The 246,237-nt window shown below is 45.6% G+C and overlaps 3 protein-coding genes and 2 long non-coding RNA genes across 5 annotated transcripts; 4 read left to right on the forward strand and 1 right to left on the reverse strand.

Moving 5' to 3' along the window:
• Nucleotides 1-50,592: 50,592 nt before the first annotated feature.
• On the forward strand, nt 50,593-54,048 carry LOC310661697. Its single transcript, XR_014504075.1, has 2 exons — nt 50,593-51,447; nt 53,851-54,048. It is a non-coding gene; the product is annotated as an uncharacterized lncRNA (long non-coding RNA).
• Nucleotides 54,049-58,904: 4,856 nt separating this feature from the next.
• Nucleotides 58,905-145,289, forward strand: PLCD3 (phospholipase C delta 3). The gene is made up of 16 exons (XM_083407646.1): nt 58,905-59,243; nt 92,076-92,237; nt 101,286-101,514; nt 103,520-103,649; nt 106,565-106,790; nt 113,726-113,927; nt 115,700-115,844; nt 119,198-119,350; nt 121,509-121,628; nt 124,429-124,464; nt 131,551-131,710; nt 133,903-134,019; nt 138,777-138,955; nt 140,701-140,836; nt 141,808-141,957; nt 142,724-145,289. Exons 1-16 carry the CDS (start codon nt 59,108-59,110, stop codon nt 142,810-142,812), a joined length of 2,370 nt encoding a protein of 789 aa, XP_083263772.1. The 5' UTR covers nt 58,905-59,107; the 3' UTR covers nt 142,813-145,289.
• NMT1 (N-myristoyltransferase 1) lies at nt 145,241-169,261 on the reverse strand. The gene is made up of 12 exons (XM_083407804.1): nt 169,103-169,261; nt 164,342-164,450; nt 163,830-163,971; nt 163,271-163,389; nt 161,770-161,861; nt 160,242-160,358; nt 159,430-159,600; nt 157,640-157,748; nt 153,628-153,798; nt 151,633-151,800; nt 151,215-151,352; nt 145,241-150,144 (listed from the first exon to the last, which is right to left on the reverse strand). The coding sequence occupies exons 1-12, from the start codon at nt 169,210-169,212 to the stop codon at nt 150,124-150,126; spliced, it is 1,467 nt and encodes a 488-aa protein (XP_083263930.1). The 5' UTR covers nt 169,213-169,261; the 3' UTR covers nt 145,241-150,123.
• On the forward strand, nt 157,914-164,722 carry LOC310661725. Its single transcript, XR_014504104.1, has 3 exons — nt 157,914-158,724; nt 159,607-160,493; nt 161,727-164,722. It is a non-coding gene; the product is annotated as an uncharacterized lncRNA (long non-coding RNA).
• Nucleotides 169,262-171,634: 2,373 nt separating the features above from the next.
• On the forward strand, nt 171,635-184,068 carry DCAKD (dephospho-CoA kinase domain containing). Its single transcript, XM_083408017.1, has 5 exons — nt 171,635-171,770; nt 174,260-174,377; nt 176,699-176,902; nt 179,197-179,284; nt 182,946-184,068. Exons 2-5 carry the CDS (start codon nt 174,266-174,268, stop codon nt 183,229-183,231), a joined length of 690 nt encoding a protein of 229 aa, XP_083264143.1. The 5' UTR covers nt 171,635-171,770; nt 174,260-174,265; the 3' UTR covers nt 183,232-184,068.
• Nucleotides 184,069-246,237: the final 62,169 nt, after the last annotated feature.

The following is a 246,237-nucleotide window of genomic DNA, read 5'->3' on the forward strand; positions in this document are numbered from 1 at the left end:
TGCCAAACGCTTGCAAAATGCTCCCCTGAAAAGATTGGAAGTCAAAACAGAAGACTTTTTATCACAGGACAAGAAATCAACCCTCGACAACTTAACTGGTGGAAAATATTTTTTTGAAAAAATCCCTAAGCCCCGGGGTCACAATTTCAACAAAAATCTGACTTTTGGCAATTCACTCAAAAATGGTGCCAAACGCTTGCAAATGCTCCCCTGAGAGGTTTGGCATTCGAAACAGAAGGCTTTTTATCACAGGACAAGAAATCAACCCTCGACAACGTAACCGGAGGAAAATATTTTTTTGAAAAAATCCCTAAGCCCCGGGGTCACAATTTCAGCAAAAATCTGACTTTTGGCAATTCACTCAAAAATGGTGCCGACGGGCTGCAAATGTTCCGCTGAAAGGTTTCGCAGTCGAAAAAGAAGGCTTTTTATCACAGGACAAGAAATCAACCCTCGACAACTTAACTGGCGGAAAATATTTTTTTGAAAAAATCCCTAAGCCCCGGGGTCACAATTTCAACAAAAATCTGACTTTTGGCAATTCACTCAAAAATGGTGCCAAACGCTTGCAAATGCTCCCCTGAGAGGTTTGGCAGTCGAAACAGAAGGCTTTTTATCACAGGACAAGAAATCAACCCTCGACAACGTAACCGGAGGAAAATATTTTTTTGAAAAAATCCCTAAGCCCCGGGGTCACAATTTCAGCAAAAATCTGACTTTTGGCAATTCACTCAAAAATGGTGTCGACGGGCTGCAAATGTTCCGCTGAAAGGTTTCGCAGTCGAAAAAGAAGGCTTTTTATCACAGGACAAGAAATCAACCCTCGACAACTTAACTGGCGGAAAATATTTTTTTGAAAAAATCCCTAAGCCCCGGGGTCACAATTTCAACAAAAATCTGACTTTTGGCAATTCACTCAAAAATGGTGCCAAACGCTTGGAAGTTCTCCCCTGAAAGGATTGGCAGTCAAAACAGAAGACTTTTTAGCACAGGACAAGAAATTAGCCCTCGACAACTTAAGCGTCGGAAAATACTTTTTTGAAAAAATCCCTAAGCCCCGGGGTCACAATTTCAGCAAAAATCTGACTTTTGGCAATTCACTCAAAAATGGTGCCAAACGCTTGCAAATGCTCCCCTGAATGGTTTGGCAGTCGAAACAGAAGGCTTTTTATCACAGGACAAGAAATCAACCCTCGCCAACTTAACCGGCGGAAAATCTTTTTTTGAAAAAATCCCTAAGCCCCGGGGTCACAATTTCAACAAAAATCTGACTTTTGGCAATTCACTCAAAAATGGTGCCAAACGCTTGCAAATGCTCCCCTGAAAATATTGGAAGTCAAAACAGAAGACTTTTTATCACAGGACAAGAAATCAACCCTCGACAACTTAACCGGAGGAAAATATTTTTTTGAAAAAATCCCTAAGCCCCGGGGTCACAATTTCAGCAAAAATCTGACTTTTGGCAATTCACTCAAAAATGGTGCCAAACTCTTGCAAATGTTCCGCTGAAAGGTTTGGCAGTCGAAACAGAAGGCTTTTTATCACAGGACAAGAAATTAACCCTTGACAACTTAACCAGCGGAAAATATTTTTTTGAAAAAATCCCTAAGCCCCGGGGTCACAATTTCAGCAAAAATCTGACTTTTCGCAATTCACTCAGAAATGGTGCCGATGGGTTGCAAATGCTCCCCTGAAAGGTTTGGCAGTCGAAACAGAAGGCTTTTTATCACAGGACAAGAAATCAACCCTCGACAACTTAACCGGCAGAAAATCTTTTTTTGAAAAAATCCCTAAGCCCCCGGGGTCACAATTTCAACAAAAATCTGACTTTTGGCAATTCACTCAAAAATGGTGCCAAACGCTTGCAAATGCTCCCCTGAAAAGATTGGAAGTCAAAACAGAAGACTTTTTATCACAGGACAAGAAATCAACCCTCGACAACTTAACTGGTGGAAAATATTTTTTTGAAAAAATCCCTAAGCCCCGGGGTCACAATTTCAACAAAAATCTGACTTTTGGCAATTCACTCAAAAATGGTGCCAAACGCTTGCAAATGCTCCCCTGAAAGGTTTGGCAGTCGAAACAGAAGGCTTTTTATCACAGGACAAGAAATCAGCCCTCGACAACTTAAGGGGCAGAAAATATTTTTTTGAAAAAATCCCTAAGCCCCGGGGTCACAATTTCAGCAAAAATCTGACTTTTGGCAATTCACTCAAAAATGGTGCCGACGGGCTGCAAATGTTCCGCTGAAAAGTTTCGCAGTCGAAAAAGAAGGCTTTTTATCACAGGACAAGAAATCAACCCTCGACAACTTAACTGGCGGAAAATATTTTTTTGAAAAAATCCCTAAGCCCCGGGGTCACAATTTCAACAAAAATCTGACTTTTGGCAATTCACTCAAAAATGGTGCCAAACGCTTGGAAATTCTCCCCTGAAAGGATTGGCAGTCAAAACTGAAGACTTTTTAGCACAGGACAAGAAATCAGCCCTCGACAACTTAAGGGGTGGAAAATATTTTTTTGAAAAAATCCCTAAGCCCCGGGGTCACAATTTCAGAAAAAATCTGACTTTTGGCAATTCACTCAAAAATGGTGCCAAACGCTTGCAAATGCTCCCCTGAGAGGTTTGGCAGTCGAAACAGAAGGCTTTTTATCACAGGACAAGAAATCAACCCTCGACAACTTAACCGGAGGAAAATATTTTTTTGAAAAAATCCCTAAGCCCCGGGGTCACAATTTCAGCAAAAATCTGACTTTTGGCAATTCACTCAAAAATGGTGCCGACGGGCTGCAAATGTTCCGCTGAAAGGTTTCGCAGTCGAAAAAGAAGGCTTTTTATCACAGGACAAGAAATCAACCCTCGACAACTTAACTGGCGGAAAATATTTTTTTGAAAAAATCCCTAAGCCCCGGGGTCACAATTTCAACAAAAATCTGACTTTTGGCAATTCACTCAAAAATGGTGCCAAACGCTTGGAAATTCTCCCCTGAAAGGATTGGCAGTCAAAACAGAAGACTTTTTAGCACAGGACAAGAAATCAGCCCTCGACAACTTAAGGGGTGGAAAATATTTTTTTGAAAAAATCCCTAAGCCCCGGGGTCACAATTTCAGCAAAAATCTGACTTTTGGCAATTCACTCAAAAATGGTGCCAAACGCTTGCAAATGCTCCCCTGAATGGTTTGGCAGTCGAAACAGAAGGCTTTTTATCACAGGACAAGAAATCAACCCTCGCCAACTTAACCGGCGGAAAATCTTTTTTTGAAAAAATCCCTAAGCCCCGGGGTCACAATTTCAACAAAAATCTGACTTTTGGCAATTCACTCAAAAATGGTGCCAAACGCTTGCAAATGCTCCCCTGAAAAGATTGGAAGTCAAAACAGAAGACTTTTTATCACAGGACAAGAAATCAACCCTCGACAACTTAACCGGAGGAAAATATTTTTTTGAAAAAATCCCTAAGCCCCGGGGTCACAATTTCAGCAAAAATCTGACTTTTGGCAATTCACTCAAAAATGGTGCCAAACTCTTGCAAATGTTCCGCTGCAAGGTTTGGCAGTCGAAACAGAAGGCTTTTTATCACAGGACAAGAAATCAACCCTTGACAACTTAACCAGCGGAAAATATTTTTTTGAAAAAATCCCTAAGCCCCGGGGTCACAATTTCAGCAAAAATCTGACTTTTGGCAATTCACTCAAAAATGGTGCCAAACGCTTGCAAATGCTCCCCTGAGAGGTTTGGCAGTCGAAACAGAAGGCTTTTTATCACAGGACAAGAAATCAACCCTCGACAACTTAACCGGAGGAAAATATTTTTTTGAAAAAATCCCTAAGCCCCGGGGTCACAATTTCAGCAAAAATCTGACTTTTGGCAATTCACTCAAAAATGGTGCCAAACTCTTGCAAATGTTCCGCTGAAAGGTTTGGCAGTCGAAACAGAAGGCTTTTTATCACAGGACAAGAAATCAACCCTTGACAACTTAACCAGCAGAAAATATTTTTTTGAAAAAATCCCTAAGCCCCGGGGTCACAATTTCAGCAAAAATCTGACTTTTCGCAATTCACTCAGAAATGGTGCCGATGGGTTGCAAATGCTCCCCTGAAAGGTTTGGCAGTCGAAACAGAAGGCTTTTTATCACAGGACAAGAAATCAACCCTCGACAACTTAACTGGCGGAAAATATTTTTTTGAAAAAATCCCTAAGCCCCGGGGTCACAATTTCAGCAAAAATCTGACTTTTGGCAATTCACTCAAAAATGGTGCCAAACTCTTGCAAATGTTCCGCTGCAAGGTTTGGCAGTCGAAACAGAAGGCTTTTTATCACAGGACAAGAAATCAACCCTTGACAACTTAACCAGCGGAAAATATTTTTTTGAAAAAATCCCTAAGCCCCGGGGTCACAATTTCAGCAAAAATCTGACTTTTGGCAATTCACTCAAAAATGGTGCCAAACGCTTGCAAATGCTCCCCTGAGAGGTTTGGCAGTCGAAACAGAAGGCTTTTTATCACAGGACAAGAAATCAACCCTCGACAACTTAACCGGAGGAAAATATTTTTTTGAAAAAATCCCTAAGCCCCGGGGTCACAATTTCAGCAAAAATCTGACTTTTGGCAATTCACTCAAAAATGGTGCCAAACTCTTGCAAATGTTCCGCTGAAAGGTTTGGCAGTCGAAACAGAAGGCTTTTTATCACAGGACAAGAAATCAACCCTTGACAACTTAACCAGCAGAAAATATTTTTTTGAAAAAATCCCTAAGCCCCGGGGTCACAATTTCAGCAAAAATCTGACTTTTCGCAATTCACTCAGAAATGGTGCCGATGGGTTGCAAATGCTCCCCTGAAAGGTTTGGCAGTCGAAACAGAAGGCTTTTTATCACAGGACAAGAAATCAACCCTCGACAACTTAAGGGGCAGATTTTTTTTTTTTGAAAAAATCCCTAAGCCCCGGGGTCACAATTTCAGCAAAAATCTGACTTTTGGCAATTCACTCAAAAATGGTGCCAAACGCTTGCAAATGCTCCCCTGAAAAGATTGGAAGTCAAAACAGAAGGCTTTTTATCACAGGACAAGAAATCAACCCTCGACAACTTAACCGGAGGAAAATATTTTTTTGAAAAAATCCCTAAGCCCCGGGGTCACAATTTCAGCAAAAATCTGACTTTTGGCAATTCACTCAAAAATGGTGCCAAACTCTTGCAAATGTTCCGCTGAAAGGTTTGGCAGTCGAAACAGAAGGCTTTTTATCACAGGACAAGAAATCAACCCTTGACAACTTAACCAGCAGAAAATATTTTTTTGAAAAAATCCCTAAGCCCCGGGGTCACAATTTCAGCAAAAATCTGACTTTTCGCAATTCACTCAGAAATGGTGCCGATGGGTTGCAAATGCTCCCCTGAAAGGTTTGGCAGTCGAAACAGAAGGCTTTTTATCACAGGACAAGAAATCAGCCCTCGACAACTTAACGGGCGGAAAATATTTTTTTGAAAAAATCCCTAAGCCCCGGGGTCACAATTTCAGCAAAAATCTGACTTTTGGCAATTCACTCAAAAATGGTGCCAAACGCTTGCAAATGCTCCCCTGAGAGGTTTGGCAGTCGAAACAGAAGGCTTTTTATCACAGGACAAGAAATCAACCCTCGACAACTTAAGGGGCAGAAAATATTTTTTTGAAAAAATCCCTAAGCCCCGGGGTCACAATTTCAGCAAAAATCTGACTTTTGGCAATTCACTCAAAAATGGTGCCAAACGCTTGCAAATGTTCCGCTGAATGGTTTGGCAGTCGAAACAGAAGGCTTTTTATCACAGGACAAGAAATCAACCCTCGACAACTTAACTGGCGGAAAATATTTTTTTGGAAAAATCCCTAACCCCGGGGTCACAATTTCAGCAAAAATCTGACTTTTGGCAATTCACTCAAAAATGGTGCCAAATGCTCCCCTGAATGGTTTGGCAGTCGAAACAGAAGGCTTCTTATCACAGGACAAGAAATTAACCCTCGACAACGTAACCGGCGGAAAATCTTTTTTTGAAAAAATCCCTAACCCCGGGGTCACAATTTCAACAAAAATCTGACTTTTGGCAATTCACTCAAAAATGGTGCCAAACGCTTGCAAATGTTCCGCTGAAAGGTTTGGCAGTCGAAACAGAAGGCTTTTTATCACAGGACAAGAAATCAACCCTCGACAACTTAAGGGGCAGAATTTTTTTTTTTGAAAAAATCACTAAGCCCCGGGGTCACAATTTCAGCAAAAATCTGACTTTTGGCAATTCACTCAAAAATGGTGCCAAACGCTTGCAAATGTTCCGCTGAAAGGTTTGGCAGTCGAAACAGAAGGCTTTTTATCACAGGACAAGAAATCAACCCTCGACAACTTAACTGGCGGAAAATATTTTTTTGGAAAAATCCCTAAGCCCCGGGGTCACAATTTCAGCAAAAATCTGACTTTTGGCAATTCACTCAAAAATGGTGCCGACGGGCTGCAAATGTTCCGCTGAAAGGTTTCGCAGACGAAAAAGAAGGCTTTTTATCACAGGAGAAGAAATCAACCCTCGACAACTTAACTGGCGGAAAATATTTTTTTGAAAAAATCCCTAAGCCCCAGGGTCACAATTTCAACAAAAATCTGACTTTTGGCAATTCACTCAAAAATGGTGCCAAACGCTTGGAAATTCTCCCCTGAAAGGATTGGCAGTCAAAACAGAAGACTTTTTATCACAGGACAAGAAATCAGCCCTCGACAACTTAAGGGGCAGAAAATATTTTTTTGAAAAAATCCCTAAGCCTCGGGGTCACAATTTCAGCAAAAATCTGACTTTTGGCAATTCACTCAAAAATGGTGCCAAACGCTTGCAAATGCTCCCCTGAGAGGTTTGGCAGTCGAAACAGAAGGCTTTTTATCACAGGACAAGAAATCAACCCTCGACAACTTAACCGGAGGAAAATATTTTTTTGAAAAAATCCCTAAACCCCGAGGTCACAATTTCAGCATAAATCTGACTTTTGGCAATTCACTCAGAAATGGTGCCGAAAAGTTGCAAGTGCTCCCCTGAAAGGTTTGGCAGTCGAAACAGAAGGCTTTTTATCATAGGACAAGAAATCAGCCCTCGACAACTTAAGGTGCAGAAAATATTTTTTTGAAAAAATCCGTAAGCCCCGGGGTCACAATTTCAGCAAAAATCTGACTTTTGGCAATTCACTCAAAAATGGTGCCGAAAAGTTGCAAATGCTCCCCTGAAAGGTTTGGCAGTCGAAACAGAAGGCTTTTTATCACAGGACAAGAAATCAGCCCTCGACAACTTAAGGGGAAGAGAATATTTTTTTGAAAAAATCCCTAAGCCCCGGGGTCACAATTTCAGCAAAAATCTGACTTTTGGCAATTCACTCAAAAATGGTGCCAAACGCTTCCAAATGTTCCGCTGAAAGGTTTGGCAGTCGAAACAGAAGGCTTTTTATCACAGGAGAAGAAATCAACCCTCGACAACTTAAGGGGCAGAAAATTTTATTTTGAAAAAATCACTAAGCCCCGGGGTCACAATTTCAGCAAAAATCTGACTTTTGGCAATTCACTCAAAAATGGTGCCAAACGCTTGCAAATGTTCCGCTGAAAGGTTTGGCAGTCGAAACAGAAGGCTTTTTATCACAGGACAAGAAATCAACCCTCGACAACTTAAGCGGCGGAAAATATTTTTTTGAAAAAATCCCTAAGCCCCGGGGTCACAATTTCAGCAAAAATCTGACTTTTGGCAATTCACTCAAAAATGGTGCCAAACGCTTGCAAATGTTCCACTGAAAGGTTTGGCAGTCGAAACAGAAGGCTTTTTATCACAGGACAAGAAATCAACCCTCGACAACTTAACTGGCGGTAAATATTTTTTTGAAAAAATCCCTAAGCCCCGGGGTCACAATTTCAACAAAAATCTGACTTTTGGCAATTCACTCAAAAATGGTGCCAAACGCTTGGAAATTCTCCCCTGAAAGGATTGGCAGTCAAAACAGAAGACTTTTTATCACAGGACAAGAAATCAGCCCTCGACAACTTAACCGGAGGAAAATATTTTTTTGAAAAAATCCCTAAGCCCCGGGGTCACAATTTCAGCAAAAATCTGACTTTTGGCAATTCACTCAAAAATGGTGCCAAACGCTTGAAATTCTCCCCTGAATGGTTTGGCAGTCGAAACAGAAGGCTTTTTATCACAGGACAAGAAATCAACCCTCGACAGCTTAACCGGCGGAAAATCTTTTTTTGAAAAAATCCCTAAGCCCCGGGGTCACAATTTCAACAAAAATCTGACTTTTGGCAAATCACTCAAAAATGGTGCCAAACGCTTGCAAATGCTCCCCTGAGAGGTTTGGCAGTCGAAACAGAAGGCTTTTTATCACAGGACAAGAAATCAACCCTCGACAACTTAACCGGAGGAAAATATTTTTTTGAAAAAATCCCTAAGCCCCGGGGTCACAATTTCAGCAAAAATCTGACTTTTGGCAATTCACTCAAAAATGGTGCCGACGGGCTGCAAATGTTCCGCTGAAAGGTTTCGCAGTCGAAAAAGAAGGCTTTTTATCACAGGACAAGAAATCAACCCTCGACAACTTAACTGGCGGAAAATATTTTTTTGAAAAAATCCCTAAGCCCCGGGGTCACAATTTCAACAAAAATCTGACTTTTGGCAATTCACTCAAAAATGGTGCCAAACGCTTGGAAATTCTCCCCTGAAAGGATTGGCAGTCAAAACAGAAGACTTTTTATCACAGGACAAGAAATCAGCCCTCGACAACTTAAGGGGTGGAAAATATTTTTTTGAAAAAATCCCTAAGCCCCGGGGTCACAATTTCAGCAAAAATCTGACTTTTGGCAATTCACTCAAAAATGGTGCCAAACGCTTGCAAATGCTCCCCTGAATGGATTGGCAGTCAAAACAGAAGACTTTTTATCACAGGACAAGAAATCAGCCCTCGACAACTTAACCGGAGGAAAATATTTTTTTGAAAAAATCCCTAAGCCCCGGGGTCACAATTTCAGCAAAAATCTGACTTTTGGCAATTCACTCAAAAATGGTGCCAAACGCTTGCAAATGCTCCCCTGAAAAGATTGGAAGTCAAAACAGAAGGCTTTTTATCACAGGACAAGAAATCAACCCTCGCCAACTTAACCGGCGGAAAATCTTTTTTTGAAAAAATCCCTAAGCCCCGGGGTCACAATTTCAACAAAAATCTGACTTTTGGCAATTCACTCAAAAATGGTGCCAAACGCTTGCAAATGCTCCCCTGAAAAGATTGGAAGTCAAAACAGAAGACTTTTTATCACAGGGCAAGAAATCAGCCCTCGACAACTTAAGCGGCGGAAAATATTTTTTTGAAAAAATCCCTAAACCCCGGGGTCACAATTTCAGCAAAAATCTGACTTTTGGCAATTCACTCAAAAATGGTGCCAAACGCTTGCAAATGCTCCCCTGAATGGTTTGGCAGTCGAAACAGAAGGCTTTTTATCACAGGACAAGAAATCAACCCTCGACAACTTAACCGGCAGAAAATCTTTTTTTGAAAAAATCCCTAAGCCCCGGGGTCACAATTTCAACAAAAATCTGACTTTTGGCAATTCACTCAAAAATGGTGCCAAACGCTTGCAAATGCTCCCCTGAAAAGATTGGAAGTCAAAACAGAAGACTTTTTATCACAGGACAAGAAATCAACCCTCGACAACTTAACTGGTGGAAAATATTTTTTTGAAAAAATCCCTAAGCCCCGGGGTCACAATTTCAACAAAAATCTGACTTTTGGCAATTCACTCAAAAATGGTGCCAAACGCTTGCAAATGCTCCCCTGAGAGGTTTGGCATTCGAAACAGAAGGCTTTTTATCACAGGACAAGAAATCAACCCTCGACAACGTAACCGGAGGAAAATATTTTTTTGAAAAAATCCCTAAGCCCCGGGGTCACAATTTCAGCAAAAATCTGACTTTTGGCAATTCACTCAAAAATGGTGCCGACGGGCTGCAAATGTTCCGCTGAAAGGTTTCGCAGTCGAAAAAGAAGGCTTTTTATCACAGGACAAGAAATCAACCCTCGACAACTTAACTGGCGGAAAATATTTTTTTGAAAAAATCCCTAAGCCCCGGGGTCACAATTTCAACAAAAATCTGACTTTTGGCAATTCACTCAAAAATGGTGCCAAACGCTTGCAAATGCTCCCCTGAGAGGTTTGGCAGTCGAAACAGAAGGCTTTTTATCACAGGACAAGAAATCAACCCTCGACAACGTAACCGGAGGAAAATATTTTTTTGAAAAAATCCCTAAGCCCCGGGGTCACAATTTCAGCAAAAATCTGACTTTTGGCAATTCACTCAAAAATGGTGTCGACGGGCTGCAAATGTTCCGCTGAAAGGTTTCGCAGTCGAAAAAGAAGGCTTTTTATCACAGGACAAGAAATCAACCCTCGACAACTTAACTGGCGGAAAATATTTTTTTGAAAAAATCCCTAAGCCCCGGGGTCACAATTTCAACAAAAATCTGACTTTTGGCAATTCACTCAAAAATGGTGCCAAACGCTTGGAAGTTCTCCCCTGAAAGGATTGGCAGTCAAAACAGAAGACTTTTTAGCACAGGACAAGAAATTAGCCCTCGACAACTTAAGCGTCGGAAAATACTTTTTTGAAAAAATCCCTAAGCCCCGGGGTCACAATTTCAGCAAAAATCTGACTTTTGGCAATTCACTCAAAAATGGTGCCAAACGCTTGCAAATGCTCCCCTGAATGGTTTGGCAGTCGAAACAGAAGGCTTTTTATCACAGGACAAGAAATCAACCCTCGCCAACTTAACCGGCGGAAAATCTTTTTTTGAAAAAATCCCTAAGCCCCGGGGTCACAATTTCAACAAAAATCTGACTTTTGGCAATTCACTCAAAAATGGTGCCAAACGCTTGCAAATGCTCCCCTGAAAATATTGGAAGTCAAAACAGAAGACTTTTTATCACAGGACAAGAAATCAACCCTCGACAACTTAACCGGAGGAAAATATTTTTTTGAAAAAATCCCTAAGCCCCGGGGTCACAATTTCAGCAAAAATCTGACTTTTGGCAATTCACTCAAAAATGGTGCCAAACTCTTGCAAATGTTCCGCTGAAAGGTTTGGCAGTCGAAACAGAAGGCTTTTTATCACAGGACAAGAAATTAACCCTTGACAACTTAACCAGCGGAAAATATTTTTTTGAAAAAATCCCTAAGCCCCGGGGTCACAATTTCAGCAAAAATCTGACTTTTCGCAATTCACTCAGAAATGGTGCCGATGGGTTGCAAATGCTCCCCTGAAAGGTTTGGCAGTCGAAACAGAAGGCTTTTTATCACAGGACAAGAAATCAACCCTCGACAACTTAACCGGCAGAAAATCTTTTTTTGAAAAAATCCCTAAGCCCCCGGGGTCACAATTTCAACAAAAATCTGACTTTTGGCAATTCACTCAAAAATGGTGCCAAACGCTTGCAAATGCTCCCCTGAAAAGATTGGAAGTCAAAACAGAAGACTTTTTATCACAGGACAAGAAATCAACCCTCGACAACTTAACTGGTGGAAAATATTTTTTTGAAAAAATCCCTAAGCCCCGGGGTCACAATTTCAACAAAAATCTGACTTTTGGCAATTCACTCAAAAATGGTGCCAAACGCTTGCAAATGCTCCCCTGAAAGGTTTGGCAGTCGAAACAGAAGGCTTTTTATCACAGGACAAGAAATCAGCCCTCGACAACTTAAGGGGCAGAAAATATTTTTTTGAAAAAATCCCTAAGCCCCGGGGTCACAATTTCAGCAAAAATCTGACTTTTGGCAATTCACTCAAAAATGGTGCCGACGGGCTGCAAATGTTCCGCTGAAAAGTTTCGCAGTCGAAAAAGAAGGCTTTTTATCACAGGACAAGAAATCAACCCTCGACAACTTAACTGGCGGAAAATATTTTTTTGAAAAAATCCCTAAGCCCCGGGGTCACAATTTCAACAAAAATCTGACTTTTGGCAATTCACTCAAAAATGGTGCCAAACGCTTGGAAATTCTCCCCTGAAAGGATTGGCAGTCAAAACTGAAGACTTTTTAGCACAGGACAAGAAATCAGCCCTCGACAACTTAACCGGCGGAAAATCTTTTTTTGAAAAAATCCCTAAGCCCCGGGGTCACAATTTCAACAAAAATCTGACTTTTGGCAATTCACTCAAAAATGGTGCCAAACGCTTGCAAATGCTCCCCTGAGAGGTTTGGCAGTCGAAACAGAAGGCTTTTTATCACAGGACAAGAAATCAACCCTCGACAACTTAACCGGAGGAAAATATTTTTTTGAAAAAATCCCTAAGCCCCGGGGTCACAATTTCAGCAAAAATCTGACTTTTGGCAATTCACTCAAAAATGGTGCCGACGGGCTGCAAATGTTCCGCTGAAAGGTTTCGCAGTCGAAAAAGAAGGCTTTTTATCACAGGACAAGAAATCAACCCTCGACAACTTAACTGGCGGTAAATATTTTTTTGAAAAAATCCCTAAGCCCCGGGGTCACAATTTCAACAAAAATCTGACTTTTGGCAATTCACTCAAAAATGGTGCCAAACGCTTGGAAATTCTCCCCTGAAAGGATTGGCAGTCAAAACAGAAGACTTTTTATCACAGGACAAGAAATCAGCCCTCGACAACTTAACCGGAGGAAAATATTTTTTTGAAAAAATCCCTAAGCCCCGGGGTCACAATTTCAGCAAAAATCTGACTTTTGGCAATTCACTCAAAAATGGTGCCAAACGCTTGAAATTCTCCCCTGAATGGTTTGGCAGTCGAAACAGAAGGCTTTTTATCACAGGACAAGAAATCAACCCTCGACAGCTTAACCGGCGGAAAATCTTTTTTTGAAAAAATCCCTAAGCCCCGGGGTCACAATTTCAACAAAAATCTGACTTTTGGCAAATCACTCAAAAATGGTGCCAAACGCTTGCAAATGCTCCCCTGAGAGGTTTGGCAGTCGAAACAGAAGGCTTTTTATCACAGGACAAGAAATCAACCCTCGACAACTTAACCGGAGGAAAATATTTTTTTGAAAAAATCCCTAAGCCCCGGGGTCACAATTTCAGCAAAAATCTGACTTTTGGCAATTCACTCAAAAATGGTGCCGACGGGCTGCAAATGTTCCGCTGAAAGGTTTCGCAGTCGAAAAAGAAGGCTTTTTATCACAGGACAAGAAATCAACCCTCGACAACTTAACTGGCGGAAAATATTTTTTTGAAAAAATCCCTAAGCCCCGGGGTCACAATTTCAACAAAAATCTGACTTTTGGCAATTCACTCAAAAATGGTGCCAAACGCTTGGAAATTCTCCCCTGAAAGGATTGGCAGTCAAAACAGAAGACTTTTTATCACAGGACAAGAAATCAGCCCTCGACAACTTAAGGGGTGGAAAATATTTTTTTGAAAAAATCCCTAAGCCCCGGGGTCACAATTTCAGCAAAAATCTGACTTTTGGCAATTCACTCAAAAATGGTGCCAAACGCTTGCAAATGCTCCCCTGAATGGATTGGCAGTCAAAACAGAAGACTTTTTATCACAGGACAAGAAATCAGCCCTCGACAACTTAACCGGAGGAAAATATTTTTTTGAAAAAATCCCTAAGCCCCGGGGTCACAATTTCAGCAAAAATCTGACTTTTGGCAATTCACTCAAAAATGGTGCCAAACGCTTGCAAATGCTCCCCTGAAAAGATTGGAAGTCAAAACAGAAGACTTTTTATCACAGGACAAGAAATCAGCCCTCGACAACTTAACGGGCGGAAAATATTTTTTTGAAAAAATCCCTAAGCCCCGGGGTCACAATTTCAGCAAAAATCTGACTTTTGGCAATTCACTCAAAAATGGTGCCAAACGCTTGCAAATGCTCCCCTGAATGGTTTGGCAGTCGAAACAGAAGGCTTTTTATCACAGGACAAGAAATCAACCCTCGCCAACTTAAGCGGCGGAAAATCTTTTTTTGAAAAAATCCCTAAGCCCCGGGTCACAATTTCAACAAAAATCTGACTTTTGGCAATTCACTCAAAAATGGTGCCAAACGCTTGCAAATTCTCCCCTGAAAGGTTTGGCAGTCCAAACAGAAGGCTTTTTATCACAGGACAAGAAATCAACCCTCGACAACTTAACTTGCGGAAAATATTTTTTTGAAAAAATCCCTAAGCCCCGGGGTCACAATTTCAGCAAAAATCTGACTTTTGGCAATTCACTCAAAAATACTGCCAACGGGTTGCAAATGTTCCGCTGAAAGTTTTGGCTGTCGAAACAGAAGGCTTTTTATCACAGGACAAGAAATCAACCTTCGATAAATTAACCGGCGGTAATTTTTTTTTTGAAAAATTCTGACTTTTGGCAATTCACTCAAAAATGGTGCCAAACGCTTGCAAATGTTCCGCTGAAAGGTTTGGCAGTCGAAACAGAAGGCTTTTTATCACAGGACAAGAAATCAACCCTTGACAACTTAACCAGCGGAAAATATTTTTTTGAAAAATTCCCTAAGCCCCGGGGTCACAATTTCAGCAAAAATCTGACTTTTGGCAATTCAATCAGAAATGGTGCCGATGGGTTGCAAATGTTCCGCTTAAAGGTTTGGCAGTCGAAACAGAAGGCTTTTAATCACAGGAGAAGAAATCAACCCTCGACAACTTAAGCGGCGGAAAATATTTTTTTGAAAAAATCCCTAAGCCCCGGGGTCACAATTTCAGCAAAAATCTGACTTTTGGCAATTCACTCAAAAATGGTGCCAAACGCTTGCAAATGTTCCCCTGAAAGGTTTGGCAGTCGAAACAGAAGGCTTTTTATCACAGGACAAGAAATCAACCCTCGACAACTTAACTGGCGGTAAATATTTTTTTGAAAAAATCCCTAAGCCCCGGGGTCACAATTTCAGCAAAAATCTGACTTTTGGCAATTCACTCAGAAATGGTGCCGATGGGTTGCAAATGCTCCCCTGAAAGGTTTGGCAGTTGAAACAGAAGGCTTTTTATCACAGGACAAGAAATCAGCCCTCGACAACTTAAGGGGCAGAAAATATTTTTTTGAAAAAATCGCTAATCCCCGGGGTCACAATTTCAGCAAAAATCTGACTTTTGGCAATTCACTCAAAAATGGTGCCGACGAGCTGCAAATGTTCCGCTGAAAGGTTTCGCAGTCGAAAAAGAAGGCTTTTTATCACAGGACAAGAAATCAACCCTCGACAACTTAACTGGCGGAAAATATTTTTTTGAAAAAATCCCTAAGCCCCGGGGTCACAATTTCAACAAAAATCTGACTTTTGGCAATTCACTCAAAAATGGTGCCAAACGCTTGGAAATTCTCCCCTGAAAGGATTGGCAGTCAAAACAGAAGACTTTTTATCACAGGACAAGAAATCAGCCCTCGACAACTTAAGGGGTGGAAAATATTTTTTTGAAAAAATCCCTAAGCCCCGGGGTCACAATTTCAGCAAAAATCTGACTTATGGCAATTCACTCAAAAATGGTGCCAAACGCTTGCAAATGCTCCCCTGAATGGTTTGGCAGTCGAAACAGAAGGCTTTTTATCACAGGACAAGAAATCAACCCTCGCCAACTTGAGCGGCGGAAAATCTTTTTTTGAAAAAATCCCTAAAAATTTTTTTGGCAGTCCAAACAGAAGGCTTTTTATCACAGGACAAGAAATCAACCCTCGACAACTTAACTTGCGGAAAATATTTTTTTGAAAAAATCCCTAAGCCCCGGGGTCACAATTTCAGCAAAAATCTGACTTTTGGCAATTCACTCAAAAATTCTGCCAACGGGTTGCAAATGTTCCGCTGAAAGTTTTGGCTGTCGAAACAGAAGGCTTTTTATCACAGGACAAGAAATCAACCTTCGATAAATTAACCGGCGGTAATTTTTTTTTTGAAAAAATCTGACTTTTGGCAATTCACTCAAAAATGGTGCCAAACGCTTGCAAATGCTCCCCTGAATGGTTTGGCAGTCGAAACAGAAGGCTTTTTATCACAGGACAAGAAATCAACCCTCGCCAACTTAAGCGGCGGAAAATCTTTTTTTGAAAAAATCCCTAAGCCCCGGGTCACAATTTCAACAAAAATCTGACTTTTGGCAATTCACTCAAAAATGGTGCCAAACGCTTGCAAATGCTCCCCTGAAAAGATTGGAAGTCAAAACAGAAGACTTTTTATCACAGGACAAGAAATCAGCCCTCGACAACTTAACGGGCAGAAAATATTTTTTTGAAAAAATCCCTAAGCCCCGGGGTCACAATTTCAGCAAAAATCTGACTTTTGGCAATTCACTCAAAAATGGTGCCAAACGCTTGCAAATTCTCCCCTGAAAGGTTTGGCAGTCCAAACAGAAGGCTTTTTATCACAGGACAAGAAATCAACCCTCGACAACTTAACTTGCGGAAAATATTTTTTTGAAAAAATCCCTAAGCCCCGGGGTCACAATTTCAGCAAAAATCTGACTTTTGGCAATTCACTCAAAAATACTGCCAACGGGTTGCAAATGTTCCGCTGAAAGTTTTGGCTGTCGAAACAGAAGGCTTTTTATCACAGGACAAGAAATCAACCTTCGATAAATTAACCGGCGGTAATTTTTTTTTTGAAAAAATCTGACTTTTGGCAATTCACTCAAAAATGGAGCCAAACGCTTGCAAATGTTCCGCTGAAAGGTTTGGCAGTCGAAACAGAAGGCTTTTTATCACAGGACAAGAAATCAACCCTTGACAACTTAACCAGCGGAAAATATTTTTTTGAAAAATTCCCTAAGCCCCGGGGTCACAATTTCAGCAAAAATCTGACTTTTGGCAATTCACTCAAAAATGGTGCCAAACGCTTGCAAATGTTCCGCTGAAAGGTTTGGCAGTCGAAACAGAAGGCTTTTAATCACAGGAGAAGAAATCAACCCTCGACAACTTAAGCGGCGGAAAATATTTTTTTGAAAAAATCCCTAAGCCCCGGGGTCACAATTTCAGCAAAAATCTGACTTTTGGCAATTCACTCAAAAATGGTGCCAAACGCTTGCAAATGTTCCCCTGAAAGGTTTGGCAGTCGAAACAGAAGGCTTTTTATCACAGGACAAGAAATCAACCCTTGACAACTTAACTGGCGGTAAATATTTTTTTGAAAAAATCCCTAAGCCCCGGGGTCACAATTTCAGCAAAAATCTGACTTTTGGCAATTCACTCAGAAATGGTGCCGATGGGTTGCAAATGCTCCCCTGAAAGGTTTGGCAGTTGAAACAGAAGGCTTTTTATCACAGGACAAGAAATCAGCCCTCGACAACTTAAGGGGCAGAAAATATTTTTTTGAAAAAATCGCTAATCCCCGGGGTCACAATTTCAGCAAAAATCTGACTTTTGGCAATTCACTCAAAAATGGTGCCGACGAGCTGCAAATGTTCCGCTGAAAGGTTTCGCAGTCGAAAAAGAAGGCTTTTTATCACAGGACAAGAAATCAACCCTCGACAACTTAACTGGCGGAAAATATTTTTTTGAAAAAATCCCTAAGCCCCGGGGTCACAATTTCAACAAAAATCTGACTTTTGGCAATTCACTCAAAAATGGTGCCAAACGCTTGGAAATTCTCCCCTGAAAGGATTGGCAGTCAAAACAGAAGACTTTTTATCACAGGACAAGAAATCAGCCCTCGACAACTTAAGGGGTGGAAAATATTTTTTTGAAAAAATCCCTAAGCCCCGGGGTCACAATTTCAGCAAAAATCTGACTTATGGCAATTCACTCAAAAATGGTGCCAAACGCTTGCAAATGCTCCCCTGAATGGTTTGGCAGTCGAAACAGAAGGCTTTTTATCACAGGACAAGAAATCAACCCTCGCCAACTTGAGCGGCGGAAAATCTTTTTTTGAAAAAATCCCTAAAAATTTTTTTGGCAGTCCAAACAGAAGGCTTTTTATCACAGGACAAGAAATCAACCCTCGACAACTTAACTTGCGGAAAATATTTTTTTGAAAAAATCCCTAAGCCCCGGGGTCACAATTTCAGCAAAAATCTGACTTTTGGCAATTCACTCAAAAATTCTGCCAACGGGTTGCAAATGTTCCGCTGAAAGTTTTGGCTGTCGAAACAGAAGGCTTTTTATCACAGGACAAGAAATCAACCTTCGATAAATTAACCGGCGGTAATTTTTTTTTTGAAAAAATCTGACTTTTGGCAATTCACTCAAAAATGGTGCCAAACGCTTGCAAATGCTCCCCTGAATGGTTTGGCAGTCGAAACAGAAGGCTTTTTATCACAGGACAAGAAATCAACCCTCGCCAACTTAAGCGGCGGAAAATCTTTTTTTGAAAAAATCCCTAAGCCCCGGGTCACAATTTCAACAAAAATCTGACTTTTGGCAATTCACTCAAAAATGGTGCCAAACGCTTGCAAATGCTCCCCTGAAAAGATTGGAAGTCAAAACAGAAGACTTTTTATCACAGGACAAGAAATCAGCCCTCGACAACTTAACGGGCAGAAAATATTTTTTTGAAAAAATCCCTAAGCCCCGGGGTCACAATTTCAGCAAAAATCTGACTTTTGGCAATTCACTCAAAAATGGTGCCAAACGCTTGCAAATTCTCCCCTGAAAGGTTTGGCAGTCCAAACAGAAGGCTTTTTATCACAGGACAAGAAATCAACCCTCGACAACTTAACTTGCGGAAAATATTTTTTTGAAAAAATCCCTAAGCCCCGGGGTCACAATTTCAGCAAAAATCTGCCTTTTGGCAATTCACTCAAAAATACTGCCAACGGGTTGCAAATGTTCCGCTGAAAGTTTTGGCTGTCGAAACAGAAGGCTTTTTATCACAGGACAAGAAATCAACCTTCGATAAATTAACCGGCGGTAATTTTTTTTTTGAAAAAATCTGACTTTTGGCAATTCACTCAAAAATGGAGCTAAACGCTTGCAAATGTTCCGCTGAAAGGTTTGGCAGTCGAAACAGAAGGCTTTTTATCACAGGACAAGAAATCAACCCTTGACAACTTAACCAGCGGAAAATATTTTTTTGAAAAATTCCCTAAGCCCCGGGGTCACAATTTCAGCAAAAATCTGACTTTTGGCAATTCACTCAAAAATGGTGCCAAACGCTTGCAAATGTTCCGCTGAAAGGTTTGGCAGTCGAAACAGAAGGCTTTTTATCACAGGAGAAGAAATCAACCCTCGACAACTTAAGCGGCGGAAAATATTTTTTTGAAAAAATCCCTAAGCCCCGGGGTCACAATTTCAGCAAAAATCTGACTTTTGGCAATTCACTCAAAAATGGTGCCAAACGCTTGCAAATATTCCACTGAAAGGTTTGGCAGTCGAAACAGAAGGCTTTTTATCACAGGACAAGAAATCAACCCTCGACAACTTAACTGGCGGTAAATATTTTTTTGAAAAAATCCCTAAGCCCCGGGGTCACAATTTCAACAAAATCTGACTTTTGGCAATTCACTCAAAAATGGTGCCAAACGCTTGGAAATTCTCCCCTGAAAGGATTGGCAGTCAAAACAGAAGACTTTTTATCACAGGACAAGAAATCAGCCCTCGACAACTTAACCGGAGGAAAATATTTTTTTGAAAAAATCCCTAAGCCCCGGGGTCACAATTTCAGCAAAAATCTGACTTTTGGCAGTTCACTCAAAAATGGTGCCAAACGCTTGCAAATGCTCCCCTGAAAAGATTGGAAGTCAAAACAGAAGACTTTTTATCACAGGACAAGAAATCAACCCTCGACAACTTAACTGGCGGAAAATATTTTTTTGAAAAAAATCCCTAAGCCCCGGGGTCACAATTTCAACAAAAATCTGACTTTTGGCAAATCACTCAAAAATGGTGCCAAACGCTTGCAAATGCTCCCCTGAGAGGTTTGGCAGTCGAAACAGAAGGCTTTTTATCACAGGACAAGAAATCAACCCTCGACAACTTAACCGGAGGAAAATATTTTTTTGAAAAAATCCCTAAGCCCCGAGGTCACAATTTCAGCAAAAATCTGACTTTTGGCAATTCACTCAGAAATGGTGCCGATGGGTTGCAAATGCTCCCCTGAAAGTTTTGGCAGTCGAAACAGAAGGCTTTTTATCACAGGACAAGAAATCAGCCCTCGACAACTTAAGGGGCAGAAAATATTTTTTTGAAAAAATCCCTAAGCCCCGGGGTCACAATTTCAGCAAAAATCTGACTTTTGGCAATTCACTCAAAAATGGTGCCGACGGGCTGCAAATGTTCCGCTGAAAGGTTTCGCAGTCGAAAAAGAAGGCTTTTTATCACAGGACAAGAAATCAACCCTCGACAACTTAACTGGCGGAAAATATTTTTTTGAAAAAATCCCTAAGCCCCGGGGTCACAATTTCAACAAAAATCTGACTTTTGGCAATTCACTCAAAAATGGTGCCAAACGCTTGGAAATTCTCCCCTGAAAGGATTGGCAGTCAAAACAGAAGACTTTTTATCACAGGACAAGAAATCAGCCCTCGACAACTTAAGGGGTGGAAAATATTTTTTTGAAAAAATCCCTAAGCCCCGGGGTCACAATTTCAGCAAAAATCTGACTTTTGGCAATTCACTCAAAAATGGTGCCAAACGCTTGCAAATGCTCCCCTGAATGGATTGGCAGTCAAAACAGAAGACTTTTTATCACAGGACAAGAAATCAGCCCTCGACAACTTAACCGGAGGAAAATATTTTTTTGAAAAAATCCCTAAGCCCCGGGGTCACAATTTCAGCAAAAATCTGACTTTTGGCAATTCACTCAAAAATGGTGCCAAACGCTTGCAAATGCTCCCCTGAAAGGTTTGGCAGTCCAAACAGAAGGCTTTTTATCACAGGACAAGAAATCAACCCTCGACAACTTAACTTGCGGAAAATATTTTTTTGAAAAAATCCCTAAGCCCCGGGATCACAATTTCAGCAAAAATCTGACTTTTGGCAATTCACTCAAAAATACTGCCAACGGGTTGCAAATGTTCCGCTGAAAGTTTTGGCTGTCGAAACAGAAGGCTTTTTATCACAGGACAAGAAATCAACCTTCGATAAATTAACCGGCGGTAATTTTTTTTTAAAAAAAATCTGACTTTTGGCAATTCACTCAAAAATGGTGCCAAACGCTTGCAAATGCTCCCCTGAATGGTTTGGCAGTCGAAACAGAAGGCTTTTTATCACAGGACAAGAAATCAACCCTCGCCAACTTAAGCGGCGGAAAATATTTTTTTGAAAAAATCCCTAAGCCCCGGGGTCACAATTTCAGCAAAAATCTGACTTTTGGCAATTCACTCAAAAATGGTGCCGACGGGCTGCAAATGTTCCGCTGAAAGGTTTCGCAGTCGAAAAAGAAGGCTTTTTATCACAGGACAAGAAATCAACCCTCGACAACTTAACTGGCGGAAAATATTTTTTTGAAAAAATCCCTAAGCCCCGGGGTCACAATTTCAACAAAAATCTGACTTTTGGCAATTCACTCAAAAATGGTGCCAAACGCTTGGAAATTCTCCCCTGAAAGGATTGGCAGTCAAAACAGAAGACTTTTTATCACAGGACAAGAAATCAGCCCTCGACAACTTAAGGGGTGGAAAATATTTTTTTGAAAAAATCCCTAAGCCCCGGGGTCACAATTTCAGCAAAAATCTGACTTTTGGCAATTCACTCAAAAATGGTGCCAAACGCTTGCAAATGCTCCCCTGAATGGTTTGGCAGTCGAAACAGAAGGCTTTTTATCACAGGACAAGAAATCAACCCTCGCCAACTTAAGCGGCGGAAAATCTTTTTTTGAAAAAATCCCTAAGCCCCGGGTCACAATTTCAACAAAAATCTGACTTTTGGCAATTCACTCAAAAATGGTGCCAAACGCTTGCAAATGCTCCCCTGAAAAGATTGGAAGTCAAAACAGAAGACTTTTTATCACAGGACAAGAAATCAGCCCTCGACAACTTAACGGGCAGAAAATATTTTTTTGAAAAAATCCCTAAGCCCCGGGGTCACAATTTCAGCAAAAATCTGACTTTTGGCAATTCACTCAAAAATGGTGCCAAACGCTTGCAAATGCTCCCCTGAGAGGTTTGGCAGTCGAAACAGAAGGCTTTTTATCACAGGACAAGAAATCAACCCTCGACAACTTAACCGGAGGAAAATATTTTTTTGAAAAAATCCCTAAGCCCCGGGGTCACAATTTCAGCAAAAATCTGACCTTTGGCAATTCACTCAAAAATGGTGCCAAACGCTTGCAAATGCTCCCCGGAACGGATTGGCAGTCAAAACAGAAGACTTTTTATCACAGGACAAGAAATAAGCCCTCGACAACTTAAGGGGCAGAAAATATTTTTTTGAAAAAATCCCTAAGCCCCGGGGTCACAATTTCAGCAAAAATCTGACTTTTGGCAATTCACTCAAAAATGGTGCCAAACGCTTGCAAATGTTCCGCTGAAAGGTTTGGCAGTCGAAACAGAAGGCTTTTTATCACAGGACAAGAAATCAACCCTTGACAACTTAACCAGCGGAAAATATTTTTTTGAAAAAATCCCTAAGCCCCGGGGTCACAATTTCAGCAAAAATCTGACTTTTCGCAATTCACTCAGAAATGGTGCCGATGGGTTGCAAATGCTCCCCTGAAAGGTTTGGCAGTCGAAACAGAAGGCTTTTTATCACAGGACAAGAAATCAACCCTCGACAACTTAACCGGAGGAAAATATTTTTTTGAAAAAATCCCTAAGCCCCGGGGTCACAATTTCAGCAAAAATCTGACTTTTGGCAATTCACTCAAAAATGGTGCCGACGGGCTGCAAATGTTCCGCTGAAAGGTTTCGCAGTCGAAAAAGAAGGCTTTTTATCACAGGACAAGAAATCAACCCTCGACAACTTAACTGGCGGAAAATATTTTTTTGAAAAAATCCCTAAGCCCCGGGGTCACAATTTCAACAAAAATCTGACTTTTGGCAATTCACTCAAAAATGGTGCCAAACGCTTGGAAATTCTCCCCTGAAAGGATTGGCAGTCAAAACAGAAGACTTTTTATCACAGGACAAGAAATCAGCCCTCGACAACTTAAGGGGTGGAAAATATTTTTTTGAAAAAATCCCTAAGCCCCGGGGTCACAATTTCAGCAAAAATCTGACTTTTGGCAATTCACTCAAAAATGGTGCCAAACGCTTGCAAATGCTCCCCTGAATGGATTGGCAGTCAAAACAGAAGACTTTTTATCACAGGACAAGAAATCAGCCCTCGACAACTTAACCGGAGGAAAATATTTTTTTGAAAAAATCCCTAAGCCCCGGGGTCACAATTTCAACAAAAATCTGACTTTTGGCAATTCACTCAAAAATGGTGCCAAACGCTTGGAAATTCTCCCCTGAAAGGATTGGCAGTCAAAACAGAAGACTTTTTATCACAGGACAAGAAATCAGCCCTCGACAACTTAAGGGGTGGAAAATATTTTTTTGAAAAAATCCCTAAGCCCCGGGGTCACAATTTCAGCAAAAATCTGACTTTTGGCAATTCACTCAAAAATGGTGCCAAACGCTTGCAAATGCTCCCCTGAATGGTTTGGCAGTCGAAACAGAAGGCTTTTTATCACAGGACAAGAAATCAACCCTTGACAACTTAACCAGCGGAAAATATTTTTTTGAAAAAATCCCTAAGCCCCGGGGTCACAATTTCAGCAAAAATCTGACTTTTCGCAATTCACTCAGAAATGGTGCCGATGGGTTGCAAATGCTCCCCTGAGAGGTTTGGCAGTCGAAACAGAAGGCTTTTTATCACAGGACAAGAAATCAACCCTCGACAACTTAACCGGCGGAAAATCTTTTTTTGAAAAAATCCCTAAGCCCCGGGGTCACAATTTCAGCAAAAATCTGACTTTTGGCAATTCACTCAAAAATGGTGCCAAACGCTTGAAATTCTCCCCTAAATGGTTTGGCAGTCGAAACAGAAGGCTTTTTATCACAGGACAAGAAATCAACCCTCGACAGCTTAACCGGCGGAAAATCTTTTTTTGAAAAAATCCCTAAGCCCCGGGGTCACAATTTCAACAAAAATCTGACTTTTGGCAAATCACTCAAAAATGGTGCCAAACGCTTGCAAATGCTCCCCTGAGAGGTTTGGCAGTCGAAACAGAAGGCTTTTTATCACAGGACAAGAAATCAACCCTCGACAACTTAACCGGAGGAAAATATTTTTTTGAAAAAATCCCTAAGCCCCGGGGTCACAATTTCAGCAAAAATCTGACTTTTGGCAATTCACTCAGAAATGGTGCCGATGGGTTGCAAATGCTCCCCTGAAAGGTTTGGCAGTCGAAACAGAAGGCTTTTTATCACAGGACAAGAAATCAGCCCTCGACAACTTAAGGGGCAGAAAATATTTTTTTGAAAAAATCCCTAAGCCCCGGGGTCACAATTTCAGCAAAAATCTGACTTTTCGCAATTCACTCAGAAATGGTGCCGATGGGTTGCAAATGCTCCCCTGAAAGGTTTGGCAGTCGAAACAGAAGGCTTTTTATCACAGGACAAGAAATCAACCCTCGACAACTTAACCGGAGGAAAATATTTTTTTGAAAAAATCCCTAAGCCCCGGGGTCACAATTTCAGCAAAAATCTGACTTTTGGCAATTCACTCAAAAATGGTGCCGACGGGCTGCAAATGTTCCGCTGAAAGGTTTCGCAGTCGAAAAAGAAGGCTTTTTATCACAGGACAAGAAATCAACCCTCGACAACTTAACTGGCGGAAAATATTTTTTTGAAAAAATCCCTAAGCCCCGGGGTCACAATTTCAACAAAAATCTGACTTTTGGCAATTCACTCAAAAATGGTGCCAAACGCTTGGAAATTCTCCCCTGAAAGGATTGGCAGTCAAAACAGAAGACTTTTTATCACAGGACAAGAAATCAGCCCTCGACAACTTAAGGGGTGGAAAATATTTTTTTGAAAAAATCCCTAAGCCCCGGGGTCACAATTTCAGCAAAAATCTGACTTTTGGCAATTCACTCAAAAATGGTGCCAAACGCTTGCAAATGCTCCCCTGAATGGATTGGCAGTCAAAACAGAAGACTTTTTATCACAGGACAAGAAATCAGCCCTCGACAACTTAACCGGAGGAAAATATTTTTTTGAAAAAATCCCTAAGCCCCGGGGTCACAATTTCAACAAAAATCTGACTTTTGGCAATTCACTCAAAAATGGTGCCAAACGCTTGGAAATTCTCCCCTGAAAGGATTGGCAGTCAAAACAGAAGACTTTTTATCACAGGACAAGAAATCAGCCCTCGACAACTTAAGGGGTGGAAAATATTTTTTTGAAAAAATCCCTAAGCCCCGGGGTCACAATTTCAGCAAAAATCTGACTTTTGGCAATTCACTCAAAAATGGTGCCAAACGCTTGCAAATGCTCCCCTGAATGGTTTGGCAGTCGAAACAGAAGGCTTTTTATCACAGGACAAGAAATCAACCCTTGACAACTTAACCAGCGGAAAATATTTTTTTGAAAAAATCCCTAAGCCCCGGGGTCACAATTTCAGCAAAAATCTGACTTTTCGCAATTCACTCAGAAATGGTGCCGATGGGTTGCAAATGCTCCCCTGAGAGGTTTGGCAGTCGAAACAGAAGGCTTTTTATCACAGGACAAGAAATCAACCCTCGACAACTTAACCGGCGGAAAATCTTTTTTTGAAAAAATCCCTAAGCCCCGGGGTCACAATTTCAGCAAAAATCTGACTTTTGGCAATTCACTCAAAAATGGTGCCAAACGCTTGAAATTCTCCCCTAAATGGTTTGGCAGTCGAAACAGAAGGCTTTTTATCACAGGACAAGAAATCAACCCTCGACAGCTTAACCGGCGGAAAATCTTTTTTTGAAAAAATCCCTAAGCCCCGGGGTCACAATTTCAACAAAAATCTGACTTTTGGCAAATCACTCAAAAATGGTGCCAAACGCTTGCAAATGCTCCCCTGAGAGGTTTGGCAGTCGAAACAGAAGGCTTTTTATCACAGGACAAGAAATCAACCCTCGACAACTTAACCGGAGGAAAATATTTTTTTGAAAAAATCCCTAAGCCCCGGGGTCACAATTTCAGCAAAAATCTGACTTTTGGCAATTCACTCAGAAATGGTGCCGATGGGTTGCAAATGCTCCCCTGAAAGGTTTGGCAGTCGAAACAGAAGGCTTTTTATCACAGGACAAGAAATCAGCCCTCGACAACTTAAGGGGCAGAAAATATTTTTTTGAAAAAATCCCTAAGCCCCGGGGTCACAATTTCAGCAAAAATCTGACTTTTGGCAATTCACTCAAAAATGGTGCCGACGGGCTGCAAATGTTCCGCTGAAAGGTTTCGCAGTCGAAAAAGAAGGCTTTTTATCACAGGACAAGAAATCAACCCTCGACAACTTAACTGGCGGAAAATATTTTTTTGAAAAAATCCCTAAGCCCCGGGGTCACAATTTCAACAAAAATCTGACTTTTGGCAATTCACTCAAAAATGGTGCCGACGGGCTGCAAATGTTCCGCTGAAAGGTTTCGCAGTCGAAAAAGAAGGCTTTTTATCACAGGACAAGAAATCAACCCTCGACAACTTAACTGGCGGAAAATATTTTTTTGAAAAAATCCCTAAGCCCCGGGGTCACAATTTCAACAAAAATCTGACTTTTGGCAATTCACTCAAAAATGGTGCCAAACGCTTGGAAATTCTCCCCTGAAAGGATTGGCAGTCAAAACAGAAGACTTTTTATCACAGGACAAGAAATCAGCCCTCGACAACTTAAGGGGTGGAAAATATTTTTTTGAAAAAATCCCTAAGCCCCGGGGTCACAATTTCAGCAAAAATCTGACTTTTGGCAATTCACTCAAAAATGGTGCCAAACGCTTGCAAATGCTCCCCTGAATGGATTGGCAGTCAAAACAGAAGACTTTTTATCACAGGACAAGAAATCAGCCCTCGACAACTTAACCGGAGGAAAATATTTTTTTGAAAAAATCCCTAAGCCCCGGGGTCACAATTTCAACAAAAATCTGACTTTTGGCAATTCACTCAAAAATGGTGCCAAACGCTTGGAAATTCTCCCCTGAAAGGATTGGCAGTCAAAACAGAAGACTTTTTATCACAGGACAAGAAATCAGCCCTCGACAACTTAAGGGGTGGAAAATATTTTTTTGAAAAAATCCCTAAGCCCCGGGGTCACAATTTCAGCAAAAATCTGACTTTTGGCAATTCACTCAAAAATGGTGCCAAACGCTTGCAAATGCTCCCCTGAATGGTTTGGCAGTCGAAACAGAAGGCTTTTTATCACAGGACAAGAAATCAACCCTTGACAACTTAACCAGCGGAAAATATTTTTTTGAAAAAATCCCTAAGCCCCGGGGTCACAATTTCAGCAAAAATCTGACTTTTCGCAATTCACTCAGAAATGGTGCCGATGGGTTGCAAATGCTCCCCTGAAAGGTTTGGCAGTCGAAACAGAAGGCTTTTTATCACAGGACAAGAAATCAACCCTCGACAACTTAACCGGCGGAAAATCTTTTTTTGAAAAAATCCCTAAGCCCCGGGGTCACAATTTCAGCAAAAATCTGACTTTTGGCAAATCACTCAAAAATGGTGCCAAACGCTTGCAAATGCTCCCCTGAGAGGTTTGGCAGTCGAAACAGAAGGCTTTTTATCACAGGACAAGAAATCAACCCTCGACAACTTAACCGGAGGAAAATATTTTTTTGAAAAAATCCCTAAGCCCCGGGGTCACAATTTCAGCAAAAATCTGACTTTTGGCAATTCACTCAGAAATGGTGCCAAACGCTTGCAAATTCTCCCCTGAAAGGTTTGGCAGTCCAAACAGAAGGCTTTTTATCACAGGACAAGAAATCAACCCTCGACAACTTAACTTGCGGAAAATATTTTTTTGAAAAAATCCCTAAGCCCCGGGGTCACAATTTCAGCAAAAATCTGACTTTTGGCAATTCACTCAAAAATGGTGCCAAACGCTTGCAAATTCTCCCCTGAAAGGTTTGGCAGTCCAAACAGAAGGCTTTTTATCACAGGACAAGAAATCAAACCTCGACAACTTAACTTGCGGAAAATATTTTTTTGAAAAAATACCTAAGCCCCGGGGTCACAATTTCAGCAAAAATCTGACTTTTGGCAATTCACTCAAAAATACTGCCAACGGGTTGCAAATGTTCCGCTGAACGTTTTGGCTGTCGAAACAGAAGGCTTTTTATCACAGGACAAGAAATCAACCTTCGATAAATTAACCGGCGGTAATTTTTTTTTTGAAAAAATCTGACTTTTGGCAATTCACTCAAAAATGGTGCCAAACGCTTGCAAATGTTCCGCTGAAAGGTTTGGCAGTCGAAACAGAAGGCTTTTTATCACAGGACAAGAAATCAACCCTTGACAACTTCACCAGCGGAAAATATTTTTTTGAAAAAATCCCTAAGCCCCGGGGTCACAATTTCAGCAAAAATCTGACTTTTGGCAATTCACTCAAAAATGGTGCCGACGGGCTGCAAATGTTCCGCTGAAAGGTTTCGCAGTCGAAAAAGAAGGCTTTTTATCACAGGACAAGAAATCAACCCTCGACAACTTAACTGGCGGAAAATATTTTTTTGAAAAAATCCCTAAGCCCCGGGGTCACAATTTCAACAAAAATCTGACTTTTGGCAATTCACTCAAAAATGGTGCCAAACGCTTGGAAATTCTCCCCTGAAAGGATTGGCAGTCAAAACAGAAGACTTTTTATCACAGGACAAGAAATCAGCCCTCGACAACTTAAGGGGTGGAAAATATTTTTTTGAAAATATCCCTAAGCCCCGGGGTCACAATTTAAGCAAAAATCTGACTTTTGGCAATTCACTCAAAAATGGTGCCAAACGCTTGCAAATGCTCCCCTGAATGGTTTGGCAGTCGAAACAGAAGGCTTTTTATCACAGGACAAGAAATCAACCCTCGCCAACTTAAGCGGCGGAAAATCTTTTTTTGAAAAAATCCCTAAGCCCCGGGTCAGAATTTCAACAAAAATCTGACTTTTGGCAATTCACTCAAAAATGGTGCCAAACGCTTGCAAATGCTCCCCTGAAAAGATTGGAAGTCAAAACAGAAGACTTTTTATCACAGGACAAGAAATCAGCCCTCGACAACTTAACGGGTAGAAAATATTTTTTTGAAAAAATCCCTAAGCCCCGGGGTCACAATTTCAGCAAAAATCTGACTTTTGGCAATTCACTCAGAAATGGTGCCGAAAAGTTGCAAATGCTCCCCTGAAAGGTTTGGCAGTCGAAACAGAAGGCTTTTTATCACAGGACAAGAAATCAGCCCTCGACAACTTAAGGGGCAGAAAATATTTTTTTGAAAAAATCCCTAAGCCCCGGGGTCACAATTTCAGCAAAAATCTGACTTTTGGCAATTCACTCAAAAATGGTGCCAAACGCTTGGAAATTTTCACCTGAAAGGTTTGGCAGTCCAAACAGAAGGCTTTTTATCACAGGACAAGAAATCAACCCTCGACAACTTAACTTGCGGAAAATATTTTTTTGAAAAAATCCCTAAGCCCCGGGGTCACAATTTCAGCAAAAATCTGACTTTTGGCAATTCACTCAAAAATGGTGCCAAACGCTTGCAAATTCTCCCCTGAAAGGTTTGGCAGTCCAAACAGAAGGCTTTTTATCACAGGACAAGAAATCAACCCTCGACAACATAACTTGCGGAAAATATTTTTTTGAAAAAATCCCTAAGCCCCGGGGTCACAATTTCAGCAAAAATCTGACTTTTGGCAATTCACTCAAAAATACTGCCAACGGGTTGCAAATGTTCCGCTGAAAGTTTTGGCTGTCGAAACAGAAGGCTTTTTATCACAGGACAAGAAATCAACCTTCGATAAATTAACCGGCGGTAATTTTTTTTTTGAAAAAATCTGACTTTTGGCAATTCACTCAAAAATGGTGCCAAACGCTTGCAAATGTTCCGCTGAAAGGTTTGGCAGTCGAAACAGAAGGCTTTTTATCACAGGACAAGAAATCAACCCTTGACAACTTAACCAGCGGAAAATATTTTTTTGAAAAAATCCCTAAGCCCCGGGGTCACAATTTCAGCAAAAATCTGACTTTTGGCAATTCACTCAAAAATGGTGCCGACGGGCTGCAAATGTTCCGCTGAAAGGTTTCGCAGTCGAAAAAGAAGGCTTTTTATCACAGGACAAGAAATCAACCCTCGACAACTTAACTGGCGGAAAATATTTTTTTGAAAAAATCCCTAAGCCCCGGGGTCACAATTTCAACAAAAATCTGACTTTTGGCAATTCACTCAAAAATGGTGCCAAACGCTTGGAAATTCTCCCCTGAAAGGATTGGCAGTCAAAACAGAAGACTTTTTATCACAGGACAAGAAATCAGCCCTCGACAACTTAAGGGGTGGAAAGTATTTTTTTGAAAAAATCCCTAAGCCCCGGGGTCACAATTTCAGCAAAAATCTGACTTTTGGCAATTCACTCAAAAATGGTGCCAAACGCTTGCAAATGCTCCCCTGAATGGTTTGGCAGTCGAAACAGAAGGCTTTTTATCACAGGACAAGAAATCAACCCTTGACAACTTAACCAGCGGAAAATATTTTTTTGAAAAATTCCCTAAGCCCCGGGGTCACAAGTTCAGCAAAAATCTGACTTTTGGCAATTCAATCAGAAATGGTGCCGATGGGTTGCAAATGCTCCCCTGAAAGGTTTGGCAGTCGAAACAGAAGGCTTTTTATCACAGGACAAGAAATCAACCCTCGACAACTTAAGGGGCAGAAATTTTTTTTTTGAAAAAATCACTAAGCCCCGGGGTCACAATTTCAGCAAAAATCTGACTTTTGGCAATTCACTCAAAAATGGTGCCAAACGCTTGCAAATGTTCCACTGAAAGGTTTGGCAGTCGAAACAGAAGGCTTTTTATCACAGGACAAGAAATCAACCCTTGACAACTTAACTGGCGGAAAATATTTTTTTGAAAAAATCCCTAAGCCCCGGGGTCACAATTTCAACAAAAATCTGACTTTTGGCAATTCACTCAAAAATGGTGCCAAACGCTTGGAAATTCTCCCCTGAAAGGATTGGCAGTCAAAACAGAAGACTTTTTATCACAGGACAAGAAATCAGCCCTCGACAACTTAACCGGAGGAAAATATTTTTTTGAAAAAATCCCTAAGCCCCGGGGTCACAATTTCAGCAAAAATCTGACTTTTGGCAATTCACTCAAAAATGGTGCCGAACGCTTGAAATTCTCCCCTGCATGGTTTGGCAGTCGAAACAGAAGGCTTTTTATCACAGGACAAGAAATCAACCCTCGACAGCTTAACCGGCGGAAAACCTTTTTTTGAAAAAATCCCTAAGCCCCGGGGTCACAATTTCAACAAAAATCTGACTTTTGGCAAATCACTCAAAAATGGTGCCAAACGCTTGCAAATGCTCCCCTGAGAGGTTTCGCAGTCGAAACAGAAGGCTTTTTATCACAGGACAAGAAATCAACCCTTGACAACTTAACTGGCGGAAAATATTTTTTTGAAAAAATCCCTAAGCCCCGGGGTCACAATTTCAACAAAAATCTGACTTTTGGCAATTCACTCAAAAATGGTGCCAAACGCTTGGAAATTCTCCCCTGAAAGGATTGGCAGTCAAAACAGAAGACTTTTTATCACAGGACAAGAAATCAGCCCTCGACAACTTAACCGGAGGAAAATATTTTTTTGAAAAAATCCCTAAGCCCCGGGGTCACAATTTCAGCAAAAATCTGACTTTTGGCAATTCACTCAAAAATGGTGCCAAACGCTTGAAATTCTCCCCTGCATGGTTTGGCAGTCGAAACAGAAGGCTTTTTATCACAGGACAAGAAATCAACCCTCGACAGCTTAACCGGCGGAAAACCTTTTTTTGAAAAAATCCCTAAGCCCCGGGGTCACAATTTCAACAAAAATCTGACTTTTGGCAAATGACTCAAAAATGGTGCCAAACGCTTGCAAATGCTCCCCTGAGAGGTTTCGCAGTCGAAACAGAAGGCTTTTTATCACAGGACAAGAAATCAACCCTCGACAACTTAACCGGAGGAAAATATTTTTTTGAAAAAATCCGTAAGCCCCGGGTCACAATTTCAACAAAAATCTGACTTTTGGCAATTCACTCAAAAATGGTGCCAAACGCTTGCAAATGCTCCCCTGAAAAGATTGGAAGTCAAAACAGAAGACTTTTTATCACAGGACAAGAAATCAGCCCTCGACAACTTAACTGGCGGAAAATATTTTTTTGAAAAAATCCCTAAGCCCCGGGGTCACAATTTCAACAAAAATCTGACTTTTGGCAATTCACTCAAAAATGGTGCCAAACGCTTGGAAATTCTCCCCTGAAAGGATTGGCAGTCAAAACAGAAGACTTTTTATCACAGGACAAGAAATCAGCCCTCGACAACTTAAGGGGTGGAAAGTATTTTTTTGAAAAAATCCCTAAGCCCCGGGGTCACAATTTCAGCAAAAATCTGACTTTTGGCAATTCACTCAAAAATGGTGCCAAACGCTTGCAAATGCTCCCCTGAATGGTTTGGCAGTCGAAACAGAAGGCTTTTTATCACAGGACAAGAAATCAACCCTTGACAACTTAACCAGCGGAAAATATTTTTTTGAAAAATTCCCTAAGCCCCGGGGTCACAAGTTCAGCAAAAATCTGACTTTTGGCAATTCAATCAGAAATGGTGCCGATGGGTTGCAAATGCTCCCCTGAAAGGTTTGGCAGTCGAAACAGAAGGCTTTTTATCACAGGACAAGAAATCAACCCTCGACAACTTAAGGGGCAGAAATTTTTTTTTTGAAAAAATCACTAAGCCCCGGGGTCACAATTTCAGCAAAAATCTGACTTTTGGCAATTCACTCAAAAATGGTGCCAAACGCTTGCAAATGTTCCACTGAAAGGTTTGGCAGTCGAAACAGAAGGCTTTTTATCACAGGACAAGAAATCAACCCTTGACAACTTAACTGGCGGAAAATATTTTTTTGAAAAAATCCCTAAGCCCCGGGGTCACAATTTCAACAAAAATCTGACTTTTGGCAATTCACTCAAAAATGGTGCCAAACGCTTGGAAATTCTCCCCTGAAAGGATTGGCAGTCAAAACAGAAGACTTTTTATCACAGGACAAGAAATCAGCCCTCGACAACTTAACCGGAGGAAAATATTTTTTTGAAAAAATCCCTAAGCCCCGGGGTCACAATTTCAGCAAAAATCTGACTTTTGGCAATTCACTCAAAAATGGTGCCGAACGCTTGAAATTCTCCCCTGCATGGTTTGGCAGTCGAAACAGAAGGCTTTTTATCACAGGACAAGAAATCAACCCTCGACAGCTTAACCGGCGGAAAACCTTTTTTTGAAAAAATCCCTAAGCCCCGGGGTCACAATTTCAACAAAAATCTGACTTTTGGCAAATCACTCAAAAATGGTGCCAAACGCTTGCAAATGCTCCCCTGAGAGGTTTCGCAGTCGAAACAGAAGGCTTTTTATCACAGGACAAGAAATCAACCCTTGACAACTTAACTGGCGGAAAATATTTTTTTGAAAAAATCCCTAAGCCCCGGGGTCACAATTTCAACAAAAATCTGACTTTTGGCAATTCACTCAAAAATGGTGCCAAACGCTTGGAAATTCTCCCCTGAAAGGATTGGCAGTCAAAACAGAAGACTTTTTATCACAGGACAAGAAATCAGCCCTCGACAACTTAACCGGAGGAAAATATTTTTTTGAAAAAATCCCTAAGCCCCGGGGTCACAATTTCAGCAAAAATCTGACTTTTGGCAATTCACTCAAAAATGGTGCCAAACGCTTGAAATTCTCCCCTGCATGGTTTGGCAGTCGAAACAGAAGGCTTTTTATCACAGGACAAGAAATCAACCCTCGACAGCTTAACCGGCGGAAAACCTTTTTTTGAAAAAATCCCTAAGCCCCGGGGTCACAATTTCAACAAAAATCTGACTTTTGGCAAATGACTCAAAAATGGTGCCAAACGCTTGCAAATGCTCCCCTGAGAGGTTTCGCAGTCGAAACAGAAGGCTTTTTATCACAGGACAAGAAATCAACCCTCGACAACTTAACCGGAGGAAAATATTTTTTTGAAAAAATCCGTAAGCCCCGGGTCACAATTTCAACAAAAATCTGACTTTTGGCAATTCACTCAAAAATGGTGCCAAACGCTTGCAAATGCTCCCCTGAAAAGATTGGAAGTCAAAACAGAAGACTTTTTATCACAGGACAAGAAATCAGCCCTCGACAACTTAACGGGCAGAAAATATTTTTTTGAAAAAATCCCTAAGCCCCGGGGTCACAATTTCAGCAAAAATCTGACTTTTGGCAATTCACTCAAAAATGGTGCCAAACGCTTGCAAATTCTCCTCTGAAAGGTTTGGCAGTCCAAACAGAAGGCTTTTTATCACAGGACAAGAAATCAACCCTCGACAACTTAACTTGCGGAAAATATTTTTTTGAAAAAATCCCTAAGCCCCGGGGTCACAATTTCAGCAAAAATCTGACTTTTGGCAATTCACTCAAAAATACTGCCAACGGGTTGCAAATGTTCCGCTGAAAGTTTTGGCTGTCGAAACAGAAGGCTTTTTATCACAGGACAAGAAATCAACCTTCGATAAACTAACCGGCGGTAATTTTTTATTTGAAAAAATCTGACTTTTGGCAATTCACTCAAAAATGGTGCCAAACGCTTGCAAATGTTCCGCTGAAAGGTTTGGCAGTCGAAACAGAAGGCTTTTTATCACAGGACAAGAAATCAACCCTTGACAACTTAACCAGCGGAAAATATTTTTTTAAAAAAATTCCCTAAGCCCCGGGGTCACAATTTCAGCAAAAATCTGACTTTTGGCAATTCAATCAGAAATGGTGCCAAACGCTTGCAAATGCTCCCCTGAAAAGATTGGAAGTCGAAACAGAAGGCTTTTTATCACAGGACAAGAAATCAACCCTCGACAACTTAACCGGCGGAAAATCTTTTTTTGAAAAAATCCCTAAGCCCCGGGGTCACAATTTCAACAAAAATCTGACTTTTGGCAATTCACTCAAAAATGGTGCCAAACGCTTACAAATGCTCCCCTGAAAAGATTGGAAGTCAAAACAGAAGACTTTTTATCACAGGACAAGAAATCAGCCCTCGACAACTTAACGGGCAGAAAATATTTTTTTGAAAAAATCTCGAAGCCCCGGGGTCACAATTTCAGCAAAAATCTGACTTTTGGCAATTCACTCAAAAATGGTGCCAAACGCTTGCAAATGCTCCCCTGAAAGGTTTGGCAGTCCAAACAGAAGGCTTTTCATCACAGGACAAGAAATCAACCCTCGACAACTTAACTGGCGGAAAATATTTTTTTGAAAAAATCCCGAAGCCCCGGGGTCACAATTTCAGCAAAAATCTGACTTTTCGCAATTCCCTCAGAAATGGTGCCGATGGGTTGGCAATGCTCCCCTGAAAGGTTTGGCAGTCGAAACAGAAGGCTTTTTATCACAGGACAAGAAATCAACCCTCGACAACTTAACCGGCGGAAAATATTTTTTTGAAAAAATCCCTAAGCCCCGGGGTCACAATTTCAGCAAAAATCTGACTTTTGGCAATTCACTCAAAAATGGTGCCGACGGGCTGCAAATGTTCCGCTGAAAGGTTTCGCAGTCGAAACAGAAGGCTTTTTATCACAGGACAAGAAATCAACCCTCGACAACTTAACTGGCGGAAAATATTTTTTTGAAAAAATCCCTAAGCCCCGGGGTCACAATTTCAACAAAAATCTGACTTTTGGCAATTCACTCAAAAATGGTGCCAAAGGCTTGGAAATTCTCCCCTGAAAGGATTGGCAGTCAAAACAGAAGACTTTTTATCACAGGACAAGAAATCAGCCCTCGACAACTTAACGGGCAGAAAATATTTTTTTGAAAAAATCCCTAAGCCCCGGGGTCACAATTTCAGCAAAAATCTGACTTTTGGCAATTCACTCAAAAATGGTGCCAAACGCTTGCAAATGCTCCCCTGAAAGGTTTGGCAGTCCAAACAGAAGGCTTTTCATCACAGGACAAGAAATCAACCCTCGACAACTTAACTGGCGGAAAATATTTTTTTGAAAAAATCCCGAAGCCCCGGGGTCACAATTTCAGCAAAAATCTGACTTTTGGCAATTCACTCAAAAATAGTGCCGACGGGTTGCAAATGTTCCGCTGAAAGGTTTGGCTGTCGAAACAGAAGGCTTTTTATCACAGGACAAGAAATCAACCTTCGATAAATTAACCGGCGGTAATTTTTTTTTTGAAAAAATCTGACTATTGGCAATTCACTCAAAAATGGTTCCGACGGGTTGCAGATGTTCCGCTGAAAGGTTTGGCAGTCGAAACAGAAGGCTTTTTATCACAGGACAAGAAATCAACCCTCGACAACTTAACTGGCGGAAAAGATTTTTTTGAAAAAATCCCTAAGCCCCGGGGTCACAATTTCAGCAAAAATCTGACTTTTCGCAATTCACTCAGAAATGGTGCCAAACGCTTGCAAATGTTCCGCTGAAAGGTTTGGCAGTCGAAACAGAAGGCTTTTTATCACAGGACAAGAAATCAACCCTCGACAACTTAACTGGCGGAAAAGATTTTTTTGAAAAAATCCCTAAGCCCCGGGGTCACTATTTCAGTAAAAATCTGACTTTAGGCAATTCACTCAAAAATGGTGCCAAACGCTTGCAAATGTTCCGCTGAAAGGTTTGGCAGTCGAAACAGAAGGCTTTTTATCACCGGACAAGAAATCAGCCCTCGACAACTTAACGGGCGGAAGAGATTTTTTTGAAAAAATTCCCTAAGCCCCGGGGTCACAATTACAGCGAAAATCTGACTTTTAGCAATTCACTCAAAAATGGTTCCGAACGGTTGCAGATGTTCCGCTGAAAGGTTTCGCAGTCGAAACAGAAGGCTTTTTATCACAGGACAAGAAATCAACCCTCGACAACTTAACTGGCGGAAAAGATTTTTTTTGAAAAAATCCCTAAGCCCCGGGGTCACAATTTCAGCAAAAATCTGACTTTTGGCAATTCACTCAAAAATGGTGCCGAAATGTTGCTAATGTTTCCTTGAAAGATTTGGCAAGCGAAACAGAAGGCTTTTTATCACAGGACAAGAAATCAAACCTCGAGAACTTAAGGGGCGGAAAATATTTATTTGAAAAAATCCCTAAGCCCCGGGGTCACAATTTCAGCAAAAATATGACTTTTGGCAATTCACTCAAAAATGGTGCCGAAAAGTTGCAAATGCTCCCCTGATAGGTTTGGCATTCGAAACAGAAGGCTCTTTATCACAGGACAAGAAATCAAACCTCAAGAACTTAACGGGCGGAAGAGATTTTTTTGAAAAAAATCCCTAAGCCCCGGGGTCACAATTTCAGCAAAAATCTGACTTTTGGCAATTCACTCAAAAATGGTGCCAAACGCTTGCAAATGTTCCGCTGAAAGGTTTGGCTGTCGAAACAGAAGGCTTTTGATCACAGGACAAGAAATCAACCTTCGATAAATTAACCGGCGGAAATTTTTTTTTTGAAAAAATCTGACTTTTGGCAATTCACTCAAAAATGGTGCCGACGGGTTGTAAATGCTCCCCTGAAAGGTTTGGCAGTCGAAACAGAAGGCTTTTTATCACAGGACAAGAAATCAACCCTCGACAACTTAACCGGCGGAAAATATTTTTTTGAAAAAATCCCTAAGCCCCGGGGTCACAATTTCAACAAAAATCTGACTTTTGGCAATTCACTCAAAAATGGTGCCAAACGCTTGCAAATGCTCCCCTGAAAGGATTGGCAGTCAAAACAGAAGACTTTTTATCACAGGACAAGAAATCAGCCCTCGACAACTTAACGGGCAGAAAATATTTTTTTGAAAAAATCCCTAAGCCCCGGGGTCACAATTTCAGCAACAATCTGACTTTTGGCAATTCACTCAAAAATGGTGCCAAACGCTTGCAAATGCTCACCTGAAAGTTTTGGCAGTTGAAACAGAAGGCTTTTTATCACAGGACAAGAAATCAACCCTCGACAACTTAACTGGCGGAAAATATTTTTTTGAAAAAATCCCTAAGCCCCGGGGTCACAATTTCAGCAAAAATCTGACTTTTGGCAATTCACTCAAAAATAGTGCCGAAGGGTTGCAAATGTTCCGCTGAAAGGTTTCGCAGTCGAAACAGAAGGCTTTTTATCACAGGACAAGAAATCAACCTTCGATAAATTAACCGGCGGAATTTTTTTTTTTTGAAAAAATCTGACTTTTGGCAATTCACTCAAAAATGGTGCTGACGGGTTGCAGATGTTCCGCTAAAAGGTTTCGCAGTCGAAACAGAAGGCTTTTTATGAGAGGACAAGAAATCAACCCTCGACAACTTAACGGGCGGAAAAGATTTTTTTGAAAAAATCCCTAAGCCCCGGGGTCACAATTTCAACAAAAATCTGACTTTTCGCAATTCACTCAGAAATGGTGCCAAACGCTTGCAAATGTTCCGCTGAAAGGTTTGGCAGTCGAAACAGAAGGCTTTTTATCACCGGACAAGAAATCAGCCCTCGACAACTTAACGGATGGAAAAAGTTTTTTTTGAAAAAATCCCTAAGCCCCGTGGTCACAATTTCAGCAAAAATCTGACTTTTGGCAATTCACTCAAAAATGGTGCCAAACGCATGCAAAATCTCCCCTGAAAGGCTTGGCAGTCGAAAAAGAAGGCTTTTTATCACAGGACAAGAAATCAACCTTCGATAAATTAACCGGCGGTAATTTTTTTTTTGAAAAAATCTGACTTTTGGCAATTCACTCAAAAATGGTTCCGACGGGTTGCAGATGTTCCGCTGAAAGGTTTGGCAGTCGAAACAGAGGGCTTTTTATCACAGGACAAGAAATCAACCCTCGACAACTTAACTGGCGGAAAAGATTTTTTTGAAAAAATCCCTAAGCCCCGGGGTCACAATTTCAGCAAAAATCTGACTTTTCGCAATTCACTCAGAAATGGTGCCAAACGCTTGCAAATGTTCCGCTGAAAGGTTTGGCAGTCGAAACAGAAGGCTTTTTATCACAGGACAAGAAATCAACCCTCGACAACTTAACTGGCGGAAAAGATTTTTTTGAAAAAATCCCTAAGCCCCGGGGTCACTATTTCAGTAAAAATCTGACTTTAGGCAATTCACTCAAAAATGGTGCCAAACGCTTGCAAATGTTCCGCTGAAAGGTTTGGCAGTCGAAACAGAAGGCTTTTTATCACCGGACAAGAAATCAGCCCTCGACAACTTAACGGATGGAAAAAGTTTTTTTTGAAAAAATCCCTAAGCCCCGGGGTCACAATTTCAGCAAAAATCTGACTTTTGGCAATTTACTCAAAAATGGTGCAAAACGCATGCAAAATCTCCCCTGAAAGGCTTGGCAGTCGAAAAAGAACGCTTTTTATCACAGGACAAGATATAAGTCCTCGACAACTTAACGGGCGGAAGAGATTTTTTTGAAAAAAATCCCTAAGCCCCGGGGTCACAATTTCAGCAAAAATCTGACTTTTAGCAATTCACTCAAAAATGGTTCCGAACGGTTGCAGATGTTCCGCTGAAAGGTTTCGCAGTCGAAACAGAAGGCTTTTTATCACAGGACAAGAAATCAACCCTCGACAACTTAACTGGCGGAAAATATTTTTTTGAAAAAATCCCTAAGCCCCGGGGTCACAATTTCAGCAAAAATCTGACTTTTGGCAATTCACTCAAAAATGGTGCCGAAATGTTGCAAATGTTCCGCTGAAAGGTTTGGCAGTCGAAACAGAAGGCTTTTTATCACAGGACAAGAAATCAAACCTCGAGAACTAAATGGGCGGAAAATATTTTTTTGAAAAAATCCCTAAGCCCCGGGGTCACAATTTCAGCAAAAATCTGACTTTTGGCAATTCACTCAAAAATGGTGCCGAAAAGTTGCAAATGCTCCCCTGAAAGGTTTGGCAGTCGAAACAGAAGGCTTTTTATCACAGGACAAGAAATCAAACCTCGAGAACTTAAGGGGCGGAAAATATTTTTATGAAAATATCCCTAAGCCCCGGGGTCACAATTTCAGCAAAAATCTGACTTTTGGCAATTCACTCAGAAATGGTGCCAAACGCATGCAAAATCTCCCCTGAAAGGCTTGGCAGTCGAAAAAGAAGGCTTTTTATCACAGGACATGATATAAGTCCTCGACAACTTAACGGGCGGAAGAGATTTTTTTGAAAAAAATCCCTAAGCCCCGGGGTCACAATTTCAGCAAAAATCTGACTTTTATCAATTCACTCAAAAATGGTTCCGAACGGTTGCAAATGTTCCGCTGAAAAGTTTGGCAGTCGAAACAGAAGGCTTTTTATCACAGGACAAGAAATCAACCCTCGACAACTTAACGGGCGGAAAAGATTTTTTTGAAAAAATCCCTAAGCCCCGGGGTCACAGTTTCAGCAAAAATCTGACTTTTGGCAATTCACTCAAAAATGGTGCCGAACGGTTGCAAATGCTCCCCTGAAAGGTTTGGCAGTCGAAACAGAAGGCTTTTTATCACAGGACAAGAAATCAGTCCTCAACAACTTAACGGGCGGAAAAATATTTTTTTTAAAAAAAATCTGTTCTCATCCTGAGGTAAAGTTTTTTTTAAAAAAAATAAATATTTTATTAGGTTTTACATAAGGGATAAAGCAACAGAAAATAAGCAACAACACAAAAAGAGATAAAAAATACAATAAAACACAAACACAAAACAGTGAAAAATATCAAAAAAAGAAAAACAAAAAATAAAAACAATTTTATCCTCATTATATTCCTTGCATTAACTTATTTCTCCGACCTCCCCAGAACTCCCTTCTCTGTATTCCAAATCGTAAATTCAGTCAGCAATTTCCTTCCCTCTGTCTTAATTAGTTTTGTCTTGATTTTAGTTTCTTAATATAACTTAATTTTCTTATATCTTAAAATATTGGGTCTTTTTTAATTTTTAAACTTTTTACTAATAACCTTTTACATTCAATCAGATGTTATCAAGCATTCATTATCTTATAGTGTTTCTGTAGGTAATCTTTAAACTTCCTCCAATCTTCTTTCACTGTCTCTTCTCCCTGGTCTCTGATTCTGCCGGTCATTTCAGCCAATTCCATATAGTCCATTACTTTCATCTGCCATTCTTCCAGGGTGGGTAGTTCCTGTGTCTTCCAATACTGTTCGATGAGTATTCTTGCTGCTGTTGTAGCATACATAAAAAATGTCCTGTCCTTCTTTTGCACCTGTTGGCCAACCATGCCCAGGAGAAAGGCCTCTGGTTTCTTCGGGAAGGTGTATTTAAACACTTTTTTCATTTCATTATAGATCATCTCCCAGAAGGTCTTAATCCTTGGGCACGTCCACCAAAGGTGAAAGAATGTACCTTCAGTTTCTTTACATTTCCAACATTTATTATCGGGCAAGTGATAAATTTTTGCTAACTTGACTGGTGTCATGTACCATCTGTATATCATTTTCATAATATTCTCTCTTTTCTAAGGGCCAAGCCCCTTCAATGTGTGCTTGTGAAATGAAAACATCTGAATCTCTTCATCATGTTATGTTTATCTGCCCTTTGTACAGTTCAGTCCGTGCTAGTATACTGAACTCCATAATCCAGCCTATGGCTGACAAACCAGTGGACCTACAACTTGCCTGGGCTCTTCAAGATGTGGATCCTTATATTACCTTACAGGTTGCTAAATTCCTAACAGCCGTCCTCTCGTATAAGAGACGGAATGGAATGTTAGCTGATTATTGATAGCTATAAGAATTTTCTATAATTACATCAGATATTGATTTCAGTGTAGTGCCTAAAATTTTTAATCTTAATCTTAAATTTTCCTATGAATGGCTAATATCTGTCCTTGTGAGCTGTGAACTGTGTTACACTACTTGTGATTTATACGGGCCCACTGTTTTATTTGATTTGTTTTGCTTTGTTGTGTTGTGTTCCATTATGGGCGTAAAGCCGAATAAACATTTTGATTTGAATATTCTCTCTTAAGGCATTACATGCCGTGAATTTCATACCAGTGGTCCATAACCATTCCCAGTCAGCTAGCATTATATTGTGACCAACATCTTGTGCCCACTTAATCATTACCGATTTCACTTCCTCATCCTGTGTATTCCATTTCAACAGCAAGTTATACATTCTTGACAAAATCTTAGTTTTGGGTTCTAGCAGTTCTGTTTCTAATTTTGATTTTTCCACCTGGAAGCCAATTTTCCTATCCAGTTTGTAAGCCTCCATTATCTGATGGTAATGCAACCAATCGCGGACTTTACTTTTTAATTTTTCAAAACTCTGCAGTTTTAATTTATCTCCCTCCTGCTCCAAAATCTCCCAATATTTTGGCCAGTTGGCCTCCATATTGACATCCTGAGGTAAAGTTTTTAACCCAAGGTACTATTTCTGGGTTAGCGGAGTCTGTTACCTGAAGCGTCTGTAACCTGAATCGTTTGTAACCTGAGGTACCACTGTATTTCGATTTCATCCAGAATGTTTAGGATATATATCTATATATCTATAGATATATCTATATCTATCGATGATATAGATATAGATATAGATATAGATACACACACACACACACACACACACACACACACACACGATTACAAAGCTGGAAGCTCCAGCTAAAATCAGGCTCTTGTCATAGCACCGCAGCCAAAAAAAGTTGCTGTGTGCCAGCCTGTCTTTACTTGGTTGCAAGTGGCGGATTGCCAGGTGCCAACCTGGCGAATTTCAAATGCTGGTTTCATCACTCTTGCGCTGTCCCTCTGAGAAGCTGCCGCAAACGAATCTCTTTACCTTTCTCCCTCCAGAGCCCTCGGTTTTCCTCAGCACCTCTGCTTTTCTTCCAAGATTGGCGGTGGTGGCGGCAATGGGGATGAAGGAAGAAGAACCCGATTACCAAAAGCAGTTTGACGCTGCTGTCCGGGTCATTCAAGGCTTGCCCAAAAATGGTGAGAGCCCATTTGGAGATGCTCTACTTCTGCTTCATTGACTATGCAAAAGCCTTTGACTGTGTCGACCACAGCAAACTATGGCAAGTTCTTAAAGAAATGGGAGTGCCTGATCACCTCATCTGTCTCCTGAGAAATCTCTATGTGGGACAAGAAGCTACAGTTAGAACTGGATATGGAACAACTGATTGGTTCAAAATTGGGAAAGGAGTACGGCAAGGCTATATATTGTCCCCCTGCTTATTTAACTTATATGCAGAATTCATCATGCGAAAGGCTGGGCTGGAAGAAATATCAACAACCTCAGATATGCAGATGACACAACCTTGATGGCAGAAAGTGAGGAGGAATTAAAGAACCTTTTATTGAGGGTGAAAGAGGAGAGCGCAAAATATGGTCTGAAGCTCAACATCAAAAAAACGAAGATCATGGCCTCTGGGCCCATCACCTCCTGGCAAATAGAAGGGGAAGGAATGGAGGCAGTGAGAGATTTTACTTTCTTGGGCTCCATGATCACTGCAGATGGTGACAGCAGCCACAAAATTAAGAGACGCCTGCTTCTTGGGAGGAAAGCAATGACAAACCTAGACAGCATTTTAAAAAGTAGAGACATCACCTTGCCAACAAAGGTCCGTATAGTAAAAGCTATGGTTTTCCCAGTAGTGATGTATGGAAGTGAGAGCTGGGCCATAAAGAAGGCTGATCGCCGAAGAATTGACGCTTTTGAATTATGGTGCTGGAGGAGACTCTTGAGAGTCCCATGGACTTTAAGAAGATCAAATGCATCCATTCTTAAGGAAATCAGCCCTGAGTGCTCACTGGAAGGACAGATCCTGAAGCTGAGGCTCCAAGACTTTGGCCACCTCATGAGAAGAGAAGACTCCCTGGAAAAGACCCTGATGCTGGGAAAGATGGAGGGCACAAGGAGAAGGGGACGACAGAGGACAAGATGGTTGGACAGTGTTCTCGAAGCTACAAACATGAGTCTGACCAAACTGCGCGAGGCAGTGGAAGACAGGAGTGCCTGGCGTGCTCTGGTCCATGGGGTCACGAAGAGTCGGACACGACTGAACGACTAAACAACAACAACCTGCTGCCGCCGCACCACCGGAGCATGATTTCTGTTCTCATCCTGAAGCAAAGTTCTTAACCCGAGGTACTATTTCTGGGTTAGCAGAGTCTGTAACCTGAAGCATCTATAACTTGAAGCATCTGTAACCCAAGGTACCACTGTATTCTCTTTACTCTAAGGCTGCATAGGTCCTTGTGAAATACATTTGGGGAGTTGTAGGAACACTCTCCCCTCCTGTGGCTTCCAGCAAGCGCTTTTCAGAAGCATTGCTCCCTCCAACTGTGGAGGCTGAGCATAGCCATGAAGGCTACTTGCATTGGATAGACCATGCAATTGTCTCACCCTCTTTGAAAGCCACTTCACCCAAGATGCTCTTGTGGGGCATCTGATTCTCCTTGGCTTCCTTATTCCCGCAAGGTGGCGGCTCTTGTGAAATCGGCAGTGTGATCTTGTTCTCTCACCTTACGAAGTTCCACCTGGTTCGCAGTTGCATGTTTCCATCATTCCTTGACGATTACAGGAGGCCTGCAACTTTGGCGCATCTAACATGCGTGCATTTGACTTTATGTTCTTGGCCAAAACTTCAAAAGAATCAAAAGGGGGGGTTTGGTGTGCCTGAGACAGCTGAATGTGTGTCTGAGTTGATGTTCTGTCCATAGTTTTGGTCAGTCACAGCCCATTCCCATTTGATAATAATAATAATAATAATAATAATAATAATAATAATAATAATAATTTAGTATTTATACCCCGCTCATCTGGCTGGGTTTCCCCAGCCACTCTGGGCAGCTTCTAACAGAACACTAAAATACAATAACCTATTCAACATTAAAAGCTTCCCTAAACAGGCCTGCCTTCAGATGTCTTCTAAAAGTCTGGTAGTTGTTTTTCTCTTTGACATCTGATGGGAGGGCGTTCCACAGGGCGGGAGCCACTACCAAGAAGGCCCTCTGCCTGATTTCCCTGTAACTTGGCTTCTCACAGTGAGGGAAACGCCAGAAGGCCCTCGGCACTGGTCCTCAGTGTCCGGGCTGAACGATGGGGGTGGAGACGCTCCTTCAGGTCTAGTGGCTGTTTAGGGCTTTAAAGGTGAGCACCAACACTTTGAATTGTGTTCAGAAACGTCCTGGGAGCCAGTGTAGGTCTTTCAAGACCAGTGTTATATGGTCTCAGCGGCCACTCCCAGTCACCAGTGTAGCTGCCGCATTCTGGATTGGTTGTAGTTTCCGGGTCACCTTCACAGGTAGCCCCACATAGAGCGCATTGCAGTAGTCCAAGCGGGAGATAACTAGAGCATGCACCACTCTGGTGAGACAGTCTGCGGGCAGGTAGGGTCTTAGCCTGCGTACCAGATGAAGCTGATAAACAGCTCCCCAGGACACAAAATATGATGTCCTTTTTTCTCCACAGGGCCACTGCCTACAGGGATGAGGCTCCAGCTCCAGCTCCTGGGATGAAGGACCAGAGGACATCCCTGGGGGTCCTAGTTGCCATCCCTTGCCCCTCTTCCCCACTGCCCCTTCTCCATGTTGGCATGGCTCCTTCCCGGCCATCTTTGGCACAAAAGAGGCAGTCAAAGTTTCCTCTCATTAAGACAGCATCTCAGCTTATTTCAGAGAGAGGAGAAATTGGCTGTTGCTTCTGAGCTAGGCCGGCCGGGACTTTTATGTACTGAAGTTCTCACCCTGGGCCAGTAGGGGGATACTGTAGATAGTTTTCACTCAGGTCCACATATTCAAATAAGGAATTGAAAGTGACATTCAGTGATTGGATAGTTACAGAAAGATTGTTACTGTTGCCTTGTAGTGGAGCTCTATATAAGCAGGTTGGCTGAACCCTTCAGTTCTGTTCTGTTCTGTGAATAAACAAGAGCTGTTTAAAGAATCGCTGTGTCATCTGATATGTTCACCCACAACTTAAGAGGGACGGAGCCAAGACGCCTGTATGGAGGCCAAGTGGGGAAAGGTTCTCAGGTAGGAGGAAATGCTAGCAGCCTTTGACTGGACTCTCTTCTGTTAAGTCGCCTCACCCTCTTTTAAAGCCATGCAGTCAGAGATGCTCTTCTGCTGCATCTCATGGTCATCTGATTGTTCCTGAAAAAAGACAGTTCTTGTGAGCTCAGAAGTCCACTCACCTTTTCCCAGTGGGTGGCATTGCAGCTGGGCAGCTGGGTCTCAACCATATGCCATCTTAGGGGGCGGAGGGTTGCTGCCTCCTCCCTGCATCATGCCAGCTGCATTGTTGTTGCTGGGGTTCTACCCTTAGTAATTATTATTATTATTATTAATTAGAAAGGGGTTAGGTTTACTGCATGTACTGTGTTAAAATAAAACATTATGAAAATGATGTCTAGATGGTACTTAGCCCTGTTAAAATTAGCAAAAATTTATCACACGAATGATAATTTATGTTGGAAATGAAAAGAAAAAGAAGGCACCTTTTATCCTATGTGGTGGATGTGTCCCAAGGTGAAAGACTTCTGGGGAAAGATTTATAATGAGTTGGAAAAAATGTTGAAAAATACATTTGTTAAGAAACCAGAAGCCTTTTTACTTGGAATAATAGGATTGGAATTGCCCCAAAAAGATGCTAGATTATTTTTGTATGCCACTACAGAGGCAAGACTGCTATTAGCTAAAAAGTGGAAATTGCAAGAAATACTAACTGTAGAAGAATGGCAGATGAAGATGTTGGACTTTTTGGAGTTGGCCGACCTGACTGGAAGAATCCACGATCAGAAAGAAGAGGAATACCAAGAAGACTGGAAGAAATTTAAAGATTATCTAGCTAAATATTGTAATATAAGATAATTAGACGTGGGTGGCGCTGTGGGTAAAACCTCAGCGCCTAGGACTTGCCGATCATATGGTTAGTGGTTCGAATCCCCGCGGCGGGGTGAGCTCCCATCGTTCGGTCCCAGCTCCTGCCCACCTAGCAGTTCGAAAGCACTCTTAAGTGCAAATAGATAAATAGGTACCGCTTTATAGCGGGAAGGTAAACGGCGTTTCCGTGTGCTGCGCTGGTGCTGGCTCGCCAGAGCAGCTTCATCACACTGGCTACGTGACCCAGAAGCTGTACGCTGCCCCCGGCCTCTTGAGATGGGCGCACAATCCTAGAGTCGGACACGACTGGCCTGTACGGGCAGGGGTACCTTTACCTTTTAGATAATTAGAAGTCACTTGAAAGTACCAAATAGGCTTAGAATTAGAATAAGAATGAGTTGTAAAGCATTATGGACATAGACTATTAATAAAAGAGAAGATGATAGTGAATTGAAGGAGTTAATTTTATTAGAAAGATGATTTTGGAAAACTGTTACAAGGTGATACAATGAAATTCAGTTGGGGGGATTTGAGGAAGTCAGATAACAATGAAAGCTAGATTGGGTTTTAGAAGTAATAAGAGTTTATATTTTTGTCTTTTTTCAGTATTGTTGTGTTTTCTTTTGTGTGTTTTATTTGTTATAAAAGTGGGGGAAGCTGCCCTTGTAAAAAGAACAGGAAAGAGGAAGGATAGATTTGCATGGGGCGGGAGAACACTCTACAAGCTGAGCATAAACAGAGAATAGGAGAAGAACCTTTTGCCATGAGAGCAGAAGGGAGATGCTCTTGTCTTGAAGTGGGTGGGCCAAGCTTTCTTTGGGAGTAATGTCAGGGCAGGGGCACTGGGCATCCATTCCCCATGTCTTCCAGGAGAATACTAAGTCCTCCTTCCTTCACAGGGCCACATTCAAGAGAATGGTCTTCATCGCCAGTTCCCAAGCTGATGAACAAGAGCCCAACTCTGTCATCTGTGGCGTTCCAGTCCGGCCTTTCTGGATTGTAAAGTCCTTCCCCGTTGCTGAAGGAATCCATTCTACTCAGTGCCCTGCATGTCATCTGGGATGTTCCGCTTGCTGTCTGAATGTGCCAGTCGCTGACAAGAGGAGAATGGCGTCACTGGCACAGTAAGTGATTGTGGAGGCCAATTCAGGATCCACACTTTCCACAGTGAGGACATAGGTTTCTGGGCAGGAGTTGATCATGGTGTGGATTTGCCAAATGTGCCTTCCTCTTAGTACGTTTCTCCCTTTTGTCCTGAGTTTGAGCATCTTCAAAGCCCATGACACCTTTGGTAAAGGCTGATCTCCAATTGGAGCTCTCGCAAGCCAGTGCTTCCCAGTTGTCAGTGTTTATACTACATTTTTTAAACATTTGCCTTGAGAGAGTCTTTAAACCTCTTTTGTTGACCACCAGCATTACTCTTTCCATTTTTAAGTTCGGAATAGAGTAGTTCCTTTGGAAGACGATCATCAGGCATCCGAACTACATGACCAGTCCAACGAAGTTGATGTTGAAGAATCATTGCTTTGACACTGCTGATCTTTGCTTTTCCAGCAACTCTGGCATTCGTTCACCTGTCTTCCCAAGTGATGTGTAAAATTTTTCAGAGACACTGCTGAAGGAATCTTTCGAGGAGTTAGAGATGGCGTTATAAGTGGTCCATGCTTCACAAGCATACAGTAAGTAAGGTTGGTAGTACAATAGCTTTGTAAACAAGCATTTTGGTTTCCCTGCGAATGTCCTGATCCTCAAACACTCTGCACTTCAATCAAGAGAAAGCTGTACTTGCAGAGCTCAGTTGATGCAATTCTGGGCTGCATCAATAGGAGTATAGCATCTAGATCAAGGGAAGTAATAGTGCCACTGTATTCTGCTCTGGTCAGACCTCACCTGGAGTACTGTGTCCAGTTCTGGGCACCACAGTTCAAGAAGGACACTGAGAAACTGGAACGTGTCCAGAGGAGGGCAACCAAAATGGTCAAAGGCCTGGAAACGATGCCTTATGAGGAACGGCTAAGGGAGCTGGGCATGTTTAGCCTGGAGAAGAGGAGGTTAAGGGGTGATATGATAGCCATGTTCAAATATATAAAAGGATGTCACATAGAGGAGGGAGAAAGGTTGTTTTCTGCTGCTCCAGAGAAGTGGACACGGAGCAATGGATCCAAACTACAAGAAAGAAGATTCCACCTAAACATTAGGAAGAACTTCCTGACAGTAAGAGCTGTTCGACAGTGGAATTTGCTGCCAAGGAGTGTGGTGGAGTCTCCTTCTTTGGAGGTCTTTAAGCAGAGGCTTGACAACCATATGTCAGGAGTGCTCTGATGGTGTTTCCTGCTTGGCAGGGGGTTGGACTCGATGGCCCTTGTGGTCTCTTCCAACTCTATGATTCTATGATGGATTTCGGCATCAATGTCGGCCCTTGTGGAATGATAACTGCCCAGGTAGGAAAAGTGATAGACATTTTCAAACATTACACCATTGAGTTGGATAAAATATTGAATTAAATATTGGGGGTAGCAGGCAGTCCCCGCCCCAACAAATTGATCACGAGACGTGGTGCATGCACACAGTCTGAATGGCAATGCCTGTCAACTTTGAGGGCCCCAGCCCCCTTAAATATTTGGGGGGGGGCAACCAACTCTCTTTAAAAAACAGCCACCACCTCCCCTGCCAGCAATACTTATAAATGATGCAGAGCAAATTCCCTAATGCTGCCAAAACAATAAGAGCCCTTCAGAATTTCAAGGCATCCTTCTGCTTATTTAAGTCCACATTGCTCCCTTAAATCTACGCTGTTGACATTCTTTTTAAATAGCCAACCGACCAACTCTTTCTAACAGAGGTTTCATTATCTTCCTTATATGATATACGATACCTTTATTGTCATTGTCCCATACAGAACAATGAAACTGAAAAACTACATAAAACATTCAAAACCCCCTAGAAACTCTGAAACCCCATTTTAAAATATACTATACTATACTATACTATACTATACTATACTATACTATACTATACTATAAAATACACTATACTACAGAGACCCCTTATGCTACGTTTAGAACCAGAATTGCATTAGCGTAGAAACTGTTTCTCAGGCGGCTAGTCCTGGCCTTTATAACCCTGTACCTTCTTCCAGAAGGCAGAAGCTGAAAGAGATCATTTCCGGGGTGCGTACTATCCTGCGCTATCTCTGCCGCTTTCTTTTGGTACCTGGCAGCATAGATTTGATCCAAGGTGGGAAGAGTGCACCCAATTATTCTCTCTGCAGTCTTTACAACCCTGGATAGCATTGTTTTTTCCCTGGCCGTGCAGCTCCCAAACCACACACAGAGACCATAAGTTAATACGCTCTCCACAGTGCAATGGTAAAATGCCATCAACAGGTCCTTTGAGAGATTGTTTTTCTGGAGGATTCTCAGAAAGTATAACATCTGCTGTGCTCTCTTCATCAGGTCTTTGCTGTTTTCTCCCCAGGTTAGGTCGTCTCTCAACTCCACTCCCTTGTACCCCAGCACTAAATTATCTCTCCCTGGTTTTGGGAAAGAGCAGCACATCTGATGTCAGGGGGATGCTCGTAGAAAAATATGTGTTTGTTTCAGCACAGAGGGACTTCTGGCACAATTCACCAGTGTTTGCTCTCACCCATGTCAGGCACGGAGACATTTAAATATGATGAAGATGATGATTGATCCACTGCCATCAATGCACATGCTGCTGAAAATAAAATAAAAAGTAAAGAAAATAAAAGTCCTTTCAGTCTAAATTTGGACAGGGTGGGTGGGTGAGGCAACAGAAAGGGAGAAACTAGGTAAAGAGCGGATGTGGGGGAAATCCACTTAGATGCACATTCATACTCCATAGAAGTGATTACATTAAATTGCAGTTTAATCTGAGATTAAAACCACAGACTTTTTTTCATGACTGATGGACTTCCATATTATAAAGGAATAATTCCCTTAAAACGAAAGACGAGATAACCCATAGTGTAGAGAGAAATAGTCAGATCAGGATATTGGGTCAAGGATTTATTTTGAACGGATGCATATTAACACTGATTCTCTTTATAAAAACGGACTCACACATGAACCTCTATACACAGAAGTAAGTTTACACATTGGTTGGGCAGTGTTCTCGAAGCTACCAGCATCAGTTTGACCAAACTGCGGGAGGCAGTGGAAGACAGGAGTGCCTGGCATGCTCTGGTCCATGGGGTCACGAAGAGTCGGACACAACTAAACGACAAAACAACAACAACAAGTTTACACATATAATTAGATTGACTGGAACTTGGGGTTCGCTTAACACCGGAGGCAGGCTTTCAGGTTATACTAAAACTCTTCCTCAAGATTAGGTTATTAGACCTGACGTCAAAGTTGCTGGAGAATCTGGCTGATGTTTTCCTAGTTGCCAAGGTTTATGGGACAACCACTTTGGTCGGCATGGCGACAGCCTTGGTTGAATGCAAGCACTTCATTCTGATGTCAAGTATGATGTCACAATCAGGATAAACTCCAAGTCTTGGCTAAAGGAGAGACAAGTTAATAATCAGATCAAGGCTGGTTGAGACGGATCTTTATGCCAAGTGATGAAAAGGTTTGTTTGGGGACTATCTGGTGTTTGAGATGACACTTCCACCATCAGTTTTGCAGTAAGGTAAAGGGACCCCTTACCGTTAGGTCCAGTTGCGGACGACTCTAGGGTTGCAGCGCTCATCTCGCTTTACTGGCCGAGGGAGCCGGCGTACAGCTTCCGGGTCATGTGGCCAGCATGACTAAGCCGCTTCTGGCGAACCAGAGCAGCGCACAGAAACGCCATTTACCTTCCCGCCTATTTATCTACTTGCACTTTGACATGCTTTCGAACTGCTAGGTTGGCAGGAGCAGGGGCCGAGCAACGGGAGCTCACCCCGTACATACTACTACTACTACTAATATTTCTGACCGGGCACTGTTTCCGACTGCAGTATTCTGGCTATGTCTGGATGCATGGAACCTCTACCATAGCCACAGCCTTTAATTCAATTTTAAAAATAAGCATCTCTCCTCCCAGGCTTCCGCCTGCAGCCTGCTTCTGTCTCAGCTCTCATCACATAGACCTTAACTTTTGTCTTTCTAACTACCACCCAGTTCAAGGATGGAGGCCAACTTATTTGTCCTCTGGCACAAAACCACTTCATTTGTTACCCTAATGACCCGTACTTAGGGGCCCTTGAATTGAATCCTCCATTAGATTTTAACCCTTGCTGGATCCAGGAATTAGAAGAGATTCAGGCATACAGGTGACCCTCCCCACAACTCACAATATTATTATGGCACAGCCATAAGGATTTTATGAAATACAGATTAAATGATTATCAGGTTTTGGCCTCAAGATGGCGTTGCTGCCTTGTACATACTGGAGTAATAATTATTAATACTGGATTAATAAAACACATCTACTAAAGGTGGTGTGTGTGTGTGTGTGTGTGTGTGTGTGTGTAAATCCAAATGTATGGCAAGACATGTCGGAGGTGTAGATTCTGGTGAATTTCCTTTGCAAAACAAGCTCAACAACTTTTGTGTCCAGATTTTCACTTTTTGAAGTATGGCATGATATAACTCACAAAACTGATGGTGCACGGACACTATAAAAACTGGTGAGATTACCTTTTGATTGTGTCTCTAGATCTGTATATGCTCTATACTTTTGTAATCTAGAGTCTAGTTCTTGAAATAATTTGGCTTGTAGGGGTCAACTGAAGAGATTCATGATCTCACTAGATGCTGCTCACATATGTTGAATCTTTATCTAACCTCTTAGAGCACCATGATTTAGAAGAAGAATTTGTAGAAATCGCATATATTATCACCTGTGTGTACCTCATGCTTCCATTTCTAAGGGGCAAGACTACATATTGCTATTATTGAGAATCCTTTTGTTTTACCCCACACTTTCCCTGTCCGTAATCCTAAACCCAGTACCCCTTCCAGTTATGACTCTTGAGACAATTTCACTGACTTTTTATTTATAACCTATGCCTACTCTAAGACATCATGATTCTGATGGTACCACGTAAGATATAACTGACCTGCCTATTATATTGGCCAGAGTGGGATGTGTTCATAGAAAAGAAAACACACAATGCTCGCGAACCTGCAGAAGGTCAATTAATTTCAAATTTTATTTGTCGCTTAGAAAAAGAAGAGCAATCATTGATTAGCACTGGGAACCACCTGTCTGCAAGTACCGTATTTTTCGCTCTATAAGATGCACGAGACCATAAGACGCACCTAGTTTTTGGAGGAGGAAAACAAGAAAAAAAATATTCTGAATCTCAGAAGCCAGAACAACAAGAGGGATTGCTGCGCAGCGAAAGCAGCAATCCCTCTTGCTGTTCTGGCTTCTGGGATAGCTGCGCAGCCTGCATACACTCCATAAGACGCACACACATTTCCCCTTACTTTTTAGGAGGGAAAAAGTGAGTCTTATAGAGCAAAAAATACAGTAGCTACTGACAAAGATGTTGTCAGGTGGAATAGCACTGGAAATATATCTAAGCTTTTAGCAAGCATCTGTATATGTGGCTGTAGAACTAAATATACAAAATATACATTTGCAATATACATATACAAATATACTAAATATACTAAATAAACAAGATGTCACAAAGCTAAGGTATTTGACACAGAACAACAGTGCAGGGAGTTGTTAGAGAGCTGTAGCTGGTAGCAAAGTGACCATTTCCTTGAGCATCGTACAAAGAACTTGAACAGCTGACAACGCAAACACAGGAGAGTCTAACCACAGACCCAGTTATGCTATTATATAGTACTTTTTGTGTCTACTTAGCAGTTTGTATATTGGACTATGTGCCCTACATTTACAGCTTGGACAGGAAAAAGGGAATCTGATTTATTTTTAGAAATCCCAACAAATGCTTTCTTCCTTTTTTCATTCATCAGAGTTAACCTGCATCTCTCTCTCTCTCTCTCTCTCTCTCTCTCTCTCTCTCTCCAGTATTCAACAATCAAGAACACACATTCTTGCAGTGTAATAATAACATTGTAAGATCAGTGAACGGCTTGCTAGCACAGGTGAAAAGTATTTAAACAGCCAATTGCTGATTAATTTAATGATTTAATCTAGCCTTCCTTCTCTTGATGTGTGGGTTCATACTTTCTTATCTTCAGATTAAGAAATAAACTTGTATGCCGTGTGGAAGACTTGAGCATCATTGAGTTCCTCCACAGAACCTCTTCAGTACCAGATTTCACACACACACACACACACACACACCAAATAAAATAAGTGGGGGAATTTGGCAAAAATAAAAATGGGGTTGTGTGAATTATCGTTAAAACTTGTAACCAAAACCAAATTAGGCTTTTGCAAATACTGCAATTAAAGCAGTAAAGGAAATACGGAAAATATAGGTGCTTATTTGCTAATATTAGAAGACAGAGGAGGTGTGCTTGGTTTTAAAGAGAAATAATATAAATAGTGAGCAAAACAGAAACAAGTTGGACTGGAGGAAGAGAAATTAATTATCCAAAGATATAGACCCTATAGAATAAAGGACAGAAAGGGGTGCATGGTTTCTGTGTTGCAATGGCCCATCCGCACTGTACATTTAAAGCAGTATTCCCAATGAATTCTGGGAGTTGTAGTCCCCCCCCCATTCATCCCCCCAATGAATTCTGGGAGTTGTAGTTTGTTAAAGGCACTGGCGAAAAGTTGTTAGGAGAGCTCCCTCACAGAACTACAATTACCAGAATGGTTTAGCAATTCCTCTTTTGATGGAACTCAGAGAACTGTAGCTTTGTGCGGAGAATATGACTCTCCAAACAAACTACAGTTCCCAAGATTCATGGGGGGGAGCTATGATTGTTTCTGACGGTATGATACGATACTGCTTTAAATGTATAGCACAGATGGCCTGTTAACCAATTAACCAACGCATAGCCAAACAAATCAACCCACTTGAAGGATTACTGTTAATCTCTTTTCCTTAGGGTGTCCCTATTTTCAATGGAGAAATGTTGGGGGGTATGGAGTTCTCCGACTCCAGAGCCGTCTGAAGGCAATCCTGTACAGTGAAGGTTTTTTAAAAAAACGTCTAGTGTTTTATTATGTTATTATACATGTTGGATGCCGCCCAGAGTGGCTGAGGCAACCCAGTCAGTTGTGTGGGGTATAAAGAATAAAATTATCATTATGGAATGGGGCGTCCCTCTTTTCATCAGAGAAATGTTGGGCGGCATGCTTGGTATATTTCAAAAAGCAAAGGGTATGAAAAGCTCTGGATTGGGAGAAGGTAACGTGTGGGAACGCACTGAACTGATTTGGAGGAGAAGGGCAAGAAAAGCTTGCTATCCACATTACACAACAATCCAGAGGAGATCTGGACGTCTGGGTGACCTTGGGCCACAAGCCCATTCTCATCTACCCCATCAATGTTATTGTTCCTCCTAACTGTGAACTCAAGATGATGGGTGCACCTCAATTGCAGACAAAGGAGGGTACTGAGAAACATTACTATGCTTGGAGGAACTTGTGTTTTGTGTGTGTGTGTGTGTGTGTAATGCACTTGGAGGGAAGAGCTGGCTGGAACTCTAAACAGAAGCAGCAGAACGCACTGCAACATTTGGTTGCAGCTCCCATTTGTGACATACCACAGATGAAGTCCCTGCTTTGAAGCATTTACCATATAGAAATCCTCCTCCTCCTTTTGGGCTGACCAGTGTAAAAGCATGAGACAAAAGGAGCTGGAAGGAAAGAGGAAACTTTGCACAATCTGGAAGAGAGTGAAAGAAGGAAAGAGGGGTAAAGGAATTAAAGAAAACAAAAAACATGAGAATAGGTGGGGGGGGGGGAGAGGAGGAAAAGCCAAATCCAGAGGGAAAAGAGAGAGAGAAATTGGGCAGCCTGAGCGCAGGCCAATGTATGTGAGACGGGGGCAAAATGGCACATGTGGTTCTGTGTTAAGTACATGTAAATTACGTACCCTGGGGCAAAAACATGTCAGGAATGTTTGTAAAATTAAGAGAAAAATGTATCCTTCTGCGTGTAAACAATTATCAAGCAAACCTTTATCAGTGGACTCATAGTTCAGATGAGGGGTTTTCTGACCTCTCCTCCCAGACCCTCCAAGTTACCTTATTTTTCAGGGAACCGCCCCGGTTTCTGATTTGATCTGGAATGTCCCAATTTCCCTTAAAAAGGTAAAGGGACCCCTGATCGTTAGGTCCAGTCGCAGACGACACTGGGGTTGCGGCGCTCATCTTGCTTTATTGGCCGAGGGAGCCGACGTACAGCTTCCGGGTCATGTGGCCAGCATGACTAAGCCGCTTCTGGCGAACCAGAACAGCACACGGAAACGCCGTTTACCTTCCCGCTGGAGCGGTACCTATTTATCTACTTGCACTTTGACGTGCTTTCAAACTGCTAGGTTGGCAGGAGCTGGGACCGAGCAATGGAAGCTCACCCCGTTGCGGGGATTCGAACCACCGACCTTCTGATCGGCAAGCCCTAGGCTCTGTGATTTAACCCACAGCGCCACCCGCGTCCCTATTTTCCTCAGAGAAATGTCAGAGGGTATGGAGTTATGTTACCCCCCCCCCCAAGCCAAGGAGATAAGTAACCAGACAAGCTTTAGAAGGCATCTGAAGGCAGCCCTGCATAGGGAAGCTTTCTAATGTTTAATGTTTTCATATATTTTGGAAGCCTCCCAGAGTGTCTGGCACAATCCTGTCAGATGGGTGGGATATAAATAACACAATTATTATTATTATTATTAGTAGTAGTAGTAGTAGTATGGAACAGAATGCCCCTATTTTCATTGGAGAAATGTTGGACGGCATGTCCTCCTTACTGGGAGCCAACACAACAACTGGATGACAAAGTGAGGTCTCTTACTGCCCTAAAAGGGGACAGCCCACCCCCCTTGCACATCCTCAGGTGCACAACATATCCCAGACAGGACCTCCCATAGCTCTGTTGGTTAGAGCATGGTGCTGATAACGCCAAGGTTGCAAGTTTGATCCCTGTAAGGGACAGCTGCAGGGCTGAATTTAGGTTTGATGAGGCCCTAAGCTACTGAAGGTATGGGGCCTTTTATATGTCCAGCTGCCCTTTGTCTTCTTTTTTTTAATTGTAAAAATATTTTATTGTTTATTTAACATAATTGTTACAAAATATAAGCAAACTATTACAAATACATACATACATATTTCAAATAAGCACATATATATGAAAAAAGGAACAAAAGAGAAAAAAAGAAGGAAAAAAATAAAGAGAAAAAAAGAAGAAAAGTTGGAAGAATTTCATGTATATTTGTCAACAACAAATTGTCACTGTTTTTTGTGTTGAATATATTCTATATGATATTCATGGACCTAATAGCCATTTGCACATAACAAAATATGCATTTTATCAAAGTAATTGTTGAACTGAAATACAATTAAAAGGTAAAGGTACCCCTGCCCGTACGGGCCAGTCGTGTCCGACTGGGGTTGTGCGCCCATCTCACTTAAGAGGCCGGGGGCCAGCGCTGTCCGAAGACACTTCCGGGTCACGTGGCCAGCGTGACAAGCTGCATCTGGTGAGCCAGCACAGCACACGGAAACGCTGTTTACCTCCCTGCTAGTAAGTGGTCCCTATTTATCTACTTGTACCCGGGGGTGCTTTCGAACTGCTAGGTTGGCAGGCGCTGGTCCAAACGACGGGAGCGCACCCCGCCACGGGGATTCAAACCGCTGACCTGACGATCGGCAAGTCCTAGGTGCTGAGGTTTTACCCACAGCGCCACCCGCGTCCCAAGAAATACAATTAAGAAGAAGTATATTAATAGTGAAATACAATTAAGAAGTAAGGGATGCAGGTGGCGCTGTGGGTTAAACCACAGAGCCTAGGACTTGCTGATCAGAAGGTTGGCGGTTCGAATCCCCGTGACAGGGTGAGCTCCTGTTGCTCGGTCCCTGCTCCTGCCAACCTAGCAGTTCAAAAGCACGAAGTGCAAGTAGATAAATAGGTACCGCTCCGGCGGGAAGGTAAACGGTGTTTGTGTGCACTGCTCTGGTTTGCAAAAAGCGGCTTAGTCATGCTGGCCACATGACCCTGAAGCTGTACGCCAGCTCCCTTGGTCAGTAAAGCGAGATGAGCGCCGCAACCCCAGAGTTGTCCATGACTGGACCTAACGGTCAGGGGTCCCTTTACCTTTACAGTGGTACCTTGGTTTCCATACGCCTTGGTTTGCATACGTTTTGGATTACAAACACGTCAAACCCAGAAGTGTGTGTCCTGGTTTGCAACCTTTTTTTGGATTACAATCCCAGCAAAGGAAGAATGGATTTAAAAACTCATGGAGTATGCAGAAATGGCAAAACTTACTGGAAGAATGAGAAATCAAGATAACAAACTTTTTATAGAAGAATGGAAATGGTTTACTGAATATTTACAGATAAATTGTAAACAGATAAAAACATTGGCAGAATTATTGTAAGAGTATGTATTTAAACTAAATTAGCAAATTAAGTGAATTTGGATATGCAGAAGATATTAAAAATAAGTTTAAGGAACTGCAGAAAGAGGGGGAAGGAAGTCAAGTTCTGAAATGTTAAAATGATTGTAAAATTAGTGAAATGCAGTGCTTTTTTCTGGGGGGGCGCACCCCCCCCAAACATTTTGTGAATCTAAGTTTGGCCTCATTGAGGGGCAGTATTTCAATATGAGTGAGAAAATGAGAGTACCCCTAAACATTTTTTAAGGGGAAAAAAGCAGTGGTGAAATGTTTAAACCTGAAACGCAGAAATAAAATGAGAGCGCCAGAGACGGAGCAGATGGTTCATAAGCTCTTTAGAATGCGAGTGGGCATTATTCCACTGGAAAATGTTGACCAGGGCCAGTTCTGGGGTGACTTCTAATAGCTGTTTCGTTATTTCGAGGACACAGCCCTGGCGTGGGGCAAAGGGGACACGGATCCTCCTCGCGGCTCAGGCGGGGGAGCGCCAGAGACCGGATCCCTCCTTCCCACCGAGTGGAAGCGAGAGGGCGGAGCGCGTCGGCGTTGAAATGCGAGTCCCTCCAAGATCCGCCTCTACAATCTGCGCGCTGCGCCCCGGAGCCCCGGAGGAGGCGCCCAGGCGCGCGGAGAGGGCGGGCTGCTTGCGGGCTGCCTGCTCCGTCTCTGCCTCGGAGGGAAGGGGGGCAAAACGAAAACAAGCGGCCGAGAAGGGGCTCCGGGCCGAGACGAGATCGCGAAGTCTCTCTCCCGGCCATGATTTGCGGCAGGAAGAAAAAGGCGTGCAGAGAAAAGCAGCGCTGCTGCCCGCGCCAACAGCAGCAACAACTCTCCAGCCAGCCGTGCGCAATCGTGCCCAAACTCTCCGGGCACCGCGCCTTCAAAAAACTGGGTAAGTCAGAGAAGTGAAGTGCCCGGTGGGTATTAAGAAAAATAGGAGAGCTTCCCCGCTCCCGGCAAGTCTTTCCTAACTTTGCAGGTTCCTCCTGTCGGTTATTCTTTCCAAAACTCCTCCGCAATGTTTTTGTTGGACCTGATTAGCGCCCAGGGCGCAGCCCCCGCATATACATTAGCGCCAGGGCTCAGCCCCCGCATATGCATATATATGTGCGGGGGCTGAGCCCTGGCGCTAATTAGGTCCAGCAAAAACAGTGCGGAGAAGTTAAATGAGTCAATATATTTATTTAGCGCTGGAGTGAGGTGGCGTCATAGGAGACGAGAGGGCCCCTGAGCAGCTGCAGAGTGCATTTCTGTCACAGCTGAAATCGCTCCCGGTGCCCCAGCGGATAGGGGTGTAAATTGGGGGTGGGCTTCTCCAGCGGGCAAAGGAATGTGTTTCCAGACGAACATTTCTTTCTGTCTCGACATTAAACGCCGGCTGCTTTTAGCCTGGGTGTTGCCATAACTCTAGGAACGCAGGATTTAATTTGTCTCCTTGCACGGTGCGGGACCTATTTTCCATACCGTATCAGCCTTGAGGCATGTGACCTGATTAAAAAGAACAAAGTGCTTTTTTTTTTTTTTTTTACTAATCTGAATGTAATTTGTACTTCGACACAGATAATGTAATATTTGAATAATTGGTTCTTGAGTGATTCTGATTTGCCAGGTGCCTTAACCGCAAGTTGCCCTTTAGGCAGTAGGAAATTTTTTTGGGGGGGGGGAGTGAAGAATGTAAGATTTAAGCAAATGATTGTCAAAAGTTCCTTCGGTCAGCTGCTGGGTGGCTTAATGGAAAACCTGAGTTCTTGTACTAAACCGGATTTGAGCGAAGGGGATTTAATTGCTATCCTTTGCTTTATTTGTGTGGTTTTTTGGAATCGGAATCAAATGTTTACTTTTGTCCGGGTCAACAGTAGTCTGTGAGCTTAATTCAGGTTCTCCATGCTGTGTCTGTAAAAATACATTAAAAACCAAATGGCATCTAGCACAAGGCACAGGCAGAAGTCATATGTCAAGATCATCAGCAATTTTTAAGTGGTCATTGGGGAAAAGGCTGGGAGCCACAGAGGCAATACCAACCAGTGGGCAGCAGTAGGGTACTGTAGGCAGTGGGAAAAAGCAGTGTGTTTGTGGTCAGAAATGGCTTAGCAATGTCACTGGAATGAACCACTGCAATAAACCTTTAAAATTTCTCAGTGTTTACATTTAGATAACATTTTCTCTTGAGATTTGATCAGGGCACGGCACCATTTTCGTTCTAGGTGAAAGTTAAAAAGAAGAAGTAATTGCTTTACTTTTTGAGTCAAATTGAGCAGTTTCGTTAAAGAAGAGGCATGGCCAAAGCTGGGAGTGGTTGGTGCTAAAATTGGTTTTGGATGAAGCTACAAGACCAAGACTAAGGGACGCGGGTGGCGCTGTGGGTTAAACCACAGAGCCTAGGACTTGCCGATCAGAAGGTCAGCGGTTCGAATCCCCGCGACGGGGTGAGCTCCCATTGCTTGGTCCCTGCTCCTGCCAAGCTAGCAGTTCGAAAGCACGTCAAAGTGCAAGTAGATAAATAGGTACCGCTCCGGTGGGTACCTATGCGCTGCTCTGGTTCTGTGCGCTGCTCTGGTTTCTGTGCGCTGCTCTGGTTCGCCAGAAGCGGCTCAGTCATGCTGGCCACATGACCCGGAAGCTGCACGCCGGCTCCCTCGGCTAGTAAAGCGAGATGAGCTCTGCAACCCCAGAGCCATCCGGTCAGGGATCCCTTTACCTTTACAAGACCAAGACTAGTCTTACCTGCAAGAGACTTCTTTGTAATAAATTGCCACCATGGTACCAGAAGCCCTATGTGGAGTGGAGATTGATGGATGAAATAAACATATAGGAACTCATGCATTACCTCGTTGCTAGATTTGATTTCATCCTTCAGCCTTCTCATCTTACGTATACTCTGGCTTCACTAGGGAGTTTTGGCCTGATCCGAGGTGGGTTGCAACAGGAGCACTACCACCTTGCGAATACATGGTAAAAGTTTTAAAGATTGCATGTCTGGGTTAAAATTGGGTCATGGGCCAGAAAAATTTAAAGAGGACAGCCCTAGTGAATATATACACTTTTAAAATCACGAGTTGCAATAGACTAGGACTGTCTTTTAGTTGATTTCTCTAAGTTGAGGTAGTTTTTAACCAGCTATCTGATTACATCAAAAATCCTTTATTAAGTTCATAAATCTCTTCCCCACTTACAGGTGTTCTTTCTGTGAAAGCCTACTTCTGGTTTAATATCCAGAATTGATATTAGTCAATTAAATACGGATGTCCCTTGGAGGACATGGAAAGAAATAGGAGAAGAATTTAATATCCATGAGCTACCACTTAACAATAAAGGATTCTTTTCATTATTTCTTTTAAAAACCTCTGTTTCAATAGTACAAATGGATTTTTAAAATAAACTAGTGTGACCAGCAATGAGGACACTTCTTGTAGCACAGTCACTAAAGAGAACTGATTAGCTGGTCTTAAAGATTCACTTGCTTAGCTTTTCCATTTATTTACAATATGGAGATACTGACTTCCTTGCAGTTTTACAGTACGGCAAGCACTCTGGATGTTCAAAAGAACTGTATAAATACTGAGTGTTATTATTTCTAATCCCCTGCTTAAACATTTGCTCCTCTGATCAGCAGCTGGGAATTTGATTTTTCTGTCAATTAAAGATTGCATTCCTAACAGAAATGGATATAAGACACAGTAAATGAAAACAGCCACCTGGTTCTGCCTATTTCACACAGCTTAATTCTCTCCAGAAGTGAAAGGTCTGAATGTGGTTTTGTTAAACTCAGTGGAAGAAAGGTTCTGGGGAATATCCAGACAAAGTGAATTCCTTGAGTATGGAATGTCTCACAATAATTAAATTGGAGATTATTTGTATTTTAAAAAAATGATACTGCTTAACATAATAAAAAATATCTAAGCAGTTCTTACATATAAACTGTAAACATGCAATAGTAACATTCAATAACATTTCCTAAAAACTTTGTTGTTGTTTAGTCGTGTCTGACTCTTTGTGACCCCATGGACCAGAGCACACCAGGCACTCCTGTCTTCCACTGCCTCCCGCAGTTTGGTCAAACTCATGTTCGTAGCTTTGAGAACACTGTCCAACCATCTCGTCCTCCGTCGTCCCCTTCTGCTTGTGCCCTCCATCTTTCCCAACATCAGGGTCTTTTCCAGGGAGTCTTCTCTTCTCATGAGGTGGCCAAAGTATTGGAGCCTCAGCTTCAGGATCTGTCCTTCCAGTGAGCACTCAGGGCTGATTTCCTTCAGAATGGAGAGGTTTGATCTTCTTGCAGTCCATGGGACTCTCAAGAGTCTCCTCCAGCACCATAATTCAAATGCATCTATTCTTCGGCGATCAGCCTTCTTTATGGTCCAGCTCTCACTTCCATACATCACTACTGGGGAAACCATAACTATACGGGCCTTTGTCGGCAAGGTGATGTCTCTGCTTTTTAAGGTGCTGTCTAGGTTTGTCATTGCTTTTCTCCCAAGAAGCAGGCGTCTTCTGAGAAATCTCTATGTGGGACAAGAAACTACAGTTAGAACTGGATATGAAACAATGGTTTGGTTGGTTCAAAATTGGGAAAGGAGTATGACAAGGCTGTATATTGTCTCCCTGTTTATTTAACTTGTATGCAGAATTCCTTAAAACTAGCTACAAGTAAATGCCTATCACCTTGACCAGAAGCCAAATTCACTGTGAAGAAGCTGGGATTTAAAAAAAAATCTCCTTGTGCCTAAATGACTGTGTCTGCGCCACGCAGGTTTCCTTGTGGAGGGAGGTAAGGAACCACTTCTGAAAAGGCTCTTTTCCTGGTCGTTGCCTGCCACACCTTAAAAGGAGCCCTTTGGGGTGACAATCTGAATGAATGGATGGACTAGTTCTGAAGGGTAGAGAACACAGCAGTCATCATGCCCGCAGATTACAAAAAGCGTGAATTGTGTCCGCCAAGCCCAGAAAGTACACAAGAATCCAACACTGAACAGGAATAAATAGAGCAAATTGGGGGGTCTGCAAGGAATCTTGGGGTGGGGGCTAACCGTAGGGATTTTTTTCTTTGAGATGCAACAGCACTGAGGTTTTCATTGGGGGTGGAGCTATTAAAATGTTGAATGGTGCACACCCAATCAAAAAGCCCCGAACTCCAGTTTTCTCTTCCGCCAGGATCCGTTGAGGTTTTAGGGCATGGGTAGGTGGGTGGCGCTGTGGGTTAAACCACACAGGGCCTAGGACTTGCCGATCAGAAGGTTGGCGGTTTGAATCCCCGCGACGGGGTGAGCTCCCGTTGCTCGGTCCCTGCTCCTGCCAACCTAGCAGTTCGAAAGCACGTAGAGTGCAAGTAGATAAATAGGTACCACTCCAGCGGGAAGATAAACGGCGTTTCCGTGCGCTGCTGTGGGTTGCCAGAAGCGGCTTACTCATGCTGGCCACATGACCCGGAAGCTGTACGCCGGCTCCCTCGGCCAATAAAGCGAGATGAGCGCCGCAACCCCAGAGTCGGTCACGACTGGACCTAATGGTCAGGGGTCCCTTTACTCTTTAGGCAGACTAAGACCCGTGGGCCAGATCCGGCCCAATCGCCTTCTAAATCCGGCTCGTGGACGGCTCAGGAATCAGTGTGGTTTTACATGAGTAGAATGTGTCCTTTTATTTAAAATGCATCTCTGGGTTATTTGTGGGGCATAGGAATTCGTTCATTTTTTCTGTCTTCAAAATATAGTGCGGCCCTCCACAAGGTCTGAGGGACAGTGGGCCATCCCACTGCTGAAAAAGTTTGCTGACCCCTGTTCTAGGGGATCTGCCCCATTCGGAGCTTTAGCAGTCCTTTGCAAAGGTAGAAGGGAGTTGTGGATTGGAATCAAATGTGCTTTCTTCCTCCCTGTTCAGCAAACTGAGTCCCTGTGTGGAAGCCAGTCTAATGACAACCTGAGAACTTCTCCTGGAGCTCTGTTCTCAGGTTGCCAAATTTCCGTGGCCGTGTGAGGGTAACATGCTTATGCAGTGGTACCTTGGTTTAAGAACATCTTAGTTTATGAACAACTTGGATTAAGAACGCTGCAAACCCGGAAGGAGGTGTTTTGGTTTGTGAGCTTTGCCTCGGAAGCAGAACATGTTGAGTGTGTTCCATTTGTAAATTGAGCCCCCCGCTGCTATGGGAAAGCACGCCTTGGTTTCAGAACAGACTTCCGGAAAGGATTAAGTTTGTAAACCAAGGTACCACTGTACAGCCTTTGGCCTTTCCCATGGGGGGGGGGGGGGGCTTTCCTTTCAAAACAAGGAATCTTAAACCTTTTCAGACCCCAACCCAAAGATGCGTTTGACAGTTCATTTCTCAATCTTTCCCCACATATTTGCATCCTCCTCAAGAGGTCCGGAGGGTGGCAAAACGAGAACGGGGCCTTCTCTGCAGTGGTTCCCCATCTGTGCAATGCTCTCCCCAGGGAAGTTCGCCTGACGCCTTCATTATACACCTTTAAGCCTCCATGCAAAAATGTTCCTTTTTAACCAGGCCTTTGGTTGACCTGATTTACATCCTTTTAAAATGTGGAGGGTTTTTTGGCGGTGGAGCTATTGGGTTGTTGTTTTTATTTTTATTAGTTATTCTGTGGTTTTATATCTTGATTTTATTCTGTGAACTGCCCTAAGGAACCCCCCCCCCCCCCCGGGCATAGGGCAGTATATAAATTCAAATAATAATAATAATAATAATTGTGGTGGTTGTGCTCCTGTTGTGACCCACCTTGGATCAGACACTATCTGCTAGTGGATTTTCACCCCACCCCTTGAAGACCAGTGCTTTAAACTGCCCCCACAGTTCCCCCCCACACACACACATAGTCAGTGGTTCGAATCCCCGCGACGGGGTGAGCTTCTTTTGGGGAGACGGCAGTGGACCCTCACAAATCCACAACGATTTTGGATGTGCGTGTATTCTTAACTTGCCACTTTCATTGGACGGGGGCCGTAACATTTCACTCAAATTACGTGCAGATAAATAGCATGAACTCTAGTGTCAGCTGCTTCTGCTATATACATGTAAAATAAATTGTGAGCTGTGTTTTGATTCGTATTCTAATCTTGTTCATTGTTTAATCTAATTTGGGTTATGAAATCTAAACTGTGACTCACAATACTTTTGCTTGGAACTTTTCCAGCATGAAATCTTGCATAGTCTGATCTCTATTGCCGTGTCTGTTTCTGGTTCTCTTAGCTGGTGCTTGGATTTTATTTTATTTTTATCAAATTGATGCCAGTGTGATATTTTCCCAAGTAACTTTGCAAAGCATTTTTCTCCCCCTTTAGAATGTGACAGCGATTTCGCAATCCTTGCTGTGGTCGTTTGTCAGTAGGTTTTCGTTCTTTTCCCTGGAACAGGAGCTGATGTAGTTACAGTGGTGCCCCGCAAGACGAATGCCTCGCAAGACGGAAAACCCGCTAGACAAAAGGGTTTTCCGTTTTGGAGGTGCTTCGCAGGACGAATTTCTCTATGGGCTTGCTTCGCAAGACGAAAATGTCTTGCGATTCCTGGGGTTTTTTTTCACTCCCCACCCCCTTTTTCTAAGGCACTAAGCTGCTAATAGCCTTTTAGCAGCTAATCCGCTAATCCCTTAAGCCTTTAATAACTGCTAATAGCCGCTAAACCGCTAATAGCGCTAATCCGCTAATGGGCTTGCTTTGCAAGACAAAAAAAAACGCTAGACGAAGAGACTCACGAAACGGATTCTTTTCGTCTTGCGAGGCACCACTGTATTTGGCCAGCCTTCTGCTTGTAATCTCCTTTTCCGTATAGGCTTTTGGGAAGCTCACTGTGAAGGCCCCCCTCTTAATACTAGAGAAACAGTTCCAGAGCCTAGATTGCAAGATTTGGCTTTTCTGGACATTCCAGCGGAACAGGTATACACAAACTTGCAGCTCGGCAGGTCAAACACAAGAACCCCCTAGCTACACATACAGACCCTCCAAGTGTCCCTATTGTCCAGGGACACCCATAATTTAGGGAAGCCGTCCCAGTTTCTGATTTGATCCCAGAATGTCCCACTTTTCCTTAGGATGTCCCTATTTTCATTGGAGAAATGTTGGAGGGTATGAGTCATCCAACCCGCCCCCTCCCCCAAGCCGCCTGAAGGCAATCCTATATAGGGAAGTTTCTAAAAGGTTTAATGTTTTATTATGTTTTTATATATGTTGGAAGTAAGGGACACGGGTGGCGCTATGGGTAAAACCACAGAGCCTAGGACTTGCCGATCAGAAGGTCAGCGGTTCGAATCCCCGCCACGGGGTGAGCTCCCGTTGCTCGGTCCCTGCTCCTGCCAACCTAGCAGTTCGAAAGCACGTCAAAGTGCAAGTAGATAAATAGGTACCGCTCTGGCGGGAAGGTAAACGGCGTTTCCGTGCACTGCTCTGGTTCGCCAGAAGTGGCTTAGTCATGCCCGGAAGCTGTACGCAGGCCAATAAAGCGAGATGAGCACCGTAGCCCCAGAGTCGGTCACGGCTGGACCAGGGTCCCTTTACCTTTACCTTATATATGTTGGAAACTGCCCAGAGTGGCTGCAGCAATCTAGTATAATGTGTAGGGTGTAAATCAGAGGTCAGCAACGTGTGGCCCATGGGCCGGAAGCCCATTTAACCGGCCCACGAGCTGCCTCAGAACTGAGCCGCCCACTCTGTGAGTCCTGGCACGCTGTGCTAAACTGGTGCGGCACAGAGACTCTCTTCTGCGACTCCAGAAATCACTTCTGTGCGTGCGCAGACGACGGAAATCACGTCTGCGTGTGTCTGTGGCGCCAGAAATCACTTCTGCGCAGGTGCAATTTTTGGCGTCTGGGCATGCGCAGAAGCAATTTCTGGTGCCGCGGACATGCACAGACGCGATTTCTGGCATTGCGCTGTGCCGGCCCGGCCCACAGAGGATCTCCACGGGAGTGATCCGGCCCAGGCAAGGTAAACCTTGCCAACCCCCCGTATAAATAGTAAAATTGCCATTATGGAATGGGATGCCCCTGTTTTCATCAGAGAAATGTTGGAGGGTATTGCATGATGGTTGGCAGTACAGTGGTACCACAGGTTAAGAACTTAATTCGTTCTGGAGGTCTGTTCTTAACCTGAAACTGTTCTCAACCTGAGGTACCACTCTAACTAATGGGGCCTCCTGCTGCTGCCGCACAATTTCTGTTCTCATCCTGAGGTAAAGTTCTTAACCCGCGGTTCTATTTCTGGGTTATCAGAGTCTGTAACCGGAAGTGTATGTAACCTGAGGCACCACTGTAAAGAACATATACAAACTTGACTAGATAAGACCAAGGCTCGGTCTAGGGCAGCATCCTTTTTTCAATGGTGTCTACCGAAGAACGAGAAGAACCTACGGGTTTATTGGGAGGAGAGAGTAAAACAGGAGAGGGCATGGTGCATAAAGACAGAAGGAACAGCTCCCTTGTTTTTCAGCCTCAGGCAAGCTGCAAAAAGAGGTTTGCTAGTCCCTAGTGAGACCTGCACCTGGCTGGGCAGGCTTTGTTTGGTTTGATGGGTCACAAGTTTTGCTGGCCTAAAGTACAGAGTGATTCCAATAACCAAAAGCAGTGTGGAATTTGCATTCATTTTGAAATTTGGTGTTCTGAAAGAGCTGGCATGCTTACCTGAAGTTGATAGCTAGCAGATTCATTTCTCCAGGATGTGTCCTTGTGTTTTTTCCAGCGGTGGAACAATGAATATTCTGTATTCTTGCACTCGATTTCTTCTTACTTCGGCTGGGCCAAAGCGCCACTTGTAATCTCAGCGAATGATATGAAGAGGAATGTCTTTCTCTGCAGCATCTAACAGTGCAGTCCTGTTTGCTTAGAGAGGTTAGCGTGTGTGTATACGGTTGCAGACTGAGTTTATGGGGCAGAGTAAGCGTAAGCAAGACATACCTGCACAAAAACACCCAGGGCCTTTGTCTGAAACAGAGCAATGGATGATTTCAAGGGAATGGCAACACAGACAGAACCGAACGATCCGATTTGGCAAGCAGGTTTCCCACAGAAAGTTGCGACAAATTGGAAAAGTGATAAAGTCCCTTCTAGATCAGAGTGGATTCAAAAAAATGACTGAATACAGTGGTACCTCAGGTTACATACGCTTCAGGTTACATACACTTCAGGTTACAGACTCTGCTAACCCAGAAATAGTACTTCAGGCTAAGAACTTTGCTTCAGGATGAGAACAGAAATCATGCTCCGGCGGTGCGGTGGCAGCAGGAGGCCCCATTAGCTAAAGTGGTGCTTCAGGTTAAGAACAGTTTCAGGTTAAGAACCGACCTCTGGAACGAATTAAGTACTGAACCCGAGGTACCACTGTACTCAGAATTACACCAGTTATCAGAAAGAATAAAAAATAAACCAAAGGAAGTATTTACCACAAAATGGGAAGTCTTTAAAATTTATTTGAAAAATAACAATGACAGCTTGAAGTCTGTAGCAGCTTTTGAATAACTTCAGTCGGAGTTTTAAATCTGATGGAAAACCTAGGATAGAATAAATAACATTAAAGCCAAAATATGCTATAATATGGCACTGAATAACGGATGAGAAATAGAAGTAACGGGTAGACGGGAAGTCAGCTACATAGGAAAAAGTCATTTTTATGTTAAATGTATTGTGAGCCATATTCAATGTATTGGTGTTGTTGTTTTGTATTTTTCTTTTCTTCTTTCTTTCTTAGTTGTTAGGTGATGGATATCTGTGTATCTTCATATTTTCTTTTTATATGCGGTGTATTAAAATGAAATAAAAACAATTTAAAAATTAAATAGAGGGAAAAAAGATAGTTGCTGCGGAGAGCTTGGGAGACAGATTGGGGAATGCAATTCTGCCTCTAATTTTTGCACATCCCTCAATGTATTACCTGTTTTGATGGGGGGCAGCGGAATATCTTCCCCCCAAAGCAGGTGGCCTTTCCCTGATGGTGCCGGATCTGCAATGAATCACGGGCGCCGGTCTTTTTGGTGTGCAAAATCAGCACGGGTGTGGAATAGCGAAAGAGGTTGCCCAACTTGAATGGGAAAATCTAATTTAAGCTTGGCCATCAGGCTTGTTGGGGGGCTTTGGGTAAGTCACGTTGCCCCTGCTGTATCTATTCCACAGGCTTCATTGAGTGGGGGATAGGCTGTAGGCTTACCAATCTTACTTGTTAGTGGTGTCAAAATAGAGTGGTACCTTGGTTCTCAAACCCCTTTGTAACCCAAACAACGTGGAAGCCAAACACTGCAAACCTGGATGTAGGTGTTCCGGTTTGTGAACTTTTTTTCAGAGGCCAAATATGCTCCATTTTGAGTGTTACACTTCCGTTTTGAGTGCCACGCTTCCATTTTGCGTATTACACTGAGGTCTGCCTGTTTTTGTTATTTATTTTATGTTTTTGTTTTTGCGGCTCTTTTTGTTTTGTTTTGTGACTGTGTGGAACCCAGTACAGCTATTGATTGATTGATTGTGTGACTGCAGTACAGTGGTGCCTCGCAAGACGAAAAGAATCCGTTCCAGGAGTCTTTTCGTCTTGCGGTTTTTTCGTCTTGCGAAGCAAGCCCATTGACGGAGTAGCGCTATTAGCGCTATTGGCTAAAAAAGGGCTAAAAACGGCTTTTTTAGGGGGGGGATTAGCGGTTTTGCTGCTAAAATGCTTTTAGCAGCTTAGCGATTCAGAATAAGGGGTTTTGGAGCAAAAAAAAAAAAATCGATTTTTTTTCGTCATTTTTCGTCTTGCGAAGCAAGCCCATAGGGGAATTCGTCCTGCGAAGCGCCTCTGCAGACGGAAAACCCTTTTGTCTTGCGGGTTTTCCGTCTTGCGAGGCATTCGTCTTGCGGGGCACCACTGTACATTGTTTATTACTTTCATTTTATGGATCCATGGTCTCGTTGTTGCTGTTTAGTCGTTTAGTCGCGTCCAACTCTTCATGACCCCATGGACCAGAGCACGCCAGGCACTCCTGTCTTCCACTGCCTCCCGCAGTTTGGTCAAACTCATGCTGGTAGCTTTGAGAACACTATCCAACCATCTCGTCCTCTTTTGTCCCCTTCTCCTTGTGCCCTCCATCTTTCCCAACATCAGGGTCTTTTCCAGGGAGTCTTCTCTTCTCATGAGGTGGCCAAAGTATTGGAGCCTCAGCTTCACGATCTGTCCTTCCGGTGAGCACTCAGGGCTGATTTCCAAGAATGGATAAGAATGGACTCGTTAGATAGTAAAATTCATGTTAAATTGGTGTCTTAGGAGTTGATCATAAAAATCTGGAACGGATTAATCCATTTTGCATTACTTTCAATTGGAAAGAACACCTTGGTTTTCGAACGTACTTCCAGAATGGATTAAATTTGAGAACCAAGGTACCACTGTACACATGAGCACAGGATGAAAGAATTGGAATCTGAGTATGGGAGATATGAAGCCTCCCTCAGACTTTTCAATTCCTGTAAAAACTGTTGTCTGCCTCTAGCCCCAGTGGGGTCAAGGAAAGGGTTTCAAACAAGTGGACTATCAGTCCTGCCACAAGAGAGGCCCTCGGTGGTATGAATTGTACCTCAGTACGTTTTTGTTTGAGGAAATGCAACTAAAGTTTTTTACTGCTGCTTAAAGGTATGACTGCTCTCCCTATATTCCCCCACAACTTTGCCAGCTTAGATTGGCTAGCGGTGCTAATGCATCTTTCGATGAAGTGAGTGGACCTACAGTCATACCCTAGAAGCTGAACGCCTTGGCACTCAAACATTTTGGCTCCTGAACGCTGCAAACCTGAAAGTGAGTGTTCCGGTTTGCGAATGTTCTTTTGGAACCTGAACGTTTGGCGCGGCTTCCTGCGGCCAATCGAAAGCCACCCCTTGGTTTCCAAACTTTTTGGAATTTGAACGGACTTCCCAAACGGCTTTCGTTCGGCTTCCGAGGTACGACTGTATAGCTTTCAGGACCTCTTCTGCTGTGTGCCTGCTCTGTGCAGGCACACAGCAGAAGAGCTCTGGGGTTGTGTAGGTAAGATGTTTCAGGTGGAAATTAATGGCGTGGTCAGATTTGACCACCCAGCAGTTGCTCTGGGACCACACCTATGGTTGTCACTGAAAAATGTACATTTCACCTGTATTGCAAATAAAGCTAATGGTTCTTCCTTCACGAGGCACGAAAACGAGAACCGTTGGGAAAATGGTTGCTGCGTCCCTCGTCAAGTTATCTGTTCCTAAACACTTGGATGAGTGGGTTGTGGTAATAATTAGTATCCATATTACTATTTACGTTGCCAAGCACAATTCAAGGTGTTGGTGCTGAGCTTTAAAGCCCTAAATGGCCTCGGCCCAGTATACCTGAAGGAGTGTCTCCACCCCCATCGTTCAACCCAGACATTGAGGTCCAGCTCTGAGGGCCTTCTAGTGGTTCCCTCACTGCTAGAAGATTACATGGAACCAGGCTGAGGGCCTTCTCAGTGGTGGCACCTGCCCTGTGGAACGCCCTCCCGTCAAATGTCAAGGAGATAAACAACTATCTGACTTTTAAAAGACATCTGGAGGCAGCCCCGTTTAGGAAAGTTTTTAATGTTTGAAGTTTTATTCTGTTTTTGGTCCTCTGTTGGGAGCTGCCCAGAGTGGCTGGGGAAACCCAGCCAGATGGGCAGAGTATAAATAAAATAATAATAATAATAATAATAATAATAATAATAATAATAATAATAATAATAGATCAAATTTATATCCCACCCTTTCTCCCCAAGTTGCACGGGATGACAAACAGATAGCACAAATGGAAAGCAAAAACTAAGCAAGAACATTCTGAAGCAGTTAAAAACATTCTAAAAACAATTACAGTTAAAAGCATTCCAAGGTAATTACAAGGTATTATGTGTCTGCACATTTGCCTTCTGGTACCTAATCCATCTTGGGAGCCAGTGTTCCAACCCTGAGGCCATCCATACCTTAAACTGCCCATTTTTATGCCTTATCGAAAAGCTGCTTATAAATTGCAACTATGTGGATAAATAAATAAAAACTCAAGCAACTCTAGGTGAGCCGCCTCTCATATAGAGATCGGAATGTGCTGTATTAAGGTGCTTGGGTGAAATATATATAATCATCTATGAGATCATATCTGCTTGGACCGGCTTGACTCTATTTGTGAAGGGCCATCATGGCTGTGAATATCTGTTTTCAACTGGTGGGCTGAGACCTGCAAGCAGGTCACACATAAATGTTAAGAGTTAAGTTGTGTGAGTGGCGCTGCCACCAGTTTTTGATTAGGGTGTTTGTTTTTTGCTTTTCATGAGAGAGAGAGAGTAGAAAAAGAGAAACCAGAATAACCAAGATGCCTCCTCACAGGGCCGGCTCCGCTATTAGGCAAAGTTACTTCCCCTTACTTCTGGGTTTGCAGTGTACAGGAGTCAATTTGTTCGACAACTAAGCCGTTTGGGAACCAAGGGAGCAGCTGATTTTGAATGACACAAAAGGGCACCAAATCGTTAATTTAATTTAATACAGTGGTACCTTGGGTTATGAACTTAATTCGTTCCAAAGGTCCGTTCTTAACCCAAAACCGTTCTTAACCTGAGGCGCGCTTTTGCTAATGGGGCCTCCCGCTTCCGCCATGCCGCTGGCACGCAATTCCCGTTCTCATCCTGAGGTACTACTTATGGGTTAGCAGAATTTGTAACCCGAGGTACCACTGTATTGTATTTTTTTCTGCCTGTGCTGGTCTCTTGCAATATTCTTCCTCAGTTGCCAAACTAACTTGACCGGCCTCAAGTACCATGCACCTTGACCATTCGCTTTTCTGCTTCAGGCAGCAAAATGTCTTGGGCCGACCCTGCTCCTCCTGTACCTTGAACAGCTGGGAGGAAGACAGAATTTGATCAGGTGCAGCAGCCGATCTTACGGGGGTGGGGGGAAAGTGCCCCCGCCACAATTTTCTCTTCTATAGAAGAATTGTTACGGGTCTTGCCTTCCTTTGTACCCAGCGCAGAAAGAGAGGAGAAAGGCAATCAACTACGATTTAAAAAATAATGATGCCCTATGTTGCTGTTTGAGGTTCCAAGTGGGTTCCATGTCTAAAACAGGTTGAAGACTGATATATCGGAGAACATTTCCAGAGAAGACCAAAACAACCCCAGGTGTGCTCTTGGCACCTCCCTGCCCTGTGCACAGAAAGTATCTTGCACGCACAGACAAGCCTAAACTTGTCTGGTCTGTTGTTCTACCATCCAGGAGTACCCAGACCAGCTGATGGCAAAATCTTCTTGCAAACATACAGCCCTGTTTGTTAGGACCATGAGGCTTGAAACTTCCGTCTCCAGACACAGAGCATGCAAAATTCCATGCTCTAGCTCTCGCTTCCCATATTGGAAACTACAGTGGTACCTCGGGTTAAGAACCTAATTCGTTTTGGAGGTCCGTTCTTAACCTGAAACTGTTCTTAACCTGAGGTACCACTTTAGCTAATGGGGCCTCCCGCTGCCGCTGCACGATTTCTGTTCTCATCCTGAAGCAAAGTTCTTAACCCGAGGTAATATTTCTGGGTTAGCGGAGTCTGTAACCTGAAGCATATGTAACCTGAAGCATATGTAACCCGAGGTACCACTGTACTGCTTCTCCTGCAATGAATTAAAATAGTGCACCTAGGTAGTTAAGAGATTTGGAAGCTGGTAGAGTTGGATGCGGGTGGCGCTGTGGGTTAAACGACAGAGCCTAGGACTTGGCTATCAGAAGGTCGACGGTTTGAATCCCCGCGATGGGGTGAGCTCCCGTTGCTCAGTCCCTGCTCCTGCCAACCTAGCAGTTCAAAAGCACGTCAAAGTGCAAGTAGATAAATAGGTACCACTCTGGCGGGAAGGTAAACGGTGTTTCCGTGCGCTGCTGTGGTTCTCCAGAAGCGGCTTAGTCATGCTGGCCACATGACCCGGAAGCTGTACGCCGGCTCCCTCGGCCAATAAAGCGAGATGAGTGCCACAACCCCAGAGTCCGTCACGACTGGACCTAATGGTCAGGGGTCCCTTTATCCTTTAGAGTTGTAGCTTAATAACCCAGGCAGATCTCTTCCTGACAGCACGAGCTCCTGTTGTTTGCCATCAATGGTGGCGACCACTGACTGTTAGCGAAGTCTGTATTGGGGTATTTTCTAAACTGTTACCATTTTGTGGGAGTGTTTCGAGTGCATATCAGAACGTTAGGTTTGCACACTCAAAGTGGATTAACATGTGCCGTTGGCCTAGCGACAGCAAAGCCCCTTTTAAAAAAAGAATCTGGCATTTTGCAGTTTGGAAAGTGACAGGGAAAAGTATTGGAAAATTCCCACCGCAGATAGATACCTATTTATCTACTTGCACTGGTGTGCTTTCAAACTGCTAGGTTGGCAGGATCTGGGACCGAGCAACAGGAGCTCACCCGTCGCGGGGATTCGAACTGCCGACCTTCCGATTGGCAAGCCCGAGAGGCTCAGTGGTTTAGACCACAGCGCCAGCCTGCACCCCTGTGCTTGTATAACTGCCCCCTAAGCAAATTGGAAGGGATACTCAGCAAAACCTGGATGTAATCTAACCTCCACATAAGCTTTGTGCAATCAAATCAGGATGAATGTTCAGCAAATAGATTGTCCGGAGGAGCCTAGAGTTCCACCAGTCAAACTGGTGTAATTTCACCCACCCTCCTTCACACAATTTACTGACCCAATCCCTGGGGCACAGGTACGCAAGTGACAAATTCTGACTTGGTCCTGGAGATAATGCACCTCAAGGGCATCGATCCTTTGGATCGAGGAATTACTGAATAGCAGGATCCTGCCAGGGCTAGGCAAGCCCCAAAATAGTTATCCAGCCTTCATTGCTGATAGCACTCTGGAAGCTGATTGATTTTCAGCTGGAGCTAGCTTTTATCTACTGATGGAAGAGCTGTTCTGGTTCAAAATGCAACAACTGGAACTGTGCACCACCTTTTTCTGGCTCACACTTCCAGCGTTTTCTTGTCGCTGCCCTGTCTCTTTGGGAGCACATGTTGCTTCCAGACCTACTCATTAAAATTAATCTGTCTCCCGAGTTTCCTCCGCTCCTCTTTGTTTCCTCCTCCTTTCAGGTTGCCTAAAAATTATATTCTTGGCCTTTAAGGTAACCTTTGCAAGTTTGAAAGGAAAAAGCCTGCAGGCGATTTTTGCAATGGGTTGACCAACATACGAAGCGTCCAAGGATAGGCTAAAGGGGCTGTTAGATTGCTGGATGTGATCTGATGTTTTGGCCAGTTTCTGGTGGTTTCCAGGGGGAGGGGAAGTTATTGAACCGTCTACCTCCTTTCCCAGCATGCTGTCCCAATGTGAGTATCTACCTCATTCCGTGGTAGAGCACAACACAGAAATTGTTGTTGTTTAGTTGTTTAGTCGTGTCCGACTCTTCGTGACCCCATGGACCAGAGCACACCAGGCATTCCTGTCTTCCACTGCCTCCCGCAGTTTGGTCAAACTCATGCTGGTAGCTTCGAGAACATCGTCCAACCATCTCGTCCTCTGTCGTCCCCTTCTCCTTGTGCCCTCAATCTTTCCCAGCTTCAAGGTCTTTTCCAGGGAGTCTTCTCTTCTCCTGAGGTGGACAAAGTATTGGAGCCTCAGCTTCAGGATCTGTCCTTTCAGTGAGCACTCAGGGCTGGTTTCCTTAAGAATGGAGAGGTTTGATCTTCTTGCAGTCCATGGGACTCTCAAGAGTCTCCTCCAGCACCATAATTCAAAAGCATCAAATTTTCAGCGATCAGCCTTCTTTATGGTCCAGCTCTCACTTGCATACATCACTACTGGGAAAACCATAGCTTTCACTATATGGACCTTTGTCGGCGAGGTGATGTCTCTGCTTTTTAAGATGCTGTCTAGGTTTGTCATTGCTTTTCTCCCAAGAAGCAGGCGTCTTTTAATTTCATGACTGCTGTCACCATCTGCAGTGATCATGGAGCCCAAGAAAGTAAAATCTCTCACTGCCTCCATTTCTTCCCCTTCTATTTGCCAGGAGGTGATGGGACCAGTGGCCATGATCTTCGTTTTTTGATGTTGAGCTTCTGACCATATTTTGCACTTTCCTCTTTCACCCTCATTAAAAGGTTCTTTAATTCCTCCTCACTTAGACAGCAATAAAGGCATAATATATTCTGAAAACACTTTTAAGAAAAGGACAAGAATTCGGTACAGTGGTACTTTGGTTGTTGAACTGTATCTGTTCAACTCCCGAAACCGTTCGAAAACCAAAGCGCAGCTTCCTATTGGCTGTAGGAGCGTCCTGCAGCCAATCGGAAGCCGCGTCTGATGTTCAGCTTCCAAAAAACATTTGCAAACCGGAACACTTACTTCTAGGTTTGCGGCGTTCAGGAGCCGCTTTGTTCGACAACTAAGCCGTTGGGAACCAACATACCACAGTACAGGAGAACAGTTAGAAGAATGCACTTTTAAAAGAAAAAATGTAAAAGTTCTCCAAGACTTGGCTCTTGCATTGACAGGAACTGTTCCCTTGGGCTCCTCCATTTCCTGAGTGCCATGATCTGAGCCTTAGGATAATAAATAATCTTTAGAAATTTAAAATAATGGAGAAGAGGCTTCCAGTAACTCTGAGATTAGGATCTGTATGATAGATTTACAAGATAATTCCATATAAAATATTAGAGGTGGTGGATCTGTGTTTAGAAAACAGTTTTGTGAGTGCTTTTGTTTTGTTTTTCCCCCCTTTTCTGAGTTCTACCATACAGGCAGCAATAAAAAAGACCTAAGAGGCGAACAATGCTGGCCACGTGACCCGGAAGCTGTCTTCGGACAAGCGCCGGCTCCCGGCCTCTTGAGCGAGATGAGCGCGCAACCCCAGAGTCGGTCACGACTGGACCTGTTGGTCAGGGGTACCTTTACCTTTATGTTTAAGAGGCGAACAAATTCCAGGATCATTTTATATTCTCTATTAACACACTTTGGGTGGGTTGTTTTTGTCGCTGTTGTTGCTCGTTTGGCTTCTTGGCAATTCAATTATTTCTGTAATTTACCAAATTAATTTTATTTCACAGCATTTATATACCGCTTGATTGTAATAAAACCTCAGAGCATTTTGCAAAAAAAAAAAGGGGGGGGAGGTGGCTTTCTATAGCCATAATATTTCTGGAGTGGGTCACAAAGTCCTCCCCCCATCCGATTTTCATACACTGGTATTATGAACATTAAAAATCTATATGCTGCCGAATATGTTTTGGCTTTTTGTGTGTGTAGCTTTTGGATGTTTGTGTTCAGTTTGGTCAGATAAAGTGGTGGTGAAACAGCAACAAGACTAGGAAGGGGGCTTGGGAATCATGGATAAATGATGAGAGTTTTCAGTACTGGGGTAAATGAGGAAAAAGTAGGGCATGCATTTCTGAGCATGTACAGAGTGCATTTAAAGGTAAAGGGACCCCGACCATTAGGTCCAGTCGTGGCCGACTCTGGGGTTGCGGCGCTCATTTCGCTTTATTGGCAGAGGAAGGTCATGTGGCCAGCATGACAAAGCCGCATCTGGCGAACCAGAGCAGTGCACGGAAACATCGTTTACCTTCCCGCCAGAGTGGTACCTGTTTATCTACTTGCACTTTGACGTGCTTTTGAACTGCTAGGTTGGCAGGAGCAGGGACCGAGCAACGGGAGCTCACCCCGTCGCAGGGATTCGAACCGTCTACCTTCTGATCAGCAAGTCCTAGGCTCTGTGGTTTAACCCACAGCGCCACCCGCGTCCCAGACAGAATGCATTTACTTCACCGCAGAGTGACAATAATTGCCTCCATTTGTATCATGGAACATACACATACCTCAGAGACCTTTTTTCTTCCAACACATGATCTTCCATCTGTTTTTTTGGATCAGTTCTTACTCCAGGTGTTTTTGCAACTGCATGTGCTCTCTAAGACTCTGTCTCTGTCTCCCTTAGGAGGTCTGCAGCTGCTCTCCCCTTTGTACTTTTAACAGTGTGAAAACAGCATTTATTTTTTAAAGGCCTTAGCCTGCTGAGTGTTATGTGCTGACTTGCTATTTTCATAGCACTGGAGGGGGTTCATTGTCATGACCCTGAGATTAAGAGTCTCACCAGCTGAGCTATCCACAAATGTTTGGAATGAAGAAATAAAAGTATCCCAAATTTATTGACTTAACACTGATCGTCCATATCAATATGAGATTTGTTTTATTACACATTAGCCACCGCAACATATTTCATCGTATATCTACTTGTTCATACACTCAGTTTTTAAACTACATCATATCAGCCCAATTTCACTGTGCAAATTTTGTGTAAACATGGGTTTGGGAGGGGAGCCATACTGTTCCTGGGCAGTTCCCCCCGGGAGTATGGATGGTCCGTTCCCCCCCCCCCCCACTTCCCACCTAAAGGTGAATTGCCAAACCTGCAGTTTTTGAAACGCTATTGAACCTAAAGACAGCCATCCTTCAAAACCGGCACTTCTTCAAATTTTGCTCCACCCAAGTGATGTGTACAAAAAGGCGTATATACTATGATAAAGTGTGCACAAAAGTACATATATTCGTGCGAAAACAACATGCTGAAATGCAGTATATTAGAGAGAAAATGCTTGCAAAAATGTGCATACATTTGTCAAAACTGCATCCAAAAGTTTATTAAGAGAAATCTGCCCTCAAAAGCCAATGAAAAAACACATTCTGAAGTGGACCGCTGATCCCCTCCTGGTCATGATCCGCTCAGATCGCATCAGACGAGTGCGCTTTGGAATCCCAAGTAGGACAGATCCTTCTTCCGTTCCTGGGCCTACAGCCGCATCCTGGCCTAGGAACATCTTTAAAAGTTAATCACTCACCTGAGCATCACTTAATTATTGGACTTGATTGCTTTCTGTTTGTTGCTTAGATGCTTACCTGACAATCATAAGCCTTATTAGCTTTGGGATGCCTGGTCTAAAAGATGAAACGTCCGAGATTTAGAGCATGTTGCAAGGCGGTTTAATGACTTAACCATGTTGCCAGCTTGCTTGACTTGTTGAGCTGTGCCTTGCCTGCCACACCTTTTAGGCATTATCTTCCTAGAAAGATGAACATCTCCTGCTGGTCAAGTTCTGAGGCCTTTTTGAGGCTGTTACAAGGGGGAAAAATCTGCTCCTTTTCCCTTATGAGGTATCCAAGAGCCCGTACGGCAGTTCGAATCCCCGTGACGGGGTGAGCTCCCGTTGCTCGGTCCCTGCTCCTGCCAACCTAGCAGTTTGAAAGCACGTCAAAGTGCAAGTAGATAAATAGGTACCACTCTGGCGGGAAGGTAAACGGCATTTCTGTGTGCTGCTCTGGTTCGCCAGAAGCGGCTTAGTCATGCTGGCCACATGACCCGGAAGCTGTACGCCGGTAAACGGCATTTCTGTGTGCTGCTCTGGTTTGCCAGAAGCGGCTTAGTCATGCTGGCCACATGACCCGGAAGCTGTACGCCGGTAAACGGCGTTTCCGTGCACTGCTCTGGTTTGCCAGAAGCGGCTTAGTCATGCTGGCCACATGACCCGGAAGGTGTACGCCGGCTCCCTTGGCCAGTAAAGTGAGATGAGCGCAGCAACCCCAGAGTCGGTCACGACTGGACCTAATGGTCAGGGGTCCCTTTACCTTTACTTAACAATGACCTTTACCTGATTAAACATGCCACCGCTGTTTAGTGAAGCTTTGCGCATACGTCACAATTCTGTCGTTTCTTGAGGAATACCGCATTTTGATGCATTCCCTCCCCAAAACCAGCTTTGGTCCGATTTGAAAACGCCATCCGTATCATGACTGAGCCCCACAGGTTTTGTGTACACAGGCTTTTCGGACAGGTCTGAAGAGGACACAGAAGTGGCTTGCTCTTCCCACCTCCCAGCTTATTTGGGGGCATTGATTGACAGTGCTCTCACTGTGGCTTTTAAAAATCGGATTTTTTAAATTTAAATTGGATTTTCCTTTCGGATGAAAAATCTTTCTAAAGATAGTTTTCTATTTAAGGTGTGTTATAGTCCAAAGTCTATTCATCAGGAAATAAGGATTTGTTTTAAGTTTTTCATGTGTGCTAAAACTCAGTCTGAATTATGTTTTTTAATTGTTGAACCACATCAGTTAACAACCATGGATGCATATGCCAAAATGTTATTGTTTTAGTTAAATAAATTTTTTAGTTATTAAGGAAATGATTATTTTTCTCCTTCCAATAAAGTACAGCAGAGAAGTTGTCCAAGTATAAAGTTAACTTATTAAACCTCACAATAATTTCATAATCATCTATGTATTTCTAATAGTATAACCAAATCAGTAATTTTTTATATAACTGTAAAATCTACTCTGAAAATTTATTATTCCAAAAATGAAACCTTCATCTGGTTGTAAATATTAAGATTATACCAGTAAGAATGAGTCTTTCTATAAAAAAATGATTTAAATCTAGTCTTACTTGATCCAAATCCACTCTGCCGAGAAATAAATGAAGTGAGAAATAAATGAAGCCATTAAAGTCTCATATGAGCCTATAGTTAGCTACCCATAGGAAAATGGGCCTGTGTCTCCCAGGCACTCTGCACGAGCTCAGAAGCAGCCTTGTTTGTTTTTATATCATGTTTCTATCCTATGTTTAGCGCAGCACCCTTGGGTGTTACCTCATGACAGCCCTGTGTGATGAGGTGATGCTGGGAAAAACAGGTTTGCTCAAGACTATCCTGTGAGCTTCGCACTTGGAACGGAGATTTGAACCCAAATCTCTCTGGATTAGGTTCAGTACTCGTGTTCAAAACCCTAAAGTGGATTGTGCCTCATTTTGGGGCTAATTAAACAATCTGTGGCCTTTTAAATTGTGTGTGTGGAATGGGATTGTTTTGTTATGTGTTTGTGTACATGTGTTTTTATATCCTAAACCACCCTGCGATCCTTGGAAGAAGGGCAGTTTATGAATTTAATAAAGAAAATAAAGCAATAAATTCTGAGGTAGATGCCAGTAGCATTTTGCATTCTTTAAATAAAGTGAATGAGGAAAAGAGGGAGAGGAAGGAAAAAGAAAAGCAATGGCTGCAGATACAAAATATGTTTTAAACACACACTGCCCCAAAATAACTGGGAACTGTAGTTTGTTAAGGGTGCTGGGAATTGTAGCTTGGTGTGAGGGTAAACTACGTTTCCCATGATTCTTTCAGAGTGTGTATAGTGTAAATGTATAGTGTATAGTAAATGTACAGTGTATACACTATATGTAAATGTATAGTGTATACATTATACATTAAATGTATAGTGTATACACAGCCACCAAGTGGTGGTGAATGTGGAAGAGACAGAGCTACTGGTTAAGATTAAGGTGAATCCCTGGAAGACAACAAAAACGACAGGCAATTTAGCCATGGCTGGTGTCCTCCTTGCCCCCATACAAATTTTAATTCCTCACAGCAGCCGAGAAAAGCCACTTGGCATTTCATTCAGGGACGTTAAGGAGAAGCGGTCGGCAAGGCCTAAACAAAGCTGCAAGCCGCATCAATGAAGACCGGGCGAAATATGAGCGGAACGTCTTGCAGAACCTCTCGCCGCTTTGGAGCTGGAGGGCTTGAGGAGTTACGTAAGGACAGCGGGGTTAAATATAGACCACGGGGGAGTTTCTTATGCAACAGGCACTGGCAATTTCTATGACAGGTTTGTGAGCTGTGCAAAAGAAAAATAATGAACGGAGGTTCCTCTGAGTTCATTCATGCCCATCGGAGCCCATTTTTACTCCTGAAATTACTCAGAATTGTTGTGGCCTTGATGGACTTGCTTGGTTATGTTTCGTGGAGGCGCCGTCATTCGTGCCAAGCAGCAAGAAGTGGAAGGGTGGCAAAGCTCTTACACGCGGGGGCAGCTTGGTGCACAGGGGTCTATCAGTGGTTCTCAACCTGTGGGTCCCCAGATGTTGTTGGACTACAACTCCCATCATCCCTGAGCTCTGGTCTTGCTAGCTAGGAGTGATGGGAGTTGTAGTTCAACAACATCTGGGGACCCACGGGTTGAGAAAGGCTGGCTAGCTGGAGGTTTCTTGGTTTCTGGCAGGACTCCCATGTCTCTTAACACTGGCATGGGAGTTCTTCGACAAGGGCAGCAGCCCTGTGCCATTGACCCAACACTGCTACACGCCCATGAAACTTTCTGGTTGAATTTCTGCCTGTCACATGGTTGTAAAGGCCCAAGAGCCCTGTCAGGAGACGCTGAGGGCTGTCTGAATAATTTTGTTGTTGTCGTTTAGTCGTGTCCAACTCTTCGTGACCCCATGGACCAGAGCACGCCAGGCACTCCTGTCTTCCACTGCCTCCCGCAGTTTGGTCAAACTCATGCTGGTAGCTTTGAGAACACTGTCTGAATAATAATAATAATATTTATACCCTGCCATTCTGGGTGGCTCCCAACAGAACATTAAAAGCACAATAAAACATCAAACATTAAAAACTCCCCTAAACAGTCCATACTTTGCATGATTGTGTGTCCCAATTGTCATAATAATAATAATAATAATAATAATAATAATTTATTTATACCCCATCCATCTGGCTGGGTTTCCCCAGCCACTCATTAAAAGCACAATAAAACAGCAAACATTTAAAGCTTCCCTAAATAGGGCTGCCTTCAGATGTCTTCCAAAAGTCAGATAGTTGTTTATTTCCTGGACATCTGATGGGAGGGCATTCCACAAGGCGGGCGCCACTACCGAGAAGGCTCTGCCTGGTTTCCTGTAACCTTACTTATCGCTGCGAGGGAACCGCCAGAAGGCCCTCAGAGCTCGATTAAGCCATGGCCCGATATATACATTCATATCTAAAGGGAAAGGGATCTGATGCTGGAAACATTTTGGAAACACCTGTAGAAGTGATAAGTTGCTAACATGCCCATAATTTTTTATTCTAATTCTACTCTGGATGCTGTTTGGTAATACATGGCCACAGAGCAACTGAGTGAAGACACAGTACTAATTTGCGAACAATTGTAAGCTGATCTGTGCTTTTGTGCCTGTGAAAATGCGGCCAGACGCCAGCTCTGTACACAGCTTGTTGGATGTTGCAAGCAGCGGTCAGATTGCATTTCTTGCCTCCGCTCGGTTGCGCATCGACTGCAGACACCCAGATGGGACAAACCACACACCTGGTTGTGGGTCTGAATCAGTTCTTATTAGATGTGCGGTGTGGACGCTTGCAGACTTCACGAATCCAGATTTGGGACTGATAAACAGCCTTCCAATCTTTACGATCAGGAAGCTGGTTTGGATTTCAGGAAGGGGAAGGAGGACCAGGAATGTAAGGAAAAGATGCAACAAGATGTATCAAGACAGAATAGTGAAACAAGCATCATAAGTGATTATTCTGTTTTTCTTATGCCTTTCAGGCCCCTTGCTCTTTCAAAGAGGAAGGGTGCAAAATTTGGGAGAATTCCTTGAAGTGTAGGTGGGTTCCCACGAGGCAAGACACAGCGATAACAGCAAGAACCTTTATTGAACTACGTAACTGGGAAACTGGGGCAAAGCAATTGCTTATATACATTTCTGAAAGCCTGGGCCACTCCCACTCTCAACGTGATTGGCTGTCTAAACTTCCAAGCTGCGAATCATGACTTAAGAGTTCAAGGGCCAGTGGCGGAGGCCCAAATCCTGAAATGTTCTGTGACTGCACATCATGTATCAAATCCACAGCTGTCCACTTACAGATTTGAAAATAAGGGACTAGCAGCCCCAAAAAGAAGGGACCAGCAGCCTCCAAAATAAGGGATTTTCAGGGCACAGGTGTGTTCAGCTTCTGAGCCCCTCCGAGCGAAAGGCAGAAAGCCCAGCCAGCAGCCAAACGAAGCCTCAAGCGGTGGTTCCCACAGCGCAGCAACCCGACAAAGGGGATGCAGCAAGGAAAACCACTGTCACCTCTCCGCTGGGAAGCGCTGAGCAAAAGCGAGTCCCCAGGCAATGCGGCCGATTTGATCGGCACAAGGCATGCAAGCTCCACCCCCAGTCGTTCTTAGACTCCTTATTGGGTGAGCAACGCAGCCAAGCAACACAGTGGGAGCCTCCCTCCTCCCTGGCCGGCAGGGAGGGAGGGAGAGGAGCTGCTTCCTTTGGAACCCGGGAAATTTAAGGGACATCATCAATAAGGGACAGCAGCGGGACATGGCGCTGGGATAAGGGACTGTCCCGCAAAATAAGGGACGCTTGTCAACTATGATCGAATCAGAACACAGGAGCTCAGAATCCTTAGTCCAGGCTCAAGCTCGGGCAAACACAGACCACTGAATACATAACACTCATGGCTGTTCGATGGCAACCAAGTCTACTCTCCCTTCTGCTTCTCAGATCTTCTGTTGAGACTGGGGCGGTGGACACGATCCCAACTGCTCTGCATCCAATGCGCACACACAACACGCACCCCACTGCTTGGATAAGGATACATGACATTAGCCACAATCCATATCTATCCTGTAGTTTCTTTCCAGATACTTTGCTTTGATGCATTCTCCCCGTACCCCAAAATTACCTTGACTAAAAGAACGACTTTAGGCCATTAATGTGTATACAGCCTTGGGTCTTAGTTCTCACAGAGGTCTGAGCATAGCTGTCAACGTTTCCCTTTTTTTAAGGGAAATTCCCTTGTTCCGAATAGGATTCCTCGCAAGAAAAGGGAAAAGTTGACAGCTATGGGTCTGAGCAACACCAGACTGCAGATGGGATATCTCATGAGTAAGTGCTGCTTCACACAAGTGATTGCTCCTCCCTGTGATATAGAAAGCTAGATGTCTAGGAGAGTTCTAGCCCTGACATGCTAGTTTGATATGCAGTGGTACCTCGGGTTACATACGCTTCAGGTTACAGACTCCGCTAACCCAGAAATATTACCTCGGGTTAAGACCTTTGCTTCAGGATGAGAACAGAAATCCTGCTCCGGCGGTGAGGCGGCAGCGGGAGGCCCCATTAGCTAAAGTGGTGCTTCAGGTTAAGAACAGTTTCAGGTTAAGAACGGACCTCCAGAACGAATTAAGTACTTAACCCGAAGTAACACTGTGTTTTGTTTTTCATGGAGGGATGCAGGTGGCGCTGTGGGTTAAACCACTGAGCCTAGGGCTTGCCGATCAGAAGGTTGACGGTTCGAATCCCCGCGACGGGGTGAGCTCCCGTTGCTCGGTCCCTGCTCCTGCCAACCTAGCAGTTCGAAAGCACCTCAAAGTGCAAGTAGATAAATAGGTACTACTCTGGCGGGAAGGTAAACAGCGTTTCCGTACACTGCTCTGGTTCGCCAGAAGCGGCTTAGTCATGCTGGCCACATGACCCGGAAGCTGTCTGCGGGCAAACGCCGGCTCCCTCGGCCAATAAAGCGAGATGAGCACCGCAACCCCAGAGTCGGCCGCAACTGGACCTAATGGTCAGGGGTACCTTTACCTTTACTAGCCTCTGAAGTTTGTCCTATAATGACAAATGGGGACTTTTTATTTTATTTTTAAAAAGATAATTAGGTGATAAAATTTGCCAGCCGCCATGGTCGCAGCACTGATCCCCTCTGCTCACTGCCTTATTAAAAATCTCTTGTGCGCATTAGATGAATCATGTGCCTGTTTTCTTCTGTCAAACGCCGGAGGGGGCGAAGAGGTGTTTGGAAACATACGCCTGTGGCAGCACGAAACACTTCTGTTAAATCCACGACTGACCCTTTAGCTGCTCCTGCACATCCTCCCGACCTTTTAAAACCCAGCTGACTGTAAACAAAAATTCTCAGCGCACAGATGGCGAGATGGGAGGCAGGAAGGGGGGGGGGTGAGGAACGGAAAGAGGGAAAACGTAGAAAAAACGAACCGGGGTGAAGTCAGAACTATTGCAAACTTCTCTGGATGGTGAGTTCTGTGTCAAAGCCAGGCCAAATATTTTCCTTGAAACAATGGCGGTGATGCGGTTGTTTCTGGTTAAAATAACAGCTAAAATCCCTAGCCAGCAGTTAGAAGGGAAGAAAAAGCAAAAAAGAGAGGGGTATTGGCTCTTCTTCTGCAGAGCAGCTGGAAAAAACAACACAACTGATATCACCACGGGTGAGACTTGTCCGTGTTTATCATGCAGAAGGGGGGATGATGGCAACAAAACCGAGGGGCACGGGTTGATGGGAAACCTCCTTGCACAAACACCTCTCCCCATTCCTCTGTTTCCTCCCCATCACATTCCAGCACCCCATTGCCTTTCACGGCCTCTGGAAACATTCCACCCCTCCTGCCTTGCCCTGCCCTCTCTGCCTTGGCTTGCTTTTTTTATTTCCTAGGAACGTATAACAACAACTTCTGGGCACCAGAGGAGGCCTTTGCTAAGAGGCATTTCTCCCTTTTCTCTCTCCGCCACCCCCAAGTAGAAATGGCTTTGCCTCAAGTGCAGAAAACAATTTCATTTTCAAACCCTCCCTGGCTGACTCACCTCCCCTTCCTGGTACAGCTCCCAGCTGTACAAAAAGCCACACAAAGGGCTTGGTCTGCAGAGCTGAAGGAAAAAGTGAGCCACTTGGCCAGCTACTGTCTATTCTCTGGGGTGTTTTCCCACCACTCCCTCCCCTGGATTTATTCATTTATTTTTTTAAAGGGGTGTGGGAGAGAAATGGAGGTTTGGGGCAGGGTGGGAGACTTGCGGTCCTCCCAATGTTGTAGGGTTACAACGGCTTCGACTGGCCGGCTAAACCAGGTGAGGGTAGCCAATGGGTTTCAAACCCTCAGTGAATTAGGGCCCTCTCCTGCATGCAAAGATGGGATCCAGCAGACTGAGTAAAGGTAAAGGGACCCCTGATCATTAGGTCAAGTCGTGGCCGACTCTGGGGTTTCGGCGCTCATCTCGCTTTATTGGCCGAGGGAGCCGGCGTTTGTCTGCAGACAGCTTCCGGGTCATGTGGCCAACATGACTAAGCCGCTTCTAGCGAACCAGAGCAGCGCACGGAAACGCCGTTTACCTTCCCGCCGGAGCGGTACCTATTTATCTACTTGCACTTTGATGTGCTTTCGAACTGCTAGGTTGGCAGGAGCAGGGACCAAGCAACGGGAGCTCACCCCATCGCTGAGATTCAAACCGCCGACCTTCTGATCGGCAAGTCCTAGGCTCTGTGGTTTAACCCACAGCTCCACCTGCGTCCGAGACTACCTTACACTGTGTTTAAAACCAAAATCGCATTTGGATAGAAACTGTTTCTCAGGTGGCTAGTCCTAGTCTTTATAACCCTGTACTCTCTTCCAGAAGGCAGAAGCTGAAAGAGATCATTTCCGGGGTGCGCACTATCGTGCGCTATCTCTGCAGCTTTGTTATGGCACCTGGAAGCATAGATTTGATCCAAGGTGGGAAGAGTGCACCCAATTATTCTCTCTGCAGTCTTTACAACGCTGGACAACATTGTTTTTTCCCTGACCGTGCAGCTCCCAAACCTCACACTCAGACCATAAGTTATAATTTCTCTCCATAACCATCCCTGATTATTGGCCTCCCGACTAGGGCTGTTCGGTGACGAAGTCCAACAATATCTGGGGAGCTTCAGGACAATTTAGGGACTGTATTGTGAAATTTGGAGGGGTGTGAAAACTGGAGGATAACTCCGTTCCAGTCCACGCGATTGTTTTTGGGAAGCGTGAATCAGGTTGGTCCATTTAAAATGGCGGACCAAGGGAATTCCTTGAGCATCCCTAGTGGGAAGATCTGTGCGTGTATGTGAGTGTGATTGCTGCAGGTGCCGTCAATAGCTTCAGGGATTGCCCCCCTAGGAACCTAGTCTCTGGGGTTGCTGCTTTCCTGAAGAGCTGGAGGAAGAACGGGTAGGGAGGAAATGTTCCCTCTTTGGTACCTCTTGGCACTTCAGACGACCGTCTCCTGCAGGAACTACCGTATTTTTCGCTCCATAGGGCGCACCGGACCATAGAGCGCACCTACGTTTTTAGGGGGGGGGGGGATAAAGGAAAAAATCCCGCTCGCTGTCTTGGCTTCCTCTTTAGCCACATGCAACCTCTCCAGCCGGGAGAGGCTGCGCGCGGCTTTGGCAGAAGCCAAGACAGCGAGCGGGATCCATCCCGCTCGCTATCTTGGCTTCGTTTTTAGCTGTGGGGCTGGGGCAAGGGAAGCCCAATAGGTCCAGGAGCGGCGGCAAGGTTGCGCGCAGCCTTGTCGCTGCTCCTGGAGCTTGTGGGGCTGGGGGCACACTCCTAAGGCTTGCGGATAGCTGCCTGAAGCCTGGGGAGTGCAGCGGGAGTTGGTGCTGCGCTCCCCAGGCTGCAGGCTGCTATCCGCAAGCCTTCGGAGCGTGGCGGGAACTCCCGCTGGGCTCCGAAGGCTTGCAGATAGCTGCCTGAAGCCTGGAGAGGGAGAGGGGTCGGTGCGCACCGACCCCTCTCCCTCTCCAGGCTTCAGCAAAAGCAACGCAAAGCCTCTGGAGCGTGGAGGGCGCGCTCCCTCTGTGCTTCGGAGGCTTCCCGTTGCTATCGCTGAAGCCAAGGAGTCTGCATTTGCTCCATAGGACGCACACACATTTCCCCTTCATTTTTGGAGGGGGGAAAGTGCGTCCTATAGAGCGAAAAATACAGTAGCTCCTTGGGTTGAAAACCCCAGGGTGCTGTCGGAGTAGCCAGCATGTATCTTGCATCCTTTGGCCACGCTGAGCACACTGCCTTTTACACCCAGCACCTCAGGTTCCCTGCCCTGAACCCAATAAAGCTCCTTTTACTTCCACAGCCGCTCTTTCAATCTAAGCCACGTGGCATGATTTCTCCTGAAGAGCACCACATTCGATTCTCCTTTGGGACAGGCCGTGCGCTCGGGCACTCTTGGCACATGTGCAAGGACAGCCCTGAAAGGGAAAAAAAGGAGGATGGCTGGAGAGTAGCTGCTAGGGAGTTATATTCTGCTTCGGGTCTCCGTTGACCACCCAGGCTAGCAGTACATCTGAGCATCAGAGGTTTTTTTCTCCCACCTCCCCAAAGGAGGTCTGCAACGTTGCACAACACTGACACTTAATCGCCGTCCAGGAAATCAGGTTGCAGTCTGCTTCCAAAAAAGGCCGAAGCCATAGGGAGAAGCAGCAGGATAAATATAACCACGATTTCTGATGGAACATACACAACGTTGGAAGGGGTCGGTTCTGTCGGTGGAGGGAGGTTTTCCGCATCAGCATCAATGTGTACTAATAGCCAACTCCGTTTGAGTGACATTCCATATGTAGTCAAAACAGCACCGCCCACCCACAAGCAGCCAGGTTTTGTGGGGAGGGCACGGAGTATTTGCAGGTGTGAAGGAGCCCAAAGGTTTGCAGAAGTACAAAAATCTTTAGGGTTGAAGTAGGCAGCATTAGCAGGTGGTGCTGTGGGTTAAACCACAGAGCCTAGGACTTGCCGATCAGAAGGTTGGCAGTTTGAATCCCTGCGACGGGGTGAGCGCCCGTTGCTGGGTCCCTGCTCCTGCCAGCCTAGCAGTTCGAAAGCACGTTAAAGTGCAAGTAGATAAATAGGTACCGCTCCAGCGGGAAGGTAAACGGCATTTCCGTGCACCGCTCTGGTTATCCAGAAGTGGCTTAGTCATGCTGGCCACATGACCCAGAAGCTGTACGCTGGCTCCCTTGGCTAATAAAGCGAGATGAGCACTGCAACCCCAGAGTCAGTCACGACTGGACCTAATGGTCAGGGGTCCATTCCGCCTTGTTGTTGTTGTTGTTGTTTAGTCGTGTCCGACTCTTCGTGACCCCAGGGACCAGAGCACGCCAGGCACTCCTGTCTTCCACTGCCTCCCGCAGTTTGGTCAAACTCATGCTGGTAGCTTCGAGAACACTGTCCAACCATCTCGTCCTCTGTCGTCCCCTTCTCCTTGTGCCCTCCATCTTTCCCAACATCAGGGTCTTTTCCAGGGAGTCCTCTCTTCTCATGAGGTGGCCAAAGTATTGGAGTTTCAGCTTCAGGATCTGTCCTTCCAGTGAGCACTCAGGGCTGATTTCCTTCAGAATGGATAGGTTTGATCTTCTTGCAGTCCATGGGACTCTCAAGAGTCTCCTCCAGCACCATAATTCAAAAGCATCAATTCTTCGGCGATCAGCCTTCTTTATGGTCCAGCTCTCACTAGAACGTTGAAAATATGCCGGGAGTTAGTTGAGCTGGAGTCAGGAAGGGAAAAGGTGTCAACTTTGGAAGAAACATAAAACAAACCTTAGCACTGTTGCTCAGAGAGGGCGGCTAAGCCCAACAGCAAACAACAGCCATTGATGCGGTCTGTTAATCCCTGCCACCAAGGCTTAAGTGCTGAATGCAGTCCTCCTGGCTCCTCGCCCCTTTGTGGTTTTTGTAGCTCTGTAGCCAAGAGATCATTTGAGGATCTTACTCACTGTCTTCTGCTGCCCCTCCCAAACTATCTGTGCATATTTGCATTAGGGGGCCCCTCTGTAGTGTTCTAGCAGAAAGCACCGATGCTTTTTCCAGATTTCCTGCTTCTTCCTCCTCTTAAGATTCTTGGCTTCTCGTCTTTTTTCCCGCCCTGCCAGAAAAGTTTGCAACAAACCTCAGTAGGAAGAGCCAGCGGTGGAGAACCGAAAGAAAATAGCAGCAGGTTACAGACACTTCAGGTTACAGACTCTGCTAACCCAGAAATAGTACCTCGGGTTAAGAACTTTGCTTCAGGATGAGAACAGAAATCGTGCAGCAGTGGCACGGCAGCAGCAGGACGCCCTATTAGCTAAAGTGGTGCTTCAGGTTAAGAACAGTTTCAGGTTAAGAACGGACCTCCAGAACGGGGACGCAGGTGGTGCTGTGGGTTAAACCACAGAGCCTAGGACTTGCCGATCAGAAGGTCGGCGGTTCGAATCCCCACGATGGGGTGAGCTCCCGTTGCTCGGTCCCTGCTCCTGCCAACCTAGCAGTTTCAAAACACGTCAAAGTGCAAGTAGATAAATAGGTACCGCTCCGGCGGGAAGGTAAATGGTGTCTCCAGGCGCTGCTCTGGTTTGCCAGAAGCGGCTTAGTCATGCTGGCCACATGACCCGGAAGCTGTACGCCGGCTCCCTCGGCCAATAAAGCGAGATGAGCGCCGCAACCCCAGACTCGGCCACGGCTGGACCTAATGGTCGGGGGTCCCTTTACCTTTAAGGCAAAGAGTGGTGTCTTGTAATCTGGGCAGCCCAAGATTTCCATACACAATCTCCAGGCTTGCACCCCAGGGAGTTCACTTCAGTGTTGCCAATGCAGCAATTTGATTTCACCCTCAGAAGCGCACTCCATTGTTGCTTGAGGCAGCCGGATGCCAACAACAGAATCTGCTACTGTTCTACTGTAAACCATGTCATTTCCTCTGGCCTCGCAGGCCTGAAAGTGATTCAGAAGTTGTGAAAGTCTAGGCTTGATTATTGTGTACTAAGGACTAGGATTCCACACATTTCGTCACTGACTAGATTCGTGCTGTTTCCAAAGAGAATTTCGAAATTCTAATGGCTTTTCAAAATGCAGGCTATTTTTTTTCAAGCGTACAGTGGCAGGGTTGGGAGTTTGCAACACTTTTTATTTATTTTTAATCCTCTTAATCCAGAGAGTGATGGCTGCCTGAGGTTGAAAGGAAAAGGCGCTTTGCACGTGTTTAGAGGCACTCTTTTTCATGTGAACATTTTACATTATGTTTCAGGGGTAGCATTCAGAACAGAGTTCCAGGGCTGAATTCTGGCTCAGATCAAGCACTGGCGAATGGAAGTGTGTTCTTAAGATCGGAAATGTATGTTGGGTTCATCGTGGGTTTTATAGCTGCTCCCATTCCCTTTCTCTCTTCTCTGGGCAGGCCTGACAGACGATGAAGATATCAAGGTGATGCTGAAAGGGTCCCCCTTTTGGAAAGTCAAGGCCAAGCCGGCACAGAAGCAAAGAATATATCGGCTGCAGGAAGATGGAATGACCATCTGGTTTGAGACCCGTTTCAAGAAGGCTTACTCCAAACATGTCTGTAAGTATCTGTGTGTGTCTGTTTGTGTACGTACTCTTCAAATCCAGAGTAGCTGAGCAAATCCGGAATAATTTTAGGAGGTCTAGAAGTGGTAAGCCTTCTAGTTGAAATACTTAAAAATATTGCTGTTTTCTCAAGTACTTTGAACTCGGGACGCTTCCAGATTGTCCCTATTTTCAGGTGGGAACACGTGCCAGCAAATTCAGATTGAGAGGTCAACAAACAGATCAGACATTTTTGCAATAAGGAAACTGCTGGGAAAATGCAGTAGATAACTAATCTCCTTGCAAACAAAGCGTAATGAATATGCTCATTTAATAAGTCAACATTGTCTTATCTCCCTGCAAACAAATCAGGATGAATGCTCAATAAGCAGATCTTCAGCTCTCTTCCTTGTCTCAGGCAACCCAGGGGCGTTAAAAGCCAAAAAGTACAGAATCATAGTGAGGTTTGCGGTGAGGAGAGATGATTGTGACTCAGGAACCCTGGCAGGGGAGAGGACTACTGGGAGGAAATAATTGCATATGTTTATAGTTCCCAAAGACTTTTCTTCTGGTGCTTATTACAGATCAGGAAGCTTAAGGCATATTTATCTTCAGCTAACATTGTGGGGTTTCCTTCCCCTCTGAGATTGCCACCATTATGGAACTATCGTCTTCAAACTAGGGCCCAGTGCTTTTTCCTATTCCCATCCCCTCAATTAGTATATGTTTAAGATATATACTGTACATATTTTTTCTCAGTTTTTCAGAAGAGAGAGGCTGGAAACTGGTGTGCTGTTATATTGATATACAAAGGATATGTTGTGTGCATTGGTGGAAGCAGGCAGCTAAGTAACTGTGCTTTGCATTTTGCCAATTTCACTCGCGGACAGGGAGACTGAGTGGCACAGGCCCACAATGTCTGACCGGGTAGATTTTGACCTGTGTAACTTTAAACAGCTCAGGACCACAAAACCTCAAGGACCGCCTCTTTCCATATGAACCCACCTGGACCCTGAGATCATCTTCTGAGGCCCTTCCTCTCCACAAGAGGGTCGCAACACGAAAATGGGCCTTTTCGGTGGTGGCTCCCTATTTCTGGAATGCTCTCCCCAGGAAGGTTCGGCTGGTGCCTTCATTATACAGCTTTAAGCACTGGGCAAAAATATTCCTCATTCCTCCCCCCCCCCCTGCCTCCGATTGACACCCAATGCTCTTTTAAAATGTTTTGGGGGAAGTGGGGTATTATTGGGTTGTTCTTGATTTTTTTAATTACCAGTATATATTTTGTGATTTTATGTTGTGAATCGCCCTTAAACTTGCGGGTGTAGGGCGATATACTAATAATAATACAGCGGTACCTCGGGTTACAAACGCTTCGGGTTACAGACTCCAGTAGCCCGGAAGTAGTACCTCGGGTTAAGAACTTTACCTCAGGATGAGAACACAAATCGCGCTTTGGCGGCAGTGGGAGGCCGCATTAGCTAAAGTGCTACCAATGAATTAAGTTTGTAACCAGAGGTACCACTGTAATAATAATTAATGACAACAACAACAACCTGCTGCAACAACAACAATTTACTATTTACCGTATTTTTCGCCCTATAGGACGCACTTTTTCCCCTCCAAAAATGAAGGGGAAATCTGTGTGCGTCCTATGGGGCGAATACAGGCTTTCGCTGAAGCTTGGAGAGCAAGAGGGGTAGGTGCGCACCGACCCCTCTCGCTCTCCAGGCTTCAGGAAGCTGTCAGCAAGCCTGGGGAGCCCACAGGAGTTCCCGCAGGGCTCCCTAGGCTGCGGGTAACAGCCTGCCGCCCGGCGTGCGGGGCGCCCTGAAGCAGAGTGCGCCGGGCAGACATCCGCAGCGTGGGGAGCCCTGCGGGAGTTCTCGCAGGGTTCCCTAGTCTGCGGATAGCAGACATCGGCCAGCCCCACAAGCTCGGGGGCAGCGGGGAGGCGCAGCGCCGCCATCCCGCTGTTCCCGACCTGGTTTTGGGGGGGAAATAAAGGAAAAAATTTTTTGCTTTATTTCCCCCCAAAAAAACTAGGTGCGTCCTATGGGTTTCCCAAGCCACTCTGGGTGGCTCCCAACAGAATATTAATATTAATAACAATAACAATAAAAGTGATAAAACATTAAACATTAAAAACTTCCCTAAACAGGGCTGCCTTCAGATGTCATCTAAAAGTCAGATAGTTGTTTATTTCCTTGACGTCTAATGTCAAGCAAAAGCACAGTCTGTGTACAAATGCATACAACACGCAATGGAGAGGTCCATTTTCAGCACAAACGGATTATAACTTTCTTCCTTGAATCCGCCTTAGATTGGCAACTAAAAATTGGGACAGGGATGACTTAGGGGTGATGTCGTGTGTACAGCACATTGTCACACAGTGAGTACATGTCCTAAGGGTCCTGAAAGCCTGTCTTGCACTGCAGGAGATGGAAAAACTATGCATTCAGGTGTGGTTGCGACCATGTTTGAACAGCCACTGCTACGGGGCAACAGAGAAATCTGTATTTACAGTGCGTCAGGCCGGTGATCCATTAAGCTGAGTACACTTGACTAGTAACAGCTCTCCATGGTTTCGGAAAAGCAGACATTTCCAGTCCCACCCAGAGACGCCAGGGACAATAATGATTAAATTTATTGCCCACTCTTTCACCAGGTGGGTTATATCAATTTAAAATTCAGAGATAAGAACAATTTGCAGTCACAGGAATAAGGTGGGTCCCTAGCACACTGTAGAAATAAGGATGACAAGGAAGAGAATGGGGGTAAGTTTTAATTAATTCATTCTCTAAGGAAGTTATGAGGGATGCGGGTGGCGCTGTGGGTTAAACCACAGAGCCTAGGACTTGCCGATCAGAAGGTCGGCAGTTCGAATCCCTGCGACGGGGTGAGCTCCCGTTGCTCGGTCCCTGCTCCTGCCAACCTAGCAGTTCGAAAGCACGTCAAAGTGCAAGTAGATAAATAGGTACCGCTCCGGCGGGAAGGTAAACGGCGTTTCCGTGCGCTGCTCTGGTTCTCCAGAAACGGCTTAATCATGCTGGCCACATGACTCAGAAGCTGTATGCCGGCTCCCTCGGCCAATAAAGCAAGATGAGCGCCGCAACCCCAGAGTCGGCCACGACTGGACCTAATGGTCAGGGGTCCCTTTACCTTTACCTAAGGAAGTTATACCTATCCCCCCATTCAACGGTGTGGAAAGCAACAAGAATAGATGTCTGAAAGAAGAGAATTAATCAGTGGGTGTAAGAAACAAACAAACAAATCTATGGAAGTACGTAGAACGAGTGGCCAGCATTGTGTGCACATAGGTTGCAAGAAGGTGGAATAGTAACATAAAGAAAAAGTATTTTGAAAAACTTATGTGGACATGGCAAAGATGACAGCAAAGTCGAGTTCAAGGGATGAAATGGACCTGAAAGAATAAACTCCCTATTTGGGCATCTTGAAATATTGCACGTTAAATGGAATCATGGGCAGGATTAGGTTTTGAGCAACAGATGGACAACAAAATATACAGTGGTGCCTCAGGTTACATACGCTTCAGGTTACAGACTCTGCTAACCCAGAAAGTGCTTCAGGTTAAGAACTTTGCTTCAGGATGAGAACAGAAATTGTGCTGCAGTGGCGCGGCAGCAGCAAGAGGCCCCATTAGCTAAAGTGGTGCTTCAGGTTAAGAACAGTTTCAGGTTAAGAACGGACCTCCGGAATGAATTAAGTGCTTACCCCAAGGTACCACTGTAATAGCAATGGAAGAACTGTGGAATAGATAAAATTATAATGCAGCAAAGAAGAATGGGAATAACAACACCATGGAAGTCAACTTTTAAATTATGGATTAAATCTGATATTTGTTAAGAGAAATTGGAACTCAATAAAAATTCATTGGCCGGGGGCGGAGGGAGCAACAGGGTGGGTCCTGAAAACACACAGCACGAGGCGTGTTTTCAGCATTTGCTGAAGGCCTCATAGTGAAGGTGCCAGGTGTGAGGAGGGAATTCCACAATTTAGGGGCTGCCACAGAGACTGCCTTCTTATAGGTCACCACCCCACAACCTCGAAGGAAGTAGAACTACCAAGAGGGTCTTCTCTGCTGATCTGAACACCCAAGAAGGTCTATAGGGTGGCGCTGTGGTCTAGACCACTGAGCCTCTTGGGCTTGCCGTTCAGAAGGTTGGCGGTTCGAATCCCCGCAAAGGAGTGAGCTGCTGTTGCTCTGTCCCAGCTCCTGCCAACCTAGCAGTTCGAAAGCTCACCAGTGCAAGTAGATAAATAGATAGCAATGCGGCGGTAAACGGCGTTCCGTGCGCTTTGGCACTCCTCATGGTGTCCCGTTGTGCCAGAAGCGGTTTAGTCCTGCTGGCCACATGACCCGTAAAGCTGTCTATGGACAAACGCCGGCTCCCTCGGCCTGAAAGTGAGATGAGCGCCTCAACCCCATAGTCACCTTTGACTGGACTTAACCATCCAGGGGTCCTTAACCGTTACCTTTTATAGGGTTTCAACCTGGGACTCAAGGCAGATGCGCACAAGGCAGATGCTCTGTCGCTGATCTACAGCCCTGCTTTGATTCCCCTGTTATCGTTTCTCTGCAAGTGGGAACAGCTTGCTAGACTTTTTGTCTCGCCTGGGATTAAAACGATTAAAAACGAAATTGGCATCAGATCATCTTGTGCAAGCATTTTATGCTGTGCCCCTCTCTGCCTGTCCATCACCAGGGCTTCGGATTTCTGTTTAGTTTATAAGTCGGATATGAATCCTATATGGAACTCTGAAAGGATGGGGCTTGAGAGACGCAGCATTTTGTGCCACTTTTGCCAGAGATTAGTTATTGGCATCAGCGAAGGGGAGGTTGCAGAGGTTCAAAAGGTGAATTCCTTAAGCCGCGTGGTAGCATGCAGGCCGACAAGAACTAAATGCATGGAGGGCTGGTATTCCTTTTTTCCTCCTCAACTCCCAAATGGTTTTGTAATGTGCAACAACCATGGCCCTTACGTTCTGCCATAGGATGTGGGTTGTGATGTGGGTTTTAAAAATAAATAAATAAATGAATACAGTGGTACCTCAGGTTACATACGCTTCAGGTTACATACGCTTCAGGTTACAGACTCTGCTAACCCAGAAATAGTGCTTCAGGTTAAGAACTTCGCTTCAGGATGAGAACAGAAATAGTGCTCCGGCAGCGTGGCGGAAGCAGGAGGCCCCATTAGCTGAAGTGGTGCTTCAGGTTAAGAAGAGTTTCAGGTTAAGAATGGACCTCCGGATCGAATTAAGTACTTAACCTGAGGTACCACTGTAATTGGATTTTTTTTTTCTGGGAAGTTTAACTTAGATTGCATAGAGCAACGTGGCTGCACTGAGGGGAGCACACTACCTTGTGTCCGGGTGGAGCGAGGTGAAAACAAAACACAGGGAAATGTTCTGTTACTGGATGTCAGGGCGGGGAAGAGAGAGAGAGAAAGATAACAAGACTCAGAGAAAGAATGGAAGAGAATAACAGGAAACTGCACAATGTTTGCAACAGCTAAACAGCATTTTCAAAGAAAGGGTATCAGTTTCAGGGATGACATAGAGGCTGGTTATGTTCTATGCGCTGAACAAATAAGTATAGAAGGATCTGATGTTGGGAGAAGGGCCTGGTTGCTATACAGATAGCAGGTGCAAGAGTCCCAATCTGTGGCACAGTGGAGAGGAAAGGATCACAGCCACTCTCCCTTGCCGAGGTCCTGATCCGGAGCAAGCGCCCCATCCCACACAGCACCTGCCATTTACTTTTTCAGAGCCATTCGCCCGATTTCCTGTTTCACGGATGGCGTCTCTCGTTCGGTTCTCAGATTGCTGAGTGGTTTGAAATGCAACTGATGCAGGCACCTATTGGATAGTGCCGGTGACGTCACTGATGACAAGAGATGCAGTCCTGCTCCCACAAAATTGTACAGTGCTACCTCAGGTTAAGTACTTAATTTGTTCCGGAGGTCCGTTCTTAACCTGAAACTGTTCTTAACCTGAAGCACTACTTTAGCTAATGTGGCCTCCTGCTGCCGCCGCGCCGCTGCAGCACAATTTCTGTTCTCATCCTGAAGCAAAGTTCTTTACCTGAAGCACTATTTCTGGGTTAGCGGAGTCTGTAACCTGAAGCGTATGTAACCTGAGGTACCACTGTAATGGGTTTGGAGGGTCTTTTTGTTGCTAATTTTGAAAATGTACTTTAACGTCATTTTTGGCCCCGGAGCTGTGTTCACCCTTGGCCAACCCTCCAGGGCTGTGTGTGTGTGTGTCTGGAAAGAGCGGCATTAAAAATAACTGTGACCAAGCCCTAAGCTCAGCTTGAGTGACTGCATGGCAGAGGCAAAGTTTGAACCTAGTGCCTCGCCCAAAGCAGGAAATACTTGCTCCTTGAACCCGACTTCAACTTTCAGTTACTTACGGCTCATTAACACTTAAGTCAGGGTGTGGTGCAAGAGAAGGTGTGGGTTGGTTGGTTTTCCTTGGTTGTCCACCCCACACAACCCCCAGAGACAATAGAGTTAGGAACAGAATGGAATTTGAAAGCTTGTTTTGGGATGGGTTGGTGCAAGAAGAATTTGCGGACAAACGAGTACTGTAAAATGTCGTTTAGCAACTTGCTTTGAGGGTTTCCGTGTGTGATTTTGTAAGTGTGTGCAGGCACGTGCAATGAGAGCCCTCCCCACTCCTGCCGTGTCTCTCGGTTAGAGGGCAGAGGGAGGAGCGATATTGGTCCAGTAAAATAGCCTTTTTGCAAATTCGCTGCTTTTAAAATGAGGGAGATGTATCCCAGTACAGTGGTACCCCGCAAGACGAATGCCTCGCAAGACGGAAAACCCGCTAGACGAAAGGGTTTTCCGTTTTTCGATGCGCTTCGCAGGACGAATTTCCCTATTGTCTTGCGAGTCTTGAGATTTTTTTTCGCTCCCCACCCCCTTTTTCTAAGCCGCTAAACCGCTAATAGCCTTTTAGCAGCTAATCTGCTAATCCCTTAAGACTTTAATAGCCGCTAAACCGCTAATAGCGCTAATCCGCTAATAGGGTTGCTTCGCAAGATGAAAAAACCGCTAGACGAAGAGACTCGCAGAACGAATTAATTTCATCTTGCGAGGCACCACTGTATAGTCGTACCTTGGAAGTCGAACACCTTAGTTCCTGAACGTTTTGGCTCCTGAATGTTGCAAACCGGGGAGTGAGTGTTCCGGTTTGCGAACTATTTTCGGAAGCCGAACATCCAACGGGGCTTCTGATTGGCTGCGGCAGATTCCTGCAGCCAATCGGAAGCCATGCTTTGGTTTCCGAATGTTTTGGTAGCCGAACAGGCTTCCGGAACGGATTCTGTATGGGACATACATATGGGATCCCCGTATGGGACAGCTGCATATTCCTGCATTGAAGGGGGCTGGACTAGATGTCCTTTAGGGTCCTGTCAGGGAACTGCCATCAGAGCCAGAGGAGAGGGAGGGCTCCAGAGGGATTCCAGAGAGCGTCCCGGGAGGGAGAGAAGCAGCACATCTTCTGGGGAAGGAAATCAGCGTAGCACCAGTGGAGGAGGGGGGCAGATGGGGGAATTGGCGAGGTGGCTCAAAGACTCCTCGCCAGGGACCAGCCGGGAGAGCACGGGTCCTCCGATGCCCACACCCTCCCTGCGCAGAAGGCTTCCGTGCAGGGAGGGTAGGCGGAGACTAGGCGTCAAAGAACTTTTATGCTGGAAGAAGTTCAAGAAACGCCCACTGACGGATTCTGCCAGCGATTGAGACAGACACGGGCGAGTGGCTGTCCAGACAGAAAGGGTTCACTCAGGCAACCCACCCAGGTGTGGCGCCGATTTACGCACGAGCAACCCCTAGAACCATTACAGGTCCCTTCCAACACTACAATTCTGTGATCTATGAAAAGGCAATTTGGATTTTTTTAAAAAAAATTGTGGATTGCCAAGAGCATTAAAGAGCAGGTTTTAGGTTGGTTGAGTCCTAATAAAGCCCTGGGCCCTTTGGGTGAAGCATGGGTAATTAATAATCATAATATAATTCTGACTGAGAGTGTTTCAGACTACCTGTTTTATTGAGCATTTGCCTGAATTGTGTGCAAGGAGGCTAGATGATGTTGTGTCAAAGCAAGTGCTGTCCTGTACTGCATTTCCTTATTGCAAAAAGGCTAATCTTTTGAACAGGGTTAATTTGATTTAAATCAAATTGATTTAAATCACAATTTAAATCACTAGTTGGTAAGACTTGATTTTAATCTTAATATTTACAACCAGATGAAGGTTTCATTTTTGGAATAATAAATTTTCAGAGTAGTTTTTACAGTTACAGTATATCAGAAATTACTGATTTGGTTGTACTATTAGAAATACATAGACATAATTATGAAATTATTTTGAGGTTTAGTAAGTTAACTGTTTATACTTAGCTTTTCTGCTGTACTTTATTCGAAGGAGAAAAATAATCATTTCCTTAATAACTAAACAATTTATTTAACTAAAACAATAGCATTATAGCATATGTATCCATGTTTGTTAACTGAAGTGGTTAAACAATTAAAAAACAAAACTCAGACTTGAGTTTTGGCGAACATGAAAAACTTAAAACAAACCCTTATTTCCTGATTAAAAGCCTTTGGTCTACAATGTAACTTAAATAGAAAACTATATTTAGAAATATAGTTTCATCCGAAAGCATTTTGCTTTAAAAATGTAATTTAAATTTTAAAAATCCGATTTTGTTGATTTTTTTTTTAAAAAAAGACATTGATTTTTATCCACCCTGCTTTTGAAGAAGCAGGTTTCTTGCACAGTGCCTCCCAATCACCTCTAATTTGCCAGTATGCGATCAAATTCTGCCCCCAAACAGTGGCAATGTGGCCCTGAGCTGCAGCACTTTTTAAAGTGATGTTGCTAAGACTTGAGTTTGGAGATCGGAACTGGATTGTTAACTTTAAACCAACAGCCTTGCTTCGTGCACCAAAGTGATCAAGCCTGAAGCATGGGATCTTGTTCTGTCCCTGATTTCTGTACGCAGTCCTGCATCCCTGTCTTGTCTTCCAGTCTCCATCCTACACATCGAAAGCGTGCGAGAAGGTTATCAGTCGGAGGGGCTTCGAAAATTCGGCGGCTCTTTCCCTGAGCAGCAATGTTTCACCATTGTCTTCAGGGGCAAGAGGAAAAACCTGGACCTAGCTGCCCGGAGTGTGGATGATGCTCAGCGATGGGTGCGAGGGCTCACAAAACTGATGGCCAGAGGCGAAGCCATGAGCCAGCGAGAGAAGCTCGAACAATATCCTTTCTGTTCAAGCCGCTTGAGCGCAGCGATTGCGTCAGTCCTTAGGCGCCAGGAAACATAAATCAAATAACTTAAAGATTTGCTGCTGTTTCATTGACACCTTATTTTGGCCGCCTGAGGCGGTTGCCTCAGTCTGCCACAAAGAAGGGCCGGCCTGCAGCTTTTGGTACAGGAAAGAGCTTTAGCGACAAAGCCCAGACAACAAGGCTTTAAATGGTTTGTGGAACCGCATTTGGAGAAGGTTCCTAGAAGGTGAGATCAGAGCTTGTTTAAATCTGTGAGCTGGTAGTGTATTGGAGGTACAGTGGTACCTTGATTCTCGAACATACCGTATTTTTTGCTCCATAAGGCGCTCCGGACCATAGGGCGCACCTAGTTTTTAGGGGGGGAAATCAAGAAAAAAAATCTTACCCCCCCCCCCCCCGCCTTTAATTTTTGGAGGGGAAAAAGTGCATCCTATAGAGTGAAAAATACGGTAATCCGTTCCAGAAGACTTTTCAACGTTCAAAAACCGAGGCGCAAAGGGCTGGCTGCAAATGCATTTGCGAAAATCAAAAAACATGAAGCCGTTTGACTTCCAAGGTGCATTCGAAAACGGAAGCATTTACTTCCGGGTTTTTGGTGTTCGGGTTCCGACAACAGAGACGTTTGAGAACCGAGGTACCACTCTATACTAATGGAGAGAAATTCAGATCTCTCTCTCTGAACTTGAAATTCCACTACTTTTAACTTCCTTGGTAAAAATAAGAACATGAAAGTTTACAGTAGTTGTTTTCAGTTTTTTTGTCTGAGGAATCCCTGTCATACTTTGCGTTTGCCTGCAAAACCCTAATCCCCTTTCCTTGCTCCCCTCAAGCAAAGTTTTCAAAAATCCCCTTACTAAAGCCCCATTCAAGACGCCCTTCTTGTTGCACATTCATGATGATTTCTGCTCATGATGCTATTGGGGCAGTCACACACATCCCACTTTTGATACTGTTTGAGGCTGCACAGGTTCTGGGGCAGTCACACTGCTTCATTCCCAGTCGGTGAACATCCCGTAACTTACTGCTGAGGTCCCGTAACTGGTTTATTTTTGTCCCACTTTTTAGTTGCGCTTTAGCACTTCTGGACAGCAATCTTGTGGTAGCGTTAGGGAAGCATCACAGAGCGAACTAAAGCAGAATAAATCCACCCATTAATGCATTCTTATTGTGCCCAGGACATGTTTGCAGAATACAGCCACAATAAAACACCCGTCTGGGAGGGGCCCTAAATTTATTTAACCATTGCAAAATGCAAAGTTAAATTCCTACTTTAATTCTTAATTATAACTTGAATGAAATCATTGAAAGTGAAGTGCTTGATGTGGGAGGTTGTGAAATTTCATGGAACCCCTGTGAGATGCAAACAGAAGCCAAAACATTCATCATGGTTGGAAAACACTGACCAAGGTAGTAATTTTAGTATTTATCTCAAATCCAATTAGGTCCCTAAATGTATGTGCTAGGATATTGTTCTCTTTTACAAATGACCAGTAAAGTCGTACCTTGGATCTCGGAACACCTTGCAAGTCAAACGTTTTGGATCCCGAATGCCACAAACCCAGAACTGACTGTTCTGGTTTGTGAATGTTCTTTGGAACCCGAATGTCTGATCCGGCGTCCAATTGGCTGCAGGAAGTTCCTGCAGCCAATCAGAAGCTGTGCCTTGGTTTCCAAACGTTTTGGAAGTCGAACAGACTTCTGGAACGGATTCCGTTTGACTTCTGAGGTACCACTGGAGTTCTGAATACGAGTCTGGACATTCTAATCGAAGCATTTTCAAAACATTACCAAAGCTAATACCTCCTTGCAAGACCTTAGCTCCAGGAAATTTGTTTTTTGTCTAAGGCTGAAGGGTTCCCGATTCTGCAATAATTCCCCTCATAATAATTCTCCCTGGGTGTAGACGTGTTACCTTAGTTCCCGGGGATGGTGCCTCCGTTTTCCTTTTGTTCTTTCCTTACATCAGGTTCTACTTGGATCCATGACATCTTGCACCAGGCTGACAAGAACAAAGACAATAAGATGAGCTTCAAAGAAATCAAAAACATGCTGCGGATGATAAACATAGACATGAACGACATCTACGCCTACAGGCTCTTCAAGGTACTTCCTGTCCTTGTACGCTAGACGCCATCTTGCCTCCAACTTCAGAACCTCCTTGGCTCTAGCTGCACACTTCCTCGGTTAGACGAAGGGTGCTCTGTCTCTAAGGTAAAGAGACACAGGTGGCGCTGTGGTCTAAACCACTGAGCCTCTTGCGCTTGCTGATCGGAAGTTCGGCGGTTCGAATCCCCGCGACGGAGTGAGCTCCCGTTGCTCTGTCCCAGCTCCTGCCAACCTAGCAGTTTGAAAGCACACCAGTGCAAGTAGATAAATAGGTACCGCTCTGGTGGGAAGGTAACAGTGTTTCCATGCGCTCTGGTTTCCGTCACGGTGTCCCGTTGCACCAGAAGCGGTTTAGTCCTGCTGGCCACATAACCCGGAAAGCTGTCTGTGGACAAACGCCAGCTCCCTTGGCCTGAAAGCGAGATGAGCGCCGCAACCCCATAGTCGCCTTTGACTGGACTTAACCATCCAGTGGTCTTTTACCTTATTTTTTTTCTTTTTTTGCTCTGTCTCTCTTGCAAACACACTCTATGCTTTCCCATCTCCCCCGCTGCCAGTTTTGCCTTTATGAGATGTCAACACTTTTAGAATAATGGTAGATGAGAGCCCTGCAGCCAAATTTTTGGCTGATTCTTTCGGGCCAATATCTGAACTTCTGCCTTTCCTCCCGGAACAGTCTCTCGGGTTTCCTCTGGCCTTCTTTGCGACGAGGAAAATAATTTCTAGCTGCTGTGGAAAGGCAGGGGCGGCTTAGTCTGAGGAAGGACCACATTCCTCAGCGTGAGGCAGAAAGGACGAGGGAGAGACTTAAAAATTATTATACAGTGAAAGCAGGGGATTATCCAGATGAGAACATTGGCAGGATTGTTGTAATAACCTGCAGTTTTATAAGAGTATATATTTAAAGCAAATGAACAAATTTGGACACGCAGAAAATATTAAAAATCATTTTAAGGAACCGCAGAAAGAGGGGGGAGGGAAGTCGAATTTTGAAATGTTAAAATGATTGTAAAATTATTAAAATGTATAAAATTGAAAATGATAAATAAAATAATTGAAAAATAAAAGAGTAGAAGTTGGAAAGAAAGAAAGAGAGAGAAAGAAAGAAAGAAAGAAAGAAAGAAAGAAAGAAAGAAAGAAAACAAGCGAGCAGGGGAGATGGCAACTGCCACTTTGGGTTGAATTATCTGCTGTGTGAGTCTTGCCCTCATCCCTTCTCAGGCCGGCTTGCCAATCAGAAGGTCGGCGGTTCGAATCCCGTGACAGGATGAGCTCCCATTGCTCGGTCCCTGCTCCTGCCAACCTAGTAGTTCGAAAGCAGGTCAAAGTGCAAGTAGATAAATAGGTACCGCTCCAGCGGGAAGGTAAACAGCGTTTCCGTGCGCTGCTCTGGTTCGCCAGAAGATGCTTAGTCATGCTGGCCACATGACCCGGAAGCTGTACGCCGGCTCCCTCAGCCAGTAAAGCGAGATGAGCTCCGCAACCCCAGAGTTGTCCACGACTGGACCTAATGGTCAGGGGTCCCTTTACCTTTACCTTTACTTCTTCCCCAGGCTGTTTCTCTCTGCCAGCTGTCTCTTTCTGGGAGCAGAGTAGGCTCAACTAGTCAGAGCCAGAGGCACCAGAATAGACCCTGGTCCTCAACTTGGAGCCAGCCCTCAGCTGTTTCTGACCTGAAACTTAGCAAGTAGGGAGAGAGGCTCCCTGAGCCATGCAGCTCCCAAGCCTGGTCAGGTCTCGGGGGGCAGAAGCAGCATCTGGACTTGGGCCTGGAATCTACCTGGAAGACGGCATAGCTGCTTCCCTATTGGTTGCATGTGTTCCTACCGCCTCACTTTAGTTGGAAGCGGCATTCTGGTTGACGTTTGTCAACCAGGACAGTCCTGCACAGAACACACTGCAGCAGTCACTTATAGAGCTGTGATGGGCAAGGAGGATGTCAGATGCTCTCTGGCCTGCCTTATCTCACTTGCTGGGTTGTTAATCCAGGACTTCAGTACAACAGTCTGGTCTAAGCACCCTTGACGATGGTTTTGCAGCCTTATCTTCTCCCAGAGCCCTAGAGTGGGGGCTTCCTCTTCCCTCTGCATTTTTATAGTCCTTTCCCCCGTATTGTTGCCTATAATAATCTGGCTTCTGGTAACAGGCACCTTAACGCCGGATCCTAATGCCTGTTATACAGTCGTACCTTGGTTCTCAAACGAAATCCCTTCTGGAAGTCGGTTCCGAAAACGTTTGAAAAACAAGGTGTGGCTTCCGATTGGCTGCAGGAGCTTCCTGCACTCAACCGGAAGCTGTGTTGGACATTCGGCTTCCAAAAAACGTTAGCAAACTGGAACACTCACTTTTGGGTTTGTGGCATTTGGGCACCAAAACGTTTGAGAACTAAGGTGTTCAAAGACCAAGGTATGACTGTATTCCACCTCAGTACTTTTCATAGCTGTTCCTTTCAGTGCCTAGAAACACCAAAATAAATTACAGTGGTACCTCAGGTTACATACGCTTCAGGTTACATATGCTTCAGGTTACAGATTCTGCTAACCCAGAAATAGTACCTCAGGTTAAGAACTTTGCTTCAGGATGAGAACAGAAATCGTGCTCCGGCAGCGCTGCAGCAGTGGGTGGCCCCATTAGCTAAAGTGGTGCTTCAGGTTAAGAACAGATTCAGGTTAAGAGCAGACCTCCGGAACGAATTAAGTACTTAACCTGAGGTACCACTGTATGTACACTAAATCCAGATTCACACATTTTGTACTCTTTGCAGAATTTCCATTTATTTCTTCCACCCCTCCTTTAAAAAACAACAACAACAACACACAGCTCTGTCTCCATCCAAGCTTATCAGTTGCTATTTCCTCTCATCCATCTACCCCTGGCAATTTACTTAACTGCTCCTTCACTCCTTCATTTAGGAGTGTGACAGATCAAACAACGATCGCTTGGAGGAATATGAGATTGAGGAGTTCTGCACACGGCTGATGGCGCGTCCTGAGTTGGAGGAGATCTTTCGCCGTTACTCGGGCGAGGACCGCGTACTGTCGTCCGAGGAGCTGCAGGAATTTCTCCGCGACCAGGGCGAGGAAGCCAGCTTGCAGCGGGCTCATGAAATCATCCAGACTTTTGAGCTGAACGAGAAAGGTATGAACCCAATGCGCACACCTCAAGGTTATGGCGGAACACTTTCTAGCATGGTTATAATTGTCATGAATGCAGTGCCCTTGTTGTGTTGATGCATTGCAAGCACATCCAGGAAGAACATGCAGGTTAAGGAGCTGAAATCCAAAAAAATCTCTCTTGGGACTGATGTTTCACCTAAGAGAAGACTTTCATGGGTTGCATGAACATTGTTATTTTTGTGGAGAAATAAGAGCAATCTGGTTTTATCTCTGATTTTCTCTCCCCTGCCCCTCACCCTCCCATTCTCAGTCGCATTATGGTAAAGGAACCCCTGACCATTAGGTCCAGTCGTGACCAACTCTGGGGTTGCGGCGCTCAACTTGCTTTATTGGCCGAGGGAGCCGGCGTACAGCTTCCGGGTCATGTGGCCAGCATGACTAAGCCGCTTCTGGCGAACCAGAGCAGCACACGGAAACGCCGTTTACCTTCCCACCGGAACGGTACCTATTTATCTACTTGCACTTTGATGTGCTTTTGAACTACTAGGTTGGCAGGAGCAGGGACTGAGCAATGGGAGCTCACTCCATCACGGGGATTTGAACCACCAACCTTCTGATTCGCAAGCCCTAGGCTCTGTGGTTTAACCCACAGCGCCACCCGTGTCCCTTTCAGTCGCATTGCTTCTCTGCAAAAAACACAGCTCTTCCTCTCTACCCCCTTTGCAAAACCACACCCTAGGTCAGTGGTTTTCAAAGGGTGTGTCTCACCACACTGCTGTGGCAGGAGAGGATGGCAGGAGTGGGAAGATTCAAGGACAATCAAAGACACGTTTAAACATTTCAGTGTATACAACCAGGAACAATAGCCATGCCTCTTTTGAAGAGCATTGGCTATTCTTCTGCAGCTCTCCACGACAAGTTGTTGTGAACAGGGATTTTCAGCTCTGACAAATATGAAAGATCAGAAAAGGGGAAGGCTTCTTTGTGTCGATGAGGAGATGAGTTTGTTTGTCTCAAATTAGACCAGGGGTCAGGAAACTAAGGCCCAGGGGCCGGACCAGGCCCAAATGCCTTCAAGACTGTCCATGGATCAGTGTGGGGATTCTGTTTGTTTGGGCTGCGCCATTTCCCCCCCTCTCCCTCACACACACGGCGCCGGCGCCTCCTCCCTCCCTCCTCCTGGCTTCTCCCCACCCTGCCTAGAGGAGGAAGGGGGCTGGGCTGAGCTGGCTGAACGCCATTTTAAGCAGCCCCTCTCTGGAACCAGTCCTTTCGTGCCGCTCATCTTCCCTCCGCCGCTGCCCTGGTGCTCCTGTGGGCCAGAGAGTGGAGCAGACCAGCAGTGGTGGTAGTGGTGGTGGCGGCAGCCCCTGGGAAGGTAAGCGCAGTGGCTGGGGCTGGGAGGTGGGTTGGAGGACGACTTGCCCCCCTTGCCTCTTCTAGCTCCCCCCTCCCGGTGCTGGCTTTCTGGCCCGCCACAAGGTCTGAGGGACAGTGGACCGGCCCAAGGCTAAACTTATTTGCTGACCCCTGAATTAGACCTAATATAAATGAGATTTATATTACACCTCTCATTGAGTCTGTATGCATACATAAGGTACATATGTAAGAAGCTCATTTATGATTATATTTTGGTAATGATTCATGTTCTTATATAGCTGCCTTGTTTTATACTTTCCGGTAGTCCCATGATTACGTTATCAAGTGGTTGTGCTATAAATCAAGCACTGCAAGGAGTTGTTTCTTTTTGTTTTCCATTGTATTTCTTATCAGTGAGAAATTTGGTGTGGTGCAAGCAAATTCTTATTCTGAAAGTGTGGCCCAGAGAAAAAAGTTTGAGAAGCACTGCCCTAGGTCAGCTCTCACCTTGACTACTGCAGTCTTCTTCTTGTCTTCTGCTCTCAGTTTGCCTCTTTCACATCTGCCTAGCATTCTGCTGCTGCCATAATTATTCCCTTTCATTGTTTTGATCATGTGATGCCTCTCCTTAAATCCTGCCTCTGCCTTCTTGTCTGCTCCCAGATCCCGCACAAGCTTCTCACCTTCACCTTTAAAACCTCTGTGGTAGGGGTCAGCAGACTTTTTCAGCAGGGGGGCGGTCCACTGTCCCACAGACCTTGTGGGGGCTGGACTGTATTTTAGAAAAAAAATAATGAACGAATTCCTGTGCTCCACAAATAACCCAGAGATGCATTTTAAATAAAAGCACACATTCTACTCATGTAAAAACACCAGGCAGGCCCCACAAATAACCCAGAGATGCATTTTAAATAAAAAGACACATTCTACTCATGTAAAGAAGAAGAAGAAGAGGAAGAGTTTGGATTTGATATCCCGCCTTTCACTCCCCTTCAGGAGTCTCAAAGCGGCTAACATTCTCCTTTCCCTTCCTCCCCCACAACAAACACTCTGTGAGGTGAGTGGGGCTGAGAGACTTCAGAGAAGTGTGACTGGCCCAAGGTCACCCAGCAGCTGTGTGTGGAGGAGCAGAGACGCGGACCCAGTTCACCAGATTACGAGACTACCGCTCTTTACCACTACACCACACTGGCTCCAACACGCTGATTCCAGGACCGTCCGTGGGTTGGATTTAGATGGCGATTGGGCCGGATCCGGTTCCCGGGCCTTGGTTTGCCTACCCATGCTCTATGGCCTTGTCCTCTCCTTATTTCTCATTTCCCTACCTGGGGCCTTCGCTTCATAGAATTGTTGAGTTGGAAGGGACCCTGTGGGTCATCTAGTCCAACCCCTTGCAGCAGGAATCATTTTGCCCAATGTGGGGCTTGAACCCACGACCCCGAGATTAAGAGTCTCGTACTTAACAACTGAGCTATCCTAGCTTGTCCAGCTTCATCTCCTATAGCTGTCTCAAGGACTCCTGCTTCCTTAAACAATGGTAATCTTTCCTTGATCGGGAACGCGGGTGGCACTGTGGTCTGAACCACTGAACTTCTTGGGCTTGCCGATCAGAAGGTTGGCGGTTCGAATCCCCGTGACGGGGTGAGTCCCATTGCTTTGTCCCAGCTCCTGCCAACCTAGCAGTTCGAAAGCACACCAGTGCAAGTAGATAAATAGGTACTGTTTCGGCGGGAGGTAAACGGTGTTTCCATGCGCTCTGGTTTCCGTCATGGTGTCCTGTTGCTCCAGAAGCGGTTTAGTCATGGTGACCACATGACCCGGAAAGCTGTCTGTGGACAAATGCCGGCTCCCTCGGCCCGAAAGCGAGACGAGCGCCAGAACTCCATAGTCGCCTTTGACTGGACATAACCATCCAACCTTTTTTCTTTTACCTTTCCTTGATCACCCTTCTGCCAGGAACTGCCTCCCAGGACACCTCTGTGATATCGCCTCTCTTCTTTAAAATCCTCCTCAAAACCCACATTTTCCCTAAAGCCTTGGTTGGAGCTGGGAATGCCTAGTCCCGACTGTCTATTATAATGGTGTGTGTGTTTGTGTTTTTCCTCTGAGAGCCAGTGGGGTCCCTGGGAGACCAGGGTTCAAATCGCTGCTCAACCATGTGGTTTGCTGGGTGACCTTGGGCCACTCACAGACTCTCAGCCTAACCTACGGCACAGATTGGTTTTGGGGATTAAAAGAGTTGGGGAGAGACCCTTGTATGCCACCTTGAGCTCCTGGGGCGGGGGGAAATCTGGGATAGAAATGCAACGACTAAATAAATAAATACGACCAAGCCTAAGTACACGTAACTGTAATGATGGCACGTTCTCTCTCTGCTTCCGCCAGCTTTCATCTCTCCCCTGTTGCTATTTTCAGATTGCAAGCCCTTTCGGATAAGGAGTCTGTCACTCCTGTCCTTTGCAAAGCACCATGTCTAGATGGCATTATATAAATAATGACACCACACTGCCCCTGAGTCTTTGGAAAGCTATAATCTGCGTGCCGCCCCATAAAATTGAAGTCCACGGCTCAAAACTACACATTATGGAGAGTATACGTGCTGGTCATTGAAAGCAGCAGCCTCTCCTTTGTCCTCTCTTCCACACGCACACACACAAAAAAGACACAATTTCATCATGCTTTTTTAAAAAAACAAAACGACAACAACAAACACTTCATTGATTTTTCCATATTATAATTACAGCATAATACCTTGCAACGAAAACAGCCGGCACAGCAATAACATCAGTCGAAAGAAACATAACAAGGCAGAGGAATGTAAAGGAGAGGGAGGGACAGAAATTGTGATTATACATAACAGATCACGATGCTTTTGTTTCTCTGCTGTCCTTTCCCCCCACAAAAAACAGACTGCAAAGTCGAGTGGGGTGGTGGAAAAGAAAGTACAATAGCATCCCATGGTCTGTTTTGTTGCATTGCACATTGGTTTGTACAATCATTCTAGATTTGAACCATGGTTTGTATTATCATTCTAGACTTGAACCATGGTTTGTACGATCATTCTAAACTTGAACCATGGTTTGTATTATCATTCTAGACTTTGAACCATGGTTTGTATTATCATTCTAGACTTAAACCATGGTTTGTATGATCATTCTAGACTTGAACCATGGTTTGTACGATCATTCTAAACTTGAACCATGGTTTGTATTATCATTCTAGACTTTGAACCATGGTTTGTATGATAATAATAATATAATAATAAATTTTATTTATACCCCGCCCTCCCCAGCCAAAGCTGGGCTCAGGGCGGCTAACAACAATAAAAACAATCCAACATTCTAAAAACTTTTCACCATGATCATTCTAAACTTTTCACCATGATCATTCTAAACTTGAACCATGGTTTGTATTATCATTCTAGACTTGAACCATGGTTTGTACTATCATTCTAGACTTAAACCATGGTTTGTATTATCATTCTAGACTTTGAACCATGGTTTGTATTATCATTCTAGACTTTGAACCATGGTTTGTACTATCATTCTAGACTTAAACCATGGATTGTACAATCATTCTAGGTCACCAACCATTGTTTGTGAACCATAGTTTTCTTAAGCCAAGAACAAGTGGTGGGAATGAGTCCTCCACTCTTGCCTCTTCCTTTTTCTTGCCACCAGTTGCAGAGTGCGGCATACGATGCTGTGCTGCCCACCTGGCTGCAGGTGTCAAGGGCAGAAGAAACCCCGGGTTGGCAGCAGTGGCAAGCATCTATGCGCCCACGCTTGTGCCCACTGCTACTGGCAACCTGGTGCTTCCTGTGCCCTACCTAGTCCTGGCAAGCAGCAGGACGGCTGCAGCTGGGAGGGGTAGCGTAGGGGCAGCATCTAGCCTCATGCTCCACAACTGCCCGTTGCACATCAGCTTCCAGCATGGAGATCCCGACTGGTAAAAAGCCGGAGTTCCCTGCTGTGTCCAAACAGCAAACCTGGCTTGATGTCGATCAACTAGCCAGAAAAATAAACCAGAGCCCAACAGAGGGACGAACTGGGAAAATAAGCCAGAGACCAACAGAAAGCTAGCGTTTCCCGCTTTGCACATAGCAGGGGGCTCTGGACCAGTGCAAGTCAGGATTTTTGCTTGACACTCAACAACAGGAGGAGAGGAGAATCCCTGCTTTATAAAACAAGGAATCATATTGCAAACTTGGCCTTGTGGAAGAATGAGATGCGGGGAATCTGCTTTCGATAGCTGTTGCATGACCTCCGTATTGTGTATTTTTGGCCTACTTTTACAATGTTTGGAGGCACCATGTATGGGCAACCTTGTCCGGTAGATATTTGTAATTTCAAGGAGTTTCGTGATCTGAAATGGTCATGTTTTCCTGCCTCTGTTTACTTCCCCTCTCTGTCTCTTGTTCTGCTCTTGGATGGCTGAGAGCAGCCTTTAATGTATAATCTGGTGGAAGGAAGAAGTGATAATGCAGGGCACCTTCTGACCTTCTTTGATCTTAGACATTGTTTGGAGGAATGTGCAGTATTGGAAGAGGGGGCTAGCCAATTAATAATCTGCACTGGCTTGCCGGGCAAGGCACGTAGGCTAACAGGTCAGCTATCTATAAATCGGATGGTTTTGGGGCATAGTTCTGTGAAGCTCGTGCACAGACTATAGGCCGTGGGGCTGTGCCAACGAAGGCCGCCTGGGCATAACTGTCAACTTTTCCCCTTTCTTGCGAGGAATCCTATTCGGAAGAAGGAAATTTCCCTTAAAAAAGGGGAAACCTTGACAGCTATGCGCCTGGGGGATAGCCTCACCACTTCTTGAGGGCTTCCCAGTGGCAGAACGAAGCGTTTGCTTGGTAATGTATATAATACGATACGATACGATAATCTTTATTGTCATTGTCCCATACAGAAGAACAAAATTGAAAAATCTACGCAAGACATTCAAAAACCAACAAGCCCAGCTCTCCCAACCTGGTTAGCCCCCTAAAAACTCTGATACTCCATTTTTAAATACAATATACAGTGGTACCTCGGGTTAAGTACTTAATTCGTTCTGGAGGTCCGTACTTAACCTGAAACTGTTCTTAACCTGAAGCAGCACTTTAGCTAATGGGGCCTGCCGCTGCGCCGCCAGAGCACAATTTCTGTTCTCATCCTGAAGCAAAGTTCTTAACCTGAAGCACTATTTCTGGGATTAGCAGCGTCTGTAACCTGAAGCGTATGTAACCTGAAGCGTATGTAACCCGAGGTACCACTGTACTCCCATAGAGACTCCTTATACTGCGTTTAAAACCAAAATCACATTGGGGTAGAAACTGTTTCCCAGGTGGCTAGTCATAGTCTTTATAACCCTGTACTTTCTTCCAGAAGGCTGAATCTGAAAGAGATAATTTCCGGGGTGTGCACTAATGCTTGCTGTTTAGAATAAAACCTTTAATCTTCTCGCTTGTGTTCTGTCTTGCTTCTGAATCTCACTAACATGAACCACCTTGCATTTGGCAAGACGCGCCGTTCTTAGGAAACGAGTACGCTAAAATACGCCGGATGGGTAGAGTCTGAAACTCTCTCCGCTAACCACGTCTTTGTCCCACAGCCAGGCAGCACAATCTCATGATGATGGATGGCTTCATGATGTACCTGCTGTCCTCGGCCGGAGACATCCTCAACCAGGGCCACGCAAAGATATACCAGGACATGACGCAGCCCCTGTGCCATTACTTCATCTCTTCCTCCCATAACACCTACCTGACGCAGAACCAGATTGGAGGCGCCAGTAGCACGGAGGCCTACATCCGGTAAGCAGCTTTTGTGGCCGAAGCAACAGAACAGCTGTAGCCAGAGTGGGTCCCAGTAACTGCTTTCAGATGGCAAGGGGTGCTGGTATACGATACATACAATATCTTTATTGTCATTGTCCCATGCGGAACAATGAAATTGAAAAACTACATAAAACATTCAAAAACCCCTAAAAACTCTGAACCCCATTTTAAAATACACTATACTATAAAGACCCCTTATGCTGCGTTTAGAACCAGAATTGCATTTGCGTAGAAACTGTTTCTCAGGCGGCTAGTCCTGGCCTTTATAACCCTGTACCTTCTTCCAGAAGGCAGAAGCTGAAAGAGATCATTTCCGGGGTGCGTACTATCCTGCGCTATCTCTGCCGCTTTCTTACGGCACCTGGCAGCATACATTTGATCTAAGGTGGGAAGAGTGCACCCAATTATTCTCTCTGCAGTCTTTACAACCCTGGATAGCATTGTTTTTTCCCTGGCCGTACAGCTCCCAAACCACACACAGAGACCATAAGTTAATACGCTCCCCACAGTGCAATGGTAAAATGCCATCAACAGGTCCTTTGAGAGATTGTTTTTCCGGAGGATTCTCAGAAAATATAACCTAATAAAATATAACGGGGATAGGTAAAGGATTCCAGCAAATAATGGTGGGTGCATGGCCATTGGCTGCAACATTTTGGCCAGGGCATGCTGGGAGGCAGTGGGTGAGCTGGAGTGGAGAGAGGAATATGATTGGTTGGTTGGCGGGGCTGCTTTGAACAGGCCAGGAGAAAGGAGGCCACATGCCAAGGCAGGATTACTGAAGGACAACCTGGTACCTGGAGAGAGAACGATGCATTTACCTTTCCTTGGCTCAGGTGATTCCATTAATTATGTGGCCCATCATCCCCGAAGGAGCCCTGCGGAACAATGTGTGGGAAATTGAGCCGTCCCTTGGGTGGGAAGGCACAACCTGTTTACACCTTGAAGTTAGTGGAGCATACTGCGTAAAGTTTGTTCGAAGAGTGCTGGCTAGCACAACACTTGCCTGGCTCCCTATGAGGGGCTGGAGGACTTGAACTCAGCACTCAGGCAGCCAGGACCCGGGCAGCTGTACACCTTGCAGAACTGAGCAACGTCTTGTGCTAAATAGTAACACAGACTCTTCCTTTCTCTCCTTGCGCTTCCTGATGTGCGATTGCATCTCCTACCTGTAAAACAACAACAACAACAACAACAACAACAACAATAATAATAATAATTTATTATTATTTATACCCAGCCCATCTGGCTGAGTTTCCCCCGCCACTCTGGGCGACTCCCAATCAAGTGTTAAAAACAGTGCAGCATTAAATATTAAAAACTCCCTGAACAGGGCTGCCTTCAGATGTCTTTTCAAGATAGGATAGCTGCTTATTTCCTTCACATCTGAAGGGAGGGTGTTCCACAGGGTGGGCGTCACTACCGAGAAGGCCTTCTGCCTGGTTCCCTGTAACCTCACTTCTCGCAATGAGGGAACCGCCAGAAGGCCCTCAGAGATGGACCTCAGTGTCCGGGCTGAACGACCCTTTGGCCTATATTGGTCCACGGTCCATCTCTGAGGTTGGGCAAGGCGTCACAATCCTCCCTGCCTCTCTAAGACTGATCAAATCCTAGATGCTAATTGCATCTCATGCTTCACGTTCTTTCCTGCCCTGTGGATGACCTGTGCTCGCCTGACAGCTCCTTGACAGGCAGAGGGCTGAAATGCAGAGTCCATCATCACCTCACCCCATTTCTGTCTTCGGCAGGGCTTTGATGAAGGGGTGTCGCTGTGTGGAGCTTGACTGCTGGGAGGGCTCCAACGGGGAGCCCATCATCTACCACGGCCACACTCTGACCTCCAAGATCCTCTTCCGGGATGTGATTGAAAGCATCCGGGACCATGCATTCAAGGTAGACTAAACCACAGTTTTCAGAAATGCAGGTAGCAAGAAGATTGGTTGATTTCAGTTCTTAAGGCTCCTCGGAAGGGAGATGGAGCTGCATTTTATGTTCTGAGGCCCAAACATTTCTCTCAGAAGCTTTCTTCGCTGCCCAACCAGTTAGTCACTTAGCTGTATCATGATTCATGAGCAAATTTAATTGCTGGAAACGATTGTGCAAGCTTCCTTTTTCAAAGGCGGTGCATGCGAAGGTCGCAGCGGGTACAATTCTAGACAATTCCAAACGATGGTGTCTGGCTTGCATTTTTTTTAAAAAAGTTTTTCTACTCAAAGTAGTTAAGCCTTTTAAACACCCCCCCCCGTTGGATTAAGCATTAAAAAACAAACAAAAAACTGTTGCTTGTTTAGGTGGGGGTACCTTCTGTTGCATGTGTGCAAATATTGATAATGCAGAAGGCATTTTAATGCAACAATGGGGTCGCCAACAAGGCGCTGTTCAGATATGCTGTTAGATTGCAGCTCGCATCATCTCTCACCGTTGGCCATAACTGGCTAGGGCTGGTGGGGGTTGGGAGTCCCATTAACGTGCAGAAGGCGCCAGGTGACTACCTCTTATCTAGGCAGCGTGGCCTTCACCTTCACAATACATGAAACACAAAGACTGATTTTCTAACCTCATACATGAAACACAGGGACGCAGGTGGCGCTGTGGGTTAAACCACTGAGCCTAGAACTTGCCGATCAGAAGGTCGGCAGTTCGAATCCCTGCGACGGGGTGAGCTCCTGTTGCTCGGTCCCTGCTCCTGCCAACCTAGCAGTTCGAAAGCACATCAAAGTGCAAGTAGATAAATAGGTACCGCTCCAGCGGGAAGGTAAACGGCGTTTATGTGTGCTGCTCTGGTTCGCCAGAAGCGGCTTGGTCATGCTGGCCCCATGACCTGGAAGCTGTATGCCGGCTCCCTCGGCCAATAAAGCAAGATGAGCGCCGCAACCCCAGAGTCGGCCACGACTGGACCTAATGGTCAAGGGTCCCTTTACCTTACACGGAACACTGGTTTGCCTGTAATGCCAAGCCAAACCATGGTTTAGTGTGATTGAGCAAATGCATGGGCTCCTAGAGATAATAGCTCATATGGAATGGGAATGCGTTTATGGGTGTAATCAGGCTGAGGCTATCAAACACAATTTGTTGACCTGCCCTTTATATACAGTGCACAGAGAATTTTTTTTCATCGCCTTTTTTCCCATTGGTTCTCAGATCAATCCCCCCCCCCCCCCGCCAGGAAGTGATAATAGAACGCTAAGCTGCTAAATATCTACAAATTACAATTCTGGTAGACAAATTTGCTCTGGAAGCTAAGAAGCTTCGCTCCAGTTATGTGAATGCATTGTAACTTTAAATTTTTGTGCTGCAAATTTTAATGCTGTAGACGTGTGCAGACTTATGTTGTGCGATTTTAGAGGAATGCCTTGCTTTTTGCCCTCTGCTGTTCACTGTGAAGGCCTTTGGCTATATACAATAAATTGAATTGATTGATTGGAATGAAGATTGCCCCTGCTGGGCTTCTCATGTGGTCCTGTTGCACCTCCCAGCACTGACCCATCATTTGTTTTAGGATTACGCCCAAGCCCTGGCTTGTGGTTTGTCTCCCCCAACCAACCATGAACAGCAAAACTGAGAGCAAACCTTGGTTACATCTCGGAGTAATGGTAAACCAAACCATGGCTTAGCCCTGGGTATTATGGAGAAAGTAGAATTGGGAGAAGGATGTTGTAGCTGTGACCTTTGCTCTGGGAATACACCTATTTGCTTGTTTGCAATAAACCTTTAGTGTCATGTGCTGGGCTGATGTCGCAACTCACCTTATGCATGCCAACGTGTTATGAAAAGACTCTTTTCCATTATACAAAATGTTCTCCTGCTCCCTTAATAGTACATGAGGAAGACCAGATTAATGAAGGCTGATAGTTACTCCATGCTTTTGGAATCTGGGCCAAATACTACCTTGCTGGGTGGGGTTTTCTGAGGAACTGCTTTTGCAATCTTTAATTTGGCGAGAAAGAGACACGACAGGTTTGGGTTTGAGGCTGAAAACATGGCTAACAGGAACCTGGCTGGGAGAAGCCAGATATTTACGTAGATTCTCGGAGCGCCAAACGGATGTTGTTTTGGGAGTAGCCCTGCCAGCTGCATTCTTGCTTTCCATCCAATTCAGCATGACCCTGAACATCTGCCTCTGGAAGGTCCTGCTACTCCAGAAAAAGGTGTGAAGTAATATTGGCATCCTTTTGTGCTCTTCTCCCACTTATTGGTGGAGTTGCAAGAAACAGGAGAAGAACCCTTCCCTGTGCTGAAAGATGGCATTTGCAACTGATTGTGCCTATCTGTTTACAGGAACCAGAAAGCATGTTCACCATATCATAAAAAAAACCCCACCATCACATTTCTGTGAATTCTAAATTGGCACAAATGCTAGCCTGAATTCTGGTTGCTGGGGGATAATAGCCAGAGAGGGCTAATTGCCATTGTTTCCTGCTTGTGGCCTCTTCTTCTTCTTCTTCTTCTTCTTCTTCTTCTTCTTCTTCCTCTTCCTCTCCTCCTCCTCCTCTTATCATTTGTACCCTGCCCATCTGACTGGGTTACCCCAGCCACTCTGGGCAGCTTCCAACATATATAAAAACATAATACAGTCGTACCTTGGTTCTCAAACGCCTTGGTACTTGTACGTTTTGGCTCCTGAACACCAAAAACTTGGGCATGTTCCAGTTTTCGAACGTTTTTTGGAAGCTGAACATTCAGCGCGATTTCTGCGGCTTCTGATTGGCTGCAGGAGCTAGCTGCAGCCAATCAGAAGTCACGCCTTGGTTTTCGAATGGTTCTGGGAGTCGAATGGAATCCCGGAATGGATTAAGTTCGACAGCCAAGGTACCACTGTAAAACAATACATATTAAAAGTCTTCCTTATACAAGGCTGCCTTCAGATGTTTCCTAAAAGTTATATAGTTACTCATCTCCGTGACGTCTGATGGGAGGGCGTTCCACAGGGTGGGTGCCACTACTGAGAATTAAAGCTAACCGTCTAATGCAATTAGGAAAGCATAACACGAGTAGAAAGAAAAAAATTCATTCTAACCAGCGAATGATCAACACATGAAAAGCTAGGATGAAACAGTTCCTAAAATGTTTTGAGGTTGCAAATGTACACAAAATTTCATGCAAGCCAGAGTAAAATGCTTAGTGGTGTGTGTGTGTGTGTGTGTGTGTGTGTGTATTTAAAAAAGAAAAAAAAGTAATCATTTGAAGGGTTGGGGAAAGAATCTTGGAGGTGGCAGATGCCTTCTGACTCCATCTTGTCTCCTCAGCATTCTTCCTATCCTGTGATTCTCTCTCTGGAAAACCACTGTGGGCCGGAACAGCAGTCCAAGATGGCGCACCACATGAAGGCTATTTTAGGGAACATGCTTGTGACCCAACCACTGGATGGAGACACGCCCAAACAGCTCCCATCACCAGAGGTAACTCCATTTAGGGCAAGGGTGGGGAACCTTTGACCCTCCAGACTTGGTTGGACTGTGACTCCCATCAGCCTCGGCCATTTGGCTATGCTTGACTGGGGCTGGTGGCAGTTGTAGTTCCAAAACATCTGGATGGCCAAAAGTCCCTCCCTCCCGATTTAATTCTAGCGTCGTACTAGGTTATGTCCCTCATATCACCTGTGATACAGTCAGGCTGGGAATTTTGCTGAGGAGAAAACCAAAGTCAACGAGGAGGTTGACTTGACAAATAGATTATCTGTTCTAGCTTTAAGAAACTTTGCTTTCAACAACAACAAAAGCCAAGATGAATTTTGGTACCCAATGCCAGATGTTTGCACTTGTGCAGTACTGATATCCAAAAAGATTATGTGGAGGGAAATGGTAGCCTAATGGACTTTGGGTAATGTAGTAGCTGAGTTATTGCAAGATTTCCTTCGTCTAGCTTCCTTCTTAATCCTAGTGAGGTGATTACCGTATTTTTTGCTCTATAAGATGCACCAGACCATAAGACGCACCTAGTTTTTGGAGGAGGAAAATAAGGGGGGGGGGGAATATTCTGAATCCCAGAAGCCAGAACAGCAAGAGGGATCACTGCACAGCAAAAGCAGCGATCCCTCTTGCTGTTCTGGCTTCTGGGATAGCTGCGTAGCCTGCATTCACTCCATAAGACGCACACACATTTCCCCTTACTTTTTAGGAGAGAAAAAGTGAGTCTTATAGAGCAAAAAATACGGTAGTTCTTGTAAGGAATATAGGGTTTTAACACCTAACAGGTGTGAACAAGACACTTTATGGCCAGGACTATCGGACGTCCGATTCACATTTGCACCCCACAAAAATCTTCATTGAATTTTGCAGGAGGAAAGTGAGAATGCTGGCACTGTTGGGCTGGCGAGCCTTTTTGATTCAGATTGCATTTAAAGGCCAAGCTGCGTAGTTTGCGCTTTGCAAAACAGCACATGAATTGAAACACAGCCATCCTTCAAAATCTACAGTTCTTTAGACATCACCCCAGAATTGGCCCTACTAAACATCTTCCAAGACAACAATGCCCATTTACACCACAAAGACCTCATAACCCACCTACTTTCAGCAGCCAGAAACACCATAACCAGATACTGGAGAGACCTGTCAGGAGTAAGCATGGACCAATGGTACCAAATAGTATGGGAAACAGCCCTACTAGAAAAATTAACCAATAAACTGAAACTGAGACGGGGACAAACAGAAGAAGACGCCTTTACCCCGGTATGGCTCCCAACAAGACAATGACAAGAATCCACCAACAGCATACAAATCAATATGGCTAACCTGATCCAAAACACCCACCCACCCCACTCACAAACAAAGATCACCACAGCCAATCACAAACAAACAACCACACCCTAGGCCAACCCCAACCTCTCTCACCACCAAAGGAACACAAGTGAACAGCACAAGCAACGCTGACACCAAACCCTACATACATTAAGCATAATAGAAACATCGCCACCCGACCCCACCCCCACCCATCTTCCCTCCCTCCACCCCCCTTTTTTCTTTTCTTTTTTTTTTTCTTCTCCCCCTAATGTCTCAACAAATGAAATGGATTTGTAAAAATGTTACATGGAAAAAATATGAGGCATTAAACTTACTTCTGTAAAACAAGAAAATCTTTAATAAAAATTGAAAATTAAAAAACAAAAAAAATCTACAGTTCTTCAAATTCTGCAATAGTGCATTTTCCAGCCAAGTAAGGTGTACAAAAATGCATATAATGGAGCAAAGTGTGCATTAAAATGCATATAATGGAGGAAATTGCATACAAAAATTCATTATGTTAGGGGAAATGATTCTGAAAAAAATGTATGTATTAGGGAAAATTGAACACCAACTTGCTGAATACCAATAGGGGGAGACGCTCGTTGATGAATTTTCATTAGCATTGTTTTTTTAAACATATAAACGAATGTAGAGAACTAAATTTAAAAATGGAAAAATGAGAGAAACCCAAACCAAAAGATTCGCCCAATTCTGTCCGGGCCCTGGGCAAATTCTGGAGCCCTGACGCCTCCGCTAATTCGGTTATTACAATTTCACATGGAAGGTTTCGTTAGAGATTTAAGCTGTTTAAACTCCACTCCTTCAAACCCCACAGCAGTTAAAGTGGAAGATATTGGTGAAGGCAAAGAAGTTGCCAGAGGACAAGGGTGATCCCGAAAAAATGAGCTACATCACAAATCCTGAGGAAGAAATGCAGGAGGAAGAGGAAGATAAGGTGAGGACACAACAGAGATTAGACCCCTTCCCCTAAGAGAGAGAGAAATTACGTGGATAAGCTGTCTCATTAATAGCAAACTATTGGCTGAGTGCTGGCAGACATAGCCAAAGCTACTGAGAAGACAGATGGAGCAAGCTTGGGGGAGCCGTGAAAGTTTATACATGCTCAAAAAAGTGTTCAGGGGCAAACCTCCCTAAGCTGAATATACTAACTGACCATGAAATCTCAAGATGTGATGATGTCCACTAGCATCTTCTGGCTTTTATAGGGGATTAGATTTTAAAGAGGATTAGCGTCAGGGACACGGGTGGCGCTGTGGGTTAAACCACAGAGCCTAGGACTTGCCGATCAGAAGGTTGGCGGTTCGAATCCCCGTGTCGGGGTGAGCTCCCGTTGCTCAGTCCCTGCTCCTGCCAACCTAGCAGTTTGAAAGCACATCAAAGTGCAAGTAGATAAATAGGTACTGCCCCGGGGGGGAGGTAAATGGTGTTTCCATGCGCTGCTCTGGTTCGCCAGAAGCGGCTTAGTCCTGCTGGCCACATGACCCGGAAGCTATACGCCGGCTCCCTCAGCCAATAAAGCGAGATGAGCGCCGCAACCCCAGAGTCGGTCACGACTGGACCTAACAGTCAGGGGTCCCTTTACCTAGTGTCAGGGACCGTGCTGAGTAAGTAAGTAATTTTTTATTTATACCCCACCTTCCCCGGCCAAGACCGGGCTCAGGGTGGCTAACATCACATATCAAATACATTAAAACACAATCAAACAATTAATTAAAATACAGCTTAAAAATTAGAATCAGAATAAAATTAAATTATTGCCCACAAATCATTTAATTTAATCCCTACAACTATAGGGATTGGGGACCTCATGTATTCATCAAGGCCAGCTGTACATGTTGGTCCCACATAGCCGATATAAGGGCCAAAGAGGTAACTTACAGGGTCCCATAGAGTGGGGACAAACTGGGCCCGGACCAATGGCCAGGTGGAACAACTCCGTCTTGCAGGCCCTGTGGAAGGATGTCAAGTACCGCAGGGCCCTGGTCTTCTGCAACAGAGTGTTCCACCAGGCTGGGGCCAAAGCTGAAAAGGCCTTGGCCCTGGTTGAGGCCAGTTTAACCTCCTTGAGGCCCGGGACATCCAAGATATTATTTGTGGACCGTAAGGTCCTCCGCGGGGCATACCAGGAGAGGTGGTCCTCTAGGTATGAGGGTCCTAGGCCGCATAGGGCTTTAAAGGTTAAAACCAGTGCCTTAAACCTGACCCTGTACTCCACCGGGAGCCAGTGCAGCTGAGGAGGGCTGCACTCAGGAAGAATGGTGGGAGCCACCCCACAACCCGATCCTGACCCTGAATCTTCCCAGGAGCTGGAGGACAGCATAGATTTGGAACAGCGGTTTGCAGAGGGGCATAGTTCAGAAGGCAGAAGCTGGGAAATACTGGATGGGGAATAGCTAGGAGAAGAAACACTGGAAGAGAGAGAGCGTTAAGAGATTCATAGTCTCTGGACAGCATTCACACCCCTTCTCCAAAGTCACAGAGAGCTCAGAAAGTGTCAGAATAGAAAGTGCAGGGGGTACAAGCTCAGATCACAAGACGTAGGAGTGACGTAGATTAATAGGGACGGAGGGGCGAGTATCCCTTAATTGGGAGCACCGCCATTTCTAAGAGATGTGTTCTTTGTTCTTTCACTGTGATTATTAAAGATTCTAACTGGTAAGGCGTTCCTTTATCTTCTGCCACGGGGGGAGGAAACCAATTCCCCAAAGCCTGACAATTAGACAGGTTCACACAGGATAAATCTGTGAAAGGCCACCAGTAATGATCATGAATCACAGAACTGTTGAGTTGGAAGGGACCCCAAGGGTCATCTAGTCCAACCCCCTGCAATGCAGGAATGTCAGCGAAATCAGCCATGACGGATGGCCACCCGACCTATGCTTAAAAACATCCAGGGAAGGAGAGTCCATCACTTCCCAAAGGGGACCATTTCACTATCAAACAGCTCTTACTGTCAGAAAGTTCTTCCTGAAGTTTAGTCGGAATCTCATTTCTTGTCATTTGAAGCTATTGGTTCGGGTCCTAGCCTCCGGAACAGGAGAAAACAAGCTAGCTCCATGTGACAGCCCCTGAGATATTTGAGTATAGTTGTCATATCTCCCCTCTCAGTCTCCTCTTTTCCAGGCTAAACATACCCAGCTCCTTCGACCAATCTTCATAAGGTTTAATTTCCTGACCCATGATCATATGAGTCACCATTCTCTGCACACATGATGCTACATCTAGGATAAGAGACAGTTGGGAAACCAACTGTGGGAGAGGAATCTACCATATTTTTTGCTCTATAAGACTCACTTTTTCCCTCCTAAAAAGTAAGGGGAAATGTGTGTGCGTCTTAAGGAGCGAATGCAGGCTGCGCAGCTATCCCAGAAGCCAGAACAGCAAGAGGGGTTGCTGCTTTCACTGCGCAGCGATCCCTCTTGCTGTTCTAGCTTCTGTGATTCAGAATATTTTTTTCATGTTTTTCTCCTCCAAAAACTAGGTGCGTCTTGTGTTCTGGTGCGTCTTATAGAGCGAAAAATACGGTATTTATTGCCCTCAGGTCCTGCTGCTTGTGGGCTTCCCAGAGGCCCCTGATTGTCCACTGTGTGGGGAGAGATGCTAGACTAGAGGGACTTTTTAGTCTGACCCAGAATGGCCATTTGTTCTTAGATATGCCCCTTTGAAAATATCCATAGATGTATTTTGTTTCTCAAATGAGGTTCTCTCTCTTTCCTTTCCCCTTCCCCTTCTAGTCTACACATTCTCTTCAAGGGATTAAACCATTGCAGGTGAGTACATCTTGATTCCTGGAAAGGGCAGTCGCAGGGGATGTCGAGGCTAATGAGCGAAGTTGTATCTCATCCGCCCCCAGTCACGTAAAACCAAATTCGTCGTGGTTTCTCTTTGCCTGGATAGGTGGTTGGTAGATCTGCAACTTAATGGAGGGAAAGCTTTCCATCACTTCTATTTCCTATGCAAATATTCACTTATCTGACCACAAGGAATTCGTACCCAAACTTCACTATACACACTGCAGCTTCGGCGATTGGAACAGAGGGCATTTTTTACTTCATTGCTTTCCTTTTGCTGGTTGGCTGCAGCGGGGAGTGATTGGACAAACCAGAGAGCAATTTTTTCCGAAGTTTTCCTGTTTGGTATTTTTTTATTTTGGGGGGTCAAATTTAAGTGGTAGGGAATGCGGCAGCTAGACTGGTGACTGGGAGTGGCTGCCGAGACCATATAACACTGGTCCTGAAAGACCTATATTAAGCTTTAAAGCCCTAAATAGCCTCTGCCCAGTATACCTGAAGGAGTATCTTCACCCCCATCATTCTCCCCGGACACTGAAGTCCAGCTCTGAGGGCCTTCTGGCGGTTCCCTCACTGCGAGAAGTGAGGTTACAGGGAACCAGGCAGAGGGCCTTCTCGATAGTGGCACCTGCCCTGTAGAATGCCCTCCCACCAGATGTCAAGGAAATAAACAACTATCTGACTTTTAGAAGACATCTGAAGGCAGCCCTGTTTAGGGAAGTTTTAAATGTTTGGTGTTTTTAATATTCTGTTGGGAGTTCCCCAGGGTCGCTGGTGAAACCCAGCCAGTTGGGCAGGGCATTAATAATAATAATAATAATAATAATAATAAATTTACCCATAGTAATTGATAGAAATAGCCAATTCGTTTTGCGAATGCAAGCCTAATGGACGATTTCAAGGGAGCACATTGTGTTCAGCAAGCAGGACCTGCACGTACATGGGAAATATCCAAAAAGGAGGTGCAGATTTTGACGGGGCACATACCCCTGCCCCACACAAGCCAGGAAAGTGCAGGGAAATCCACTCCTTGCACAGGTGGTTGTTCAGTCACAGGGTCCCCCCCCCCCCCCCGTGAATGAAATTCTCTGTGATCCTCAGACCAGGGGAGTCTGAACCACTGTAACAGGACCTAGGATCCTTATTCTTCTGTGCCACTCATGGCAGCTGCCTGGAGAAAAAGGTTGCCAACCTGAGCCTGCAATCCCTCTCATAGAATAGAATCATAGAGTTGGAAGAGACCACAAGGGTCATCGAGTCCAACCCCCTGCCAAGCAGGAAACACCATCAGAGCACTCCTGACATATGGTTGTCAAGCCTCTGCTTAAAGACCTCCAAAGAAGGAGACTCCACCACACTCCTTGGCAGCAAATTCCACTGTCGGACAGCTCTTACTGTCAGGAAGTTCTTCCTAATGTTTAGGTGGAATCTTCTTTCTTGTAGTTTGTATCCATTGCTCCGTGTCCGCTTCTCTGGAGCAGCAGAAAACAACCTTTCGCCCTCCTCTATGTGACATCCTTTTATATATTTGAACATGGCTATCATATCACCCCTTAACCTCCTCTTCTCCAGGCTAAACATGCCCAGCTCCCTTAGCCGATCCTCATAAGGCATTGTTTCCAGGCCTTTGACCATTTTGGTTGCCCTCCTCTGTACACGTTCTAGTTTGTCAGTGTCCTTCTTGAACTGTGGTGCCCAGAACTGGACACAGTACTCCAGGTGAGGTCTGACCAGAGCAGAATACAGTGGCACTATAACTTCCCTTGATCTAGATGCTATACTCCTATTGATGCAGCCCAGAATTGCATTGGCTTTTTTAGCTGCCGCGTCACACTGTTGGCTCATGTTAAGTTTGTGGTCAACCAAGACTCCTAGATCCTTTTCACATGTACTGCTCTCAAGCCAGGTGGCACCCATCTTGTATTTGTGCCTCTCATTTTTTTTGCCCAAGTGCAATACTTTACATTTCTCCCTGTTAAAATTCATCTTGTTTGTTTTGGCCCAGTTCTCTAATCTGTCAAGGTCGTTTTGAAGTGTGATCCTGTCTTCTGGGGTGTTAGCCACCCCTCCCAGTTTGGTGTCATCTGCAAATTTGATCAGGATGCCCTTGAGTCCATCATCCAAGTCGTTGATAAAGATGTTGAATAAGACCGGGCCCAAGACAGAACCCTGTGGCACCCCACTAGTCACTCTTCTCCAGGATGAAGAGGAACCATTGATGAGCACCCTTTGGGTCCGGTCAGTCAGCCAGTTACAAATCCACTGAGTGGTAGCATAGTCAAGACCACATTTTACCAGCTTCTTTACAAGAATATCATGGGGCACCTTGTCAAATGCCTTGCTGAAATCAAGGTAGACTACATCCACTGCGTTCCCTTCATCTACCAGGCTTGTAATTCTGTCAAAAAATGAGATCAGGTTAGTCTGACATGACTTATTTTTCAGAAATCCATGCTGACTATTGGTGATCACAGCATTCCTTTCTAGGTGCTCACAGATTGTTTGCTTAATGATCTGCTCCAGAATCTTCCCTGGTATTGATGTTAGACTGACTGGGCGGTAATTATTTGGGTCCTCTCTTTTCCCCTTTTTGAAAATAGGGACAACATTTGCCCTCCTCCAGTCTGCAGGGACTTCGCCTGTTCTCCAGGAATTCTCAAAGATGACTGCCAGTGGTTCTGAGATCACATCTGCCAGTTCTTTTAATACTCTTGGATGCAGTTCATCTGGCCCTGGAGACTTGAATACATCTAAACTAGCCAAGTATTCTTGTACTATCTCCTTAGTTATTCTGGGCTGTGTTTCCTCTGCTGAATCATTTCCTCCAAATTCTTCAGGTCGGGCATTGTTTTCTTTATCGGAGAAGACTGAGGCAAAGAAGGCATTGAGGAGTTCAGCCCTTTCTGTGTCCCCTGTTTGCATTTCACCATCTTCTCCTCTGAGTGACCCCACTGTTTCTTTGTTCTTCCTTTTGCTACGAACATACCCATAGAAGCCTTTTTTGTTGCTTTTAACCTCTCTAGCAAGCCTGAGTTCATTCTGTGCTTTAGCTTTTCTGACTTTGTGTCTACACGTGCTGGCTATTTGTTTGAATTCCTCTTTGGTGGTTTCCCCCCTTTTCCATTTTTTGTACACATCCTTTTTTAATCTTAACTCAGTTAAAAGTTCTTTAGATAGCCACCCTGGCTTCTTTAGGCACCTTCCATGTTTCCGTCTCATTGGTATTGCCTGAAGTTGTGCTTTTACTATCTCCCTCTTAACAAACTCCCAGCCATCATGAACTCCCTTTCCTTTTAGTATTACTGTCCATGGGATCTCACCCAGCACTTCCCTAAGTTTTATGAAGTCGGCTTTCTTAAAGTCAAGAAATTGAGTCCTAGTATGCTTGGCTGCTCCTTTCCGTTGTATAGTAAACTTCAGAAGAGCATGATCACTTGCGCCTAATGATCCTTCCACTTCTACCCCATTAACCAGGTCATCGACATTGGTTAGGACCAGATCTAAAATGGCTGTTCCTCTTGTTGCTTCTCCCACTTTCTGGACAATGAAGTTGTCTGCAAGGCCAGTGAGGAATCTGTTTGACCTTATGCTCTTGGCTGAGTTTGACATCCAACAAATATCTGGGTAATTGAAGTCCCCCATTACTACTATCTCCCTTCCTTTTGCATGCTTGGCCATCTGTTCCAGGAAGGCATCATCTATGTCCTCCGTTTGGCTTGGGGATCTGTAGTAAACTCCCACAATGAGGTCACTATTATTCTTCTCTCCCTTAATTTTGACCCAAATGCTCTCACTTTGGCTTTGAGGTTCTAAATCTTGGATCTCTTCACAGGTATACACATCCCTGACATATAACGCCACTCCTCCTCCTTTCTTGTCTGGTCTGTTTCTCTGAAATAGATTGTATCCCTCCATTTTTACATTCCAATCGTGGGACTTATCCCACCAGGTTTCAGTGATGCCTATTATGTCATATTTAGTTTGCTGTACCAAGAGCTCAAGCTCATCTTGTTTATTTCCCATGCTTTGTGCATTAGTGTACAGACATTGAAGTCCATTAGTCATTCCCCCGTGTCTCTTATTTAAGAATTTTTTCCTCCCACCACTAGGTCTGCTTGCTGTTTGCTCCATTTGGTCTATGACATTTGGATGATCATCTTCATCAATTAATAGACTCCTACCTTCAGGAGCACTGTCTCCCTCCCCCACATTAGTCAGTTTAAAGCCCTCCTGATGAGGTTTCTTAGTTTTTTGGCAAAAACATTCCTCCCAACCGTTGTGAGGTGCAGCCCATCGCTTGCCAGAAGTCCATCCTCAAGAAACTGCAGTCCGTGATCTAAGAATCCAAACCGTTCCTGTTTACACCATTTGCGAAGCCAGCTGTTTACTTCCACTATTTTCCTCTCTCTCCCTGGGCCACGTCGTTCAACTGGGAGGACAGATGAGATGACGATTTGTGCATTTAATTGCTTCAATTTCCTGCCCAGAGCCTCGTAGTCTCTTTTGATCTTCTGGAGGCTATTGCTTGCAGTGTCATTGGTTCCCACATGAACCAAGAGGAAGGGGTATTTGTCAGTGGGTTTTATGATTCCTTGCAGTCGTTCAGTTACATCTTGGATCTTAGCCCCGGGGAGACAGCACACTTCCCGAGACATCTTGTCAGGCCCACAGATCACTCCTTCTGTTCCCCTCAGTAAGGAATCCCCTATCACCACTACACGCCTTCTCTTAGGTTTGGTCAGGGTTCTTCCGTGAGCGGTCCGTTCCAAGGTCGCCTGCACATTCCCTGAGGACTGACTTTGCTGCTCATCTTCATATACGTGATCGACTGTAATGAGGGAGAGATCCTCAAATGGAGTCTGCTCTTCGTCTTCCATGCTAGGGGAGAGGACCTCAAAGCGATTGTGTATTTCTAGACAATCAGAGCGAACCCTGGGCCTCCTACTTCTTTGAGTCACGTTTCTCCACATATCGGGCTCCTGTGTTGTTGAACTAGCCTCCTTCTCAGGGGAGTCCCCTGTCTCCTCCTTGGTGGAGACGGTGTGCTCTGTTGCTTCCAAGAAGAGCTCCAGCTCTCTAATTCTTTGGAGCGTAGCTACACGTTCCTCCAGTTGCTGGACTTTGTCTTTTAGGAGGGCAATCAACATGCAATTGCTGCACGTAAAGCTGCCTGCAACCTTTGGCAAGATGGCAAACATTGCGCAGGAACCACAGGCGACTGCAGCTGTTCCCTCCCCCTCCATCTTGAGAATGTGTCGTTGGGCTTGAGACTAGCTCCCCTAAATCTGAAAGATGGTTCAAACTCCCGCCACTGTAGACAGCCCAGTCTTCGAGATCAGAACAGCACATGATCCGCCAAGACCACAGCACATGGCTGCTGAGACCACATAACACCGGTCTTGAAAGACCTACACCGGTCTTGAAAGACCTACACTGGCTCCCAGTATGTTTCCGAGCACAATTCAGAGTGTTGGTGCTGACCTTGAAAGCCCTAAACGGCCTCGGCCCAGTATACCTGACGGAGTGTCTCCACCCCCATCGTTCTGCCCGGATGCTGAGGTCCAGCGCCGAGGGCCTTCTGGCGGTTCCCCTACTGCGAGAAGCCAAGTTACAGGGAACCAGGCAGAGGGCCTTCTCGGCAGTGGCGCCCGTCCTGTGGAACACCCTCCCATCAGATGTCAAAGCGATAAACAACTACCTGACATTCAGAAGACATCTTAAATTTTTAATGTGTGACATTTCAGTGTATTTTTGGTCTCTGTGGAAGCCACCCAGAGTGGCTGGGAAAACCCAGCCAGATGGGTGGGTTACAAATAATAAATTATGATGATGATGATGATGATGATGATGATGTTCCAGACCATCTTGAGCCTTGGAAGTTATCCATCCTTGGCCAGCTAGCAATGCAGCCTTTCCGAAAGCTAGTCCAAAAAAGCTATCTCACAAATATCTTTACTTGAAATCTCTCTCTCTTCTTTGTGCCCAGATACATGCATCATTCATTTGTGGCAGGGCTGAAAATAAGGAATCAGCTGGCTTCCAGTTTACAAAGGCCTTCCTGCCCGATTGCCAGGAAGCTATTCTTAGTCTCGATATAGCGGGGGCGGTGAACTTTCTCAGCAGGTGGGCCAGACCTTTTATGTCTCTGATCCTGCCAGGCCAGATTTGACAGGTGGGTGAGGCTGCTCACCTGTGTCATCAGCACGAGGAGATAAAGATCTGTAGCACAGAGCACCACACAGGACTTGCAATCAGCTGTTTGTTTGTTTTTAAAGGGACATTTTTCTTTTGTTCCAAAGAACAGGAGGCTTGGAGTTACCAGGTATCAGGCGATAGGTGTCCACTCCCAAGACACCTGCCATTTGTAAAGAAAATAAAAGTTTGCAGAGCCTTTTGCATGGCATTTCCCTTGGGAAGTGCCGAACCCAGGGTTTGGAAAGCATTTTCTGCAGCGCTTCCAAAGTGCCTACCAGCTTAGGAAGTGCTACAAAGCCCCTTTTGGCTAGGCACTGTGGGTTAAACCACAGAGCCTAGGGCTTGCCGATCAGAAGGTCGGCGGTTCGAATCCCTGCGACGGGGTGAGCTCCCGTTTCTCGGTCCCAGCTCCTGCCCACCTAGCAGTTCGAAAGCACATCAAAGTGCAAGTAGATAAATAGGTACCGCTCCGGCGGGAAGGTAAACGGCGTTTCCGTGCACTGGTCTGGTCCGCCAGAAGCGGCTTAGTCATGCTGGCCACATGACCTGGAAGCTGTACGCCGGCTCCCTCGGCCAATAAAGCGAGATGAGTGCTGCAACCCCAGAGTCGGCCACAACTGGACCTAATGGTCAGGGGTCCCTTTACCTTTACCTGTGGGGCAAGTGGGCATGGCTTGCCCAAAATGGCCTTGTGGGTCAAATGGAGAAGATTGGCGGGCTGGATAAGGCCCATGGGCTGGTAGACCCTCACCTCTACTCCGTAGGCTACCAGGCCAGTAGCTATTTGCAAGCTTGGAGTAATTTAACTGCAAGACTGGGAGGGTCATCTTAATTGGAAATCATTTGATCTATGTACATCTTTCTCCCCAGGCAAAGGATGCTGGGCAGATTTCACGGGAACTCTCTGATGTGGTTGTCTATTGCCGGTCTGTCCCGTTCCAAAGTCTGTCTCAAGCTCTGCGCCACCAGCAGCCTACGGAGATGTGCTCATTCAGCGAGCGGAAAGCCAGGAAGCTGATCAAAGAATCAGGTCAGGTTTGGCTCTTACATGAGCAGGTGAATTCCCTGAACAGGAGGAACTAAAAGTGATTCTTAAGTCTGAAGGGCATCAGAGAATATTAAAAGGAAGATGGAGAATGCAGCCAGTATTAGGGGATAGAGTGAGCTTATAAGATCAGCCTGAACAAAGGTGATGCTTCCTTGCACTCTTTCTGTGTTCACTCATTCTTAAAAAATCTGCCCAGTGAGGAGAAATTCAGATGCAAAGGCAGCAGGCCCTATTTCTGGATGGCAGGATGGAATTCTTGTCCTTGGCCAATAGGGCAGTAGCCAGATGAAAGGGAAAACGTTGAAAGTACATTGAAAGAGGAAGGGGAGCAAATCAGCACTTGGAAGCAAGAGCCAGGCCAATCCTGAGCCATACGAGGATGCAGAATAAACCTGCATACAGTGGTACCTCTGGTTACGAACTTAGTACGTTCCGGAGGTCCATTCTTAACCTGAAACCGTTCTTAACCTGAGGTACCGCTTTAGCTGATGGGGCATCCCACTGCTGCCACGCCGCCAGCGTACAATTTCTGTTCTCATCCTGAGGTAAAGTTCTTAACCCAAGGTACTACTTCCAGGTTGGCAGAGTCTGTAACCCAAAGTGTTTATAACCCGAGGTGTTTGTAACCTGAGGTACCACTGTATTAGCCAGATCGAGATTAGCCTAATGAGAGGACAATACGGTGTAGTTACTCTCAATTTATGCAGGAGTTATGTTTTGGCAACCGCACGTAAAAGCCAAAATAGTACTGAATGTGTGAGTTTGGGATTGCCAAACTCATTTTTCCCAGAACTCTGGCCCTTAAATTTGGGGGGGAGTGCAAATGTGTAAAGCTGAATGCGCACAACTTAAATGCATGTAAGTAGCGAGTTACCTGTAATGATCAGAAGTCTGATCACATGTTGTCGTCCTTGGCATCTGTCTGTCTTGAGAGACAATGGAGTGCACCCTATGGGGGTGAAGTCAAACTGCTGGAGAATCACAGCTGCCTCCCGTGTGGTTTTTGCTGAGTCAGCAGCACTGACGTGATCTCCCCTGGGTGCAAGCCTGGGCAGTGTGTATGGAGGTCCTGGGCTGCCCAGATGACAAGACCCCCCCCCCCAGCCTCATTGAGCAATATGTCTGGCATCAGCCTGGCTGCAGGAGTTGCCGGAAGGAAGCGTACAAGGAGCCATCCAACCGTCTTAGGGACTCTACTCTGGATGTGTGAGCCTCTTTGGCTTGCGAATCAGAAGGTCAACAGATCGCATCCCCACGACATGGTGAGCTCCCGTTGCTCTGTCCCACCTCCTGCCAACCTAGTAGTTTAAAAGCACACCAGTGCAAGTAGATAAATAGGTACCGCTCTGGCGGGAAAGTAAACAGTGTTTCTGTGCACTCTGGTTTCTGTCATGGTGTTCTGTTGTGCCAGAAGCGGTTTAGTCATGACTCAGAAAGCTGTCTGTGGAGAAACACTGGCTCCCTCGGTCTGAAAGCAAGATGAGCGCTGCACCCCATAGTCGCCTTTGACTGAACTTATCCATCCAGGGGTCCTTTACCTTTTACCTTAGGGTTTGCTACTTAGCCTTTTCTTCCCCCCGGAGATGTTCCACAAGGCAGCAGTTACAGATTTTCCCTTGGGGTTTATATGTACGTTTGATTTATACAGGCTGCAGGATTTGGGTTACCTCATTGCCAAAATGCGGAGCATAATGGTGCTGGTCTGGAGGGAGACAGGGCCTGGAAAATGGGGCCAGGGCAAAAGCTTGTAGATTCAGGAAGGAACCTGCTGACTTTTGAGCGTGCCGGCTAGCCCAAGACATTTTGCCGCCCGAGGGGGAACAGCAAATGCCCTGCCCCCACGAAGTCAAGATGCATAACACCCAAAGCCAGTCAAGTTATTCGGACACCTGAGGCAGTAAACCTTACAGGCTCCACTTCCCCTCCATGACAGCAAAAGTACAACAATAATAAATAACAATTTGCTGCTCTTTCCTAATGGTAGGGCCGGCCCTGTATCGGATCCACCGCTGCTTAGCTGAACCTGGGCATCTTGGTCATGCCAGTGAAATTTTGGCTTGTTCTCTGCACGGTCTTAAAGTGGAGATTGGTTAAGGGTATTGCGATTTGCAGCCCCAGCAGCCCCCTTTCCTCGCTTTGAGCCTGCGGCTGCAACTATCCCTTCTGCCTTGCAGGAATCCCTTTTGTCCGATACAACGCCCGGCACCTCAGCCGCATCTACCCGCTGGGTCTGAAGATGAACTCTGCCAACTACAACCCTCAGGAAATGTGGAACGCCGGCTGCCAACTTGGTAAGAGACCACCCAGCCCTGGGACTCTTTCCCACCCCTGCCCCCCAGCCTCCCGTAAGCATCACAGGTGAAAAATAGTTCTGGTGGACATACCGTATTTTTTGCTCTATAAGACGCACCTTTCCCCTCCTAAAAAGTAAGGGGAAATGTGCGTCTTATGGAGTGAATGCGGGCTGCGCAGCTATCCCAGAAGCCAGAACAACAAGAGGGATCGCTGTGCAGCGCTCCTTTCGCTGTTTTAGCTTCTGGTTTAGCCTCTTCAGGTATGGAGAGCCTTCATCCCGCTGCCCTGAAGAGGCTGCACAGCTATCCCAGAAGCCAGAACAGCTCAGCGCTGCACAGCACTCCCTCTCGCTGTTCTACCTTCTGGGATAGCCGCGTGAAGCTTGTTCAAGGCTCCCCCTACCCTGAAGAGGCTTCGCACGGCTATCCCAGAAGCCAGAACAACAAGAGGGATCGCTGTGCAGCGCTCCTTTCGCTGTTTTAGCTTCTGGTTTAGCCTCTTCAGGTATGGAGAGCCTTCATCCCGCTGCCCTGAAGAGGCTGCACAGCTATCCCAGAAGCCAGAACAGCTCAGCGCTGCACAGCACTCCCTCTCGCTGTTCTACCTTCTGGGATAGCCGCGTGAAGCTTGTTCAAGGCTCCCCCTACCCTGAAGAGGCTTCGCACGGCTATCCCAGAAGCCAGAACAGCGAGCAGCGATCCCTCTCACTGTTCTGGCTTCTGGGATTCAGGATATGTTTTTTCTTGTTTTCCTCCTCCAAAAACTAGGTGCGTCCTATGGTCTGGTGCATCTTATAGAGCGAAAAATATGGTAACTCATGAACCCCTGCCCACTGCTCCTTGGAAGCCTAGAAGCAGGGAACCCAGGTTCCTCCTTCCCACTGTGAAATGGTCAATCCTAGTCGTCTCCTCGCCTCCTCAATAGGCGATGGAAGATGGACAGTGGAAAAGAAGCTTAATCTGTGCCTGAGTGACGGTGTGCTGGCCCTGAGGAGTAGGGGTGGCCGAATGTCTTCTTTTATTATTATTATTTATTTATTGAATTTGTATACCTGGGGGGTCTCAGGGCGGTTCACAGAATAAAATCAAGATATAAAACCACAAAAAATATAATAAAAACAAAAACAGCAACCCAATACCCCCCCCCCAAACCCCACATTTTAGGCAGTGTCAGTTTTACCACACGACTGATAGAAAATCTGTTCTGTTCCATTATCGCCTCTGTGTGTGACCATGGTTTTTCTTAAAATAAAATAAAAACCCCACACAGGATTCTAGCTATCAGAGCAGCTAGAACAAACAGTTGCTGCTGAAAATGACCCTGAGGTTGGACGTGTGCCGCCCCTCCCAGGAAGATTGTACCGAAAAAAGATGGCTGCCCCCTGTCCAATTTCCTGGGCAGGGATAGCATATCAACATGTACAGTCACTCTCAGGAGCATTTTTGGATACATTTGCTATCGCTCTGTGTGTGTGTGTGTGTGTGTGTGTGTGTGTACACACACATATACACACCCTCTCTCATGTTCTAGTATATGTGGGGTATCTCTCAGAGTTTGGTCAGGCTGTGGATTCCAGACCACGTTCCGATCCACGCATTGATTTGGGAGTTGCGGTTCAGTTGAGTTCATTGCAGGAATGCAGGCCTCTCCCTGCCGCTCCCTCCAAACCAACCCAAAGTCCTCAAGCATCCTTACTGAGGAGCAGGCCAGAGCCAGCCAACTCTCGGTAACCCTCTTTATTCCCCCTGTTTCCCAATTTCCTGCTGAGCTGGTAGATGCAATACACCCCCCTGGCCACCTGCAGTGGTGGCGCTGCAGCACAGCAGAGAGCGGGCCACCAACCGTGTCCTGTGCAATCGGTTGGAGGAGCACGGAGTGAGACAACTGGAACCCCCAGCGAGAGATCACTGGCGCCTTAACAGATCCTTTCCCGTTGCCTTACACAGCCTACGCAGGCGTTTTTAATCCAATACAGTGGTACCTCAGGTTAAGAACTTAATTCATTCTGAAGGTCTGTTCTTAACCTGAGGTACCACTTTAGCTAATGGGGCCTCCTGCTGCCGCCGCGCGATTTCTGTTCTCATCCTGAAGCAAAGTTCTTAACCTGAGGTACTATTTCTGGGTTAGCGGAGTCTGTAACCTGAAGCGTCTGTAACCTGAGGTACCACTGTAATAAATTATTATTATTATTATTATTATTATTATTATTATTATTATTATTATAATCTGGATGGGTTTCCCCAGCCACTCTGGGTGGCTTCCAACAAAGATTAAAAATACATTAAAATGTCACACATTAAAAACTTCCCTAAACAGGACTGCCTTCAGATGTCTTCTAAATGTCAGGTACAGTGGTACCTCGGGTTACATACGCTTTAGGTTACAGACTCCGCTAACCCAGAAATATTACCTCGGGTTAAGAACTTTGCTTCAGGATCAGAACAGAAATCGTGCAGCGGCGTCGCAGCAGCAGCAGGAGGCCCCATTAGCTAAAGTGGTGCTTCAGGTTAAGAACAGTTTCAGGTTAAGAATGGACCTCCAGAACGAATTAAGTTCTTAACCCGAGGTACCACTGTAGTTGTTGTTCTCTTTGACATCTGACGGGAGGACGTTCCACAGGGAGGGCGCCACTACCGAGAAGGCCCTCTGCCTGGTTCCCTGTAACTTGGCTTCTCACACTGAGGGAACCACCAGAAGGCCCTCAGAGCTGGACCTCAGTGTCCAGGCTGAACGACGGGGTGGAGACGCTCCTTCAGGTATACTGGGCCGAGGCCATTTAGGGCTTTCAAGGTCAGCAACAACACTGGGGTGAAGCTGCATTGGCTGTCCGATCTCCCAGGCAAAGGTCCCTTTAAGGGCTGTTGCTTGAGGCTGCTGGGTGAGCTGGAGATTCCAGAGACTGAACCTGAGACCTTGTCCGGCCGTAGCAGGTGCTTGGCCACTGAGCCGTGCGCACCCACCATCCCTCTTTCCCTAAACGAATGCCAGAAACCAAAACATTGAGGCGCTTCATATTACTGTGCCTGGGGACTCAGAGAAGCCCAGGCAATGCAGAGAAGGCTCCTCATAGTGGAGGAAGATTGCTGCCAAATCCTTAAGCAGGGTTTTGAACTCTAAGGCCAACTCTGAGGCAGGTTTCTGCTCTATAACCAACCCTTTGCATTTGTTTTTGTCCTCATTTTATTTCTTAACTCCTTTTAGTGCTTCGTTTTGTTGTTTTAATTTATTGTTTTATCTCATTGTTTTATTGTTCTAATTCCCCTGAACTGTGAGGCTGCATGAAGCTGGGCTGGGCTGAGCACTTGGCTAGGCAGTGCCAAACGCAAGGACGAGTTGACAAGGCCGCCACATTTGGAGATAATTGATTTCTGCAAAGTGCAAGAATATTCATTTCATGCCCTGATCTCTGCAAAGTGCAAGATCTTTCATTTCCTGCCCTGATCTGACTCCCGTTGGCACAGTGTGTCCCCCTTCCTCCCAGTACAGTGGTACCTCAGGTTACATACGCTTCAGGTTACAGACTCCGCTAACCCAGAAAAAGTGCTTCAGGTTGAGAACTTTGCTTCAGGATGAGAACAGAAATCGTGCTCCGGCGGCGCGGCAGCAGCAGGAGGCCCCTTTAGCTAAAGTGGTGCTTCAGGTTAAGAACAGTTTCAGGTTAAGAACGGACCTCCGGAACGAATTAAGTACTTAACCCAAGGTACTACTGTACTGGCCATTAACCACAACAAAGAAAGTAATTTTTGTGTGCATGTTTTAAAAGGGAACAGTTTGCAACGTGGCTGTTGCACGGTGCTTAATATGTGCTAAGCTATGAGCTGGAAGCACATCGTTGCTTCCTCCTCTCCTCCCAGTGGGAACAGAAACTTTCTCTGCGGCAATTCCTTCGCTGCAGCAGAGAATGAGCCCCTTTGCTAAGGCTGGGTAGCTGCTCGATTAGCTCAGTCGGTGAAGCTGGACAAGCTAGGATAGCTCAGTCGTTAGAGGACGAGACTCTTAATCTTAGGGTTGTGGTTTCGAGTCCCACGTTGGGCGAAAGATTCCTACATTGTAGGGGGTTGGACTAGATGACCCGGGGGGGGGGCTTTACAGTTATATCGTTCTAAGTTCTTATAACTGTGGCTTTTCTTCATTAAGCTACTAGACAGGGAAATTCAGAACCTACAAGGATAGGGGTTAAACAAAGATTTGCTCTGAGGAATTTCAAGTCCTGCTGAGATTAGCCGGTTTTACAGTGGTACCTCGGGTTAAGTACTTAAGTCATTCCAGAGGTCCGTACTTAACCTGAAGCTGTTCTTAACCTGAAGCACCACTTCGGTTTAATGGGGCCTCCTGCTGCCGCCGCGCCGCCTGAGCACGATTTCTGTTCTCATCCTGAAGCAAAGTTCTGTTTCTGCACGATTTCTGTTCTCATCCTGAAGCAAAGCGAAGTTTTATTTTCTTGGTAGCATATGGTGTATTTTGCTCCCATCCCCTCCCTTGTGTTGCTCAGTCCCCTTCTGAATTTGCAAACGGCATAGGTCAGAGGTAGACAATGCAGTACCCATTGGAGGTTGTTGGGACTACAACTCCCATCTGCTGCAGCCAGTATGGCCAGTATGGTCAGGGATAATGAGAGCTGTTGTCCAATGATGCTTGGAAGACGCAGGTATAGCTGCAGGTGTATGCAAAACTGCACCATCACAGAACCCTGCTTTTCTGCCCCGCTTCCACTCCTGTGTAATCTCCTCTCCTTCCCCTGGCCCCTTTCTAGTGGCGCTGAACTTCCAGACGCCCGGTGCAGAGATGGATCTGAACGACGGGCGCTTTTTGGTCAACGGCCGTTGCGGCTACGTGCTAAAGCCTGCTTTCCTGCGCAACCACCAGAGCACATTTGATCCTGAAGCTCCCAAGGGCAGGGCGGGCCAGCGCCCGGTTGCCCTCACTATCAAGGTATAGTAGCATGCAGAATGTTTTTTGTGCAAATGGCTGGCTTCCTGTTTTTTGAGTGTGCTTGAAATTCAATGCGCTGTTGGGTGTCCTCGTTTGGGCTGCATTTTCAGCTGTGTGTATACTGCAATTCTTCAGAACCCGGAAATACTGTGTGTAATTTTTGGGTGTGAAACGTAGTTTCTGGGTTCTTCACCTTAGTGATGGCTCTTAAAAATATGTTTTGGAGTGTGAGGAATTCAAACCTGCTACTGTTTTTGGGATTGGGCAACACTTGGCTTGGTGAGTTGATGATTGATGTAGAAGCACATAAACTGTTCTCGGAAAACCAAAGAACTTTCATTTTACCTTCTGAAAATGTCAGGTAATGCCGAACAATAGCCAATAATAATAATAAATATAACTGCAAGTACTTGACGATTATTTTTAATGATTTCTGTGCAATTATTTGCACGTTTTACTTACCAAACAAAACTAATTTATATTAATTTAACCAAAATATCTTTTCAATTCCCAAGTCATGTTACAACTTTTTTAGTGCCCCTCATTTTTGGAATTTGGAAAGTTGAAAAATTCAACACGCCCTAGTGCGACATTCTGGTGGGTGCATAATTCAGTTTCTTGACTCTTTTTGCTTTTGTTTTGTTTTTAAAGAGTAACTCTCCAACCCTCGTGGCTGCAAAATGCTTGAAAGGTGTCTAAATAAGGTTTTCAGCTTCAGTGCCCTTTTCCCCTGCCATGACTAACAAAGCCAGAATAAATAAAGCAGGATGGCACAAATTGCTGAATAAATTCTACAATACAATCGATATTTGCTGGCATTGTTTTATGCTGGTTGCAGAATTCGTCTTCTTTTCTTGCTGTGGAAACTGGGAGTGCCTGAGGGCAGGGTTTTCATTTTTATATTGCCAAGCACAGATGACTCATTGCTCTGACTTTAGTTCAGCTGGCACAGATTCGTTTTAAATTTAGGGTTGCATTTTTAAAATGCTCAGTACCAAATCATATATTCTTTGGTTTGCTAACGGTTCTTAAGAGTTGGTCAGGAAGGGAAGGGGAACATTTTTCTCCCCCTATGGAGGATGTTCTAAACCAGGGGTCAGCAAACTTTTTCAGCAGGGGGCCGGTCCACTGTCCCTCAGACCTTGTGGGGGGGCCACACTATATTTTTTTTGGGGGGAGGAAATGAACGAATCCCTATGCCCCACAAATAACCCAGAGATGCATTTTAAATAAAAGCACACATTCTGCTCATGTAAAAACATGCTGATTCCTGGACCATCCGCGGGCCGGATTTAGAAGGCAATTGTGCCGGATCCGGCCCCCGGGCCTTAGTTTGCCTAAAGGTAAAGGGGCCCCTGACCATTAGGTCCAGTCGTGGCCGACTCTGGGGTTGCGGCGCTCATCTCGCTTTATTGGCTGAGGGAGCCGGCGTACAGCTTCCGGGTCATGTGGCCAGCATGACTAAGCCGCTTCTGGCGAACCAGAGCAGCACACGGAAACGCCATTTACCGTCCCACCGGAGTAGACCTATTTATCTACTTGCACTTTGACAGGCTTTCGAACTGCTAGGTTGGCAGGAGCAGGGACCGAGCAATGGGAGCTCTCCCCGTCACGGGGATTCGAACCGCCGACCTTCTGATCGGCCAGTCCTAGGCTCTGTGGTTTAACCCACAGCGCCACCCGCATCCTAAACTCCCAAACTTGCCTACCCATGTTCTAAACTCTTTCTTTGCCACCCTCTTCAGGTGATCACAGCTCAGCAGCTGCCCAAACTGAACAAAGAGAAGAGCTCCTCCATCGTGGACCCCTTTGTGCGTGTCGAGATCTACGGAGTCCCTGGGGACTGCGCCAAGAAGCATACCGAATACAAATTAAACAACGGTGAGGGGGAAATGAAGTGCAAATGGCATAGACACGTGGTCTGCATAAAGTCCCAGCCTCATTTCTGGCATCTCTAAGAAAAATGAGGCATCCTTTGCCAGCTGGACTATCTCAGCTGGTAGGGGATGAGATCTTTTTAATCTGAGGGTTGTGGGTTTGAGCCCCATGTTGGGCATTGCAAGGGGTTGTAGTAGTTGACCCTTGTGGTCCCTTCCAGCTCTCCGATTCCGGAGGGTTGAGAGGGGGAGATCTGCTTTCAGTACTGGGCAGCATTTCACAAACTTGGGCTTCCATCTGTTTTTTCAGACTACAGTTCCCATCATCCCTGACCACTGCTCTTGCTAGCCAGGGATGATGGGAGTTGTAGTCCAAAAACAGCCGGAGACCTAAGTTTGGGAAACACTGGGCTAGAGCCTGTGGCCCTCCAGATGTCGAGGCTAATCATTGGCCATGCTGGCTGCAGCTGGTGGGAATTTGAACCCAGTATCATCTGGAGAATCTCTGGCCGACCTGCCCTACACCTGAGGTCAGGAATGTTGTAAGGTGCAGGACAGGTGAAGATGCTGGTTGTCGTAGGGCTGTGTGTGATGCTTTGCAAACTCGGTCTTTTGTGGGGTCTGCAAGGGTCACAACCCCCTACCTGGTCACATGCAGGTGTAGACCAGGTAGTAACAGGAAGTTCAACTGGCTGGATCAACATCTCCCTGTCTGTGTCCACTCTAGGCAAACAAGGAATGTTGTACTTGACTGCTCCAATGGATTACATCCCACATCTATAGGGCTGTGTGGTGTGTTTTGTGGTGTCAGAGAAGGGATGTGTGCAGAACAAAGGGCCAAGTCTTGGGTGTGCAAGTCAGTTTCCCGAGAATCTTTGGGTTTACAAAGGTTTCAGGGCACAATATTCCTCTGGAATTGTGCTGCAGGGAAGAAAGTCTCTCTCTCCTAAACGTCCGATTTCCCGCTCTTTGTAGGATTCAATCCGTGTTGGGACGAGACACTGACTTTCCAGGTTCGGGTGCCAGAGCTGGCGCTGGTGCGATTCGTAGTGGAGGATTACGACACGACTTCCTCCAACGACTTCGTGGGGCAATTCACTCTGCCGTTGCCCAGCCTGAAGGAAGGTGAGTGGCAGCCTCAGGGGAGCTCAGGTGCAGAAATGATTCTGGAATCATGTATATGCGAAATATTTTGAATAATTGTAATACATACAGTTGGCAGGTAGCAATGTGGAAGCATATATCGTGTTTTCCCCTTCTTTGTTTTTCCTCCTCCTTTTTTCCCCTCTTAACTTTGTCCTGCTCGTTCTCTTTTCTATTTCTTTGTTTTCCTCTTTGCATTTGCATTTTTTGTATTAGAAACATTTCTACGAAGGCTTTAGCGGGGTGGGAAGACAGGAAGGGGGCAGTCGGGAAGGGGGGTCCTTGCCTGAAAGGCAGAATGGAAAGGGTCTCCCAGGGTGAAAGATTGGGAGATGTTCTCAGGTGTGAGACAGGAGGGTCTACCTCTCTGAATGTGGATACAGTGGAACCTTGGTTCCTGAACAGCTTAGATGCCAAACAAATGGGCTCCCGAATAGCGCACACCCAGAAGTAACTGTTCTGGTTTTTGAACGCTTTTCAGAAGCCGAACGTCCAGCACGGCTTCTGATTGGCTGTAGGAGGCACCTGCAGCCAATCAGAAGCCCCGCCAGACATTCGGGTTCCAATGAACATTCGCAAACCAGAACACTCCATTCTGGCTTTGCGGCTTTTGGGAGCCAAAATGTCTGTGTACCAAGGCGTTCAGGATCCAAGGTACGACTGTATATCATTTCCCAAAAGCCTTTAGCTTTTTCCCAGGTCCACCACATGTCTCCCTCTTCCTTTCTGACTGGATTTCCTTCCTCAGGCTACCGGCATATCCACCTGCTCTCCAAAGATGGGACCTCTTTGTCTCCAGCCACGCTGTTTGTGCACGTCAGATGCAGGAAGATGTGAAAGGCGTTGGATTGTCAAGAATCCAAGTCAAATCTGGCCTGTGGCGGAGGAGCGGCTCTGCTGATTCCGATAACCGGCCACCGCTCACCCAGATGTGTGCATCTGGACCACACTGAGGAAGCAGCATGCCCCAGCCCCCCTGGTCTGGGCTGAATCGGGTGCGCAAGCAACCCTCGCTCAGAGAGCCCGACTCGCATTAGGGTTAGAAGACTGAAAAAACCTTTGTGCTATTGAAGATAAACAGCCCAAGCGGTGTAGCAACTAGAATATCTCTCTTCCGGACAGGGTTTTTAGACCGGGGAGAGGGCCCCGGCTCATCCCCTTCCCCATTATGGTTTGGGAAGGGAACACGAGATGGGAATATCTTCCTTAAGTTTCTGACAGTCACACAGCTCTCGTGAGAAGTAGCGAGTGAAAGGATTCGTTGAACTATTTTGCGTAGCTCTTGTTAGTACAGGGATTTTGAGAAGGGAGGTCAGGAGGAGCAGAGGGTTGTGAGCAATCCGCCGGTGGACGGATCCTGTTCGAGGCTTCTGGTACAGCCCTCTAGGCTGTGGAGGAATGTGAGCCACAGATTGAACCGAGCCTAGACTAGCCTGCCAGTGGCAATATGGGTTTGGAGAGTATCAGCCCAGCAAACTGCATTTGCTAGGAGGTTGGGTTGAGGCTGTAGGAAAGTCTATCTTTGCTTCTTTAGGAAATAGGCAGCCAGTCCTCTTCAGCGGGCAGTCAGCTTGCGAAGCCAGTCCAGACTTTTGATACCCTGGCAACAAATTTCGGCTAGAAACGCTTAAGCCATCAGATCGTCAGTCTAAATCACAAGCCACTGACTTCCGATAGTTCCAAAAGAGCAGGTCAGAACTCGTATTATACTAGGCTCTCAAAGTAGTACTGTATATATTGGTTCAAGCCTTAGCAAATTAATATTAGCGTGCCCAAAGAGTTCATGTACACGTCACACTATATTTTAAGAAGCACTTTTTCCTACTGGTTCTTTTGAAGATGGGATTACAATAAGCTCCTGTCCTTCAGGATAAAAAAGGCTTGCTTACCTCCACAGTAGCCTTTTCCCCTTGGTTAATTTGAAAAGGGCATATTAATACACCTATTCTTTCGGCGCTTTGGGTTGCTGCATCACATAGTTTAAAAGCAGGCATTATTAGCAAGTTAACGAGCCATTTTGCCAGACAATAGGTCATATTGGAGCTCAACTCAACCTTGCCCTTTCTAGCCACTTGGTATCAGAGCTTTTTGGCTCAGTGCACAGGTTCTGCCCAAGATTGGGCTATGGACCACGGATTAACAGCCACGGATTTCCTAAAACGAGAAATCCCTACTTGGTAGAGGGGAAAGCCAGACAAATCGCATGCAGCCCATCACATTCGATGGGGATGAGGGAGTTTGCTTAATTTCCTTTGCAGACACACGGGGAGTCACGGCTGTGTGCAACGGCTGGGTGCAGTTAAGGCTCACGTTCAAAACAACTAGCTTGAAAAGCCTTCCTTTTTCGTAACGGTAAGGGCAAGAGCGCTTGAAGGACAGTGACCAAGGGACTGGCAATACACGTTGTTAAGGGGAAGCGTGGCAAGTGACTTAGACCGCTTCAGAGAAAAATAGAGCTGCATCGCTGGCTAACTCCACAGCCCCCGTTCCGAGTTATACCTGCTAATGCAAAAATGTGATACGCTGGCCTTGCCTTTTAAGCCCCCAGTAGCAGCTAATGATGCAGAGGAAGGCAAAGTTGTAAAGCAATGGACATTATCAGACACTTTGGATTATTGGACGTTCTCAGAAGGAAGAGGAAACGACTGTTGACATGGGGCCATTTTCCCCAGTGACAGCCCCACACATTTCTTACTAAGGGGGGATGGGACAAGGGCAGTTTTCAAAAGGGAAACAAACCTTGCTATTAAATACATCTCCCAAGAAAAGTAGACAGATGGTGGGAGTTCTGCCCAACACCTAGAGAGCACCATTTTGGCTACCTCTAGAATAGGGGTTTGGGGGATTGGGTTGGAAGCAAAGTAGATTTAAGTAAGGCAGAGCTATTAAAAAAAAAACAACCAAACAAATATCTTCCTAGAGATATTAAAGAAGCAATCAAGTGAGTTTCTGTAGAGTTGGGATTAGATATTTTGATCTACGGGATCTGGTCTGAGCCCACTCTAGAACATGGTAGATTGTATGACAATGCCCTGCATTAGACAAATTCTTCCCAGCCCCCCCCCCCCCGATCATAATTTCACTATGAACTAAACAGAGTTTACAAATCCAGACTTTGCAAACTCCGCAAGACGCAGCACTGGTGTGATTTCACCCTCTTACCCATCTCACTTCTTTGATATTATAAAGGAAGAAGCCCCCAAGAACCAGTGTCACTTTCTAGAATTTGATTTTGAAAGCTTCTATGTATCAAAAGAGACTGTTGTTTATAATGTATTGAATAGCTATAATAAAAATATTTTATTTTAACAAAATCCCAGTGTCACAGAAATTTCAAATTCCATGGAACAAATATGGTGTGTTTAAACGACAACAAAATAGAACTACAATCTTTGCCCTTAACAGACACGTAACTGTGATGGGACTCAGGGCAGGAAATGATATCCGTATGGGAGTCTGCATTTCAGAATGTGGAGTCTGGTTTTCAAAATCTACATTTCAACGTTTAGTATTTAAGTTCTGAGCGAGCAATTGGTTTCTTGGGTAGATGTTGGATTCCGAAGCAGGCATGTACTGTTTTCAGTGCACAATTTCAGACCTTAAAAGTAGCGTTTGCAAGTAGTGTCTAAGCTTGAGTTCCTAATCTTAAAATCTGGAACTTCCTGAGATGTACAGGACTGCAATACTCTGTGGCCTTTCCCATTTATAAAGTGATGGTAGTGGTATAGTTCTCGCCCCTCTACCAATATTCATGTGTTCAAAAGGCCTTTCTGCCAATGACAACCACGTCACAATGATGTGGCAAGGAAGATCTATAGCTGCGTCTTTTATTTTTTGGTGGAAAATTGAAAGCAAACGTCACTCCAATAGCTGAAAATGTTAACTTTTAGAGTTTGTAAGGAATGATGATGCTTTATTCTTCAGTGGACCACAAGAGTGGTCTTCAACAACAAGGGTTGTTCGATTTAGGAATATTGGGTGGAATCAACATTTCCCAGGAGAGGGAAATATTCTGTATCCCAAACAAACGTGGCATTTCTCTGGGTTGCCCTCTCGTGGCAAAGCCACCTTTTTCCTCCTCCTCCTTCCTGCCCCTGTGCCATCGACTCTTAGGCTGTAGGCAGCAAGTTGAGACAAGAAGATATACAAGTCATGATTCAAGACAATCGCCACCACTCCCAACTATCCGCCAAATTTTTAAAAAGCAAGGCAAGACCCAAGGAGAATGCAAAAGGATCTAAAACAAAGGATGGAGAAAGGCAGCCGAAAGCGGCTCCTCCAAGAGGTTTGTGTTTTTTAATCTCCTCCTCTGCAGTGTTTCAATTGGCTAAACATTGGTTGGCCCTACTATAGACTTTGGGATTGTTCTTTATTGATCCCCTCCAGCAGGAAGCTCTCTGAAGACAGAGCTCTTTTGCTGGTAGAACTCAACATATAGCCAGATCCTTAAAAAGCATTTCCGTTGAGAACAGATTAATAGGCTCTGCATCCAGTTAAGGGACATGCAAGGAAGAGAAATGCCTGGCACTGCTGAGCCATCTCCTATTAGCACACAGGAGACATGAGATTGGGAAGAGGGTTCTCCTCCCTCTTTGGAATGGAAAACCTTACTTTCAGCAGGACTTTTTTAAAAGCCACTGTCGCACTCACAGCCCCCACCCCACAAGGCATGACTATATTCATGTGGTTCCCCCATCTTAATGAATCACACACTCAAAAGCCATTGAAGTAGGATACCACTGTCAGATCTTTGGCCAAAGTAAGCAGATACTCCCCACCAATAAGCACACAAGGGGTGAAAAGAAATATTACACATTTATCACATTTGAAGAATGCTATACAGAGACTGCAATATATAGAGAGAGAAATGCACAAGCCCAGGCTGGATGTCTGTGTCCTCAACACAGCACACCTCAAAAGCGTATATCCAAAATGAAAATGGATGCAAAACCAAGGGCAAAATGCTAGAAGAGGGCCCATTAAAGTCTATACAGGATCTAGAGCTAGGAACATGTCTGCGAAGCAAATGGGAATTAGCCAGGGAAACTCCAGTGCTCTTTCAATGCCAGAGGCATGTCCTGTCGAAGGAGCTGCTGCCGTCAGGCTTCTAGTTCTTGAGAAGTTTTCGAAGCACTGGAAATCCAAGGGGGTGTTTTCTCAAACCCTTCTCGGGTGGCAATGAAGGTATTCCTTCTGAATAAAGCAGCAAAGCACTTGACCGTGGAAAGACGCAAAGGCAGCTTGGACAAAGCAAGCACAGATCACGGGAGAGATCCTTTTCGTAATGTTCTACTGAACCTCCACGGGTGACGTAACAAGCTCTGAGTCAACTGCATAAGCAGGAGGTTAAAAGCTGTAGGCGTTGCCAGCCTACGACACAAGAATTGCACAATCGCTGGTTTCTAGCTTAAGGGGGATTTCCTCTTCCTCCAAACGTGTTTTGAAACGTCTTCATGAATCAGTCTTCACGGAGGAGGGTCGGTTTCCAAAATACAATGCTTGGGTAGAAAGCCATCGGCAAAGTAAGGAATGAGATATACATCTTTTGCAACATGTATAGCACTTTGAGGAGGTGCCAATTTATCTAGATAATGCTGTCCTTTTCTGCCCAGCAGTGGAAGGAACCGCACTTGGGACCCAGTTTTAACTCAGGTGGTAAATGTGTCTGGATTGTACCATTTCAGAGAACGGGTAGCCACAGAAATGGATGCTCCACCATGCAAAGAAGCTAGAGGTGAGGAAGATCGGTTGCAGTCCAGCCTTCTCCCCTATGCATGCTATTTTTCTCTATGGAGATTCAGTCTGACGGGATATGGCCTAGATTAGGGGAGGCGAACCTGTGGTGTCCCCAGTTCATGTTGGGACTCCCAACCCGCATCAGCCCCTGGCAGCATGGTAAGTGGCTAGGGATGGTGGGAGTTGCAGTCAACAGCTGGAAGGCCACAGATTCCCCATCCCAAGGATGTAGACACAGGTTTTCCCAGCCTAAACTACAGGTTTTGTTGTTAACATTTAAAACCCGAAACAACACAGGACCAGGATAGCTAGCAGAGCATCTCCTTCAATGAAAACCAAGCTGACCTCTGCAATGCCCTCCCTCTGGAAATCTGTGAGGCAGGGACCATGACGACGTCTAAATGCCTCTTAAAAACTCAAGTTTTCCTAAGCCTGTCCAAACTCTTGACCCTTTCCCCTTATGTACACTGCTTATTTTTATTTGGGATACAGTTGCATTTTTTAGCCAGTTCTTAGCAAATTTCATTGAATTGTGTTGTATTTTTTAATGTGAATTTCTTATAAATTTTTATATTAAATGGTATTTTTAAAAAACAACAACATAAAAGCCACTGACTTGGTTACGATAAGAGTTACACCCTTCCTAGGATCTCAGCTCAAACCTTGAAGTAGAGTGGCTGTCTCCCACCACAAACGCCACATATGGGTTTTCACAGATCCAAGTGACACCTCTTTAATTCATGGGAGGCCAATTCCTCCCTCCTGTTCTTCTTCACGGTCCCAGCTTTTTTTCAGCCATCCTTGTTTTCCAGCAGATGACTTCCAACGCCTTGCAGATATGGAGAAGACCTTTTGAAAAGCCCATTTCCCTGATGGTGTTTCCCACCGTAGCAAAAATTGAGAGAGCCCTCTGTAAGACAAGGCCCATCCATCTTGTTCACTACACAGATAGAAAATCTGTTGATTTTGGAAGACGGACAGCAAGGGTGGATGTAGAAAGACATATCTCCTTAGTGTTGGGTCACATTTTCACTGGGAAACTGGAAAGCCTCTTCCTTGAAAGAGGTCACTGAGTAGAAGCCCTCGAATGAAGGCCTGATCTTCCCAACTTCAGGAAGTAAAATAACCTTGCTGTAACAGATACACCAGCAACATAATATGGTCTGTCTCCCGTTGCAAGTATTCATTGGCAAAGTTACAGATAGCTATTCCCATGGTAGCTTGAATGGAATTCTCATGGGTTTATGCGGACAGGCAACAGGCACAACTGCCAGGAAAGTTTCTCATAATATCAGCAGATTCTCACAAAAGGGAGCACAAAAATGTTCTTTTCAGGGCTGGGCAGTACAAGCGGACTGTTAGTTGACTTAAGCAGAAGGGAGACGCTGCAGCTCAGGAAAGGTCGAAAAACGGACAGTGCGTTCGATTCTGTTGTAGGAAAACACAGATGGGGTGGAGCTGTAGTTCCAAGACATCGCAAGCCCCAAATAACTCCCATCTCTTGGAGGGGGAAAATGAAGAACTGCTCCCATAAAGCAAGGCATGGCCAACATGGATTTTAAGAGCCAAAAGGCACAGGCTGTTAACAGTTTGGAGAGTCAAGTGTCGCAGCGGCAAACCTTAGCGCAAGTCCAGGTCGGGAGGAATGGGACAGCTACATACATCATCCCACAAGAGTTCAGTTCTGCGACAGCTCTGTAAGTCACTAAATTAGCCCTTTATTTCTTTCCAAAAGAAAAGCTGAAAGGAGTATTAAGCACGTTAGCCCTTTGCTGCATGCACAAGGCAGGAAATTGGCTTTAAAAACAAGCAAACCCCAACATCATTAACTAGCACCAGCCCTGGGCAACCACACCAGAGAAAACTCACACTGAAACTCAATTGTGCTTTGGATGTCACAAGAGAAACACTGGATATAGCTGGGTGTTGGGATGCACCACAAAACACTAATTTTGCTGGTGATGGTTGGGGCAATCTGGGCCATTTCCAACGCTATTTCTACAACAGAAAGCTAAGCAACCCCGTGGTTCCAGCCCCAGTTCTGCTGAACAGCAAACATGGTTAAAGTATAGAATATATAATATATTTTTTTATTATTATTCACCCGTTAACTCCAATATATGCCAATTGTGAGCTAGTTTTTCAGCAGTTACATTCCCTTGATCGTGGTTGTATGGGGTGGGGAGGGGGGGGAGAAGAGGCCAAGTGCTGATGCTAACATGTCGGCGCACTCCGAGGCGCATGGTACAATCATCAGAAGTGTCAGTGGACGGTCCGCATGGCCAGTGTAGGGGGGCGCCAGCTCCTCCGCAGGAGGGTCGCACTTCCATGGACATCTGAACAGCAACGGCCAGCATTTCCACTCTAGCCCGTCTCCAGCGGCTTTGCCAGCACTTCTCCAGAGATTACTGGTTACTGCAGCACCAAGCCAACCTATGGAAATAACCGGCATAAAGGGGAAGGGTTAGGAAAGGTTGAGAACTTTTGTTTCTTCGTGGGTGGATGCAAGCTGTCCAGTTGCACAAAAGAGGCCTTGTGCCCCAACAGTTACAGTGGCGAGGACCAAGAAGCGCAGAGATGCATCTGTATACTGCAGTGCATTATACGTAGGACTTCAGCTAGTGCAGAATTCAGCCACCAGGTTGCTCACCGGAACAAGATGGTTTGAGGGTATTACACGGATCCTGGCTCGACTGCACTGGCTATCGAATTCAAAGTGATGGTTTTTAACCTATAGAGCCTTAAACGGCCCCGGACTGCAATACTTCAAGGACCGCCTCTTCCCATATGAACCTACCCAGTCCCTGTGATCCTCTTCTGAGGCCCTCCTTTGTGTGCCTCCTCCTCGAGAGATCCAGAGGGTGGCAACACGAGAACGGGGCCTTCTCTGCAGTGGCTCCCGTCTGTGGAATGCTCTCCCCAGGGAAGTTTGCCTGGCGCCTTCACTATACACCTTTAGGCACCAGGCAAAAACGTTCCTTTTTAACCAAGCCTTTGGTTGATCCAATTTATATCCACCAAATGTGTTTTTTTGTTTGGGGGGGCAGCTATTGGGTTGTTATTTTTATTAGGTATTTTGTGGTTCTATATCTTGATTTTATTCTGTGAACCGCCGTGAGACCCCCGGGCATATCCCTATCCTCCATTGGCTCATGACTGCTGGAGTTTTTGCTGAGAGGCAGATTGTTTACTTTGTGATTTCAAGGTGAGTGTTTTCCCCTCATTCCCCCCTTCTAAAATTTGTTCCTTTTCTATCAGAAAACGGGAGTGTCAGCAACTTTGACCTGAACCCCAAAATAATGGGATTCTCCTCCCTAAACAAAGTCAAGAACTTAGACCAGAACCCCTAAAAAAAGGACTCTCCTTCCTAAAAAAAGGTCAACAAATATGACCTGAACTCCCCCAAAAAGGGTAGATCACTGCCTGCTCCCCCCCGCCCCCCGAGAGTAGATCACAGTCTCTTAGGAGTTGGACGTCCCTGCTCTACAGCAATGGTCACCTACCTTCTCTGGCCCCATGCTGGGGCATTTCCAATTGTAGAGATAATACTGCAGATTTCCATCTCCGATCCCGAATTTCAGCTTCTCCAGGAAGGTCTTGTTCTCCATGAGATCCAGTGCATTGAAAACATCAAAGCCCCTCTGCACAAAGAGGTATGGCAGGGAGAGACATTGGGCTTATTTGTATGCTTTGTAATTCCTTAGCATCCAGAAAAAAATAGGCCAGTTTTTCCCACTCAAGTGCCATGAGAGCGAGAACGTTGCTTTAAAAAAAACCCGTAACTCAGATATTCAGGACTATCAATTCTGTACTGCTTCTCGGCTCTCCTTAACATATATATTGAGCTCTGATAAACAAGATTGTTTTTAGCACGTTTCCCCGAATGTTACATTAAGGAAATAACTAAAGAGCGCAGCTTACCATCTTGGCCAATATAAGGGCATCATTCATGAGGTCGAGAAGTGGTGTCTTGGTGTGGACATTGTAGAATGAATAGGCCGCCTTCAAGCTCTTGTGGGTTGGGTGATTCATAATCGTGGAGGGCAGGGTATAGAAACTCAGGAAGTCAGTCACCTCCCCATCGGTGTTCTGAAGTAAACAGTGAGATACATTTTAGAATTAAATCCCCCAGACTCTGTCAGTGTTCAGCTGTGGGGGAAGCAAGTTGGCTTCATCTGCCATCAGGCCTGCCCTCTCCAACTTTGCGGGGCAAGAAGATCTGATCCCTCCCTTCTCTCCAATTACCGTATTTTTCACTCTATAAGACGCACCTAGTTTTTAGAGGAGGAAAACAAGGGGGGGGGGATTCTGCGCAGAGCATGTAAGCTGCTCTCGCTTTTCTTGTTTTAAAGCAAGCAAAGCGAGAGTCGCTTACGTGGCTTCTGTCCCGCTTTGCGCAGCTCTCACTCTGCTTGCCCATCCCTCCTCCCGCCTCGCTATAAAGCCAGCAAGAGCCGCTGACAAGCTCTGTGTGGCTCTTGCTTTAAAGCAAGGAAAGCAAGAGCTGCACAGAGCGTGTCAGCGACTCTTGCTGGCTTTATAGCGAGACGGGAGGAGGCATCCCTCAGAAACAAAATGGATTGGGAATTAAGATGGCAATGACTCTTAATGGACAGAACTTCGGACTGCTGGTGGGGGAAAGCCATGCAGAAACCTAGAATGGGCTGAGTTAGAACCTCTCCACTGATGTGGGAATACTTGTTGCTTTTGAATTTACAGCAGCAGGCCCAAACCGGTGGTCCATAAGCTTCATTCAGGGGGCCTGCAGCATGCCTGTGGATTTGTGGCTGAAGACAGTGCATGAAATATTGGTGCTGGTTTTTAATTGTATTTTTATTGCTTCTTATATTGCAATTTACCGTATTACAACTGTAATACAGGCACACCCCCATTTACACAGGCATTGCACATGTAAGTGAAATACTTGAAACACCATGGAAAAAGCCAGCAAACACCATGTTCTGCCCCTGCCCTGCCTCTTCTCGTGACATTTTCGGGTCACTTCTAGGTTTGGCAAATACATTTGTGTGCGGTCTCACACATACTGAAAACGCATAATTGGGGGATTGCCTATTCATTAAAATACATAAGACATAAACGAAGCAATAAAAATACAATTAAAAATCAAGCACATTGCAATTGCTGCAACAGGAAGAAAAATCATTAACTGCCCCTCAGCAATTTTCAAGCCGTCTATGGGAAAATAAGTTTGGGAGGCAGTGATTTACAAGGATATTCTTCTATGTGGGGGAGCATTAAAATTAGCATTCCTTCCCACCAGCAGTCTACAAGAGCAAAATCCATTCTAACACCTTATTCAAGCTTGAATGCGTGAAAAATCTGCTAAATTTGACTGCAAGTACAGCAATGCCCTTCATATATTCACTTCACACAAATGTTCAGGGCTGTTTTTATCCCAAAGGAGTATGGCTTTTTCTGTACTTAAAAACGTGTACACTGGTATCTTGGAAGTTGAACAGAATCCGTTCGACTTCCAAAACATTCGGGAACCAAGGCGCGGCTTCCGATTGGCTGCAGAAAGCTCCTGCAGCCAATTGGAAGCCGCGACAGACGTTCGGGTTCCAAAGAACGTTTGAAAACCAGAACAATCACTTCAGAGTTTGTGATGTTCAGGAGCCAAAATGTTCAACTGGCAAGGCGTTCGACTTCCAAGGTACGACTGTATTTAAGTATCCTGATTCTGTCTCTGGAGTAAGGTCATAAGATGTGACACTAATAATAATAATAATAATAATAATAATTCAAGATAATTATTATGCATCTGCCCACCTGCATGCAATTTGTCCTACTTCATATTCAGCAGGACTGGGGAGACAGACTGCAGAACTCCCCAACCCCTTCTCTCTGCCTTCTGCTCATTGGCTGTGAAGTGACAGGGAAGAAAGCGCTCCTCACCTCAACTACAAATGTGTCTATGATGTTGGGTTGGGGTAGAAACCAGTGCTCCACCTCCTCCTCATTCATGACAGGGGTCAAGTTGAACAGCTTCAGATACTCAGCCAGAAGTTTGTGCACAGCAGGGATGTCTCTCTGCTCCATTGGCCGCAGCCCTGGGGTCTTTGGAGTCTGGGGGAACAGTCAGAGGGAAAGGGTTTGCTTAGAAAGGCATTTGGAGACCAGAGATCCTGGCTGACAGTGAAGGAAGGGCTTCACAGCTAGATCGGCGGTTTGCAGACTGTACTCTCAGGACTGCTGGAGGATGGGCTGTGGCTCAGTGACAAGGGTGGTTTTCAACTAAGTTTTACTGCAAGGACAACCACTGAAATGAATGGACCTAACTTGAGTCATGCTCATTAATTTTGAGGGGTCTACGCTGATGGAAGCTGAGATGAATATCCGCCAAGATGCCCGGTGTTCAATCTCTAGGGAAGGGAGAAAGCTTGAACCCCGATAAACTAGATCCACAGGTGCCCTTTACTACCACATCCTTCTCCAACAGCTTCTAAGCAATTTGTTCTAAAAATTGTTCGGGGTTGTTGTTTCACTCTCCTTCTGCGATGAGGCGATGCTGGGCACCTTCCCTCAAAGTTGAGCCCAGCAGAGAAATATTATCAGAGACTGCACAGCCCTGCTCTCTGGCTCCTCCTGCTGTAGCAACTGTGCAATGCAGCGCCTGTGCTGCGCAGCTTCTGTGCCAAGCAAACCTATGCGCAGGGTCCCCAGAGCTACGTGGATGAACCTTCTGCATGCACATTCCTGTGGCTGGAGATTGCAGTCCTGGCCAGTGAAAGCACTTTTTTGTTGGCCCTGGGGTGGCTCAGATGGAAAGGAATATTATATTGAGCTAATCATATTGCCCAGGCGGGACACGGGTGGCGCTGTGGGTTAAACCACAGAGCCTAGGACTTGCCGATCAGAAGGTCGGCAGTTCGAATCCCCGTGACGGGGTGAGCTCCCGTTGCTCGGTCCCTGCTCCTGCCAACCTAGCAGTTCGAAAGCACCTCAAAGTGCAAGTAGATAAATAGGTACCGCTCCGGCGGGAAGGTAAACGGCGTTTCCGTGCACTGCTCTGGTTCGCCAGAAGCGGCTTAGTCATGCGGGCCACATGACCCAGAAGCTGTACGCGGCTCCCTCGGCCAGTAAAGCGAGATGAGCGCCGCAACCCCAGAGTCGATCACGACTGGACCTAATAGTCAGTGGTCCCTTTACCTTTCTTGCCCAGGCACAGAAGGAAAGTCGCTAGATAAGGACAATTTTGGAAGGTTTAATGCATGAGATCCAGAGAATTAGGAAGCAGCCATATAAGGCTTTCTTGGGGGACCAAGTGCATTTAAGGGCAATGGGGGTGGTGGAAACTCCTCCAGACACATTTACCAGATCAGATTCTGTGCCAGTTTGCTGCCCACTGGCAGGGAGAAGTAAGGGGCACTACGACAACCCAAAAGATGGTGCTAGTGCAAAGTTGCACAGAGTCACACTGGAACCTTTCTGGAAATCACTGTTGCAATCGTGGTATGATGGGTAATCTCAAAAGATGTGCCCCAACTATTTCAGGTGGTTCACATGGCATGGTTGCCAACCAGCAACTGTTACCAAGCAGTGCTCAAACACCCGTGTGCCAGGGCCACTCGCAAACTGAAGGATTTCCCTCTATTACATCTCAGGTTTTTTTAAAAAAGGGGGAGGGACCAGTAGCAAAAACCCCCCAATCAGCACAGGGAACAGCCGTGAGCTTGGGAGATGACCGCTTGCCCAGCAACTCCACATGGCAGCCGGAAACACCAGCACAGAGCTAAGCTCAACTTACAGAGACCTGATGCTCTCCCAATTTAAAAAGGTGAACCCTCTTTACGTCCCGACTTCAAGCAAATACACTTTGACACAATAAACCACATTTGATCGACTCTGGAATCAGAATATTTACAGCCAGAGAATCAGGAAAGGGTCAAAGGCTGTCTAAATACCCATCCAAGGGCAGGGCCACCCATCTTCTAGCTCCTTACCAGGCAACCTAAATATAATTCACATTATAGTGGGGGCATGAGAAGAAAAAGCAGGTGCATCTGAAGCTAGTGTCTCAAGCAAACAAGACATATACTCCAAGTGAAGGGAAAGGGAAGCACCCCCATTCTGCATTAGTAGCCAATCTGATGCTGGGAAAAATTCCTAAAAAATGTTGGTGGAGGGGGCACATAATCGCTGTATCACCCACCATCTTGGCTCTTGATCTACATTTCCAACATTTCTGGTGGCTGATGCAAGTTTTTCTCCCGAATTAAAAAAAGAGCAGTTCACCCTTATACTCTACAAAGAAGCCATCTCTTTGGTTTTTCTTTTTTCCCCAGAAAGCACCTTTTTATTAATTATTATCCTGTTAAAGGAATATAAATATATGTTACACTATAGCACAGCAAAAGGATCATAAGGATGAATGTTGTCTGGAAATTTGCCATTCCAGAACATAATAAATGACCAATGTTATTTTTAAAAAATCCATTTGTCTATTCATTAACTTGCCCTTCTGTGGTTTGTCAAATGGGTCAGCATTCCACCCCCCCCCCCCCACTATTCTGAAATTAAGGGTGCCATCCTCCATGTGCAAGCTAATCGTATTGCCCAGGCGGGACACGGGTGGCGCTGTGGGTTAAACCACAGAGCCTAGGACTTGCCGATCAGAAGGTCGGCAGTTCAAATCCCCGTGATGGGGTGAGCTCCCATTGCTCGGTCCCTGCTCCTGCCAACCTAGCAGTTCGAAAGCACCTCAAAGTGCAAGTAGATAAATAGGTACCGCTCCGGTGGGAAGGTAAACGGCGTTTCCGTGTGCTGCTCTGGTTCGCCAGAAGCGGCTTAGTCATGCTGGCCACATGACCTGGAAGCTGTACGCTGGCTCCCTTGGCCAGTAAAGCGAGATGAGTGCCGCAACCCCAGAGTCGGTCACGACTGGACCTAATGGTCAGGGGTCCCTTTACCTTTTATAAGAGAGAACTTCCCACACAGGAGAGGTTGCCTCCTCTGTGAATCATGCTTCTGCAGTGTGTGCCTTTAGATTTCAAAGGAAACAAGCCCAGAGCACTGCCTTCCCTGGAGACCAGATAACCAAACCTTCTGTGGTCCCTGCGCTACAAGAGGGACTGAATGCTCCAATCACATTCTGATGCAGAGATGTTGCGGAATTATCCAGCCATGGAAGAGAATGATTAGGAGGAGGCAAGGCCAAGACAACACCTTGTGCAGAGATGCAGCTGGCAATCTTCTCTGCAGATGGATGAGCTGGGCTCAGAGGAGCCTGTAATTATTTCTTTGCGGCTCGTGAGCAGTTCTCTCCCGGGACTCCGGTGTGCCCTTGGCAAGGTTTGGGATTGCTGCTCTAGATGCAGAATAATCTCTGGTGATATGGAGGAAGGAGAATGGGGCGGGGGAGAACCTAAGAAAAATTAATGCTGAGATGCGATCGGGGTGAGAAGGAAATCTTTCCTGACCTCAAGGGGTACAGCTCAGGCTTCAGCTCACAAGGTACATCTCATTTAAATGCAATCTGGTTTGGGCCCAGAGTGTACAGTCATACCTTGGTTCTCAAACGCCTTGATACTTGTATGTTTTGGCTCCCGAACGCTTCAAACCTGGAAGTGTTCCAGTTTGCGAACATTTTTCGGAAGCTGAACATCTGACGCGGCTTCCGCTTGACTGCAGGAAGTTCCTGCACCCGATTGGAAGCTGTGCCTTGGTTTTCGAATGGTTTTGGGAGTCGAATGGACTCCTGGAACGGATTAAGTTCGAGAACCAAGGTATGACTGCACATGGAACTAGTGACGCGTGGGGAAATAGTGCGGAAAGGTCAGGGTCCCCGCATGCTCTGAAACTCCTTGCCTCGCTCGCGTGAGGAAAAGCTGTGGCAAATGTACAATCTCAGCTTGAAAGATTCTTACACAAAGGCCCCACTGAGGTTACTGCCCTGCCCATCACAGACCTCCGGAAGCCGATAGAGCTTCATGGTGCGTTGCATAGTCATGTTCCTGCTCAGGTGGGAAAACTTTACTTCAATCAGCTTGCGCGGATTCAGGGACCGGTGCCAGTACCTGCCGGAAAGAGGAGCCTTCCTGGTTAGACATCCCACTCGGATCCCGTTATTCCTCCACGGAAGCCTTAGTAACTTGAGGCCTAACTCAGTATCGCCTAAAAGTGGAGGTACGTTTTACTCCTAGGCCCAGAAAGGTACACACACACACACACACACACACACACACACACACTCAATCAATCATCTTGCCAGAACAATGGCTGAAACTCTTCTTGCAGGAAAGCCCTATTATTTATTTCCCGGCATCCCTCTTCCCCCTGTTATCCAGTCAGTCAGGGGTTAGAGATGGAGCCCTGCTCTCTGGGCAGTGGCGATACTTCTAGGATCTCCCTTGCCTATCACAGCTGCAGCACAAGTATCATGGAAAGAGGAGACTTGAAGGTGCGTGTGGCGATCACACACAGGGCCCCCGGATGTTTGACGGTCTATTGACCCTGTGCCGCCACTACAATTGCTTTTTCCGCTGCCACCACCCCGTAGCTCACGGGGACACACGGAGTCCAGTCAGTTGTTAACAAACAAATAATCAAGTTTATTTTTTAAATGCAGGAACAAGCTTATGGTTACAGTTAATTTTACTTGGCAGTTTCTTATTCTTAGTTCCTAACAACTCCAAACTGATTATTCCAACTATCTATCTGACTCCACCTCACAATTCCTCTCACTCTCTCACAATACAACTCTACTAACCCACACCTAAACCTCCCTCTTCCTTCTTCAACTCCCCAACCTCAACCCTCAACTCAACTGACTTTCAAAACCTCCCACTCTAACTTTTATTCCCCCCTTGCATTCTCACTGGCCAATCACATCACACCCATTTTAACCCTTTCCTTATGACCCATCCTAGGAGGCAAACGCCACAGTGCGTTTGACAGGTTTGGCAAAAGACAGGATGCTATTGGAGAGCTGACATGAGGGAAAGAACTGTGGAACTCAGAAGCCACCTTTGAGGAGAAAAAAGTAAAGCCGAGGTAAGACACCATGACACTTGAGGTTCAGGTGGCCTCAGTGGCCCGGAGTGCCTTCCATCAGCTTCGGCTGGTGGCCCAGCTATGCCCCATTTGGACAGGGATAGCCTAACTGCTGTTGCCCATGTTCTGGTAACCTCAAGGTTAGATTACTGCAATGCGTTATACGTAGGGCTGCCTCTGAAGACTGTTTGGAAACTTCAGCTGGTGCAGAATTCAGCAGCCAGGCTGCTCACCAGAACATTACAATTTGAGCATATTACACCGATCCTGGTTCGACTGCACTGGCTACCAATTAGTTTCCAGGCCCCATTCAAAGTGCTGGTTTTGACCTATAAAGCCTTAAACAGCTTAGGACCGCAATAGCTCAAGGACCGACTCTTCCCATATGAATCTACCCGGACCCTGCAAGCATCATTTGAGGCCCTCGTTCGTGTGCTTCCCCCTTGAGAGGTCCGGAGGGTGGTAACATGAGAACGGGGCCTTCTCTGCAGTGGCTCCCTGTCTGTGGAATGCTTTCCCCAGGGAAGTTGGCCTGGCGCCTTCATTATTTAGACCTCTAGGCGCCAGACAAAAACGTTCCTTTTTAACCAGGCCTTTGCTTGACCTAATCAACATCCCATACTGTGATCTTTTTTGTGAACCGCCCTGAGACCTCTGGGTATAGGGCGGCATATAAATTCAATAATGAAATGAAATGACACTCACCTACAGGTACCCACAGGCTTTGGCAGTACCACACCGGCAGTGTAAACAGCCTGGAAAATCCCCTCCAAGTGGACCCGTCGGGTGATCTCCCGGATCAGCACCGGGGCCACCCGCTTGGAACGCAGTTTCTTGTGCACACAAAGGAAGTTTATTTCTACCATCTTCTTTTCCCTTCAGAGGAAGAGAAAGACAACAACTCTGAAGAACAGTTTCTCTGTCACATTTTGAAAAGCGGTCTGAAGGAGAACAGGAAAGACCGTCCTGGATTTATTAAGTCTCTTTTTAAAAAAGCTCTTTTTATTCATTTTACAATACAAAAATATAAAAACACATAACACAATTTTTCACAAATACGTTTTTTGGAGTTCCCTCAGCTCTTCTGCAAATCCTCCATTTTAGCTGGATTTATTAAGTCTCATATCCACGCTGAAGTCCCTATCATCACCCACACACTGTTTCTCTGTGCATACACCAATTTACTGGGCTGTTTTCAGGCAATACTATTCAGTCAATATTCTACCTCACCCACATCCTGTTATTATAAAGGCCTGCAGAGCCCCAGAAGATCCCAGCCGCTATGTAACTTGTAACATGAGAGGTGTTGGGGTTCAAGCCTGGTTGACTTGTTCCACGCGACTTTTTTGAAGCACAAAATTTAAAAAGCACTCTGCACGCGCCCAAAGGTCCCCTGCACATCTGAAAGGTTACGGAGCGGAAACAGTGAAAAATGGCTCCAGCTCAAATTGAAACCTTTTCTTTAATCCACAAAGGGCATCCAAAGTCAAGAGATAGAAGTGTGTGGCTTGACTTACGTGTCATATATGTGTATAGCAGCCGGGATAGCACTGATGAAGCCAACCAGCTTCTTGCTGGAAATGACTCTCACACCGCAGTGCCACTGGGGCAGCCAGCCTGGAGGACGCAAAGCCCTGAAAGAAACACAGGGTCTCGTCAAAGACATCTTGATCCAAAAGCCCACATGAGATCGCTACTGAAGCGCAGGGCGCTTTGCCAAGTCATAAGCCCGGGGGAAACCTCTTCAAGAGGCCCTGCAGTCCAGGCAGGTAATACTGAAATGGCAGATACACTTAGCATGGCAGTATAAAGCAGGTGATGGGGAAACTGTGGCCCTTGAGATGCTGTGGGACTCCAACTCCCATCAGTCCCACCAGCATGGCCAATGGCTTGGTGGGAAGATTTATCTCAGTTTGTGGGTTCGAGCCCTATGGTGGGCAAAGGTTTCCTGCATTGGACTAGATGACTCCCATGGTGCTTTCCAACTCTGCAACTCTATAATTCTGTGATGGGTATTAAGAGTCCAGCAATATCTCAAGGGTCACAGGTCCCCTCTACCGTGGTATACAGTCGTACCTTGGTTTTTGAACAGCTTAGTTCCCAAATGTTTTGGCTCCTGAACGCCACAAACCCAGAAGTGACTGTTACAGTTTGCAAACTATTTTTTGGAAGCTGAACATCTGACAGGGCTTCCGATTGGCTGCAGGAGCTTCCTGCAGCCAAACATAAGCTGGGCTTTGGTTTTCGAATGTTTTGGAAGTCAAACAGACTTCCGGAACGGATTCCATTCGACTTTCGAGGTACGACTGTCAAGGCAGATCGTCACACAATGAAAAAGTCAAAGTTTCCAGCTGCAAGTTTCATGGCTTTACGGATAGGCTTGGCAGTATATATGCCCAGTAAATTTTCAGAACTGGGGTAGCTGGGGAAGAAGAAAACAAGACTCCTAGTGGCCAGGAGATGGCGGACTGCATGACAGCACAGTAGAACAAACGACCCAAGCATGCTTAATTTGTATAAATTGCAGAGGCTGCAGAATTGTCTTGGTATGGCGGTGTGCCCTTTGGAGAGAAACTCTCTTCATCTATCACTATTTTGACTCAGTGGCTGACAACGATTGACTCCATGAGTTCCAGCTTATCCCACACATATGTACCCACATTACATATGTTCCCTGTTTCTACTGTTTCCAACTGAAACTATCAGAACAGAAGCAGGCATAGAATCGTGGAGCTGGAAGGGACCCTGAGGCTCATCATCCAACCCCTTGCAATGCAGGAATATGCAGGTGGCCCATATGGGGATCGAACCCACAACCTTGGCGTTATCAGAACCACGCTTTAGCCAATTGAGCTAACAGGTGCCCCCTGACCCTTGGAAAAGGGGAATTTACATATGGGGTAGCAGTGACCCATGTTGGGCAAGTCAAGACCTTGGGTCAATATTTTAGTTTTTTCAGCATAAGGAGACAGTTTTGATTTTTATGTATTAATTTTTTACAGATGGAGACCACCGCAGAGAAATTCAGACGGACCCTTAACTCACCACAGGAGGAACTCTGGTGAATAATCAAACCGGAACATGTTGTCGTCATCTTCCACGTAGTTCTCATTCAGGAGAGTGTACAGCTCTTTGAGCTGAAGAAACCAAGAGAGAAACGCATAATCTGCTTAAGGAAGCAAAGCTGCCTCTTAAGAGAACAGAGTTATCTGAAAGGACACTTGTGGCGAGAATTATTAGAGAGCCACTGCAGGGGAAACTAGCAGCACATTAAAATAGCTTTAGACATAGACTGGGAAAGACCCGACTTCAACTTCTACTTGTAGTTCGTATCTTCTCAATCGCCTACCAGCAGAAGAATCTTAAGGACCTCCCTAACAACTACCCTGCGAAGTACTGACACAACAAAAATTGCTACACAATGACAAAGTAGTTTAAGGGGACAGGTGTGTCTTGGCTGCAATGTACCAAACATTTTTTTAAAAATGAGACTGGGACAAAAAGGCTGCGTTCACACACAATGCTCAACTGTGATTTAGCAGCTAGGGGGGTGATTTTGTTTTAAGCTACGATTCTTGGTCTGTGTGACACAACAAGCTGTAACTTGTTGACAGCGAAACCAAACCCCTGCAAAGTTTCACAACAATCCAACTTCAAGACAAGGGTTATGTAATCGGCTTGTTTAACTAGCCAGATTGTTTTCAGCCAGGATTCCCGACTCATATGACAGGAAGTTGCTAACCTTCTTGGAAAGCAAAACCCATCTCTGGGTACAAGTCCTTTCGCTGGCTGCATAGTGGAAGGAGAGGGGAGACTGCAAAGCCCAATGCTTTGCTCAGGCATGCTACAACTCATCCAAGTAACATCAAACCATTGTTGATGTACGAGTGTAGTCTTGAGTCTCAAACCAATAACAGAGGGCCAGTTTTTAAGAGATAAAAAGATCAGGTCAATGTTACAAAAAAACAAAGTGTTATGAAATTGTGCGCATGTTTTAAATGATATATGTAAATGTTTATATCAATAATAACATCTTTAAAAGGTAAACGAGTCAATAAAAATTGACTCTTAGAGTGCTGGTAGGCTCTACATGATCAGCAGGAAAGGTTTTGGGCCACGCGGAAGAACTATGGCACAAACAAGGGCAAAATGAAGAGAAGTGGACAAGGCAGAGATGAAGGAAGAGATCCAGTTGACTCAAGCCAGCCAGCCAAGCTTAAAGCTATGAGATTAATCCTATGACAAACTTTACCCGCACAAAAACCTAGCTGGTTTTCAGGAGGAATCTCTGGGCAAAGGGAGAGAAAGAAAGAGGAACAGCGGCATGCTCAAAATGAAGACACCAGAAGAAAAGCCAAACAAGGAATGGACAGGGAAAGAAGAGAAATATGGATCATCTAGCGAAGCTGTGGAAAGCCTTAAAATGCAAGTGGTCAGAATCCTGAGATGGAACAAATGGATGCTATGGTAGCAGTGGGGTAGGTTGATGGAGATGGTTTAGAGGAGAACCTTCTAGGATGGTTAGTTCTGCTGCATCCCTACTCACCACACCTCGATCCCCCAAGTCCAGAGCATCCCACATAAAACCCTGAGGCAAAGTGTAGGGCTCCTGGCGGATGTTGTCCTTGTCTGGTTCAACGGGTCCGTGAGTGTTCACTACTTCTCCTGAGAATGGGTGGAGAAAGAGAGAGGATTGCTGTCATGCATGACAAATAATTACTGAAGGGGACCTTCCTAGCCCTCCACATGCGTTAGCACAGTTTCCTGAGCAACTCAGCCTCCAGACCCCCAATTCTTCCAGGTCCCATATGCTTCTGTCCAAGAGAACTAGTAAGATCCCGTCTGCAGCATTGCTGCAAGGGCCCACATTCTCTGATTCCCCAACCTACCTGCAATCCCATTTCTGGGACTGAAACATCACACAGCTTGACCACTCACACAATTTACACAGTTTCTTGAGGTTTGGGGAATGCACAAGATGTTGGGGACTGCTGAACCATTGCCCAAATTGGCATAGTAACAGGCTGGAAAGATCTCTCCAATGTTTTGAGACTATTTAAAGCCAGCCAGATAGAAGAAAAAGAGGAAAGGAGAAGATTATGTACCTAATTTGGGGACTGGCTGTGTGTCCCAGAACTGATAGCTGCGTTTGGTGGCTTCTTCCATTGTCTTGGCAGGTCCTTGTCCTACGGAGAACAGCTCAATGGCCTTTTGAATCTCCTGCATTCTTTCTGCTGGCAAGGTCACCTGCAAAGATACCAAAGGCACAATGAGTCAACTGACCACCACGTCCTAGTTTCCCCCCTCCCTGAAAGTTTAAAATTTTGGAGAGGACATTCTCCTGCTACCCCTTAAAACCATTGAACATTCAAAGCCTACACTGCCCTCCACCCCCACCATTCCTCATCTACCCACACTGAAAACAGAACAAATGTAAATGCAACAATGTAGGTCAACCAGTCCCCATAGAACTTCCCCTGCATATATCCCCACCAGCCTTTCCTAATTTAACTTTATGGGTACCCAAAAAAGAACACAGTATAGGGAACGGGAGGCTCAGAGAACGTGAGGATGGTTCAACATGACCAACCTGTTGCAAAATATTTTTGCTTTTTACCTTTACTGTCTGATCTTGGGCTGAATCAACTTGATCCGACTTTTCCTTCTTCCGCTTCTGTTTCTTTTTCTTCTTTTTCCCCCCACTGTCATCAGCTGGGCTTAAGCCACTGAGGAAGAAATGAAACACGACTGATGGGACTTTACAGATCAACTGCTAAGAGCAGGGCTTGAAGGGAGCTGGGGCCGGGTGCCAAGGTCACAGTTTGCTTCTGCGTGGTCTCTTTTGACCAATACACCTTGGGGGAACTCACTCTTTCAAGCTAGCTCCTTAGTGGATGTATGGGAATAAAGAAACCACTGCTTTGACTCCTTCCGTCTTGCAATGCTGGAACCCCAAATTATACAGACCTAATTGCATGGAATAAATATGTGCGCTTCACACAATCTGTAGCTTCTTGTGGTGTGGGGGAAGGAGGGTATCTCTGTGTTCCAGTTTTGCAAGGAATTGGGAAAGAAGGGTTGACTGCAGTATGTGACACGACTCATTCACTCAAGTTATCTGAGGCGACCAGGTCTTCTGCAATTTTGCCTCGGCCTAATTTTTCCACCTTAATGAGACTTTATTGAACCACTTGTGTGAGAAGCCCTGACAATACTGCACCAGCACTGACTAGTTATAACACAGTTATGGACTATCCACATAGCACAATGTGCACACTCTTAGCTTGTAACTCCTGTCTAATTTAGCACAATGCTGGCTGCTGCAAAGACGAAAGACAATATACCTTGAGCATTCTTTGCACTCTCCTTTTTTTGCCTGAGCTGCAAAGTAATCCTCTAGCACGCGATCTGTCGCTCTTCTTAATCACTGTTTTGTTATTGTGGATTAAAATAATATATTGGCCTTGTTTTCAGGGAAAAGGTAGGTATCAAAATTAAAATAAGTTCCCTGTACCCACAAAGCACCCACTCTCTCACACCACAAATATCTTTCCATGGAGGAACATATGATGTGCCGCCATGGAACACTGGTTCGAAATGTCCCCCTACATGAATCTGCATGCCTGCCATGGAAATTCTGTGTGTTGCATATGATTCTGGGGTATCTTCCAAGGGAGTGCTCTCTGTCAGCACAGGGTGTCAGCAAAATCTACTGAGCCTCACTGCAGCCCTGCACAAGCCAAGTGCACAAACCAGACAGCATTCTCTATTAGTAGTGTGCAAGCTGTTTGTTAATGGCTGGCAAACCCAAACAAGTAGCAAAAGCTGGCTTTAGGTCCAAGATAAGAGCTTCTCTCACAACTTTAAATCCTAATGGAAAGCCACCAAGGAGCTGCTGCAAAACCCGTCTGTTGGAAAAAGATTCTGGGGATGGAGGAGGAATATTTTGTGTGGAGCCATGCCTCTTGGGCTTTGCTACTGCTCAGTATGAAATTTTACCCCCTCCCCATTCATCTTTGTGGTAGTACATTGCACGACGCACTGACAGACAACCTGTTTTTTTAGGGAAGTTTATTTTGTTTTGTTCATTGAGTATATTTATATCCCGCCTTTCTTTCATCGTGGAACCTAAGGCAGCATAAATTGCCTTTTATTAATCATGCATAAGTTGCTAAGGAATTCCAGGATTCTATAGAACAAAGGCTGAAAGTCATTCTTTGAATCTAACTTCCTCTAAAACAGGAAAACAATCAATGACATGATTGAAGCACCCCAGACAGATATTTGAATGGCTTCAACTATAAAACCATTATGCTACAACTTCTCTGGGTTGCTTGCTGCCTGATGACTGGCTCTTCAGATTATGAAGTTCTAATGTTAAGCTAAAATCTACATCCTTGCAATGTAACACTCATTGCTTCACATCCAAGACTTCTGTGCTCCAGTGTTTCGCACTGGCTGCTGAGCCATGCTACGTCAAATGTAGGTGCTTCTAAGTCCTACTTGGCAAATCTACAGCTAATACTTACAGCAAGTAATCTTTTCAGAAACCAGAGGGATAAGTCTGGACTAGATATTAAGGAATCTCGGCATAGTGTGGTCATGCATTGCAGTGGAACCAAACAGAGACTCAGACTGCAGCATAAAGCTATTTTAGCACAGACTAATCACATTCTGTACAGTTTTGCACACAAGAAGTTTTACACACAATTGCCATTCATGTCACAGTTGCCAGAGAATCTCACAAATCTCCTGCACTGCAAATGCTCACACACTCAAAAATGTGATGCTCACTGGTTATTAGTACAGGAGCAATGATCCTACTGAGACAGCAGTGAAAATACTATGTTTCTCAGTGGCAAATAAAGTATTCCACGACAAAGTACTGTAAGTGTTCGTCTGAACAGGAAAATACATGCTCAACAGATTAATCTAATTTAATAGATATATTTCCACCACCTGAATTTTAAGTGGCTCTCATCTTTCATACATACAGGGTCAATTCAGTCTTCAAAACAAACCACGGTTAAGAATTATGAGGCTCATCCACAATGAGCACATGCAGGCTCCTTAGATGGTGTCTGGCAAACTCTGATAGGCAGCGTGAAGCCTCCCTTCACAGCTGAGAGATCCCCACCCCGCTCCTGCTTGCACGCAAGTAGGAGTTGGGAGGCTGCTCTGATAGGCAGCATGAAGCCTCCCTTCGCAGCTTAGTTGCTGGGGTCAGGGAAGTGGAATTCCCTGCCCCAAGTGGAATTAAGAGAAAAGAGACAGACAGACTCTTCAGCTGCAGTGCTGTATCTTGTGCCCCAGATCTGGCAAGACAACCATAAAGCTAGAAGGCTCTTCTCTAAACCTTTAGTAGGGTCCTTCCCAAGCCAACTCACTTCCACCAGACAGTTAACCACAAGATCTAGGTCGCATTGTGTACCACTAGTTGAGGGCAAAGCAAACCAGGTGCCTCCATCAAGAGTGGATGGTTCCAGTTTACTGAAAGAAGCAAAACCAAACAAGCAACACACACCTGAAACAGAAGGGCAAAGAAGATCCACACAGCCCCCACGCCAGGGTCACAAGATAGTGGGAGCCATGGAAGCAATGGTTTAAGAGCCCCAAGTGCATGCCCATGTTGTGATATCACAATCTCCATCAGCAACTGAAGTCCTTGGTTCAAATGTGCCCTTTCTGATGCATTCACAAAGACTTAGGCATGCCCCTCTCTTTCCATTCCCCTCTACAAAATTGGAATAATAAAACCTACCTCACAGAAGCTGCTGTAAGGATTTTAAAAAGAAAGTGACTTTAACATCTAAAAAGCACTTTCAACCCAAAAGTGCTTTTAATACAATTAAAACTAGAAAAAAACTATACACATGCGAAATATTGTTTTTATCAAAACACGTCCAGAATCTTCCTTAACTCTTACCTTATCATGTAAGGAACAAAAATCACTTTCTGGGCCCAGTGCAAAGTGCTGGTTTTGACCTATAAAGCCTTAAACGGCTCAGGACCGCAATACCTCAAGGACTGCCTCTTCCCATATGAACCTACCAGGTTCCTGAGATCATCTTGAGGCCGTCCTTCGTGTGCCTCCTCCTTGAGAGGTCCGGAGGGTAGCAACACGAGAACGGGCCTTCTCTGCAGTGGCTCCCCATCTGTGGAATGCTCTCCCCAGGGAAGTTTGCCTGGCACCTTCATTATACACCTTTAGGCACCAGGCAAAAACATTCCTTTTTAACTAGGTATTTGGTTGATCTTATTGACATCCAATACTCTTTTAGAATGTGGCTCTTTTGGGGATTTTTTACTGGGCTTTTGTTTTTAATTTGATTTTATATATTATGATTTCGTTTGTGAATCTCCCTGAGATCTCCAGGTATAGGGTGGTGTATAAATCCAATAAATAATAATAACTATCTCAAAACCCACAGTTCAGCAGCTTCCACAGATTCCCACAGTACGCTGAAGGAAGCCATTACTTTGTAGATCTGGATTATGGGTGCTACACCACATCAAACCAGAACATGGAATATGAACCAAGAGGCAAGCCAAACCAGACTGATTAAGCCAGGATAGCCTCACATGCATATTCCCATCTGAAGCGTATTTAACCTGAAGCATATGTAACCCGAGGTACCACTGTAAGGATGATTTATGACAGTAACAAAAAAAGAAGATATAAGCAGCTGGTCCTAATTAAGTTTCCCATTCAGCTTTGTGAAAGGCAGAAATTCAGAATCTCCAGCCAAGGTGTGTGTGGAAATGCAACTCTTGTATTTCTGCCCCTCACCCAGCAGTTTAAAGGCACAGGAACTCGTGGTGTGCAGTAACAGCTTATTTTTTTGGGTGGTAGGGGAGAGGAGAAACCAACTTTATGCTTAGAGCTACAGAATAACATGCATTTTCTATACAATAAAAGCATGCAATAAAAACCGTCCCAGTCTCTCCTTCGCCCAGGCTACACTTTCCCTCAAGCTCCTGCTTTTCAGCCCACTTCCTTCACATCCACCCTATAACCCTCAAATATCTAGGTCCCTGACCCCTCCCTATCGTGGGTCTCCTTATCCCTCACACGAAACAGGCCCGGCAAACGCTTCGCCTTCGCGGTCACGCCGCTGGTCTGCAACGGGCGAGGAACCAGCGGCTCCCCCTTTCGGACTGGCAGAGCAACCAACCACTCAGGACGCAACCGCCCAGCCGCCTCAGCCAATCAAGCGCCGCACCAAGGGAAAGTGGGCAGGGCAGGTTTTATTTCCCGCCTCTTCTCTCCACCTCCCACCAGACCGCCTCCCCCCCCCCTCCGCCGGTTGTGTCTCAGGGCGGCTCCCCTCACACCAGAGAGTGGAGGCCCGACCCGGACCGGCTCAGAGCCGCTCACCCTCGGTTGCAGTTGTGCTCGTCCTCATTCTCGCAGTCGCTGCAGTGCTGCTGGTCGTTCTCCTCCTCCCCTGACGGCCGCCTCACTGCTGTATCACTGTCGTCCGCCATCTTGGCGAAGGGCAGCCGCGCCGGCTGCCGCGCCTGCGCAAAAGAAGCCGAAGACGGGCCGCGATTGGGCGGTCGGCCGCAAGGAACTTTGGGACTTGTAGTCATCTCTTGGCGGTTCAGGGCGGGAACCGGAAGCGCAGCGCACGTGAACTGCGCTGAGGCGGCGGGGGGGGGGAAGCAAACCTTGGTTGCCTGTGCCTTGGTTGTCAATGCTGTACTAGGAGTTGGGAGGTTTCAAGTCTGATGAACGGCGATATGGAAATTTAATTAATAATAACCAGTGCTTTTTCCTGGGGGGACGCATACCCCTAAACATTTTGTGAATTTTTATACTTTTGTCCATTTACTATATTTATTTTTCCTGATTTGAACTATAAAATGGTGTAACTAGTAACTAGACTTTATTTGCATAGCCGACAGGCCATAGCATCAAAGGACAAACACCAACAGGAATACATTACAGATGCTATAAAATGGTGATTTTCTTGGGTAAAAAAAAAAAAAGCACCGATAATAATGATAATAATAGACCCTTCAGGCAGGAAAACCCCAAATGTGACAATAATAATAATAATAATAATAATAATAATAATAATAAAAAAATTTATTATTTGTACCCCACCCATCTGGCTGTGTTTCCCCAGCCACTCTGGGCAGCTTCCACAAAGACCAAAAATACACTAAGATGTGACACATTAATAATAATAAACCCTTAAGTGGGAGAATACAAATGTAACTGTAGGGTGGTGCCTTTATCAACCCCCTTGCAATGCCGGAATCTCATTTAAGTTGGTTCTGGAGCAGCAGCAAACAAGCTTGCTCCATCTTTCATGTGACAACTCTTCAAATATTTGAAGATGGCTAGCATATCTCCTTTAAGTCTTCTCCAGGCTAAACATACTCGACTCCCTCAACCGCTTCTCATAAGGCTTGGATTCCCAATCCTTATAGATTCACAGATTCCAAGAATTGTAGAGTTGGAAGGGACCGTGAGGATGACCTAGTCGAGTCCCTTACAATGCAGGAATATTTTTGCCCAACATGGGGCTTGAACCCACAACCTGAGATTAAGAGTCTTGTGCTGTACCAACTGAGCTATCCTATGGGTCACCCTCCTCTGCACAAGTTCCAAATATAGTGTTAATAAAACTTTTTTGGGTTCAGTGTCTCCTAGACTTTTTGGATAACCACCAAATATGAGGGGATGTTACTGAAGCCATTTTTTTTGCTTTCAGATTTAGCAAATGGTATCAAATAAAACATCAGTTATGAATACGTGATTCTATTTCTGCCTTGGCTGGCAGCAGTGCTCCAGAGCCTCACAGAGCCTCCAATCACCTAAAATCCTCTTTTAACAGGAGCTGCAAAGGATTCAGTATTGGGTTTTAATTATTTCTATTGCGGTACATGTTTATACCTCCCTCCCTCAGGGAGCAACAACCAGAATATATGCCCCAGGGAAAGCACAACAATTTCTGCGAAGTTTGGCTGAGTGAAGGTCATCCTGTTGAGTAGATATTTAAACCCAATTTCCCCAGCCAAAGTCCATCAACATTCAAGACACCACTACACTAACTAATCTACTTGGGGCAGCGAGGGAACTAGGTGTTTTTGTGTTTGTTTTCAAGTAAGGTGTCCCAAAGCAAGAAGGGATAATGTCCCCCACAAGTCTATAGTGTTTTGTTTTGAAGTTAGACACTAGGTGAAAATACAGATTTTTGCATTTCAGGACCTATCAGAAACCACACAGCTCTGCCTTAAATTCTCTCTGGACCCATCAGCAATTTTAAATTCAAGAATGGCAACAATCCTAAGTTTACCAGGGGAGGGCGTGTAGTGTGCATTCAAAGGATCTACTCTGCCACAGAACTGTCACCCAGCTGCCTCTGTCGGCTGGGATTTTGTCCCAAAGAGTTTCAAGCAACCAGTCGATACTACTAGTTTATTTATTTAATAAAATTTATATACCGCTTGATTGTAGCGAAAAGCCTCAGAGCGGTTTACAAAAAAATAATAATTATCGCTTTAAAAATTTGTACCGTAATTTAAAACATTTAGAACCCCAATAGAATGGGGGTTTTTTTGTAGTCTTTGTTTGAAATGCATTCCTGTTTCTTGGTTGTAAGCATGATTTGTTTGTGTGTGTGGGAAAGTGAGTGAACAGACTCAAACAAGTTAAAATTCATACAGGCTTTCTAAACCTCAAGGTAGGCTTGTTTAAATAAGAATGCCTTTAGCGGGCGTCGAAAAAGAATACAGTGAAGGAGCTTCAGTCTTTCTCGCTGGCGAAGAGGAGCAGCTTTAAAACTAGCTTTGACCGCCTGGAAGCCTTTCGAATTCCTTGCCCATTCCTTGCGCTCCTCGCCTCCCTCTCCCTCAAATCGCGACGATGGCTTCGCGCTCGGGGAAGCAGAGCCCAGCCTCGGTGGCAGCGATTGGTTGGGTTTCCCAGCGTGACTTCCCTCTGCCAATAGGAAGTCGGAAAAGTTGGACACGGGTGAAGCCGACGAGACGGTGGGAAAAGGTCTCAGTCAGCATTTGGTGGCAGAACTGAACTGGTGAGTGTGGGATGTTTTCGCGAGGATCGGGACCCTTCCTTCGCTGAACCCGAGGGCTGGGAGGGTAGGCATATCCCATGGGAGAACAAGCTTGTTCGGGTTTATTTCCTGCGCGGCGTACCGAGGGTTTCTGAGAACGTGCAGAGTTCCCGCGCCGCGTTCGCTGTTGAGCCACCGCAGTCAAGTCACAGCGCCTCTGAGATTAAGTGGAAGGGATTCCAGGGTAGCCAGACAGTTCTATCCTTCAGTGCTTCTCTCTCTCTCTCTTTTTTTTTTAAATAGAAATTTTGGAGGTGTAGCTGGCAGGGGGCTCCACATTTGTGGCAGAAGACAGCAGTGAATTATATTTGTTTTCTCCCGGTTTCTCTGGAGGAATCTCCGTTTTGCAAAACTCCAACCCTGCCTTTCCAAAGTTAAACGACTTATTGCCAGTATTTGCCCCCTCTCTCTCTTAAGAGTCACAGATTTCAAATGCAAAGTCTGTACTGATTAGTAATGATAAGCTGGGATAAATATGAGATACTGGAGGTAGGACACAGTAACATATTGCAGCCATGCTCTTGTTAGGACCTAAGGTAAGGTTACCAGACGTCCCTGTTTTCGGGGACAGTCCTCAGATTTACAAATCAGTCCCCTGACAAAATCCTATCATTCCTACTGAAGTTGAAAAGTGTCCCCGGATTCATTGAAAAAAATCTGGTAACCTTAAAAGGGTTCCCCTAAATCCCTGTTTAAAAACACAGAGACCTCTCAGGGTCTCTGGCTTTGCCCTGAAATGGTATATTTTGAAACTTCAAATCATATACCTTCTTTCAGCCCATGGCAGTTTCAAATTTTAAGACGCTATAGATTTCTCTATGTTTATTATTAACATCATCACACTCCCAAAATAATAGTAATAAAATTTTATTTATATCCCGCCCTCCCCAGCTGAAGCCGGGCTCAGAGCAGCTAACAACAGTAAAATAATACAGCATTCTAAAATCAATTCATTCTAAAATCTTATAAAAAAAGATTTCTTGCTGCTGCCGCCACCACCACAAAATTGGCCACAAAATTCACAATCCTACCCTAATGGAAGAGTATTGGTATTTTGCCACCTTTGTAGAAATGGCAAAAGATTCTTGCATTGCAGGGGGTTGAACTAGATGACACTCACAGTCCCTTCCAACTCTACAATTCTATGCTAAGGTAATATTTCTGCTTGTTAAGGAGGTGTTGTTTTTTACATTATGTGGAAGAAACCAGATAATTTGAACCTGGTGATTTAACTCCGTGCCCATTGACCAATCCCCCTAATCTTTCATATTTGCCTTGAGGGAGCTTGGGTTTTGACCTTTGAAACTCTAAATGGTTCCGGGTTAAGTTATTAAATAAAGGACTGCCTGTGTCCATATGAAGCTTCTCCTGGATTAAGACCGGCACTGGAGGCCCTACTCAGTGGCTCACCTTTAAGATCCATTTAATTGGACAGCCATGAGGAGTTCCTTTCCTTATGGAACTCACTCCCAAGGGATCTGTCATTGGCTGTCTCAGTATTGAAAGGCTTTGAACTTCTACCTCTTTCAAATGACATTTAAAATGTGTGCATGCTGCTGTTTTCATACTGCAGATATGCTGGTTGAATTGCATTTAAATGTATTGTTGGTTTTTTGTGTTTTTATTTTTCTTGTAATGATAGGGAGCAACTCAAAAATATAGTGATTATTTTCTCCCCTTTGTGATTTTTTTAAACATCTAAATTCCAGATAAGATGCAGGGTGGATAAAAATCAATGATTTTTTTAAAAAGAAAATTTAAAAATCGGGTTAAAAAAAATTAAATCGGATTTTTTGATTTAAATCAGATTTTTAAAATAAAATGCTTTTGGAGGAAAAATCTTTCTAAAGATAGTTTTCTGTTTAAGTTACATTGTAGACCAAAGGCTTTTAATCAGGAAATAAGGATTTGTTTTAAGTTTTTCATGTGTATAAAACTCAAAGTTTTCGTTTTTAAAAAACCATTTAACCACATCAGTTAACAAACATGGATACATATGCTATAATGTTATTGTTTTCGTTAAAGAGATTGTTAAATTGTTATTAAGGAAATGATTATTTTTCTCCTTCCAGTAAAGTACAGCAGAAAAGTTGTCCAAATATAAACAGTTAACTTATTAAACCTCACAATAATTTCATAATTATCTGCCTATGAATTTCTAATAGTATAACCAAATCAGTAATTTTTGATATAACTGTAAAAACTACTCTGAAAATTTATTATTCCAAAAATGAAACCTTCATCTGGTCTTTCTATAAAAAATGATTTAAATCAAGTCTTATTGATTTGAATCAATGTGATTTAAATCAAATCCACCCTGATAGGATGTTAGGTGGCGAGGTGGGCTGAGGGAAAAGTTGAAGCTCTTCAGAATGAAGTTTACAAATGAGCACAAGCTGAGTTTCACATTTATTTTGTCGCTTAATGGTATTTTTTCCTTTTCCATCCAGGGCAAGATGTTTCTGGTAGGACTGACAGGTGGCATTGCGTCAGGAAAAAGTACGGTGGTTGCTATGCTGCGGGAACTGGGCTGCGCTGTCATTGATGCTGATGTTATAGCCCGACAAGGTGAGGCAGCCTGTGCTCCTTGGTATGAGGGTGAACAGAAGATGCACTTTTGTTCTCCAGTAGACCGCTGGCCAGAGGCAATAGATCCTCCAGGATCCCCAAGGGAGTTGTTGTTGGGCCTGCTCTTGGGTTCTCGGCCTGGATCCATTTGTGGGGTAAAAATGAGACAAATAAATAGATTCCAGGCCAATGCCGCTTTCCATTCAGTCTTCCAGCTGTCTTGGGGCCTACCCACATACTGGTTTTCTTCCTCAAAAAGAAGCTGCTGAGGAAGAATAGAGGGTTAATTTGGATTAGGCCTGCAGCACTGGGGAAAAGGTAAAGGGGCCCCTGACCATTAGGTCCAGTCGTGGCCGACTCTGGGGTTGCGGCGCTCATCTCGCTTTACTGGCCGAGGGAGCCGGCGTACAGCTTCCGGGTCATGTGGCCAGCATGGCTAAACCGCTTCTGGCAAACCAGAGCAGCGCACGGAAACGCCGTTTACCTTCCCGCCGGAGCGGTACCTATTTATCTACTTGCACTTCGACATGCTTTCGAACTGCTAGGTTGGCAGGAGCAGGGACCGAGCAATGGGGGCTCAACCCGTCAATGGGATTCGAACCGCCAATCTTCTGACCGGCAAGTCCTAGGTTCTGTGGTTTAACGCACAGCGCCACCCGTGTCCCCAGCAGCACTGGGGAACTGGGCTTAATTATTTACTTAAGCCAGGGGTCAGCAAACTTTTTCAGCAGGAGGCCGGTCCACTGTCCCTCAGACCTTATGGGGGGGTCGGACTATATTTTGAAGGAAAAAAATGAACGAATTCCTATGCCCCACAAATAACCCAGAGATGCATTTTAAATAAAAGCACACATTCTACTCATGTAAAAACACGCTGATTCCAGGACCATTCGCAGGCCGGATTTAGAAGGCGATTGGGCCGGATCCAGCCCCCGGGCCTTAGTTTGCCTACCCATGGCTTAAGCCAGGCTTCCTGAACCTTGGCCCTCCAGATGTTTTGAGACTACAATTCCCATCATTCCTGACCACTGGTCCTGCTAGCTAGGGATCATGGGAGTTGAAGGCAAAAAACGCCTGGAGGGCCGAGGTTGAGGAAGCCTGGCTTAAGTGCTACAGCCCTGATGCCAACACCCCCCCCCCCCCCGAGAGGCTCTGTTAACCTAGAAAAACTATATCCGCAGAAACTGTGTACTTGTACGTGCAATGAAAACTCAGACCCCATCCTCTTCAGCAATTGCCTTTTGAAGAGCAAAATAAAACTACGTTGGGAGTTTTAAATCACGGAACTGTAATGTAATATGCTTGTGAACTTCTAAACTTATTTGACTCACTGCTGCTGGAAAGACAGAATGCTGATCTACTGGTCTGTTCCGATAGAGCAGATCTTGTGCACTTGTTTGTTAGCCTGTGGATTGCTGCTGGAGGCAGGAGCTCTAAATGCAGAAAGCTTGGGAGAGCTCATGTAGCTTTCTGCTTGCGAGGACGAGAAGCTGTGTTCGTCTCATCCCTCCATCGACAGCACTTGGAACCTGTCTCTTTGCCAGTTGGAGGACCTCTGCAAATAGTGTGGGCCAGTTGAAGCTAGGGGTGCTGTGGATTCTGATGCCAGCTGACCTGCAATTGCTGGACTAATGTGCAGCTCAGAATGTGGTTATCTGTCAGATTTCACACATCTCCAGATTTCTCGGTCCAAGAAAAGAAAAGGCACAGTCTGCATTATAAATGCACATGTTGTTGTTGTTTAGTCGTTTAGTCGTGTCCAACTCTTCGTGACCCCATGGACCAGAGCACACCAGGCACTCCTGTCTTCCACTGCCTCCCGCAGTTTGGTCAAACTCATGCTGGTAGCTTCGAGAACACTGTCCAACCATCTCGTCCTCTGACGTCTCCTTCTCCTTGTGCCCTCCATCTTTCCCAACATCAGGGTCTTTTCCAGGGAGTCTTGTCTTCTCGTGAGGTGGCCAAAGTATTGGAGTCTCGGCTTCAGATAAATGCACATATTAGGATAGAAACGCATACATCGAGACGCAGTGCATATTCAAATATGTATTTTGTGGTTAAAAAGTATATTTTAAATACAAATGTTCCTGCTAGTTTTCCAAAAACAAAATTGCAAATTAATGGGGAAGTGGGACAGATTGCATTCCAGAATGAGCGTATGTAGGAATTGACACAAACTGTCTTATCACAAGCAACGCTTCTTGACTTGCCGTTTGTCTCTGCTGTCCCTCTTGTCTCTGATTGAGTTTCCCAGTGCTACCCCTGACACAAAATTGAAAGCAACTCTGGTGGAGCCTTAATGTTAACCCCTCTTTCCTCAGTGGTCCAGCCACGCTTCCTGGCATACCAGCGCATTGTGCATTCTTTTGGCCCCGAAATTCTCCTGGAGAGCGGTGAGATCAATCGCGAGGCTCTAGGAAGCATAGTTTTCTCTCAGCCCGAAAAACGTCGGCTGCTGAATTCCATCACTCACCCTGAGATACAGAAGGAGATGGTAAAACAGATCTTGAAATACTTTATGCTGGGTAAGCTACTGGTGAGGTTGATTTTTATTTTTATTTCACTTTGCGGAATCCTCGGGGCATCGATACACGCTGACAAAAGCTGCACCGTCTCCCTTTGCCCTGCATTTTATTTTATTTTATTTTCCTTTGCCGGCCAAGAGGGAACGGACTGTAAAAAGGCCTCTGAGCTGCTTCCTTTGTGCCGTGTTTGCACTCATCCATTCACTGCTTACATCCTGAGGATCCTTCCTTCTTTATCCTTGCCCTTTGCATTTTTGCTCCCTTAACGTTGCCTTTAAAGAGCACACACAAAAGAGTCTTTGGGAAGTATTGTGCATAATGTCACACCTTCAGAAATGCTCGCACGCGCCCCCAGCCCCCCCCCCCCTACCGCCCACTTTTCCCGGGCGCTCTTATAAAAGCTCTTTTTGAACTCGATAAGGTAAAAGAATGGTTTGACAGCTGGGATTTCGGCAGCGCCTCTCCATTCCCTTTCATTCCTCTGATAACTGTAACAAATACAGCTGACAAATCTGTCTAATCAAGGGCCTGATAATATCGCCGGCTGCTTTGGAGGTCTCGGGGTAGCAGAGAAGGGTCTCCTCACGAGGAGGAACTCATTGAAAGCAGACAGGGTGGGAGGGAGAGCCAGAGCTCTCTGCTTTCCAATTTCTAAGGCCAATATAACCCCCTTGGATGAGAGGGGAAAGCATTTAGGGAACTGGGAAAATAGCCTCACTGGTGATCTTCAAAGCTTTGTTCTTCAGAAGACCTAGACTTTTCTGCAAATTAAGGTAATTGGAGTAATTCAACTCCCGTCATTCAAATTAGTGGCAATATTATAAAAGCGGCTCCTCCTCTGAACTGCACACTATAACGCTGGAACTTCCCTGTGCCTCCAAAGGAGTTTGCCACATGAAGCCAGAGGAGCGGAATATCCCCTGCTCAGAAAAACGGCATCCCGATGCCTTGTTCGGTACATGGATCCTGGTCCAATTTTGTTGTTGCTAAATACCGTATTTTTCGCTCTATAAGACGCACCAGACCACAAGACGCACCTAGTTTTTGGAGGAGGAAAACAAGAAAAAAAATATTCTGAATCTCAGAAGCCAGAACAGCAAGAGGGATCGCTGTGCAGTGAAAGCAGCAATCCCTCTTGCTGTTCTGGCTTCTGGGATAGCTGCGCAGCCTGCATTCGCTCCATAAGACGCACACACATTTCCCCTTACTTTTTAGGAGGGAAAAAGTGAGTCTTATAGAACAAAAAATACGGTAATTTTTATTAATTTTCAATTACAAAAATCCAATATGTGTCATATTATATTAATATGAAATAAAGGTAAAGGAACCCCAGACCATTAGGTCCAGTCGTGGTCGACTCTGGGGTTGCGGCACTCATCTCGCTTTATTGGCCGAGGGAGCCGGCGTACAGCTTCTGGGTCATGTGGCCAGCATGACTAAGCCGCTTCTGGCGAACCAGAGCAGCGCACGGAAACGCCGTTTACCTTCCTTCTGGAGCGGTACCTATTTATCTACTTGCACTTTGATGTGCTTTCGAACTGCTAGGTTGGCAGGAGCAGGGACCGAGCAACGGGAGCTCACCCCGTCGCAGGGATTTGAACTGCTGACCTTCTGATCGGCAAGTCCTAAGCTCTGTGGTTTAACCCACAGCACCACCCTTGTCCCTCTCAAATAAAGGTGCCTTTTACTTTAACACCAAATAGCGATACCAATTCAAATACAAATCAATAACGTAGCCAATTATAAATTTTGGTGGCTTCCCACTTGCTGTACTTCAGGGTCTGATTCCCTTTAATTCTGCCTCCAGACTCTTGCTCAAACCAAATACAATCCATTCTTGATAAAATCCCTTGTACCTCAGCTACAGAAATTAACTTCAATTGGCATTGACACATATAATAATAATTTGTAAATTTGCAGGTGAAGTTCTGCTTTCTTCTCCAGTGTGAGGTTTTAATTTCCGTCAGTTGTTCTGTTAATTTGTTATCAAATATTATGTCCATATGAGTTATTCCTGATCCCTTTGTGCCTTCCGGCTTTGTGGACTCGGAGTTACTCTGTTCTCAACTCTTCTGATTGCAACTGTAAAATTCCACTTTCAATTTCAGGCAGGGAGTCACCCAAATTTTACTCCAGAATCTGACACGGGGATGAAATCACACAAACTCTTGAATTTGCAGTGCTTTACACAAAACTCCTTGTTCAGTGTCTTTGTTTGTGTGTGTGTGGAATGAATGCTTGCAGTTTCTACAACATTTGCGATACAAAATTCACCTCCCTCCCCCCCTCCCCAGGCCATCGGTATGTGATCCTCGATATCCCGCTCCTTTTTGAAACCAACACGCTGATCAAGTTCATGAAGCACACCGTTCTTGTGTACTGGTAAGGATATTACAGGGAACGATGACGTTATGTCACAATACGAAAGCGCCAGTCGGTCTGATGCAACAAAGGACAGAGGATGCCCATTGGAATGCATTGGCTCCTGAACTGAGTCAGGAATCATAGAATTTAGACTAGAGTCATCTAGTCTAACCCCCTGCAATGCAGGAATCTCAACTAGATCATACATGACAGATGGCCGTCCAAGCTCTGCTTACATGGGATTTGCACGTGACCATTCAGATGAACCAAATCCCTTATAACTGGTTGCTCGTACAGCCGTACTTTGGAAGTCGAACAGAATCCGTTCTAGACATCTGTTCGACTTCCAAAATGTTCGGAAACCAAAGCGCAACTTCTGATTGGCTGCAGGAAGCCCCGTCAGACGTTTGGCTTCCAAAAACAGTTCGCAGACTGGAACAGTCACTTCCGGGTTTGCAGCATCCGGAAGCTAAAACATTTGAGAACTAAGCTGTTTGAAAACCAAGGTACGACTACTGTACAGTGTTAGAAACTCAGATATATAAGCTAGGTGTCAAATGGCTCCTTAAATCCAGGGTTACAGTCGCCAGAATGAAATGCCTACTTGCCATTTTGGGGGCAGACCCAAAACCTTTGTGCAGATAAAACATAATAGATAGAATTCTACAAGTGTGTGAAAACAGGCAAGAGTTCTCTGGGCATACACCTCCATATGGCAGGAGACATCAGGTACCATCCTGGCGCCCAGGCATCTTTACCTGGTCGCAGGTGGCCAATAGCCAGGTGCAAAATGCGCCTGGCAAATTCTGAACACTGCTTGTGCAGCATTTTTAAGGGCAGTACCAAAAGGGCCACACAGAATGTTGTTGTGCTTCCGAATGGACTGACCCTTGGAATGGGTTGGAGCTCCTGCAAACTTGTGAACAGAGTTGTATAAGAAGTTTATTTCGTAGGGACCACATTCCTGTCTGGATAATCTTTCAGAGGCCGCAAGCCTCTGATGGGTGAGAATAGAGCCAAAAGTGTCTAGAGCAACAAATGTAACTCTTACCTTTGTGTAACAGGCTAGTATGCACACACACAAGAGGAATGTTTTCTTCTGGCGCCTAAAGCTATACACACCAGGCAAGCAAGGGGCGTTATCAGAGTTTCAGGACCTGGTCCTGCCATGTAGGAACAATCACAAACCGTGCAAAGCAGAACCAGTGATGGGGATGGCCTGGGAAGAGGGGTGTGTGGCTGAGACCCAAATTCCAGAGGGAGAGGCCCCTGAGGGGTGCTTTTTGCCCCCAAGCCTGACGTGTCCCATCCCCAAGTTAGATGGAGAAGGTAAACGTATCTCTTCAGGGAATTAATTGGGGAATTAATTAGCTGTTCCTGTTAAACCACAGAGCCTAGGGCTTGCCGATCAGAAGGTCGACAGTTCGAATCCCCATGACAGGGTAAGCTCCCGTTGCTCGGTCCCTGCTCCTGCCAACCTAGCAGTTCGAAAGCACGTCAAAGTGCAAGTAGATAAATAGGTACCGCGCCGGTGGGAAGGTAAACGGTGTTTCCATGTGCTACTCTGGTTCGCCAGAAGCGGCTTAGTCGCTTAGTCATGCTGGCCACATGACCCGGAAGCTGTACGCCGGCTCCCTCGGCCAATAAAGCGAGAGGAACGCCGCAACCCCAGAGTCTGTCACGACTGGACCTAATGGTCAGGGGTCCCTTTACCTTTACCTATCCTTCGACAGGTTTTTTTTGTGTGTGTGTGTTTACTTTTTCCTCAGCAGATTTGCTGGTTGAGGTCCTTGTGCTTCACCCCTCAGAACTCAGCCTTGACAACTGAGCCCACTCTGCTCGGCATGACCCTTCCCACTGATCTCTTCATAGGCCACGTTCACACCCTAAAGCACTATGACACCGCTTGAAACAGTCGTGGCTTCCCCCCAAAGAACTGTGGGAGCTGTAGTTTGTTAAAGGGTGCAGAGACCCCTGTTCCCCTCACAGAGCTACAGTGCTGACTGTTTTAATGGTCAACCCTTCTACACAGGGAACTCTTGAGAGTTGTAGCTCTGTGAGGCATCCAGTTTTTTAAAAAAATATATATTTATTTATTAGAATTATATACTGCCACTCATCAGAAGATCTCAGGGCAGTTCACAGAATAAACTACAAGATAAAACGCAAGTAAATAATTAAACCAAAGCAGCAAAACAATAACAGACACATTTAAAAGGCTGTGGAATATTAATCAGCCCAAGGCCTGGATGAAGAGGAACGTTTTCTTCTGGTGCCTAAAGCTATATAATGAAGGTGCCAGGCGAAGCATTCCACAAATGGGGAGCCACTGCAGAAAAGGCCCTTTCTCATGTTGCCACCCTCTGGACCTCTCAGCAAAGTACAGCTCCCAGATTTTTTTTGGGGGGGGGGGCGTGAGTGTTTAAAATGGTATCATAAGACTTTAAACACCCTCTCTCTCTCTTTATATATGTATATATATATATATATATATATATATATATATATTTGGTAAAGGACCCTCTCATCTGGCCATTCATTGCATGTACTTCCTTCAGATCCACAATGGCCCTGAAAGCTGTTTTCCAGTCACAATGTATTATGCTTTCACACACAAAAATGTACAAATATTTTCTGTGTTCCGCCGTCATAAACACATAACAATTGCTAGCTGGACCAGTCTGTTTCCAGCATATCATTTTTCCTGCTAGATGACCGTTGGAAACCAAGAGGAGGGCATAAAGGTAGCAAGGTAAAAAGAAAAAAGGTAAAGTACCCCTGGACGGTTAAGTCCAGTCAAAGGTGACTATGGGGCTGTGGCGCTCATCTTGCTTTCAGGCTGAGGGAGCTGGTGTTTGTCCACAGACAGCTTTCCGGGTCATGTGGCCAGCAGGACTCAACCACTTCTGGTGCAATGGAGCACCGTGATGGAAACCAGAGCGCACGAAAACGCCATTTAGCTTCCCGCCACTGCGGTATCTATTTATCTACTTGCACTGGTGTGCTTTTGAACTGCTAGGTTGGCAGAAGCTGCGACAGAGCGACGGGAGCTCACTCTGTTGCGGGGATTTGAACCGCCGACCTTCTGATCAGCAATCCCAAGAGGCTCACTGGTTTAGACCACCCGCATCCCATACATATGGTGTGTATGTGGCCATAGTATCTCCCTGCATTTCCATGTCTTAGCCGTGCTGGAGTGTGTAAGAGCAGCAGGATTTGACTAGATACTGTATTTTTCGCTCTATAAGACGCACCAGACCATAAGACGCGCCTAGTTTTTGGAGGAGGAAAACAAGAAAAAAAATATTCTGAATCCCAGAAGCCAGAACAATAAATGGGATCGCTGCGCAGCAATCCCTCTTGCTGTTCTGGCTTCTGGGATAGCTGCGCGAAGCCTCTTCAGGGCAGCGGGATTAAGGCACTCCCTGCCCTGAAGAGGATTCATGCAGCTAAGCCAGAAGCCAAAACAGCAATAGGGATTGCTACGCAACGATCCCTCTTGCTGTTCTGGCTTCTGGGATAGCTGTGCAGCCTGCATTCACTCTCCTTACTTTTTAGAAGGGGGAAAGTGCGTCTTATAGAGCGAAAAATACAGTAGATGGGAGGGGGGTTTACACACACACACAGCCCTTTCTGACTTTCTCCCTGAGCTCAGTTCCTCTTCCCTTCCTTTGCCAAGTGACCCACAGAGCCAGTTATCCCGCCTGATGCGCCGGAACGGGCTGACCCAGGCGGAGGCCGAAGCTCGCATCGCTGCCCAGCTGCCCCTGGACCAAAAGGTCAAGCTGGCCGGCCACGTCATCGACAACTCGAGAGACGTCGAGACCACGAGGAAGCAGGTTTTGAAGCTGCACTCCTCGTTGGAGGACTCCATGGACTTCCTCCTGGTGCGGATCCTGGCCCTCACAGCAGCCGCTGGGGTTAGCGGCTTTCTGTATTTCCTACTGCGGCAGCTCATGTCTTAACTTGCCCTTGGTGGTAGTGAAAGGGGAGGTAAGGGGGACCGAACCCTTCTGTTTTGGGAAGGGCAATAGAAACCCAGGACCTTTCCCTACTTTTTGCAGCCTGAACGACTCAAAAGACCTCAAAAGCCAGGCAGTGAGCCTGTTGTCTTTCTGAACGCCTCTGGAAGTGAAAAGAGGCGTCATTCATTCCAAAGCGGCTATCTTTGTCCGCGGCTCCCTTGCAAAAGATTTTAGTCGCACCTGAGGATGGAAAGGGGTTGTGGGTGTTGTTAACTAAAGCTGGTAGGAATTTTGGTCTGCTGGGCCGAGGGGCTGTGGGTGGGGACGAAACTTGCTGGCTACTACTGAAGTGTAAAAACGCATCCTATTAAATTTGACATGAGGGTAAGCCCACAACAAAGTTCCTTTTTTAAAAAAAGAGGTACTGTGCACTTCTTTCCCCTCCTCTCCCTCCCTCCAATATGCTATTGGCTGCATCTTTGAGAACTTCATTTTCAATGGGTCTCCAGGACTGTGGTCAATATTGAATGTTGCTTGCAGGGCACTCAGCCAAAATGCTCTCTGTGGGGAACCGACAAGGAGAAGTCGCTTCTCGGAGGTGTGAAAATACCCTGAGAAGTTGGAGAGGCTGTTCCTTTTTTTTCTCTTCCCCTCTGGAGGCTGCTTGGTTACTGCATTTCATTTAACATCAATTTATCTGTATGACTCATACAGCTCAAGCGTTATGTACTACAGTCTTACAATATAGTATTTGTAATTATGAACTGGAGCTTGTAGGGTTTTTTTCGCCCCTCAGCGCCTGGCTTATATTCAAACAAATCATGATGATGATTGTTATTTATGAATCTTGTTATTTATGAATCGTGTCATGTTGAAGCATCTGGAAGCAATCTGCAATGCAATTAAAACCTATATAAAACATATACCGTATTTTTTGCTCTATAAGACTCACTTTTTCCCTCCCAAAAAGTAAGGGGAAATGTGTGTGCATCTTATGGAGCGAATGCAGGCTGCGCAGCTATCCCAGAAGCCAGAACAGCAAGAGGGATTGCTGCTTTCACTGCGCAGTGATCCCTCTTGCTGTTCTGGCTTCTGAGATTCAGAATATTATTTTTTCTTGTTTTCCTCCTCCAAAAACTAGGTGCGTCTTATGGTCTGGTGCGTCTTATAGAGCGAAAAATGCGCAGGGTATATATATACACACACATGCGCATGCGCGTCCGCGCACACACACACATAGGTAAAGGGACCCCTGACCATTAGGTCCAGTCGTGGCCAACTCTGGGGTTGTGGCGTTCATCTCGCTTTATCAGCCAAGGGAGCCGGCATACAGTTCCCGGGTCATGTGGCCAGCATGACTAAGCCGCTTCTGGCGAACCAGAGCAGCGCACAGAAACACCGGTTACCTTCCCACCGGAGCGGTACCTATTTATCTACTTGCACTTTGACGTGCTTTCGAACTGCTAGGTGGCAGGAGCAGGGACCGAGCAACGGGAGCTCACCCCATTGCGGGGATTCGAACCACCAACCTTCTGATCGGCAAGCCCAAGAGGCTCAGCAGTTTAACCCACAGTGCCACACGCGTCCCTATGTATATACATACAAAGCAGTTAAACACACACAGATAGATACATACACATACATACAAGTGGAAGGGAGCTGTAATGGTCTGCTTATGGCATCATATAGAATGGCCCTCCTGATCGGATGCCCTCTCCTGCAGAAATGCAGTGATTGGTCAGGTGAGATGACTAACACATTCCAAATACGTGGTTTTCCAACTTCTACATTTAGGGAGCCTTTATACTGTGTAATGAGTCCAAGGAGCCTTGCTGTGGTTCCTGCACATAACATATTAGCGCCAATATGCATTGCATGAGAAAATCAGCAAGGATGGAAAAATCTATGGCATCTCTGCACTTTGTAATATTTTTTAAAGTTCTGGTTTTCCCTTCTCAAAAAGCATTGAGGTGGAGGTTTGGAAAAGGGCAGCCGAAATTACCATTCTATGAAGAAAGTTCCCAAGATTTGGGCCTTTTCCATTCAGAAAAAAATGGTGTAACAATACCGTGCAGGGTGGAGAGGGAGAGATTTTTTTCCTCTCATAATGCGGGAACCCAGAGCTATCCAATGGAGGAGAGGCGGGAGAAAGTGCTTCTTTTACACCTTGCATAGTTAAACTCTGGAACTTGCTGCCACAAGATGCAGGCCCGGATGCCAACCTAGATGGCTTTAGAAGCGCTGCAGACAAATTCATGGAGGATAAGGCTATTGATGGCTTGTAGGAGCTCCGGTGACTAGGTGGTACGTCCTGTGACAGAGGTGTGCCTTTGAATCCCAGGCATTGGGGAACACAGTAGGGTAGGGGCCAGCAAGGTTTACCTCGCCTGGGCCGGTTCACTCCAGCGGAGATCCCTCCATGGTCCGGATTAAGCACACGGGCCCGCAGTTTTTTGCGGATGCGCGATTTTCGGCGCCGTGGAAGCGAGTTTTCGCACCGTGCTGTGCCAGTTTAGCACAGTGCGCGACGAGTTGCCGAGTGGGCGGCTCGGTTTGGGGGTGGCTCATGGGCAGGTTAAACCAGGGGTAGGCAAACTAAGGCCCCGGGGGCCGGATGTGGCCCAATCACCTTCTCAATCCGGCCCATGGACGGTCCGGGAATCAGCGTGTTTTTACATGACTAGAATGTGTCCTTTTATTTAAAATGCATCTCTGGGTTATTTGTGGGGCCTGCCTGGTGTTTTTACATGAGTAGAATGTGTGCCTCTTCACTCTTGAGATCGGAAGCTGTTCACTCGTCAGGACAGGATAAAAGGAGACTGTCAGGGAACCGCCATCGGAGCGGGAGGCGGTGAGAGGGCTCCCGGATGATGGTGGAGAGGGTCCTAGTAAGAGGAGGGATAGCCCATACGCTGGGGAAGGAAATCAGCGTAACACCAGTGGAGAAGGGGAGGAGATAGAGGAAGCGGAGAGGTGGCTCCAGGACTCTTCGCAGGAGACCAGCGGAGAGGGGGCAAGTGCTCCTTTGCCCACACCCACCCTGCGCAAAAAGCTTTCGCGCACGCAACGGGGGAGGAGACTGGGCGTCAAGCAGCTTTTATGTTGGAAGCGGTTTAAGAAACGCCCACTGACGGATTCTGCCAGCGACTGAGGCAGCCACGGAATAGAGGCTGTCCTGTCAGAAAGGGTTCAACCATGCAACCTACCCATGAGTAAAGGCAACTTACGCACAAGCAATCCCTAGAACCATTACAGAGACCATTGCTCCTGAAGGTTGTCAGCCATTTTGTCTTCTTCAACCAGCTCCGATTACAGGTCACAGTTCCACCAGGACTTTCTCCTGTGAAACGAATGCCAGCTTTGTTGGAGTGCTTTGAGGAAGTTGACAGAAACGGAATTGCTCCAAGGCTGGCTGGGTTTTACATCCTTTCGATATCGATGCCTCCACTTCCGCAAGCGAAAAGCAGAAGGCAGATGTCATCTGTAAATGGCCGGAGGCTTGCAGCCAATATTTTGTTTGGTAAATTCCAACACACGAAAGAAGAAAATCTCTACCCAGCTTCAAATGCACCTCTCTCATTCACCTCTCAATGTCCCTCTTCTTGCATGTGTCCTTTAAAAAGAAATAAATCATTGACTCTTATTCAAAGGTATACAGAAATACACACCCATTACAAAGTATCTGTGTATAATATATACAGCCACTTAATCTAAAGAGGAAGAAAATACAAGAAAAGGAGAAATCTGAAGAAGGAGAAAGCAAGAGAGAAGGAAAAGAATGAAAAAGCCAAAGAAAGATAGGAGCAAAATAAAAGGACTTCCGGCTCTCTGTAGAATGAATATTATATTCATTCCTTAAGATCCAACCATTCTATCTTCTATGAACCAGTATTTTTTCAGTCTTCAGATCTAGATATTACAAGATCATTTTCTCTTTCACACGAAAAGCAGAAGAAATTTCTAGCCCTTCAGCAATGGTAGTAATGATTTTTCTCTTTATCAGACATATTAGCTCAGCCATCTCCGCCAAGTCCAACAATTTTGCCTGAGTTTATCCTGATTCATGCCTTGGTGATGGCTCTCTCATAGTTTGTTATGTGTGTGATGGAGGGGCACCTGCCCATCAACAAATGTCTGAGCTGACAGCTTCAAATGGTTGGGAGATTTGATTTGCATGATTTCCCTCTCCCGTCTCAGGAAGAGGCACTGCTTAAGTGCAGCTTTCATGTAAGCAGGTATCACAGGCAGAATGCCTGGCTCAGATGTTCTTGGAAGAGTAAAAGAATATAGCCTCCAGCTCAGTGAACCAGGACTTCCTTTGCCCTACGCAATCTCCAGTTCCTTTTCCTCCTCCTGTAGGCAAGTGCTGTGGGTGTTGTTGTTTTTTAAAGAAGAAAAAATAAAACCATTGATTTTCAACAAGACATGCAAAAAGATTACACCAATAAGCAGAGTGCCGTGTAGAATATCAGGCAAAGTCTCTCTCCACAAAGGTGATAAAACAAATATCCAAATGCAAAGTTGATCGATCCAGCAATGTAGAAAGAAGACATATAGTGGACTCTCGGGTTGCGAACGTGATCCGCGCGAGATGCACGCGTGGGTTGCCATTCGGCGCTTCAGTGCATGCGCGCCGAAACCTGGACACCCATTCCAGTACTTCCAGGTTTCGGCGGGTCCGTAACCCGAAAAAATGCATCCTGAAGTGTCTGTAACCTGAGGTATGACTACTTACAGAAAAGGGGAGAGAAAGCATAAAGACCAAATATATTTGCAGTATATTATTCTTGCCATGTAAATAATACTATACAGTGGTACCTCGGGTTAAGTATTTAATTCGTTCCGGAGGTCCATACTTAACCTGAAACTGTTCTTAACCTGAAGCACCACTTTAGCTAATGGGGCCTCCTGCTGCCGCCGCACCGCCGGAGCACAATTTCTGTTCTCACCTTGAAGCAAAGTTCTTAACCTGATGCACTATTTCTGGGTTAGCGGAGTCTGTAACCTGAAGCGTATGTAACCTGAAGCGTATGTAACCCGAGGTACCACTGTATATGAGCACCTCTTACATGTTCATGGGAGACAGACACAGAAAGGAAAAATTATTATCGTAACTAAAACCTTGGGAAAGCCCATTCCCCATGGTTGACCAACATAATAAAATGGTACCCAACAGAAAGGAATCTGTCTCTCTTCATTTGACCCCTCGGAACCCTTAGCTGATAAGTCGGTTTTTTTCTAAAAGTGCCATTTCCCAGACTTTAGAATACCAGAATGCAACCAGCAAGATCTCTCCAGAACCGGGCTGTTGCAGCTCTCGCCGCTGTAAGTAAATGGATGATCAGTTGTTTATTACAAAGATACTCTTCTCTGTGCGTTAAAGCTTCACTGCCACGTGCGCAAGATTGTACGAGACAAACGGATTCTCCTTTAAAGCTGAGAAACGGTTGTGACATTTCTGGAGCACCCCACCCAGAGCTCACAAAGCATGCTGCAGCAGCAAAAGGACAGCAAAAAACCCTGAACTAAGGGGAAAAGGCTAGGTATTGTTGACAGCAGGCGGATTATTTCCAGAGGCAAGCCAAGGTTGCTACTTCAACAGGAAGTAACAGCTAACCCTGGCTCCCTAATGAGCGTACATGTGTTTGCAAATAAGTATGTTTCTCCTTGTAGCTATTTAGTTTTTTCAAGTGTGTCGTTACAGTATCTATAATTATATTTTGCTGGTGGCCGCGAAGTCTCTGATGCTGGATTGCCTGCGGCGACTGAGAATTTGGTCTCAGAGCTAGATTGGAAGAAGAAGAAGAAGAAGAGGAGGAGGAGTTTGGATTTGATATCCCGCTTTATCACTACCCTAAGGGGTCTCAAGGGTGGCGCTGTGGGTTAAACCACAGAGCCTAGGACTTGCCGATCAGAAGGTTGGCGGTTCAAATCCCCGGGACGAGGTGAGCTCCCGTTGCTCGGTCCCTGCTCCTGCCAACCTAGCAGTTCGAAAGCACGTCAAAGTGCAAGTAGGTACCGCTTCGGCGGGAAGGTAAACGGCGTTTCCATGCGCTGCTCTGGTTCGCCAGAAGCGGCTTAGTCATGCTGGCCACATGGCCCGGAAGCTATACGCCGGCTCCCTCGGCCAATAAAGCAAGATGAGCGCCGCAACCCCAGAGTCGGTCACGACTGGACCTAATGGTCAGGTGTCCCTTTACCTTTTTTTAAGGAGTCTCAAAGCGGCTAACAATCTCTTTTCCCTTCCTCCCCCACAACAAACACTCTGTGAGGTGAGTGGGGCTGAGAGACTTCAGAGAAGTGTGACTAGCCCAAGGTCACCCAGCAGCTGCATGTGGAGGAGCGGAGACGCGAACCCGGTTCCCCAGATTACGAGTCTACCGCTCTTAACTACCTTCCCAGGTTGACGAGCCCCATCTGCCCCTCACGTTCCTCTATGGCAGGGGTCAGCAAACTTTTTCAGCAGGGGGCCAGTCCACTGTCCCTAAGACTTGGGGGGGGGGCAGACTATATTTTTTTTGGGGGGGGGGGGTGAACAAATTCCTTTGCCCCACAAATAACCCAGAAATGCATTTTAAATAAAAGGACACATTCTACTCATGTAAAAACACGCTGATTCCTGGACCATCCGCGGGCCGGATTGAGAAGGCGATTGGGCTGGATCCAGCCCCCAGGCCTTAGTTTTCCTTATTTATTTATTTATTTATACATACATACATACATACATACCCCTGCCCATCTGGCTGGGTTTCCCCAGCCACTCTGGGCGGCTTCCAACAAAATGTTAAAATACAATGGTCTGTTAAACATTAGAAGCTTACCTAAACAGGGCTGCTTTCAGATGTCTTCTAAAAGTCTGGTAGTTGTTCTTTTTGACATCTGGTGGGAGGGCATTCCACAGGGCAGGCGCCACAACCGAGAAGGCTCTCTGCCTGGTTCCCTGTAACTTGGCTTCTCACTGCAAGGGAACTGCCAGAAGGCTCTCAGAGCTGGACCTCAGTGTCTGGGCTGAACGATGGGGTTGGAGACGCTCCTTCAGGTATACTGGACTGAGGCTGGTTAGAGCTTTAAAGGTCAGCACCAACACTTTGAAGTGTGCTCGGAAACGTACTGCTCTATGGTATGTGCAGAAACCTCCTTCTTGACCTTTGGACCCACTATTTGTCTGTCCACTCAATCCTCCAGAGCCCGTCTTCACATGCAGAGGAAATCCCTAACTCACCCAGGGTTTGAGACCCATCAGCTGCCCTCACCTGGTTTACCTGGCCAGTTGAAGCTATCTTCCCAGGATGCTGCTGTCGCATGCTGACAGCTTCTAGGAGCCACAGGTGAGAGCTGAGTGCAAAGGTGGACAAACCACTCCAGAAGGAGCATGATATGTCCCCCACCAGAGGGACCACCCCTCCCCTTCATCACATGGTGCATAGTTAAAACTATGGAACTCACTTTCATGGGAGACAGTGATGGTTCCCATCTTGAATGGCTTTAAAAGATTAGAGAAGTTCACAGAGGTTAAGGCTATCTGAGAGCCTTCTGGCAGTTTCCTCACTGCAAGACATGAAGCTACAGAGAACCAGGCAGAGGGTCTTTTCAGTAGTGGTGCCCACCCTGTGGAATCCCCTCCTATCAAATGTCAAGGAGATAAAAAACAAACAAAACTATTTGACTATTAGAAGACATCTGAAGGCAGCCCTGTTCAGGGAAGTTTTTAACGGCTGATGTTTTGCTGTGTTTTTAATATTTTGTTGGGCACTGCCCAGAGTGGCTCAGAAGGACGGATTATTATGATTATGATTATGATTACAGCATTGCGACCCACAAAACCCCAAAGAGGCAAAAAGGGCCTTACAGCTGTAGACACAGAATTCCACATATCAATAGGAACCAGTCCACCAATTGCTGTAGGATGCATGCAATCAGTCAATGACCCCCAACTAACCAATTTGAAAGTCTGGGGGCGGACGGTACTTCGCTCCCCCAGCAGAGGGCAGTGCCAGCCCAGTTTCGCTCTGGCAGGGTAAAGCAATTAAAGAGAGAGACATCGGAGGTGTTTGTGGATGTCTGCACGCCCAGCCCTCAGAAGCTGACGCTCCATTTTTTTCCAGAAGTCCACCTTGTCAATTGTTCTCTCTTGATTAAACATAATAAGGGCAGAGAACCCCTATATCCGTCAACTTAAGTTTGGTCCCGTCTGCCGGAGATGTGAGAGGAATAGGGAGACGACACTTGGCGGGCTCTGCTCACAGCGGAGGATTTTGGTGGGCAGGGATTAGGTTAAGTCGTTTGACACTAATTCGCTTTGCTACATCTCTCTCTCGGCTTAACTCTTGCCTTTGCCATCAGCACACTGACCCATCTGGATGGCGAGCCTGCGAGACGGACGCGGCTGCCGCTGCCGCTCTCGGGATCCCAGCTGTTTTCATTCGAGGCCAAACTGGATCAATCACTGTCTCGCAGCGTGAGAAGCCAGGAGGCATGAAATATTGAGGAAGGTGGGAGATAGGGAGGTGGACGTGAAGAAGAGAGAAGCTATTGTGGAGGAAGGAGGTCACCAGGGGCAGTGGCGTAGCGTGGAGGGACGGGGTCCGTGGCCCAGGTGCAAATTTCTGAGGCACCTCCACAACAGGTTTCCCTGCAGGAGCTGCGGGGAGGCAAGCTACACCCAAGCCAGGCCTATGTGGCTCGGGTATCAGCGGTGCCTGCTTCCCGTGGCTGGCAAAGGGATGCCCACATGTATCACACCCCTGGGATGGCCAAGACGGAGGGAGGGTGCCGCCGCCACTGCCCATCAAGGAGGGAAGAAGAGGAAGGCAGGAAAGCACTGCCAGAGCCATGTACGTTGCCCAGAGCGCCTCGCTGCAAGGACAGGAGGGCAAGGAGACACAGTGGTGCTCCTGGCTTCGCATTTCTCCGCCTTAGCTCTGCTCCCAGGTTGGGGCTTGGTTGCAAGGAGAAACTCCCTTGATAAGACACTGGCCGGCAAAGGGACTGACTGCTGCGCCCTGGGCTCTGGCAAACCACGCTACGCCCCTGACCGAGGGTAAATGAGGATTCCCACAAGGGTGTTGGGTTGACCGGCTAAAACAGCCACCCTGGTTGCCAGGAAAACTGCCGGGTCTTGAGCCCTGTGGCGATCACACAGGGTCCCCGGACGTTTCACCGTCTATTGATCCCTGTGCCACCACTTTATTTCTTGCTGCCACCACCCAGGCTCTACCTGGTACAATACTGAGTCCAGTCAGGTTTTAAATTGGAACGCAAATTTCTGTTTATTTATTGCAGTTTAACAAGAGTGTGCTTTCATAAACGGTATTGGTCAATTACATTCATGGGGTGCCTATCCAGACCTATAACTTCCGCTACCTGCTCTCACTCACTAAACCACCTCTCAGATATTTACTTGTCTTCCTAGCCCGTAACTGTTCCTGACTCAGCTTATTTCGCTACACTAACTCAACCTACCCCCAGACTCTATCCCAATTCACTCCCACTCCAACCAACCACCCAACTCCCAACGAACTCCTCCTTTGCCCCTCCCAGAGCTGGTTTTATAGTCCCTCTGACTCCACCCCCTGGGTTCTGATTGGGCAACTATTTCACCTCCAGCACTCTCATATGTTAACATCACAAGCCTGGGGGAATGTCAAGCAGGGCTTGGGCCTTACACCATTCCCATGTGGTACTGGCAAGTTGGAAACGACCAACAGGATCAGGCCTCGTGTCCAGCAATACATCAGAGCGCATCACATGGTGATAACTGACCCACCTCTATAAGAGCTTCCTGAACAGGCTGGTTCTTTGGCCTGAGCAACAAGATATCGCTGAATTTGTACACAGAAGAATTTTTATTTATTTGTTTATTTAATGACAGAGTTTTTTGTGTGCAAGAAACAACAGTCAGGTAACAGCCTAGTTTTGCCACTTCCAGAATAGGTGTGCTTCCTGTGCATCATGGTTAGGCATTGGGGACTGGAAAGTGGAAACACTGAAAATGTAGAAGAGAAGAAAAGATCAAACCTACAGGGCCATCCTGCCCCATTTCCCCCTTCACTTCTTTGTTGTTGTGAACTGAGTCTGCATGTGTACAACTTGTACACATAAAGGCTTTCTCTGAATAAACAGAAACCTGCATTTTCCTGGTTCATCTGTACACTCAAAGGCTCTGTTCATAAAAGAACAAAAGGCACAGGGAGGTCACGGCATGGATGCTATGGGTCAACCTGCGACCCTCTCATCTGGCCATTCATTGCATGTACTTCCTTCAGATCCACAATGGCCCTGAAAGCTGTTTTCCAGTCACAATGTGTTATGCTTTCACACACAAAAATGTACAAATATTTTCTGCGTTCCACCGTCATAAACACATAACAATTGCTAGCTGGACCAGTCTGTTTCCACATATCGTTTTTCTTGTTAGATGACTGTTGGAAACCAAAAGGAGGGCATAAAGATTGCAAGGTTAAAAAAACCAAAAAGGTAAAGGACCCCTGGATGGTTACGTCTGGTTAAAAGGTGACTATGGGGCTGCGGCGCTGATCTCGCTTTCAGACCAAGGGAGCTGGCATTTGTCCACAGACAGCTTTCCGGGTCATGTGGCCAGCATGACTAAACCGCTTCTGGCACAACGGGACACTGTGACAGAAACCAGAGCGCACGGAAACGTCGTTTACCTTCTTGCCACAGCGGTACCTATTTATCTTCTTGCACTGGTGTGCTTTTGAACTGCTAGGTTGGCAGGAGCTGGAACAGAATGATGGGAGCTCACTCCGTCGCCGGGATTCGAACCGCTGACCTTCTGATTGGCAAGCCCAAGAGGTTCAGTACACAAGTAGTCACAAAGCCACTTTTCTCATGCAGCTATTTTAGTGAGCGGGTAGGTTATGCAGGGCTGTCTGCAAATTCTACTTCCCTTTCACCAGCTGCTAATAACTCTGTTTTCCTTCCCAAGGAAAGCCCAAAGAGGCTCAGACCAGGCCAGACCAGAATGAATACAAAATATTAGAATGAGAATCAATATAACAAAGCATAATGCATCGAAATACATCTGTGCTTTTGCTCAGCACAGATTACCTCACAGGGATGGAGCAGAGGTCATTACTGGAACAACCCCTAGGACCTGGGGTAAGACACCTCCTTCTGGTTTTGTTTTTCAAAGAGCCTTAATTGCAAATGTAAAGAAACCCCCACCTCGACCAATTATAAATCTGGCACAGAGATCAGGCAGACTTAATGGTGAAGATGCCATAGCTGGATAGTTGGAATTGGAATGAGGTCTCTCAGAAGCGCAATAAATGATGCTGCAAATAAACAAAGGAATAAGGAGGCTGTCTGGACAGGAGAGGTTTTTGTCAAGGGGTGTATAGAGAAGGCCAGAAGTCTGCTAAGCTGCCACTTAGGAATGGTCAAATCCACAGTGAAATTATTCAGATTCTTTTGTTGATTTAGTCTTAAGTACTTATAGGCCAGGGACACGGGTGGCACTGTGGGTTAAACCACAGAGCCTAGGACTTGCCAATCAGAAGGTCGGTGGTTCGAATCCCTGTGACGGGGTGAGCTCCCATTGCTCGGTCCCTGCTCCTGCCAACCTAGCAGTTCGAACGCATGTTAGAGTGCAAGTAGATAAATAGGTACTGCTCCGGCAGGAAGGTAAACGGCGTTTCCGGTGCTGCTCTGGTTCACCAGAAGCAGCTTAGTCATGCTGGCCACATGACCCGGAAGCTGTACGCTGGCTCCCTCGGCCAATAAAGCGAGATGAGCGCCACAACCCCAGAGTCGGTCACAACTGGGTCCCTTTACCTTTACCTTTTTACTTATAGGCCACCCTATAACTTAAGTTCTCTGGGTGGCTTGCAATAGATTACTTCACTTTTTTTTTGGTGAACACAAACTTTGGATGTCGGTGTTGCACTGCAACATGGTCTTTGGAGTGCCGGGTGGCTATACACTCACATTTCTTGCATATGCATGCAAGATTCACTAATAGAGGAGACCGGCATCAAAGGATTGACGTGGAAGCTTGCGTGAATCGCAGACCAGATTCTTGCTGGGGTGTGCGAATTTCCATGGCTGTGGCAAAAACCTGTGAGATTTGGGGGGATAAGATCTGGATTTAGCAGTTTCTGACTAAATGGAGTGAGTGGAGGCGCCCGCACTTTCCCCATTAGCAAACCTCTATGCAGCCAGGTGACATGACGGACTGATCAATGCTCAAAGTTCTCATCATTACTGGCATTATTTATAATTAGACAAGTGACTCTGCCTCCATCAATCATGGACAAGACTTACTTTCCAGGTTAACAGTGCTCCTCTCATAGTATTGATACCAGGATCAATGAAAGGCAATGCAGAGGGAGGGAGGGTTGTCTGGTAACTGTGTGTTCATAAGAGAGAGAGAATGATAGAGATTTTGTTTTAATATACATGCCAAGGTCAAACAGCTGAACTGAGAATGTGAAGTCTACTTCCTTAGCCTTGAATTTCATCTATCCTCTGTCCCCACAACATTACCCATATAGTCCAGAAAACCGTACACAGAACTGTAACTTAGTGCATATGGCAACGTATTCATTTAAACCGTTTCCTTAAATGTCTGCCGTACCATTCAGAAACATCTAATCATGTTGCTACAAGGCTGAAGCCTGCTTGGAATCTATTGTTCTGCTGTCTACCCCACAATTCCCTCCCTGTTATTTTCCGCTTGGTTCGTTGGCACACGGAAACACAGTCCCCTTGCAACAACTTAGCTTCCCAAAGCTTGGATTTAGGAAGATTTGTCCCAAAAAGCGGTTAAGGAGTTCCAGAAGGCGACCTGCGGGCCTTACAGCTGAACTGCCCCGCATCTCTGCTTTGGCTTAATTAGATAGCAAAGGACCTGGCTTTTGCATTAGACATTTGGGTTTAGTCAAGCATCCCAGGTTCTGCAAAGTTGCTCTTAAGCAGCCCTAGGACCTGAGCTTTCCTGGCATGGCGTTTTGTGCTGTTTTACCAAGTGCACTTGTGACAGCTTACCTTAATTGCCGGCAAGGCTGAGATGGCTGTTAGGCTGTTAGGGAAAGCCAACTTCCTTCTTGATATAGGTAAATTCGGCCTCTGGGAGATGAAAAAGATTCTAGACCTTTCTTTTGGTTCTTTCTTGCTACGCCTGAGTTTGTTCCTGAGTTAGAGGGGAAAGTCAGTTCTGTTCCTGAGTACTGCAACAGCATACCCTCCAACATTTCTCTGATGAAAATAGGGACGTCCAATTCCATAATACCTCGGTTCTCGAACACCCCGGAACTTGTATGTTTTGGCTCCCGAACAATCGAAAACTGGAAGTGAATGTTCTGGTTTTCAAACGTTCTTTTGGAAGCCGAATGTCTGATGGGGCTTCCACGACTTCTGATTGGCTGCAGGAGCTTCCTGTAGCCAATCAGAAGCCACGCTTTGGAAGGCAAACGTTTTGGAAGGCAGAACTGATTCCGTTCAACTCCTGAGGTGCGACTGTAATAATTTTATTATTTCTACCCTGCCTAACTGACTGGGTTGCCCCAGCCACTCTGGGTGGCTTCCAACATATATAAAAACATAACATAACATTAAACAACTTGCCTATACAGGGCAGATGTCTTCTAAGGGTTGTATACAGTGGTGCCTCGCAAGACGAAATTAATTCGTTCTGCGAGTTTTTTCGTCTTGTGAATTTTTTCATCTTGCGAAGCACCACTGTGTATTGACGGTTTCCCATAGGAATGCATTGGCGGTTTTAAAAAAAAGGCGCAAGACGTTTCGTCTTGCGAAGCAAGCCCATAGGGAAATCCGTCTTGCGAAGCAACTCAGAAAACGAAAACTCTTTCGTCTTGCGAGTTTTTCGTCTTCTGAGGCATTCGTCTTGCGAGGTACCACTGTAGTTACTTATCTCCTTGGCTCGGTTGCATAACTCCACACCCTCCAACATTTCTCCAATGAAAATAGGGACGTCCTAAGGAAAACCAGGACATTCCAGGATCAAATCAGAAATCAAGACAGCTTTGGTAAATACAGAGCTATCCCTTGGAAATAATAATAATAATAATAATAATAATAATAATAATAATAATAATTTATTCCCAGCCACTCTGGGTGGCTTCCAACCGAATATTAAAAACAATACAGAGTCAGACATTAAAAACTTCCCTAAACAGGGCCGCCTTCAGTTGTCTTTTAAAAGTAAAATAGTTGTTTATTGCCTTGACATCTGCTGGAGGGCGTGCCACAGGGCGGGCGCCACTACCGAGAAGGCCCTCTGCCTGGTTCCCTATAACTTCACTTCTCCCAGTGAGGGAACCGCCAGAAGGCCCTCGGAGCTGGACCTCAGTGTCTGGGATGAACGATGGGGGTGGAGACACTCCTTGGAGCATCTGCAACAGCTCTTTCCCCACTAGCAAATCTCATCAAGTGTTGTTGCTGCATTGGTGAGATGAGTTCGGGAGGCCCTGCATACAGCCTGCTGGCTGGAGGTTATTTACTCCTGGCTTAAAGTGGGCTTTTGGGGTGCTTTGAAATGCCCTGAGGAACAGATCCACCAAAGCTTACTTCTATACCATATTTTGCAATGGCTAAAATCTTTGTACCGTCAGACAAGCGAAACTGACATGGGCCACAGATACGCCATGCATTAAAGGTGTTAAGTTGTGGGTGAACATATCAGATGACACAGCGATTCTTCAAACAACTCTTGTTTATTCACAGGCCAGAACAGAACTGAACTGAAGGGTTCAGCCAACCTGCTTATATAGAGCTCCACTACATCGCAACAGTAACCACTTTCTGTAACTATCCAATCACTGAACGTCTCTTTGAATCCCTTATTTGCATATGTGGACCTGAGTGAAAACTATCAACAGTATCCCCCTGCTGGCCCAGGGTGAAAACTTCAGTACATAACAAAAGGTACACTCCCACCCCTTCAAAGCATCCTGGGAACAGTAGTTTGCCCCTACGGCGCTACAGTTCCCAGCACCCTTAACAAACTGCAGTCCCCATGATTCTTTGGTGTGCTTTAAACGTGTGGTGTATATGTAGCTGTGGGCTCTCGAGCGGGACAAGCCATCCCTTCTGGACCCACTGTCCTTCATGTTCCTGAAATATCATCTCTGAAATATCAGAGTTGCCATTTGAAGAAACGCACATCCTGGTCTCCCTTGGTTTTGCCACAGCGAGCCCCTGCCGGGGTATCTGGATTAACTGGGAAGAGTTATGGCAGCGGAAAGAGGCGGGCATTTTTTGGTCAAGGGGTGACCTCTTTCGGATTGTTAAGCATTGGTTGTTCGTTCGCTGGAGCGGAGGCGAGGAGAATGCCACAGCATCTCTCGCTAAAACCTTCCCGGATCGATCGGCTGTGTCTGGATCTAAGAAGACGTGGCGGCGGAGTTAGCAGTGGTCCCTCGCCTCCCCCTTGCTGCTCCTTTCCTCCTTAATTGAAGTTTGTTTGAGCACATCCTGAGAGCCCAAGCCAAATATTTAGTTGCTGCAAATTGGCACTCCGGATCAATTACTAGCTGACTTGACAAGTGTCACTTTCCACCCTCCCTACGCCATCCCTTTGGGCTCGGGAATCAGCATCTTGCCGCATGTGGGTCCCTCCCCTTCGCAAGCCCAGATCTGCTGCTCCCTCTGCAAGCACGTTTTTCATCAGGCTCAGCAATCTATCACCTGAGCTAAGGCGAGATTTTCAATGAAGAAAAGTTCTTCTTTGCTAATTCTCCCCGTGCAGGCCCATGTCTGCCGGGAACTTTCCCCTCTCTCTCTCCCTGGACTTTGAAAGTTGGAGAAAAATCGGCTGCGCCCTTGCGCATTTATCACTTCGGTTCGTCCGTGACTGCAATGCAACAGGCCTGGAGTTAATGTAAACCGGGAGACATTTGCAGAGAAAAGAGGTTTCCCACCCTTCTCGTCATCTCAGAATTACTGTACTTTGTCCTTGTTGTTGCATAAAAGGTAAAGGTAAAGGGACCACTGACCATTAGGTCCAGTCGTGGCCAACTCTGGGGTTGCGGCGCTCATCTTGCTTTATTGGCCGAGGGAGCCGGCGTACAGCTTCCGGGTCATGTGGCCAGCATGACTAAGCCACTTCTGGCGAACCAGAGCAGCGCACGGAAACGCCGTTTACCTTCCTGCTGGAGCGGCACCTATTTATCTACTTGCACTTTGACGTGCTTTCAAACTGCTAGGTTGACAGCAGCAGGGACTGAGCAACGGGAGCTCACCCCGTCACAGGGATTCAAACCGCCAACCTTCTGATCGGCAAGTCCTAGGCTCTGTGGTTTAACCCACAGCGCCACCCGCATCCCAGGTCCCAAAATATGCTGCAGTCACAACTTTCCTCTGCACAGCAATTTTGCTTCTCCCTGTCCCGGCTTTGAAAGCTGGCCTTCCTCCCAATGTTGCCTTTGCTCAGATTGATGTGGCCTTCAGTATAAATGACCGGCAATGAAGATGTTCAGTTTTGCCATGGTTTAAAGCAGGAATAGGGACGTGGGTGGTGCTGTGGGTTAAACCTTACGTCACTTTCAATTCCTTATTTGCATATGTGGACCTGAATGAAAACTATCTACAGTATCCCCCTGCTCGCCCAGGGTGAGAACTTCAGTACATAACACAAACTTTGCCCCAGTACGTCCATGCCTTGACTAGAGAACTGCATTGCAAAATCGGGAGAAGTGTGAATTTGGACAGGAGGGCCGAGTTTCCAAATTAGGTACACGCAACTGTTAACTGCAAACTGAAGTGAATCCTCAGGTGCTGGCAATGTTTCCTCCTGCACAAAACCTATGGATTTATTTATTTTTATAATAAAAAAACACACCTAAAAGTTCTCTGCAAGGGGAACAGCGATTGAAAACACAGGCAGAAACCTTTCCATGCAGGACCAACCACTGGCAAGGAGAGGAAACAACAGAATACCTATGACTAAAAAAAGACGAAACCTAAGACTAATCTAAGACTAAAAGCCAGAGTGTGTGGTTGGCCCTGAGCCAATTGTGTATGCAGGGGGGGGGAAATCAGTTTTCTATGACCTATCTGTCCTTCCCAACCCGAAGGACCCCTTGTGAGTTATTAAAGTGTCACAAAAGTTGGGTGTCATCCACACTGTCTGCCAAGCGACAGCAAGATCCCAGGGGGGTTGCAGGCACTCACCCAGGGTCTGTGTTCCTTTGGAGAATTGAGATGCAGCAGAGACTGTCGTAGCTTTAAGAAATAGGGTTTATTCACCTATTTACTCCTTCAGTCTGCATGGAGGGAGTCCAGATCTTGCAGCACAGTCATTTCAAGAGGGGCTTGTCCTCCACAGCAGTCCAAAGCATCTTCCCCAGCCAGCAAGCAGCCAGCCTGCCAAAGATGGATCCCAGTCTTCCTTCCTCCATCTTCTTCCCAGAACACCTTGCTAAAAACCTCTCTTTTCATGTCACTTCAAATGATTCCTCTCAGAAGAACCATCTACCCCTTTTGTCATGCTAACAGATTGGCCAGCCAGGCTGGTTTGCATAAGCCAAACCAGGAATTCCTTGCCTGGCCCAGCTCTGCAGCTTGTACTTTCATCCTTATCCCAATTAATCAAAACCATTTATTAATTTCTAGAATTTAGGGGGGGGGGTCCTCCAGACCCTCCAAGTGTCCCTGTTTTCCAGGGACAGTCCCGGATTTACAGAAGCCGTCCCGGTTTCTGATTTCATCCTGAAATGTCCCGCTTTTCCTTAAGACATCCCTATTTTCATCAGAGAAATGTTGGAGGGTGTGGCGTTATGCAACCACTGAGCCAAGGAGATAAGTAACTAGACAACCTTTTGAAGACATCTGAAGGCAGTCCTTGATAGGGAAGTTTTTAAATGTTTAATGTTTTATTATGTTTTTATATATGTCAGAAGCCACCCAGAGTGGCTGGCTGGGGAGACCCAGTGAGATAGGAGGTGTATTATTATTATTATTATTATTATTATTATTATTATTATTATTATAGTGGACGTCACTATTTTCATTGGAGAAATGTTGGATAGTATGGATGGTATAGCCTATAACAATAGGCTAGGAAGCTGTGCTTCTTTCAGAATATCCCCCCCCCAAAAAAAAACCACAGAATTGATGTTTTATACTTTTACCCAGTGCTTTTTTGGGGTGGGGGAACGCAGGGGTTCGTATACGCCTAACCATTTTGTGAATCTTTGTACTTTTGTCCATTTACTGTACTTATTTTCCCCGATTTGAACTATAAAACGGTGATTTTCTTGAGTCAAAATGAGAGTACCCCTAAACTATTTTTTATTTATTTTTTAGAAAAAAAGCACTGCTTTTACCATTTGGTAGCCAAATAGAAAGCAAGACTTGTTTGCAGAAAGCAAGGTTCTAGTCTTTATGAGTGCACCTTTCTCCACCCTGTTTCTCCTGAGCTTTCGTGTTTTCTGAGTCTGAGGGTTGAGGGAGACAACACTGGCATTCTCACCGGGGGAAGAGAAAATGATATACAGTGGTACCTCAGGTTACATACGCTTCAGGTTACAGACGCTTCAGGTTACAGACTCCGCTAACCCAGAAATATTACCTCAGGTTAAGAACTTTGCTTCAGGATGAGAACAGAAATCGTGCTCCAGTGGCGCAGCAGCAGCAGGAGGCCCCATTAGCTAAAGTGGTGCTTCAGGTTAAGAACAGTTTCAGGTTAAGAACGGACCTCTGGAACAAATTAAGTACTTAACCTGAGGTACCACTGTGTAAGGAAAGCCTCGTCGCCAATGAGCAATGATTTTTGTTCCGCACAACCCACATAAGTAGAGGTGCAAGGGGACCGACGGCAAGAGGAGGCAGTTTTAGGCGGGAGGCGCAATTATTTTGTGAACTGAAGTGCGATGCAGAAGATTAAAGTGCATCTCTGAAGCGAATCAATAGGAGAGAAATCTAGGACAACGTATAAGGGCCCTGCGCGGGAGCAAGTTTGGTCCGTAAAATATCTTTCCTGCCCTTATGTCCGTGTTTTGTTGCTATGACCAGCTAAAAGGAAAAGGAGGAGGAGAAAGAGGAGAAAAAGCAAAAGACCTCTGTTCGCCTTTGTCCCTCTGTATGGTTGCTGGGCAACAGGAGCCTAAAAGTGGTCTCATAATGGCTCCAAGATGGCTCACCCCTTTTAAACCTTTGAGGCCAAGAGTCAGGAGCCCCCTGAGCCCTCCGTACTAAACGCTTTGGTGAGGACACAGCCTCTCTTGACCCCCTTTGGGGGATGGAAAACAAGGACACACAGCTTTTTTCTGCCTCAGCCTGAATCTCCCGCTAGTGTGTACTTTCAGATGCTTGGCTCTTGGCACTGGAGAAGAACCTGGGCGGATCAGGAAAAGCTTCCACCTAGTTCAGGATCCTGTTTCTAAAAGAAGCCAGACAAATGAATATGGGATTCAGGGGTGAACTGCAGGCACGCCAAGTGTCCCTATTTCCTAAGGACAGTCCCAGGTTTACAGAAGCTGTCTGAGTTTCTTATTTGATCCCGGAGTGTTCCTCTTTTCCTTAGAGCGTCCCTGTTTTCATTGTAGAAATGCTGGAGGGTATGGAATAGGACATTCCTACTTTTGTCAAATAAATGTTGGAAGGGATATCTCTTATTTTCATCAGGGAAATGTTGGAGGGCATGGAATACTGCAGGGGTCAGCAAACTTTTTTAGCAAGGGGCTGGTCCACTCTCCCTAAGACCTTGTGGGGGGCAGATTGTTTATTTTTTGGGGGGGAGATATGAATGAATTCCGACGCGGGTGGCGCTGTGGGTTAAACCACAGGGCCCAGGGTATGCTGATCAGAAGGTTGGCGGTTTGAATCCCTGTGACGGGGTGAGCTCCCGTTGTTCGGTCCCAGCTCCTGCAAACCTAGCAGTTCAAAAGCACGTCAAAGTGCAAGTAGATAAATAGGTACCGCTCTGGTGGGAAGGTAAACGGCGTTTCTGTGCACTGCTCTGGTTCACCAGCTTAGTCATGCTGGCCACATGACCCGGAAGCTGTACGCCGGCTCCCTCGGCCAATAAAGCAAGATGAGTGCTGCAACCCCAGTCGTCCGTGACTGGAACTAATGGTCAGGGGTCCCTTTACCTTTACAAATAACCCAGAGATGCATTTTAAATAAAAGCACACATTCTACTCATGTAAAAACACCAGGCAGGTCCCACAAATAACCCAGAGATGTATTTTAAATTAAACAGCACATTCTACCCATGTAAAAACATGCTGATTCCTGAACCGTCCGCAGGCTGGATTTAGAAGGCGATTGGACCGGATCCGGCCCCCGAGCCTTAGCTTGCCTACCCATGGAATAGGGTGTCCCTATTTTCACTGGAGAAATATTGGAGGGTATGGAACAGATCCTGGCATTTCCATTGGAAAATAGTTACTGGTAGCAGGACCCTCCCCTGTAGGCCTTTCACATTTGATCATAGGATCAGAGAGTTGGAAGGGACCTTGAGGGTCATCCAGTCCACCCCCTGCAATGCAGGAATCTCCCCTAAATCATCCATGACAGATGGCCTGCTTAAAACCTCTGCTTAAAAACCGGAAAAATCCGAGGGCTCCCTTGGACAAAAAGTAAAGACACCAACCAGAGTAAATTGGAGCAAATCAGCAGCCTGTAGGCTTGGCCTTTATTGAACTGTTGCAGCAGGGTGTTCCCCTCACTCGCAGGAGAGAGGAAAAGACACAGAAAAATGGTGTGCAAGACCTTATAAAAACTTTTGAAATTCCCCTCCTCTAGGTCAAGCCCACCCCCAGAAACATCATGCATACATTACAGAAAGGAGGGGTTGAGGGAGGAGTTGTGGTGGTAACCTGAGTGTCCTGTCACCTGGCTGGTTCCCCTCTACCCCTCCCCATGAGTCATTCTCCGAAGACAAAAGGTAGTCGCAGTTTCCTGCCCCCTGAGGGAAGATCCGATCACTGTCCTCTGCCGAATCCACTCCCATATGCAAGTTCTTTGTGATCCTGATTGTCCTCTGGGATCATCAGGGTTGGCATAGCAACTGGGCAGGGCTCCTGTGGATGTGCTGGGATGGTGAAGGGATTATGGCGCCCTGTATCAAACCTTCCCCATTCTGTAGTCTTTCCCTCGTGGAGTAAAATAAAAGTGGAACAGTGCAGATCTGATGTACGGTTGATTTTCTATGAATTTATAACAGAAGTGTAGCGTATGTAGTGTGTGAGTGTGTGTGAAGTTTGTACAAACTGAATGATGGGGGTGGGTTTCCTGCTACACCACCAAGGAAGGAGAGTCCACAACCTTTTGAGGGAGACTGTTCCCTAAATTATTGGGCAAGGGGACTGCCCTCCCACCACCCACCAGTGCCAATGGGCCTGATTCTGCTTCACATGTGTATTGCACATGGAGCCTAATTGTAGTGATGGGCTGAGATCTGTCTCCCTCCCACATCCCTGTATAGAAGCAACTTCAGACACTTTCCTCTCTCAATATATGCCTGCTTAATCTTTCTTTGAGAGACAAAGGCCTCTTGGAGCTGACATTTCAATATCATGTTTGTTTTGCACTGGGTTGGGTGAGATGTTGCTCCGGGAAGGATATATGGCTACAATGCCATAATAATATTACTTGGGAAGAAGCCGGAGATTCTGCCACTCTCTCACAACAGCAAAATCCCCGCCCGCCCCCCAATGATTCAAATCAACTTGTGTGACTTTAATATTGGCGCTTATGGCATCTTCTGTGTGTAGAGGTTTATTGTTAACGCTGATGCGCAAAATAGGTGTCGATGCAAGATGGTTATTGGGTCGCTATCTTTGATTGGCACATAGGTAAACATAATAAAAGCTGCAAGCAAGGGCGGGGGGGGGGGGAGAGTTTGCCAAGGTTGTGATCAGCTAGAAAAATGCAAGCTGTGCTGGTAATAGAAGTAGTACGACTCATGTAACACGCTGGCGATTAATATATACAGAACAATACAGTGATACGTCAGGTTAAGTACTTAATTTGTTCCGGAGGTCCATACTTAACCTGAAACTGTTCTTAACCTGAAGCACCACTTTAGCTAATGGGGCCTCCTGCTGCTGCCGCGCCACCGGAGCACGATTTCTGTTCTCATCCTGAAGCAAAGTTCTTAACCTGAAGCACTATTTCTGGGTTAGCGGAGTCTGTAACTTGAAGCGTTTGTAACCTGAAGCGTATGTAACCCGAGGTACCACTGTAATTATACACACTTTATCAACCTTCTGAGAAAAATACAAAAGATTAAACAAAGCCACAAAGACTTGCGAACTACCCAGCCTAAAATGAACTTATAATGTCTGGTTTCAATGGATTTTTCAAATGCTTAACTCAGTCTTTTAGATAAGTTCATGAAGAGACCAACAAAAGGTAAGTTCGGTGATATTCACAATACCGAGAGGTGCTAGTAGAGTTGTAAAGGTAAAGGGACCCCTGACCATTAGGTCCAGTCGTGGCCGACCCTGGGGTTGTGGCGCTCATCTGGCTTTATTGGCCGAGGGAGCCGGCGTACAGCTTCCAGGTCATGTGGCCAGCATGACTAAGCCGCTTCTGGCGAACCAGAGCAGCGCACGGAAACGCCGTTTACCTTCCCGCTGGAGTGGTACCTATTTATCTACTTGCACTTTGAAGTGCTTTCAAACTGCTAGGTTGGCAGGAGCAAGGACCCAGCAACGGGAGCTCACCCCGTCGCGGGGATTCGAACCGCTGACCTCCTGATCGGCAAGTCCTAGGCTCTGTGGTTTAACCCACAGAGCCACCTGTGTCCCTAGTAGAGTTGTAGATAGATGTTAATAAAGTTGTAAACAATGAAGTTGTAGAGGACAGGGTGCCGGCATTTTGCACCTGTTTCACCCTGGCAGTCCAAATAATCAAAAGGCCGCTGTTCGCCCCCGATGGGGCCCTTTAACTGGGGCTTGCAGGTAAAACACTCCCAAGATAGTTTTCCGGGCTTCCTCAGTGGTCTAATCTCAGAATCTTGATACGTGTATTAATATTCAATCTTATAGAGAATACTCTTTCTTGGTTTAAGCTTAAGAGACTGATTTGCTTGTGATCAGGGCCGTCTTAAGCATATCTGGCGCTGTGGTGCAAAGATCCCTCCGGCGTCCCTCCCCCCGTTTCCCAGACTTGTTGACCTTTTTAAGGGGGGGACCCCCAAGTTTAAGGTGGGGACCCCTTTTTTAGAAAGGCTGCTCCCGCCCTCGCAGCAGAGAAGCACGCTCACACAGCCGCAGTCTCACTGCCCTTGCTTGGGGGGAAGTGGGGGGGGAGGAGAGAGCATGAACTAGGAGGGTATCGGGCAGGGGAAGGAAACACGGTTCATGTGAAGGATTGCAGAGGTGGGGAGGCAGTGGGAGGAGGCAGGATCCGTGCAAGGCGGTGGAGAAGCAGGGGAAGGAGGGAGGGGCACTGGGGGCAGCAGTTGCAGCGTATAGCCTTGAGTGCGGGGATCTTTCAACGTAGAAGAAGAGTTTGGATTTGATATCCCGCTTTATCACTACCCAAAGGAGTCTCAAAGCGGCTAACATTCTCCTTTCCCTTCCTCCCCCACAACAAACACTCTGTGAGGTGAGTGACGCTGAGAGACTTCAGAGAAGTGTGACTAGCCCAAGGTCACTGAAATATACTCGGAGTCGAGTATGGATTTCATGCTCTTTATTCAGCTCATAGTAGTGAGGAATGAAAGTTCCCCCGAAATGTCTGCTTTATATACATTATTTACACAATGGGCCACATGTGATTGGCTAATTCCGAGATTCTCCTGTAGGCCAATCAGGTTGCGGATTCACTTCCACCTGGAGTTCGATTGGGTGGCTTCTGCGGACCAATCAGACTGCTGCATTCTGGATCTTATTGTTCTAGGACCAATCAGACTGCTGCAATTTGGAGCCTATTCAACTCAGTACATAACAGTCACCCAGCAGCTGCATGTGGAGGAGCGGAGATGCGAACCCTCTTCACCAGATTACGAGTCTACCGCTCTTAACCACTACACCACACTGGTTCACTGGTAGAGTGGATGGGGGGAGCAATGGTAGAGTCACGTTTATTATGTGCAGAGCTTGGGATGCAAGCACACACTATGCAACCGAGGAGGTAGTGTGTCACGGAGCCAGCGGAGAGACTGTGGAAAAGCATCCAGAACCTTCCTGCCTCTGACAGGCGCTGGAGGTGTGCAGGCACCAAGCCCCCACTCCGCCTCGCTTACCTCCCCATTCTCCCCTCCCCGGACTCTCCCCAGACTCTCCGCCTGGCGCCCTCCACTGCTTGACGCCCTGGCTCGCTGCACCACTATGCCCAATGGTAAAGACGTCCCTGGTTGTGATCAAGAGCACATGTCAACTGTGAAAGAAGCCAGTGTGTAGAAAAAGCCAGTGTGTTGTGATGTCTGGGGCTGCAAACACACCCTATACCTTGGGTTACATATGCTTCAGGTTACAGACTCCGCTCACCCAGAAATAGTGCTTCAGGTTAAGAACTTTGTTTCAGGATGAGAACAGAAATTGTGCGGCAGCAGCAGGAGGCCCCATTAGCTAAAGTGGTGCTTCAGGTTAAGAACAGTTTCAGGTTAAGTACAGACCTCCGGAACGAATTAAGTACTTAACCAGAGGTACCACTGTATTTAAAGCACCTCCCCTCTGTAGTTTGCTAAGGCAATGGGAGTTCTAGCTTTGTGAGAGATACGCTGCGGTTCTTTCGGAGAAGACTTGCGCTTTAAATGTACAGTCGTACCTTGGTTTCCGAACAGCTTAGTTCGGGAACGTTTTGGCTCGTGAATGCCACAAACCCAGAAGGGACTGCTCCGGTTTGCAAACTATTTTTGGAAGCCGAATGTCTGATGGGGCTTCTGATTGGATCAGAAGCCGTGCCTTGGTTTCTGAATGTTTTGGAAGTCGAACGGACTTCCAGAATGGATTCCTTTTGACTTCCTAGGTACAACTGGACAGTGCAGAAGCAGCCCTAGGTCTTTGAAGCCTCTGCAATGCAAGCAAAGAATGAACACTATTTGTAATCCCACTTTAACATTTAAAGCAATGTTTCCCTAACTGTCCTAGCAGTTTGAAAGGACGTCAAAGTGCAAGTAGATAAATAGGTACCACTCCGGCAGGAAGGTAAACGGCGTTTCCATGTGCTGCTCTGGTTCACCAGAAGCGGCTTCGTCATGCTGGCCACATGACCCGGAAGCTGTACGCCAGCTTCTTCAGCCACTAAAGCGGGATGAGCGCTGCAACCCCAGAGTCGGTCACGACTGGACCTAATGGTCAGGGGTCCCTTTACCTTAACCTTCCCTAACTGTCATTGTAGGGACTGAGGATGGGGGATTCAATTCAGCTTGCATTTATCAAATTTGTGCTTTCTGAAACAACGTGAGAGCCAAAACACAGCCATCCGTCAAAGTTCCTTCTTATCTGAATCTTGCATTGCAGTTGTCCAGCCAGCCAATGTTTACAAAAATGCACATATTAGGATATAATGTGCATAAATAATATATTGCTGAAGAATAACAGCAAAAATGAGTCAGACTGGGAGAAACTGCTTGCAAAAAAGTGTACGTTAGTTGAAACTGCGTATAAAATGCGCCTATTTGGAGAAATTCGTGCCAAAATGGTGAATAATTTTCATGAGGTTTGTTTGTTTGTTTTGCAAATTTCTGCATAAATGTGGAGAACTGAATGTGGAAAACTGATATTGACAGATCCTTCCTCCCTTGCTTCACAGTGAGATTCAGGTCTCCTGCCATTAGCTAAGGAAAACCAAGATGCCTAGCTGCCTGTTCTATTTAAGTGTGTTCTAAGAAAGTCAGTACTAGTACAGTAAAGGAGGCAGCTCAAGCTATAAATCCCATTACACAATTATTTTCATCATTATATTGGTTTCTTGCTTATTTGATGAAGCGGCCTCAAGCCTACAAAAGCTTCTCCCAGAATGTCAGGCGCTACCAGACTCTTGCAGCTTTCATTTTTACTGCAACGGAGTTAATGTGGCTGCTTGTCTGAACATCTGGATACTGGGAAGTTCACAGTGACTTTACACATTCGAATGGGAGAGAGGTGGATGTGCAGAGTTTTAAATGTGTGACTTAGAAGCTGAAGTCACTGCTGAGTGAAGGACCATCAGCTGGAGACAGACAGACAAATAATAAGCAAATACAGATGAGAGCGAGTTTGAGGGAGGGAAGTTGTCATCTGCTATTTTTCCGGAAAAAGAGGTGCCAGAACTCACCATGAATGCCTATGTTGTTCTCTTAGAATGGCAATAGAGCCCACCTGAGAGGTGTCGGAACAGAGTTCCGGCAAGTTCCGGCTGAAAAAAGCCCTAATTTTAAACTAGACACCTACAATGCAGAACATACACTTTTGGAAATTCAAAATGTTCTCCTCAAGATTTGACCATAAAGACTTGCTGTTTTTAATCTCCCCATTACTAGGGGCACATTTAGACTTTTGGAATAAATGCTTATTTATTATTTATTATTCCCTGCTTATTTAACTTATATGCAGAATTCATCGTGTGAAAGGCTGGGCTGGATGAATCCCAAACCGGAATTAAGATTGCCGTAAGAAATATCAACAACCTCAGATATGCAAATGACACAACCTTAATGGCAGAAAGTGAGGAGGAATTAAAGAACCTTTTATTTTATTTCCAACCCAACAAGGGTGAAAGAAGAGAGCGCAAAATATGGTCTGAAGCTCAACATCAAAAAAATGAAGATCATGGCCACTGGGCCCATCACCTCCTGGCAAATAGAAGGGGAAGAAATGGAGGCAGTGAGAGATTTTACTTTCTTGCGCTCCATGATCACTGCAGATAGTGACAGCAGTCACGAAATTAAAAGACGCCTGCTTCTTGGGAGAAAAGCAATGACAAACCTAGACAGCATCTTAAAAAGCAGAGACATCACCTTGCCAACAAAGGTCCGTATAGTTAAAGCTATGGTTTTCCCAGTAGTGATGTATGGAAGTGAGAGCTGGACCATAAAGAAGGCTGATCGCTGAAGAATGGATGCTTTTGAATTATGGTGCTGGAGGAGACTCTTGAGAGTCCCATGGACTGCAAGAAGACTGCAAACCTCTCCATTCTGAAGGAAATCAGCCCTGAGTGCTCACTGGAAGGACAGATCCTGAAGCTGAGGCTCCAATACTTTGGCCACCTCATGAGAAGAGAAGACTCCCTGGAAAAGACCCTGATGTTGGGAAAGATGGAGGGCACAAGGAGAAGGGGACGACAGAGGACGAGATGGTTGGACAGTGTTCTCGAAGCTACCAACATGAGTTTCACCAAACTGCGGGAGGCAGTGGAAGACAGGAGTGCCTGGCGTGCTCTGTCCATGGGGTCACGAAGAGTCGGACACGATTAAATGACTAAACAACAACAACAACAAGCATACGGGGGACCACAGGTTCTCCGTCCTTGGCTTAAGCAAATGAGAGAGAAGTGAATGACTGACAACAAAGCCATCAATATCTCCAGCCAGCTCCTCCTCCTCATTGCAAAGGCAGGATGGAAGGGGGCTTTGTCTTGGGGTACTGACGCCTGCCACTCACCCACCCACCATTCTCCATAGAGTCTTGACAGCTCCATTAATCATACAGAGAAGCTTTCTGCATCATTAGCACCACAATATACTCCCCCCCCCCCTTAGAGCTGGCTCTTTGTCAGAGCTTAGGACCAGCATAACACAGCTGCCTCCTCCCTTCCCTCTCATTACGATCTCTACAACCCACTGTGGGTGTCCCCCTTCGCGACACCATTTGTGTCAGGTTCATTCAGCGAAGACACAGTGAGAGAATCGCCTCCCGCTTAGGGATTTCCCTTCCGCCACATAGATTTACGAAATCTGAACCTGAACTCCTTCTGGAGGCACTGTTAAGACCACAATGTTTGGTTCCGCCTTTCAAGATTAGGACCAGGGCAGAGACAGGTGGAGGTGTTTAATGGAGTTGGATTTGAAATGGTTCAGAGCCTGCCCTGATTCTTGGCTTCCCCCAAACATTGTGGCACCTCAGGCGGACCTGAAAATGGCGTCTCCATCCCTGCCAAGGAAGAAGTGGTAAGGGAAGATCTGCTGCCCCCGTGAATCTTGCTGCCTGAGGCAGATGCCCGGCCCTAACCTTTGGGATGGGTTATAATAATAATAATAATAATAATAATAATAATAATAATAAATTTTTATTTGTATCCCACCCTACCTGACCAAAGCCAGGCTCTATGCAGATTGTACCGACAACAAAGTGTTGCCGTGTCAGGATTCTAACCAGACAGCCATACTTTCTTTCAAAATGATCCATTCCACCACCCCAGTCATTATTCTTAGTACTATTATTATTTTATTCATTGCATTTGCATGCCAACATTTTCTCCAAGGAGCTCAAAGTGGCGCACATGGCTCTCCCCCTCCTCGCTTAAGTCCTGCAACAACCCTGTGAGGTAGGATAGGCTGAGAGGCGTTGACTTTCCCAACGTCACCCAGTGAGCTTCATGGCTGAGTGGGAATTTGAACCTTGGTCTCCCAGGTCCTGTCCTGACAGTCTAACCACTACACCACACTGACTCTCTTGCCAACAGTTAGTCAGCATTCTGTCTTCATGGAGCCTGCACAGTTCTCATTTTTACTACAGTGGTACCTCAGGTTACAGACACTTCAGGTTACAGACTCTGCTAACCCAGAAATAGTATCTCGGGTGAAGAACTTTGCTTCAGGATGAGAACAGAAATTGTGCGGCGGTGACACAGCAGCAGCAGGAGGCCCCATTGGCTAAAGTGGTACCTCAGGTTAAGAACCGTTTCAGGTTAACAACAGCCCTCCAGAACGAATAAAGTTCTTAACCTGAAAGGGTTTTGTTCTCCATTTGGCTGCACCAGGCAGCTCTTGTTCTAACTGCCTGATTTATGGGCCGCAATTAATTGACTTCATTGCTTTCCAATGATGGGAGGTGGACACTTGGAGTATCTCAATAAGCAGCAGTGATGAATGGGGGTCAGGTTCCCCCAGCCTTCGGAAGACCATTTTTGTTGAGCCTTGCCATAATAAAATGTTGAACTCAGTGGGAGGTCAGGATGTGGTTCCTAAATATTCTAGTGCTGAATACTTTCAACTCCCTTCTTGGCATCCTCTGTCTTGCTATTGATCTCCAGTGCTTGGTGTGAATAATTATGCCACGCGGCTCAGCTCTCTCTCATTTCTGACGCAAGTGACACCCGTTTTCTTGAGTGGCGTAAAAAAGGCTGGATACAATATGGGGGATGCTTCACCTCAGTAAAGGACCATTCTGTGCTTCTCCTCAAGGGATTTAGGATTCTGATCTAACCGTGAGTCAAAAGCTGTGAATACAACTCCCTTTCACAATTCTGTCACAGGAAACAGACCAAAAATATATATAAATGTTTTGGTGCAAACTAAAGTTGGATGTTCAGATTTAGAGAAGGAAGGAGGAAGAAAGGGGAGACATTTTGTTTAAAGTTTTCAGTAGGTTCTAGGCCAGCCTTCCAGTTTTTAACTACAACTCCCATCAGCCCATCAGCCCATAGAATTTCTCTCCCATCTCTACTTGCGACCAGACATGTACAGTGGTACCTTGGGTTACATACGCTTCAGGTTACAGACTCCACTAACCCAGAAATATTACCTCGGGTTAAGAACTTTGCTTCAGGATGAGAACAGAAATCGTGTGGCGGTGGCGCGGCGGCAGCAGGAGGCCCCATTAGCTAAAGTGGTGCTTCAGGTTAAGAACAGTTTCAGGTTAAGAACAGACCTCCAGAACAAATTAAGTTCTTAACCCAAGGTACCACTGTATAGGCTTCCAGAGTAAAGTTATCAGGGAAAATCAGCAGTACAGTGAATGAAAAATATCCTCACATCATATTCAAAATTAGCCAAAGCCTTTTTTTCGAAACGAAAGCATCTATATGTGGGATCTAAAAGCCAGCAATGACTGGCAGTAGTGTAGCATTGATTGCTGGTGCCCGGGGTGCACTTGTGTACTGCTGTTGCCGCTGGAGCAACCCCACCCCTGTTGGAGCAAAGCGGGGTTGTGCTGAGCAGCCTGCCCGCCTGGCCAGCGGACAGAGGGAAGTAGCAGGCTGAGGTGTGCTGGGGGCGCCTGATCGTGCCCCCTCAAGAATTATGTGCCCAGGACCTCAGCCCTTCTGCACAACCCCAAGCTACGCCCCTGATGGTGACTAGGCCTGATGATGACTAGGTTCCAAAGGAAAGAAGCCACTACTTTGAAAGTCTTGCTGCTGCTCCCCTCTAGCCCAGGGGTTCCCCAACTGTGGTGCATGAACCGCCAGTGGTCCACAAGCTTAATTCTGGTGGTCTGTGGTGTGTCTGTGGATTTGTGGTTGAACACAGAAGACCGTACATCCACCACATCAAATATTCACATTGGTTTTTAATTGCGTTTTATTGCTTCTTTTATTACTTACATTACACTTCCTTGTATTACAGTTTGAATTACATATACGTACAGTGTAACCTAGGTTTCTGAGTGTCTTGGAAGCTGAACATTTCGGAACCCAAATGCCAAAAACCTGGAAGTAATTCCTTCCATTTTTGAATGCTTTTTGGAAGGCAAATGACTTCCGGTGTGCTTTTTTTTTCCTTTTCAATTTCCCCCACTGAGTTTGCTGACCGCTCTTTGCGCCTCGGTTGTCAAACGTTTTGGAAGTTGAATGGTCTTTCTGTTCTCATCCTGAGGTAAAGTTCTTAACCCGAGGTATTATTTCTGGGTTAGCGGAGTCTGTAACCTGAAGCGTCTGTAACCTGAAACATATGTAACCCGAGGTACCACTGTAACCTGTTGGTGCGGCTGACTATACTTCTGTATCTCCTGCTCAAAAGTAGGAGATTAAAGAGGTGCTGGCCAGGGTGTGAGTTGTCCCTAAGAATTTTCTTCGCTCTCCTGAGGCAGCGGTCTCCCGCAATCTCATCTAGCAAACTCCGGGGACAACCCATGATATCATGTCTGTATTCACCACCCTCTGTAGGGACTTCCTGTCCATGGCTGTCAAACCAGCGTACTACACTGTAATACAGTATGAAAGGACACTTTCTATTGTGGCCCGGTAGAAGGAGATCATCAATTTCTGTTTGACGTTCTTTCGCAAGACCCTAAGGAAATGGAGTCTCTGTTGGGCCTTCCCAACCACCTGGGTTGTATTGATTTTCCAAGTGAGATCTTCACTAAGGTAAACTCCCAGTTATTTAAAGGAAGAGAGTCCACACAGCCCCCCCGATATACAACAGGGTCAGTTCCACTCTCTTCCTCCAAAAGCCCAACACCATCTCCTTTGTCTTGCTTATATTTAGGTGCAAGTTGTTCTCCAGGCACCATGTGGAGACTTTTTGAACCTCCTCCCTATATGCTGATTCATCTCCACCTGTAATTAGACCCATTATGGTGCCATCATCTGCAAACTTAATCATTGCAATGGATGGATCAGATGAAATACAGTCATATGTATACAATGAGTTCAGGTAGGGACTCAGCACGCATTCCTGTGTTACACAAGGTTACACAAGCTTACACTTGCCCACACCCTGAGTAAGCACAGCACATCCCTCACTCATCTGGGATGGATTTAGGGATTCTGAAAGAGGCACCATGATTCTGCAACAAGGTCTCAGCACTTTTCTGGTCCAGAAGTCCTGGCTGCGTTGACTTCTGTCCCTCCCACCACCAAATCCATCTTAAGCCGACTGAGTGCCAGAGCTACACAGGGGGGAAAGTATGATTCCCTACCCACCAACAGTGGTAGGAGCCGGTCGTTAACTGGCAAGTGAAGAGTGATTTTCCATCAATCAAGAAGCCTCTCATCTAATTAAGTATCGGTCTTCCCATCCTTTGATTAAAGATGATCCTGGAAATAATTCTTCCCACCTCCCTTAGCTCTGATGAAACTGTTAATTAGGGTGGTTTTTTATTTTTTTAAGGCAAATGCTGGCAGATGGCCCTGTCATTTAAGAAAACTGGTTCAAGACCTGCCACGCTAGGGGTTAATATCTCAAAAGACAGGGTTGGAGGTGTGTGTTAAATGTATGCTGTGCATACACATCCCTCCTTGCTGATTGTTGGACGTGTTGGATACAACTCTAAATGGGAATTGGGAGTCCATAGGTCCTCCATCTGTGCTGAAGGGCATTATGGCGATATCTATCCAGCAGGCAGAGTCTGATAATGGACCGCTACGGTTTGGTCTGCATGGTTCAAAGCTGACAATAGGTCTATCTTCTATGGCTCTGATCCTTCTGGCACAGTGACGTAGCATGGGGTGGTTGCTCCAGACACAAAATTGCTAGGGGTGCAAAATTTCTACACCCGGTGCTGCCTCAATACGGCTGTGCAATTCCATCACTGGGCTCCGTTGAAAACGGCTTCTCCATGCGAACCAGGAAGTGATCTCTCCAGACCCGGAAGTGACCTCTACAGACGATGGAACCGCTCTTCTTTTCTTATCTCTGCGGCTGCGATCTCCTGCATGGTGCAGATGCCGTTAGGGCTAGGCAGTTGAATATGAATGTGTACTCTGCCTTGGGCACTGGCAACCGGCGCTACGCCACTGTTCGGACAAGCCGTTCATTCCACCCGCCATGAATCCTGTGGTCCTGAATCCCATAGGTTGGAAGTTTGCCTTCGCCTCGCCATTCACCTGTTGCCCTGAGATCAATTGATCTCACACACACACACAAACAAATCCCACCACAGCCAACCAAAGGCAATCAACATACGGCCTCGGCCACCCCAAAGTCTCTCACCACCAAGGAAATATAAAAAGTGAGTAGAAAAAGCTCTCCAAGTGATGCTGGCACAAAACCCCCACAAATACACTAAGTAAAAGAACATAAGCTTCACTACCACCACCCCTCTCTCCCATCTCCCCCACTCTTTTCTTCCCAACCCTATACAGTGGTACCTCGGGTTAAGTACTTAATTCGTTCCGGAGGTCCGCTCTTAACCTGAAACTGTTCTTAACCTGAAGCACCACTTTAGCTAATTGGGCCTCCCGCTGCTGCCGTGCCGCCAGAGCACAATTTCTGTTCTTATCCTGAAGCAAAGTTCTTAACCTGAAGCACTATTTCTGGGTCAGTGGAGTGTGTAACTTGAAGCGTATGTAACCTGAAGCGTATGTAACCCGAGGTACCACTGTACTGAATATAACACCAATGTCTCATAACAAATGTAACTGACCTGTAGAAAACGCAACCTGAAGAAAGAGACGATGCATGTGCGTTTGTAAATGAGGAAAATCTTTTAAATACACACACACACACACACACACACACAGTGACAGGGGTGGTGCTGTGGGTTAAACCACAGAGCCTAGGACTTGCCGATCAGAAGGTCAGCGGTTTGAATCCCCATGACGGGGTGAGCTCCCATTGCTCTGTCCCTGCTCCTGCCAACCTAGCAGTTCGAAAGCACGTCAAAGTGCAAGTAGATAAATAGGTACCGCTCCAGCGGAAAGGTAAACAGCGTTTCCGTGCGCTGCTCTGGTTCGCCAGAAGCGGCTTAGTCATGCTGGCCACATGACTGGAGGGCCACAACTGGACCTAATGGTCAGGGGTCCCTTTAAAAGTAAAGGTACCCCTGCCCGTACGGGCCAGTCTTGACAAACTCTAGGGTTGTGCGCCCATCTCACTCAAGAGGCCGGGGGCCAGCGCTGTCCGGAGACACTTCCGGGTCACGTGGCCAGCGTGACATCGCTGCTCTGGCGAGCCAGCACCAGCACAGCACACGGAAACGCCGTTTACCTTCCCGCTAGTAAGTGGTCCCTATTTATCTACTTGCACCCGGGAGTGCTTTCGAACTGCTAGGTTGGCAGGCGCTGGGACCGAACAACGGGAGCGCACCCTGCCGCGGGGATTCGAACCGCCAACCTTTCGATAGGCAAGCCCTAGGCACTGAGGCTTTTACCCACAGCGCCACCCGCGTCCCTCAGGGGTCCCTTTACCTTTACCTTATATATAAACAAGCTGTTCTTCACTCTGTCCGTTCCATGCCAGAAGTTATAAACCACGACCATGTCCCTCCAGCTCCTCTTCCTCCTCACGTATCTTCCTTACAAGCTAACCCCCCCCCCCCCCCGCGCAAGTACCCCACTTGCTTCAGACAAGTCTTCCATTGTAAGGATAGTTATCACTGCCTTGATGGTGTTACTTTCTCTTTTCAGGGACTTGGCTATGTGCCGGTGGGCTAAACGGAACCGTAAACTGTATTCTAAATTGGGGGAGGGGGGAGCAACAGATACTCAGGCAATCTCCCTCAATAATATTATTGTCTTAACCTCGTCGCCGTTGGGAGAGTGGCTGAAATAATGTACAGTGGTACCTCGGGTTAAGTACTTAATTCGTTCCGGAGGTCCATTCTTAACCTGAAACTGTACTTAACCTGAAGCACCACTTTAGCTAATGGGGCCTCCTGCTGCCGCCGCGCCGCCAGAGCACGATTTCTGTTCTCATCCTGAAGCAAAGTTCTTAACCTGAAGCACTATTTCTGGGTTAGCGGAGTGTGTAACCTGAAGCGTATGTAACCCGAGGTACCACTGTACGTGGTTGCACTCTGGTGGCAAGGAAGCCCTTCTTTCAAGGCCCAGTGTTATTAAATGAGTTTTTATTAAATGTCAAAACTAGGTTTGCCCACTACCAAGTTCAGTACCGTATCTGAGAGACAAGGCTGCCAGACTCGGCCACCCCCACCCCTTACTCTTTTTTGGGGTGGCTGATCTCCAGCTCCTAATGCATTAAACGAGAAGGACCAAGGCTGAAGCCCTTCATCAGCCAAAACCGAATCAAAGGGTCTGCATGGAACTTGTGCTCCAAGAAGCTAGGAGGCAGGCACCCAGCCACGAGGCTGCTTTCTGATGTAACGGCCAGTTCCCTGTTTTGTTTTGGGGTTTTTTTTTCTAGCTCCAAAGCTGCTTCCCCTGTAGGGTGGCTGGCTCATGCCTTTGGCCAGCTTACCCCCACCGCCTGCCGGCATTCCAGACCTCTGACAGCGGAAGAAAAGGGTCGGCTTGGGGTTCCCGCTGTCTAAGTCTCCATAACTCGATGCAGCTCACACACAGACGCCTGCTGATGGGCTGGAAAAATGTGTATCGATCGGTTGGACTTTGCAGACGGGTTTGATCAAGGAAAAGAGCGTGCAAGTTGTGTGTGTGTGTGTGTGCTTGTATCGGTGCGTGTGCATGCAGTATGCCTCGTCCCTACCCCCCACGCTGCGGACAGCACTGGGAGGTGGCCTGCCTTGCCTCCTCCTAAGCACTCTGAGAAAGCAAGCATCTCTTTAATGGAATCCTGTACCAGGAGGGTCTGTGACAAAGTTTTGCAGTGTATTTCCCACCCCCAAGAATGCTTTTGCTCAGGGATCCGGCCAACCAGCCTGGAATTGGAGTCTGGTAGGGACGTTCCGGCCCGGGGAAGGGAACAGCGGGGTGGGAGTCGTTAAGGAAAGGGAAAATATGGCCCTCTTGCAGGCTTCCAATCTCAAACATGAGCATTTTACAGCTGGGGGTATATTTGTGTGTGTGTATGAACAGTGTGTATGGGACGCAGGTGGCGCTGTGGGTTAAATCACAGAGCCTAGGACTTGCCGATCAGAAGGTTGGTGGTTCGAATCCCCACGACAGGGTGAGCTCCCGTTGCTCGGTCCCTGCTCCTGCCAACCTAGCAGTTCGAAAGCACGTCCAAGTGCAAGTAGATAAATAGGTACCACTCTGGCGGGAAGGTAAATGGTGTTTCCGTGCGCTGTTCTGGTTCGCCAGAAGCGGCTTAGTCATGCTGGCCACTTGACCCAGAAGCTGTATGCCGGCTCCCTCGGTCAATAAAGCGAGATGAGCGCCGCAACCCCAGAGTCGGTCACGACTGGACCTAATGGTCCGGGGTGCCTTTACCCTTTACCTTTATGAACAGTTATGAAATCATAGAGTTGGAAGGGACCCAGTGCAGGGAGTTGGACTAGATTACGTTCAATGATTTTATGATTCTAACAAAAGCGCTCTCTGTTCACGGAGGCAACAGGCCTCTCTGGATATGGCTGTCGCTGTATACAAGGTGTTGGTGGAACCTTTGGCTCTCCAGATGTTGCCAAACCACAGCTCCCAACGTCCCTGGCCATTGGCCTTGCTTGCAAGGGCTGGTGGGAGTTGTAGTTCGGCGGCATCTGGAATATTCAAGGTTCCCCCGCTCCTGCTTTGCGCTTTTCCGGGCATGTGATCTCAAATGAGTTTTCAAGTGCGGAGAAAAAGTTTCTGTATCATGTTTATCTTGCCTGTGGCTGGATAATAGATCATCTTACCCTGATTATCTACATCTCGAAATCAATCTCTGCCCAACTCCCAAGCCGATCTGTCATTCCTGACGGGCCACTTTTGTCCAGTCACTGTGCTTCTTCCACTGGCATCAATTTATCTCAAAGAGCAAATTTGTTCTGTTTATTTGCATTAGATGTCCAGTCCGTGCCTGTTTTTCCCCCACTTCAAGCTTCTGTCCTGTCCACCTTCCCGAAAGCCAACCAGTTTACGCTGCACACCCCTTCCATGACAAATCAATACCCTCCAACATTTCTCTGATGACAACAGGTACACCCTATTCCATAACAACAACAACAACAACAACATTATTTAATAATTATACCCCACCCCTCTAACTAAGTTGCCCCAGTCACTCTGAGTGGCTTCCAATATACAGTGGTACCTCAGGTTACATACACTTCAGGTTACATACGCTTCAGGTTACAGACTCCGCTAAATCAGAAATATTACCTCAGGTTAAGATCTTTGCTTTAGGATGAGAACAGAAATCGCACTCTGGCGACGCGGCAGCAGCAGGAGGCACCATTAGCTAAAGTGGTACCTCAGGTTAAGAACAGTTTCAGGTTAAGGACGGACTTCCAGAACGAATTAAGTACTTAACCCAAGGTACCACTGTATTTAAAACATTAAAAAAAAATTTTTTTTTTTTTAAAAAACCTTCCCCATACAGGGCTGCCTTCAGATGGTTCAGGAGTCAGATAACTGCCAGGGGTCAGCAAACTTTTTCAGCAGGGGGCCGGTCGACTGTCCCTCAGACCTTGTGGGGGGCCGGACTATATTTTGAAAAAAGAAGTAAAAAGAACAAATTCCTATCCCTATGCCCCACATATAACCCAGAGATGCATTTTAAATAAAAGGACACATTCTACTTATGTAAAAACACGCTGATTCCCAGACCGTCCATGGGCCGGATTTAGAAGGTGATTGGGCCGGATCCGGCCCCCAGGCCTTAATTTGCCTACCCATGGATAACTCCATACCCTCCAACATCTCTCTAATGAAAATAGGGACATTCTACCATATCCTCCAACATTTCTCTGATGAAAATAGGGATGTCCTAAGGAAATGTGGGACATTCTGGGATCATATCAGAAACCAGGGCAGCTTCCGTAAAACTGGGGCTGTCCCTGGAAAATACGGAGACTTGGAGGGTCTGCAAATCTGCAATGGTGTCCCAATCCCAGAAGGCAACATACTGAGGGATTCATGAAACATGTTTTGCTAGATAGGCACACGATAGGAGCTGAAGCTCAGAGTTTTCCTGTGAGTTTGCTAGAGAGGGACATCCTCTTTTTCTGTCACTTTCCACCAAGCCAGAAATGTGAAAAAATCTGCTCCAATGCTCAGACACAATGTTAAGCTAGAGACTAAAGTACATCTTTGTAACCGAATTGCCATTTTAAGCCTGCCTGAACAAAGCTGCTGTTACTCATCAGCAAGTATTCCGAGTGAGTAAATGTTATTTTTACCTCCTGCAAGATCGTTTGTGTGATTATTGTTTTAAGGGAGAGAAAAGTCCAGGAGAATCCAGTCTGCCTTAATGCACCCTGGATTTTGTTGTTTAGTCGTGTCCGACCCTTCTTGACCCCATGGACCAGAGCACGAAAGGCACTCCTGTCTTCCACTGCCTCCCGCAGTTTGGTCAAACTCATGTTTGTAGCTTTGAGAACATTGTCCAACCATCTTGTCCTCTGTCGTCCCCTTGTGCCCTCAATCTTTCCCAACATCAGGGTCTTTTCCAGGGAGACTTCTCTTCTTATGAGGTGGCCAAAATATTGGAACCTCAGCTTCAGGATCTGGAATTATAGTGGTACCTCGGGTTAAGAACTTAATTCTTTCTGGAGGTCTGTTCTTAACCTGAAACTGTTCTTAACCTGAGGTACCACTTTAGCTAATGGGGCCTCCTGCTGCCACCGCGCCACCGCCACACGATTTCTGTTCTCATCCTGAAGCAAAGTTCTTAACCTGAGGTACTATTTCTGGGTTAGCGGAGTCTGTAACCTGAAGCATCTGTAACCCGAGGTACCACTGTACTTAAGCTAAAAGGGTAAAAGGAGCCTAGCTAAGCTTCCCTTTTAAGCTGCAAAAGGACAGTACCCTGCTGAACTCAAAAAACACACGGAAGGAAGGATAATACCTAATAAATACTATTCACATCCCAACATTTTGAACCCAAACATGAAATTGGGGGGCCTGTTTCTTAATGATTCCTCATATATTCACATGGTGGTGGTGCTCCTGTTGTGCCCTACTTTGGATCAGGCCATGCCCCACGACTGGATCTTGACCCAGCTTTTGAAGACCACTGGATTAAGCAGAGAGCTCTAAATTAGGTCCCTCAGAGTTGGCACTAAACCAGGGGTCAGCAAACTTCTTCAGCAGGGGGCCGGTCCACTGTCCCTCAGACCCTGTGGAGGGCCGGACTATATTTTGAAAGAAAATAATAATGATGGACGAATTCCTATGCCCCACAAATAACCCAGAGATGCATTTAAAATAAAAGCACACATTCTACTCATGTGGAAAAACCAGGCAGGCCCCACAAATAACCCAGAGATGGATTTTATATAAAATTACATTCTAATTATGTAAAAACACGCTGATTTCCGGGCCGTCCATGGGCCAGATTTAAAAGGCGATTGGGCAGGATCCAGCCCCGGGCCTTAGTTTGCCTACCCATGCACTAAACCCTCTCCTCCAGCACACAAAAGCATGTTTTTTTCAGTGCAGAAAAGCTGAGCACACCAGCTTATGGAAGAGATTGGATACCTCCTTGTATCACCCAAGACATCGGTGGTGACAGGGAATGCTTTGTGCGGGACATTTGGGTGTTGGGAGCCAACCTGGAGCCTGGGGCGCTGTCAGTTTAGGCGCCCGGCGGCTGCGAAGATTCCCCCAACCGTAGCTGACAGCATCATCTCGGGACACAAGAGCGTCTTGTCTCCGCGACGCAGCAGCATGGCGTCTGCTGCATCCGATCAACGTTAAAAGCCGCAGAGAGTTCCGGGATGGGTGATCTGGGCTGGCAGAGATTAAAGGAAGCTCCAGTGATGCACAAATACAGGAGGCTGTGGATACCTGGAGGAAGAAGAAGGAGAAGAAGAAGAAGAAAGGGCAGCCAATGTCAACGAGAGGCAGCTTTGACCACACCTCTGCCATTGTGTAATTTTTTGGGTTGCGTGGTGAGTTCCCGACCCCCCACCCCCGGTGGAAATAATGACACATGACACAATTTTTAAGGTTAATGGGCTAAAAAAGGCCACAACTTTATTGGTTACAGGTGAAAAGCGGTATTGGCTTAGGCATTGGTCCTAAACGACTATATCCAACTCCAGCCCGTCTGCTTGACGTCTGGGAAGGGTTAACCACCAGTAGGGGGAGTCCTGCTGATGCACATCAACTAGGAACTCCTCCAGGGTCACCGCTAGGGGGGCGTGCCTTGGGCTCTAACCTCCTTAGGCTTCAGACTGGGCCACGCCCCCCGGAATCAATTAACGGACTACCCTTCAATATGTGGGGCAGGTGATGGCGCTACCTCCCCTCTTCCATCTACAGAACAATACCAATGCCTAACTGCCAATACCCAGAAAGTTGTGACGAGTTGCTACGAGGTAGGCGAAAACCAAGTGGCTGGTGCCTGTTTGCCAAGTGGAAAAATTCCTACCAGACCCCTCAGCGGCGACCAACCAAGGAACGAAAACCTAATAGGGCGGGAGTGTGGGAAAAAACAGGAACAGCTGGCTGGTGGTAAAGAGGGAGATCCCTGGCCGCATCCTGCCTTAAATAGGGCAGGCCACACCCCCTGAGCCAGCCGATTGGACAGCCAGGGGATGACGCAGCTGGGAATCCCCCCCCCCATCGCGCGCACGTGAAGCCCGCAACCCCACCTCCTCCTTAGGCGGAAGTGGCTTTGCGACCTGATTCTCTCTGCTTTAGCACCCATTGGTATTAAGAAGGTGGTTTTGCACTAGGATGGGCTGGCCAAGCTCAGGAACTAATTTTGGGTGCTGGGACTTCAGCACGATCAAGTAACCTCCTTTGATCCCCACCAAGCGACCACAGCCTTTTTGTAACCAGGAGGTGCATTTCATAACACACATCTGGTATTAGAGTGCATTCTCGCTGGCATCCGTCCATCCTCAAGAGCTCCGGGGGCGAAGTCAAACTGCTGTATTAGCAGCACTGAACTGACTTCCCCTGGGCATGAGCCTGGGCAGTGTGTCTGGAGGTCCTGGGCTGCCCAGACGACAAACCCCCTCTTGACCCCGGTGATGTGGTCCAAACGAAAGCAGATCAATATGTTTGGCACCAGCTTGGCTGCAGGAATTGGTGCGCGACTGGACTTAACTGTCAGGGGTCCTTTACCGTTTACCTTTAAGTAAAAGCAGAATGAAATCAGAAACCGGGATGGCTTCTGTAAACCTGGGAATGTCCCTGGAAAATAGGGACACTTGGAAGGTCTGCATTATTATTACTTACTGAATTTATATACCACCAAAACCTGGAGGTCTGAGGGTGGTTCACAGAATAAAATCTAGATATAAAACCACAAAATACATAATAAAAATAAAAACAACAACCCAATAGCCCCCCCCCCCAACAAAACACATTTTAAAAGGGCGTAGGATGTAAATCGGATCAACCATAGGCCTGGTTGTTTTTGCCTGGCGCCTAAATGTGTATAATGAAGGCGCCAGGCGAACTTCCCTGGGGAGACCATTCTACAGACAGGGACCCACTGCAGAGAAGGCCCCGTTCTCATGTTGCCACCCTCCAGACCTCTCGAGGAGGGGGCTCACGAAGGAGGCCTCAGAAGATGATCTCAGGGTCCAGGTAGGTTCATATGGAAAGAGGCGGTCCTCGAGGTATTGCGGTTCTGAGCCATTTATCAGGGTTCCAGGACACAACCCAGACAAGCAAAATTGCTCAAGGTGGGCAGAATAGGCCTGGAGACGGGTTGGGAGAGGGCATTTGCAGGTGAAGAAGAGGAGGTGAAGCCTGGGCAGAATCCTAAGAGCCGGACGGAGCGGCATGGAGGTTGCCTTTGGCCTCTGAGCCAGAGGTTCCGTCTCCTTAACCTACGCCATTGGTCTCTGGAAATCCTTCCCTGTGAAGACATCTTTCCATCTTTTCATCTGCTGGTTGAGGTACACTGTGGTCAGCACGGCACAAGTGTGTAAGTGGAGGTGGGGGGTTACTTTTGATCCCTTCTGACGTTCTGGTGCAACAAGAGAGGCTTGTCAGAGCCGCTGCTGCAAGCGGGAAAGATTAAATTATCGAACAACTAAAAACTCAAGTCTTCTTCTTTGCCTCATTAATTTCCCAGGAACTATTAGCTGTCAGCGGCCAGTGGACCTTACATTCAAATTACGGAGCCTGAATTGCTAATTTCTCATAATCCATCAGCGTGCTGATGTCCCCGGCTAATATTAGCAGCGCCGGTTTCTCCCCGTATGGCGGGAGGGGTGCCAATGGCTTCCTGGCCTAAAACAGGAAAGACTGCTCTGAGGCAAGAGAAAGATCGCCCTACAAAATCAGGAATTGGGGGCGCAAGCTTCCTTTGCTGGGGTTCCACGACTGTGGTGTTAACATGGAACCAGAGAAGTCTTGCCCCATGGGATTTTGCCGCCCGAGATGGCTGCTCCAATCCGCCTCAAGGGAGGGCCGGCCCTGTGTTCAGGATCTGCTTTATGTTGCCAGAGCCTCTAAGCAAGGCATGGGGAACCTGCGAACCTTCAGATATTGCAGCCCCAGCCAGCATTGCCAATGGTTAGGGACAGGGATGGATGAATATGTCAGTTTCCGTTTCTCTCATTGTTCCAGTCCTAAATTCAGTTCTTCACATTTCAACATTAGTATTATTTTTTTAGGAGGGGGAAAATCCTGATGGAAATTCATTGGTGGCTTTATGTGAGTTGCTTTGAATATACAGTGGTACCTCGGGTTAAGTACTTAATTCGTTCCGGAGGTCCGTTCTTAACCTGAAACTGTTCTTAACCTGAAGCACCACTTTAGCTAATGGGGCCTCCTGCTGCTGGAGCACAATTTCTGTTCTCATCCTGAAGCAAAGTTCTATTTCTGGGTTAGCGGAGTCTGTAACCTGAAGCGTATGTAATTTGAAGTGTATGTTACTCACTGTACACATTTTGTATGCAATTTCCCCTAATATACCCATTTTCTTTGTTATTTTAACAACTACAACTACTACTACTTATTATTTATACCCCGCCCATCTGGCTGGGTTTTCCCAGACACTCTGGGCGGCTCCCAACAGAATATTAAAAACACAATACAACATCAAACATTTAAAACTTCCCTAAACAGGGCTGCCTTCAGATGTCTTCCAAAAGTCAGATAGTTGTTTATTTCCTTGACATCTGATAGGAGGGCATTCCACAGGGCGGGCGCCACTACCGAGAAGGCCTCTCTGCTTGGTTCCCTGTAACCCCACTTCTCGCAGCGAGGGAAGCGCCAGAAGGCCCTTGGAGCTGGACCTCAGTGTCTGGGCTCAACGATGGGGGTGGAGACACTCCTTCAGGTATACATTTATTGCATTTCCCCCAGTATGCATTTTCATGCTTTGGGAGTAAATCTGGAAAATTGTGGATTTCAAAAGACGGCTGAGAGTCAGTTCGCTTATTGTTTCTGAAAGTGCATATCAGATAAGCGCACTTTTAAATATGAACTGAGTTGAATTTATTTCCCCAACCCCCCCATTATTAGAGATAATGGGAACAATAGTCCAGCAACATCTGAAAAGTAGCAGAATTTCCTGCCCCTGGTCTAAGCATTGAGTAATAGCCTGCAACTTAGAGTATATGAGCTTGTACGCAGTATTAGAGAGAGGCAACAGTAGTGGCTTTTGCCTTAGCAGCTGTGCTTTAATTAAAACAACTGCAGAAAACTCAGAGAGAGACAAAAAGAGTGTCACAGCTGCTTAACTAAACACCAATCTCAAAAGATCCACAAAGACCAAAATATCCTTCCTTGTCAAGCTCTGCGGTGAGTAACAGTTGAACCACACGCTGGAATGCAAGGGAAGGAGGCATGGCTGGATGTTGAAGTGAGAGCTACCAAACAAATCCAAGCAAAAAATGGAAATAAAGAAATCTAAGGATCTGGTTTTATTTTTAGACCATTTCCTGATGTGTTTCAGGAATGCGGCTCTTTTTCAATTACCCCCAAAGATGCATGCAAATGGGTAATATATTGTGCAGACTAGACAATATGAAACCAAGATGTTCATATTTATTATTATTATTATTATTATTATTATTATTATTATTTCATTTTATTATTAAAATATACCCCACTTTTAACCACATCTGGGTATCAAATTGGCTTTAAAAAGAAACAAACATGCAATATGCAAAATGTTAAACCTACATTGAAACATTGCTGAATGAAACATTAGAATGTTCATGATGCAAAGTCCTTCTGCAAGAAAAAAAATTAGCCTGGTGCTTGGAACTTTGCAGGGATGGTGCCTAGCGGATTTCTAATGGGAGGGGGTTGCATTGAGTTGGACCCACCACATTGACACATGACTCATACTTCTGGTCCACGGGAGACCACAAACAGTGCAATTTATATATTTATAAATATCCCCTCTAGGATAAAGGGGTTTATTTTAATACAGTGGTACCCCGTAAGACGAATGCCTCGCAAGACAGAAAACCCGCTAGACGAAAGGGTTTTCTGTTTTTCGATGCACTTCGCAGGACAAATTTCCCTATGGGCTTGCTTCACAAGACGAAAATGTCTTGCAAGTCTTGAGATTTTTTTTCGCTCCCCACCCCCTTTTTCTAAGGCACTAAGCTGCTAATAGCCTTTTAGCAGCTAATCCGCTAATCCCTTAAGCCTTTAATAGCGGCTAATAGCCGCTAAACCGCTAATAGCGCTAATCCGCTAAGCCGCTAATAGGGTTGCTTCGCAAGACGAAAAAACCGCTAGACGAAGAGACTCGCAGAACGAATTAATTTCGTCTTGCGAGGCACCACTGTAATTACCCAGTTGATCTTTTTGTCATCAGGTTCAACAAGGTCTTCATGGTAAATACAAAGTTTCTGCACAGCAGAACTCTTCTCTTCTACAACAATGCTTTTCCTTGGCAGGAGATGCCTCAACACATTTTATCATAAAGAAACCAACATCAGCACACTTTTAGGCATAACTACCCAGGCTATTATCTAAACTGTTATGACTAAAGTTTTAAGTAAAGTAAGACTCAGCTGTTGAGAAGTATGAATAAATAATTCACCTTTCCTTCTGCAACACTCTCCGAAAGGAATTGCACATCCTTGGCTGAGAGATGGAAGAGAAGCCCTGAGTTCAAATTCCACCATCTGCCAAGTTCATGAGATGATCTTCAGCAAGCAGTTCTCTCTCACACACCCCATTATCTGAGAAATGTAGAGTGTTGCGCTGACCTACCTTTCAGGGGTCGTTGTAAGAACTGGTACAGAATAATATGCGAGACATGCGCTGAACGTTCAAAAATACGATATATCAGAATGGCTGACGTTTTCTTTAGCTTGGGTTGTTTCCTCACCTGTTCACCATCCCACTATTTCCTTTTGTTGTTCGAAACTTCACATCTTTTCTGCACTTCTTCTTGACCTTAGACGTGCTGTGCACAAAGACACATAAATAAACCAGGAAGCAGAAAGATGTGTGCAGCTTCCCTGTAAAAGGAAAACAAAGGAGTGGGGAGCTGTATGTGGAAATGGGTGTGGGCAGACAAGCACAAAACCACCCTTCCGAAGCACCACAAATCCAACTCAATGGTGTAACACTGGAAAATATCGATCACTTTTCCTACTTGGGCAGTTATCTTTCCACAAGGGCCGACATTGATGCTGAAATCCAGCATCGCCTGAGCGGCTTTCTCCCAATTGAAGTGCAGAGTGTTTGAGGACCGGGACATTCGCAGGGAAACCAAAATGCTTGTTTACAAAGCTATTGTACTACCAACCTTACTGTATGCTTGTGAAATGTGGACCACTTATAAACACCATCTCTAACTCCTCCCACATCACTTGGGAACACAGGCAAACTAATGCTAGTGTACTAGGAGAAGCAAAGATCACCAGTGTTGAAGCAATGATCAACTTTGTTGGGCTGGTCATGTTGTGAGGATGCCTGATGATTGTCTTCCAAAGCAACTACTCTATTCCGAACTTTAAAATGGAAAGCGTAATGCCGGTGGTCAACAAAAGAGGTTTAAAGACTCTCTCAAGGCAAATATTAAAAAATGTAGTATAAACCCCGACAACTGGGCCTGCGAGCACTCCAATTGGAGATCAGCCTTTACCAAAGGTTTCACGGGCTTTGAAGATGCTCAAACTCAGGACGAAAGGAAGAGATGTGCTAAGACGAAGGCATGTTTGGCAAACCCTCACCATGATCAACTCCCGCCTGGAAACCTATGTCCCCACTGTGGAAGGACGTGTGGATCCAGAATTGGCTTCCACAGTCACTTATGGACCACTTTTAAAACCAGGTGTGTGGAAGACAATCTTACTCGGCTACGAGTGATCATCAAAGAAGAAGAAGAAGACTTAGGGACATTTCTTCGACCAGCCAGGGCTCATGTCTAGGGCTCCATCTGCACTATATATTTAATGCAGCACCACTGTAGACAGACATGGCTTCCCACAACAAATACTGAAAACTTTAGTTTGTAAAACTGTAAGATGTTAGGGCACCCCTATTCCCCTCACAGAGCTATACTCTCAGACTTTCCTGAGAATAAATACTGGCTGTTAAACTACCGAGGGAATTGTAGCTTTGTGCGGATAATAACAACTCTCAGCATCCTTAATAAACTACAGTTCCCAGAATTCCAGACCCTCCAAGTGTCCCTATTTGCAGATTTACAGAAGCTGTCCCAGTTTCTGGTTTGATCCCGGAATGTCCCACTTTTCCTTGGAGAAATTTTGGAGGGGATGGGAGGACGTCCGTTTTTTCATCAGAGAAATATTGGAGGGGATGGAGTTATGCGACCCCTGAGGTAAGGAGATCAGTAACTAGACAACCTTCAGAAGACACTTGAAGGCAGCCCTGTATAGGGAAGTTTTTAAAATGTTTTATTATGTTTTTATATATGTTGGAAGCCCAGAGGGGTTGGGGCAACCCAGTCAGATGGGCGGGGTATAAATCATAAAATTATTGTTGTTATGATTATGGAAGAAGACATCCCTATTTTTAGCGGGCAAATGTTGGAGGATATGGAATTCTTTGGGGAAAGCCATGACAGTTTAAAGTGGCATAATATTGCAAAGGAGGCCTTATACCACTTTAACAGTCATGGCTTATAGAATCATAGAATCATAGAATCATAGAGTTGGAATAGACCACAAGGGCCATTCGAGTCCAACCCCCTGCCAAGCAGGAAACACCATCAGAGCACTCCTGACATATGGTTGTCAAACCTCTGCTTAAAGACCTCCAAAGAAGGAGACTCCACCACACTCCTTGGCAGCAAATTCCACTGTCAAACAGCTCTTACTGTCAGGAAGTTCTTCCTAATGTTTAGGTGGAATCTTCTTTCTTGTAGTTTGGATCCATTGCTCCGTGTCCGCTTCTCTGGAGCAGCAGAAAACAACCTTTCTCCCTCCTCTATGTGACATCCTTTTATATATTTGAACATGGCTATCATATCACCCCTTAATCTCCTCTTCTCCAGGCTAAACATGCCCAGCTCCCTTAGCTGTTCCTCATAAGGCATCATTTCCAGGCCTTTGACCATTTTGGTTGCCCTCCAAGCGACCATTTTGGTTGCTTCCCACCAGGAATCCCGGGAAATGCCATTTGTTAAGGGTTCTGGGAAATGTAGCTCTGTGAGGGGACGTCTCCTAACCATAGCTGTCAACCTTCCCTTTTTTTACAGTAAATTCCCTTATTCCAGCGCCATTTCCCGCTGCTTCCCGCTGCTATCCTGGATGGTTAGATATCCCGTATACTGTCCCCAGGACAGGTGAGGCTGCTGATCCCTTATTTTCAAATCTGAAAGTTGACAGCTTTGCTCCTAACAACTCTCAGCACCTTTGACAAGCAACAGTTCCCAGGATTCTTTGGAAGAAGCCATGATGGTTAGAGCGATATGAGAGTGCTTTCAATGTAGGGCGCGAACGCATAGCTGTCAACTTTCAGATTTGAAAATAAGGGATCAGCAGCCTCACCTGTCCTGGGGAGCCTCAAAAATAAGGAATCAGCAGCCTCACCTGTCCCGGGGACAGTCTGTGGGATATCTAACAATCCGGGATAGCAGCGGGAAGCAGCGGGAAATGGCGCTGGAATAAGGGAATTTCCCACCAAAAAAGGGAAGGTTGACAGCTATGTGCGAACATGATTTAAGTAACTATAGGTAGCCCACCCCATCAAAGGTTAGGAAGCAGAAACGGGACGAATGAAGGTCGAGGTCTCTAGTTTTACAGCATGCCAGTCCCCTGCACCTCTTATTTGACAATTAAACACGGGAATGCAGTTCAATGCCCTCTGCCTCATTTTCCTTTCTCCTTGATAGCTGCGTTGTCCCCCACCCCTCGCCAAATCAACTTGTTTGTTTAGTATGCTCAAGAGTTTCCTAACTAGGATTAAACCACCATGGAGATTTAGACTTCACCTCTTTTCAAAGTCATCCGAAACACACACACACAACAGCTGGGGTTGCTTTTCTCCTCTCCTGGTGGTGACATGAAAAGCCTGGCCAGAAGAACAGGTCCTTCTGCGCTGATTCTTCCAGGCGGCTCTATAGTTTTGTCACCCAGCACAGAACCCCTGGAGTATCACCTTAATTTTAATTTCATTTCACTTTTAACTTGTACACCGCCTTTCTATATTACCATACGCAAGGCGGTTTAGAAGCTGAAGAAACCACAAAACAGACAGCACAGATCACCCACAAAATAACAATCTGATCCAATACACAAAAAAGTCATGATATCTTTAAAATAAACAACTTATCTCAAACAAAGCAATATTCAATAATCCATTAGGGCATAATAATAAGCAGTAAAATTAAATATCAGAAAATAATAATTACCGTATTTTTTGCTCTGTAAGAAGCACCCGACCATAAGACGCACCTAGTTTTTAGAGGAAGAAAGCAAGAAAAAAATTATTCTGAATCAAATGTTGTTGAAGAGGCTTTGCGCTGCTATCCCTGAAGCCAAAACAGCAAGAGGGATTGCTGCGCAGCAATCCCTCTTGCTGTTCTGGCTTCTGGGATAGCTGCGCAGCCTGCATTCGCTCCATAAGACGCACACACATTTCCCCTTACTTTTTAGGAGGGGAAAAGTGCGTCTTATAGAGCAAAAACTATGGTAAACAGTTTACACTTATCAGGTACAATAAAGAATTACTCAACTGTGATCAGTTACAAGAACGGCGAGTCACAATGCATAAAATACCACAAAACACATGAAACTCTCGCCGGGGTGGGGATGATGACTACAGTTTCCAATAAACTTTTGAGGAAGTCAGGTGCATTGTGCTTTCAGTAAATGTATAGTGTGGATTTGCCTGTTGGAAACTGTGGCCTTCCAGATGCTGATAGACTCCAACTCCCATCAGCCCCTGCCAGAGCAGCCAAGAACCCGGGGTGATGGGAGATGTAGTCCAACAGCATTTAGAAGGCCACAGGTTTCTTATCCCAAGCTTAGGCCATGGTCGCCCTACATGACAACATGTCATAACGACTTCCTTCGGAGGCAAAGTCAGATGCATAAGGAGCCCTTCTTTCCCCTCCTGCCCGGCTTTCCGTGCCGTTGAATCTTCCCTTGCCCTTCGGATGAAAAGGCATCGATCTGACCACATCTATAAACCCTCGCTTTCCACCCGGCCCGGCCCAGTTTCCTGTGTAATTATGCAAAGCAAATAACTGCCACACGGCTGCTCATTGATTTTGTAGCTGATGCTGTTTGCTTAACCTTTCGAGAGAGAATCTGCTGTTGCGGTGCATCTTGGAGGCTTTGCTATTCCCACCACCGCCAGTCTCCCCACTGCTGACGCGGAAGAAAATAAAAGTGAAAACCTTCAAGATTCACTGCCCCTTTTTCCGTCTGGAGAGGTCTGAGGGAGACGAGGAGAGCCGGCCCATCCATTTGGTGGGGAGTGAAGCAGCTGAAACAGGATGGGCCACAAGTAGAAATCAGTCGCTGGCGTGTGTGTCGTTGATACCAGGATGCTCAATTACAAAGGGGTTTGCAGCATGGCTTGTAGGACTACATGACTTCCAACATTTCTCCAATGAGACGTATAACAACAACAACAACAACAACAACAACAACAACAACAACAAGGAAGGACACTGACAAACTGGAACGTGTCCAGAGGAGGGCAACCAAAATGGTCAAAGGCCTGGAAACGATGCCTTATGAGGAACGGCTAAGGGAGCTGGGCATGTTTAGCCTGGAGAAGAGGAGGTTAAGGGGTGATATGATAGCCATGTTCAAATATATAAAAGGATGTCACATAGAGGAGGGAGAAAGGTTGTTTTCTGCTGCTCCATAGAAGCGGACACGGAGCAATGGATCCAAACTACAAGAAAGAAGATTCCACCTAAACATTAGGAAGAACTTCCTGACAGTAAGAGCTGTTCGACAGTGGAATTTGCTGCCAAGGAGTGTGGTGGAGTCTCCTTCTTTGGAGGTCTTTAAGCAGAGGCTTGACAACCATATGTCAGGAGTGCTCTGATGGTGTTTCCTGCTTGGCAGGGGGTTGGACTCGATGGCCCTTGTGGTCTCTTCCAACTCTATGATTCTATGATGAACAACAACAACAACAACTTTATTATTTATACTCCATCCATCTGGTTGGGTTTCCCCAGCCACTCTGGGAGGCTTATATAGCATATATAAAAACATTATGGTCCTATTCCAATAATAATAATAATAATAATAATAATAATACCCCACCCATCTGGTTAAGTTGCCCCAGCCACTCTGGGCGACTAAATAGGTCCAAGCCTGGTCTGTGCCTGGATAGGGAGATCATCAGCCTCAGAGATCTATTTAAGCTACCTTAATTTCCATAGAAGAAAAGATGATTATAGTGGTACCTCGGGTTAAGTACTTGATTTGTTCTGGAGGTCCGTTCTTAACCTGAAACTGTTCTTAACCTGAAGCACCACTTTAGCTAATGGGGCCTCCTGCTGCCGCTGCGCCACCAGAGCACGATTTCTGTTCTCATCCGGAAGCAAAGTTCTTAACCCGAGGTAATAGTTCTGGGTTAGCAGAGTCTGTAACCTGAAGCGTATGTAACCTGAAGCGTATGTAACCCGAGGTACCACTGTATATGGAACAAATGTAACCAAATAAGATTTCAAAATCTTTCCCCGTCACAGTGAACAGAGTTGTTTTTTCCAAAGAGAACACAGGCTTTTTACAAACAAGTTCTAGGCTTCACCAACCCTTCAGTAACACAGTCCAAAGGGAGTGCAAGACTATTTTATTTTATTTCAAAAAGAGGGTTCCTTCTCATTTGGCTAGAAGGCGGTGCAGATAACGGCAAGGTTGCAGGTTCGATCCCCGTATGGGGCAGCTGCATATTCCTGCATTGCAGGGGGCTGGACCAGATGATCCTCAGGGTCCCTTCCAACTCTGCGCTTCTATGGTTCTCCAAACTGTGGTACCAGCTCCCCCGCACAGCCCTCCCCTGCCACCCACCACCACTCACAGCGGCCGGCAAATGTCTCGTTCAAATGTCAGAATCCCGCGTGGTTTTGGCCCCGTCGGGATTTGCCAGCAATTGGTCAAAACGGGAGAGAGAGGCTGACTCATTTAGCCCACAGTCTCAGTGAGGAATATTTTTAGGAGCTCATTAAAAGAGAAAGGAGACTGAAGAAGAAGAAAAAAGAGAGCGAGATGCTGGTGAGAGGAAGGAAGCCAAAGCCGAGCTATTATTTTTCATTCCAGTGACAGCTCTTAGCAGTGCCACTGGGCCTGTCAGACGTAGCAGTGGCATATCTGAGTCTAATATGGTCAAGGCCTTTTGTGCACACACGTGTGTGCGAGGGAAGAGGCTGGCACACGCGTGTGGCGGAGGGCATGCGCAATGCCTTCTTGAACAGCCGCTGGAAAGCTTGTGGTCAAAGCAAGGTATCCAGAAAGTGCCAAACTTGGATAAAGAAATATCCCCACTCCCCGCTTAATGGGTGAAGCAAGCATATAAGTATTTCTACCCTGAGACTGGCAGTACTTGGAAGAGAAACAAAACTTTTAATAATAGTGACTTACAGTGGTACCTCTGGTTACGAACGTAATTCGTTCCTGAGGTCCGTTTTTAACCTGAAACTGTTCTTCACCTGAGGTACCACTTTAGCTAATGGGGCTTCCTGCTGACGCCATGGCATGATTTCTGTTCTCATCCTGAGGTAAAGTTCTTAACCTGAGGTACTACTTCTGGGTTAGCGGAGTCTGTAACCCGAAGTGTTTGTAACCCGAGGTGTTTGTAACCTGAGGTACCACTGTATTTAGTGCTGCTAGGTGACCAAACCAAAGAAAGGATAGTTTATGTCCACCACCTTAAGTCCTTAAAAAAAAGAGAATTATCTCAGGTATATGATAGTTCAGCCTATGCAGAATTGCCAGATTTTGAGGAACAGTAGTACCTCGGGTTAAGAACTTAATTCGTTCTGGAGGTCCGTTCTTAACCTGAAACTGTTCTTAACCTGAGGTACCACTTTAGCTAATGGGGGCCTCCCGCTGCCGCCGCGCCCGCCACCGCACGATTTCTGTTCTCATCCTGAAACAAAGTTCTTAACCCAAGGTACTATTTCTGGGTTAGCAGAGTCTGTAACCTGAAGGGTCTGTAACCTGAAGCGTCTGTAACCCGAGGTACCACTGTATTGTTATGTCCTAATATCTAAATGACTTTGTGCAGAAGGTTATATTGGGAATGACCTATGCATTCCTGAACTTTTGAGGTGGGCAGGGGTGGGGTTATGCTAAAGCAAAGTACCTCTGACTTACTATGGCTGCTTTGCAAGCCCTTACTGCCCCATATCTTTCTAATTTGAGCTTTATTTCCTTGACTGCCTCTTCCAGATTTGACAATAGCAGAGTCCCTTCATCTGTGCAAAGTCTCGTTTATTGCTTGTGTGCCTGGCATTGTTGCCTTTGCTTTTTTTCCTGCCTCTCCTCAGCTTTCCACAAATAAGCTTGTGTTTTGATACTTGGACATCATTTGGCTTCATTGGTTTAAAAAGGAACGTCTCGCTAAAACCTTCCCCACGTGTATGATTTTGAGCACTTCCAGACTGTTGCTATTTTTGCACGAGATTCAGTCACATCGCTGGAAATTCAGGTTGTGCAGTTTGAGTTGATTGGCGGGTCCAGCACAACAAAGCTGGTTCTGCAAAAGATCAGACTGGGGGGGGGGGGGTGTTGAGGAAAGTGACAGAAAAACGCACTGGGAAGCATGTGATAAGACTGGTGGTAGATGCAACATCTTCTAACCTCCCCTCAAACAAATCAGAATGAATGCTCATTAAATACGTGCTGTCGTCTAATCTCCCTGCAGAGAAATCAAGTTGAATGTGCAATGAACAGATTGTCTGAAATTGCCCTGCGTGGTTGAAGATAATGCAACCTTGTGCTATAAGGATATTTCAGACAGTTTTATTAAATTCTGTGTTCACCAGGTTTGGGCCTATTTCAACCTCCAGACCTATATTCTGCTGTCTTCGCTGCTTATTTCATCATATAGGGAGTGACTGGGTCATGGGACCTTGGCGTGTACAATGGAACTTTGGTTTCCAAACATCTCGGCTTCTGAACATTTCGGAAGCTGAACGCCGAAAAGCCGGAAGTGAATGCTTCCGTTTTCAAACGCGCCTCAGAAGTCGAACGGCTTCCAAGGTGCATGTTTCAATTTCCCCCATTGAACTTGCCGACAGCCCTTTGATCCTCGGTTTTTGAACGTTTCGGAAGTCGAACGGACTTCCAGAACGGTTTACGTTCGAAAACCGAGGATCCACTGTAATACAGAGGCCAGAGTACTGCAAATCCAAGAGGAGCTGCCAGGGAGACATCAGGGCAGAGCGCCACCAGTATCTCTGATATTATTCCAACTGCATCTCCTAACCACTTGTTTCTGATGTTTGTCTAATTGTTTAAAAACGTGCCTAATCCGCTTAATATTTCAATAAACTGTAAGTGGTGTTTGAATCCCCAATCAGTCTGGTCACCATCTAAGGCTCTGCTCTGTGTTCCAGTTGCCTTGGAAAGCGAAGAGACAGGGTCTTTTCCACTGTGGCACCACGACTGCAAAATAACCTCCCAAGGGGGTGCGTTGGCAGCCTCAGTCGCTGCTTGCCTTTTGATGAGACTGCAAACTTGGCTCTTTGAGCTGAGCCAACACAGGGACATCTGCGGGATCGATCCTAGTTTGATGTTTTGGCATGTTCTTTCTTTCCTTTGTGGTATGGCTGGTCTCTGTCAACCCTGTTTCAGTCTTCTACCATTGTTTTATTACGGCTTTATTATTGTTTTAATCCTTTGCAATCTGCCTCGGGGGTTCGCCGAGACAATGTGTAGAACATTAAGCATCTTAATCAATCAGTCAATCAATCTGCATTGGGCAGAAAATCTGAGTCCTGTCTCGTGAATGTACATGCTATTCAAAGCGTGCAGCAAATTACGGGGACGGGCGTCGACTCGGGGGAGAGGTCATGTGGGGGGAGGCTGTCACGTTGATTTTCAAATGTACATATTGCTTCCAAAACCTGAGAGTGCAAAAATCTGGAATTTAAATTTGATATTCCTCAGTGGACTTCCAATTTGTTGGGTGGATTTCATCTTTTAATGAGTGGCCTTAAATCCCTCCGTGCGTGTGCGCTCAGAAAGAGCATGACAGTTCTCACGAAAGCCCAATTAATTCTGATTAGCTCTACCACACCCCTTCACTCTTGGGAGGCCTCCGCAGAACACTTATCAAAGTCCCAAAGCAACCCGGAAGGCTTTTTCCAAAAATGAAATTTCCTTCCTTAAAATGATGTTCTGTAACAGCTAAAGAAGTGGAGCAGATAGGTCTTTTGAAATCCTTCTTTGTAAAAGGAGGGGGAGGGCTCTCGTTAAGATAAATTAAATAAGAATAATTGTCTGTTCTGCAACAATTTTTTTTATATATAATTTTTTTTTTGGTCCGGGGTGGTGTCTTTATCTATTGCTACAGTAAGTAAAACTGCAGGTCATAAATGACTAATTGATTTCTTACGCGGATTAAATTTGAAGCACTTTACACGAGCAATGGGAGGGAAAAAAGGAGGTCACGGAGGCTATACTGCGTTGCGAAAGAGACAAAGAAATTGATTTGAAAATCGATGCTTTGAGAAATGATTAAATGTTCTCCTTGCCAGAATGGACCTAAATGAGTCTCTGAGGTTCTCACAAAGATGAATTAATTAGAAGACTCTACAGATGCCGGTGGGATGTTGCGTCTCTGCGCTCCGATTTGTTCTTCTAACCTGCTGCATTGACGAGGAAGAAGGAGGCAGATCAGAGGCCTTCGGGAGATACTGGAGAAAGGGAGATTCGATATGGAGCTGCAAGCATTTTGAATAAATGTGATGTCTTCCCCCCTTCGTCTTTTTTGGGAAAATGACATTCCACTTCTGACACCATTGTTTCCCCTTTGTAAAACAGCTGGAGCAGGATGAAGATATTTTTTCCCCAACAGAGGAGGGTGGTTATTGGAGCTTTGTATCATTAGTTCCAATCCAGCATCAGCAGCTCGATAGTCTTAACAATAAAAAGGAGGAGGATGGGATGCAAGGAGGGGAGGCTGGGAATTCTGAATATTCCTAGCCGAATTACAGCTGCCACACTTGATCCCATACAAAGCTCTGGAGCAGTGAAATGGATAGGAGCGGGTTGCAAGCAGTTTCTGCAGGGGAAAACCCGTACGTTTTTCTTTCTACCCATCATTTCACAAACATTATTTTAAAAAGAACTTTTAAAAACAATGGTCAAAACATGTGGATGAGCTACATTTACAGCTGTTAAACCTCAGCTGATGAAACACAGAGATCCATTGAACAAATCCTATGTGGATTTAGAGAGGAATGGATATGCTTCCTTTCCATAATGCAGCACATCCGAATCTTCCTGATGCACAGCGAGAATTTTACCACCTTATTGGAAGTCCTAGAAGAAGGGCAGTCTCAGAAACCAGACTGAGGAATACAGCTCTGATGCAGAATGGTGAGAACCTCCCCCTCTTCCTGCTCCTGACCAGGACCCTGAAGCTGCCCAGGAACAGTGGAGCAGTATAGATTGAGAGAATTGGTTTGCAGAGGGGCATAGTTCAGAAAACAACAGCTGGGCAGAGCTGAGTGGGGAACAACTAGGAGAAGCAGAACAGGAAGAGAGAGAGAGATAACTGACTCCCCTTCGCTGGAAAATCTCCAGCCTCTCTCCCCAAGGACAAGGAGAGCTGATAAGGTTGCTACGCAGCTCAGTGGTTGTGAGATCAGGTTGCAAGAAGGGGAGGTAATGGGAATGACTCTGGGGGAAGTAGGAGGAAAACTTAATTGGGAGCACCTTCACTCTGAGAATGGCTGTGTTGTTCTTTTGCTGTGATGTGATCATTAAATACTCTTAAACTGGTAAAGGTAAAGGTACCCCTGCCCGTACGGGCCAGTCTTGACAGACTCTAGGATTGTGCGCCCATCTCACTCAAAGAGGCCGGGGGCCAGCGCTGTCCGAAGACACTTCCGGGTCACGTGGCCAGCGTGACATCGCTGCTCTGGCAAGCCAGAGCCGCACACGGAAACACCGTTTACCTTCCCGCTAGTAAGCGGTCCCTATTTATCTACTTGCACCCGGGAGTGCTTTCGAACTGCTCGGTTGGCAGGCGCTGGGACCGAACAGCGGGAGCGCACCCCGCCGCGGGGATTCGAACCACCGACCTTTCGATCGGCAAGCCCTAGGCGCTGAGGCTTTTACCCACAGCGCCACCCGCGTCCCCTTAAACTGGTAAGGGACTCTAATTGCTTTGTTCTGCTGATGCACAGCCAAAGGGGTGGGGAGGAAGCCGTTTCCTCAACACCTGACAGGTAGGATTCAGGATGAAACAAGAGGAGTAGTTCACATAGTTCAGGGGCAGGGAAACTTTATGGGTCTCTCTCCCATAGCCTGTGGGTCAACTTTGGTGGGTGGGTTGGCCACGTACTTGTCAATCATCTGGCAGCTGATGAGCAGAGAGTTTTAATCCTGCTCTCTGCAGGCGTCCGCATCACTGGTGTTTTCCCCACAGAGAAGATGCTGATGAAGCAACACGCAGCAGGAGGATGAGTTAAATCCTGCTTGCTTTGGCTTCATGCAGAGGTTCCCTTTGGGGAAGCAGTGGGCACAGCCAACACATAACTGAACCCCATCCCTGCCTATCAGCCAACATCACCCGCCCATTGAGATGACATCAGTTGATTGGCAGGTGGTCATGACTTGGGGGAGATGGCCTCATGGGCCATATTGGCTGGCCAAGATTGGGCCGTGGGACAGAAGCTTCCTATGTGGTAACCCATCACAGGAAAAATGTTTGTGTTGGAGTAGGGCTGGGCTAGGGGCAACAGGCTAGAGTGAACCAGGACAGAGCCGGCTTTCCCATAGGGCTTAGTGGTGTGGCGCGCCAGGGCGCCAGCCTCTCAGGGGCGCCCCAGCGAGTGGGGGAGTTGCGCGGCTTTGCCGGCGGCCTCCCCTTTCCCTGCACGCATGCCAGCTGTGCCCCGCCAACCATATGGCTGGCAGGCGTGCAGCTTGCCTCCCAAGCCTCTGTGGGGATCGCTCTCCTGCAGCAGCATGGGGGAGAGTTGCGCCCCCCCCGATGGCTGCAGTGCGCAGCTTCATCCCATCCCCGTCCCCCCACTATCCGTGGTAACTGTTGACATTGCTATTCCACCTTAAGGAGCAGATGTGTGGAACTGTTGTATGTCACATGTCTGTTTACATTCCAGCACAGCTTGCTGGGAACTTCCGTTGCGTATAGCTTTTGCTTTTAGCTGCACTCTCTGAGACGACATGAGAGAGAGAGATGACATGTTTCTTTGTCCTGATTTATGATTAATAAATCCTTGTCCTGATTTATGATTAATAAATCTGTAGTTGTAGTATGCTTCCACAAGCCTCACACCTATTCTGTATGCGCAGTTCGATCTGCTGACAGCGTGCCCTGGCTCAGAAGCCCGGGTCGCTGATTTACGTCGCAGCAGAGGTGATGGTCTTCGCAGCAGGACGACTGGAAGGAGACAGCCCAGCCAGGGCTAGCCAGCTGGCCTCCCGGCCCTCTGAATGCCAACAGTAACTTGGGGGCGCTGGGTGGATATTTGCACCCCGGCACCGCATCTGCTAAAGACGGCCCCGAACCAGGAGCTGTGGGTACAGAACTGAAGGACAAAACTAGGAGGCAGGATTGAGGAGCAAGCCAGAAGCTAGAACCAGAGGATAGAGGAACACTCCAGAGACTTGCTGATCAAGCACAAGGCTAAGCTGGAACAGGAAGTCCTCTTATGCTGCTTCCTGTGGCAAAAAGAGAGGGAATCCGACTTGTAGGCTTCACATTTGCATCTGCTTGGCCACTGTGGGGAAGAGGATGCTCAGCTAGATGGGCCTTTCTCCTGATCCAGCAGGCCTCTTGTTTACAGACTTCAATTCTTAGGAAGCGAGGCCTCCTGAAGACAGGCAGCCAGCAGTGGGCATGGTTTGCTTACCTCTGTCTTTCTCTGACTGCTGGTGGAAGAGTCACTGGCATTCTCGAGAGGCCATGCTCTCCTGGGACGAGCGTAACATCAGCCTAGACTCTGACACCATTTACCAGTCTATGTGATTGCAGAGATGGTGGTGGGCAGCTGGACCAAGTAGGTGAAAGCTGTGGAAGGAGACCCCCATTGTCTGCTACACTCGAATGGTGTTACAAGATTCACCCACCACTCAGCTTCCCATCAAGACCCATCCTCTGAGACCAGGTAGTTAAATAATAACAACAACCAGTGGCTGAATCTTCCTTGGTTTCTCCTCCTCCTTTTTTGTTTTCTTTTGTTGAACCGATTCTCTCTCATTTATTTCCCACGTCCTGCTGAATCTGTCACATCTAATGAGGTATTTGGAGGAAGACATATCAGCGAGGGGGCAGTGGAGGGTTGGTGGGGGTAGAGAGCAGGGAGAAAGGGCAGCGCTTGTGGAAATGACACTGGGATCAACTAGCTTTAAAGGAACTGAGCTGGGAAATGGGAGCCTTTGTCTCCCAGACCTCCACAGTCTGGAACAGAGTCAGAGATGTATTGGGGCTGGTGGCCAGGAGAGGCTGAAATTACTCTTGTCTGTTGATGAAGGACATCTGTGTCTGGAGGAGCACAGCCAGAGACGGCCCTTCATTACGGCTGTCCAAGACACAGAGCTGTCTGACCTAGTGAAACCTTTTCCAGACCCACCAGGCCCTGGGCTTTTGAGTCGAGTCCAGCTGAGCACACTGCGAGGCATTTCGAGTAAACACATAACAACGAGGTCCCAGGAAGACACGTTCTAATTGAAACCCAGAAGGCCTCAGATTCCCTTGCTTAGTTATTAGGGAATTCAGCCCTACCATGGTGAATATGCATTTGCCACAAGTTGGGCGGGACCCTGTGGGTCATCTAGTCCAACCCCCTGCAATGCAGGGATCCAGCCCACAGTGCGAATCCTACCCAGGGTGGGCTCAAACCAACAACCTTCTGGTTTATAGCCAGACACACTGACCCATTGTGCCACTGGGGACATATGACACCTCCCATGTTGAAATGCATGTACCGTATTTTTTGCTCTATAAGACACACCAGACCACAAGACGCACCTAGTTTTCGGAGGAGGAAAACAATAAAAAAAATATTCTGAATCTCAGAAGCCAGAACAACAAGAGGGATCGCTGCGCAGTGAAAGCAGCAATCCCTCTTGCTGTTCTGGCTTCTGGGATAGCTGTGCAGCCTGCATTCGCTCCATAGGACGCGAACACATTTCCCCTTACTTTTTAGGAGGGGAAAAGTGAGTCTTATAGAGCAAAAATAAGATATTTAAAAGTCTTGGGAATCCATTTGAAAATAATATGACCCTTATGTGCCACATAGGATGTAAAGAACAAGGAATGGGCAAAGTAATAGTAGGTAGGGTTGGAAAGGATTTTTGTGTAATTCTTTAGAATTGGGAAATTTTCTCAAACTAAGACAAAAAATTTAAATTCTATTAAAAACTTGATGTTGAAGACACGTTTAAAGAAACATTGAATCTTAAGGTGTTGTGTGCCAAAGGAGGAGCATCTAGAGAATCAGTCAAGATGACATACCTGACCATGAGTGGGTCTCCATAGGCAGGATTGGAGACATAGTTAACTCTGTAGCAGGTAAGGTCAGGATGGAGTTACAGGACCATGGACAGCTCCCTATAGACAATCTGTAGTAGCTGATACATCCCCATCTGTACCCTGGCCATTGCTCAGGATCAGGCACACAAGGTCTACCTATATTAGCCTTTCTCAACCTTGGGTTCCCAGATGTTGTTGGACTACCACTCCCATCATCCCTGACTGCTGCCCCTGCATCTGCATGATGGGAGTTGCATTGTCCCTGTGTTGTTGGGCCAGTTAAGGGAAAGCCTGATCCATAGTTTGGCTGGGATGTGGAGAGTTTCAGAACTCACCAAGGGTAGCTGCGGATTTCTCCATTCCGTTCCTCTGCATCTTATTTCCCTCAAGGGCAGAGTTCAGTGGCAGAGCATTTCCTTTGCATGCAGAAGGTCCCAATCCCAATTCGTTCACCTGCTCCCGGTTCCCACCTTGACACATTCCCTGTTTTGGCTAAACAATAGCAGCAGACCTCACAAGCCTCTCTAGTTGTCCCTCTGTGTGTGTGTGTTCACAGTAGGACTCTCCCTCTGTGTTTGCTGGGCCCACATTCCACTGTGGATGGCGGTCGGGCCGGGGATTGGGGGAGGAAGAGCCGAGGCGACGCCGAGTGCGAAATACCACTTCGTAAATGCACCAGTGTTCCAACGACATTGCTCCTCCCCAGAGAGCCTGAGACGGAGGCTGTCTGCTTCTTCATTCATTCTACAGACTCGTCTCCCTCTGGGCACTTGTCATTCCTTATCGATGGCAATGGATATGGCAGACAATGGGAACAGCCCAGGCTCAGACGCTGCAGACAGCTGCCGGCTCCCGGGTCAGGCCAGGCGGCCTCCTTCCTTAAATCCCAGATGAGTCCATACATGCTGGCTTTAACCATTTGGAGACATTTCAAGTCCGCCCAGCATGCATTGTATGTGTGTTGGCCCTGTGCTATTTCCTGCTACGGCTCGGAGGTGGAGAGAAGGCGCTGCTAAGAAGACGGAGGCTGCAGGCCTACACTCCTGGCCAGTCGTTCCCTATCTTCTGCGCAGACATGCATAGGACTGCAGCTTCAGAGGCTCAGTCGTTCTTAGAAGGTGAGGCACCAATGTTCTTTGCTGAATTCAGGGCGGAGTGAATCAAAACCAGGCTGGCAGACCCTCCAAGTGTCCCCATTTTCCAGGGACAGTCATGCATTCAAATAATAATAATAATAATAATAATAATTTATTATTTATACCCCACCCATCTGGCTGAGTTCCCCCAGCCACTCTGGGCGGCTCCCAATCGAGAGTTAAAAACAATACAGCATTAAATATTAAAAACTTCCCGAAACAGGGCTGCTTTCAGATGTCTTTTAAAAATAGGATAGCTGCTTATTTCCTTGACATCTGATGGGAGGGCGTTCCACAGGGCGGGCGCCACTACCGAGGAGGCCCTCTGCCTGGTTCCTTGTAACCTCACTTCTCGCAATGAGGGAACTGCCAGAAGGCCCTCGGCGCTGGACCTCAGTGTCTGGGCTGAACGATGGGGGTGGAGACGCTCCTTCAGTATACAGAAGCCATCCCAGCTTCTGATTTGATCCAGGAATGCCCCGCTTTTCCTAGGATGTCTGTATTTGCATTGGAGAAATGTTGGAGGGTATGGTGGGATGTCCCTGTTTTCACTGGAGAAAAGTTGGAGGGTATGAGAAAGTCAGTTCTGTTCCTGAGCACTACAACAGCGCTCTTCTCACTTGCAATTCTCAGCAAATGTTGTTGCTGTGTTGTGGATGAAACGAGTTACTACTACTACTACTACTAATAATAATAATAATAATACTACAGTGGTGCCCCGCAAGACGAAATTAATTCGTTCTGCGAGTTTTTTCGTTCTACGAGTTTTTTCGTCTTGCAAAGCACCAATGTGTATTGACGGTTTCCCATAGGAATGCATTGGCGGTTTAAAAAAAAAGGCGCAAGACGTTTCGTCTTGTGAAGCAAGCCCATAGGGAAATCCGTCTTGCGAAGCAACTCAGAAAACGGAAAACTGTTTCATCTTGCGAGTTTTTCGTCTTCCGAGGCATTTGTCTTGCGGGGCACCACTGTAATGGAATCAGACATGCCTATTTTCACTGGAGAAATGTTGGATGGCTTCCCTTCTATTAAGCCCAGGAAGGGAAGTGGTTGACCAGCAAAATTATTATTATTATTATTATTATTATTATTATTATTATTATTATTACATTAAAATTTAGCACATTATTTTGGGAAGTTCTCCTGCAAAAGCCCCGCCAAAATAAAGAGAAGCTGAGCAAAGAGTTTTGCAGGCCCTTACTTGGCAGAAAATATTTTGCCCAGCCGAACTTGTCTTCGCCTAATGATGTGGTAGGGGACATGCGGCTGTAGCTAACCCGTATTTCTGTGTGGCTTCTAAAGAAAGCCATATTGTGTGATGTCATTATTTTCAGGGATGTCATTATTTTCAGGGGTGATGACATCACGCAGGAGTGGCACCAGCAGCTGGCAGGGGACAAGGAGGGAGGGAAAGATGGTGACGGGGGGAGGGGGCACAGTGAGGGTAGAGTGGTAGCAAGAGCAAGAGAAAAGGGGTTTGCCCCACCCCCTTGCAGCTCTGGCCCTGCCCAACTTTTGCTCAGCCAATGGCATCCTGTCTGGACCGCCATTTTGCTCTGGTTTTGTCGCATGTGACCCCTTAGTTGGAAAACAGTATCAGCTGTCACATGGCTCCTTTCCCTTCAATACAGCAGCGGGCAGCTTAGATTTGCTTCGAAGAAAGGTGTTGAATTTTAATGTGTCGTTTAGACCCTGATGAATGAATACCCTACTTTTGCAAGTGGGGAAGGCTGTAGAAAATGATTATTATTGCTATTGTTATTCTCATTTATTTATTTCGAATTCCGCCCTTCACCGGTAGGTCTCAATACAGTTCGCAGCCTAAAAATACAAGATAAAAAACACAAAATTCAAAATGCGTAGAGAATTCTTGAAGGATCTCAGACAAAAACCAGTTTTGCGGTTGTGGTTTTCTCCTTTCTAATATGATAGGGATGCACACATTCATCTATCTATTTGTCTATCTATCATCTATCTAAAGTAAAAGTAAAGGGACCCCTGACCATTAGGTCTAGTCGTGGCCGACTCTGGGGTTGCGGCGCTCATCTCGCTTTATTGGTCGAGGGAGCCGGCATACAGCTTCCGGGTCATGTGTCCAGCATGACTAAGCCACTAATGGCAAACCAGAGCAGCGCACGGAAACACCATTTACCTTCCCGCTGGAGCAGTACCTATTTATCTACTTGCACTTTGACGTGCTTTCGAATGCTAGGTTGGCTGGAGCAGGGACCGAGCAATGGGAGCTCACCCCATC

This window comes from Podarcis tiliguerta (genome assembly GCF_965153285.1).
Source record: "Podarcis tiliguerta genome assembly, chromosome: 13".
NCBI lineage: Eukaryota > Metazoa > Chordata > Lepidosauria > Squamata > Lacertidae > Podarcis > Podarcis tiliguerta.

Excerpts from the sequence above, each read along its gene's own strand:
- DCAKD (XM_083408017.1), top strand. The coding sequence starts at position 174,266 with ATGTTTCTGGTAGGACTGACAGGTGGCATTGCGTCAGGAAAAAGTACG. Across the intron at positions 176,903-179,196 it reads CTTGAAATACTTTATGCTGG|GCCATCGGTATGTGATCCTC; the intron begins GTAAGCTACTGG and ends CCCCCTCCCCAG. Across the intron at positions 179,285-182,945 it reads CACACCGTTCTTGTGTACTG|TGACCCACAGAGCCAGTTAT; the intron begins GTAAGGATATTA and ends TCCTTTGCCAAG.
- PLCD3 (XM_083407646.1), top strand. The coding sequence starts at position 59,108 with ATGATTTGCGGCAGGAAGAAAAAGGCGTGCAGAGAAAAGCAGCGCTGC. Across the intron at positions 106,791-113,725 it reads TTTTGAGCTGAACGAGAAAG|CCAGGCAGCACAATCTCATG; the intron begins GTATGAACCCAA and ends TTTGTCCCACAG. Across the intron at positions 113,928-115,699 it reads AGCACGGAGGCCTACATCCG|GGCTTTGATGAAGGGGTGTC; the intron begins GTAAGCAGCTTT and ends TGTCTTCGGCAG.
- NMT1 (XM_083407804.1), bottom strand. The coding sequence starts at position 169,212 with ATGGCGGACGACAGTGATACAGCAGTGAGGCGGCCGTCAGGGGAGGAG. Across the intron at positions 159,601-160,241 it reads GCTATACACATATATGACAC|GGAAAAGAAGATGGTAGAAA; the intron begins GTAAGTCAAGCC and ends CTTCCTCTGAAG. Across the intron at positions 150,145-151,214 it reads CCAGCATGGGGCCAGAGAAG|GTTGGCTTGGTGCTGCAGTA; the intron begins GTAGGTGACCAT and ends TTATTTCCATAG.